At 39.7% G+C, this 288,358-nt stretch overlaps 2 protein-coding genes across 2 annotated transcripts; one reads left to right on the top strand and one right to left on the bottom strand.

Annotated features, from left to right (window-relative positions):
* Positions 1 to 63,119: 63,119 nt before the first annotated feature.
* EIF3H (eukaryotic translation initiation factor 3 subunit H) lies at positions 63,120 to 166,874 on the bottom strand. The gene is made up of 8 exons (XM_044245061.1): positions 166,707 to 166,874; positions 137,836 to 137,992; positions 77,963 to 78,130; positions 76,348 to 76,447; positions 74,970 to 75,119; positions 66,931 to 67,051; positions 64,808 to 64,940; positions 63,120 to 63,346 (listed from the first exon to the last, which is right to left on the bottom strand). Exons 1-8 carry the CDS (start codon positions 166,836 to 166,838, stop codon positions 63,249 to 63,251), a joined length of 1,059 nt encoding a protein of 352 aa, XP_044100996.1. The 5' UTR covers positions 166,839 to 166,874; the 3' UTR covers positions 63,120 to 63,248.
* A 9,190-nt stretch (positions 166,875 to 176,064) lies between these two features.
* UTP23 (UTP23 small subunit processome component) lies at positions 176,065 to 182,126 on the top strand. The gene is made up of 3 exons (XM_044245062.1): positions 176,065 to 176,326; positions 180,071 to 180,245; positions 181,640 to 182,126. The coding sequence occupies exons 1-3, from the start codon at positions 176,139 to 176,141 to the stop codon at positions 182,021 to 182,023; spliced, it is 747 nt and encodes a 248-aa protein (XP_044100997.1). The 5' UTR covers positions 176,065 to 176,138; the 3' UTR covers positions 182,024 to 182,126.
* The last annotated feature ends 106,232 nt before the right edge of the window (positions 182,127 to 288,358 follow it).

Below are 288,358 nucleotides of genomic sequence, written 5' to 3'. Positions count from 1 at the left end.
GAAAATAATCTATTTCTTTTTTTTCCATTTTTAATTGAATTTTTTTCAGTGTTCCAAAATTCATTGTTTATGCACCACACCCAGTGCTCCGTGCGATCCTTATGCTTGTTCTAGATGTGTTTATTTTTTCTTGTTTCTCTCCTGATAGAAGTATGCTCTAGCTTTACATTTGTAGTATCTCTCAAAAGCCCATCACTGAGCAGAGATTCTGCTTATTGTTTTAGTGTATTATACTGAGGGACCTGAACAACTGAGTTATAGGAGTTGCTTTGCTCCTTTTTGGAAACCAGGCTCATTTGGAAGTCTGTTCCCCACTCCTTTCCCTTGTTCTCGAAAGAAGAGAAAATCTGTCACTCTCAACAGCCGTAAGTGGAGCTGATGCTTGTCAGATACACCTTAACATGACATCTGTTGTGTTTCTTGAAACCCAATGTCTTTAAGTGAATACAGAGAGAAGGTGCTAGCATTTGAGCTTTGCCTACGGGGTTAGAATTAATGACCTTTGAGATTTTTTTCAGTTCTGCGTTTGTTTACATTGAGAGTTGTATAACCTCCAATATAGAGTCATCACAGAAGGATTCAGAACCATTTACAAATTTGTGGTGAAAATGGTAGACCAAAGAATGTAGGCACTCTTATTGGTAATGTGGGAGTAAATAGTTGAACTCTGCTTTTAAGTTTTTAAGAATGAGTGAAGTCTTTAAAATATGCCTTTGACATAGCAACTCCACTTCTAGAAATTTATCCTAGGAAAATATTTAAGAATGGTGGAGTGGAAAAAAAAAAAAAAAAAAAAGAATGGTGGAGTGTTTTCCAATACCACCAAGCAACTGTCCAATTATCAGCAGATACTGATTAGATACCCTATGAATTGAACTGAATTCTGACACTATCTGCCTGGAATTAGCATCAGATCTCACAGGTTATAGGCTCAGTCCCACGAGACTGCCCCCACCCCCCACTTCAGATGCCAATCAAGAGTCCAGGTTTTACCTGTGTTTCTGACCAACTGGCTATAAATTAGAGGTTTCCACAACCCCCTCCTCTGACTCAATTAATTTGCCAAAGCAGCTCCCACCACTCAGGGAAAAACAGATTGCTTAATAGATTACCAGTTTATAATGCAAAAAGATATGATACAGGATACAGAGGAACAGCGAGATGAAAAGATTACATAGGGGAAAGTTCCTAAAGGGTCTGGAGCACAGGAATCTCTATTTCTATAGAACCGGGGTGCACTATCCTCCTGGCACATGGATGCCCTCACTAACCAAGATGTTCATCAAATATCATTGTTCAAAAGTTTTATAGGGTTTAGTCTGTAGTCCTCTCCAAAGGACTCCCTGCCCTTACCCTTTCCAGGGGTTGATGGGCAGGGCTGAAAGTTCCAGCCTTCTGATTACTTGGCCTTTCTGGTGAACGGCCCCATTATGAAGCTATGTAGGATCCCACCGCATGTCACTTAATTAGTATAAACTCAAGTGTGCCCCATGGAGTTCCTTATGAACAGTGAAAGATACTCCAGTCATTCAGGAAATTGGGAGGGTTTTAGGAGCTCTACGCCAGGAACCGGGGACAAAGACCAAATATATTCCTTAATATGCCACAGATACATTCAAAGAACTTAGGTTAAATGTTTATATGATTTTTTTAAAAATAACTTTTAAAAGCAAGAAAATATTTAAGCGCCTAACAGTGGGCATGGGTTGGGCTGGGGGAGGGGATGAGTAAACTGTGGCCCATGTGTGCACTAGAATACTGTGCAGTCACTAAAAATGAGGGAGTATAGTGTATTTATCAAAGTGAAAGAGCAGATTATAAAAACAGTATGACAGTATGATCTTATGTTTGTTTGCAGCAGACCATATACAGACTAAAAAAATTCTTGAAGGAACTACTCCAAAAAATAAACAGTTGTACATTATTACCTCTGATGATGGAGTAAAATACGACTTCTCTTTTCTTCTCTTTATATTCCTTTTCTAAATTTCTGCTGTGAGTAGAAGTTTGTATTGCAAAGAAAAGTTTAAAGGACCTAAGTATGTATTCATACATGTATTGATTTTTTGTGTTCAGTATTATTTACTGAATGCCCCTTATCCACCAAGTCTTGTGGATACCTGAATTTCTCTCTAAAATTCTTCACTGATTGTTTTCTTAGTAATATATAAGCAAAAGGAGCCTAGTATAGCAATTTAAAATCAACAAGAAGGTTGAAAAACTTACTGAAAGTCACATAATGAATTCAGAACAGCCAGCCAGAACTTGTAACCTCAGAGTCTTACAGCCGAAGTCCAAAAAACAGATGCTATTCTACCAGGCCTGACTTCTGCTCATTGTTTATGGGGGGCTGAAAGGTACCTCGGTATAGTGGTTTAAAGAAAATATTGGCCCCAATATTTTGCAGCTGCTCCCATAGAGAAGCAAAGTCTTTTTCTCCACGCTCTGACCTGAGCTGGTGTGTGACTGGATCCTGCCAGCTCCATCCCTAGCCTCCAAAGACCTCGCAGTTTCCACTCTTTTAGAACCTTTGACCACCACGCGAGTCAGCCTGGGCTGACCCGCCCAAGGATGCGTGAACTCGTGAAGAAAGGCTCCAGTCATCCCAATGTCTGGGCGTGGCCATCATAAACCAGTCGGCCCCAGCTGCCCTACCAGCTGACCGCAGACACATGAGCAAGCCCAGTTGAGGTCAGCAAGGCCCCGGCCCAACCATCAAAACCACCCAGAAGAGTTCAATCCCAAATGCCAACCCACCGAACCGTGAACTAAATAAATGTTGGCTGTTCAAAGCCACAAAGCTTTGGGGTGGTTCGTCACGCAGCAAAAGCTAACTGATACATCTTGGCTCCTCTAGTCCCCCTCATTTTTCAAATGAGGAAACCAGGGAGGTGAACCAAGTACCCCACTTAGGTTCACAGACCTGGAGAAGGACACCGTTCTCTTGGCTGCCAGGCCTGTGTCTGAGCCACTGGATGCTTCAGAAAGGAAAAGGTTAACAGAGTTCACATACACAGAATTAAAATCTTGGCAAAACAAGTGCCGTGAATGGGCTTCAGGTCACCATGTGCTCCATGTCTTTCTGCCAGCTCAGGAGACTGGTTCAGGAGAAAGGCAAAAAGACGGTGGTGTGCTCTCCGCTGATCTCATCCCAGTCAACACCAAACACCCAGAGACCACCTGGGAACTGGGCCCTCAGACAACCTCAGAAGTGTCCACTCTCTCTTCTCTTCCCTTCTTTTCCCTTCTCTCCCTCCCTCATTCCTCCTCCTCTCCCTTCCTCAATCTCTCTCTCTCTCAGAAAGTGAAGGAACCATGTCCCCTGACGCACCCCCATCTCTTTCCCTGGCTTCACCCACCTCCTCCGTGCCCTGAAGGGGTCACGATGACAGAAAAATGAATCGAAATCACAACCTAATTTAATCGAAATTAAACCGAGCCTCAGCCTCGCCCTACCAGGAATCCTAAGACATTCCACGTCAAGGTGCCTGGCCAATTAATCCTTGCAGCCACCTTGCGTGTTAATTAGGCCTCGTTATTCACCAGTCACAGACCCGGAAAACAAAACCAGAGCGAGGGGCGGCTCGGCACAAGGCCTCGGAGGCAGGAGGCAAAGACCGGCGCTCCCGGCCCAGGGGCGGAGGCTGGGCACAGACCACTAAGCCACAGCGCTCCCCCCGGTGTGGGCCCGGAGGCCCGTGCCAAGGGGCGGCTCCAACTTTCCCTTTTCCATTAGCCACAGGTGTGTTTTACCACAGCCTAACTAGCAGCTACTATTTATTCTCTGGGATTTTCTAAAAATGTGCTTTTGCAGACCTTCCAGCCAAAGGCATTCCCAGCATCACTCTTTATTAAATCGAGCCACAGAAATGTATTGAAAATCATGAGCATTTTGAAACATACTGAGTCCTTTATGGCCGAAATAATCTAATAGACAAGCTGTTGTTAATTTACAACCTTAATTTTCAGACACACTTCTTGAGTCAAAAGTACTTCCTGCTCTGCAATTCCTGTAGGGATACAGGTGGCCCAGGACTAAGTACACATCTACTGTACATTAAAGTGTATTTCTTACTTAACTTAAACATTTCTGAAATCTCAAGTTTATGTCTAGACTATTTTAATCAGCTAAATGTCATAATAAGCCATATGTGGGTCTTGATCGGTTACATATACCAGCCCTACTCATAAAGTATCAAAAGGTGTTTTTAAAGAGAAGTCTGTGTTTGTTTTACCAAGAAAATGGTGCTTTCAGTCTATCATATCAGACATGTTGGCAAGCCGAAAAGGACCTTACGTAACTCGTTGAAAAAAAATGGCGTTTTCTTCCCCTTCCTCCCCCTGCCCCCAACGTACTAGTCCATCAATGGCGCTTTTAAACTGCAGAGTTTCGAAGCAATACGCTTATCTTGGTCTAAAATGTCACTTGACCATTATCCTCAAACTCTCAACACTTAGAGAAAGCAGGTTGGTGTTGAGCAGGTAGGTTTATTTCTGCTGTTCTCACTGTTCTCATTTTTCTAGGGGTTCTTTGCTGTCAGTTCCTTCCTTCTGAGTTGGCTTGCACCTCTCAACCCCCCCAAAAGCCATCAGGCCATAAGGAACGGGGAAAGTAATGTCATTGTTGACTCAGGAGATAGTCTAGTAGCTACTGAGTACCCGTCATAGCTCAGGGGTTGTGTTAGAACTTCCAGCCCCGGTAATGAATGTGAGAATCCTGGTGCCTGCTTTCATGGGGCTTACACTTTTATTGGGAGTGAGATATTAAACAAATAACTCCACAAATAATCATAGAAGTGCATTTTCATTAGGGCTCTGAAGAGGAAGTACTTGATACTATAGATGTTCATCCCAAGGATGAAACTGGCTTTGAAGGAAAAGGAAGGTTTCCCTAAGAAAATGATGTTAGGCATTGACCTTAGGGATGAGCAGGTTTGATCAGATAGAAGGTTGCTGTGGAGCTGGTAAAATGACAATTACATAGAAAAATAGGAATGGAAGGGAGGGCTAGAGGGAGAGATGGAGAGAAGGGACAGGTAAGGGGAGGCAAGGAGGCAAGGGCAGAAAGGACAGGGAGGAGAAGGGAAAGGAAGGGAACAAGAATTCAAATCTGTTACCTCCAAACTTGTATGACAAGTGAGGAAGCCTCAGAAAGTATCTGAAGTAGCTTCGTTTCTAATCGAAAGAAGCATAATTGAAATAGTATTCATTAATCAAATTGGAAAATAACAGCTTTCTTATCAGCCCGAAGAGGATTCTTAGCTCAACTTTGAAGAGAAAAAAAAAAGAAACGCAAAATGATACTTAAAAGAGAAACAAGTAAATTAGGTTTTAATGTTGGCACTTGATAAAATTTTATGAACTGTGGATTATGAATGAGAGCTCTTGCATGTAGACTATTCTGGAGATGAAAATGGCCATCAAGTTCGTTCTTACCAAGCCCGGACCAAGATTGCTCCCCATGATACCACATAACTGCATAACCAGATGATAGGAAATACTTTCTCTATGATAATAATTTAAAATGATGATGTTTTCTCTGGGCATCCCAGTGCATTTTTCTGTCTTCTTGCCCTGGAATGAACAACTGCTGAGGGGGAAAGAATGTGGAGGTTCCGTGTGTGTCTTCCTTGAGTCTGCAAACTGCATTACACTCCATGTGTCCCTTCCCAGGACTGAATCGGGACCCACACTCCACTTGAGCTTTCTCTAGGCACGAGGTTAGTTTGGGTGTGGCTCATGAACTATTCTTGGTTCTTCTGCTTCCAGAAAAGTGGTATGGTTCCACTTCTCCATTCCCCACCCCACCCCGAACTGAGGCTTGGCCACATGACTTGTTTTGTCCGGTGAAATGTTAATAGAAGTGATGCGAGTCATTCTTAGGTAGACACTCTTTACCCCTTTGTCTTCACCTATTATAGCAGCCTCGTAAGGGCTTATCAGAAGGAGCTCTGTCGGGGCGCCTGGGTGGCTCAGTGGGTTAAAGCCTCTGCCTTCGGCTCCAGTCATGATCCCAGGGTCCTCGGATAGAGCCTTGCATTGGGCTCTTTGCTCAGCAGGGAGCCTGCTTCCCCTTCTCGCTGCCTGCTTCTCTGCCTACTTGTGATCTCTCTCTCTGTCAAATAAATAAATAAAATCTTAAAAAAGAAGAAGAAGAAGGAGCTCTGTCATTCTGAAATCCTGAGTGGTTACACAGCACCCTGTTGGCCTGCACTGCACAGGTTGTGTGAGAAATAGAGCGTACATACTCCATGAGCCGCTGAGATCAAGCGATGGCATGTAACTTACTATTCCCTCACCTGTCCTAGGTCCGTAAGGTCTGATGTTTTTCATGTTTGCCTTGCCACCTTCCCTTGTGCTGCTCTCTCAATCAAGAGGGTGAGTCTACCTCCTAATGCATTTGGAAATCAAGAAAATGCCAAATGTATATTTGTTGTGACTCCAAAACTGGGGCTTCCGAAATACCTCCTCCTAGAAAGTAGGGAGCCTGCAGTGACCGGCATACCCTCTGCTTTGGACCTTTGCCAGAGAGAGGAGTATGGACCATAAAGCAGGACCCTCTGCCTGATGCTGGAGACAAGAGTGATTAAAAGCACATATTCTACAAACAATCTGGGTGGGCTCAAATCCTGGTTCAGCCATTTATCCTCTTTAACCTTGAATACCTAATTTATCCCCTCTTTGCCTCAACTTCCTCCTCTGTGGTGCTTGTGTCTTCCGTAAGTTTATTGAAGGGATCAAAGGAGATGGTGCAGGTAAACCAGGAAAAGTGCCTCGTAAATGCTGGAGAGCTTTGGGTATTCGCACAGTAATATTAAAAAGCCAGAAATGATTTTCCTGTCCCTTGTCATCCTTGCCACCCTAGCATATCACACAGACCATTATGTGGCTCAAATACACTTTTTCAAAGCCAGTATAAAGTGCTCCTGCATTCTTGAACTCATTAGAGTGCCCGAAAGCCAAGTTGCTTCCAAGTTGCTTCCCAAGCCTTCCCCAACTGCTTTCACCAGCATTTCCAGGATAATCTCACTCTGCTACAACTATGACCACATCCCCCACCTCCAACACACGCCTGTCTTCTAAGAGAAGGCAGCGGTTATCAGGTGCCCCCTATGGACAGGCTGCACTGGGAGAAGGGATGGAAGCAAGAAGAACCAGATGCCACCTGTGAGCCTGTACCAGGAAGTTTAGAAAGGCTACCACACTCCGATCAGTAGGACTCTGAAAGGAGTACATGGGCTGGAAAGAATGCACTGTGATCCTCTTTCTGATTACTGGAGACTGAAGTAAAGATTTTTATTGTTTGTCAGCATTCGATACCAAATTTATTATTTTTTTCTGGATGCAACACCATGGCTTGGACTGTGCATAGAGAAAACCTACTTTGTAGGAGCTAGGCATGGACTCAGCAAGGCTCCCGCAAGCCTCTCTCTCTCTAGGGGCCCCGCCGGTGTTCTCCTTTCATCCCGACACTCCATAAATTTTTGAAGGACTTCTCATTTCTAATATACCTTTGTACCTTAGTCTGCTCGGGCTTCTATCACAAAACACCACAGACTGGGGCAGGGGTGCTTAAAAAGCAGACATTCATGGGACACCTGGGTGGCTCAGTTGGTTGAACCACTGCGTTTGGCTCAGGTCATGATCCCAGCGGGATCGAGTCCCACATCGGGCTCCTTGCTCAGTGGGGAGCCTGCTTCTCCCTCTGCCTCTGCCTGCCATTCTGTCTGCCTGTGCTCGCTCTCTCTCTCTCTCTGACAAATAAATAAATAAAATCCTTAAAAAAAATTCATTTTCACAATTCAGGAGGCTAGAAGCCTAAGATCAAGGTGCCCACCAATTGGTTCCCAATGAGAGATTTCTTCCTGGTTTGCAGACAGTCTTCTCACCGTGTCCTCACATGGCAATGAGAAAGATACCTCTCTCTCCTCCGTCCATTTTCCTCTTCTTATAAGGCCACTAATCCCATCAGCAGGGTTTCACCCTCAGGATCTCATCTAACCATAACTACTTCTCAAAGTCCCCATCTCCAAATGCCATCACATCTGTGGGTTAGGGCTTCAATATATGACACAAAAATTTAGTCTATAACAGTCCGTGTGAGCTGATAGACTATTACTCATTCTGACCTTCAAGATTTGGGAAATCCATTTAGTTCTACACAATCTATTTTACTTTTACTTCTTCAGGAAATACTTCCTAATTATGCAAAAGACACTGAGCTAGAAACCAAAGGAGAATACTACTACGAAGACATGATCTTTGCCCTCAAAGGGCTCCATGGTCCAATTGAAAATCAGAGAAAATTGCAGTATAAACATGAAAAATATGAAAATATATTTTTAATCGAAAGGAAGTCCGTTTCAGTAACAGAGCTGTGAAATCAAAGAGTGCTCTGAGTGGGTTGGGGAAACAGAATAATAATACAGTGGGTCAGAACTCAGTTTCTGGAATCAGATGGATTGTTTCTGCCATTCCTTGCTATAATGATCTTGGAAAAATTAAATAGCCATTCAAAACTTGTTTCTCTATCTGTAAAATGGGGCTAATAACATTACCTACCTCATAGTCTTTTTATGATAATGCCTGTAAAATTCTTAGCCCCGTGAATGGCCTGGAGTCATCACTCAATAGAAGTGTGGGAGGAGGAATCATTTCCACATGGGACCTAGAGAAAGAGGAAAATACTTCCCAGGGGATGGTAGGATGTTTTCTGAATGGTAAATCCTGGCACTGGGGGAGGAATTTGGTGGGCTGGGAGGGGTAGTGGTGAGACGCTGGGAAGCATGTGAGTTTGGGGACAGGTAAGTCGATGTGTCTGGGTGGAACTGAGGGTATGGTTAGGGACACAGAAGCAGAGAGACCAGAAAAGTGGGTTGAACTGGACACTGGATGTCCTTAAAAGTCAGATCAAGAAGACTGGGTTTTGTCCCACATTCTACCTCATTCAGTAAAATGGGGGCACCTTGTCTTCAGTTCTTAGGAAAAATGTTTTAACTCAAAGTACATTTTCCTAATAAACCCAGATACAATCATGAAAAAAACATCTGTTTTTCCCTTCATTCTGTTCAAGAGCAAATCCCAGTTTGATTTTATATTCAGAAGCTTGTTCGGCCCTAATGTAAAAAATACATAATGGGACTCAAGCGGTACGTAAAACTATTTCAAAGAAATTTTAATTAAAAAAAAGTTTAATGAAGCCCCTTTTTAACCCTAAAGACACCAAAGGGAAGTGAATTCTTAGACTTTCCCCTTCTTCCTTTCTAAGATAAAAGCTTTCCTAAAAGAGTAAATATGTACATCACACTAATTTAATCTAATTGGTAAGGTCATTCAGAGCTGGTGAAACTTCTGAATTATTCAATATGTTTTAAGTTATCTTAATACTCTCTAGAACAATACAAATCATAGATTAACAAGGTGTTTGCCAGGTAGACATCTTAATGAACAGATAATCACTGGTAATTTTGCCATAATGAGTTCTGTGTAAATGCACTCTGTTAAAATGGCTTAAAGAATGAATGGGAGAGTTCTTCTCCCTTTTAAACATAATCAGACATCCAATTAGTAAGTATTAGACACAAAACAAGTGAGAGAGACTCCTTACCTTCTGGTGGCTCATAGTCTAAGGTAGGCAGATGTTACTGTGGAATAGTATGCTACTGTAGAAGTATGCTTCAGGATGCCACTTTAGAAGTAAAACTCAAGTCTTAGCAGATCACCAAATGGACAGTCCCTTTGGTCCTTTGCATTATTGCTTTTATAAGTCAACGCCATTTTTCTGAATAGCAGAAGTGATGCTACTATTCCATCTCACAAAGATTTAATTCCACTTTCATCGACTCCAAATTAGTGGATTCCGAACCCATTACATTCATCTTCTAAAAGTTTATCAACAGAAACAAATGCGTTTGCTCCAAATTTATTTCTTTGCTCTTTTCTTATTTGAAACCTGAACCTTGACACTTTTGGGGGGGGTGAGAAATGTGTCTGTTTATGTGTCACGAGGTTGAGAGTTTCTTGACGATGAGTTTTGCAGCTTTAGTCTTCTTTTATTCCCTAGACCCTGGAACAAATTAATAGAAAGTAAGAAAGGAAATGAATGGATGAATGAATGAGTAAGCAAGTGAGTGAATGAGTGAATGAATGACTGAGTGAGTGAATGAATTAATGAATAACTAAGTGAATGAGTAAGGGAATGAGTGAATGGGTGAGTAAGTAAGTGAAGGCTTTAGGAAAAAAGGCTTTGTCCAGAGAACGGCCATTTAGTTGAGGAAATTTCATCCAATACCGTAATAATCATAACCGTAAGAGTTAACAATCATCCAATACCGTAATAATCATAACCGTAAGAGTTAACAATCATCGATCGCTTGCCATGTGTTATGTTTTATTCTGAGCACTCTGTGTTTTCCCATTTAATCTTCACTGTACAAAGGTTGTCTTTACTTTACAAATAAGAAAAATGGGCACAGACAGGATACACACATAAATTTGTCTGTTAATTTTTTGCTTATTTTTCTGGGAAGAAGAACCATATTTTATTTTGTGTATTTTTCTGAGAAGAATCATACTTTATTTTGTGTATTTTCCTGGGGGGGAAGAATCATACTGTGACATGCCCTCTCCCAGAAAGTTAAGATCCTTTACACATTTCAGTCTCAACTTAAAAATTACTATTTAAGGAATGAAGTAGTCACTACACCAAATTGACTATAAATCTAGCAATAATATTTTAAAATAAGGATTTCTTACACTCCAACTCAATTTCCTCTAGGTTTTCTCTTAAAAATAAATGAGCAAGCCAAAAGACCCTTCAAGAAACTAATTCCATCAAGCTTCCCTAAGTGTCCCATCCGATATTTCCGTAAAAGAGAAGAACCAATAATGAAATCAGGAAAGCTCAACAGTGGCCATCTGTTTGCCATCCCGGCAACATTTTCTCAGGTGTCCTTCATGTTTTGGTAGCTACTACAGACTTCCCCACCTGCCCAGAAACCGGCTCCCTCCTCCCTGGCTAGCTCCCCTTCTGGCTCTGATGTTCCTCTGTCTCCTTGGCTGGCTTCTCTCTGAATGGTGGGGAGTCTCCACATCTCATACCTTCACCCTCTGCAATTCCTTTTCTCACATTTTGTCAAAGCTCACATCCAGGCTCACTTCTCACCAGGCAACTCCCTCTAACCAAGCAAAAGGTCACTCATGACCTTTTCCTAAGGGTTGGTTACACACTTTTGACTGCACCCTGGGCATTTCCAATGGATGTCCCAGTCCCACCTCAAATTCAACAGATCTAAGACCTAACTCAGCATCTCTACCATTTGATGAACTCCCTCTATTGTCTTCTGATTCCATCAATGATACCACTGTCATGGAAGCTGTTTATGTTTAAAATCAAGAAACCACCTGGTGGTTTTCTCTCTCATTTCCCTATATCCAAGATTTTTCATTTTTCCTCTGTCTCATCTGCCCCGTCTTTTCAATTCCACCCACCTCCACCCCAGCTCGGAACCTCCTCATCGCTTCTTCCTCTCCAAATGGCTCTAGTCTCTTGGATTTGTAGGTTGTTTTTCCCTTGCTAGTATTCCCTATGCATCCTTTGGGATCTAGTCCCACTCTTCCACGAAGCCTTCTCTAATTACTGAGCAATGCCACTTTCCTCCGCCAAGTAAGCAAATGACTTATTTGACACTCACCATAAAAACTCAACAAAGTTTAGGAAAGGATGGGGTCATGGTGTATGACCCCTTATTTTACAAATGGGGAAACTAAACTAAAAAAAAAAAAAAAAAAAAAGGTCAGTGACTTGCCCAAGGTCATACCACTGATCTAGGACAAAAAATTCTGGAATCAAGTACTCTACTCCCAGCTCAGGTTACAGTCTCCAAAAGCAGGCCCTCGGCGGCTTGGAGAGTGAAAGCATGCCTTTCACTTCTTTGCAGCCTCCTAAATGTCCAGCACAATATTCCATGCATAGTAAATACTCAACTGATGAAAATAAGATGGAAGGAGAAAGAGAGAGATACCCAGAATAGGAGAAAGGTGAGAGAATGAGGAATGCCCAGCTAATCTGCAAAGCTAAGAGATGCACACCAGTCCCTGGCTGGCGGAGCAGGGACTGGCCACACAGCACTCTCCGAAGAGGAGGGAAGCCGACGTCTGGATCACACCTGGAGACCACAGGAACACCGAGTTCCAGCCTCCAAGTTGCTGCCTGCCTTGACCCAGCCCTGAAAGACTTTCCCAAACCTCTAGCTTGCTATGTGGTCGGTGACTCAAAACGGTTCCTGTTGTTGGAGGTATCATCTGTAAAGTGCTTTCTTGGAAGAGAACATGTTTGGGACAGCTGGAAGGGGAGCTCCCTGTGCTAGAGCCACAAGGAGCCTTGTTGTGCGCTGTATGAGAACACAGACTTCTTATTCCCCTCCCGCTTCCCCTAAGCTGTGTTTATTTAAAGCTCCCACCGCGGCTGTGGGGGTGCAAGCCCAGGACTTAAGGCAAGGCCCTTGGAACCACCAGGGAGCAGGCCTGGCACTTAGTTACAGGGACCGCAGTAGCCATGAGCACAGGCCTCAGGGCCCAGGCTCCAGGGAGTCCGGCCAGGACAGTGGGAGGCATTGGGAAAGAGTTGTGACTCTGTCTTTGGCAATCCTGTAATTATTGTTTGCTGTTATGATTTCTGTCTCTATTGCTATTTCTCTTGGTAAATCTGTTCCCACTTGTGTCTTCTACAGAGAGACCTTAAAATAATAAATAAATAAGTAAATAAGTAAATAAATAAGATAGTCAGGCCACTGGGTCGATTCGTCAGGGGACCTCAGGAGCCGTGAGAGGTTTGTGTTCTTGCGGTAGATCAGGAGAGGCCCGAAGACAAGACAGAGGTCTCTAGCGAAGGCTTGCATTCATCAGCAAGACAAAGACCACAGGTGGGCTGTCCCTCCCTATCTCCTACCCCGTTTCCCTCCGCAAGTGCCACCCAGTGAAGTTACTGCCACTGACATTCCACAGGCCAGGAGGTGTCCAGATGTGCTCCGAATCCTCCCCCACTACCAACTGCACGCTAATAGCTTCTGCTCAATCAAGAAATGAGGAGGCCAGAATGGGGCCCAGAGTCTTACTCCCCCCCACCAAAAGGGCCCAAGCATTCCACCTCACGTGTCTTAAGACAAGGGGTGCACCAACAACGATGTCCGTGACTTACAAGAAGCAGCCAGACTATTCTTTCCCCGTCAGAGTCTTGTGCACATATACAAATCACAGCGTAAATTTATCAAATCCTCCCCCGGCTTCCTTCCTGGGGCACCTATGTTTGCCAACGGCAAACATTAGTGAGGCCGGGTTTTACTTTAATCTGTCTTTTTTTCTGTTCCCCCCAGAGCATCTCCAAAGGCAAGCAGGATGGAGGCTTTTCAGAGTTAGGAAAATTGCCCTAATAATGACCACAGTGGGCTTCAAGAGGAGGAAGAGAGAAAGAAACATGGTTACATCTACAAAGATGATCTGATCCCACAGGGGTGAGCAGATAGTCAATTACAGCCATGCTCTGCCTCGGCTTTTCCTCACCAATTTAAAGCAAAATTCTATTTTTCAGTTCTTACCCTACCAGTGGCTGGTGAGACACTGGTATTTATAAAAAGAAGAGGACTCTCATTAAAGATAATTACTAGGTATTTGCAAACTTAGCACCAATTTTTTCCTATTAAGATGAATAATGCAATGAATATATCCTTACAAATAGCTTTTCTTTCAAGCTGAAAGGGTGAAATAGTCTTTCCTTGAAATAGTCCTAGGGTTAATATTTCTGGGCCAAGGAACAGGAACATTTCTATGACTCCTGATACACATATGTAAAGAGAGATCTCACACTGCTTTCGGAAGGAGTTGTACCAAATGCTGGTACCGCCAATGACATCTGAGCTTATTCATGTTTCTAGAAGGTCACCAGCACTGGTGGTTACCAGTTGGTGTTATATGGTATCTCAGTGGCGAGGTATGATTTTATATCCTTATCTTTCTTTTTTTTTTTTTTTAAAGATTTTATTTATTTATTTGAGAGAGAGAGACAGTGAGAGAGAGCACGAGCGAGGAGAAGGTCAGAGAGCTAAGCAGACGCCCCATGGAGCTGGGAGCCTGATGCGGGACTCGATCCCGGGACTCCAGGATCACGCCCTGAGCCGAAGGCAGTCGTCCAACCAACTGCGCCACCCAGGCGTCCTTATCTCATACCTGGTGGAAACCGATTCCCCACCTTAACTGTTCTTCTTGCTCAAAGCTGTCTCTGGATGTGTGCTCCATTATTTTTCCAAATGAGTTTTTGGGGAAATTTTGGTAATTCCCAGGGAAAGAATTCTACAGTTATTTTTTTTTTAAGATTTTATTTATTTATTTGACAGACAGTCAGAGAGAGAGCGGGAGAGGGGAGAAGGTAAGAGGGAGAAGCAGACTCCTTGCTGAGCAGGGAGCTCGACGCGGGACTCGGTCCTGGGACTCCAGGATCATGATTTGAAGGCTGTTGCTTAACCAACTGAGTCACCCAGGCACCCTACAATTATTTTTATTAGAATTGTGTATCCATACATTAAGATCCATGGATTAACTTTAAAAATAGACATAGAGAAACCTTCTGTGTTCCCATTCAAAAATAACCACCACTTATTCTGCCAATTTTTTACCCACCACTCCCCTTTACCACGTTAACATGATAAGCTACATAGACAGTTTTAAGGGTATGACAGAGAAAGCTGGTGCTCTCCAATATTTGTGTTTCTCCTCTCCTTTCTGGACTCTTCCAAGAAGATTCCACACTCAGCGTCCTTGCGGTGAGGAGTAGCCAAGTTCTGGAGCTCTGAGTGGTGGAATATAGATGAAAGTGTGACCCACATGCATGCCTGACCCCAACACACTCACTTCCCTCCTCTCTCAGCCAGATGCAGAGGATTGGGAGTGGACATCAGAAACATCAGAAAGTTGGCAGAACCAGTGGGTAGAAGCCCAGGTCCCTCATCACCACGGAGAAGACCAACCTGCCAATACTCCATTGGATCATAATATGCAGGAAATAAAATTTTTATTGTGTCAACCCACTGAGATTTGGAAGTTGTTTGGTAGCAGCAAAGAACTTGCTCTCACACCCTGGAAGACTTCCCACCTTCCAAGCTGAAGACTCAAGTTTAATTAAAGACTCTACTAGCTAGGGTTCTCCTGAGAAACAAAACCAATAGAACTTGTGTAGAAAGAACGAGATTTAAAGAATTGGCTGACACAGTTGTGGGGGCTGGCAAGTCCAAAATCTGTAGGGCAGGCCAGCAAGTCGGAAATTCAGGTGAAAGTTGATCCGGCCGTCATAAGACAGGATGTATCCTTCTTAGGAAAACCTCCATCTTGGCTCTAAGGCTTTCAACTGATTGAATGAGGCCCATCCAATCAGAGGGCAGTCTTTGTTTTACTCAAATTCTATTGATTATAAATGTTAATCATATCTAAAAAGCCCTTTCAACTTCTGGACGGGCTAAACAACCAAGCAAATAATTTCTTGTTTGACTAAACAAGTAGGTGATAAAACCAAGCCAGTTGGCATAAAAAACTAGCCATTGTAGGGACCAAAGCAGTAATATTTCAAAAAAAGTAATTAGAGGCATCATGGTATCATAAAAACAATATGGAGTTTGGATACAGGCAGACCTATTTGAATCACAAATTCTTATAATTACCATGTCTTGTTTACTTTTTTTTTTTTTTAAGATTTATTGATTTATTTTAGAGAAAGAGAACAGGGGGAGAGGTAAAGGGAGAAGGGGAGAGAGAGAATCTCAAGCAGATTCCCCACTGAGAGCACAGCCCAACATGGGGCTCATTCTCACAACCCTGAGATCACGATCTGAGCCAAAACCAAGTGTCTGACACTTAAACAAATGAGCCACACAGGTACCTTGTTTTCTTATCTATAAAACAGAGCTAATGGGGCACCTGGGTGGCTCAGTGGGTTAAGCCGCTGCCTTCGGCTCAGGTCGTGGTCCCAGGGTCCTGGGATCGAGCCCCACATCAGGCTTTCTGCTGAGCAGGGAGCCTACTTCCCCCTTTCCCCTCTGCCTGCTTCTCTGCCTACTTGTGATCTCTCTCTCTCTGTCAAAAAAATAAATAAAATCTTAAAAAAAAAAAAAAGAAAACAGAGCTAATACACTGTAAAGTTGTGGCAAAAATGAAAGGACACCGTGTATGTAAAGCTCACAGTACAATGTCCCATGAGTGAGAACAGTGGTTTTCTTCTTGCCCTCCATTCAAATGGGAGTGGTGCCCTGTCTTTCAGCAGCAGCCTTAGAAGGCTTAGCTCTGCTCCTTGGGCCTCCATGGCCCGTTCTTCAGAGGTGATTCATTGGAATTTCCAATCACTTAGTACACTCAGTCCATTTTGGCTATAAAAGCTACTTCATTATAATGTGGAGAATCACAACAATTCAAGAATAGGAAATCTATTTCCAGGTACATAAATTACCAGGGAACGTAAAATTAATGAGCTCTTTAACTTGACCTGCTTACCAAAAATGTATGTAATTTATTTCAAAAGTCCACTCTGTTTTACCCACTTTCCACCTGAATGAGGTTCTTATGGCTGCTGTAACAAAGCACGACAGACTGACTGGCTTAAACAACAGAAATTTATTTCCTCGCCATTCTGAGGGCTGGAAGTCTGAGATCAAGATGTTGGCAGGTGAGTGTCTTCACCCGGCTTGGTGGTGGTTCTCTCCATGTGCAGTCTCTCTGTGTCTGTGCTCTGATCTCATCCTGGAAGGACACCAGTCACGGTCTCCTCATTTTAATTCAATGACTGCTTTTTTTTTTTTTTTTTAAAGATTTTATTCATTTATTTGGCAGAGAGAGATCACAAGCAGGCAGAGAGGCAGGCAGAAAGAGAGAGAAGGAAGCAGGCTCCCGGCTGAGCAGAGAGCCCGATGCGGGGCTCAATCCCAGGACCCTGGGACCATGACCTGAGCCGAAGGCAGATGCCTAACCCACTGAGCCACCCAGGCGCCCCCAATGACTGCTTTAAAGACCCTATTTCCAAATAGTCACATTGTGAGATACCAAGGGCTAGGACTTCGACATATGAATTTTGGGGTACATAATTCAGTCAATAACACCACCTCCAACCCCACCACCCTCACATGGTGATATACACGGACTGTGTCTTACCCCCTGGCTCCTAAAGGGATCTGACCCTGCCTGGCCTATTATCTATTCAGACCACAGGAAATGGTGTAAGATTTAAAGGGACACGCGTGCATGCGCGCACACACACACACACACACACACGCACACTTTGTGACCAGCATTCCACATCTCAAAATCAGAGCACAGACTTTGACCATGGAACTGAGCCATCTAGGGATTGAATTAGTGACCTTGTTAGCAGGATTTGCTAACTACCCACAAATGGAAAGGTACCATATTGCAAAATAAGCGCAATGGGTCAGGGTATTTCTCTTAGCTCACTTATCTAGGGATACCAACCATATTGCATTTTACTAGAAATAGCCAATACCTAAATTAAATGGTCCGGAGTGCATGAACTATATCAATAATGAACATGCATTTTAGATGAAAGAACCATAAGCATTTAATTATCCCAAAAAGCAAAAGAAAAAGCATCCCAAGACTATGCTAACAAAGAGGCAGACACCACGCTGCATTTCGAACAGGTTTCTAAATCAAAAAGGGCAGTAAATCATGTTACTTATCATTTAAAAATAACTAGGTTTTAAGAAATGAAATTAGACAAGTGATTAATGCGTCAACTTCAGCCAGAGTTCTTTGATAGTTGGAAGAAAAGAAAAGCCAGCCAAGAAATAAACATTTCAAATTCAGGTGCTTTGCAATCTGTGCTCCAAATGTTTCCCCTAAGCTTGTGAAGAGGTGGCTTTGCTCTGCATACACAGCAGCCAGATTGCTGGCTCAAGTCAATTCTGTTCAAAATAAAAGCGTTGGCACAAAAGAGGAGAAGCTATAGTTGCAATGGTCAGAAGTCCGATTGAGAGCATTGGTCCTGATGGGCAGAGGGCAGGGGTGGAGGGAATGCCGCTGGCTGAAGGAGGGGGCATTGTCAAGGTGCTCTTGAGAGCTGCTGGGGTTTTTTCTTGCCATTTCCATCCACATCCAGCATCCAAAGGTGGGTGGAGTCCTCCATATTGAAACTGAAAAATGCCCATGACAGAGTAAGGAAAATATGTCGGCAAACGGACACCGTGCTCAAGGAGAGACGGAGAGTTCATTGTAGGTTAGAGCACACACCATAGCAGTCCCACTGTGTAAGTTCAAATCCCCACTCTGCCCCTCACGAGCCATGAGGCCTTGGGCACTTTCACTCCCGAAGCCTCAGTTTGTCCATCTGCAAAGTGGAAATTATATAAACAGTATCTACCCCATTGGGCTGCTGGAAAAATTGAGTTAACGCACACACACTACGAAGAACAGTGATTCTATAGAAATAAATACTAAGTGCTATATAAGTGTAAACTCTTATTACAGTATGATTTTTTCAATGTTGTAAAATAAGCTGAAAATAAAACCCTTTTTAATGGTCATGTATGTATTCCCAGGCCAGGACAAGCATGAGACAATGACACAGGAGAACAGAATTCCCCTCAGTATTCAATTTAAGGGGCACCAAAAAATTCAGTAACAGATAGTATTTCAATGTAGTGTCTGAAAAATCAAAGTAATGCAACAACAACAAAAAATCCATGATGAACAAAATATCAAAATTTTAAATAAAGAAAAGATCAGTATTGTTGACATCTGGGTTGTTTTTGTTGTTGTTTTCTTCGTTTCAGACTTTTGTATAGTTTCGCATGGGGTGAATTCATTTATATCACAGCAAAGCATTTGAAAGGTTATATTCTAAACTTTGATTTCTGGAGTGAGAAATTATGCGGAATTTCATTTTGTTTCACATTTTTGTATATGTTTAATTTTCTACCATGAATATATATATAGTCTATATTTCGATATATATGAATATACTTATATTCATATATATTCATTTATATTCATATCTATTTATATATCCATATATAAATATATTATGTTCACGTATATATTCTGTATTTCTACCATGAACATATATATATATATTTATATTTATATATAATAAAATAAGTGAGGATTTCCAAACTTTCATTTCTTAATGAAATCTTGATAGGAAAACCCCAGATGAGATCAACTCCGACTGATAGAAAGGAATGAGGCCACACAGCCCACAGAGAATCCCCCAGCAAACCAGCTCCTGGCACCGCAGAACCTGCTACTTTATTCTTTAAATCTACAACAAGCAAAAAGAAAGAAGAAATTGGGAATACAAGAAATCAGAGTAAAATTCACTTAACCTTTCTGGGCCTCATTTTCCCCCCTCGTGTAAAAGGAAGGAATTAGTGGAAACCCCTCCAGCAGCATTGTTCTGACTTCAAACTAGTGCCTCCCTTGGTGACGCTCCCTGAAGTGGGGATTCTTGCATGGTCTTCTTTCAGAGGAACCCAGGCCTCAGACCTGCTGTTCTGTCCTGTGTCACCAGCCCCTGAAGCCCGGAGCCAGAGAGCCCCGCAGAACCCTTGTATGGACGGAGGCAGGGCTGAACACAGGCTTCCAAACGCAAAGACCCGGCTAACGGATTTTGGTTCCACCCAAACCCCAGTTGCTAGATTCTGAAATTCTTCCTTAACCTTCTGATTCTGTTTCTTCATCTGCAATTGGGAAGTAATTATACTCATTTCATAGGGTACTGTGAAGGTCAAATGAGAAAATATATGTAAAGTATTTGGTACGTGGTGGGCCCTTGATAAAAGTCATTTCCTCTTCTCTTTCCCCATGGGTCAAATCTGTTAAAATATTCCCATTCAAAGGCTCTGAGCTATTAGAGGGAAGCAGTAGCTGTCAATACCCAGCAGCAAGCGATGAAACATTATGGAGATTTCGCTTTGGAGACAGGTCATGTAGTTTCTCCTTTGCGGCCCACTTCCCTCCCGATCACATTTCCTTTGAACAAACGGTAAAATTCTTTGACATTTAATGAACACACTGCTGATCTGACAAGGTGACCCAGGAGCCTACTGGTAACAGAAGGTGGGCAGTGATTAATAATTTGCTATGCTTAATCCTTAAAGCAGATCAATAGAATGGAGATGGTCAAAAGTTGATAGTAATGTCTTTTTTTCTTGTTGGACAGTTTCCAGGGAAAAGAAGGCACCACACTTTCCTAATACAGCTTAACCTTCAAGAAATCTTCATAAGTTGAAATAATATGAAAAATGGGAGAGGACCATGGGTTAGGAAACCTTACAGAAGTTCCTTTCAAAGCCCATCAGTAGGGAACCTGGGTGGCTCAGTCAGTTAAGCATCTGCCTTCAGCTGGGTTCATGATCCCAGGATCTTGGGATCGAGTCCCTCAGCAGGGAGCCTGCTTCTCCCTCTATCCCTCTCTCTGTATCACTCATGAATAAATAAACAAAATCTTTAAAACAACAACAACAAAGTCCATCAATATATCACAACACATTAAAAACAATGGAAGAAAGGATAAACCAGTAATCTCTCCACATACATTCTGCCCATTTCCCCTTGGTTTTCTTGTTTTTCCTTTTTAAGAATATATACTTTTTATTTTAATAAGATCTATGAAGTTTTTTGACAAAAATGAAAATAATGCATCACCCGTCTCTCCGTGTAGGAGACATTGGAACAGTAAAATAAAGCAATGCTTCCACATGATGAGAATATTAGATACAGAAAGAAAAGTAAAACAGGCATTTACCCTCAACCACTCTCTAGGGTCATGTAGTGTTTTGCCCCCCAAGTAAGACTGCTTCCAAGTTCCTTGGAGAGCTTTACAAAAAAAAAAAAAAAAAGTCAATGCGTATACAGCCTTTATGTATCTGTCTAAATTACACATAAGAGATTATACTAATTACAAGATTATCCGTCTTTCTTTTTCACTTATCTTATGGATGAATTGTGTCCCCTAAAATTCTCGTTGGAGTCCCAACTCCCATTACTGTGACTATATTTGGAGATAGGGGAATCTTTATTTTTTGGAGGTCTTTATTTTTTTTTTATCCTTTTATAGACTTTATTTGTCAGAGAGAGAGGGAAAAAGAGCACGAACAGGGGGAGCAGCTGGCAGAGAGAGAAGCAGACTCCCTGTTCAGGGAGCCCCATGTGGGACTGGATCCCAGGATCCTGGGATCATGACCCGAGCTGAAGGCAGATGCTTAACTGACTAAGCCATCCAGGCACCCAGAAATAGGATCTTTAAAGAGGTAAGTAAGGTAAAAGGGGCCTTTAGTGTGGACCCTAATCCAACGTGACTGATGTCTTTACAAGAAGAGAAAATTAACACGTATGAAGGGACATAAGGGGTGCACACACAGGAAAACCACGTGAAGAGGCAGTGAAAGGGGGGCCATCCACAAGCCAAGGAGAGAGATCTCCAGGACCTCAAGGCTCCACAACTATAAGAAAATTAATTTCTGTTGTTTATGCCACCCAGTCTGCAATAATTCATTGTGGCAATGCTAACAAAGTTCTACGAATTATTGGTATATGTTTGTGATATACCCATATCAGTGCTCCCAGATCCACATTTTATCGAATTATCACAGTTTATTTAAACCCTGCCCCACTGGTTGACATTTATATTGACTCCAGATTTTTGACTAATACACACCAAAGCTGCAGTGAATATTCTTGCACTATCTTGTCATAATTTTGTAAGCATATCTATAAAGTAAGTTTCCAGAAGTTGAATTGCTGGTTCAAAGGATAAATGCACACAAACTTAATTTAGATAGTTATCGTCAACTTGCCTTTCAAAAGTTTCCACTTCCACCCCAGGTATGTAAAGATGTCATTTTCCCTACCCTCTTGCCAGCATTGGCTATTTCAATTGCTTTCAACTTGTATCAACCCAGTGGTTAAAGTTAGTGTATTGTTCCAGTTTGTATCTATGAATAAGTCTGAGCATCTTAGAGAGTTGTCAGGAACATGGGCTCAGGGGCGCCTGGGTGGCTCAGTCAGTGAAGTGTCTGCCTTCGGTTCAGGTCCTGACCACAGGATCCTGAGTTGAAGCCCTGCATCGGGCTCTCTGCCCAGCAAGGAGCCTGCTTCTCCCTCTGCCATTCCCCTGCTTGTGCTCTCTGGCTCTCTCTCTCTCTGTGCCAAATAAATAAATAAGATCTTTAAAAAAAAAAAAAAAAAAAGCACAGGTTCAGAAGCCAGATCTTGAACTTGACTTCCACTGCTGCCATTTTCTAGCTGTGTGACCCTGGACAAGTTGCCCAACCTCTCTGTGCATTAGGCTCCTCTTCTGTCAGATAAGATAGCAATGGAAACTACCAAGCCAATGAAGTCTTCTAAGAATGCCATGAGTGAAGGAACACCAAATGCTTACAACAACATTTAGGATCCAGTAATCTCCACATTAACATTGTCTATCATCAATGTTGTTGAAAGTACAATAATGCCTATATTCTGATCACGTGCGTTACTGCTTTTGTGAATGCCCTGTGTGATAAACTGAATGTCTGTGTCCCCCCAGAATTCATATGTTAAAGCACTAACTTAGAGGCTGAGGCCTCTAAGGAAATAATTAATGTTAAATGAGGTCAGAAGGGTGGAGCCTTAGTCCAATAGGATTAGTGTCCTAATAAGAGAGATTAGAAAGATGGCTTATTCCCTCTCCCTGCACTCAAGCAAAGGAGAGGTCATATGAGCCAAGGGAGGTGGGAGCCACTACAAGCCAAGAGAAGGGTTAGACCAACCCTGCTGACACCTTGATCTTGGACTTCCCAACCTCCTGAACTTTGAGCAATAAATTTCTGTTGTTTCAGCTCCCAAGTTCATGGTGTTTTGTTATGACAGCCCTAGCAAATGATTATACCCTATTTAGATCTTTTCCTCATCTTTCTATCCAATTAGTCTTTTTCTGATTGATTTCTGTGAGTTCCACCAAACCATGCCACCTTCATTGGATTCCTAAGGACAGACACGCTGACCAAAGGACTCTGAGCGTGTGCGGTATCAGCTTCTGTGTGGCTCTCCTAACCAGGAGCTGGGCTCGATGCCACGGAGAAGGACCTGCTACAACCACTGTAGACTGAGAATGGCAATCAGGAAGGGCTTGGGGTAAAATCTTAAGGCTAACCAATCTAGATTTAAGGACGTCAGTTCTGGTCTTCAACATCAGCACAAGTATGACATTCTACAATGTCTTCCAAAGACTAAGGACAAACACCAGGGCACCTTCCCTTGACTTGGAATTTTTTTATACTTCTCCTCTATTAAAGAAAAATATGGAGGGTATCCATTACTTCCTACCCTTGTTCATTTCCACATCAAAGTCTTGGTACTGAAATGTACTTTTTCAAATTTAAATCCAAAATTGTAATTTAATGCAGAGCAATTATAAGTAACAGATGCTGGAAGGTTTGCACTTTTTTTGCTTCCATAAGAAATATACACATTGGATCCAAATTTTTGGATATGATATCCAAACTAAGTTAGGGGCTGGGAACGAGAGATGGCTAAATTTAAACCCAAGCATATTAGCTTTAGAACTAGAAAGGAGGGGGAAATTGGGAAACCAGACACATAAAAACTGCACTCTATCTGATGGGCAGCCGCCCCTTGGTGGGTGGAATGAACTGCAAAGCCAAGGCAAGGGGGCAGCAGGGTAGAGACAAAAACGTCAGAGCTGAAGACCCACGGACTTGAAACCCAGGTTTCACTCACCATATGACCTTGACCAGGGCAACTGACCCTCTAAGACTGTTTCCCCAGCTACAAAATAACAGTGATGTCACCTACCTTACTGAGTTGTAACAACCGGCTAAGTCAATGTCTAGAGCCCCATGCCTGACATGTACCAAGAGTCCAACAAAGGACTTACTACTCCTAAGACTTCCTCTCAGTACCTGAACAATTTATTTGATTTCGGGGATCTGGTCAACCCAGTTCCATATTCATCAATCAACTGTGAAGTGCGTGTTGAGTTCGAGGTGCCCCATACCACCCATACCAGGAATGAAAGAGAAGAAGAAGACCTTCAAGAAACATCCAGCCCCCTGAAGGAAGTCAAACGGGCACATAGGAAACAGTGAGCGATACAAGGCAAGGAAAATCAAGGAAGGCAGACGATTCAGTGCCCCTGGAGCTTGAGCCTGGAACTGTTTGTGAGGAGTGGGAAAAGAATGATTTCAAATGGTCAGAGTGGAAGCCGGTCACCAGGGCAGTAGCGCAAACAAGCGGACGGCGGCCAGCTGCTCTACTGACCATCTTCAGAGGCCACAGAGCAGGCTCCGGCCTCACAGAGAGCAGCGTCCCAGGCACAGAGTGTGGTGGTGTGGACTCAGCCCTCAAGATTTCTCTTGCGTGTGGCCTTAGGAGAGGGATGGTGGCAGTTTCCTTTCCTTTGAAGGACTTCATAGCTACCTTTCCTGAGGCATTACTGTGTGTATCACTCACTGTTCCTCTGCGTGTCTCCCTGACTAGTGGCGCGTCTCACAGGGGCAGGGAAAGTGCTTCCTTTTCTTTGACCCCTGCCATGGCCAGCAGTCCTGGGCTCTCAGTAACTGTCCCCTCCGTGACCAAATGACTGAAATAAATACATGAATACACGAAGTTCATAGGTTCTCATGCATCTTACGTCAAAGAGCAGGACAGGTGAAAACAAGGTAAAATGAGAAGTGAGGAAATACAAACCAAAAACCAGCTCGTGAGAAACGTGAACACCGCACACCAGGAATCTATTACAATGACATTTCTATCACAGCCTACATGCTTCGTCTCCTCAACGGCCCTAGATCCTGGCAATGAAGTTGCAAGAAGCGAAAGAACGTTCAGTTTGAAAACATGGGATTTTGTTCTCGACGTACGTGGCAGGATCCAGGGAGGGTATTTTGGGTATCACTGCTATACAACAAGGTGCCCCAAAACTCAGTGGTTTAAAATAGGAGTGTCCTCCCTCTCATGATTCTGTGTGGCCTGACTGGACACAGCTGGGCACGTCGTCTAGTTTGGGGGCTCCTGTGTGGCTGCAGCTGGATGACAGCTAGGACAGGGGGGTCATTTGAGGGCTCCCCGGGTCTCTGAGACGGCTCCTTCACAAGGCGCCTGCACCTTCCTCCCCTGCCTCCCCACGTGGGTTTCTCACAACCTGGTGGTCACGGGGGAGTCTCATGGTCTCCGTGGTTGCCGGCCTCTGCAAGGCTGAGAGGGGGGTCACCAGGCCGTGGAGGGGCTAGGGAAAGGCCGGTGTCACCTCAACCACCCCCTACTGGTCAAAGCACTCATGGGACCCAAGGGAGTAGAGAAGTGGACTCCATCTTCTGCTGAGAAGTGGCAAGTTCACGTTTTAGAAGAATGGGGTGGGGAGGTGAAATACATGGTCACCTCCGGAAAATACAGTCGGCCGCTGTCCCTTGACCTCACTGATGCTGCTAGCATCATTCTCAAGAATCCCTGCTTAACGACACTAAGGTCAGAAGATGCACAAAACCCCTCAGGCGCTAGGTCCCACCCGCACAGCATCTGATGGCTAAAGGGCAGCGAGACGCAGCTGTTCCCTGAGACAAAATCTCTCCCGTGGGTGCTCAGGGCTCCTAACCAGGCTCTTCAGTAGCTGAGGAAGCTCCTCTGTGTACCTGAGACAAAGGGGCCCTTTCTTCCAGGTGGATGCTGTGGGGAAGGAAACCTTTTCTCTTTTCCCTTCTGGTTTCTCTGACTGGTCTAGTAATTAAATTGACATAAGACAGAGTAACGGGAGAAAAACCAATTTCAGACATGCAGGAGCCCCAAAGACACGAGGCCCAAAGACAGGCCCTTGAGGCTCAGATGCCGTCCCGAGCTGAGGACAAGGGGGTATGCATCTGAGGCTTGGAAGGGACGGAAGATCATTCACAGGAGGATGAGAAGAGCAAATGTTTGGGAGACCAATGTTTGCCGTGCCATGCAGACAACTCTGTGATAAAAAGTTACTGTGGTATTAGTTCTCTCCAGGGGCAGGCCCGGTATCTAAACTCTTTCAAAGCAATTAAGCCCTTTACACGATTTTTATCTCATTCCTTCTCACATGACCTGTGAGGCGGGCACTCACAGTAATAGTATCAACAATAAGAGCAAACAGTCACGCAGCCCTTGCCACATGCCAGGCCCTAGCGGGGAAGGAAAACAAACAGCCCCTCCTGAGTCTGCTGGGCCGTGACTGTCTTCAGCTCAAAAGAATCCACAAGCCAATGCGGCCCATTTGGGGCTGGTGTATTCTGCTCCCCCTCGATGCCCAGCTAGGGGAGCCCCCTCTGGACTCATCTTCAGGCTCCCCAGCCTCCCTCCTAGCACAACGCTCTGCAGGTAGGAGACCTTCGGGGGCAAGCGGATAACTGAGTGAAGGAAAAGCCAAGAAACACCTGTGCTTTCTTTCCAGCAGCGTGGCCTCTGGAGTAGATACGGGAAAGCAGCAAGGGCAACCTGGATCAGAACGAAGGCTCCCCAAGGCACTCAGCTCCCACAGGGGCGGCAGGAACCCGTGCCCCACACATCTCCTTGAGGTGACAGTGAGGAGGAATGACAGCGCTTGCAGCTGAACAGAATGGAATTCTGTTCAATTACAGCCAGGAAACCGGAGCTGGTGGCAACTAGCTAATCTAGGGAAATAAAAGTAGAAAGGACTAGGTTATTTATAACCTCAGTGAGGCAACACGGCCAAAAAAATATTGTCTAAAGTATTACCGAAGAACATAATTTTTCAGATACATAGTTACTTTTTCAGAAACATGTAATTCACTAGGGTGATTTTAAAACACTGCCCTTTGCAGCCATAAATTACCATTTGTGGGCATTTGACTTATCTGTCGTCTTATTAAATCAGATCTCCCCCCACCCACCCACCCCTGCCCAAGCTACAGCTATCAGTTTATGATTAAACTTTGGCAGGGTGTTAGCTCTGTCTTTGTGGTGACTCAGAAAACTAACCAGCTGTAAGTCAAAATTTTTAGATTGCATGTCTTTAAAATTCCTTTGCATATAAACAGAAAATTTAATTATATATTTGCATATATATCAATGTTCCCCGGGTCCACTTATCAAAAACTTGAGTGACTGTTCATTCAAGTACCGCAGCAGCCTCGATTCGGGCTCTCTTCTGCAACCGATAGGGTCTCCAGCCCCCCCACTAAGAATCACTTAAGCAGAAAAAATGTGCTTTCCGGAGAACCCAGGGAGTATCGGTTTGCATCAGGTGAAGCAAAACCAGAATCCCCCAAGCCCCATGGATTTGGAAATCTACCAAGTCACTTCTGTCTACCCACCCAGTACTTCTAGGTATGTAAAAATGTAAATATTTTATTTTATAGTTTATATGGGGTGTTTTATAGAGCAGAGAAATCAGAACACTCCTAACGTGACACCGTAAACCCACCGTGCTCTATGGTGCGGCTGTGTTCCTCTCGTTCCTTCCCTTATCAGTGACGAAGGGCAGCTCCTCCACGCATGAAAGCTTTCGCCATTCCTCACGGAAGATGCTGGAGAAAACTGGGTCGTTGGAGGGAGTGTGTGGAAGGGAAAAACAAGTCTCCCGCCCTCTCCTATCTTTGTAAATGTCGCGTCAAGGAGTTCATGCAGAGTTGAGCACAGGCGCCGCACACACTGAGGGTGCCGTGTTGTTGTTACCCTACTAAAAGCCCTGGCCGAGATGCACTCGGGGCCAGGCGGGCTGTCTCCCGGCTTTCGACCTCACTCACCCTCACACAGCCTGTGTGGTCGGCGCTAGCAGCGATGACATCTGCACGAACGGCCGAGAGTCATGCAGCGCTTACTCTGCACCAGACACTGTTCTAAGGGCTTCCTGGGTGACGCTTACGACAGCCTGATAAGGCAGGTGTCCTGACTGTCGGGAAACTGAGGCCCAGAGAGATAAGATAACTTGCTGAAGTTCACATAGTAAGGGATGGAGGCTGACTGAGGTCAGTGCTCCTTTGCTGCACCCATTTCACAGATGAGGAAAGCAAGGCACAGGGAGACAATGTGATCCAGGTTCATCAACCCTGTAAGTGATCAAGTGGGATTCTCACCAAGTACGCCGGCTCCAGTGCCCGAGTCTTGTTGTGATGGTTAACTGACAGAGCAACCAAACGCCTTTCAGCTTGAGAGTGACTCACAGCGTTTTTGCTCGCTGAGCACAGCCACGGCCGTTTACCTCCAGTAGGCAGGATCAAGCACAATACCCTGAAAGAACAGCCGTAAGCAAGGACAAGACAGAAGGATGCCCCTGTTACGTGATTTCAAAAACACCTCCCTCCACGTCAGGAGTGACTCTCTTGAATTTCCGCTTGGCCTCTGGCAGATGTGAAACATCATGTTGCATCAGCAACCCATATCTCAAATGCCTTCACCAGACTTCCTCAAGAGGGAAAAGACAGTTAAGGCTTTTGAGGAGGGAGGAGGAGAACAGAAGGCAGCCTCAGACCTACTGGGTATCCCAGCCTGAGGCTAAGCTGTGTCTACCTCTGGGATTCCTGTATAGCTAAACATATTTAATGAGCTGGTGGGGCTGGGCTGCCAGCAGGACATTTGCATAAGGGAATGAGAAGCCTTCTGGGAGGGCTATCACCCTAACTGGGAAGGGGGTCAGCAGAGAAGCTTGGACCAGTGACAAAGCCTTAGTCACCAGGAAACAGATGCTGTTCTGAGCAAAGCACTGGGGGTTCTGTCACTCACATTTCTCTCCACCTTATACCTCAGAAAGGTTGTTGTGCAGAGAAACTAAGAGCTTTATGTAAGTGGTGGCCAGACATAGGAAGAATTGTTACTCATGGAAGAAGGCAATTTGGGTCCCTGGAGACCCCAGTGCATTCATTGGTCCTGCTGTTGGGCAAGAGAAACAAACCAGACTGGCAGTTATGGTGGTGTTGAGAGGGGGCAGCAAGAGTGATGGTGTCCCGTGATGTGGCAGCCCCATCCTGGGGAAGCAAGCCCCCAGCACAGGGAACTGGGGCGGAGTGATGAGAGCCAACAAAACTCATCTGTGGGGTGTTATCCACGTGGCCCAGCCCATTAGACTAGGTCTGTGTGCCACAGTCTGCTGGACACGGGTAAGAAGCCGAAGAAAAGGACCACGGGGAATTCTCACCCTGTCATTGCCCAACTCTTAGTTGAGACCCAGGACCAATTCCAATCCTCCAGTTACGCATTCATTCATTCCTTCATTTAACGAGTACTTATTAGGCACCAATTATATGCCTGACACAGACAAAGAGGGTTCCACTATTTACAAGACGGACATGTCCCCACATGCATCTCTCCATGCTTCTTCTTGCTCTCTGCCTTCTCATCATATTAGCTTTCCTTCAGCTCTTTCTTTCACTCGGGCTCTGGATTCATCACTCTCGATGCTTAGAACACTGCATCCAACTTTCATGTGGTTGGCCTCCCTTGGTCTTCAGTCTCAGGTTGGAAACCACCTCCTAGGAGAGGCCAGTGGGTCCCCCTGTTATTCCCTCTCACATCACATACCACAGTTGCATAAATAGGGACGCAGTTGTGTGCTTGCCTGTTTATTCACCCTCTAGAGTGGGAACTCTGCTTCAACCCCCATGCCAGCTTTGTGCCTGGCAGACAGAAGAAGCTCTGTAAATATTTGTAGAACAAGTGTTATTGAATGGACCCCATTTTATGCAAAGTCACATGATGGTAAATAACTGAGCTCAGGATTCAAAATGCAGACACACTGAAGACATGCTGCGAGCAGATCTCTCCGACCGCACCACCTCAAGGACCTCCCAGCTTCATTGCGAAAGAGACCCAACAAGCAGTAAGATAGGACTCATGCTCCAGGAAAAGTCTATCCAGAGGGCTGTGGAAGCACCGAAGACAGCCTGATGAATCTGGCTACGAAATAATGAAAAGCTTCCAAGGAGATGATGTCCACACAGAGCTTTGTAGGAGGAGTGGGGCTCCAGAGAACCTTCATGGCCGAGGTGTGAGACGGCATGGCAGAGTCTTCAATCTCACCCCCAGCAAAAAGGGTTGCTTATTCTGGGCAGCCACCAGTTTCCTCATTCATTCATCCAGTAAGACTTGAATGGCACTGAGTGAAACAGGCACCGTCCCTGCCTCCTGAGGGGAACGGACAGATGAGGATGGGTGGCCGACAGGATTCATGGACAAAATACTGAAAAGGTAAAGAGGCCAGATCATGAGGACTATCCTGAGAAAAACCAAGGTGCCCCCTTTTACAGATGGCCAGTAGCCAACGCCATGCCATCCCAGATCATCAGCTGTCAGTCTGCCTGCCTGCTCTCCGCGGACATTCGAGAGAGCCCAGCAAAGATCACCTGCCCTTGTCTAAACCAGAGGAACCAGCCAGACAACCCACAGAAACACAAGCTAAACATGAGCTTTATTGTTTTAAGCCACTAAGTTTTGGGGATGGTTTATATGTGGGCACAGCGCTAGACACTTTTGGGGAGGCACCAAAAATTAAGACCTTGCCTTTGCTTACTTGGGTCCATCTTATCTCATAATTATGCACGTACAGTTCTATGTCCTTATAGGAGTACATATACAGCTAGAAATATGAGACAAGATGGACGCAAATAAGCTCTCCGGAGATGCACCACATCTGCTTCGAGAGTGCGGAGGATGATGAGATGAATTATGCCTGGGGTGAGGAAGGGCTCGGGGTGCACAGGCACAGGTACAAGGTCATCAGGCAGGGCACGGGGGATAGGAACTTCCAGGTGTGAGAAAATCGTGCTTAAAACCCCAGGAATTAAGAAAATAGGAAGTAATCCGGGGTACTCAACTGGAACATTTCTCCACTCCTGCCTCCATTTCTCCTTAAGCCAATCTATGCCCTACCCCCCCTCCCCCCAAAAAAACTCCTTCAGGAGATCTGACCTTAGATCTCACCTCTTCCAGGAAGCCTCTGCTACGGACTGAACTGGATCCCCCCAAAAAGGCATATGTGGGAGCCCTAAGCTGCCATGTGATGGTCTTTTGAGATAGCGCGTGAGGGTGGGGCCCCCGTATTGGGATTAGTGCCCTTCTAAGGGGAGACACCAGAGACCTTGCTCACTCTCTCGCTCTTTGCCACATGAGGACACAGGGAGAAGGCCGCCTTCCACAAGCCAGGAAGAAGGCTCTCACCAGGAACCTAAGGGGCCAGCACCTTTACCTGGGACTTCGTGCTTCCAGAACTGTGAGAAAAAACACCCCTGCTGCTTAAGCCACCAGCTCTGGTATTTAGTTATGGCAGCCCAAACGGACTAAGATACCTTCCTTGACATGCTCGCTTCCACATCGGTACTAGACTCCCTCTTCTGTATTTCCTCTCTGGAAGTACTTCCCACACTGCATGGTGACTCTCTTGCCCTGTCTGTACCTCCCATTAGACTATTTTCTCTATGAGGCAGGGACATCATGCAACTTCTGATGTCTGCTCTGATCTCTAGTGCCGAGCACAGTGGTGCATAATAAGTGCTCAGTAAGTGTTTGCGGACTATGTGCTCCGAATATGTCAATCTGCCTGGCGTCCCAGAGAACACGTGCAAATATAATATTAGCTGACTCTAGATTTGACTGCAGAAATAACTCGAACTCCTGCCCTTTTGCAAAATTTGCTGTTTCTCTGTTATTTTGATTAACAGATTTGGTTTGGGGGTGTCTCATTTGTTGTTTCTAAAGATAATTAGAGCTTGCAACCTAACCCAACTTGCTGATGGGGTATTTTGTCTGACAAGCTTCAGGACAGCCTGATATGTGCATGCTCCAGGTGTTTATCCACATTCTTTATAAATGTCCCCTGTCTACTCATTTGTACCTTGTACCTGTGCCTGTGCACCCCGCGCCCTTCCTCACCCCAGGAAGATTTCACAGAGCCCTCCCAGGATTGCTCCTTCTAGAATATTCACTAACCTTCACCTCAAACTTCATCTGCCCCCTGCTGTTTTTACTGATGAAGAACCCGGGACTCAGTAAAGCTAAATGACTTGCCCAAGATCATCCGAGAGCAAGAGAGAAAAGGCTAGAACCCAAGTCACCTACTGATGAGTCTAGAATTTGTTGGGATCTTTAAAAAAAATGGAAAATATGCAGGATTCAGAGAGCCCTTGATCTAAAACATAGAACACATGTATCTTCCTGTTAACATGGCTAAATATATACAAATATAAATATTTTAAGGGTTTGGATAAGAAAAGAAAGGAGGGTAGAGGGGAAGCCCAGTATTTATTCCCAGCAGCTCTCCATCTACACTTAAGCATGTTCTTAAAAGAGACAGAAACCGAGTGTCACGCCTAACCTCTAACATCCTACTGATGTCAGCACATGACATCACGGTTGTACCAAAAAGGATGACTCATGAATCTCATGTGCTGGAGTGATTACTCCAGGAGTGGTCTCTTTACAGGGAAAATCGCCAACCTCACTACTAACCTACACCCCTGAGACTCCAAGGTGATTTGCTCCACAATTTCTGATCTATGGAATTAGCCTAGGGCAGAGTTATGCATTTATATCCACAGGCACCATATTGATTCTGGGGGTGGGGGTCGGGCAGAAAGTGGAGGTAAGATGAGGAAAGACAAAATTCCTCCACCTTTGTAACTGCCACACCATGTTGCTGCGATCTTTTGTCTCTCCTCTGGTATAAGACCGGTGACTGGATTGGTCAAAATTTCAGAACAAGGCAGCCTGTCCCTAATATTCCTGGCAGCAACAATGTTCCTGGCTTTCATTTATTCAAAGAGCTGGGTTCATGGGCGAGCACTGACATCAGGTAGGGTGAGGAGACCTCTTAGTCGGATGCCACCCTCCCTCTCCTCCCCCAGCTGTCTGTCTTGTTTCTTTCTTCTTACAGAAAGTTCCAGGAAGCACCTCTCTTGTGTGAGAACTCACAGTCAGAGGGATTCGTCCTGGGTCCAATTCAGCCAACAGTTATTACTCCTAGTGCCATGTGGACTAGATTATCCAATTTTGGTCAGATTTGAGAAGCAAAGCATAGCAACGACCAGTAATACTCTGGAACAAACTGAGACTAAGAGGTTGAATAAAATGATACATGGTCAAGCACCAGCCCATGGCCTGGTGCACTTTCAACATGCTTGTTTCCACTCCAAAAGTCAGCACAGCCAACTCTGGCACAGCCTCACCTCTTTGCCTACACTGTCTCTTCACTGGTGATCTCATCCAGGTCTGGGCTCTAAATGGCCCCCATGTCTTCATGCTGCCCCAATTTTCTATCTAGCCCTGACCTCTCCTCGGAGCGAGACAGTCATATATAGAATTGCCTACCTGAAGAGAGCTTGGCTTGTGTCTCTTGCGGGCAACACCAACTTCTGCATTTCCAAAATGAAGCTCATGATTTCCTGCTCTGCTTCCAAAACAGGCCCCTCCTCCATCCCAGTAAAAGGAAATATCATCCATCCAAAAAACCAAAGAGACATCCCCAATCACTCCTTTTCTCTCCCCCTCCCTGCCCTTTCCATACACACATCCAATTTGTCACCTAGACCCACAGGCACGTTCTCCAAAACATGTCAAGAGTTGGGTAATTTATATTCATCTCTCTGGATACTCTTTTTTTTTTTAATTTTTTTTAAAGATTTTATTTATTTATTTGACAGAGAGAGATCACAAGTAGATGGAGAGGCAGGCAGAGAGAGAGAGAGAGAGAGGGAAGCAGGCCCCCTGCTGAGCAGAGAGCCCGATGTGGGACTCGATCCCAGGACCCTGAGATCATGGCCTGAGCTGAAGGCAGCGGCTTAACCCACTGAGCCACCCAGGCGCCCTCTCTGGATACTCTTCTATCCAGACCACCATTATCATTTCCCTGGACTATGATAAACTAGCAGGATGGGTCTCCCTGCTCCCATTCTTGCCTTCCCATGATCCACTCTCCACAGAGCAGCCAGAGCAATATTTTAAAACAAAACTCAGATCATCTCACTCCCCTGTGTAAAATATCCCAGTGGCTTCCCACTGCACTTGAAATAGAGTTCAAGCTCCTTGTTCTGCCTCTGTATCCTCTAAGCCCCGACACTGACCTGCCGCCTGCTTCTCTCTCGCACCCACTGTCCTGCTTTTTCAGTAGCCCTAGCCTCTGTAGCTACTTGGTCTTCTTTCTGTCTCTCCAACATCCTAGGCTCCTTCTTGCTTGTGTCTTTTTGCACTTGCTGTCTCCTCTGCCTGGAAGACTGATACTAGATCTCTCCAGCTCCTCAAGTAATTGACACTTTTTCAGCCATCAGGCCGTGACTGATGCTCAGGGAGGCCTTCCCTGGTTACCGTAGTCAACATGACATCTCAGGTCACCCTCCACCACCCATTAGACTCATTTCTTTCACAGAACATAATCACCATCTGACTTGTTGTGGTTTATGTCCCCGTTCATGGCTGACTGGCTCTCCTCCCTAATAGAATGAAACCCCAGGAGGGCAGGAGCCACAACTGTCTGCATTGTTCCATCCCCAGGGTCTAGAACAGTACCTGGGGTATAGTAGAAACTTAATAAATATTGTTAGATAAATGCATAAATTAATCTACAAATGTTCTCAGTAATTATCACTTTATTATTAAGATGAACTAATACAAGATAGAAATGTAAACAACTCTGGGTAATGGAGTAAAATCAGAGAGTACACAGGGCTCCAAATTGCCTACCTTTGGTTACCACACTGAACACACACTTGCAACACGAAGAGCTCTCACCTACTAGATTTCACGAAGCGGTAACTATTAATAAGCAGAGACAGGCTAGTAGGCAACCTCTAGAGAAACTGAGCTCAGATCTAAGGTTACTCTAGAGGGCTATTTGAGGCTGTTGGAATTGACAGAGTTAGGATATGGGTGTATTAGTTCCCTATCATTGCTATAACAAATTACCACACATTTAGAGCCTTTAAACCACACAAATTTATTACCTTACAGTTATGGAGGTCAAAAATTTGAAAATCAAGATGGCAACAGGGCTGCATTCTTTTTGGAGTCTCCAAGAAGAATGAATTTCCTTGCCTTGTGTCTATTCCTCCTTCTTCAAAGACCACCACTCTGATCTGTCTCCATCATCGCATTTCTTCTCTCTGAGTTTGACCCTCTAGCTTCCCTCTAGTAAGAACCCTTATGACTGGGACGCCTGGGTGGCTCAGTTGGTTAAGCAGCTGCCTTCAGCTCAGGTCATGATCCCAGCGTCCTGGGATCGAGTCCCACATCGGGCTCCTTGCTCGGCAGGGAGCCTGCTTCTCCCTCTGCCTCTGCCTGCCTCTCTGTCTGCCTGTGCTCGCTCTCTCTCCCTCTCTCTCTCACAAATAAATAAATAAAATCTTTAAAAAAAAAAAAAAAGAACCCTTATGACTACCTTGGGCGCTCACAGAAAATCCAGGATAATCTCTCCATCTCAGCATCCTTAATCACACAAAGTCCTTTTTGCAATGTAATGCAACCTCTCTATCATCTTAAAAAAAAAGTTAAGGATTCCAAAGACCTACTATTTATGTGAATTATATCCATCTATTCATATCCATGTATTAGAACTTAAAAACTTTTAAAAACATTTTATTAATTTATTTAATAATTTAACAGAACACATGACATGTTAAACAAAATAACACATTTCATGAAAAATAACTATGTTTTTCAAAACAAAAAAAAAAACAAAAGGAGTGAAAAGAGTGACATTGTTTTACATGTTCATAAATCTCTTACCTATCTGCTTCTGCATTTAATCTGTAGTAATATCACACTTAATACAGCATTTGGAAAACTCTGTGGTAAAACCATGAGAGAATGAGATCTCCTGACCCTCTTGAAAAGATCTTGGGAACCCCCCGTGGCCATAGGACCACACTTTGAGAGTTATTGTTCAAGCAACACAAACTTCCCATAATTTACTCCACACACAATGCTGCTGTTCACAAGGCTGGGAGTTCCCTTCCCACCCCATCCTTTACTGGTGAACTTCGGCTTTTCTTGTAAGATTTAGATATTGTTTCTTCCAGGCTGAGCAGCTGCTCTTCCTCTGGTTTCTGGGGCCACTTTTTCTCCTCTCACTGGCTCTTGTTCTCATTATGCTTACATTGCCCCATCACACTGGATTTAATTCTGTCCAGGAGACCATCAACCTACCACATTGGGAGCTACCTGAAGATGAAAACTGTGCTGTATTCGTCTCTGTGGTCCCATATAAGTGGTATGCTATAAATGTTTATTGAAGGTAAAGTAAATGAATGTCTCCTTCTGGCAATGTGAGCACCAGCATGAGAGAACAGAAAACAGGGAGTTAGGTAGGCAGCACCTGCTCTTACAGACTTTGCTTCTTGCCACGTGGACCAGTCCCAAAGACCCTTACCACTCTGTAGGGCACACACGCTCAACCTTTAGGATTTCTGATTCTGGAGAGCGCTGAGTAGTCACTAAGCAGAAGAAATGCTTGTAGTCCCTTTGAACTTGAGCCTCCAGGTCTTTCCAGGTGTGTGCAGTGCTCTCTGGATTACATATGAGGGTCAAGAGTTCTCAGTATACAACACATATTTATGTCCCCCTGTCTGCCTTGCAGCCCTGGCTTAAAGGAGCAAGCAGAGAAACATATGGAAATCCAATGATGAAAAAGTAGCCAAATGTCTATAGTTGGAACTTGTGTAAGGCCTCAATACAATTTTCTAGAAAATGTCTGTGAGCTTAACCAGCAATCCCATTCAAATGTGGAAAAGAAAGATACTGTAATTCCCATGGTTTACATTTAGGGCTGTGTTTATCAGGTTCAGAGACTGGACCTCTCCCCATCAAAAGGCAGCTCAACTGCTTCAATTGCATGTGAAAATCCACTGTTAAGTCATAAGAAATGGAAGACTCAGTCACGTCAGTTCCCACACAAAGAATGTACCTATCTGTGCTTGTCCATAAAGACACTTAATTAGCTGCACACAAATGTGTATTATATTACAGGTATAAAAGTGTTGGCAGAGGAGGCGTTGCCGGGATAGCAGGCATGAGACTAAGACAACTAACTACAGAAATCATAACTCTGAAACCCATCGCTGCATCTGGGCTAAGACTACGCTTCTCATGGGCTGCTCTCATGTCTAGGACATTAAAGTCAACATATTTTTGAGGGCTAACTATCAAAGACTCACCAATGGCCTTGCTAGGGACTCCTTAGGTCGCTCAGCCATCCACGACATTTTGACCCAACCTTTCCTTCCTTTCTCCTTCACTTGGAGTCGGACTTGCATCATGGTCTGCCAACTCTCCCAAGCTTTTCCAGCTCCCTCCCCATTTTCTCTAACAGGCATTTCTCCTAGAAAAATTCTAGCACATTGAATCCTGTCTTAGCATTGACTTCTTGGGGAATCTGGACTAAACTACCAGGCAACATCAGGCACCATGTTCAAGAAATAACACCAAACTGGCAAGTAGGAGACCCAGATCTTGTCCCAGCCCTATTTCTTCCTAGCTGTGTCATTTCCTCATCTGCCAAAAAGAATTCGCTGGGTTAGATAGCTCTAAATCCTTTCCTGACTTCAACATCTTGGATTCTGTCCAGCCATTTATGACCACAGTGTTTCTGGCATCTGAGGAGAGTGTCTCCCAGCATGGTGACATCTCAGATGAGGAGTCACATTTCCACACACTGCCCTTGACCAAGAGAAAACTAAAGGTGGCCAGGCCCTCAGCAGGTCGTGTTGGGCTGTGCCCTCCTAGAGAACCAAGTACAATACACATTTTGTAGACAAAGTTGTTGTGTGCCTAGGAGCTCATCTTGCAACCGGAGCCTTCATATGGTACTCAGCTTAAAGAGACGTTTCTGAGCTTGAAGAGAGTCTACGCACCTCAGGGAGAGGTGAGATGTGCCCCCTTCTGAGTCCCAGACCCCCGCATCGGACTCTCTCCCAACACTTAGCACACGGACCTCATGAAGACCCTAGGGTAGGCCAACTGTAAGTTAAAATCATTGGTGGGCCAGTGAGAAGTGATATCATTTAGGCCTAGTTTGGCCACCTATGAGAATAGAGCCCAATTAACAGCGGCTTCAACACTCTAGATTTTGTTCTCTCACCAAAAAAAGTAGGACTGATGGGGAGATCCAGGTCCTAGAGTCCAGGGTATCTAACCAGCAGGGGGTTAACATGAGGGTACCATGTCCTGAAAGAAGTGGGGAAGAATTTGAGGGGAGAAAAGGTAACAGGAAGATGCAGGGCACTGCAGAGATCCCTTGCCCTCCTTCACTATTGGCTCAAGAGTACTTCAGAAGGCAGAGCCCTTCCATCAACGTGGTTGTACCAACACATGAACGCACCGATGAGCGTCTCCTCCGGACTGATGTGAAGGGATGCAGAACTCTTCTGCCTCTTGTCCAGCCAGCTTAGCTCTATTCCCTTCGAAGTGACACTTGTTAATAAGTTGGCATTCATCTTAATCTTGTGAGTTTATTTTATCACAGACTCCGTGAGGAAAAAAAAAATTGCAACTTACCACAGTAAAGTAAATATCACAAGATAAATGACAATGTTGGAATGGAAACCACTTAGGGCCTCAGAACGGTCAGTCACAAACAGCTTCTCGACTATTAGCTGTTAAAGGTTATGCCTTATGTCACCCAAAAGGGTTTTCCCCTAGATTTATAGCATGGTCTCAAGGAAGATTTATTGCCAACTTAATTTTTTTCCCCATTTTAGCTTTGTGAACCGTCAGCCCGGAATTCCTCCTAAGTTATTTAAGAATGAGGAGTCACTGGATTTTAAGAAATGCTTGTGGTACATTTTCTACGATGTGAGCATCCTTCTCATGAACCAGATTATGATGCCCTTGAGTAGGGACCAAACCATCCTCCTTTTCCCCCTCCAGTTTCACTTGATGACATTTTCCATCTTGCTTCCTGGTCCAAGAAACTGACCTGGAAATACACAGAAGCAGCTCTCTTGACCTTGGCTTCCATGCTTCCTTGATATCCAGGTGGATACAGACCCCGGGAGAAGTGGCCAGATGCTGAACGTTGGGAAGATCTGGGCTTGAGGCATTTATTCCCCCAAATCCCTCCTCCATGCTCCATGGCTGGCTGTACCCCGGATGCAAGGTGGCGTGTCCTGCCAGGCAGCCCTTGCCTCACAGCTCTGTCTCTGGGTTCCAGGAACCACTCCCTCTTTTTTGTATCATTTGTTCACTGATTCCCATTTTCTCTCTCCAGGGAGATTAAAACTCCCCACCCCACCGATTTTGGACTTGGCCGTTGGACTTGCTTTGGCCAATGGAACACAGGAAGGTGGGCTGCTCTCTTCTGAGAGCTCTTGCACACTTGGGTTCTGGCCCTCTTCTTCTGCCCTTCATTGTGAGAACAGCATGTCTCCGTGAGAAACAGTGGTGGGCCTGGGTTCTCCAATGAGAAGGTATGTGCTGCGTAGCCACGTCCACCGTACCTGGCCAACCCCACTTGAGCCCAACTGAACCAGCTGAGCCCCGCAGAGTCAAGTAGAAACACAGGAAGAGTAGGCACAGGAAATGCGTCTGTTGCCATAAGCCACTGAGATATTGCAATTGTCTATTATCACAGCAAAAATCAACCCATATGCCCTCATCACCCCTTCAGATCTAGGGACATTACTGGCATCTGCTTCCTCTAGGTTCTTAAGGCTTTATCAACAGCTCCTTTATTAAAGATGCCTTGACAATGCCATCTATTTCTTGCTGAGACCCTGATTGGTACATGCCCTGTTTAGAGCTGAGAGGAAACCACAAAGAGGCTTGATATAAGGGCAATGTCCACCAAACTCCACGAATAAATAATTTTAAGGGAAAAAAGGACAGGAGGAGGGAAAGGAGAAGAGGAGGCAGAGAAATAATTGAGAGAGGGGAGGGGGAGAGAAAGGAGGAAGAGGGAGAAGCAGCAGTTACCTGGGGTCCCCTCTGTGCCAGACACAGGGCTGAGAACTTACAGATGGTCTCATTTCATCCTTGTGACAGCCCTGCTACTATTAATGATGTTCTTTTTGTAAAGAAAGAAGAAAAAGAGAGTAAACAGCTTCTTCAAGTTTACTCTCCGCAAAGTCCAGATAAAATGTTCCACAGGCTCAAGAGAGAAAACATCTGGTAACAGGTGGTGGGCAGACCTCGTGGTGACAGCATCCGAGAGGGCCTTCCAGGATGGTGGCGTTATGCGGGGTTCTCACAGCTCTTGGACAGTGCATGCCAGAAGGCTGTGCTAGTGCCGGGAAGTATGTCACTACGGTTTAAAAAATACAAGCAAAGCAACTCAGGCTCTTGCTTCTCATAAAGTTTGAGTCTCTGTGCAAATCCAGAACTCACAGGTTCTATGAAGGAAACTCCACGGAACTGCCAGATGGGTATGTGCCCAGGATGAGGGGCTTGTGACGCCGGGACACCCCGCTGCCGTGCAAACTAAAGTGGACCCCAGCGCTCTCCTCTGAGTTAGGAATTCGCAGACAAGCTCCCCCTGTCCCTTGCGGCTTTATTTCTGCTCCAAGGTTGTCCTCGCAAAAGTGACAGTTTAAAAGAGGCCTCCACCATCAACCCCCAGTCCCAGGCTGTCCATTCACCAGTCCTGCGTGCATGTCTGTCCCTGCAAGTATGGGCAGGTGCACCGTCACTCAGTTCTAAGGAGCCTGTTGGAGGAAGCCCCGGACCGTCAGCATGGCCACTGACAAACACCCACGGTGCCGCAGACTCCCCTGCTGGGAAGACGTGGATCCTTGATCCCTTTCCGTTTTGCATCCTTGCCTGTCCAGGCTTCCAGTCACTGGCACATCTGCCACACGCCTGCACCTCCCAAGGGCCACCCCAGCCTCCCCGGAGACGTCCTTACTGAGCACTGAACGGTGGCTGAGCATAAACATTTTCTCGGCTCAAGCTCCTGGGTTGAACCCCAGCCCTGCAACTGACCTGCTGTGTGGCCAGGGGCAGGTCATTGCCCTCCCGTTTGGCTCACTTTCTTCATTTGTCTAATTCGTTGTAAATATTGATGACCAAGCCAAAGAGCGTTAAGGCCCGCTGGACCCAGCAGAGCAATAATGCCCACCTTACAGGGTTGTAAGAAATAAAGGTCCCTCTGTGTGCAGAGCTCCGAACAGGGCCGGGCACAGGCTCAGTGCCACCGAAATGCGTGCTAGGATCTGCATTCATCCCAGCTCCTAAAAACCGTGCTCGTTTGGTCTTTCCAGGGAGACTTCAGGGAGGGTCTTACTCATCTCCATATCCCGATCTCCTCGCCTGGTATGTGGTCGGTTTGCAGGGAATCGTTCACGACCGCTGGTTATTTTGAGCCTCGTGCAGCCTCTCCCCCTGCCCCGCACTTGGGCTGGCCCCACCGGCCTCCGGGGGAAACAGACCGCGTCAGGCCCCTTTGAGGTATGACAGGCCACGCTGATGTGATGACAGCTGACCCACCCAAGCACAGTCTTCCCTTTTTGAGACAAATCATCACCCCCCTACTCTAGCTGCTCCTGGATGGACCACGTGTGCTGTGTCTCCAACTCAGAGGCCTGCCGGGGCCTGGAAGGAAACGGGCCTCCGCGCAACAGCACGGACGAGGACGACGACAGTAAGCGGGCGAGTGGGTGCCCGCCCGGAGAAGGCAGCTTCCACTCACCTCCCACTCATCACTGCCAGAGAAGTCTCCCGGTCCGATGGTGTCGTATCCTGCTGCTTCAAGAGAAGCCACGTTTATGGGCCAACTCCTGATGTTTACATATGTGTGACGAGGTCAGAAAGTTTAAACGTATTTTGGGGATCAAATAACACACATCTGGAAAAAAAAATAAATCTGTGAGATGACAGATGGGTTACTTAACTAGAGGGAGGGAATCCTTTTATAATATATATGTCTATCAAATCACCACAATGTATGCTTTAAATAGCTTACAACTTTGTCAATTATACCTCAGTAAAGCTGGAAAAAATTTTTAGCATACATCTGTACTGGTTAGCAACTTGTGACTGAGTAGCGGTCCTCTGTCCTGGGGCATACAGCCCTTCCCAGCAGATGCCAGTGATTTTATTTGCCTTTGTTCACAGTCCCATTTTCGTCTCACTCTCTATTTTACTCAGTATTTACTGAGCAACTACTGCATGCTGGATTTTAGAAACTACGATGTGGCAGTGTACAGATGATCTCTGCCCTCAGAGAGCTGGGAGTTTTGTCTTGTTCCTGATTTTTAAATATTGATAACTAAATAAAAAAAGATTAAAAGCCTTCTATTAACCAAATGTATTTCTAAAATCTACAATCCCCCAAATACTTCCTGAAATCCAAATACATGAACATGGTGGAAAGATAGATTTTTCCATGGAAAACACATTTATAAACATCCTGGAAATTCTTAGTATAGGTTAGCATAAAAAGCCCAGGAAAAGGGTTAGAGAAAAGAAATAGGTTTTGCTTTATCTAATCCAGCATTTTACTTGTCCAGGGAACTCTTCTTCCCTTGAATGCCAGTTAAATTTTGATGCACAACAAAGCATCCCCGAAGTGAGATTTTTTAAACAATAACTATTGATTTGGTGGATGAATCTGCACATTAATAATTTGGGCTGGGCTCACGTGAACAGTTCCTGTCTCAGCTGAGCTTGTTCATGAGTCTGGGTTACCTGCCAGGTGGGCAGGTGGCTGGCTGCTCTAGGATGACCTTGGTGGGAACAACTTCCCTTTGTTCCATGTGGTCTCTCATCTCCTGGCAAGCGAGTGCCGGTGGTTGGGCAGGGTTCCGTAGAGCAAGCGGAAGTGTGCAAGGTCTACTCTTGAGACGTAATTCAGGAGTGGGACAATGTCATTTCTCCAGTCTCAGGGACCAAAGCAAAGGAGGAAAAATACACCTCATCTCTTGATGGGAGAAGCTGCCAAGTCACATTGCAAAGGACATGCTATGGGGAGGAGCAAAGAATGACGGCCATGTTCACCCCCCACGGTGTCACGCCATACCTACAGATGGGCCTAATACCTACAGATTACCTTATGTGGAACCCATGTAGGGAAACCCTCATCTAATTCATTTTCAAAGGAAGTTTTGACACATAATTATTCTGCTTGGGACCGATGGTTTTTCAACCACATCCCAGTAACAGCTTAAACATTCTCCCACCATGTCAGCTCCAAAATACAAATGAAATAACTCTGTGCACCAAGGAACTATATACTCCTCAATTCTTTTCTGCTGACAAACACTTGGGCGCAGCTGACAGCATTCCAGCTACGCGGACCTAGAACGAAGGAAAGATGGAAGGAAGAAACGGAAGAGCTTATTTTCAGCTCGTGTGATTTTTCTTGAAAGATTTCTTTATCTATTTGAGGGACAGTGAGAGAGAGAGAGCAGGAGGACGGGTAGAGGGAGAAGGAGAGGGACAGAATGTCCAGCAGGTGCCCTGCTGAGCATGGAGCCTGATGTGGAATGGGTCCCACGACCCCGAGACCGTGACCCCAGCTGAAACCAAGAGTTGGACACAGAACTGACGAAGCCACCCAGGCACCCCACCTTGCGGTTATTTTTTTAAAAAGTTTTGTTTTGTTTTGTTTTGTTTTTAATGGAACAGAGCTCCAGTTCATAACTAGATTATTTCTCTTAACAGTTTTATCCAAATTGAATATCTGTTCTGAAAATTGAGAAAAGTAGAGCTCTGATTCGTAGGAGGGGAAGCAACATACCGTTTATCGACTGTTATGTATGTCACATCGCCTTTGATCCTCAACAACCCGGGGAGGAAGAGATTATTGATGTGTGACATTTCCAAGCAGAAAAGCCAGCTTAGAGTTCACCGTACAAGCCACACAACTTTCAAGGTCAAAGCTGTCCCATCAGCCTGGGTCATGGAGGGATGCCGTCCACAAGGAACACGAAGCACGACGGAAAGAGAAGCCACTGGCTCCTGGGTCACTGTGACGGGGCCATTTGTCACTGGAGCATGACCTAGACTATTCAGAGCTCCGAAACCCCAACAGGCCGATCCACTGCCCGACTTTGGTCAGTCATCTTTCTAATTTCTGATGAACACTAGAGTGGCCCAGGGTCTACCGTCCAGTTTAGCTGGGTCTGAATCCTGACCTTGCCATCCTTGCCCTTCACCACCTTGGCCAGCTGTGCGGCCCTTCTTCGCCTTCATTTTCTCATGTATAAAAATGAGAGGAACAATGCCGAGCACATACACATTTGAGGTGAAGTCTAATAGAGTCAACAAAGGGAGAGGCCCTTGCTCTGGCTCTGGTGCTCCGGAAACATCCCCTCGACCTTTCTCCATCCCTAAGTGGCCCCCCAACACACAAAGCCATCTGCACACGTGCACACAGGCATACCTTCTCCCAGTTCTCACAGCCCCTCCCTTTCCCTGTGAGCCCTTTCTTGCCTGTCCTGTCCTGTCCCAATGACCAGGGCTCAGGCCATCCCTATCTGCCTCTACAGCTGTGCACCTTCTCTCCTGTTGCCTCTCTCTCTCCCAGCACTCCGCCGTCCCCGCCAGCACACCCAGACTCTCCTCTTCCTTCTGACGCCTTCCCTTCCTCCCTCCTCCGGCAACAACTGTCTGACTTGAGAGCCTCGACCTCCTTCCCTGCATCTGTAATCATCAGTGAAATGCTGAGCACAGCTGGATTTTCAAAGCCAACGGTTAATTGCAGGGAGCTGAGGGTGACCCAGTGGCAGTTTCAAGTATTTGGAGTGTGAAATAATGAAGACGCTGGTGAGCAGACAGCCTAAAAATCAGCGTATAAGCCCCCTGAACAGCTTCCAAGGGTTCTGATGAAAGCCGCCTCTCCCCAGCTGCTGAGGCTTGTGCTCGAGCTGGGAGGTAGACAAGAGCCAGAGACCACCCCAGGGAGATGTGCGGCAGGGAAGTGCGTCCTCAGACCTGCAGAAGGCTTCTGGTAACTTCCCAGTTACCATGGCAGCTGGGCTCGGTAAGGACTACACAGGAACTAAGCAGCAGATTCTTTAATGAGGTGGTGACCGTGAGGACCTAGGTCTCCCCTAACCACAACAGTGATCTCTTGATCCCATCACCGTTAATGAGTGACCCTCACCAAGACCCTCCACGCAAAGGACAGGCCCTCCTGTGTCATGGATGACGAGGGAGCGTGATCAGTTACGTCATTACCTGGGCTCTGTTCTCACAAAACCAGGAGGACGGTCCGTCTGTGCCCGCCATCACATCTTTCTTTGTCCAGTCCATAATCCAGATTGGCACGAGGCAAACAAATATCCCAAAAGACCACTCTACAGGCCATCACGTGATCCCATGAGTTTATATAGAAAGATGGAGTTTCCTAGAGAGACTTCAACTTCTAAGACACAGCATTTGGTTAAGCTATTTATTCTGCACTGGGGACAAAGCAATGAGAACCTCTAGGTCCCTGCTATCAAGGGGTTTATAGTCAAAGTGGAAGAAACACAAACCAATAAGCAATTTTAATAGTGAGGTAAGCCCTGGGTGTTGAGTGTGGAGAGAGGCAAAAAGTGCCAATCATATCTCAGTAAGTGGAATCAACGTACTAAGCACCTCCTACTATGGAATATTTATACCAGCTATTCCTCTGTCTGAAATATCCTCCCCCATTACCTGGGTATGGGCTTCCTATTGTCGCTTTACCAGCCCCTGGTGGCCATCTGTACTCCTTGACTCCTGGCTGGTCCTCACATCACTTCAACTTCTTACTTTGGTCATATGTCCTACCTCTGACTCTGACTCTTTTTGTTTTCCTCTTATAAACACCCTTGTGATGACCCTGGGCCCATCAAAGAGAATCCAAAATAATCTGACCGCCTCAAATCTTTCATCTAATCACATCTGCAAAGTCCCTTTACGATGTAAAGTAATAGTCACAGGTTGTGGCGATTGGGATGTGGACACATTTGGGGGGGCCAGTATTCGGTGTGTAGCAACCACCATGACTCCTGTCCTTAAAATCTCTGCCTAGACACTACTTATTTCTGAGGCCTTTGGGCCAAACTAGCATAAAATATAGACACACCACCCATTCCTCTGGCACTCCCTATCTTCCCCTCCTTGATTTATTTTTCTGCACTTTTTTACATCCCTACCTGCAGTACTATTATTTGCTCATTTATTTATTGTTGACCCCTCTCTCCCCAGCTAGAATGTAAGTTCCATGAAGGTAGGTACTTGGTTGGCTCTATGTCATCAGAGCCTAGAACAGTGCCTGGCAGTTAAAATGAAAGAAACTAACCTACAGATATGATGGCACTGATGAGAACTCAGCCAGGCGAAAGGATGGTAAAGAGGAAAAGGGGGTGGGGAGGGCCACAGGCAAAGAGAAAACATGAACATTCAAGAAACATGGTTAGTTCCAAAGACAGAAAGAGATTCAGCATCATCCTGAGGTGGACACTTTTGGTTGCCCAACCACTGTCCATTTCCCCACCCTCGCTTCTAGCAGAAGGCCAATTGTGAACATGAACACACTCATGTACGCACGTACCCAATGCAACTCAACCCAACAATGACCCCACGCTTTATCTTTATCACACAGATCCCGACCTCTGGAGGCTCTATTTCCCAGCTTCCTGTATCAACCATTGGTTTGACCCATGGGAGGTCCTGGGAGAAGACAGGAAGTGTTATGGACTGGAGTGTTCCCCTCAAAATTCAGATGTTGAAGCCCTACCCCCCAGTGTGATTGTATCTGGAGATAAGGCCCTAAGATAGAGCAGTGAGGCCTTAATCTGAAAGGACTGGTGTTCTTATGGGAGTTAGAGACATCCATTCTGTCTCTGTCTCTCTCTGTGCACGCACCGGGGAAAGGCCATGTGGTCTTGGACATCCAACCTCTAGCACTGTGAGAAAATAAACGTGTGTTGTGTAAGCCACCCTGTCTGTGATATTCTGTTATGGCAACCTGAGCTAATCGACACAGGAAGGAAGAAAGAAAAAGTCAGAATCAATCAATCTCTCTCTCTCTCTCTCCCATGCCCTGACTCAGGCAGCTCTGTCCCATCAGTGACTTCAGCTGGACAGGCTTACTTACGTGGTCCCGACCTCTGCCAGGTAACCAAGGCCCCATCTGTGACCTTTGTCCCTTTCTGTTTGCGAATCTCTTGAGAGCCATGTCATCCCCTGTTGGTGCCTCAGCTCTCCTTTACCTGACGAATTCCCTGTATTCAACGCCTCCTGCTGGAAGAACTCTCAGAGCTCTGATTCCCCTGGTTGGACCCCGCTCGAGCCCTCATATGGCACAGAAGGTGTGTGGTGAGGGGGGCGGCACCAGAGGATGGTGAATGGCACCACAGGGGGGCAGTTCACTGTGTTCCCTGCCTCTCAGATTGCAGGGGGCAATGTCAGAGCTCAAAGTGGGGCCTGTCCAGGCGGCAGTGGGGCGACAACACAATGTCTTCAGCAGGAGGAGGGCCATTTTGAAGGCTCCATCTCAGAAAGGTCATGTCATAAAAGGCATCTACCTATACGACCTGGAGAATTATTCTGTGGGGCTTACATTTTCCATGGCTTCTCTAACGCTGTATAGACACCACTTGACACTTCTCTCCCAGAAGGAATGGTAGCGGGAGGGAGAAAAGAGACAACAAAGTGACCAGAGGTGAGAGCCGGCCTTCCCACCCTCTCTGGATCTAGACTGTGTCTGAACCACCGTTCCCATGGCGGGGCATGCCACAGCAACGCAAGTGTCCCCATGCCCACCCTCTGCCCCCTTTCAAGCCCCAGATTCTTGTGCTTTGAAACCAAGCAGGGACTGAGAAAATGCAAGCCAGAAACCCCGCAGTCAGCACTTTAAATACAGAATTTCTCTGTTCCAAATGCGGGTGTCAAATAGGGGATGCAGCGAGCGCCAGCCGGCAGCGTGTAACTCAGAAGGCCGGCGTCCTGGTCGGTACAATCAATCACACGCAGCAGGCAGAGGCCGACTTGGTCCCTGTCATTCTTCAACAAAACTCTCTCTCTCTCTCTCTTACTTGCGGTGCTTTTCTCCCTTTCTTTCCTCTTCCCTTTCATTCTTTTTTCTTTTTTAAAATATTCTTGGAAACACTCTCCTGCCAATCACTGTCAGCGGCTCCTCAGGCCCGGGGAAAGCAACAGCAGATGCACCAAGAGGCGCGCAGCCTTGGAGACGCGCTCTGGAGGCTGCGTGGGAGGGAGGGGGCCTCTCTCACCGGCGACAGCGGACAACGCATTAGTCGCTAGCGCGGCCCGAGACAGGGTCTGACCTAGTAAGGATCATTCCTCAGGTGCACGGGCGGGCGGAAAACCGAACCGAATGCTTCGTCACACAGAGCTGATGTCTTTTAAGTGATATTAAAAATGTTAGTCTCCTACAAGAGAAGGCTGCTGAGATTGATACAGATTGCTAATATATTTAAGGCAGGAGAGGAGAAGACAACGGTCCCCCGCAGGGGCACAGGGCACACACCTTGAGTGTGAGGACTCAAGGTCGGACCTCCTGTCCCGAAGTCTGGGACGCTCTTAGGACCAGAGTCTTTGACATCCAGGTCAGAGGGTCTGGGTGGGGTGTTTAGGTGAAGGGAAACAGGTTTTAAGAGAACCAGCCTATTTTAGAAATCAGCTAAGCTTTCTAGGGCTCAAGAAAAGCCATGGCTTTCAGAGAAGGGCTCACAGGAAAGTCGGGAGGTCTCCACCTCTCCCGGCCCCTCACAAACACCCGCCTGCGGGAACCTGGGTTGGTGCACACGAGCCACCCTCTGCCACCTCCGTGACCTGTGCAGAGCCCCCCACACAGGGAGGACCCGACAGAGCCTGTGGCTGGGAGGCCGTGTGGGGTCGGGTGGACAGGACACCATCAACCTCGTGCTTAGACTCTTGCTGTCCGTCGTCAAACATTTAAGTGACATATTGTGTCCTTGAGACACACTCACAGGACTCATTTTATAACCTATTTCTGCACTTCATCGTTTTTCAGTACAGGGGAGAGGACTGGGGTCTCTCCTCAACAACGAGAGCTTCTTGGTAACAGCGGCCTGGTAAATTCCTCATCCGTAAGGCCAGCATGTCCCAGTCCCCCAAGAAGTGGATAAACCCAGACTTCTTAGATATTGTATGTATATAACAACCATGTTTGCTGAGTGGGGAAGGGGACTGTCCTTTTTCCCAGGAAAAAATGCCACCATTAAATCCCAAAGGAAAGAACATTAGGAAAGAATAGAAATGATCCTTTTTTAAGCCCCCAGAATTTCTAGGATGATTTGTCAAGCAACAATTCTATTGTCTTCCTGGAATGCCTCTTACTCTCTCTGGAATCTGTCTCCAGCCCCTCTTCACCTGGCCAACTTCTGCTTGTCTTTCTAACCTCAGCCCCAGGAAACCCCTTCCTCCAGGAAGTCCTCCCAACCTTTCATAAGACCAGGCTCTCTGCGAAACCATCTCATGGTCTCCTGGGCTTCTCTTCCGTGGCTCTAAGCACAATTGCAAATCATGCATTGTTTCTGCGACTATTTAAGGCCTGTCTCCCCCTCCAAACTATAAAGTCCATGAAGACAGTGGGGCAGTCCTAAAAATGGGCCCCCTCAGGTCTCCCACGGCCCCAGCTGCTGTGCTTCAAATTGGCCAAGGTGCTGTGCCACGGCCTCCCTTCCCGCGGGCTACCCCAGCCACTGACTTAGCAAGCATGGGAGGCAGGTCGTTCCTGCCACATGCGGGACTCCATTGCCAGGCCAAAATGGTCTTAGAACTGGGCAGCCGTCTGGGCCTCTTCTACCCATGTTCCTTCCTGCTCTCTCTCCTTCACAGGGCTCTCTGCAGGCTCTCTGAGTCCCTCCCCATCCCGCCCCTGCTTCTCTCAAAGGGCATCTGCTTCCCTGAGCACCCAGAGGACTCACAGTGATGCAGGCAGTAATTCCCATTATTCCCTCAGTTTTTCCTGGGCCCGTCACAAGGCCTGGTGTGGAAGAGGTCCTCAGTTAAGATGGATAAAGGGAATATATGCTTGCAGACATGGTGAAGCCTGGTTGAGAGAGTGTGGATTAATTAGAGCAAATCTAACTCATCCTCTGGGAATTCAATGCCCTACGGAATCGATACAAAATGCCCCATTCTTTAGAGCTTTCGCAAGTGACCATACCAATGGCTGAAAGAAAAAGCTGTTTTCGACACTGTAACATGGTATCAGCACAGTATCAACATGGCTACCTTTTATTGAGCCTCCCGTACACAGAAGGCCCTGACTACGCAATTTGTAAACATTAATTCATTGAAGTCTCACAACAGCCATATGAGGTTCCTCTTACTCCCATTTTGCAGATGAGAAAACTGAGGATTAGTAAGTCAGAACAGCTTAAGTTTTGCTGTCGTGACAACAAACCCCAAGTCTTGGTGGCTTTAAACTATTGTATGTAAATAGGAGTTCTCCACCTCCTGCTAACCTTTCAAAGTCAAAAAAACACACAACTTGTGAACAGCACTAGGTGCTACATGGGACCTCTACATCCTCGGCTGGTAAGGCTCTGCTTCACTTGGACCTCCGTCACCCAGGAGCATCTCTAACCTCCTTGCTGGAGTTAAGTTTCGGAGACCTGAGGTCCTAGCAACAGACCCGCTCTGACGCTCCCCGCTCCCACCAGGTCTGCCAACGCAGAGCCGCAGGCTTTCCAAACACGACGCAAGGCCCACTCGCTAACCACTCTTGTCCGTGTTGAAAGCTGGAACAGCCCTTTCAAATACATGGCGTTTCATCATTTTTAGTCTTCACGCTATTGCTGTGACTGTGTCCGCGACCCCCAGTTCTGGACTGTTGTTTCAACCAGGCAACTGGAAAAGAGTCTATTTTTATTTCCGTCTTCTTCTTCTTTTTTTTTTTCCCCCTCTTAATAAACATTAAAATATCCCAGTCTCCCAACAATTTTTAGAATGACTGGTTATCCCAAGTGCCAAAAAAATTTGAATGAGCTTCACTTTTGGTAGTTCACCGAGGTAAATGCCAAGATGGGCAAATCACAAAACCAACAGATTCTTCTTATAATGTCCAAAGTACAAAATTAAATTATACTATTACACAAGCTTGATTAAACTATACCATATACTCCCAACTCCCCCGCCCCCCATCCCGGGGCCCCTTCGGGAGGTTCTGACGTGCCCTCCTGGTTGACGACCACCACCACAGACTGGGGCGAAACGGTGGGATATTTTGCTCCACCTCGGGACGGGCTTAGTGAGACTGAGTGTGACAAATGATATCACAGCCATCTAGGCAGGAATCTGCTTTGGTTTCAGGATCTGTCTCCACTGAGAGGCAACCTCGATATGGGCCACTCAAGGGACATTAGAAACCAGCTAGCCGGAGGAAGAAGAGAGACCCCGTTTCTGCACGTCCACTCGTCCCTGACAGACTGCAGCCCAGGACTCACGGCTCTGACGGTGCCGGGGCTCTTGCAGCCTGAAGCAACATCTGGTTTCCTGATTCAAGCCTGTCTTTGTCAAAAGGGGTTCTCTCCTGGCAGGGTCTCTAGTCCCTCTAATATTTCTTAAGCCTAATTGGAGACGGGGGTCTGAGAAGCCTCAGCCGTTCTTGAGATTCAGGGAGTCCCAGGGAGGGAGACCTTGGTCCCATTCCTAGGACCCGCCAGTTGTGTTGGCCAGAGTCCTACATCCAGCGAATTGTGATCTGAGCCAATCCCATAACCAATTTCAGTACCTCAGTTTCCCTACCCATAAAACTTAGCTCTGGGACTTGGGAGCCTTAATGAGCATTGGCCTTTCCTGGATAAATTAACCAGGTGCCGGAAACATCTGTGGCTAGAGGCAGAGTCTGCTGTATAAACAGAATATAGTATTCTTATACACAAGACTGCAGCTAGAGCTCAAATACCAACTAAGCCTGACTTCATCCTAAGTCCCATTCAGTCAGTATCTTGGGAAAAGTCAGTCCCTTCTCTAGACTAACGCTATATTTGAAGAACTCACCTTCTCATTTACCTTGCTCTGTTCTTCTCAGGACAAAGGATTTTCTGTAACAAGTGAAGAGTCATTACTTCTTATAGCACCATTTTCCATTTAAATCATAACTACACTCTAAAAATAGATAGCCCAAGAGAACACGTGCTCCGTATGGGTAAGGGCAATATCTGATTCGCAAACATCTCCACAAAGCCCTGGTCCATAGAGGGTGCTAAAAAAGAACTTCTGGACAAATGAATAAGTGAATCGATAACAGCCCTAGAAAGCTACTGCACAGGTTTTAGACTGCCTTTCTGGCCTCTCCTCCCATGATCTCCTTTGTTTATGACTATTAGGGTAGAAAATACAAAGTCACTTGATAAACCAGGTAAGGCTCAAAGAAGTCAACCTGACAGGCAGTAGCAGATCCAGAAACAAAACCTAGGTCTCCAAGCACCCAATTCAGTCTTACCTTCACAACGCACTGCTTTCCTTTGCCTAAAGTCAGGGTCAGAAAACTGTAGATCGGGGGCCAAATACAGACCATCGCCTGATTTTTATAAATAAAGTTTTACTGGAACACAGACACACCCATGTTCTTGCATACGGCTGTTTTCCCACTACGACAGCAGAACTGAGTCGTTGCCATGGAGACCTTCTGGCCCACAAAGCCTAAAATATTTACTACGAGGTTCTTTATAGAAAGCATGGTGACCCCAGCTCTCTAGAAACCCTCCCTGGAAACCACAGCCATCCTTGGAGCTACCGCTAGAGACTAGGGCTGCCTGATCACTCTGTTTGGCCCCAGAGTCCACATACCACCAGTCCACGAATGCTTGCAGCTGTGAGCGTGAAGAGCTTTACACCCAAAGCCCTGTGTCATTCTCCCAACAATCTTGTAAGCTGGGCATCACAACACACATACACAGTGGGCTCACGGAACTGGGCTGAATCAGGTGAAATTGCCATTTTTTGTTGGTCGGATCCTAGCAATTTCCATTTTGAAGATACGAAAACATCGGCACAGTTAAGTCAAAGTACTCAGATGCTAACCGGCGCTGCGCCTCGGGCAGCCGCGAGCTATACTGCTGCTTCTTGAAACTGTACACTTCACTTTTTGTATTAAACGTTGTGCAAATCCTGAAGAACCCAATCTCATGCTGTTTAAGAAAGCTTTTCCCAAGTTAACGTAACCGGAAAAGTTCTCAGGATTTCCGCCCCAGGTAGCACCTATAAATATCCCACAAAACTAATCTTCCTTGGGACACACTAGGGAAACACCTCCAGTCCCTCCATCCCCATCTAAGAGGCTGCAACATTTCACAGGCACTGCGGTCCCCATTCCCGCCACCCCCCAACACCCAAAGCCACCGTCTCCTGCCCCCTTCAGCACGCCCACACAACTGCTCTGGGCATGCCCGATTTGAGACACATTGCACCTTGCTCCACGGGCAAATGGAACTCTATTTTCACTAAAATAACCTGAATAGTCCATTCTGTTGCTGCGGGCTAATTCCATTTACAGGAATAATGAAACTCCATCCTTGTGTGGCTTTGGATGCTCATTTAATACACTTTACCCATCCCATACCTCCCATTTGTAATGCAAATAAACTGCATGTTCCATCAGAACTGCTCACTCTCCCTCTAAGTCCAAGTTCTTAGGATTGATGTGCCGAATCAGTCGCAGGCTTTTTTCCAAAGGTAGTATCCAAAATCCGAGGCTGCCTTTTAGTCCAGGTCAATTAAACAATGTGCTTGACTGTTTCCCCCCACTTTTTTAAAAGAGAGTAATTGCTAGTATATGTAAAGTTTACAGGCAGGGCCTCATTTATTACAAATTTTGTCCAGGAAAAATATTTAAGTCCATAACTTATCATAAGCATCCTCCCCTACCCCCTCCTAAAATATTAACTTGGTAGGGAGGTTGGAAATCTATCATAACCAATGACAGACATCCATGCACAAAAATAGCAAGTCTCAAGTTTAATATTTTATTGCCATATTTTGAAACAACTGGTTAGGCAGCTGCTACCGTTATCTTCCAATTATTTCTCATTTTTCCAGAGTTTTAAATGCAAGCTGTAACAAATTAAATCTAAATTTCTATATGCTCCTTAAGGGGGAAAAAAAAAAAAAGACAGTTTCAGAAAACACTACAAAAAAAAGTTGAAGTGGAGAGAAGAAAGGGATATTGGCAGCAAGAGAGAGAACTCTATTTTTAATGTCTTCAGTGATTTGTTTCGATCGCCTCCAGGTATGTGGCTATGCCTTCCCCCAGGTGGTCCACGAAGCCTCCATTCTGAACAGGCTCTTGGGCTGAGACTTTGCAGTTTGCTAAAAATGCACTTCCCCTGCCATTTCTGTAAAAGTGCTTAAGAAATCCTTTCACGGAATGCTGAATATTTTGCATACTCTGGTGTAACACTACCAATCATGCTCAAATACCCAAGAAATTTCTCCCAAGATTAAATGGGTCATGTTTTGGCAATATCAGGGCAAACAAAATTGCATGTGATTTTGACTGAACACAAATGCAGAAAACAGTGTGATTATTTTTTCTTCCAACATCAACATGCTTTCATCATAAATTACGGGATTTGGGTCTAACAATTACATTTTTGATAAAAAAAAATAATAATTCATACCTATTTGAATTTTGTTTTGTTTCTTTTTGAAAAAAATCTGGCTCTTTGATCCTAATTAGGGGAAACTGAGGGTGAACACAGGAGGCAGACTGTCACAGTGCCTCTCCCTCCCGCTGCCAAGATTTAACACAGATTTCATGTCACTGCAGCTTTGCTGGGCATGGGGCTGTGGAGTGGCACACGCTTGCTGTCCTTCTTGCTGTAGCACATGACACAGCCACTTGCAGGTGGCCCCTGGGATCACCATTGGGTAAACAAAGCCCTGCTATTGTAGCAGGGTCCCTGTGGTTTCCAATGCTGGTGACTCTTAGGGAAGGTCCTAAGGCACAGCTCACAAGTCTCTGGACCTGTGACTCCTTCCAGCCTTTGTCTCCTCCCCCTCAGGCCTGAGTTCTTTCTGCCTGGCATCCTCTTCCTTCTCCGTGACCTGGCCGATTACCCTTCAATTCCAACAGAAGGGGCTACTCTCTACTGCAACGTTTCCCCCAAATCATCTCTAGCAACTTAAAAAAACAAAACAAAACAGAAAAATAAACAAAGATTCCCAGGCCTTATTTCAGGACCCGACTTTTACAAAACCCTGTGGGCGTTTATGACACGAAGTCAGATTCAGGAACCCCTGTTCCAGAGCCAACTCCAGCAAGCACCGGGATGACCCGGGGTGGCGGTGAAAGTGCAGGTTTGAGGCATGAGAAGGTGCATTTCGGACAAGCTCTGGGTGATGCTCCTTCAGGCGCCACACTTAGAGAACCACTTGCCCTTGGGTAAGCCCTCTGAGGGGCAGGACGCATAGGACCCTATCATTCCCAGCGCCGTATGAGTCAGTATCTGGCTCATTTGTCTGAATGAATGCCGGAAGCTGCTCTAACATTAATACAGAACACAGGAAAACCCAGGGAGGTCACCATTTTTTAAGTGTTATGTTGATGATTCTACTTTCATCCCACAATGATGCTCCACTTGCAGAGCTAAAACCCAGCTGCCAATTTAGACATACATAGAGACTCAAAAGTGCTAACTGGACAGGGCAAGCAACACTCGATTCTCTTTAAGGAGAAATGTCACTCTTATTGGCTGGCTGGTAGGTTGGTTGACTTTTCTCCTGAGAGGTAATAAGAGGCAAGCATCTAGTACATGAGATCATCACAAGAAAATAATCATTTTGTCCAAGTGTGCTTTAAATCGGAAGCAATGATCTACTGCTAACACTGAATTTATTCAGAATCCATGCAGGACGTGCATGGCCAGCCTCTAATCACCTTCAGCAGAGAGCCCCACGACGGCCACAGTCCATTGAAACAAGATGAGAGATTGTCATCTGAGATTTGCCACATCAGGGTCTCATGAAAATACAAAATCAACACCTTCCCTTTCTCCCTCTCCTACCCCAGATGATTTCTGAATTTCCGTACATTTGTGAATTCACAGAAGCATGAACAGAATGACGTGAACATCACAAATGCAAATGTCTTTGTTCCTAACAAATTGCTCTATCTTCCCTCCTTCCCTAAGTTTTGGAATGGGAGGGAATGGACTCCACACAGCATTTCATCTTAAGTTCAGAAGGCAAAGGCAAAGTGAGTTATACTTCTCCAACTGTTGTGTTAGGAGTAGTAGCTCTTATACACACACACACACACCCTCAACTTATGCAATGCAGCTTTGTACTTGGGTAAAACTGACATCTGCATCTCTAAAGAAATCCTTTACTGTCAAAAGAATCTAGCTTAGTTTCATTTGCTTGAAATGTTTTCATCTCAGACCAAATTTAGAATACCCTACCACCTGTTCACACCACCAATCTCCAGCAAAGAAGCAAAAATTCACCTCTTCCATCCACTTCCCAGATGACACAGTCAAGGTGACCCAGATATCCAAGAGGTTTTTAATCAACCCCTAACTCCTTCTGCACAATGTGCAACCTTTGTGCTCCAAATATTGCAGAAACACACATCAGCGCCTCACTGCATCAGAGAGCATTTCCCTAACGGAAAGAGTCAGTGTCTACTGCGCAGCATTTGAGCTCTTTATGAAATGTCGATGGGGGGGGTGCAGGTGAGCAAAATGGGCATAAGGGGCCAAAGGTACAAACTTCCAGTTATAAAATAAGTCACAGGGATGTCCCATACCGCACGGAGGCTATAGTTCATACTATATTGCATATTTCAAAGATGCGGAGAGAACAGATCTTAAAAGTTCTCACCACAGGGGCACCCGGGTGGCTCAGTGGGTTAAAGCCTCTGCCTTCGGCTCAGGTCATGATCTCAGGGTCCTGGGATCAAGCCCCGCATCAGGCTCTCTGCTCAGCCGGGAGCCTGCTTCCTCCTCTCTCTCTCTCTGCCTGCTTCTCTGCCTGCTTGTGATCTCTGTCAAATAAATAAACAAAATCTTAAAAAAAAAAAAAAAAAGTTCTCCCCACAAGAGAAGAATTTTCTAACTATGTATGGTGACAAATGTTAACTAGACCTACTCATTTTGATCACCTGGCCATACATACAAATATCAAATTAATAAAAAGAAAAAAAATACCGAGACACAGAATACTACTAAAAAAGAGCGAACAATCTAGGCTATTTTGGAAACCATATTTAACACTCTTGGTGCCTGTTTCCATATCTGTGAAGGGGAGGTTTGTAGTGGCCAAGAGATCTGGCTAGGTCCCCTCCTGCTCTAAAATTCTATTAAAGTATTTGCAAAGTAACCTTTCTTCTCCTATTACCTCTTAAGGCTGCACCTTCTCAAATCTGTTAGGCCTCATAGCAAATAAGCCTTGGAATATGCACAAGTTGGGTTAGGTATTTTTGAGGTTGAAAGCAACAGAAACCAACTCAACGGTGCTGAAGGGGGAAAAAAAAGTGTTAAGAAAATTCAAATATGCTTTTATGAGAACCAAAGGCAGGAAGACAAATGGACAGAGAGGGACTAGAAACGGAAAATCCAGTGTAAAGAACCTGGATGCATGCTTTCCTTTTCTCTGCTTCTTCCCCTGTTCTCCGCTGCGCTATTCAGCCCTGTTACTGCAAATGGTTACGAGGTTAGATATTCATTCTCTACTCAAGATATGAGCCTGAATGGACACTAGCACCCCTGAATCTCATTCTTGTGCATCAATCAGGAAAGGGCCCCATGATACAGACCCTGGGAGCTCACCCCTGGGAGCCTATGAATTTAGAGGCTGCAGTCAATCACTGCAATGAAGAGGGTGAAGTGATTCCGAAATTGGTGAGAGACAGGAGAGAGTGGCTCACCACAGAGAAGATACAATGGGAATCTGTGTGGTGTGGCTTTTTTTTTTTTTTAAAGGATTTTACTTATTTGACAGAGAGAGAGAAATCACAAGTAGGCAGAGAGGTAGGCAGAGTGGGGGGGAAGCAGGCTCTCCACCAAGCAGAGAGCCTGATGCGGGGCTCGATCCATGGACCCTGAGATCATGACCTGAGTTGAAGGCAGAGACTTAACCCACTGAGCCACCGAAGCGCCCGGAATCTACATTTAAATAAGAACTATTTTCCTCGAGCTGTGCTGTGAAGGGAAGTTGTGCCAAGTCCTGGTAAGAGGACTCAAGACTTAAGCTCCAGTCCACGTCCAGCCACCTAGGAATATGCTTGCTTTAATCAATCACCTTTTTGAAGTCTCGTTTCATCATCTTTGAGCAGGAATTACAGGTTTCTCACTCCCTTAGTATTCTTAGTACCAAGCACACTGGCTTCATAATGTATTTGTCCTTCTTCCCATTCTAAATGAGAAAATATACGAGCAAGGATTTGTAAAATAATATATTAATGTAGAAGATCATTCTTAAAAGCGGATTCAAGTGCATTATAACTAGTCTATTCACTTGTTTCAAGTATCTGGGTCTTTTGCCTCCATAATAAAGGTCCCCCTCAGCAGGTATGGAATACCAGAGACTATAAGCCAAAACAATACCACCCGGCCATTAAGACCAGACTAGATATTTTATGTAGGCAACACATGCATTTTGTATTTCTTTGGCCCATTGCCTCTTCAGAGTGCATTTCTGTTATAGTACAGTGGGCTAGAAGTGGAAATCATCAGCTGCAATTCCTCTCTGTATCTCATTAGAGGTCTAGTTTCCCCTTAATGCACATGAAGACCTTTCATTAGCAATAATGGGAGCTGCACGCATCAAAGAGAAAAATAGACCCTCACCATTGTCATCTAGGAGATGAGGTTACTGGGACACTTGCCTGCCTGATTGGAGAATTATGACATTCAGAGATGTATGATCAGATCAAGGAAAAATTCAAATCTTTGTGACTATTTAAAAAAATAAAATGCAATTTAAAAAACCTCAAACTGGATAAGGGCAACAATCAAAACTAAAAAAATCACAGGCAGATTGAATCTAGGAATGAGTTAAGCAAGTGAAAGCCAAATGACAAGATAAACAAAGGTGGGGAAAGATTACTCGGGGGATCTGACAAAATAAAAGCTGTTTCCAATACACACAAAGTAAAACACTGGCAAGAGAGACTATGGTCCAAGAAGAAAAGGCAAGGACCATTTACCGTTAGAAGCGGTAAACACTGCTGAAAAGTTAAACAAATCCTTTGCCTCCATGTCCACAAAGGAAGACGGAAGATGCCAGAAATGGCTGTGCCCTGGAGAAAGGTCAATGAAAAAGAATATTACTGAAGGAAACAGAAGTGACACCTCAGTTTATGTCCTGAGGTTGACACAAACGCCAGAAGCGGCATTTTCCTACTGCAATCAAATAAACCTTAAATAAGGAGAAATGGGCTGCCCTGTACTGTTACAGGTCTGAGGAAGAAGTGGTAGAGTCCTTCATTTTTGTCCAAATGCAAAAACAACAAATTGGGGATTAGAAGAAGAGAAAGTCATTTTTACCTTTCTTTGAAGCATAACACCAGTGGATTGGGATTTTTTTTATAGTTTTTTTTTTTTTTTTAACCTGAAGGGAAGATACCTATAGAAAGACTAAACATGTATCTGCAACCTATTGAAAAAGGCTTCCAGCAAGTCCTATCATAAGCTCGGATTCAGTCAGTACCTGTCCCCTATGCCCTCACCTCATGAAGGCTCCAGGGAATACTTGAGTTAATACGACTCTGAGGCGACATCCAATTTTTTCAATTAAAGAACTGAAAATGGGTTGCCTAACTCACAGTTCTAAGAAAACGCAATTGATGTCAACATCAATCCTATGGAATCAAACTGACTCCGATAAACTGATCATATGGTGACAGATCTGAGGGCCTAGCAGCCTCTGAGAACAACACAGGTTATCAAAGAATTCTCTGGGACAGACCAAAGCCCTATGGATCGGCCCAAACTCCCCAAGCTGGGGACGGTGGCTCCCGAGAACCATCTCTGCATCTATGGATTTTATCCCTAAAATCACTACTGAGGCTTCGGTATAGCCATTGTGGATTCTACTCTAGGGCCAACCAGGCTTAAGGTACATTAGAGTCTTTTTTCTACATAAAAAGAAAGCTCAAGGCAATGGGTATTAGGTCACAGCTGTTTGCTCCAGCAAACAATAAATTCCCAGTAGCTCTGGCTCCCCAGCCCCTCCCTCCCTGTCTCAAGTAATCTGGCGCCAGATCAATCCCGGTTCCAAACCATGCAAAGAGGTTCAGACTCTAATTTGGGAGTCACCACACGGTAAGTCAGCTCTAAGTCCTCCGCTGCAGACTTGGCTATGCAATGCAGAAACCACCCACTGCTTTTCTCTCCTCTTTGTAAACACTTAAGCAACTCAGGATCTTCATCCCTCCCCTCATTATTTATCTACTAACTGCTGTCACAACAGAAGGAATCCTCCGTTAGGATAGACCAAAGCAATGTCCAAGGCACAAGGGACTCAATCAGCTCTCTGCAGATAGGCACTTGAATCATTTGCTAAAAGAGAACCCAAAGGCCTTTGACTGGACCCAAGTTTAGTATTACCTCTTTAAATACCCTTGGCCCATTTCTATGCCTGGACTATCACAGAAAAAGTTGCCAATGAGAAGACTAAGGAGAAAATTAACAAATGTCATATACTTAACATGAATGAGAAATGTTTACTATAAAAATGGGAGTTTAAAAATCAAATAATTCTTTCATAACACACCAGAGTTCAATGCCTACAAGGTTTGGAAGTGAAGGATTCACTTGGGTTTTTCAAAGACTGTTACAAAAATACAGTGTGAACAATGTAGCAACATTTTAGAAGACACTAAAATTGGAAATTTCAAAGTAAGTAAGTTAATATTAGATAACCACATCTCAATTTCCAAGCTTCTAAAAATGGAGAAAAAAGTTCTTTTAGTTTACCTCAGTATTTAAAAATCAGGTTATCTGGAGCAGCCTACAGATTCTCTCAGGTATTTTCAATTAAGAATAATGCTACGTCGTCCAGAACCTTATAAAGCATTACCAATGATTACGGGGTCAATTTCAAGTATGTTTTACTGTTCCGGTTTGTCACATTTCATTTTCCATTAGATTAACATGCTAGCTTTTTCTGTGTTTTTGTTCTTGGATAAGTGAATGATTTATTAGACCCGGTACTCAGTTTATGAGCTTTTCTCATTTCAACTTGAAGAAACTGCAAATATTTATAGAAGATGAACCATACGTATTTGTTCCTGAAAAATGTCAGAATATAGCACTCAAATCAAATGCCGAACAGAAGCTATTCCCTAACACTACATACTGTGCATTTAATTTCCAGTGACATGTTTCCCTAAACAGTTTTTCCCACTACAGTAATTCCTAACCCAAAAACTCCTGAAATCTTCCATTAAGTGTGCACTCCCATCTTACTCTGAATTACCGGTACCTCAACAGTCATATGGAACTTAATAAGTAACCACAACTTTAAAAAATATAATTGAATCCTGTTATATTCATCTTACACACCATGAGGAAATAGCAATTATGTCTGAACTGATTTCCCTTCTATTTTGCTCTTTGATACTTCAATGGTGTTTTGTTTAACTCACAATAGAATTCCAAATCTAGGCAACTAGAATGCAAGGAAAAAAACCAACAGAGTTATACAATCCACAAGGACAGAGACCAAGACCGGTTCTGTTTATCAATACATCTCATCTGTGTAACACAGTCACACTCAAATTTGTGTTGACTCAAATAAGGAAGCACTATGAATGGGAGTGCAGATCAGTGTAACCTTCTTGAAGGCAACTTAGCAATAATGGTAAAAAGCCTTAGAACTTTATATACTCTTTGACTTCTATTTCTAGGAATTTATCCTAGAAAAATTAATTCATGTGAGTGAGTACCTGAATTCTAGAATGGTCAAAAGCCACAGCTTTTTAAAAGCAAACCCTGCTAACAACCCAATATCCTGAATAAGAACTCAAGAGTGTAGCTCTCACCGTAGTACGGCCTGGGCATCTCTTACGTATCAGCCACTGTTCTAGTGCTTTACCCCAATCTTCAATAAATTGCAACACTCATACCCACCCTACAGGATAGTACACTTGACCCCTTTTCTCATCTCATTTGGATGAGGGAAGTGAAGCACAGGGAGGTTAAGCAACTAGTTTAAGGATACCCTAGAGGGAAAAGAGTCAGGTTTCAATCCAGATGCCTGATCCCAGAGCCCCTGTACTACTTCCAAAACAAAGTGTGTATGGGGTGGGGGGGATTTCTCAACTCCCCTCACCCCTTATCCATTCCTTCTGATCTTCCAATGGGCCATGTCTTTAAGGTATAAATCACAAAACAAAAGTCTCACAGGCATAATCCACAGCTACCGATCTCACTGATTCTGGTGTCACAAATAGCAGGATTTTTGATTAACTTTTTAAAGATTTTATTTATTTGAGGCAGAGACCAAGAGAGAGAACACAAGAAGGGAAGAAGCAGATTCTGCACTAAGCAGACATACACAGGGCTTGGTCCCAGAACCCTGGGATCAAGATCTGAGCTAAAGGCAGATGCTCAAACAACTGAGCCACCCAGGGGCCCCTTGACTGCCTTTCGAATACGAAAAATTAAAAAGGTTTTTCTCCCTTCAGTGTAGCACTGCTCTTAAACTGTTCTTTCCCTAGTTACAAAACTTGATGTCAGAACTGTATTTCAGTGTATGGAAAAGATAAACTAGAAGTTCTAAATTAAAAGACACACACACACACACACACAGAATTTCATTTTCAAATAAAATATGGCTTTTTTGATGAAAAAAATTTTTTTAAACTCTAGTGGCTGATTAATGACCTATGAGCTTGGGGACTGGTTGACCATCACCGGTGGAAGCAAAAAGGCAGACAAGGAGCACGTTACATGATTCCAGGCCTGGGATGAGCGCTGCCTGGGCAAGCGCATGAAACTGGGGCTTCCGTGGGCACTGATCTGGGAGCAATGAAGTGAAGAATTCCCTGCAGGTGCCAGGGCCACTTGGTCCGGGGTTAGGACAAGCAGGACTGTATGCGGAAAAACGCGGCGCCTCACAGGGAGCAGCAAAGGTGATGGAGCCTGGAGGTCTGACGTTGATGTACCTTCTGGTCAAATCTGTTTAATCTTTTGTAGGTAAACAGTATAAGCAAAACAAAAATAAAAAGCTAGACACAATATGTATAAAATCAAATGAGCAAGCAGTCAAGGTTGTTTTATTTTTATTTCATTATTAGCTAGAAAGACTTTCCAATTGGCAAGTGTTTCTTCCAAGAATTGCCCCACTGTGATCTCAAAAGTCCATGTTAACTCCTTTCTGGAAACTTCCTTTGCTCAGTTGTTGTATTCCTGAAGAGCCTGGGCCATGAAGAGTTTGCCTAAGTTTTGGGCAGTGAACTCCTTGATGTTCTGGCAGTAAGTGTTAATCTGGCCTGTGCATTTGGGAAAGTGAGAAAGAGAGTCACAATGTTCCACAAATTATAAAATGACCTAGAACATTAGGCAAGCAAGAAAATCCGCATAATACACATTCACCAGAATTTTATTTTCTTTCGTTTTGAATCAAGAGTTTATAGGAGTCAATTCTGTTATCCATACCCTTATAAAAAAGAATGCAAAATCTTTGGAAAATAAGCTATCTTCCGCTCTTGGATACACGGAGACAGAAGAAAAACAATAGCAGTTAATTACGTATTCGCTATCAATCAAAAGATACTGGCCGTGGAGCTCAGACACACGCCGTACTAAGTGAGAAGCACGCTGGCTGTCTTCAGCCGGGTGTATACAAAGGAGATACCAAGCCAAAGAACTGCAAACAAAATGACCCACTTGACCCTGATGTGCACCGCCCAGTAGTTTTCAGGCTGTGCTCTGGAGATATTAAAGGTTCCGGTTCCTTTTCTGACCCAAGACAGAGCAAAGGCAGAGAGTCCCCATGAAGAATGGCATCCATCACTGCTTTTTAAGTCTTAAAACTAATGATCTAACCTGATGCAACATTTATGCAAGGTATTTTGTATATATAATACAATTCTGCTTGAATTGGACCTTAAGTAAGGAATGTGTCTCGGTTACCCAAATGTAATTGATATGTGTTCTAGAATTTGTGTTAAGAATTTGGAATCTGACCCCCATCCCTGCCCATACACACAACACACACACACACACACACACTGAAAATGTGTAAATAGAATTGAGAAATGATGGAATATTACCTTTTGTTTGAGTGGGATTTTCATTCTAAAAAATCTCTCACAGGCAACCAGCTGATTTAATCAAACGGTATTTAACATTTATAAAGAAATAAGGTTATCACAGCTAAATAAGAGCAAAATCAAGTCCTAGCATAGGAAACAAGACTCCACCACTGAAAGGCAGTGTTAAATGGCAGATATTCTCAGACAAAGTATATCCAGAACTGCATCCCTATTGCTACAATATAAGGCAAAGTAAGGGAAATCCTTTTCCTCCAGTCAGAAAACCCAGTTCAATTCCAACACCCACATACAGACGTGGGCTCAGTGCTGGGCTGGAACACGAAAAGTAAGCAGCTTGAGCTGAATGATCTTCTGCATTATGGAACGTAAACATTTCTCCTGGGCTTCTCTGAAAGATGACTCGAATAAAACCTTCCCACTTTAGAAAGTTTATGATGCCATCTCAAAAATGTTTAGATAAACACAGAGTGAAGAAGCACTGAAAGGACCTTAGAAATAACAAAGACTGACAAATTCTTAAATTTCAAAATTACAGGTGCTAGATTCAAATTCATCATTCAACCATTTTAAATACACTAGCTTTTATGATGTATTTTTGTGTTTATAAATCTCTCCTTGTCTTCTGCTTCCTACGGAACAGAGGAAACTAGCCACACTCGCACTGGCCAACGATACCTGCAATGAGCAGAGAATCCATCCTGGCAGGAGGCTGAGGGGGTTTGAAGAGTTTGGACAGATCCTCCTCAGGCAGCGGGGGCTCCCCTCGACTCTGGCGCTGCATGTTCTCCTGCTGGCGACGCTGCTGATACTAAGATTCAGAGAAGAAATGATTTGGTTATTTTTCCCTACCTGAAGAGAAAAAACAAGACCTCCATCAATGACGCAATCAGCAAAACCCCACTGCCCTGAATTCCAACAATTTTATTCCAACAATTTTGTAAATGGTAACCCACGTAACTCCTCCTTCTAAGAAGTTAATAAATATGGGAACAAAAAACATTTCTTTGTTGGAAACTCCAGTGTCACTCTGAGCTCTAAGAGTCTATAATGATACGGAAAAAGCAAACTGGTTATGTGGGAAACTGAGGGCTTAAAGGGCAAAAAAGCTCCTGATTAGTGAGTGAAGGGGAGTGATTTTACCATTTATGACAACAGGGTAGATGACAACATTACAAGTATGACTCACCTGAACTGTAGTAATGAAGTAATTAACCACCACACTAGTGAATTTTTTCAACTTTATCCCTACTGACCAAAACGACAATAATGCTGATCATGTTGATACTGTAACGTCATCAACATCATCACCACTGTCATTATAGTAGTAAATACTTCTAATCAGCAGTGCTATTAGCTCTATAGCTAAGAATGACTATTAGCTTAGATAATGCTTCAAAAACCGTCAAACTGTGGCTTCCTAGGATTCTCAGAAGAGAAGGTGGGGTACATCCATAGGTATGGATCAACTACAAACTTACTGAGCAAATTACAATCAAGAGGTAACACTTATGGGTCGCTTACAACGGCAGAGGGAAAATACCACACACAGAGCCTTAAAAAGTCAGGTAATGAGACGCCAAAGTAGGCTGTAAAAAATTTAAGTCCTTGGGTTCCTAAAGAAGGAGATTACCTTGCTTTTTGCAAAGATCTCTATACGCATTATAGGGTTTGAGGGTAGAAGCTGGACATATCTAAAAAGGGTTATAAATGGTGTTGGTACATATAAACATCAAATGCAAAATTTTAAGACATGTAACACTAGTTTCCAGAAACAAATGTCTCACAGGTGACAGATTTTCAATTTGCTACTCCAGGCTGCATCCTTTCCCTATGGGAAGAACCAGCAGGAAAATGGAATCAAGCAAGGTCCTTCTGTCCTTTCCCCCACCACCCTTTGTAAGTTTTTCACTATTGCCATCTTTACCACCCATGCTCTTTCCAGTTAAAAAGTATATACTTTATAGATCTGTGTTTTTTAAATCCTAAGTATGGTAACAACGAAGTATTCGAAATGATGAACATTGATATTTTTAAAAAGTTTAGATATAATAGTCTCAGAGCCGCTTAAATTGTAGTTACACTGAGAACTGTACAGTTAACAACACCTACTTTAAAGTACATTTCATGAACACACAGTAGTCCTATACTAATGCTTTCACAGGTAAACATTCTGGAATCAACCTATCTATGAATCAAATGCTGTAAGAACACTTTAGAGCAATGCAGTCTAAAAACAATATTCCAGGAACTGTGAAAATCATGTGGCCTTCAAGAAACATGAATAAAGAAAAGGTTAAATGGCCACAGCCATATATATGTGCCTATGAGAATATTCAGGTAGTTCTAGGGTTTTTATCTGTATTATACTATCTATTTCACAGCAGTTGGTCTATTATTTCCTATCAAAATTGCTTGCTCTTAATCACAATTGCTCAGTTTTTCAAATGAACTGAAGATTGCTAACTACGCTGCAATGAGCCACTACCAAACCAATTATAGTTAGTAAAGAAATGAGCTGTGACACTCCAGAATCTCTTTTGCCCCTGATTTTCTCAATAAATGTATCTCTTATTTGCATAACACTGCCATCGCAATCTGAGCTTAATATACTGACTCTCTTTAAAAAAGGTATTTTTAAGTACAACTTAGAAAGAATATGTGGTAATAAATTAAATACGATAGACTTACTAGTTAACAGTCAATGCTTTATCAAATAGGACTTTGATCATTTTGAAGAAAACTCTAGAAGCACCATACTTAGAAATGAATTCTCTGACAAATTTTCTGGTAAAACCAACCTGATGTTTCTGCTGCTGCTGTTTACTCGTGTTCCTCATGTATGTGTTATATTTAACTATATCTTGGCTCATTTCATCCACTCTGTCCATCAGCAACTGTAGATTCTTCCCCAAATGGTTGCTGAAATGTAAAGTAAATATACTGACATGTCATACTTTAAAGCTATAGATCTGCCACTGCTCTAAACTCTTCTGAGATATTAAACTGATTTGCCATTGGCTACAAGAATGAGAGCACATATCCACATAAATGCAAAGGGACAGGAAAGAATGTGAGTCAGCTTGTTATCAAACTTTTCATTCTGAACCCACACCTGTAGCCACCAGAGTATCCAAAATAGCTCAGCTTCTTATTGTCAGAGCACACATATATCAGAGTAGAAGCTGTTAAACATATCTAGCAGGTTTTCTGTAATGTATATTTTCTCAACAACCAAGTTTAACCTAAGCTCGGTACTCCCGCCCCCTTTTCCTTAGCACCATCCCCTCCCCAGCTGTGCTCCAGAGTATTTATATCAGGAACCTCGGAAAGGAGGAACCATGCAAAGACACTAAGACTTCTGGTACCTGATTCCTCTCTCCAGCAGTTTCTAAAAGAACAATAATAGCATTTTTTCTGCAAAGTCAAATGAAGAAAAAAAGAAAATAAAAAAATCTCCTTTCCTCTTGCCCTTCCTAGAATCTACAGTACAGTCATTCACACTTCTTTTCCTCTCCAGAAATTTCTCTTGCAACTCATTTACCAAAATCATTTTATAAAGGGATGTTCACAGGTAGTGCAATGACCACCATATTCATTGATTTCTGCCTGCAACTATCTCCTAACCATGGTCAAACCTGCTACTACAAATACGTACTCTAGTAAACAAACAGTATTCACTCATTCATTTCAAGTAAGTATTAAGCACCTCTTATGTTCTGACTTTAGTGATTAGCAAACAGAGAAACAATAATGAATGAGACACTCATAGCCTCTATCTTCACTGAGCTTACAAATGATTAGGAGTGGGGCACCTGGGTGGCTCTGTGGGTTAAGTCCCTGCCTTCGGCTCAGGTCATGATCTCAGGGTCCTGGGATCGAGTCCCGCTTCGGGCTCTCTGCTCAGCAGGGAGCCTGCTTCTCCCTCTCTCTCTGCTTGCCTCTCTGCCTACTTGTGATTTCTCTCTCTGTGTCGAATAAATAAGTAAATAAAATCTTTAAAAAAAAAATGATTGGGAGTGGGGAGGAGAAAAAAGGTAGAAACACTTTAGGTAGTACGGCTGCCCTATCTCTTTCCCTTATGGAGAGGACAGGCTGAATGCAAATAATTAGAAGGAATCAGCCAAGCAAAAAAGTATTCTAGGCAGAAGACAGCATCAGCGCTGAATGCCTGAGATGGGCAAGAACAAGGCAGATAAAAAGGAAACGTCTGGTATGGCTGGAGCACAGTGATAGGTTACAGAAGTCAGACAAACACAGATGGGAAACCATCAGCTACACCACAAAACGCCCCAATAACAGTGTGAATGAGATCCCTCGACTCCAACATAAATGGTGTCTTTGAGTTATATGTGTTTGTGATATATTTTGTCTTAAATTTTAAAAATGACCACTCTGGCTGCTACGCACAGAACAGACTGGAGAAGAGAAACCAGGGGATTAGTGAAGAGTCTACTGTGAGTGCTGGCAAGGATGTGGAGAAACTGAACACCCAGACACTGTAGTGGGAATGTGAAATAATGGGTAAGATGGTAGACTTTATATTATGTAAATTTTAGCTCTACTTTAAAAACTACATACACACACACATTCACAAGCACACAGAATCTACTGTGGTATTACAGAGAGAACAGCAGTGGCTTGAACGAGGATGGTGGCAGTAAGCATGGGAAAGCATGAGAAAAATGGGCAGAAAGGAGAGAGAAATCAAGGCTGACTCCCCCTTTCCTGGCTTGAGCATGCCAGAAGTTGGTTCTGGCATTTACAGAGAAGGGACAGGCTGAGGAAGGAACAGACTGGGAACGCTGGGAATAATGAAAGTAAATCCAGTTACAGTATGATCCTAAACGGACAGTTACAGTATGATCCTAAATTAGCAAGTTTTGGCTCTTTCTTAAATAGCAGAAGATACAGAAATGGGGTGTGTGTGTAAATAAATGTACCCCCTAACCTCAGGTCTGGCACTATCTTTATAACCTTGGCCCAGTGACTTGGCCTAATGACTTAATCTTTTCTTCAAATGTTTCACTTTTTTTGAAAAAGTGTTTGTTTGTTTTTTTTTTTTCAAATTCAGTTTTCATATTTTTCTTATTCCATTTTAACTTTGTGAATCATTTTTTAACTTTGAAATATTTCTTTTTCTTTGGAAACAAGATTAAGTATTGTTTCCATTTTCTTCTAATTTCTTTTTTTTTTTTTAAGATTTTATTTATTTATTTGACAGAGAGAGATCACAAGTAGGCAGAGAGGCAGGCAGAGAGAGAGAGAGAGAGAGAGAGAGATGAGGAAGCAGGCTCCCTGCTGAGCAGAGAGCCCGATGCGGGACTCGATCCGAGGACCCTGAGATCATGACCTGAGCCAAAGGCAGCGGCTTAACCCACTGAGCCACCCAGGCGCCCATTCCCTTCTAATTTCTTAACAGCTTGATTTTAACTCACCTCTGATTAAGTGTCTGGGCCTATGGTAAAGGTAAGCAAATAAAACGATTCTTTCTACCAAGTAGCTAGTCAAATGTCCAGATCCATTGATTATATAATGACACTGTGTTCTAAACACCTTCTACATTAACATTTAACAATAGTCTACGGTCTAAATGCACTCTTTCAATACACTCTATCGAGTACATACGTACTTTGCTAGTCACTGCGTCTGACACTAAGGATTAAACTATGTGAGACAGGGACGCCTGGGTGGCGCAGTTGGTTGGACGACTGCCTTCGGCTCAGGGCGTGATCCTGGAGTCCCGGGATCGAGTCCCACATCGGGCTCCAGCTCCATGGGGCGTCTGCTTTGCTCTCTGACCTTCTCCTCGCTCATGCTCTCTCTCACTGTCTCTCTCTCAAATAAATAAATAAAATCTTTAAAAAAAAAAAAAACAAAAAAAACTATGTGAGACATTGCTGCACTCCACCCGTCCTAGTGAGAAGACAGGAATGCACACAGATCAACACCACACAATGTTGTCACTGCTCTAATAGAATGGAAGCATGAAATATAATCTGGCAGAGCCAGATGAGAGTTTCCAGATTATCTCACTGCTGAATTTAGAGTTTTTGAAGAGAAGCTAGAGACAAGGAAGGTAGGAGGGACACTGCCAGACACTGGGTGAAGGCAGCGTGTTTGGACACTGGCATGCAAAGCATAATGCCTTTGAAGAATTGCACAGAAGGGCAGGACTGGGAAAAAAGAGAGCAGTGAAAATAAGAGGCAGACAACAGTCATAGCACAGAGAATCCTGGAAGCCAGATCTAGAAGTTTGGATTCTATTCTAAGGCCAATGGGGAACTGGCCAAAAAGTTAAGCAAAGGAGTAATACGATCATACAATTTGCATTTAGCAAGATCACTATGACGAAAGAGGAAAAGGTTAAAAGCAGGAAGTTAGGAGACTGTGAAAGTAATCAGGAATATAAATAATGAAGCCCTTGCTCTAAGGTACCAAAAGAAACAGAAATAAAATGAAATCACCCCAGAAATGTACACAGGAGAAGACAGACACTGAGGAACACTGATCTTCAGGGATGAGCAAAGAGCAAAGAGGAACCTAACAGAGTTGCAGTTGCACAGACTCCAAAACAAGATATTTCAGAAAAAAAATCATCAACATAACAAATGTTTAAGTGTCTACAACACCCAGTAACACAGTGATAAATTCATCCTTTGTGACTTCAGTGAGAGCTCTCTAACAACACAGAGTAAGTAGATGGAACACTAGGAAGCCTGAGTATAAAAACAGATAAATGCAGGGTGCCTACATGGCTCAGTCGGTTAGCCACCCAACACTTGATTTCTGCTCAGGTCATGGATCTCGGAGTTGTGAGGCTGACTGGGCCCTGCATCATGCTCTGCCCTCAGTAGAGTCTGCTTAAGACTCTCTCTCCTTCTTCTTCTGCTCCATAACCCCACGCCACACTCACTCGCATGCACTCTCTCTCTCAAATAAATAAATGAATCTTAAAAAAAAAAAAAAAAGTGAATATGAACGAAAAAGGTGAGAGGAAATGGATAATAATGGCACGAGGTCAAAAAGTGCCTTTTTTGGTAACTTTGTTTTTTAAGATGAGGGAGACTTACATTTAAACATCCTTATTCTTGAGAGATGGGTGTTCAAATATTTAGGGGTTAAAAGTCATGTCAGGAATTTACTTTCAAATGCTCCAGGGGGGGAAAAAAAAGTTACGCACTTATGTGCAAAGATCGAGAGCAGGCACAAACGTGGCAAGACAGAGACAGACCACTGGAGAATCTAGGCAAAAGGTTTATGTGTGTTCATCAGATTGTTCTCTTTCCACCTTTCTGAGGAGTTGAACATTTTCATTTTTTTAACGGGAAAAACAAGTCCAAAAACCTGAAAGAAAAGAACCAGTATGGAGAGCAAATGAAGGTATCTTAGGAAAGAGAGTGTAGAAGAAGCCAGCTGTATCCTAAGATGGCATGATGGACAGGAAAGGGACAGTCTTAAGGAGGGGCACCAACCCTTTCATTTCTACCAACGGAAGAACTGAGGCCCAGAGAGCTAGCAAGAAATGCTATCATTACTACGCAATTACTTGTTAAGTAAGTCATTTATATGCTTAAGTGCAGAAGGAATTCAGAGAAGAGAAAGATCACCACAAACCCTATAAATGTGCGATTGGGTTGGGGAGAGGGGAAGGTAGTGACATTGGAGAAAAATCACAAAGGAGAGTTAGTTACTCCATACACAAAGAGAGATCGATCTATTATTTGTTCCCACACCTTAACTCCTAGAGACTGACTACACTGAGGACAGCAATGAGAAAGGCCTACTAGAACAGACCCTGTCGATCTACACCGAAAATGTCCTTAATATATAGTACTATCGTTATATACTATTAAATATATGTAATTAGTGACAGAACACAAGCACAAGATAGGTGGCCTTTAAACATTTTGTAACATTTTTATTACTACAAAGTTCTTAAAAAATATACCCAATAAGGAATATTCAAAAATTTGTACAACAGATCTTGAAGGGCAAAAGGAATTAAAATAATACCTATTTCAGAGATAAGATGCATAAATGGACCAACTTTATGGGGATCTTTTCAGTGCCAATTCAGTCAGAATTCTGAACTAGGGAGTTACTATTAGGACTCTCAATAACACAGCCTTTTCTTTTATTGTCAAGGAAACAAAGAACTGAAAAGCAGCTCACTTAAACAGATGTGAATCAAGACATGCAGTGAGAAGTCTGCTCTGGCTGCAGTATCAATTTACCGTTAATGTAGAATGCCCACCCTCAGTTTACTTGTTTAAAGAAGAAATAAAAACGGAATTGTTGGGGCGCCTGGGTGGCTCAGTGGGTTGAGCCGCTGCCTTCAGCTCAGGTCATGATCTCAGGGTCCTGGGAATGAGCCCCGCATCGGACTCTCTGCTCAGCAGGGAGCCTGCTTCCTTCTCTCTCTGCCTGCCTCACTGCCTAATGGTGATCTCTCTCTCTGCCAAATAAATAAATATCTTTTTTCTTTAAAAAAAGAAGACAAAAACAAAAACGGAATTGTTTCTTCATGTGTGAAAAGCTGAAGGCTTGGATAAAACACTTTAAAAAATTGATAAAGGCTGTTATGAAACAGCCATCGCTTAGAACTTCCATTCAATAAAATTAAAACTAAAAATTAAAAAAATTTTTAAATGAAAGGAAATGTAGTATGTTTTATTCATAGCCTAGAACAAATATATCAGGTAAACCAAAAAAGTGGTATATCCACATATGGGTTGTGAGAAGACCAAGCAAAACTTGAGGAGCTTCTTGGACATGGTTTCTGATGTGGCTGCTTAGAAAAAATTTTATGGCAACAGGCCTGACTACCATCATGCTATTGATGTAAGAATTTAAAATCTGAAGTGCACCTGGGTGGCTCAGTGGGTTAAGCGTCTGCCTTCGGCTTGAGTCATGATCCCACCGTCAGTGAGATGGAGCCCTGCGTCGGGCTCCACACTCAGTGGGGAGTCTGCCTGAGGTTCTCTCCCTCCCCTGCTTCCTTAGCCCCTCCCCCACTTGCATGCTCACTCGTTCCCTAACAAATAAATAAATCTTAAAAATTAATTAAAATTTGAGATGTACAAAGGTGATATTTCCATCTTTTAGACGAGGGCTATCAGTCTGGATGAATGTAACAGCCCTTCAGTATGCGTACTGCTTCAGGGGCTGCTACATTTTTTTCCTTCCAGCAGGAACATATATTTACCTTTTAGATTTCACATGAAAAGGAAAGGGCCCCTCTTTCTATTTCACAGAAAATACAGAAGAATATAAAAGCCGTAATAAAATATTTGTCTAGATCTTAACTGCTATATCAAACTGGGAACATCTTCATGGTTATTATAAATGATGTTTTGGATAAACAGACACTACAGACCAGCTCACTGGTAACTGAAAGCACAAAAGGGCTACACTTGTTTTGTATGCTCAATAAGCTTGGGAAAAGCTGAAGGCATAAATTATATAAGCAAATGCTTTCAGGTAGTAAATTTAAAATAATTGTATAACTATATATACTTAATATATCAAATTGTAACCTTGCGTGCTGAAGAATGTTCTTAGTGCAATGCTTTAAATACAGGTGTGCTGAGTGTTTGTAAAAGCAATAAAGAAAAGTATGACCTTCTAAGAGACAAATTAAAGGACTATTATGAATATATGTTTGCAGTCAACAGTACACTCTTCAGTGCCAAATTAGCCTCGCAAGCTGGCTGTATCACTTAGCACTCTGCTTACCATGCAGCTTCCATCTCCTTCTTCTGCACAGACTTTCCAGTGGCCCTATGATGGATTCATGCAATACAAAGGGGCACTTCAAGCACGGTCCTACCCATCCCAGAGCAGGGAGAACAACACTGGGCTCTCTGGTCTTCCTGGGTTTACCCTACTTGTCTTATAACAAAGAAGTACAAAGTCTATATGTTCTTTTGTGCAAGCTTCTCTCTGCAATTAAAGAAATCTGAAAAACAACTGAGCCTCTATTCCAAACTGGTTGCGTAAGAAAATATACCTTGTTTTTTTCAGTCATCCAAAAAATGCGTATAGACTGACTACCTACTTCATCTACGGGTCTGCTGCTAGTACTCTCCCGCTACAAAGCAATCACTAAGATCAAGCTTAAAGGGCACTTAAGAAGAGCTACATAGACGATTCCGCCTACATTTTTATTAAGAGAAATAAATGCTAGGAAAGGAAACATTAATTCCATAAAGGAAATGATCTGTTTGGACCACCTCAGTCACTTTACCAATACAGTAAATAATACCCAGCAACAAGATAGCTAAAGCAGTCACAATGGAGTAAGTTATGTCAGCCCTGTCTAAGACAGCAAAAGCCAGTGTCAGGTTCAGAAAATTCTGATTTCAGTAAAAAATCCACATTGGAAATTCACTACTAATAGAATCTGCACCTGAACAAGGCAAGTGCCACCAGTAAAACAAAGAAGCATTTTCGTATTTTTCCTGAGCATTACTAAATATCCGGACATGATACTATAAAGCTTCCAGGGACAGTATACAATAAATAAAGCTAAGCCCCCCACGAAAAAACCCTCCCCCATGGGCATTTGTCCTATCAAAGCAAAAAATAATACAGCAAAGGCATCAGAGGGTTCTTATAACAGGAATTATTAGTATTCAAATACTGTTCCACTTTGTCAGTCTGGTCTTTTTCCTGGGATCTTAGCAGGGCTGGACAAATACTACATGTCATTATGTATGTCTAAAGAACCTCAAAATGTACTTGGGTAATTCTTTTCTTGATCTATGGGTTAAATTCCAAGTGAAAGAATCTTTTTCAGAAAGTGATTAAAAAAGGACTTTACATTAGGGCCACTTACCTGCTAGCAAGACTGAGCAATTCATGTTTATCTGCTACAGCTGACTTCTTCTCAAGCTCCCACATTAGGACGTTGATCAGATGTGAATTTTTAATTACAATCGGCACTTCTTCAAACATGTGCTCAAAGGTGATATTTCCCTTTTTCAATCTGTGAAGCATGTTAAAAATACTTTAGTCTGGTGGTCAGAAGTAAGTGTTAAATTGACTATTTCATACATTTTCCCTAATTACAGGCCCTCTCCAGGATCTCTGTTTCATTAGCACTCTTTAAAAAAGAGAAAGAAACTAGTCTTACAGAGTCAAGCATAAGTCGAATGATTTGAATACTGAAAACAATCCAAGTTTGAGCTATAAAGCCCAGAAAACAAGATTCTTGGCAGAAGAAACTATTCTTCCTTTATAATCAGGTATCTTCAATATTTCCCTGATACTAAAATGTAAATGTCGTGGGAAGTTATGCTATATAATCTATTTCTAAAACATTTAAAGTAAAGAGCTAGAACAGAGATGTACTTCGGTTCTTGGAAAATTCATTTTAAAAGTCTACCAAATGAAAGAAATTAACAACTAGCAGAACACTCACAGGATATCCTATATACAATGGTTCGGAAGACAGCAAGAATGCAATTTCTCGTTAATTTAGTTGTAACTGTCATACCCAGGAATTGTTCATGAGTTAGCATTTAAAATCCTTTGCACCTTAATTTCTTTAGAAGCTATTGGGAAACTACCAAAAAACTGTCTGCTCTACCAACACCAAAGCCAGTAACTTTAATTTAATAAGAAATCAAAATTCCCATAATTAACAGAAAATGAAAGAATTCTGAACTTTTAAAAATTTAATGTAAATATTCCAATGCCATCATGTAAGATCATAAAACAGCTTTACCAATTAATTCTCTGCATACCTATCACCCATAAAATTTCCAAAATGCCACATTCCTTACTGATACCTTAAAATGTTTACCTCCTTCCCATCCCCACCCCCATGAAACAGGCGCTCAGAAAGACAGACATACAGCTCACAATCATCCTGACACAGAGCTCTTACAGTCTGACAGCCGCCGGTCACTCATCCCACCTCCCTCTATCTGATCATTTTTTTCTCCCTCAAATTCAGCAGCTAATTAATTCCCACTCCAACTGAATTCACCCCTAGTGAGAACAACAGATGAGACATTCCATAAAGAACAGTTTAAACATGGAAAGGGAGAAATCAAGTGGCACTCAGCCATGCGAAAGACTTCTACCGTCCACATGGCAAAAGCATTACTACACCACCAGCACCGAGGATTCAATAAATGTGGCAAACTAAAATCTTAAAAGGAAAACAGTCAATGCATTACCATACGCCTCATAGGCCCCCAAACACTTACGCTTCAGGAGAAAAATCTTTCTCTTTACAAACTTCCATCAGTTTAGGAGTCAGTCTGTATGCTTTCAGCGAGAGAGACCCTTGAGCAGTTTTTATGGGATCTCAAATAAAGAAAAGAGAAAGAATTTACTAACAATTTGGTTACTGCCCATACTTTGCTTGAATGAGACTGGTGCTAGGCCTACTGACACTTACCATACAATCGTTACAAAATGAAGATCAAAATAAAAGATCAGAACTCAATTTGAAGCAGATTAAAACCAGTACAGCATGTAGTTAAGTGAAAATGTAGGAACCCTAGCACCCTACTCGAAATTGATAGAATAACTTCCTCCCTAACGTAAAAAAAGAAGATTCAAAATGCAGTTATTTTCAAATCTATTTGTCAGCCTGAACCAGAAATCTTGATGAAAATTAAACATCTCGTATGTTCTAAACACCTTATATTCATCTTGTATAATTAGAAAAAAAATACTAATGAATATTAAATGTGAAAATACACTGCATGCATTTGTGTAGTTCAGTCAGCTAATTTAAATAAAGAGCCCTGCAAACAAAATTTACCCAGTCTAGTAATCACTGTCCAAACTTTTTAGTTAAAACGAAATGACTAAAAAGTGCTATCACAAACGTGTCTTCTTCGTTTCAGAGAAATTCATTTTGTCAAAACCAGCTGCTTACACACTCCATGAGCAAGGGAGCTCAGCACTCGCGGCACGATAACGGCTCCGGCGTGCCAAGACTCGCCTAAAACCTGTGTTAACATTCATGTTGTCTGAAACTTAACACAGTGAAACTTTTAGCAATAGGTGATAAAATGAAAACCAAAATAGATTGAAACAAGTGGAAAATTCATCAAGGTCTGATGATGCAATGTTTCCAGCCAATATAAGTACACTTTAACAACTTGTTCTTTACTGTAATCCAATTGTTAACATACTGAAACAATTTTGGGGCAGCTCATAAGATTGATCGTATTCATTAGTATTTTTTCTGACAGATACTCAGGACGTTACATTTACTTCTCAGCTGGAAACTATATGCAAGTCTGCCAGATATGGCAAACTGTGAGTGTTTGGGGAGGGGGAAGGCTATAAAGCTGTTAAATTGCCTACAGTTCTGATACAGCACAGAACATCTGGTCTGGAGAGCTTGAGGAAACACCATTAAACAGGCCGAAAAGAAAAAAATCTTTGTGCTAAGAAACAGTCCAGGTTTTGTACGCTGCTGTCAGAGGTATAAAAAAACTTGGCACACTGTGTTATGATTGGTCAGTCACGTACAGAGCCAGACACTCTAGCAATTGGGGTTTGTTAGACATCTGGTCTAGTTCCACCAGCCCCTTCAAGTGAGGGAGGGGAGATGGAGGAATAAAAATGAAGCAGCTACTCCAGCATTCCAAAATGTACACATCAGGGCTCTGATAGCAAGAAAAATAAACAGAAAGAAGGAAACCCTGTCTAGACGTAGCTGCTGCGGAGGCTGCTGCAGAAACAGGGTTGGTATTTACTTGAAAAGGCCTGCCAGGCCGCTCTTAGAGGCAAAAAGACAGAAAGCAAAAATAGTAGTAATAACATTAAAGGAAGAAAAGAATAATAAAGGAAACTCCTACTAACCGTAAATGAGAACGACAGATTCTTCAATGGCATGCTGGTAACTGAACTGAGAATCCAGGAGGGCTCGGGTGACGAACGAGCCATAGTACGTGGACTGGTACCAGCCCACGTGGAGGTGGTCGATGTTGACATGGCGGAGGCTGCGCATCATTTCCATCTGATATTGAACTAGATGACAGGGAGGAGGGGGTAAAAGAAAAACTATTTAATGATGCCACAAATAGTAAAAGCGAGCCTTTTGGGAAACAACTTTTTACACAACTATTTATTAGCTAAAGGGAAGAGGTTTCCAGATTTAAAATTCATTCAGTTCACATGTACTGAAAACGAATTTAAGCTTTCAAGTCATTTCAAATCACTGAAGCTTTCCTTTATTCATTAATGAAATAACATACTGTAGAAAAGTTACTAAAAACACAGTCATAATCCCTGTTCTAAGAAATTATTTATTAAATGTGGTTTACCCTCCCTTCTTTATACTCTTAAAAATAGTAAATGTTTAAGAAAAAATTTATATAATTGCTAAACTAGTTGCTTTTAGACATTTCATTTGAATTTAAAAAGTGAGAATACTTATCAATGTCTTCGTCAACAGTTTTTAGAACTGAGAAGTTAAAATCACCAAGAAAATGAACAGGAAAACAATTAACTACCACATTATTTAAATATGAACAGAATACAGGCTGTAGCTGCTTTAAAACTTAAGAATTCATTTTTCCCTTCATCTGGTGCCCCCTGCTGCATATGCTAAATTTTAAAAAGAATTTTTTTTCTTGTTTGTGTGTTTTTTTTCTGTTAAGTAACAGATATTAATTTTTTATTGGAGTTAATCACCATGAAAAGGTTGAAAGACTTTTACTTTCATCAAGTTAATGACTATAATGTATATTAACTTAAAGCAATATTACTAGAATAGGTGCAAACTGAGACTACAATAAATAAAAGATTTTAAAAAGCAATATAGCCCAATAATGAGTAGCAAATATGTAACAGAGGAGAAAATTCATAGTCAACATAATATCCAAATTATTTCTATTATAATGAATGCACAACTATGTGGAGTGAATATATTTGCTTAACTTGGAATCTAACCATTTCATTTTTAAAACTCTCAATCAGGGTTTAGCAAAAGTAAAGTTATATGCCTGTCATTTCCTTAGTTGGTTATAGCACTATGGTTTTATAAAGCAAACAAGATTCAGGATCATAAAGTACAAAAGAACCTCACTCAGATGGTCACAATCTTATTTTTAAACTTTTGTTACTAGGCGAAAATATTATAAATCTACTTATTCCAAGGAAGGTTATATTTCTCATAATAAATATGGTAGCCAACTTTTCAGATACTCAAGAATTTGTTTTTTTTTTTAGTTTTTTTTTCTTATATACAATATGATGGCTTTAAGAAGCAGAAGTAGAAAAATAATATGATAATCTTTTATCAATTACCTTTATCTTGAATTTTTGTCTAAGACATAACAGACCTCCTTCCCACCTAGTTTAACAGATTCATACATATCAACCACATAAATATAGTTTAAAACCATTGCTATGGCCTCTTTCTGCTTTAAAATTCCCTTTTAGTAAAATCACTCATTTGACTAATGGAATTTAATCAAATTTAGCTTACAAAAAGTTTCAATATCACAAGCAAAAAAGGAGCTAGTACGATTCATTTTAAAGGAATAGGGAGAAGGAGATGGGGAGAGATTACCAAGCAACTGACAGTACAAACATGATTTTACAGAATGATTTTTTTTTTTTAAGTCAGTATTTCCAAACTATCTGCCAATGTACAATTTAGGTATAATATAAGCAGAAGTTAGATTCAATTTGCAACAGTAGAAAAAAAGAAGACTTGGAATCTTGAGATCTAGGTTCTCATACTAGCGCTTAAGATTTTCCCCATGAGGAATCTTGCTGCCCAGTAAATGACCCTTTTCTGATGCGCAGCCTTCCCATCTCCAGAAAGACCAGAGAGAACATCACAGTCAAAATGCTGAGACTCCACAGTGTTGATTAAATATGCTAATTATCAGTAATAATTTTTCTAGAGGCTAAAGTAGAGCCTCCAGCATGCATTAATACTTAAAAAATGCATTTCTCTGGGAAAAAGACTGCAATCTTACTATGTCTCTCCCCAAACTGCCTGAACACAATAGATTTTATAATAGCATTTTCAGGATGCAAGAGGTAAAACAAACTCTATGAAAATGCTATTATAAAATCTATGGTCACAAACAAACTTATTTCTTATAATTATATAATTACAATTTATATAATCATTATTATATGAATCATTATTGTAGCAAACAAATTCCTTCTTTACCCAGAATCTTATCTACTTTACAGCCCCTTAGATAAGAATGAAAATGAAGTATTCCTCTCAGCTAGAAAGAGGCTAAGGGATAGGAGGCCTGTCACTCCATGGGAAATACTACTGCCCCAATGTATTGACTTCTTAAGAACTGAGAAGTAGAGAGATAAGCTTGCAAGCCTTTAATAAAAATTTATTCTTAAGGTTATAAGAGTTTTCATATGACCTAAATATGGCAAATAAATATTTAAAATGTAAGGGGCAGGAACAAGACAGCTAAGTAGATCAACTGCTTCTAAAAAATCTGTAAGGCACTGGAATTTCACTATTACACAAAAAGTATAGTCTGGGCCTATTCTATGTGAAATGTCCAGATATTCTCTGTTTTGGTTTGGACTTATCACCCCAACTTTAAAAAATTCAAAAACATGTAAGTTTGGACTTATCACCCCAACTTTAAAAAATTCAGAAACACAACTTAACGAATGTCCTCTCGGAGGTATCACACATAGAAAGGAAGGATCTTAAAGGATTGCAAGTGATAGGGTGCCTGGCTGGTACAGTCGGTTGACCGTCCAACTGTTTGGTTTCACTTCAGGTAGTGACCTCAGGGTCCTGAGATCGAGCTCATGTCATCACGTCAGGCCCCATGTCAGCTGCTTGTGGAGTTCCATACAGGGCTCCCCACTTAGCACAGTGCCTGCTTAAGATTCTCTCTTCCTTCCTCTACCCCTCCTGCTCATGCTCTAAAATAAATCAATCTATCTTTAAAAAATAAAAAATAAAAGGACTGCAAGTGATCTGTTAAAACATGAGCTTCAAAGTAAAGCTGGGGTGCTCTGAGACCCAGTCCTCACCAGGACTATTCGTATGAGCCTCCAGTAAGTGCACAGTTTGAAGAGTTAAGTTTAATTCAGTAACAACAACAAAAACAAAACAAAAATTAAGTGATATGTTTTTCTATTATATATATGCTGAGGAAGAAAAATAAAACCTCACAGCCTACCAAATAAATTGCTTTCTCTGTAGACTTTTCAGTCTGTGTCTTCCCTTTTAATGGTGACAAATATGTGTGACTTTTATCTCCCTTCACCCACACAGTGTTTCCTTTCTTCCTCCTCCAACCCAAGTTTTCAAAGAACACAAAACCAGGGGCACCTGGGTGGCTCAGTTCATGGAGCCCCTCATAGGGGGGGGTCTCTGCTCAGCAGGGAACCTGCTTCCCTTCCCCCACCCCCACCCCCTGCCACCTGCCTCTCTGCTTCCTTGTGATCTCTGTCTGTCAAATAAATAAGTAAAATTTTTAAAAGAAAAAAAGAAAAAGAAGAAAATCAAACTCTGCAAAGGTATCCTCACAAATCTAAGTAAGGATAAGAAATGCACCGCAGACTACCCTATTAAAATGGTCTCAAAACCACATTCTGGCAGCTACCACCAATCAAATGATCTGAGCTGCCACACCAGCTAACACCTACTTATTTACCCTCTGGTCTATGGAAGACACAAGGAAAAAAGCAAGAAATGATGATGTCCCAGTAAATTTTACCGAGGAAATAAGGAACAACCACTGCAGATTCTCATCTCCCAGGTGAATGCCATTGCTTTTGTGGCTATGCCAGACTTCTCAGGAGTTATACTGGCGGTGGGCACTTCAGGCACACACGAGAGACCCAATTTAGCTACAACATTAAGGTAACAGGGGAGGGGGGGAAGCTCATGCTTTCTGGAAGTAGCTATGAGGATTGAGGACGCCTTGTCCCAGTACCCAGGCTCTGGGTCCGTGGAGGTAGCGCCATATTTGCTTCTCCTGCTCAGCTGGACTCACTTGAGTGGGCTGGAGTTTCAACAGGACGTCACAGAAGATGTGCCCAGGCGTCACCCTTGTCTAGGGAGTGCCTCGCACCTCAAAACTCACCAGAATCACAGCAAAAGAAACAAAAGGAAAAAAAAGAGAAGGAAGAGAAAAAATAAGGCTCCTTGATATGAAATACCACAGTTCCCTACTGTTGAGTTAATGCAGGTCAATGAAGTAAGAAGCAAGCATTTCCTGGCATCTTTGTAGAGTTGGTTCAGGGTTAGGCACACTTTACCTTTATTCTAAAGTTCTCATATTTAACAAAAAGAAGCCCCAAAGCAGCAATTTCAACCAACGATATTCATTTCTGAATTAATAACCAAATATTCCTGGGGGAGTTCCCAAGGATGAATAGCAAGAGGAAAACTGTTTTGGAGGGGGACTATTTTTAAATCATGGTCATATCCAACAGGAGGGCTCAGCTCAGAACTGTACAGTGGAAATTTCAGGAAATAACTTTTTAATTTTTAAGCATTCTTAGTCTAAAAAGCAAACACGCTACTGACTGAGGAGAAACAGTGCACAGCAAATCAGTATCAGGAACAAACTGGTAGTTACTATCAAGCCAACTCCAATTACTAACACAAAAGCAATACTTAACACGCAGCTGAGGTGGTGCTACAAAATTAGGAAGGATTATAAAAATGAGCTGAAGTTCCATAAATCTCTTCAAGCTCGACAATTGTCTTCATTGGTTAAGCCTCTCCCAAGCAAAGGAGAGGCTGGTTTACAACACTGAATAACTGTTCAAAGTTTGGCACCGGTATATTCATATTCACTTTTTCCAGATATCCTCTTTGCAAAACAGTCAATTTTAAATTGCCTAGAGCTAAAACTGTCTTAACTAAGGCAGGCTGCCCAATAACTATTCCTTTCAAAAATCCACCACAATTTGTTAGGTTTTCCCTTGTTTTTATCTCCAAATATGAAAACACTGAAAATAATATGTTGTTTTATATTTAAATACTGTATCTGGAGTTACACTGGCAAACAACAAAAAAGGCTTAAGATCTGAGTTCTCCTGAAGATCACTGAGAAGGACAAGAAATTAGAAGCTTTTTAGTTCAGTAGAATGATTAACCAGCATTATTTCTTCTTCAATTCCTTACCCTCATCTTTAAAATCATCTTTTTTATTTTATTAAGTAAGCCTTACTGAAACAGAATTTCTCAGTGAAAAACACAACAAAGAATTACCACAGTTGGCTAGGCTGAGATGAGCTGAAGGCAGAAAGTTAAAGCTGTAGCATTGTCCAAATCCCGAGATAATGTCTTTCAGATTAAAGGGGGGAAAAGTGTTTTATAGATGTATTCGGGAACTTTTAAAAAGTCAAAGCAACCCAATTTAAATTTTAGAAATTAAAGACAATTTAATAGACATATGGTTTCATTTAATAACTTAATACTGTATCGAATAAATCCAAATTATTTTAAAATAAATTATGACAAAATTATATTAAAAATATACATATATATATATAGCCTAGAGAGAATGGGTAGAGCTAAACACCACGAGAGAAGCTAGCACTTAATGAGCACCTATTATGTCAGACTTCCTGCAAAGTGGTCTACATATGTTATCTAACTATTTCTCACAATATCTCCAATGAGCTAATCACTGTTACTGAAATCCACTTAGAAAAACTGTTTACCACAGTTTGTAAAGTGGCAGGACTCAATCTGACTTCAGACACTCTGACCCCAAAGCCTAGGCAACTACCCACTTAAAGAATTTCACCTCTTCTTACTGGTAGAGTGTAAATTATTTCTGAGCCAACACAGCATAGCACACAAACACAACAGAAATATACAATTTCTAGGTTTTGACATAACACAGCTTGTGCATGTCAGACCACTAAATCAACCAATAATTTAACAATACCAGTAACAGTTTAAGTGATAAAGCTACCTTAAAAGATTTGTAAATGCTGAAGTGCATAATTATCACAAATATGTAATCAAACTCCTAAAACACTGCTATGTTACTATATGAAACTTATGCCAATACTACTTTGTAACTAAAAACTGGTTTAGATCACAGATGACTTGCACAAACACATCAAGGGAACAGAGACCAGATCTAGCAGAGGCTCTTTGCAGCAAAGAAACCTACTAAGTTCAATCAAGAGATGCAAACGGTTTTAAAAGCAAACAAACAAACAAAACCCACAACTCTGAAACAAATCAAAGATTTCAACCAATATGACAGGCAAGTGGAATATATCAAAATCTCCTGTTTCAGCTCGAGGGCTATCCTAAGTAGGGCTTTTAAGTAAATAATTATAAGCCTCCTTCCCAGCAGCACCGTGGGACACCAGTGAACACTGACAGGCTATGAACTGTGAAGGCTTTGCCTCATTATTTAACAAGACAACTATTCTGTGCTTTCCTCTTCATATCAGACTTTCTGCCAAGCTGCACATACGTTTCAGGCAGTGTTCAAAGCTAGTAGCAGATGTAGATTTCAGCAAACAGAATGTGCATTTGAAAAAAGACTTAAATAAGAGTCTACTTTGGGTGGAGAGAACTATGGAATACACATTTCTTAAAACTTTTATATTTTCTTTACCCGGTCTGTACAATATATTCATTCTTTTTTCCAATTAATACATCTGTTATTAAGGCCACCCCTGTGAATGCTTAAGGATTTTGGTAACAGTTCATTTTTCACATTAAGTGGCTGATATATATTCTACTCTACCTAAAAACTAATTTGTTTTCTTTTAAAAGAATTAAGAAAAATATTACCTTCCTTAATCTTACAGAAATATTTTTTAATAGCTCATTTGTCCTGAGTGGTTTAATTTCTTCTTTAAAGTGTTTATGAATTTTGACAAATTTCTTCTGAATGCCAAGCTGAAGATAAGGAAATGGGGGTGGGGGGCAACCACTCTATCTTTTAAAACTATAAAGAGTTTGAAAATTAGGGGAAATCAGGTTTTTTGAGGTTTTAACATTTCTCAAAAAGTATTTTATGAAATAACTGGACTCTTTACAGAAAATAATATGTATATCCTGTAACAAATTCATACTGTTATCTTCTCAACCAAATCATGAAACATAGCCAAGAGATCCTATTTCTTTTGAGGTTATGAGATTTAAATGTATGTAACATTAATGCCCTTGGTCATGAAAACACATGCAGGTAAGACATGTATTAGTTAGACAGTAACTAATAAGTTAACTATAGGTCATCTGAAATCTATTTTTTTTTTTAAGATTTTATTTGTTTATTTGACAGAGAGAAATCACAAGTAGATGGAGAGGCAGGCAGAGAGAGAGGGAAGCAGGCTCCCTGCTGAGCAGAGAGCCCGATGCGGGACTCGATCCCAGGACCCTGAGATCATGACCTGAGCCGAAGGCAGCGGCTTAACCCACTGAGCCACCCAGGCGCCCCTGAAATCTGTTTAAACAAAGTGAATCTACCTGGACAGGACCAAAGGCTAGAGACCTCTGTAACCATCACCTTAAGAACTCTCTCCTGAAGAGCAGCCTACTGACCACTGCTACCTCTTGCTACAATTAAGAGGATGATATGTTAGAAGATCAAAGGAGAACCTCTGGATTTAGAAATATCATTATTTCATACTTGGTTACAGGCTCTTTCCTGATGACAAGTAATTCCTTTGTCACATTTACAGCTATATATATCAGGTACTAGATTAATACTGGCCCAAAATTAAGTACTGAAAGTATTCACGAAAAAAAACCAGAATATTACAAAAACATGATTGTTGTCCATGTACTAGAAAAGTCACAATTACTAGTAAATTACTAAGTGTGTGTGTATGTGTGTGTGTATAATTTTACAAATATATGTATGTATCTCCATGTTACTATGTCCACAAAGGACATGAATTAGCTTGCTTTAAAACACAAAAAATCATCAGAAATCAAGACTAGGTAAAGTATAAATTAGAATACATAAAGCAGAAACTGCAGGTGAGGCAGAGACCTGAACAAAACAAAGTAAACCACAGATATTTTTATTAAAATACACAAATTTGGCTCTAGGCATTCTGGCAATCAGAGCATTAAGGGAAACTTGGTCATTTACATTATCCAAAGGGTTTGAAAAACATCAGATCTCAAAGTCAGTAAGACCTCCCCCAGTACTTAACCCTAATATAAAGTTTTCTTGTAGGGTTTCAAAGCAAAACTAGTATGCAATTTTTTGAGAAACAGAAGACATTTCTCTAATGGAATAATCACACTTGATTTGCCTTTCCTATAAATCTAAGTTTTTAATGTAAAACAAGGAAAGAATGGCCTCATGAGTACTTGTTATAACACACAAAATAGTCTATACAAGTTATGAAAGAAGAATTCGAAGAAAAAAAAGAAGAAGGGGGGGAGGAGGAAGAAGAAAAAAATAATAAATGGCTGTCAAAATGAATTAATAGTTTCATCTCCAGGGGCGCCTGGGTGGCACAATTTGTTGGGTGTCTGACTCTTGGTTTCCATTCAGATCATGATCTCAGGGTCTTGGAATCAAGCTCCTCGTTGGGCTCTGTGTTCAGCACAGTCTGCTTAGACTTTCTTTCTCTCTCTCTCTCTCTCTCCCTCTGCCCTCCACCTCGCACGGGCACTCTCCCTCTCTCTCTAATAAATAAATCCGGGGGGGGGGTTCAACCCCTATCAGTTCAAACCCCAGTAGAAAGAGATGCTTTAGCAGTGAGCAGGCAATATTCAATATAGAGAACAAATGATCACTTTGGGGGAGGGTACTGTTTGTAAAGTACAAACAAACTGTTTGTACTGAAACCATTTACTGAGCACCACCTGTGCTGGGAGCCTCATAAAATTATAGTGACACCATTTTCTAAAATGCACCCTCTTCAATAAGGCTGCCCAACAAGCTGGTGGTAGTTAATGCATATATCTCTCTGAGCTTTAATTTCTGCAGCTGAAAAATGGTGATTTCCACTTCCAACAGTATGATAATAGCAATTTAAAAAATTTATCTCCAGTCCACATGGCTTTGTGCCTACTGAGCCATTTTCAGGGGAAAGTCTCAGAGATACTACAGATTACAAACCTACATACTGACTTTATCTGTCCCACCCACAAACCCTACTACTTCTGTGTTTTGCCCCCCACTAAGGGTATTCTGAGTCATCAATCTTGACCACACTCAGCTCATACAGCCACTCACCTTCTGAACTGGTCTCAAATTCGTTTTCTCCAAGGCATTTAGAATGGTTCTAAAAAATTTACAAATGGCATGGGAATATGTTTATGAGATGATACTAAGAAACAAAGAATATAAAACTATAAACCATATAAATGCCACTATGTAACCAATCTGGGTTGCTCCCTCCTTGAAAGGAGAAAGACTAGAAAGAAACGTGCTAAAATGGTAATGGCAGTAGTTCTCCAGGGAGTGATATCATATATGACTTTTGTTTTTACTTATTCTTGCCCTTATTTTCTATGTTTTTTGACAAAAGTGTGCAATATATATGACACGAAAGGTGTGTGTGCATACATTATCAACAGAACTTTTCTACTGCTGTCTAACTTGCCTACATTTACCATGGTCATCAAATGACCTGAGTACTACACACTCCTAAACTGTGGGAGCAGGGAACAGAACAGGGTACCAGACTACTCAGAATCTGAAGTAGCCAACCTGGTCTAAATACCATCTGCTACAGACTGAATATGACCCATACCAAGTTCTTATGTTAAAGCCCTAACACCCCAAGTTGACGGTATTTTAGAGACAGGGTCTTTAGAAAGCAATCAGATTCAGTTGAGGTCATGAAGGTGGGACCCTCACAATGGGATCAGTGCCCTTTAGACACCACTAAGAAGAGACACCACAGAGTTTGATTCCTTCCTTCCCTCCCTCTCTCTCTCCCCATATCCATCCACAGGCAGGACTGGGGCCATGTGAAGTCACAGTGAATAATGCCAACCCTGTTGGCACCCTATCTTGGTCTTTCAGTCTCCAAAACTGTGAGAAATTCCTGTTGTTTAAATCACCCAGTCTACTCTGCTTGTTATGGCAGACCAAGCCAAGATACCATTGTTAACACACATTAGTTGTGTAACCTACAACAAAATTATTTTGGTCCAGGTCTCCTCTGTTGTAAATTAAGAGGAAAAAACAATACCTACTTCAGAAAGTAGTTAAAAGAAGATTAAAAGAAATCATTCACAGCAAGGGTGTGATGTACTAAATAACCTCAAGAAGAATTCAATACATCTTCACCATCACCTATCATTCAGAAGTGCTATGGAGAATTGAGAAGTCATGGCACTTATCTCGAGCAAAGGAAATGTTTTTGGAAAACTAGACTTGATTAACTTGGTCTCCAAGTATTATATAAGCCCTCCTTTGCTCATCTCCATATCAGGAGTAGCGGGGAATCAGGCAAACAGAGAAGGGGATTAGAGGTTGTATGTGTGACTACAAAAATAAAATCTATGAATCTGTAACATCCATTTCATGAAACCAAATTTATACGTATGAATATGAATATAAAAAAACAATCTACCATGAAAATGGATTACAAAGCAAAAAAAAAATACTTCTTAGATACTAAAACTATAAGCTAATTATATTCTGTACAATAAAGAACAGATTCAATAAAGAAAGAGACAAGCTACAGAAATTAGATTTCAAGAAAAGGTAATCTTGGGTGTTCTATTATTACTGTGCATATAACAATATAATTGCATTGTACTATATAAGTTTCTATCTCCTGATTCCATTTATAACTCATCCAAAGAAGGAAAATAAGCTCTCCGCCCCTCCCAACAGGTCACTTTAAAAACAACACTGAGAATGAGGTGGGGATGGGACGGAGGAGTGAGCATTAATGCCAGCTTACAGGGAGACTAGATAAAAGCTACTAGAAATACTGCCACCCCGAGTAAAACAGTAAATTCAACCAGATACAGTAAGCAGCTGTACAGTATCCCTCTACTGCTAGGGGAGATGATCCACTCCAGCAGCCTCAACTTTCCAAACATGGTTTCCTTTACCTTCAAACGTCAGGACAATCTGGACTAGAAAATCAGTATTAAATATGCCATAAGAAGAAGGTCTAAGGGACATACTCTTTTTAGAATATCCTTAACTACAAATTAAAGGCTGAAAGCTGGCAAGAATGGCAAATGACCAGAGTTAAAGAAAACATTAGGAAGGGCAAACATTTCCTATGCATTACTTAAATCAGAGAAAAAGAAGTACTTATAGCCACACTTTCCATTTACCCCTTTTTTGTCCCCCACCTATTTCTCTCTATGCTCTACTTCGTCCAAATTTATTTTCATAGGATAAGAAATACAGAGTTCTATGCTGAGAAAATGATCAAGCAGAAATTCTTATGGCAGCCACAATAAATCTGAGGTTAGTAAACCTGTGGCTTATTTTTAAGGAGGCCATGTTGCCTTTCCCGTTACACACTCGTTTTCCCAAAACCACATGCATATGCACTTTTGTGGAGAGAAGACCTAAAACTTTCATCAAATTCTCAAAGGGACTCAAGATCCAAAAGATGAGTAACAAGTACTGAGGTGGAGTGGAAAACTAGCCAAATATGGTCCCACTTAGGGATTCCCATTCCTCTGTACGTACGTGGTGAGAGGAGGGGCTAGGTGTGAAGCAATAATCAATTCAATTCAGGGGGAGCCAGACAATACAGACAGACAGCACTGAGCTCACTAAAAATAACACTATCCAGAACAGTTAGAATGATAGGCCAAAGGACCAGAGAAAACCCTAGCTTTCAGCAAGATACCCAACAATGTCACTCTTACCCTTGTCCTACCAAGACCAGGAAGTCCATCATGGAGAAAGCCAGATGGAGGCTTCACCTAAACTACTCTGTGAGCAAGACTAGTAATTCCCAAAATGGACAAGAAAAAACACACGCCCTTATCCACACAGTGACAGTGGCTAGGGCTTATAAGCTAGTAAGACTGTTCTAAAGGCAGGGACGGAGCTGTGATCACAACAGAGAGATAAACCTTCCCTATTTGAGAAGAAGAAACATTTTGGGGAAAGGTAAACATACTACATTATTAAAACACGTTTAGCACAAATCGTGTTCTGTTATGTTACAAATATACCCTGGAGGTATACAGCTCTACAGACAACACACCATCCTCGCAACTCAGTACTCCTGTTATCTTTTAGAGTTTTTACAAAGAGATCTCTCCATGCCATTATTGAAACATGTCTAATCAGCTGTCACTAAGTAATCTGAAGCTCCTAAAGATGTTTTTCTAGGGATGGCCTCTTGGATTAGGGAAGAAGATGAAATACAGTGTGTAGGGAGAAGTAAAAAATCATTGAAAGGCAAGAAAATTACTACAGGAAGATGTTGGAAGGCTACAAAACAGACCAAATAATTCTCTTCCGCAATTGGCAGGCAAGATCCTGCCAGATGTTTGAAATAGAATTAACCTCTATGGGCTACACTGATAGAAATAAACTGCATAACTATAAATAAATAAATATCTAGGGAAGCATAAATAACTACCCAAGAAGGGCTTTCTTTGTTTTACTTTCCCTGAATTTATTTCAGATAGATTATTTCTACCATCCCACCAAAAAATTAAAAAAAATAAAAAATTTTTGTCCCTTACACCAATGTCCACAGATAATGAGAGCCAACAGCTTAATGCCAAGGCTTCTGAAATTGTGCCAAATGCAAACCAAACAGTGTCTCCTTAAAATGCTGAGTTTAATCAGAGTATTTACAATGCTTCAAAGCATTTTCAAACCAAGTAGTATCACCTTAACAACAACTTAATAACAACAACAACAACTCTCCTTTATCTCCCAAGGATAGATGGATAGGTAGATAGATAGATATTTTTTTCCTTGCAGAAAAGATTACAATAGTCAGTTAGATAAAGGCATTACAAATGGCTTACAGATGCGTCCTCCTCATAGTCTGGGGAAGAAAAATCTTTAACAGCAAATTCATGCATTCATCCCTTCATATACTCATACAAACACATATTGAGTCATAATGTGCCAGGGGGTTTTAGGTGCTGTCCAGCACTGGGCGAGGAAGACAGAAAAGGTTCCCTCAGCTGACATTCTGGTAAGAAGAGCAGACACAACACACAAAGTGACAGCCAGCATTTCTGGCTCTACACAAATGCCTAAATATTCCCTAAAGTAAATAAATGCAATCCCAAAACCTTTTCTACACATTTAAAATTAACAAACTACCTCTGTTAATAACAATCAGGAAATCCAGTTTGGGAGTCAAAGACCTGGCTTCTTACCCTGCCAAATAATGCAGTGCAGGAGAACAGTCACAGGCTGAGAAGAGACCTGAATTGCTATTTTGGCTTTGCCAGTCAATACAATAAAATAAAGCAGGGGAAAGCCTCCAAATAACCAAACTGCCCTTAAAGATAGAGTTTTAAATCCATCTAGACTTTATCTCAAATGAAAAAAATGATTTGGCTTAATGCTTATCACATGGTAATGATGACAAAGAGTTTTAACGCAAGGATCAGATAAATATCCTCCATAAGTAAAATTTCATTGGTTTCTTTGCTAAGCTTTGAAGTTGGAATCAATGATCTCTATAGTGCTTTTAGATGCTAATATTCCACAGAGATAAATGAAAAACAGTCTGTCTCGCTAAAAGAATATGGTCTAGAAACCCTAAGGACAAGTGTGGTCAGAAGAACGGGGCCAGTAACAAGGATCACAGCCTAAGAAGTGACAGGAGTTCTAGACTAACTAGAGTATATGTGGGTTCCCCACACAGAAAAAAAAGGCCTTGGGCTAACCCTGAAGAAGATGGAGGTTCCAAAGAGTCATCAGATTTTCTTCTGAACACTTATATTATTTCAGACAAATAAGGACTGGAACAGTGTCTCTCAAACTTATAATCATCTGAAGACCACTTAATGGACATATGACCTCATGAAAACCACCAATTTCAATCTTAAAAAACTGTTATCCTAATTAACTTAATTATTTGTGTGTATCTGTGATAGAAAAGCTGTGCATGAGGCCCAGAGTTCAAACACACAACCTAGAGATAGAAGATGCGGACTATAGATGATGTGGGTTATAGACAGCAGCCAAGAGGCTGCTTTTCTCATTCTAAGTGTGCTAAATTAGAAGTTCCTTAAGCAGACTTACGGGTTAAAAAAAATGCAACAAGCATTTTGTTACTATCAGATGATCCTACATATATATATTTATATATATAAATCTCTATCCAAGAATATATCATAAATAAAACTTAGTATTTCAATTAGGGGAATTCTGGAAACTAGATTTTAACCCTTGATTTTATAAGCTCTGGAACTATTCATGCCCCACTGACATATTTAGATGCAGTTTTGAAAATATGCACAGCAATCTCATCAACTTCTTCCTCAAATAAATTAAAATTATCAAGGCTTAGTAAAGTGGGAACACTTCATTCATCCCAGTATCACAATTTCAATGTTAAAAATTGTGATTTTTTTTATTCACAAGGAATACTATAAAGCTACTTAGAATATTACATGTTTAGCTAAAACACACTACTTTTAGCAAATTATTTGGAGGAATGGAAACAGCTTTTATTGGCACTGACTGTGTCTGAAAGAAGGCATAAAAGTGTAATTTCTTCTCTAAAGTCAAAGATTCATTGCAGACATCCTTCTCCTCATAGGCAGTATTGAAAAAGCAGGGTCATATTTTTCATTCAGCATATTCTCAAGACAAACACTCAGAGGCTGAAATTTTAATTTTATTATTTTTACTATTTTCCTCCATACCAAATTAAGATTAGAAAGGAATTAACATTATTTCATGAAATCTAAAATTCCAGTGAGTGTAGAAAAAGAAGGAAAGAAGGCTGGCAATTTTAATTGTAAGACACCATGGATTAAAAAGTGCAACCCACTTTCACAGATGTTCAGGTAAAAGAAAGGAGGAAATCAAAGGAAAATTCTAGAGCCAATGAAGCTCTTCCCTGTAAACAAAGATGTATGGGTGAGCACTGTGGTAGCAATGCCCTTTTTCCTGCTAAAAACACAATCGTACTCTATCAGTACTGATCCTAATACATTTCTTCCAGTCTATATCATAACTCACAAAATAATTGTTTAATTAAAACTCTCTCCTCTTCAACCATGGATTTTCCATGATGAACAAGAAAATCACATAGCACTTCTCTGTTATATAAGAATAACATATATGCTAAAGAAGGAATGCTTCTCTGCACATCGATTGCGAAGCTGAAGGAATATCCAGTAACATGCACACATTTAACGGTAAATGCATTTACATACTGTATGCAGCTGATATTAGGCAATATTATTTAACAGTCATTTTGTAAAAGAAACAACACAGCTACTCTGAGATCTCCCCAAACAGTATTTGTCATTAACTCTACAGCTGTTTTACAAGGTTCACTGCAATAGTGTGACTTCTGCTTGTTTGTGCTTTTAAAAAAAAAAAAGTGCTGCTATAAATGATGCTCTGATAGTCTGGACTTGAACATTTTTAGCTATACAATTCAGTATTTTTGGAAATAATTCTTTGGAAAGTATTATTTTACATTTTTCCTGGAAAAAACTTTATTGATTTACAAAAAAGAAAAAAGTCACTGTAGTTTATTTTTAAATACACAATGTTTTGATGGCATTATGCCACTACTTGAAAAAGTTTCATAAATGACCAAACTTTGGGGGCAAGGGGAAAACGACTCAAGAAGTCAATAGAACCTACTTTGAGGAAGTCATAGTAATAATAATTGTGCCACAGTAATTCCTAATTACTTACTGAGCACCTATTATATTTCAATCAATAAATCAGACACTTCCCATATTTCACATTAAGGTAGGTATTAGTTTTTCTATTTGTCATATGAGTAACTTGCTCATAAAAGAAGTAACCACCAGGACTCAAAGCTAGCCCACCTTCTTTTCAATAGACCATGAAAATGTTTATGTCCTACAACTGATTCTTCTGCTAAAAATCAGCAGCAAGATTATAATTCAAATTCTGTAAGAAAAAGAGTTACATTAATTAAAAGTGGTCATCAGAAATTAGACAATACCTAATACATCTAGCAACAGGAAGATTTAACTATGTTACGTTCATGCCTTCAAGTGTTTACAATACAGCTTTAACGTGATGGTGAAGATCATTTAATAACACAATATGAACTATAATGTGAGGCAGATACAAAAAGTGAACACTAAAATTAAAATTTTTAGATATTTTAAGTTTTAAAAAAGCATTCTAAATTGAAGGAAATATACCAAATTATTAACAATCGCTGTTAAAGATATAAGATGAATAACTTTTCCTGTTTTCCAAATACTCTAAAATATTATTCTATTAACTTTTTATAATTTAAAAACATTTAAAAAAGACATAGCAAGAGCTACAAGTTCAAACAGAGTACATTCTGTTCTTCAATTCATAACAAAATTCACATGCTCACAAAAGTGATAGTTAAGTTTAAAGATACAGATTAAGATAGGGAGAGAAAAAGCAAGAAGAGATGCAAGAAATTGAGGAATTCAGTAACAGAAGCATTTCAAGAGGTAAACCAGATGTTCCTATGGAATTGCAGCAGAGGGTCTAAGAGACAGAAATTCATAATGTCAAAGGCTATATTCAGATCAAAGAGCATAAAGTAGGGTCCATTTACTACAGAACTGTCCATTACATGGAAGGGATCAAGCCACACTAAGCTCTCAGCAAAATGCAAAATTAAAATCAGTTGAAGGTTGTTGAGTAAGAAAGTACCGGAAAGACGAGAAGAGTGCTCCTTCAAGCATTTCATTGGAGAAAGGAGTTTAGCAATCAGGCTGAAACAGAGAGGTCAAAAGCATAATTTAAGTGAACAGTTAGTAAAAAGTTACTAACAATAATTACCAAATATCTACTTTGATTTCACTGCCACCGTGTCCTTCTTTCTAAGCATCTCTCTCCTGTTTTACTTTTACACAGATTAGGCAATGTTACAGACACTTTCTCCAAGAACTTCTCAAAACCAGATTTAAAAAATTCTTTAAGAAGATATTCCTATCTCCAGAGCCAGCACAGTTCAAATGCCCTCACAAGACACTTCACACGTCACATCTGAAGACAGCAGAAGGTACGTCTCTGGCTAAATTATTCACATCAAGTAAATGGTAAAAAGTACTCTAAGTGATTGGTCTGTAACTAATAAATTTACCTTCCCTACAAAATTAAAATGGAATTTTACTAGAGATATGCCAAGTGGAATGAAACCGCTCGAGCAGGAAATATTTGATGTCTTGGGAATAAAAGTCTTACCTTCTAATTGTCTGTTACCTCTATTCAACAACCTAATCAAGAGAATCTATAAAAAATGAAATGCTGTGGTATGTTGTTTGCTATAGTTGTGATGCATGAACTTTTCCAAGGAGACCTCTGCTCTGATGATAATCATCTGGCACTGAATTATGACTAGTCCATTAAATGCCTGTCCAGAGAAATTAACTAAACTTGCATGAATATTTAAGGTCAAAACATCTCACAGTACCTACCATCTACTAAACAATAACATTTTACAGATGGCATCATAAAACAAATAACTTCGATATCTACTCTCCTATCAGAAATAAAAGCAGGTAAAGCCATATACCACACAGTAAACAGAACGCCTTTTCATCATCCTAGTGCCCTATGTATCTCCTTAGTATGAGAGATTAGCCTACTTCATACCTGACTGTTACCGCCAATTTTGAGCTTCACTTGTTTATATATTACTCTGTTTGGGCAGCCATAACAAAATACCATAGACTGAGTGGCTTAAATAATAGAATTTTATTTTCTCACAGTTCTGGAGGCTGGGAAGTTCAAGATCAAAGTGCTGGCTCCTTCAGTTCCTGGTAAGAGCCCTCTTCCTGGCTTGCCCTACTTCTCCCTGTGTCCTCACATGACATAGAGAATGAATGCACAGGTTCTCCAGTGTTTCTTCTTGTAAGGACCAAATCATAACAGACTATGGCCCAAGCTTCAGCATTACAACTAACACTAGTTACCTTCCAATGGCCCTATCTCCAAGTACCATCACAATGGAGGTTAGGGCTTCAACATATAAAATTTGAAGGACACAAACAACAAACAAAATTTGTCAGCCCATAACAATTTCTATTTAACTTTCTCAATTTGGCAACGATGTGTATGCATAGGGATGAATGACATATCTAAAAGTGTTTAGGTCATGAAGTTTTTTAATAAAAAATAGTTAATATCAAAATATTACAGAAAAGACTAAAAAAAAAACAAAAAAAATTGGGCAAAGCAAAAAACACAATCTCTAGCTACAATTAAGTTGCTGTTTTATAAATGCTAAGGTCGTACCACCACTGAATGATTTATATAACCAGGCAGGTTACATATGTTCAATTGTTTTTAATTATAACTATCTTTATTTTTTAAAAGCCACAAGATGACTAATAGCAGCCTCCACTGATTGGTAGCTCATATATCTCTCATGTATTTGTGATAAGCCTTCCAACAGTTCTATGACATAAGTACTGTTATTATTCCCATTTTACAGACAAGGAAAGTGTAAGCATTGTCCATTACTGCAGTACAATTTTAAAATACAGAGTTTAAAGAAATAAAGTATGACCTGTCTCTAATAATTCCCTATCTGGAGGGGCACCTAGGTGGCTCAGCCACTTAAACATCTGCCTTTGGCTCAGGTCATGATCCCAGGGTCCTGCAATGGAGCCCTGCATTGGGCTCCCTGCTCAGTGAGGAGTCTGCTTCTCCTTTTCCTTCTGCCCTTGCCCCTGCTTGTGCTCACCCACGCTTCCTCTCTCTCCCTCTCTAATAAATAAATAAAATCCTTAAAAATAAATAAATTGAAAATATTTTTAAAGCAATTCCCTATCTGAAAAAAGAACTAATCACAAATCTGTAAATTTCATTTGATTATTAATAAAAAAAAAGAGCCTGTCTTTGTTCTGTTTTAATCGCAAAGAGAAGCTATTATGCTAAAACCACTGGCAAGAGCCAAGATGAAACTGGGCGGAAAGGATCAAGTTCTCACCAGATGGAAGTCTTGCAGACAGGAGGGTTTTTTTCCAAAATATTCAATTCAAAGTAGAAAGAACAGAAAGTGTTATCTTCTGAAATAATACATCTACTTTAAAACTATTCTTGCTCAATCTCCCCTAAAGTGAAGATATAGAATGTACACAAATAAAGTTTCCAAAAGAAAAGTCAGTGTGATTTTTCCCTTTTCTCAATTAATACACATTTTAAAATTACTTTGTGGCTATTCTACTATTCTAAAGAAACAAGACGATGTGTTTCTCCTTAGATACTACTGCGATTTTTACAAAACACACTCCTTAATGTTACATAAAACTGCTAGACCATTATTGATGGGAAGGAAAAACACAGAAATTTAGAATATCATGAAATCTTCTCCAGACTCAAAATTATGACTAGTGCTAAAATTCAAAGATTGAAGGAAATAGATAAGAAAATAATTCTTTTGAACTGCAAGCATACACTACAGGAAGTATGCATAGCATGAAAACAACACAGCATTTTACAGTGTTTATAAATCAACATCCTGCAGATGTTATGATTAAGAATATCCACAATTTGTTCAATTATAAATTGTTTTAAATTGTCAAATTAGCAAGAACTCATATCTACTTCAAATGCTCTTTTGGAAGGAATACACAAATCATAAGTATATGCAGCATAATCAACAAAGAATACTACTTTACTCCTTATTTCATAAGAGATACTTCTTGAAATATATGTGTTTTCCAAACTTTTCATACAGACTGCAAATGCAATATGGACTAGAAAAATATTTATAAAATGTAGCTGCAGCACAACTTATTTGATATTATGCAAATCACCCAGTCTTTAAGGTTATAAAAGGCAGTGCCTTTCGTCTCTCTTATTTATAAACAACTATAGTTTGTCTAAAATAAACTTCAAATTCTGATTCCTTTGAGTGTTTGATACAAGAAACTAAGCATAAGTTTGCCCTTAAGAGAAACAGAACATCTGGTGAAATGTGTAATGTGCTTCAGGATCACATCTGCTGCTAAGGTTAGTATTCAAATATGATAGCTGTAATCTCCATGCTAAGTGGTACAGGCATAATGAGAATAAAAAGGTATTAAAGAACCTTCTTCAGCCACAGAGTACTTTCTTTTTCTCAGCAATGTGCTAACAACTAGGCCTCCTCACAGAGCACTCGGAGAAATATTTCTGTAATAAGTACACACTTCAGCTCAAAACACATACCTATTTAATAGACTCCGTCTACCACGTGACTGCTGATTACATCCCTCCCCAAGTACATTAACCTAGGCATTAATCAAGACAGGATGTGTGCTATTTCTTGTCTGTGAGTCATCAATCTATTCTGCTTTTATTTTCAATTCACCAGTAAGAGAATCTGGAGTACAAGAAACAGGAAAGGAAAACCAACAAGTCCAGATAACCAGAAGGGATGGCATTATTAACTCAAAAAAAGGCTGCTTTCATAAGCACACCATGCTCAACAGCCTTTCTCCTCCATTTACTTTTAACTTTCAATTTTCTGCCATAAACAGCAACAACAAAATTCTACGCTTACTGCAGTATAAATTGCCTTACATTTGTGACACTTTTAAAAGCCCCTACTGTGCCATCAAAGGTTCCCAAACAAGGAAAGATCTGCACAGCAGGAGAGGAACCCACTTAGATTTTCTAACAGCTGTGAAGGATCAGCCCCCTAGAGTAACAGAAATCAACTGCAAACTGAAAAGTGTTTAGAAATAAAATGTTTCCATCACCTCACACTATCAGCTCCTTCCATTAGTACTCATGAAAGAGACACTGCGTTTTGCCCAACATTTTAATACAATAAACTTTACTGACAGTAGAAAAGAGAACACAATTACAGACTAATCCTACTATTAAACACGGGAAGTTATCAATGAAGAGAATGAATACTTAACTTCCCATTTCTGCTGCTTAACTACTGGACTAAAGAACTAATCACAAAAGGCTTAGGGGATAGGTTACAAATGTTATTTACGAAACTTATTTTGGGTTCCATATTCTGGATTAAAATCAAATTACTTAAAATATAAGACATTTAGCATGACATCAGGAATTGATTTTACACCAAGTCTGAAGTCAATGATAAGCCCTGTGGGGTTAATTTTGTTTACGTGTGATGGTTCACTGCGTATCCTGACTACCTACTAACCAGAGAGACTACCACAGTCTACATATCCTGGAAAATAAAAAATGAGTGACCAAATGGGCTCAAATCATCCATTTTACATTAAAAGCAGGAGAATGTGAAAAGATAATCAAAATCATTACAAAGTGAATTCCAACTCGCAATTCCAGATGACTTCCACAGCATTTCCTGAGAATTCATCTCTATTTCTAGGTTTCATGGGAAAAGCTGACAGCCAGACAGTTCTTGCCTTCAAGCAGTTCACAGTAGGTAAGAAAGTCATATTAACAATACCCTGTGATAAATTCAATAGATACATAGGGTGCAGAATTAATGCATACAGGACTATGGGAACAGGAGCAACAGAAAAGACTTTACAGAGTTTCAAAACCTATGCTAGTTTCTGAAGGATGGGAAGAGCTTGCCAGGCAGAAAAAGTGAGAGCAGTATTCTGGCCTGAGAAAACCACTATGCAAAGGCAGAGAAGTGTGAAAGACAGAATTTTCAGGGAAATCTATGAACAATTTCATACTCCATCATGGGCGCAGGAGAAAAAACAAGAAATAGGGCAGAAACATAGGCCAGAGCCAAATCAAATCGCAAAGGGCCACAGACCAGGGAGAATTGGCCTTTTACTGTGTAGGCAAAAGGTGCCAGAGAAGGGAATTTTAAGGGAAAAGAGAGGGAAATGACTGTCAGACTTCTGTTTTAGGACATCATTTTGGAGTGGAAGATGGACTAAAAAGGGAAAGACTTGGGCAAGGAAATCTATTAAGGGGCTACTGCAGTAATCAGGCCAGAGATGATAAGAAAGGCCCAAAGTCAGGTATGTGGACAGCCTGAGCTGTTAACACGAGAAATGGAATATGCTCAATAACTTTACTTGATATCTTTAAAAGGGGCTCATGCATAAGTAAGTTTGCCATCCAGAAAATATCAAAATTCCAAAAAGCACTTTAGGTTGTATACGTATTAATAGATGATCTCAAAACAATTTTAATCCGTAAGAATCAACAAAGTTGACATTCAAGAAGAGGACTAGAAATCCACATCCTGCTTGCCCCATCCTTGGAGCCCCAGCAAGAGACGCAAATCACAAACTGGTACCATAAAATCCACAAATCAACAATGCATCCAGCAAGTTCTCAAACAAACGGCTGCTACAATTTATAATTACATTATTTTGTTACTATATCATCTAAAGAAATAGGTGTAGGAATTCAAGAAAAATTAATGCGGCCATCTGAAAGACTTTATGAAGTGTTTTCTACTTGGCTTTACTTTTTTTTAAGTTAGAAGGGCCAAGAGACCTTTGTTTAATCTGGAGCATTTTTATAGGTTTTTAAAACTGCACCATTTCCAAACTGTTTTTCCCACGGCTGCTTTCATTTCTGGAATAATTTTCAAATCTACTGAAAACCACCTAAATTTTAAAAACCTCTATTAATGAGGGTTGCTAAATTATGTATATATATATATATATACTTCGTGATTCCTTTTAAAGTTACTAATAATAGAAACTTGGTCACAAAAACAATCATTCATTCACATAAGAAACCTACAATGCCCAAGACACTACCTGTATATACTTATAATACAAGTTAAGGATAGTTAATGTACTTCAAAAGGTCAAGAGACACATTCTGACCACAGCTTAAATGCAACATAACAAAATATATATAAATATATAATAACAAAATATTCAGTCCATAGAAATAAAAAAATAAATACCATATTTAGTCCAATTTACCTCATTATTTCCCTCACTTTTATCTATGATATTCGCATTATTGGGGAAAACTAAAGAAATATTTGAGTAACAACGGAAAACTTCCAAAAGTTTTGTAACAAACAACTACTGTCAAACTCACTGTAAACATATTAGACAGTAGTGAAATGCCTTCTTCTCAGTATGCTCAAGTCCTAGCTCTAAACACAGAATGGTGTCTAATCTCTCTGGTATTCCTACTTTAAATAAGGGTTGTAATTGGTCAAGTTTAGCACACAAAATGTCTTGATATGTGCAGTGTTTTTAAAAATGTAGAAATTTCACATAAAAACTGGAAACAATTCAAATGCCCAGTGAGGAAAGAACAAATGCATAAAATGGGATTTATTCACACAATAGAATGCAGCAGTGGAAAATGAATCAACTGCAGAGGATGAACCGCACAAACATAATGCTGAATAAAAGAAAATATATACTGTCATTACATTTATAAAGTTCAAAATCAAACAAAACTCAATTCATAATAGATACAGAGCTGGCAAAACTAGAAAAGATGGAAGTCCAGATATGTCAGAAAACTTGCTGCTTCCAGACAGAAACACAAGGAAGATGTGATCAGGCACTAACACTAAGGGAGATTCAGTGTGCAATCCATGTTCTATTTATTGACCAAAGTAGTGGTTATGTGGACGACGGCTTTATAATTATTCATCAAATTACATTTGTTTTATGTACCTCTCCTGTAAATATATTATGCAATAAGCATGCTTTTAAATGGAATATGGGAAGTAGTGTTGTTTTTTTTTAAATGAGGCAAAAAGCTCAAAATTAATGAGTACCTTGATTTTTAAAACAATGTGTAAATGGTTCAGTCACTTTAGAAATGTCTGGTACTTCCTCAATTGATTAGACATAGTTACCATACAACCCAGCAATTCCCTCCAAAGTATATACCTAAGAGAAATTACAACGTAATGTCCACACAGAAACCTGTATGCAAATGCTTACAGCAGCATTATAGCCCAATGGCCAACCACTAATACATAAACAAAAAATACATAAACAAAATATGGACTATTACTCAGCCACAACAAAGAGGTTCTGATAAATGCTACTATTTGAATGAACATGACAAAATGCTGAAGGAAATAAGACAGACACAAATGGACAAATACTGTGTGAATCTACTTATAGGAGGTAGCTAGAAAAATCAAATTCACACAAACAGAAAGCAGATTAAAAAGTTATCAAAGGTTATAGGGAAAAGGAGTGAGAAATTATTGCTAAATAGGCACAGAGTTTGTTTGGAGTAACGAGAGTGACCATAATCAATGCCACTTAACTGAACATTTAAAAGTTATTTAAATGAAAAAAAAACTATTTAAATGATAAGTTTGTTATATATATACTTTACAATTTAAAAATATGTATACCAAAAAAAAAAAAAAATGAAGTACTAACACATGCTACAACAGAGATGAACCTTAAAAACATGCTAAGTGGAAGAGGTCAATCACAAAGACCACACAATATATAATTCTATTCATATGAAATGTACAAAACAGGGGCATATATAGAAACAGAAAGTAGAGCAGTGGTTACTTAAGGCTAGAGGTAGAGGGTAGGGGACCAAGGAGATGATAGCTAATGGTACAAGATTTTCTTGTAAGGTAATGAAAATGTTCTAAAATTGACCGCTGTGATGCTGCACTATCTGCGGATATACTAAAAACAATGAATTGTACACTTAAAATGGAGGAACTGTATGATACAGGAATCATACCCCCAAAAAGTTGTTAAAGGGTCCTGGGTGGCTCCGGTCACGATCTCAGGGTTGTGGGATTGAGACCTGCATGGGCTTCGTGCTGGGCGTGGAGTCTGCTTAAGATTCTCTCTCTCTCTCTCTCTCCCTCTGCCCCTCCCCACCCTCTCTCACTCACTCTCTCTACCGCTCTTTAAAAAAAAGCAACAATAAGGTGTAAAATTCATTAATACAGATGAAAACAGTTTTTCTAGCCTCATCTGTTTCGAAGTCATAATACACATGGTGAGTAACTCAAATTATATTTTTAAATGACTATAAATTTCAAAATTAAACAATCAAAACGGAAAACAGCTCCTCTCTTCCTTTATCCCCCAACCTCACCAATAACAGCACTTATTGGAAATACACCAGGGGGCAAAAAAAAGAAAAAACAAGAAGTTTGAAAAGAAATCCTGAGCTGAAGCAACTTACTGAACGTTGCTATAGCAGATATTTAATAAGCCTAGGAAAGGGAGTACTACATTTATTAACTCTTCCAGATTGCTGAAACATTACTCTCATCCTAACTACCATACCTGGACTGATTTACACTGGGATTTAATTATAACCTATTTTCCTTCAAATTTTCAGTTTACAGAATAAAAATGTCTAATATAATAGATAAGCAAATACTCGAAGATTAGTTCTGCTCTCTGCATTCACCTTAAATAAAAGTGAAAACATAGAAAATGTTTTAAGGATACTTGCTACATTAAGTAAGTACATACAAAACCCATTATTCTCCATATATTAAAGGCTCTGTGAAGCAAATAAAATATGAGCAATATAAATATGTATCAATATAAATAAGTCCACAGTAATTTTGATTAAAATTAGTGATAATGTTGTGTCTCAGAGCATATATTCAACCCTAATGCTTATTATTCAGGTAAACTGTTGTTTCCCAGCATTCTTACATCAAGGAGTAATAGTCCTAGGTGGCCAGTCACAATGAGATCAAACATTTCGTTAAATTAAGTTAGGAAATGTAAGATCAACTTTCATTTTCCATTTATAAATAACAACCCATTTGCACAGTGTATCTATGATACACATACACACACACACAGAAATACATTTAATGAAATGCTGCTAATATGGACTCCAGTTCAACACCAAAATGCCACCTTTTAGTTCTGACTCACTCCCCATTCTCCACAAGCCTGGGCTTTCAGTAGAGGGAAGGTGTACTTAAAAAGCTCTGAGGACACTCAAAATATATGTGTTCTCACATGTACTTTTTTGGCGCTCAACATTACTAAATCTGTATTTCCTACGTACCTTATTATATTCTTCAACTGTTCAAATTTTGCCTCAAAACACCACTACCAATAAGCTCTACCTATTAAAAACATCAACTTTTTAAAAATGAATCCTACAAAAGAAATGCCAATAATTAAATAATTAAAAATGGGGGTGAAGGGGTGTAAAAAGTTTCTATTTTCAATTTTAAGGTTTGATAGATTAGACACAATAATTTTTTTATTTTGTTTTTATTTTAAATCCAGTATAATTAACATACAGTGTTATATTATTTCAGGTGTACAATATAGTGATTCAAAAATTCTATACATTACTCAGTGTTCATTAAGTAAGTGTACTCTTAATTCCTTGACCTATCTCACCCATCTCCCCCACCCACTGTCCCTCTGGTAACAATTAGTCCTTATAATTAAGAGTCTGGTTTTTGGTTATATCTCTTTTTCTTCATTTCTTTTTCTTAAATTCCACATGAATGAGATCACGTGTTGTCTTTCTCTGACTGCCTTATTTCACTTACCATTACTCTCCACAGATTCATCCATGTTACTGCAAATGCCAAAAGCTCATTCACTTACATGGCTGAGTAATATTCCATTGTGTATACATAGCACCATCTTCTTTATCCATTCATCTACTGATGGACACTTGGGCTACTTCCATAATTTGTCTTATGTATAAAAAAATGCTTCCATAAACATAGGGGTGCATGCATCCCTTTGAATTAGTTTTTGTATTTTGGGGGTAAATATCCATTAGTGCAATTACTGAAATCATAACTCTATTAACTTTTTGAGGAACCTCCACACTGTTTTCCACAGTGGCTGCACATCTGCATTCCCACCAACAGTGAACAACAGTTCTTTTCTCCACATCCTAGTCAACACTTATTTCTTGTATTTTTTATTTTAGCCATTCTGACGGATGTAAGGTAGTATCTAATGGTGGTTTTGATTTGCCTTTCCCTGATGATTAGTGATGTTGAGCATCTTTTCATGTGTCTGTTGACCATCTACATGTGTTCTTTGGAAAAATGTCTGTTCGTGTCTTCTGCCCATTTTTCAACTGGATTATGTGCTTTCTGGGTGTTGAGTTGTAGAAGTTCTTTATAGAGACATTAACTCTTTATCAGATATGTCATTTGCAAATATCTCCTCCCATTCAGTAAGCTATCTTTTAGTTTTGTTGTTTCTTTCACTGTGCAGAAGCTTTTTATTTTGATATAGTCCCAAGAGTTTATTTTTGCTTTTGTTTCCCTTGTCTTAGGAGACATATCTAGAAAAAATGCTGCTACAGCCAACGCCAGAGAAATTACTGCTTGTGCTCTCTTCTAAGATTTTTATGGTTCCATGTCTCACATTTAGGTCCTTAATCAATTTTCAGTTTATTTTTGTGTATGGTATAATAAAGTAATCCAGTTTCATCCTTTTGCACATAGCTGTCCAGATTTCCCAACACGATTTGTTGAAGAGACCGTCTTTTCCCCACTGTATATTCTTTCCTCGTTTGTCAAAGATTAACTGATCACATAACTGAATTTATTTCTAGGCTCTCCATTCTGTTCCACTGATCTACATGTCTATTTTTGCACCATTACCATACTGTTTTGATTACTACAGTTTTGTAGTCTAACTTGAAATCTGTGATTCTGACATATCCAGTTTTGGGTTCATTTTCTTTTCTTTCTTTCTTTCTTTCTTTTTTTTCTCCAAGATTGCTTTGGATATTCAGGGTCTTTTGTGGGTCCATACAAATTTTAGGATTGTTTGCTCTAGTTCTGTGAAAAATGCTGTTGGTATTTTGACAGGGATTGCATCAAATCTGTACATGGCTTTGGGTAGGGATAGTATGGACATTTTAACATTAATTCTTCCAGTCCATGAGCATGGACTATCTTCCCATTTGTCTGTGTCATCTTCAACTTCTTTCATCAGTGTTTTATAGTTTTCAGAGTATAGGTCTTTCACCTCTTTGGTGAAATTTACTCCTACATGACTCATTATTTTTGTTGCAATTGTAAATGGCACTGTTTTCTTAATTTCTCTTTCTGATGCTTCATTATTAGTGTACAGAAATGCAATGATTTCTATGTATTGATTTTGTATCCTGTGATCTTACTGAATTCACTCATCAGTTCTAGTAGCTTTTTGGTGGTTTTTAGAGTTTTCCATATACAGTATCAGTCATCTGCAAATAGTGTAAGTTTTTACTTCTTCCTCACCAATTCAGATGCCTTTTATTTATTTTTCTTGACCAATTGCTGTGGCTAGGAATTCCAGTACTGTGTTGAGTAAAAGTGGTGAAAGTGGACATCCTCATTTTATTTCTGACCTTAGGGGATAAGCTTTCAGTTTTTCCCCACTAAGTATAATATCAGCTGTGGATTTTTTCCTATGTTGAGGTATGTTCCCTCTAAACCTAGTTTATTGAGGATTTTTATCATGAATGGATGTTGTACTTTGTCAAATGCTTTTTCTGCGTCTCTTAAAATGATCATATCGTTTTTATCCTTTCTCTTGTTGATGTGATGTATAATGTTGACTGATTTGTGAAAACTGAACCACCCTTGTGTCCCAGGAATAAATCCCCTTGATCATGGTGAATAGTTTTTTTTAATAAGATTCTTGGGTTTGATTTCCCAATATTTTGTTAAGGTTTTTGTTAAGGAGCTATATTGAGAGATACCGACTTGTAGCTCTTTTTTATTGTGTGCTTATCTGATTTTGATATCAGGGTTTAATGCTAGCCTCATAGAATGAATTTGGAAGGTTTCTTTCCTCCTCTATTTTTGGGAATAGTTAGATAATGGTATTAACTCTTCTTTAAATCTTCAGAAGAACTCACTTGTGAAGCTGTCTGGTCCAGAACTACTTACTGCAAGTTTTTCCAATTACTGATTCAATTTCATTGCTGGTAATCAGTCTATTCAAATTTTCTATTTCTTCCTGCTTCAGTTTTGGCAGGTTATACATTTTGAGGAATTTATCCATTTCTTCTAGGTTGTCCAATTTGTTGGCATATGATTTTTCTTTTTTAAATTTTTTTTGGCATATGATTTTTCGTAACATTCTCTATAATCCTTTGTATTTCTACGGTGTTGGTTGTTATTTGTTATTTCTTTTCTTTCATTTTTGATTTTGAGTCCTCTTTTTTTTAAGTCTGGCTAAAAGTTTATCGATTTTGTTGATCTTTTCAAAGTACTAGCTCCAGATTTCACTTATCTTTTTTTTTTTTTAAGTTCCTATTTTGCTTATTTCTGCTCAAATCTTTATTCTTTCCTTCTGCTGGTTTGGGGTTTTGTTTATTCTTCTCTTTCTAGCTCCTTTAGGTGTAAGATTAGGTTGTTTATTTGACATTTTTCTTGCTTCTTGAGGTACACCTGTATTGCTAAAAACTTCCCTCTTAGAATTATTTTTGCTGCAATTCAAAGATTTTGGACCAATGTTTTTTCATTTTCATTTGTCTCCATGTATTTTTTTATTTCCTCTCTGATTTTTTAGTTGACTCAGTCACTGTTTAGTAGCATGTTACTTAACTTCCATGTATTTGTGATTTTTTCCAGATTTTTTCCTTGTGGTTATTTTCTAGTTTCATAGCATTGCAGTCAGAAAAGATGCTGGTATGATTTCAATCTTTTTCAATTTGTTGAGACTCATTTTAGGGCCTAATATTGTGGTCTATTCTGGAGAATGTTCCATATGCACTTGAAAAGAAAGTATATTCTTCTCTTTTAGGATGGAATGGTCTGTTAGATCCATCTGTTCCAATGTGTCATTCAAAGCTACTGCTTCCTGACTTTATAATTGGATGGTCTGTCTATCCATTGACTTAAGTGAGGTATTAAATTCCCCTACCATTACTGTATTACTATCAATTACTTCCTTTATGTTTGTTATCAACTGTTTTAGGTACCTGAGTCCTCCCATGTTGGGTGCATAAATATTTACAACTGTTATGTCCTCTTGTTGAAATGTTCCCTTTATTTAGTGTCCTTTTTGTCTCGTTAGAATCTTGGTTTTAAAGTTTATTTTGTCCCATGTACACATAAACACAATAATTTGTATCTTATTCCATTTGGATGAAAGGTTTTCTCATTGCTAGTAAAATAATGAATATGAATTCCCTCTACCCAATGCTGTTTTACACTGGTGGGTAAGGTCTTGGCTTCTAGTAATAATCTCCTATGAATCCTCCCATGGATCCACTCTAGCACCATGTATTTTATCTACTGGACCAAACTAAATCTAACAGACCACAAGGATAAGGAAAGAAAAATAAACACCTAATTTTGCAAAAACTCTGAGGGGCTCCCTAAATCTAATAAAAGTTCAACATGATTTCAACAATATGAAATAAACTAAGAGAAACTGAAGGAAAGCAGCAACCACTTCATAAAGACATACCCAAGATTCCTTTTTTTTTTTTTAAGATTTTATTTATTTATTTGACAGAGATCACAAGTAGGCAGAGAGGCAGGCAGAGAGAGGAAGGGAAGCAGGCTCCCCGCTGAGCAGAGAGCCGATGTGAGGTCGACCCAGGACCCTGGGATCATGACATGAGCCGAAGGCAGAGGCTTTAACCCACTGAGCCACCCAGGCGCCCTCCCAAGATTCCTCTTAATGGCAAATTCTCAGTACATTTTAGAAGATCATGAGACTTACAAAAGTACAAACTATGTTTATTGGGACCTTGAAAAAATATATATATATAGATATATATGCTATAATACATGACTCTATATATGTTATAATAAATGCTTTTATATAAAATGCTTATATATAATATATATGAAATATTATATATGTGTATGTATATATAGAGAGAGAGAGAAAGAAAGAGAGAGAAGGGCATCAGTACAGCTATAAAGACCAGCTACATCCATTAGTTCATAGAAAAGACTCCCTAGCTTATTACCTTTGACTAAAAGTAAATATAGTTTTCAAATCTAACCTAACTGGAACTTAGTCAAAACATTTAGAGAATGTTCTGCTACAACAGTAAGAATTAAACCAGGGTTCCACAAGCACAATTAAGCATTCCAAAAAAAAACAATAATCTTGTCCATCAAAAAAGAAACCCTTTCCCTGACACTATCATTGCATTTTCATTTTATACTATGACATCTGTTTAGAAATACTGTTCACAATAATATGTTTAATGAGTATGTTCTCCAAGGTAAAGTATTAAAAATAGTTCAACATCAAATTTAAGAGACACTAAGAAAATAGCAAGTCTTCGATTTGAATTCTATAATCCACTGTGTCTTCTTAATAAATCCCAAGTTCTTCTACCTGGCATAAAGCTTAAATTAATTTTATCTTCATGTCAATTCCTACGTACCTGTTTCTACTTGGGAATAAGGTGAAATTAATGTATTTGCCAAAGTAACTAACTTTGTAAAAAAGATTTTTTAAGGCCCATATCTTTAAATATCCAAAGTTCATGTCCAGAAAAGCATGCAATTAAACAAAAACGTTATGTCTCCTGACAAATTTCGTTGTTACATTACCAAATAGAAGTAAAGTACATCCAAAAATATACTGAATGTTCAATTTGTGGAAAAGTACATTTTTAATCATCTTATAAGTATATTAGCATCAGTTATATCAATGAATTTTAGTGATAAGTGATAGCTTAACAGAACAGCCTCCCTACAAGTAAGGAGTGGCTATTTTCAGGACCATTTTTCCAGAAATAAATAAAGTTTTAATGTTTTTCAAATGGCATTCCCCACGACATGATAATGAACAGAGAATCACACTGCTGCATTGGTAAGTGGATGCTGAATAGGAAACTGGGCAGCCTGCTAAGCCAATTCACTAAATCACTTTGAACTCAAGATAGAAGAATTACAAATCTGTGAATGTCAAGAGTCCACTGCAGTGCAGTTTAAATAGAAATTTATATTTTCTTACACAAAATTTGTTTTATCTATTAAATCTCTCCTCCCAAGACACACACTCAAAAAATACAGTTTCAACCAATAAATGGAAAATCATTCATGCTTAAGATAGACACTAAGCAGTAACCAAGGAAACAGCTTGATCCATCAACATCAGAGTAGGTCAACGTAAAATTCTTTGCCTACTTAAATTAATTCAGTAAGAATTGCCCCAAGAAGGGCACCTTGGTGGCTCAGTGGGTTAAAGCCTCTGCCTTCGGCTCAGGTCATGGTCCCAGGGTCTTGGGATCGAGCCCCGCATCGGGTTCTCTGCTCAGCAGGGAGCCTGCTTCCTCATCCCTCTCTGCCTGCTTCTCTGCCTACTTGTGATCTCTGTCTGTCAAATAAATAAATAAAAATCTTAAAAAAAATAAAAAGAACTCCTCCAAGTTATACATGTCCATGTTTCAAAATTCAGTAGGTGCAGAATTTAAAGTAGATTCTCCTCACACTCTTATGCCCCTCATTCAGACTTAACCCTCTTTCTAGTATATTTATCCTTTAAGAGGCAGTTTATATTTATAAAAGCCTATTACCTTTAAGGATACAAAAATTGATGTATTTTCAATACAAATGATAGCATACCAAAAAAAGCCCCCTAAAACTATTTCCTTAAAAATATGTCTCAGAGATTTTCCACACCTGTTCATAAAGTTTTTTTATATTACCGTACAGATGTGTAGCATCCCAGTGAATGGATATAAAATATTTTAATCATTCTCCTACTGGTGGACATTAAAGTTTTTTCAATCTTCTGATATTATACTTTCTTATAATAAATATTCTTGTATGTACATCACTTCACATATGTATAAGAAAATATGTAAACCAAGTTCCTTTAAGGGAAATTTCAAGATAAAGAACTGTGAACAAATATCTCCATTTTTTAAACATTTTACTTATTTATTTGACACAGAGAGATCACAAGTAGGCAGAGAAGCAGGCAGAGGGAGAGAAGGGGGAGGAAGCAGGCTCACTGCCGAGCAGAGAGCCTGATGCGGGGCTCGATCCCATGACCCTGAGATCATGACCTGAGCCGAAGGCAGAGGCTTAACCCACTGAGCCATCCAGGCGCCCCCAAATATTTCCATTTTTGACACTGGTATCCCCCTACTTCTCAAAAGTTCATGTTTTCAAAAGATCACCACTGCGCTTTTACAAAAGACCTACTAAAAGAAATTCAAACAAAGTTTTCACTTTTACCAAAAAAAGGCAAAAAGTAAAAACTGCTCAGTATTTGTTTTGCAACTAGTACCTCAAGCAGTGAGAGTGACATCTCCAAGCTCCTTCCCCAGGACCTACATTCAGCATCCCAGCATCAAGCCACCATAGCTCTGAACTGAACTCTGTGAGCATCTGTGCTTTATCTTAACTTTGCGCATCCATTAAACAAGATGTGTCCTAAAGTATCAAAACAGCCTAAGAGACTAGTTTTTGGGTCTGGGAACACTCAAAAAATTTCTCCATATAAATTAATGGTAATTACTTTTTCCACTTCATATCATTTCTGTTTAAAAAGGGTTTCATAGAAACACTCTACTTTTGGAAAGAGGGAAGAACTTTATTGCAAAACTTCATATACTTGGTACCAACTTAAGCCCCCATCAGCAATCTAAGAGTGGCCCTGTTTTCCTACAAAGTGTTTGTCAAATTGAGTGCGCTACAAAACTTTCTAATCTTTGCAATTCTAAAGGGTGACAAATTTTGTTCTAATTTTAAAATTGCATCTCTTATATCATGAATAAGGTTGACCTATTTGCAGATCTTTTCCTGTGAACTGTCTGAATCATCTTTGGCCCACTGTTTCCAGTGGTCTACTTGTTTTCTTTTCCCCCCATCTGATTTATAAAAGTGATTTATACATAATTAAGAAATCAGCTTTTTGTCAGAGCTGAACTATAAATTGTGTTCTTTCACTTTGCCATGCAGATGTTTTAATTATTATTTTTTTAATTATCAGCTATGTATTTTATGCCTTCTGGGTTCTGTGTCTTACACTGAAAGAGCTTATCCTAATCTGAGACTGTGTATTATATAAACTCACTATTATTTTCTTCAGTTCTTTCATGATTTTTTTTGTTTTGTTCTTATTACACTGAAATCTTTGACCTATATGTAAATTATTCTTGAGAAGCTACCTCTGTTGCCTCTCCCTATAAGTTTTCCTAAAACTAAATTGTGTTCAGATGAGCTAGAGATACAATGTGATGCAGAGAGCCTTAATCATTCAAAGGATGCATGAGCTCAAATTAATTCATGGAGGTGTATTCCAACGTAGTAACAGGGAATGAAAAAATAAGTTTCTCTCCATACTTCCTTTATTCATCCCATGATCATGCCCAGACCATCTTTAAACAAGAATAAGAAAATCCCATCTAATGCAGACCTTAAAAACTAGGATCAACTCACATTGCGCTTACTATGCACAGTACATTTTTTCTAAAGAAAAAGTCCACACCTTGGGGGACAGACAGTTGTACAATGGCCCAAAGCAGTGTTACAGCCCAAGCAGGTGAGGTAGGTGTCCAAACCTAAAACAGGGTAAGAGAGGCAGCCCCACGAGAGGATGGCTGGCATGGGGAGTCAGAGACTCAGGAAAGTGAGGATGGTAGGAGGTGGAAGACCGATGAAAAAGTCAGCTGAAAAGTTAGCACCTGAGCAGGGTAAGGAAGGTAAGGCAATCCACGGATGGTGTAGAGGCCACTTTAAAGGGAACCAAATTCAGTGATGGAAACCCGAGTTAAGTCTTTATACTTAACTCTCACAGTGTGTTACTCTCACAGCGACTCCCTATCCTCTGGCTGAATACAAGCAGGCTCATATACAACCCACCTGAAAATACCCATAAGCCCTAGCTGATCAATGGGTTACTTACATCGGGACACATGTACCAAAAAAGGACAATTCCGTATGTTCCCACACCTCCTTGCCTTCTCCCTTTAACTACAATCCTCCCAACCCCTACCACCTTCCCACAGGCAGTCTCTGCTTTGCTGACCTACCGACTGCTTCCTTGTGTTGTATTCAATAAACTTCTATCTCCTTTGTTCTGCCTTGGATGAATTCTTTCACCACTAGTGCCACCAGCTTCCACCAGGTCGTTGCCCCACATTTGGGGACCCTCATTCAATCAAGAGACACCCCATTTAGGCAACACCTCAAATACAAACATTCCCTAACTCTGTCAGTTTAAAAGACCCAGAAAAAGTGATACTCAACAGCAATGAGCACACCCAGTGCCCAGTTCTCATCTTCTAAATACCATTCTTCTCAAGGACAATAAGGGCTCCTGAGACGTGACTGAATGTAGAACTGTGACAGAGAAGTATAAAATGAGTCTGGAATATCATGTCATGTCAGAGAGCAAGGAAATGATGCTCAAATAATTGATGAGGACATTGCAAAAGGTCACAGCTACCTTGAATGGGATCCTACTGATCAAACTGGGAATAAAATGAACATCAAAACAAATAGTAACCTATAATATAACCCATTAAATAAAAAAAGGAAATCATGAATATATATAGCTATAGATGCATGATTAAATCAAGTTTTTAAACAGGATGCTTACAAAGTTTCTAAATACCTCCCTACCTCCGCCCCCCACCCCGGCCAAATACTCATAAATGGTTCTTGCCAACACTATGCAAAAATCTTCTAGCTCTACTATAATTCATAATTAGGAATAGCGAATAGCGATTGACAGAAGATAAACAAATTTCATAACTATAACAATGATCAGATTCCAAGGCACTACAGAAATTGTTTCTGAAATGATCTGTTACTGCCACCTAAAATATAGATTCCAAAACTAGGGCTTCAGAATATTTACAATTCAGTTTGTTACTGTTGTTAGCATGATACTGAATCTCTATTATATACTCATATATTGAATCCTTGTATCATTACCTTGTGATGTATTGTATTTAATCCTTGTATCATTACCAAAGTAATTTGTGAGGGTAAAATTGATGATGTGTAAATCTGACTACAAAATGTATAGGAAGAACAGCCTATCTCTAAGAACAGAATGAAAAGCACAGAGACCAGAAATTTTTTTTTTCAAGACTTTTATTTATTTATTTGACAGAGACATATACAATGAGAGAGGAACACAAGCAGGGGCAGTGGGAGAGGGAGAAGTAGGCTCCCCTCCAAGCAAGGAGCCCAATGTGGGGCTCAGTCCCAGGACCCTGGGTTCATGACCTGAGCCAAAGGCAGATGCCTAACGACTGAGCTGCCCCGATGCCATGAATAGAAATTTTTTAAAAGGAAAACAAAAATAGTTAAGGTAGTACCTGAGGTCAAACAAAAAAGCCCAGGACACCAACCCTCCCCATATTATAACACATTCATGCAATAAGGGCACAGAAGTGGTAGTCTAACACTGGGGCTTTTCCAACAGGCTGCAGATCCCCCTCATGGGAAATACTGGGCCTACATTAAAGTTTTTAAAAATGATAGATTTTTAGGTTTTTAGAAAAGTTTAATTTTCAAAAATGCATGGACACCCCTTTCCAAAAAATAAAAATAAAAATAAAAATAAAAGGGATACTGAAGGCCTGTTGTTGCCTTCACCCATCTTCACCAATGCTGACAGATTTGCTCCCTTTCCTCTTCTGTTCGAGTACCAATACCTTCCTACACATTGGGAACAAACTGGAGTTCACTTCACCAGCTTGCAAATTAAACTGACATTATAAGGATGACCACTCCACCAGTGAGCTTGTGAATTAAACTGGCATTATAAGGAGGTTCCTTAAAACCACTACAAAAAGTGAGGTTCCGACTGCATTATATTACAAACTTATTTTTTTGCCCCCTTTACCAGAAACCTCTAGCTAAGTCTGTCCTCCTCACACTGAATTAGTAATGGTTTATGTTTCTTCCCTCAAGGCCTAAACCTTTATTTGTTCCTATTAAATAGCATATTGTTTAAAAATCTAAATTTCAACTTGCCCTGATTACTTTGTATTATACAATGCAAATTAGTCTACTCCAAAGGCTTGATCTTGAAATCTGATAAGCACAATCTCAACTGATTAAATTAAATTATGCTATGGTGGAAGGCAGATCCTGTATATTTCATATGGCTCCAGGCACACAATGAACCCAAAATCGTACCCCAAATGTACCCAAAATTGTGAAAAATAGCATCTACTGCTCACTGAGTGTTTACCATGAGTCAGGCACTGCACCTTACCGTTTTACATGCATTTTCACTTAATCTCCAGAACAACCCTGAATGATAAATGGTGTTATCACACTCACAAATCAGATCAGATTCAAATACAGTGAAGTCTGTTTAACATCAGAGCCACTGCCTTGACCACTACACCAGATGGCCACAACCATGGCCATCGGGTAGTTCTGATTTCACATAACAAGTAATTCTAACAGCAGCTATTTTTACCATAGCTTTATCCATTTTTTTTTTTTTTTTGAAAGAGTGAGAGACAATATGGGGAGAAGTGGTAGGGGAGAGGAGGAGAGAGAAAATCTCAAGCGGGCTCCACATTCAGCACAGAGCCTGACAGGGGACTCAATTTAAGGACCCCAAGATCATGACCTGAGTGGGAATCAGACACTTAACTGACTGAGCTACCCAGGCGACCCTATTTTTTACTATAGCTTTAATAAACTGATCAACCTGATATAAAATAAATGTGACAAAAGCTGATTATTTAAAGAAATAAACCATACACATGTCATTCGAAATGAGTTTAAGCCATAATTTCCAGATGCTCATAAGCCTAGCCTGTAAGTTAGCTGTCACTCACTTATGCGAATCACCCCTTTACTCAGAAGACATCAAATTTCTCTTATCTACCCCTTCTCTTCATTCTCATTACCAATACTCCATTGGTCTTCCTCTAACATTATTTCTAAAAACAGAACTGAACATTATCAAACTACTCACAAAAAGCTTTCATCGTTGCTCACTGTCAATGTTAAAAATGCCAAACTGTTTAACAACTAAGTTGTTACTAAGACACTATATTGTAATAGACACTATATTGTAAGTCAACTGTCTTCATTTTACAAATGAGGAAACTGAAACTAAAAGACTATTAGGCATCTCTTAAGGCCTCTCTTAGTGCCTTCAGTCACCCAACAGCCTTTATTTCTAAATGTCTCCCCCACTACCAGTCTCTTCCCTGACCCCCCTATTTTGAGAAATCCTAATCTCTCATGTCAATTCCTACCTCTGCAATGTTGCATACCCCTAAATTTCATTGTTCAATAATTTCCACTGAGAGATGCAAGACATTTTTTGTATCAGTAACAGAAGTGTGGCTGTTAAGAATTTAGATATATATTTTACATACACACATTTATGTTATATAAATGAGTTATATGTTGTAAATGAGTTATATAGGTCCACCATTCCTAAGTCACCCAATTGTGTCGACTTAGAAATTACAAAAATTAGTATTTATTCGATGATGTTTATTTCCATTTCCACCCATTTCAGAGTTCTATTTCCCAATAATTTTTGTCATCAGTAACACTGGACATTTGAAGTCTCTAAACTCCATAAATTTTTTCCCTTAAATTTCACCAAAACCGCTAATTTAAATGAACACACATGTACTCTGATTATTCTCTTTTAAAAATACATATATATTTTAGGGGCACCTGGGTGGCTCAGTCAGTTAAGCATCTGCCTTCGGCTCAGGTCATGATCCTAGGGTTCTGGGATCCTGCTTTGGGCTCCCTGCTCTGCGGGGATCCTGCTTCTCCTTCTCCCATACTTATGCTCGCTCTCTCTCGCTCACGTTCTCTCTCTCAAATAAAATCTTTATTTCGAAGGAGAGGAAAGAAGGGAGGAAGAGAGAGGGAGAGAGGAAAGGAGGGAAGGATGGATTTTTAAAGATTTTATTTTTGGGATGAGGCGCAGAAAGAGAGGGAGAGGCTCAAGCAGACTCCCCACTGACTGTGGAGCCCCCAAGGGGTAAAATATTACAACCCTAAGATCAGGACCCAAGATGAAACCAAGAGTTGAATGCTTAACCAACTGTGCCACCCAGGTACCCCTCTGATTATTCTCTTTTAAAGATAAAGACCCTGAAGATGGATCACAAATGACAATGTAGGATTTTTTAAAATGGAAATAATGAAGTGGGAGATAGTATTTTAACAATCTTAAGTAGCCACTGATAATCTGGCCCTGGAGCAGGAATGCTGATCTGCCTAGAGAAAAAAGCAGGTGAGAATACCCTTGTAGGGTGGTGGTCAGAGCAGCTGAAACAGAAGATTAAAGTCAATTATCAATCTCCTAAAGCCTTCAAGTTCTTCATGAAGAAAGCTCTTCATTTCTTAGCTACTGTTTAGCAAAAACACCAATGGTCAAATGCAAGCACGGCTTACCGTTCCTTTCTAGTGGATCAAACAACATTCTTTTAAAAAACAGGAAAAAAAGAAAGATCTAAGAGAGTTTCAAAGGAACTCAGAAAGGCATCCATTAGTAAAATTGCCATCCAATATGTAAGTTAAATTTAGCATGCTTGGGGCTCAGAGTCCATTTTTAATGCAAAAGCTAAGTTAAACATAACATTGGTATTTTTCAACACCTTTTTTGAGAAATGGTAAGGGATTTTTCTATCACTGCTAATTTACTTAGAAATTATACACTTTCCCAAGTTAAGTCCACCCTTCTAAACACAGGGTATGCTCGAAACATTCAACTGGTACTTTAATCATAAAATAAGACTTCTGGTCTAAATTTATTTTGTTAAATTGCTTTCATCAGTATTCCTTCAAAGCTATCAAGAAAAAATACTTTTTTTCTAAATATGTTAAAATTAGGAAAGAATACATTCCCTAATCACAAACAAAACTAAAACAAACTTATCATATCATTCAAACACTCTTAAACTGCTCCACTCACTATTAAAGGGCCAAGCTTAACTAATTCAGCTTTGTAAAAAATTCACAAACTCAGGTTTCAGTTCTAGCCATTCAATAAGTTTCTTACTATTTATCACATGCCACTATGCTACATTCAAAGGAAACAACCTGATGAGCACCCAAGCCAGAAAAAGTGAATGATAATAACTGAAAAGATAATTAAGATATAGTCCAATAGTCCTCATAATATTTATTAACTACTGAGGTGTTTTTTACATACTTCAGAAATTCTCCGATACTCCTCCCACTGGGAACTGGAATGTAGCTCCCCGCCTCTTGAGAACGGGCAGGACTTATGACTCACTTCTAGGAAAACAGTCACTATTCAGCGGAGAAACCTGGTAGGTGCCATCTAAACCAAGTCAAAGTCACTATCACCATGTTGAGTTAAAGTAGCCCCTAATAAAGTGATAAGAAAGGCACTTCACTTGTATTCTTCCTCAAAACCCATAACCTTAATCTGAACATGAGAAAAGGTCAAATTCAAAATGACAGACAACAGGCCTAATAGCTAAGAGTACTTTTCAAAATGTCAAAGTCAGGAAAAACAAGGAAAGATATAAAATGGAGGAGACTAACAAGATATGACAACTAAAGGGTCATGGTTATCTTTGGTTGAATCCTAAAACAGAAAACACAAGTAGGAATACTGGAGAGAGATAAAATAAAATCTGCAGTTTTGCGTTTTTGTTTTTTTTTTTAAGATTTTTTATTTATTTGACAGAGATCACAAGCAGGCAGAGAGGCAGGCAGAGAGAGAGGAGGAAGCAGGCTCCCTGTTGAGCAGAGAGCCCGATGTGGGGCTCGATCCCAGGACCCTGGGATCATGACCTGAGCCGAAGGCGAGGCTTTAACCCCCTGAGCCACCCAGGCACCCCAAAAAATCTGCAGTTTTATACTAAATTTTTAGTTTTGAAAAGTGCATCACAGTTGTAGAAGATGTTAATATTAAAGGAAGCTGGAGGAAGTGTTCCTTTGTATAAAAGTCATTGTCAGCCATCAAAAGAAATGAAATCTTGCCATTTGCAACAATGTGGATGAACTAGAGGGTATTATACTGAGCGAAATAGGTCAATCATAGAAAGACAAGACAATTATCATATAATCTCTCTGATATGAGGAATTTGAGAGGCAGGGTAGGGGGTTGTGGGGTAGAGAAAGAAAAAATGAAACAAGATGAGATCAGGAGAGAGACAAACCGTAAGGACTCTTAATCTCACAAAACAAACTGAGGGTTGCTAGGAGGTAGGGGGTAGGGATAGGGTGGTTGAGTTACGGACATTGGGGAGAGTATGTGCTATGGTGACTGCTATGAAATGTGTAAGCCTGATGATTCACAGACCTGTACCTCTGGGGCAAACAATACATTATATGTTAATAAAAATAAATTTTTTTTTAAAAAGGCACTGTGTTGTGGAAATAAACTATGCCGATAACACTGTGTAGCATCACACAAGGGAAACATTAATTACTGTCATCAAATATTTCTGATATTGAAGTGCTGATAAGCTACAAGGAATGTTCTCCAACATCTAATTCAGATTCGATCAGAGGTGGATCCTAACTCACCTATATGAGCTCAGACGCCCAACAGTATGTCCAAGATGGTATACAGTATATAAGCAAAAGCAAAAGTATCAACTCATCTGTGTGAAAAGTTACACAGTAAGGCATATAACATAACATTTACCCACGTTGTTTAAATATTAAACTATTAGGAATACAGTATAAGGAGGAAAATTATTCAAACTTTTCTCCAAGAGAGATTTTTCAACGAAAACATTTGTGTCCTAAGGGTTCCCTAAGTTATAATGATTCCGAAGATAGTATAATTCAAAAAGGATAGCAACCACCACCTTACCAAGAGATCAAAGTTAGCATCCCTAATGGTGTCATGAGGGCACCATTCTACCCTCTAACAGAATGTAATGAGAAAGGATACTTCATTGAGGTTTTCCCTCAAAAACTTTAACTCTCATCTAACCATGAAAAAATATCAATGAACTCAAACTGAGGGACATTCTAGAGAACACTTACCCAAAAGCTACTCAGATTATGAAAAACGAGGAAAGACTTGAGAAATGATCACAGACCAGAGGGTGCTAACAAGACATGACTATATGCAGTGTGGGATTATGAACTGGATCCCAGAAAAATAAAGGACATTCATGGGAAAAAATGGTGCAATACAGATAAAGTCTGGAGTTCCATTAACAGTAATGTACCTTGTGTACCTTGATTTTTTAATTAGATTAATGTACCATAATAATGTAAGATGATCACATTAGGGGAAGCCTGGTTGAGGGCTACAGAGGAATTGTCTGTATTATCTTTGTAACTTTTTAGTATACCTAAAATGATTCCAAAATGAAAAATTTTTTAATTTTTTATTTATTCATTTAAGAGAGAGAGAGCATGCACACATGCACATAAACAAGGGGAAGATAGGAGAAAGGGAAGCAGGCTGCCCCCACTGAGCAGGGAGCCCAACTTGGGGGCTAGATCCCAGGACCCCAGGATCATGACCTGGCCGAAAGCAGATGCTTAACGGATTGAGACACCCAGGTGCTCCCAAAATAAAATAAAAAATAAAGACTAGAGACAAACTTTGTGTTTTATGTGTATGAAGGTTATCTAGCAGTCATGGATAAACTTTCTTGGAGTAAACACTATCACGAATGAATCCAATTACCAAGCTGAGTTTCCATAAATATTTCAAATGTAACACAAAAAGTCCTGATTAGGTCACACAATTATAAAGAACATGATAATCATCAATTCCGTTAGATCACTACATATACTTAAAAATCTTCAATTCAACAGCCTCTTGCTGCTGAGTTAATAAAACCCAAACTCCTACAAGGCTCTTAATGCCATAGTTCCTTGCTTCTCATTCAGCAAGACTTACTCAGACACACACTAGCTCTCTGAGAATTGCTAAACAATCCTAAGCTCATTCCCACCTCAGGGGTGGCCTTTGCACTTGGTTTTCTTCTACTCCTGGCTCTTCACCCAGTCTATATTCCCTCTTCTTATCCTTCACCTCAACTGAAAATACTTTACCCTTCAGTCAAATACACCTCCATGTCAGAGACTCTTTGAAGGGACCTGCTTAAGGTAGGAAACCACCCATTAAAGCATCTGCTTATTTCTCCCAAGATTCTTAGTGCAACTTGTGATAATTTGGTTAACTGTCTAACATCGTTCTCCACCACTTGTTCATTTTGTTATCCCTCAGTATCTGGCTAAGTTCCTGAGATAGCTAGCACACAGTAAATAACTGTTATTTTTTCTAAAAAAAGATTTACTTATTTGAGGAAGAGAGCGTGCACACAAGAGTGCAGGGGAAGGGGTACAGAAGGAGAGGGAGAGAGACTCTCCAGCAGACTCTGCTGAACAGGGAGCCCTACACGAGGCTCAATCCCACAACCCCTGAGATCATGAACTGAGCCAAACCAAGACTTGAGGCTAAACCAACTGAGCCATGCAGGTGCCCCAATATCTGTTAAATTAATGAATCCAGTAAGTTGCAAAAGTTATCACTAAGAAAGGGCATAACTGTCTACAGAATCCTTCCCATGAATGGACTATTCCATTCAAAGAGTGAAGAAGATTTCCTTTTATTCCAATTTTTAGATCTTAGGATGTTTATAATAAAGATTAATCCTCTCAATGTCACCAATGACCCCAAGACCTGACCTTTACTGCTTACCTGCTTTACCACACTGACCTCTGTCCCACATTTTTCCTTAAACTCTTCTTTCTGGCTAATCTCTTAAAACAGGCAAATGGAAACCGAAATTACCCTTCAAGTGATAGCCACTGCCCTAACAAGACCTACCCCCAGCCCAAACCACTCAGACCACTCTGAGCATAACCCTGAACTCATGCACAGATGGACCATGAAGAGATCTCCAGAATAACTGACAACTACTTTTACCTCATTACAATACTAAAATTTCTGCCCAAAGAGGAGCAAAAGCCTCATCTACATAGCAAGCTATGCATGTAGAGTCACATTTTAAGGTGTATGTACAGCCGTATATCCACCTCTACATAGAGGACAAGGCTTCCCTCTCTAAACCTTCATCCTAACCCTAAATAAAAAGAATCCATTCACCCTTGCTCAAGGAGTCATGGCTTTGGAAGTTATTCCCAATGATCTCTTTATTTGCTACAAGTAGTTTCCTTTGTGCAACAATTCCCCTGGTATAGTTTCTACCTGTGACTCATCAAGGAGCAAACTCATGTTGGTCGGGTTACATTAAGACACAACTAAGAGGGGCGCCTGGATTAAAGCCCCGCATCAGATTCTCTGTTCAGCACGGAGCCTGCCTCCTCCCCCCTCTATCCGCCTACTTGACTGTCAAATGAATGAATAGAATCTTAAAAACAAAACAAAACAAAACAAACAGACACAACTAAGAATATCATTTCACATCTATACCACATCAGCAATTCCAAACAATGTATGTATTTTCAAAATGGACTGAATAACTCCATGAATTGAAAAATCTTAAAATATTTAGTATTTTAGTAATACTGGTATTGTAAGTGCAGGAATCCCCCTGCTGGTTATCAACAGCTTACATTTACTATACCCATCTGCTGTGTAATATGTACCATCATCACAGAATAGGTGCTTTTCACAAACTATTCAAGAGGGAAAGGGATGACAAATTTAATTCTTCTAGAATATTTCAGATATTAAAGTTATTTGATATCAGAAGTCAAACCCTCAAAATGTGTGTATACCCTTGATCTAAAATCAACTGGCATTTCTTCCATCTCTTTAGTACTCACTCTTTCATTCTTATTGCTATGCCTACACTTCATTCAAACCCTCTTTATCCACCTAGTTTTCCTGCCTCTAGCCACAAAATACTGATTTTATACTACCACACCTCTGCTGGGGAACCCAGAATGATTCACAGCTGCTTCATGCCCATGCTTCTTTTTCAAGTGTTTAAAGCCTTCCATAATTTGACCCTACCTGTCAGACCATTCACCTGAACCAAGCTTTTGCTCTAACTGACCCATCTTCTCATTTTTCTCTGCCTGTATCACATGCTTGTTCCTGAATCTGTGCTTCTCTGCTTTTTATGATTTCATCTTTCCTGAATCAATGAGTCACATATCCCTAAATTTACAAGTACCTCTCTATCTACCATAATAAGAATGTTACAAACTCCCAGTAAGAAACTTCCCAAGTTCACATGGTTTCCTATTTTTAATACTTTTCTCCCTTGTCTTATCAGGAAGGAGAAAAGGCTATTAATTGCCATTGTTTCACTGCCAAGGGCAAATAATATATATAAAAAGAAAACCATTACATTTTTAAGTGCCTATAACTAGGCTTAAAAGTTACACTGGACATGGAAACTTCAAGCCAAATTACAACAGCTACAGAAATTCTCAAAAATCTAAACAGTAAAAATTAATGAGCACATGGATACATATACAAAGCATTTTAAATGTGAGTTTTCAAAATGGTACTTCACAATGATTATTATATATTATGGTAAGGACAAGGATATCTTCAATTATTAAATTATCTCCGTTCTCCTCCTTTACTAGTCAAAATGAATATTTATTTTCCCAACCCAAAATATTTGCTTAAATACATAACAATGATGCCCTTAAACACCTGTGAAAGACTATATAGTAAAGAAAATCAGTGGACAGAGAGTCTATTGATTTTGATCACTAAAAATTTCATTTATCTACACCAGACAAAAGTTTAAAATTTCAAGTTCAAAGACAAAGACAATTTATCAAACAAATTAAATAAATTCTGTCATTGGTATATAATTCATTCATTTGGGTAATATAGTTCAAATCTTTCCATGAATTCTCAAAGATGTTCATCAAAACCGCTTAATAACAGTATAAAGAAAACCGATACCAGTACTATATTCTCAAAGCATAAAACCCATATTTTAAATGCACATATTTATATCTAACAATAATTAATTCAATTGTGTCAAATATCCTTATAGTACTCCACTACCATATGATAAAAAGCATAGGGAGGCCTGGGTGGCTCAGTAGGTTAAGCGTCTGCCTTCTGCTGCCTTCCATGATCCCTGGATCCTGGGACTGAGTTCGGCCTGCATCAGGTTCCTTGCTCAGCCGACAGCCTGCTTCCCTCTCTTCCTCTGCCTGCCACTCCCCCTGCTTGTGCACACACTCTCTCTAACAAATAAATAAATAAAATCTTTAAAAAAAAAAAAGTGTAACTATGATCCACACAAAAAACTAAAGAGAAGCAAGGTCAGACAAACTTGATATTCAACTGCTCTATTTTCAAGCTTTTAATTTTGTATTTAACAGGTTTTCTAATTCTATGGTTCATTTAGCTGCTGAACTTGCACCTCCCTAGAATTTTGGCTTGGACATAGTCTTTCTTTAAAAACAAAGATCTCTTCACAGTGAAAAAAATTATGGTCTCAATCACAAAGATGACAAGAAACCTTAGCAATTTAAATAGACAAGCCTTGAAATAATATTGTGATCAAAGTATCAAGCAGCCTAATAAAACCCAGGTGGCTCAGGCTTATCATATATGGTACTCATTACCACAATTGCACTATTTAATCTACTTCCTGGTGTCAACAAAAACTTTCTGTTATTAATTCCCCCCAGTTATAGATCTGCTTAAGTTACTGCAGTTTTCTGATAAGACAACTCTTCATCCAAAAAATTTTAAAAAGAAGAGAGCGGGTCTCCTTTTAAATGTTTTAGAACTGGAGCTATGGTGGGAAAAGCCACAGAAACCACGGTGGCTTTGTATTATTAGTCATCTATATAAGTGTATGTGAATTCCAAAGAAGGTACCAGATGACTCATGGTTAACACAGTTTCATAAGGGCTCACATGTTTACATCAAAAAGGTAGCCATATGCACATAAAAGGAACTGTCTATTAGTTATAAACCTCAGATTCAAATAAAGAGATTTATTCACTGACAAAGGTACACAGGTTAGAAACAGTCAGTTGCTCTCAACCACACAAAACTTTTCCATCACTCATATGATTCTCTGTTGGTTACAATTTGTAAGATTTTGAAGCAATTTTCGTATCTATAGGTCTTACTGACTTTTTTCAGAAGTACTTTAGTCGTTCTCAAGAAACTTTTATAGCATAATTTGTTTCCAGAAAGATTCCATTTAGGCACAGTAAACATGCTAGGAATATTACATCGACCTCAATACTGGTGCCAAACACGAAGCAGCAAAAAGATTATAATCAAAGATAGAGAAGAATAAGAAAAGGATAGCACAATCATAGTTACAGCCCCCAGATTTCCTAGTCGGTCTCAACCATAGGTACACATCATGACATCCAAAAGGTAAACTGTGAGATGTGTACATGTTGCACACCTCCAGTTTACAGGCAGCTAGTTGTACTGGTCACAAAGGAAAACCACTAACTGCTCCGTGTTTCGTTAGTGGCACCCAGCGTTCACATGGATTCCTTACAACTAACTAACGATCCATTTCCTTTCCATGCTCTCTTCTCTTTCATTTGGCTTGTGCAGATGGCAGTCACAGCAGATTGGAAACAGTGCACAACAAACTACTTAACAATGCTGTGTACTCAGTAAATTCGGAAATTCACATGACAGTCTTTATCACTACTAAGTCATCTGCAATGCATTCTAGAAAGTCTTCCTGTGTCAGTCAACACTGATTTCCTAAGTTAAATTAAACCATCTATTCAACCTATTGTTTGTGATAGCATTCAGTGGCATTTAATATGAACTATTTTCCTCCCTTAATCTACCTAGATTAATCTGTTTTACTTTCGTCATTCCACTTAGCAAAATATTAGAAGCTATGCTTTCAGTATTTAAATGGGTTTCTATTGTCTGAGCTGAATATATATATTCAACCATCATTAATTTCTGTTGACCTGAAGGTTAGAATTGCCCTTTATTTTTATTTAATAGCTAGTATACACACAGAAACTTGGGAAACTTTCTAAAGTTTAACATTAAATTCAAATAGTCATTTGATTCAGTAGTGTTGACAGTAACTGATAACACTAACAAGTAAACTTTTAAGTAAATATAAATACATCATGACTGGGGCCCTGGGTGGCTCAGTCGGTTAAGAGTCTGCTTTCAGCTCAGGTCATGATCCCAGGATTCTGGGACTGAGCCCCACATGGGACTTTCTGCTAAACAGGGAGCCTGCTTCTCCCTCTCCCTCTGCCTGCTGCTCCCCTTGCTTGTGCTCTCCCTCTCTCTGTCAAATAATTAAATAAAATCTTAAAAAAAAAAAATACATCATGCCTACAAGTTACAATTGCAGGCATCCAAATCACTCACAGTGATTTTGACAAAATACCGGGATTATTAACAATCTTCCTAAACTGTAGTGGATTATACTTTTCATGTTGGAGTTTCTAGTTCTGAATTTGCTACTAATTTAAAACTTGGGCTTCTCTGAGCCCCAGTCTCCCATCTATTAAAAGAATTACAGAAGTTCTTATTGTGATCTACTCTGCGAATGTGAAAACTGAGGCTGGAGAGACCATGATTTCAATTAGTAGTAAGCCAGAACTTTACCTGAACTTTAGCCAGAACTCAGTCTCAATGACCTTCCCTGTATGCCTTTCAAAAAAGTCTGCAAGATCTATGAATGATTTTAAGAATTAACTAGGACTATAATAGTATTTATGTGTACACACATCATTTCCACGTATGTGAAATTGGCTATCATTTTTTATCAGGCTGCCCAGAGAATAAAGAGACAATTGGAAAGAAATTCAAGCCTGGATTCTGACAAAATATCAGTGTCTCACTGCTAGTTATAGTTATGTCAAATATCTCCTAAAGGAACATGAAAATAACCCAGATACGGTTTACAGTGATCTTAGTATTTCATATTATGACCATACCAACCCATTCCTCATGCGATCACCAGAGAAAATGGCTAAAACCCATCAAAGTATTATGTCAGCACTCTTCATAAAACCTTTCATTCTCTTCCGGTACTAAATATTTTTAGTGTTTCATCTTGACTATGTTTTCAGAGCAGGAGTGGTGATGGGAGTGACAGAAGAAATTTTAAATCTAAGGAAAATAATTCACATTACCAAAAGAGTCTTGATAATAGACTTTTTAAATCAAGTACAATTATTTACAGAATAAATTACTGACAGAAAAGCTTTCATCTAAAATTCTGGAGTTGCTACTAAATGAGATCAAAAGTAAAAATAAAATATTTTCACTATGAAAGTAAAGAATACATGATGATGTATAAATTTTTAGGAACAAAATTACTTTAACAAAACTACAGGAACACTCCGAATTGCAAACCTGGAGATATAGATTTGCCACTATACACTTATAAACTCAAATGGTTCTTCAACTACACAAAAATATTTTCTAGACACTTTCACCTGAAGAGCAACTTAATCTTTACTTTATATTCATAATCTAATTCACTAAAATAAAGTGCTAACAAATCTTCCCATGTTTCAAGTCAAATATATGCTTAGAATAGCTAAGTTCTTTAAATAATAAACACTTCAGAAAACATCCTTAGTAGAAATAAATACATTTACACAACAGCCAGTAGAAATGCCTGGCACCTGGTTCCCACTGAAATACTGATTTGATGAAATGAATAACAAAGGAATAAAGAAAAGGAAAGGGGAAGGTAAAGAGAGAGCAGATAAGCTTGGAAACCACCGTGGCTTGAGGACAGGGCTGCTGCTGCTCTGCTGCCTGCTGGGGTTAAGAGCGGCTGCAAGTCCAAAGAGCCCCACGCAGGACTCTGCGGCCGGACTCCCACAGCCAGTTGCTAGGTGTGGGATTAGTAACCTGCCATCGAAAATGATCTCTATTAAGTCAGTACCATCAAATTCTAGAAAACAGTCATTAGACAGATATATTTTTTGCAAACACCACTGGAATAATTCTGTGATCTTCTTAACCAATCAAGTGGGGAAGAAAGGTTGTCTGTATTAAAATGTCTACAGGTTCAATGTTAGAGAAAATAAAGGGTGAATGTGTATGGGGCTGAGGATGGTGGGGAGATGTAGGGGTGCATTGTAATGCCTTAAATAACTATTATATTGTTACTTACACCAAAATAAAGGTTCCCTTTGTTTTCAAATATACTAGAAAGCATCTAAAATGCACTGGGTAAAAATTACTACCCAAAGTAAAAGCAGTATATAACCCCCAAGGTGGAAAGAGATAAAGGTATGAAACTACCACTCAGGAAGTGGTAATAAGTAAGTCATGAAGAGTAATTGAAAATGGATAAAAGTTTCAAGCTTTATGAAAATTTCACCTAGTGAGATAAGCTGGTTAGCATTTCTGGGCAAGATAGGAAGCAAGCTGAACTGTGTTGCTTAGGACAATTTTTGGAAAAACAGAAACAGCAAGGATCTTTGGTTACACACTGTAACTGTGGTTTTTCGACATTTTAATTAATGCCAAACAGTTCATTTTTAATGGTTATTACCTTAGAGTTCAGTAATAAACTCAAATATCTAAACCTAAAGTTGTTGTGGTTCAAAAGTAAGACAATTTTTATTTAATTAAAATGTAAACCACTGGGAATAGTAATTTAAGGATTACACTTTTAGACTTGGGAAACTTAGGAATTTTAAATACTATTTAAGTACTGGATCCACCTGTAATTTTCGAATCTTAAAGTATTACTTTAAGTCTGCACAAAATTTGAACACGTTTTACTTGGCTTCTTTCCAAACCATAGCACTTACACTTTAGGGACCAAGGGAGGGTATAGTGTAAAGCGCTTTAATTTCTTTAAGCATAAAAATCTTTCACCTTGACCACATTTTCAATAGTATATATCCTTCCATGCACAGGAATTCCTCAACTCATTTAAAAGGGAAAAAAAACTGTATTTTAAAACATTAAATAAATGCAACATATTTCTTCAAACTTTTAAAAGCTAGACTTTATTCCTACTTTTGTATTTAATATCTTAAGACACCCAAAGTAAAGGAACAAAAAAGACATAAAAACATTGGGATTGATGCTTCACATTTGGATTGTATGTCTCATATTCTAATCACCTTAATAAACCAAAGATTAAACATATAAAGTAAGACTCTTGAGTTAGTTTCAAATCGCAAACCACAGGCTTTCTGAGCAATCAAAATAATTTAAGTAAGCAATAATCTAAAGTTCATTGCCCTGAATATTCAGTGATAAGCCATTAAATACAAATGGTTTAACATTTTCAAAATACTACTATGAATATCAAAAAAGAGATCAGTACCCAGGAGAATTATATAATTCAGTGTACAGATTCTCTCTAGTTACCTACCTACACACTGTTTCATTTAAAATGAAATATATATGAAATGTTTTATTAAATATTTACAATTCATTAAATACTGTATTTAAATATTTATTAAATATTTTAAATAGAGCTAAGTGCAGCATGCGTCCTAGGTTTCTATAAACATGGCACTAAATTATTGTCAGGAATCCTTTATGTATCAAAACAGCCTAGAAAGCAAAAACAGCTTCCCTACCTGGATATGAAATCAACAACAAAATTTGAAAAATATTGTCAAGGAACATAATTATCACTGAACAATAAAGGTGCCAAGTTGAATATATATTAAATAATTTGTTCTTTGTCTCTAGAGATGCTTGTTATTCATGAGGGCCCAGAAATGTGAATAATTCCAACAAACTCACAAGATACAATTTCCTTAAAAATCATTTAAAATACAAACAACACCCACTTACAAAATCAAACTTCACCTCTCTTATGAAGTCATCGCCAAAAGGAATTAGTAGCTCGTACCTGAGTGTTCCCATCACTTTTTGTCCTTCCTCACTCTAGACTTCTATCAAGTCTGTTTCACAATTCTTTATACATCTCTCCCACTTAAAATCGTTCAAAGCAGTAACCAGGATTTCCTATCTTTGGATCTTTTCCACCACCCATTCATGTAATTTGCTGAATAAATGTCAAAATGAATTACGAAGAACTAATTTTTTTTTCTGAGATATCTGAAACATTTTATCATACCTCTTAATGATCTGAGGTCACAAAGTAAAACCCTCCTACTTTTCCAATAAGGTTCAAAACACACTCCAAACGGTCTGTATATATTTCTAACATTTGCACCAAGAAAAGCTCTTTGAGAAAAGTGCTTAACAGGATTTTTTAAAGAAGTGAATCTGTCGAACAGATCACAATGATCACTGATTATTCACAGATAGAAAATAATACAAAATAATAAGTAAACATCATATCCTGTCACAAAAATGTCCCTATCTGCGTTTAAAAAAAAATAACGAAAGCTTTCTCTATCCTGATTCAACTCTTCCTGGAACCCATAAGCAATACAAAGCCGAAACCGTAATTATTGGGGAGATTTCAAGCAATTCTGCCCTGGGTGTGGACTACAGGCAAACCAAGAAGAAAGAGAAGGAAAGTGAGAGTTCAGGAAGCAAGTGATTAAGCAGAGATTTTCCCCAATGCAAACTACGGCTTACTTACATGGAGAGTGTTCCAAATAAGGTAGTTAGATAAAACCTACTCTCTCTGAAGCCAGTGATAGAAAAATATAACACCTATGCAGTGAAAAATTACTCCCAGTACATCTTATGGTAAATTCTGTTTTTGCCAATTCGTATTTAACCTTTGAAAAGTCTGTTTAATACTCTACATGACTGCTTTTCTTTTGAAAGTTTAATGATAACAAAATAATTATATTTAACAGTCTAAAGTAGTATCTCTTATCCTAATGCCAAACTTGAATAAAAAATAATTTTCAAGTACCTGAAAATGAACCAAAAAGCCAAAAGCTATCTGTGTGTCTATATCACGTCAATGTGTAGAATAACTCCAGAAATTCTACATGCCACACACGTTCATACTGTCTGAGTAAGTGAGGCATCATTTCATTCCCCTAACTGCATTTTAGCAGTACAATATAGTCTTCATGCTTCGTTTTTGAAGAAAACTTATTTGAAGTCTCAGGATCATCCTTTGGACTGACTTAAAGAGAGCAGAATAAAAAATCTGTCCATTCCAAATATGAAAATTATGGATTTGGCTCCAATGCAGAATAAAGTAAGCTTCTTATATCACCTGCAATATTAAATTGATTTAGTCTGCTGAAAAATAAGACAGTGAGTTATTGGATCTGTGTTTAATTCAGTGCACTTTATAACATATTTAAGGAATTCAGTTGTATAAAACAGTATCTGAATCTTATCAGATGAAAATATTTTTCCCTTTTAGCAAGCCTCGGGTTGCATGTCTGAGAAAACAAATTAGTCTCCAGTTCTCCTAAGCTTGATAATAGTGCCCCCTAATGGGAATTTTAATATGAGTCTTTCTACTCAGTTTTTAAAAAAGCATATATTCTCTAATAGGAGCAAGTTATCTTGCTTTTAACTACAAAGTAAATCCTGTAATATAAGTATATCACGATTGAAGCTACTTAAGGGAGAGCTATCACATGGGAAAAAACAAAAAGTGAATTCATGGAGAGAAACATAAAAAAATTCAAGCCACAACAGTTTCCTTGGTTTTCAATCACCCTATTGCAACATAATCCAAGGCGGCACTGATCTCAGAAAGAAATGATCCTTCAGCTATGTTTCTAGTACTGAGTAAGTGAGCAATTAACATGTGCTAAATGAAAGGTAGTACAGAGTCAGGAAAAAACTAGTTCAGAACTGAAGTCATTCAATGTCACACAGGTCTAAGTATAGAGCTGGGATTCCCACCCAAGGTTTTTGGCCTCGTACCATTCATTACCTTTCCATAATACAGGCAAACCCTGCTTTTGGAAGTTTGCGGTATACCACTTCATTTTTCTGAAAGACCTACTGAAAGAAATCCAAAGAGAATTTTCACTTAAAAAAAAAAAGCGAAAATAACATTCGGCATTTGTTTTGTGGTGAGCTGTTCGAGGCAGCACACATGCCAAGCAGCTAGAGTGGCCCTGACCATCGTCCCCAGCAACAAGCCACCCTAGCTCTGAACTGTGCCTGTGAGCATCTGTGCTTTATATCTTGAATTATCTTGTGCATCCATTAGCAAGATGTGTACTAAGGTACAAGAAAAGCCTAATAGAAGTTATTTTTTGGGTCTGGGAATGCTCAAATGTTTTTCCATATAAATGAACGGTAACTGCTTCTTCGCTTTGTGACAAAGGTTTCATAAAAACACTCTACTGTCACACAAACCTGTACCTGACTCACAAGTCTGCAACTGAATTAAATGTTTTTCTTCCCTAATATCTACAGAGAGTTCCCCAAACATCAACAACTCAGTGGGGGTTGGGGTAAGGTAAAGGAAAAGTTCATCAACAACTCAATGGGGGGTTGGGGGGATAAAAGAAAAATTCATTAAAAAAAAGGAAAAAGCTACATCTTCTGATACTTTCCAGATGCACCAGTAAAACATATACCCATTAATACAGTGTTTTTATTACAATGACCATAATACTTTCTGGACTCACAGACCATGTTAAGGACAACAGTTAGAAGGAATAACCAACAAACAAAAAGTCATCTATTTATGATAGAAAGAGACAACCAATTACCTTCTTCTTTAACCTGAAGGGAGAGGAAAAATAACATTATATATAAACACACACACACACACACAAACACACACACAAACTGGTCAAACTTTCTTAATGGGATGGACAGTTAAAAAAATAATTCAGGTTTGTTGCCCATATGGTCTCTGTCACAACTAGCCAGCTATGCCACTGTAGCAAGAACACAGCCACAGAAAATACATAAATGAATGGGCATGGCAGCGTTCCAATAAAACTTGACATGCAGAAGCAGCCCCACAGATTGTGGCTTGTCAGCCCTTAATTTAAAACATTTCACTTGGGGGCCACAGATTAAAAAATCTCCACTTTACATGAGGCACCAAAACAAAAACAAAGAAATAAACAAACACCTAAGCAACTCAAAATATGTAATCATTAAAATTATAAAATATTTAGTGAGAACTTTACTTCCATAAGGTGAAAGGTGAAAAAGGTTCTTTCCCTAAACAAATACTAGTTTTAGTAGGCATAAATAACAGAAAAGGAGTATGTAAAACAATGGGTGTTTAGAATGATTTAAAATAATCAACATGCAGGGCTCTTCTATTCCAAGATATATCCATATAATGAGAAAATTTAGCTTTTACCTAGGTCTGATAAAAATCTAATGGTGACTACATAGTAAAGGCTATTCAGGTAAATAAATAAATAATGTGAGAGAACCTAAAATTCCAGACTGACTAAATAAGTGTAGGAAGAAATAAAGAATAATATCGCATGGGGCGCCTGGGTGGCTCAGTGGGTTAAGCCGCTGCCTTCGGCTCGGGTCATGATCTCAGGGTCCTGGGATCGAGCCCCGCATCGGGCTCTCTGCTCAGCAGGGAGCCTGCTTCCTCCTCTCTCTCTCTCTCTCTGCCTGCCTCTCTGCCTACTTGTGATCTCTCTCTGTCAAGTAAATAAATAAAATCTTAAAAAAAAAAAAGAATAATATCGCAGATTTTTCACATGCGTAAGAAAAATGGCAAATCCTACTCACTTCTAAAGATAAATCAAGAAAAACAAATTCAGTTGTTTTACCCAAAGAGCAGATTTCACTTACAAAATAATGATGCTCCCCATTCTATATCCTTTAAACACTGGCTTTCACTTCACTAAGTGTCCAAAAGCAATAACAGGAAAGTCATGAGACTTGGAATCAGGAAGAGAAAGATTTCAAGCCCTGTTCTATAAATTCCCAGTTAAATGATTTTTGACAAGTTATTTGTCTTATTGAGGATCAGTTTGCTAATATGGAAAATGGGACTGATAAAACCTTCAAATGTGCAGAATAACAACTAATTATAGGCAATGTACACATAGTACACAGCACGCAATGTCCCGCAATTTTATTATTTAACACTAAATTGAAATTTCTTATGCCCATATTGTTAAAACTTTTTAATGAGCTTCTTAAAGTACGTGTTCATAAAACAGCATACTAGTCAATTACCTGAAAGCCTGTAAGAGAAGTCAGCATCCAGTGATCAACATCTAAAATTAATAATACATTTTGCTTACAAAAATTCTAAATTGAGATTTTTATAAACAATGTAATTATTTGAGGTAACTATGTGACAATATAAACTGTTCTGGAAAGGATTCCACTCCCAACTATGTCACTAACACACTGAGTAAGCCACTTCAAGTGAACCCCTCAGACTCATCACTCCCAAACCATAAAAGCTATGTTAGCAATCCCTTGTCTTCTTCAGTCTTCTAGCTCTAAGAGTTATTACTGCAACATAATTAAGCCTTTCCATATATGCTAGTAAAGAAAGGAACTTAGATATCCTAACACTGCCAGAACGGAGTGTAGAGAAATCCCAATCATAATCTGATAGCATTACAGTAGTTCAGATGAAATATTACAGTGGAGAGCTTGGCCAGCTAAAAAACAAAGAGGTACATATTGCACAAAAGTTTTTAAAAATATAAATACTCAAAGTGAGCATGGGTGGCTCAGTGGGTTAAAGCCTCTGCCTTCAGCTCAGGTCGTGATCTCAGGGTCCTGGGATCAAGCCCTGCATCAGGCTCTCTGCTCAGCAGTGAGCCTGCTTCCTCCTCTCTCCCTCTCTGCCTACCTCTCCGTCTACTTGTGATCTCTGTCTGTCAAATGAATAAATAAAATCTTTAAAAAAAAAAAAAAAAAGAAAAAATATAAATACTCAAGTGCCTAGAATAAAATAGCCTTGGTTAGTTTCTAAAGATATTACTTTAAGGAAAAAATTATTTTTGTAGACCAATCTGCAATATCAAGGTACTAACCTTAGCAAGAACATGTTCAGTATCTATTATATCTTCAAGGTACTATGAGTATGTGAAATCAAATTACACAAGTAACATTTTATCCAAGTGAAAAGTCATCAATTAAAAACTGCATAGAAAACAAATCACAAAAAGAAATATTTTTTAAAAATCTCATTAACAATAGCACCAAAATGAATAAAACACCTGGGAATATAACTTGTATGCTGAAAACTACCAAACAGCTGGAAGAAAGTAAAAACACCTGTGTTTCTAGACTGAAGATTTAATATTGTTAAAATGTCCGTATTACCCAAAGTGACCTACAAATTCAATGTAGTCCCTATCAAAATCCCAATGGCATTTTTATGGAAATAGGGAAAAAAAATCCTAAAATTCATATGGAATTTCAAAGAACCCTAGAGAGCCAAAATCTTGAGAAAGAAAAACAAAGCCGTGTGCCTCACACTTCTTGATTTCAAAATATACTACAAAGCAACAGTAATCAAAGCAGTATGGTACCAGCATAAAATTCCCAGAGGAAAATGGAAGATGTTTCCTATCGTTGGTCATGGCAATAATTCCTTGCACATTACACCAAAAGCACTAACTACAAAAGCAAAAACTGACAATATCGATTACATCAAACTAAAAAGATTCAGCAAAGGAAACACTCAACAGAGAAAAAAGTAACCTACAGAATGGGAGAAAATATCTGCAAACCACACATATGATAAGGTGTTAATATCCAGAAGATACAAAGACCTTCTTCGACTCATCAACAACAATCCTAAAAACCGGCAAAGGACCTTAACAGACATTTCTTCAAATACAGACAACTTGAAAAGCTGCTCAACATCATTATCTATCAGGCAAATGGAAATCAAAATCAACAGTGAGATGCTACCTCACACCTGTTAGAAGGATCACTATCAAAAAAATAAATAACCAGAAAATAAAAAATTTTGGAGAGGATATGAAGAAATCAGAACTCCTGCACACTGATGGTAGGGAATGTAGATTGGTGTAACCTCTCTGAAAAACAGTATGAAGTTCTTCACAAAATTAAATATATAATTACTATAGATAATATATAATATAATAATATATAATTATATATTATATATTATAATATATACATATATAATTACTATATGATCCAGCAAATCCCATTTCTGGGTATGTGTGTGTATGTATAGATATGTGTGTGTGCATGTGCGTGTGTGTGTGTGTATATATATATATATGTATCCCCAAGAGAACTGAAAACAGGACCTGGGAGAGGTATCTGCAACATTACTCAAGAGCCAAGAGATGGAAATAAACTAAATATTTATCAACAGACAAATGGATAAAGTGGTATATATATACCACTGAATATTATTCAGCCTTAAAGAAAGGATATCCTGTCAAATGCTATAACATGGATGAACCTTGAGAACATTAAGCTAAACTAAGTGAAATAAGCCAGTCTCTAAAAAGACAAATATTGCATGATTTCACTTTTATGAAGTATTTAAAGGAGTCAAACTTTTAGAAACAGAAAGCAGAAGGGACACATGGCTGGCTTAGTCAGTGGAGTGTGTGATTCTTGATCTCAGGGTCACGGGTTCTGAATTCTATACTTTGGGTATAGAGATTACTTAAATATAAAATCTTTTAAAAAAACAAAAAGGAAGGAAGGAAGGAAGCAAGCAAATAAGCAGAATGGTGGTAGCCAAAGGCTGGCAAGGGAGAAAAGGGGAATTGGTCAAAGGATGTAGAGTTTCAGTTTTTTCAAGATGAAAAAGTTTTAGAGATCTGTTCCAGAACAACCTGCGTACAGTTAACACTCTATACCTTACACTCAAAAATGGTTTAGGATGATAAATTATACTACTTGTTCTTACTATAATAAAAAAACGTTATACAGAAAATGACCCTTCAGTGTTCAGACAAGTGGGAAATTATTTTTAACTAGATTTTCTAAAACATCTCTCAAGTTATTGACCTTAGCCTTTGGTGTGAACTTTAACTAGTAACGGCCTTTGTTGGCAAAGCAATTATACCTGCAGTGTGCCATACACACGCACGCACACACACAAAGACCTCCTGAAATTCTCACTGTCTTGTTTCTGAAATCGATAGTTAAACTCATCTTCTTAAAAGTCAAGTCAAAATACTACAGAAGAAAATGAATGCTGGACACATAATGCTGATCCCTACCCTTCACAGTTTAAGTTATTTGAAAACTGGTTTCATCATGGGAAAGTTAAGAACAGCACAGCTCCTATCCAAATTACTAAAATCAGAATCTCAAATTCCAAATAAGGCCAAACTAATGAAGTTTTTTTAATATAAATCTTCATTTCAAAGAATTTGCATAATTTTTTCAAGAAACTCAGTAATCAAGTGAACTAGGCTGGCGTGACTTCCAGTAAGAAATAATCAAAGGTTATGGTGAGAACTATAAGATGGGATAGGGAGGGAGACAAACCATAAGTGACTCTTAATCTCACGAAACAAACTGTGGGTTGCTGGGGGGAGGGGGGTTGGGAGAAGGGGGGGTAGGGTTATGGACATTGGGGAGGGTATGTGCTTTTGGGTAAATTGGAAGGGGAGATGAACCATGAGAGACTATGGACTCTGAAAAACAATCTGAGGGGTTTGAAGTGGCGGGGGGGTGGGGGGTTGGTGGTACCAGGTGGTGGGTATTATAGAGGGCACAGCTTGCATGGAGCACTGGGTGTGGTGAAAAAATAATGAATACTGTTTTTGTGAAAATAAATAAATTGGAAAAAAAAAAAAAAAACATTTATGGGGGTGGCGTCCAGGTATTTCAGTCCATTAACCATCCAACTCTTGATTTCAGTTCAGGTCGTCAATCTCAGGGTCACGGGATCAAACCCAACACTGGGCTCTGAATCTGGCACAAAGTCAGCTTCAGACTCTCTTACTCCTCCCCACTGTGCCTCTGCTCACTCGCATGCATTTTCTCCCACTCCAAAATAAAAATAAATAAAATATCTCAAAAAAATTAATTAAAAATAAAAACCATTTGTATGCATTGCAAAGACACATGAAAGGAATACCCTTACCTTCATCAAAGTCAGCATCATCTTCTGTGTGTTGTGGGAAAGGAAAGCAGTTGGTAATTTCAAGACGATCTTCTACAACCAAGCCCAAAAGCACTCCTTGAACCACTTCAGTTCCTTGTCCTTCTTCCTGATAATGTTTTATTATTTTTAATACCACCTAAAAGAAAATAACAGAAGTGAGCTTAACAACCATCCTTACAGTTTGTATTTCATTTCAAAGGAAAAAATGAACCATACTATGGGTCTGCAAAAATCACAAAATTATATAATAGAACTAAGTTTCTTATGAATCAATTCCTTTACTCTGATACAAATAATAAAACTCACATAATCTAAATGTGTATCTGTAACTTCTGGAGTTTGAAGACATGTCAAAAATGTCCATGTACAGTACTCATGACCTTCAGGTCAAGGCTTCCAAAAGGTCTGGCATCCAGGAGCTCCTTCAAACAGTATTACCTCAATCCAAAGTTATTACAGAGGAAGTGCTCCTATTAGTGTCTGTTAACAGCATGATAATTTCCTGACAGAGATAATAAAACCATCAATAACACACAGAGATAAAAAACTCAATTACCTGAAAACCTGAAAGCAGACTGTTCCCTTGACAACTTCTCAATACCTCAACATGGTTCCTGAACAGAGTATCTCATTATTCCAAATAAGCAACAACGGGAACGTTTGGTAACAATGAAAACAAAACAAAGACTCTAGCACCACCTGATTTTCCTCAACCAAGATACACCACATAACCTCTAATGGAAAACTGGCTGTTACATGACTCTGTCCTTTAATATTTCCATAAAGATAAAGTGGTAACACTCTAAGGGTGGAATACTTTAAAAGTTCACAATACCAATAATCATTAGTTATAACTCCTAGAAAATAAGGTTTTTAATATATTAAGTGCTTTGAATGGCACCTGGCACACAGTATTTAGTAACAGTAGTAGTAACAGTATTTAGTATAAACACATGGCCTGAAGACTAAAGGGCAACACGATCTAAAATACAGTAAGTCCTCAGAAGGAAAAATAAGTCTAACAAAAAAATGCTAATTAGTATTTCTTGATAAGTGTTTTACTTAAAACACATTTTGACAAAAATTAATCATCAATAACCAGTTAACTAAAAGGTTACAACCAGTGAACATTATGTGCTAGGCAACATTCTAATTATTTCATGTGTATCATCCAATCATGTAATTCTCAGAACTATGTTAAAAGAAAGGAATATAATCATTCTACAAGTAAGACAACAAAAGCAGTGGGACACCTGAGTGGCACAGTCAGCTGAGCATCTGCTCTTGGTTTTAGCTCAGGTTGAGATCTCGGGCTCATGGGATCATGCCCCATATGTGACTCCATGTTCAGCGAGGAGTCAGCTTTAAGACTGTATCTCTCTCCCTTCTCCCCTCTCTCACTTTTCTAAAATAAATATTTTAACTTCACTTTCTATTTTTTTTTATTAACATACAATGTATTATTTGATTCAGGGGTACAAGTCTATGATTCACCAGTCTTAACACAATTCACAGCACTCACCATAGCACATACCCTCCCCAAATCCATCACCAGCCACCACATCTCACCCAGCCCCCTCCCCTCCAGCAACCCTCAGTTTGTTTCCTGAGATTGAGTCTGTTATGGTTTGTCTCCCTCTCTGGTATCATCTTGTTTCATTTTTCCCTCCCTTCCCCTATGATGCTCTGTCTTATTTCTCAAATTCCTCACAGAGAGACCATAAGATAATTGTCTTCCTCTGACCGACTTATTTTGCTTAACATTATACCCTCTAGTTCCATCCACATCGTTGCAAATGGCAAGATTTCGGGGTTTTTATGGCTGCATAATATTCCTGTGTGTGTGTGTGTGTGTGTGAGAGAGAGAGAGAGAGAGATAGAGGAGAGAGAGGAGAGAGAGAGATCTTTATCCATTCATCTGATCCATTCATCTAATGATGGACATCTGGAAGAGAGAGAGAGAGAGAGACATCTTGATCCATTCATCTGATCCATTCATCTAATGATGGACATCCGGGCTCTTTCCATAGTCTGGCTATTGTGGACATTGCTGCTATAAATACGGGGGTGCATGTGCCCTGGTTCAGATCACTACATTTGCACCTTTAGGGCAAATGCCCAGCAGTGCAATGGCTGGGTTGTAGGACAGCTCTATTTTCAATTTTCTGAGGAACCTCCATACTGTTTTCCAGAGTGGCTGTACCAGCTTGCATTCCCACCAGCAGTGTAGGAGGGTTCCCCTTTCTCTGCATCCTCGCCAACACCTGTCGCTTCCTGATTGGCAAATTCAGCCATTGTGACTGGTGTGAGGTGGAATCTCACTGTAGTTTTGATTTGTATTTCTCTGATGCTGAGTGATGTTGAGCACTTTTTCATCAATCTGCTGGCCCTTTCAATGTCTTCTTTGCAGAAAAGTCTGTTCATATTTTCTGCCCATTTCTTTATCAGATTATGTGTTCTTTGGATGTTGAGTTTGATAAGTTCTTTACAGATTTTGGATACTAGTCTGATCTAATATCTGATATGTCATTTGCAAATACCTTCTTCCATTCTGTTTTATTTTGGTTTTCTTGTTTCCTATGCTGTGCAAAAGCTTTTGATCTTCATGAAATCCCAATAGTTCATTTATGCCCTTACTTCCCTTGCCTTGGTGATGTTTCTAGGAAGAAGTTGCTGCAACTGAGGTTGAAGAGGTTGCTGCCTGTGTTCTCCTCAAATTCTGATGGACTCCGGTCAAACACTGAAGATCTTTCATCCATTCTGAGTCTATTTTGTGTGTGTGGTGTAAGGAAATGGTCCAGTTTCATTCTTCTGCATGTAGCTGTCCAATTTTCACAACACCATTTGTTGAAGAGACTGTCTTTTTTCCATCGGACATTCTTTCCTGCTTTGTCAAGGATTAGTTGACCATAGAGCTGAGGGTCCATTTCTGGGCTCTCTATTCCGTTCCATTGATCTCTGCATCTGTTTTTGTGCCAGTACCATTACTGTCTTGATGATTACAGCTTTGCAACAGAGCTTGATGTCTGGATTGCGATCCCGCCAACTCTGGTTTTCTTTTTCAGCATTCCTCTGGGTATTTGGGGTCTTTTCTGGTTCCATATAAATTTTATAATTATTTGTTCCATTTCTTTGAAAAAAGTTGATGGGATTTTGATAGGGATTGCATTAAATGTGTAGATTACCCTAGGCAGCATAGACATTTTCACAATATTTGTTCTTACAATCCAGGAGCATGGAACATTTCTCCATTTCTTTGTGTCTTCCTCAATTTCTTTCATGAGTATTCTGTAGTTTTCTGAGTATAGATTCTTTGCCTCTTTGGTTCGGTTTATTCCTAGGTATCTTACAGTTTTGAGTGCAACTGTAAATGGAATCAACTCCTTAATTTCTCTTTCTTCTGTCTTCTTGTTGGTGTATAGAAATGCAACTCATTTCTGTACGTTAATTTTATATCCTGACACTTTACTGAATTCCTGTATTGAGTTCTACCAATTTTCGGGTGGGTTCTCCACATAAAGTATCACATCATCTGCAAAGAGTAAGAGTTTGACTTCTTTGCCAATTAGGGTGACTTTTATTGCTTTTTGTTGTCTGATTGCTGAGGCTAGGACTTCCAGTACTATGTTGTATAACAGTGGCAATAGTGGACATCCCTGCCAAGTTCCTGAACTTAAGCTCTCAGTTTTTCCCCACTGAGGATGATATTTGCTGTGGGTTTTTCATAGATGGTTTTGATGATACTGAGGTATGTACCTTCTATCCCTACACTGTGAAGAGTTTCGATCAAGAAAGGATGCTGTACTTTGTCCAATGCTCTCTCAGCATCTATTGAGAGTATCATATGATTCTTGTCCTTTTTTTTTTTTTTTTAAACTAATGTATCACATTGATTTGCCGATGTTGAACCAACCTTGAACCAACCTTGCAGCCCAGGAATAAATCCCACTTGGTCGTGGTGAATAATCCTTTTTATGTACTGTTGGATCCTTTTGGCTAATGTTTTGGTGACAATTTTTGCATCCATGTTCATCAGGGATATTGCTCAGTAATCTTCCTCAGTCTTTGTCTGGTTTTGGAATGCTGGCCTCATAAAATGATTTTGGAAGTTTTCCTTCCATTTCTATTTTTTGGAAACAGTTTCAGGAAAACAGGTGTTAATTCTTCTTTAAATGTTTAGCAGAATTCCCCTGGGAAGCCATCTGGCCCTGCGCTCTTGTTTGTTGGGAGATTTTTGATGACTGCTTCAATCTCCTTACTGGTTATGCATCTGTTCAGGTTTTCTATTTCTTCCTGGTTCAGTTTTGGTAGTTTATACATCTCCAGGAATGCAACCATTTCTTCCAGATTATCAAGTTTGCTGGCATACAGCTGCTCATATGTTCTTATAATTGTTTGTATTTCTTTGGTGTTGGTTGTGATCTCTCCTCTTTCATTCATAGTTTTACTAATTTGGGTCCTTTCTCTTTTCTTTTTGTTAAGTCTGGCCAGGAGTTTATCAATCTTCTTAATTCTTTCAAAGAACCAGCTCCTAGTTTCATTGATCTGTTCACTGTTCTTTTGGTTTCTATTTCACTGATTTCTGCTCTGTTCTTTATTTCTCTTCTCCTGCTAGGTTTAAGCTTTATTTGCTGTTCTTTCTCCAGCTCCTTTAGGTGTAGGGTTAGGTTGTGTATTTGAGATCTTTCTTGTTTCTTGAGAAAGGCTCATATTGCTATATACTTTCCTCTTAGAACCGCCCTTGCTGCATTGCAAATATTTTGAACAGTTGTGTTTCATTTGTTTCTATGAATTTTTTAATTCTTCTTTAATTTCCTGGTTGACCCATGCATTCTTTAGTAGGATGCTCTTTAGTTTTCATGTATTTGGAGCTCTTTCCAACTTTCCTGTTGGGGTTGAGTTCTAGTTTCAAAGCATTGTTGTCTGAAAATATGCAGGGAATGATCCCATTCTTTTGGTACCACTAAGACCTGATTTGTGACCCAGGATGTGATCTATTCTGGAGAATGTTCCATCTGTACTAGAGAAGAATGTGTATTCCGTTGCTTTGGGATGGAATGTTCTGAATTTATCTGCAATGTCCATTTAGTCCAATATGTCATTTAAAGCCTTTATTTCCTTGTTGATCTTTGGCTTAGATGATCTGTCCATTTCAGTGGTGGGGGTGTTAAAGTCCCCTACCATTATTGTATATTTGTGGATGTGTTACTTTGATTTTGTTACTAACTGATTTATATAATTGGCTACTCCCATGTTAGGGGACAGATATTTAAGACTGTTAGATCTTGTTGTTGGACATACCCTTTAAGTATGATATTGTGTCCTTCCTCATCTCTTATTAAAGTCTTTGGCTTAAAATCTAATTTATCTCATATAAGGATTGCCACCCCAGCTTTCTTCTGATGTCCATTAGCATGGTAAGTCGTTTTCCACCCCCTCACTTTGAATCTGGAGGTGTCTCTGGGTCAAATGAGTCTCTTAAAGACATTAAGACTTGTGAGTTTTCAGGGTGCCTGGGTGGCTCAGTAGGTTAAAGCCTCTTCCTTTGGTTCATGTCATGATCCCAGGGTCCTGGGATTGAGCCCTGCATTGAGCTAACTGCTCACCAGGGAGCCTGCTTCCCTTCCCCTCTCTCTGCCTGCCTCTCTGCATACTTGTGATCTCTGTCAAAGAAAGGAAAGAAAGAAAGAAAGAAAGAAAGAAAGAAAGAAAGAAAGAAAGAAAGACTGACTTGTGAGTTTTACTACTAGATGATGGGGTACTGACCTATTTTTATTGACTGGGCGGGGGGGGTTCTCTGTGCCTCCTGGATTTTTATGCCTGTGTCCTTCCCCAAATTAGGGAAGTTCTCTGCTGTAATTTGCTCCAATATATCTGCTTGAACTTCTGATATTTCTGGTGATAAACTACATTATGATACTAGGTATCTTCAGGTCAGTAAATACTGTATGATTCCATTCATATGCAATTCTAGAAAATAAAAGAAATCAGACTAGTGGTTGCCTAGGGTCAAGAGTAGAGGGGAACAAGGTAACTTTCGTGGATGGTGGAATTTTTCTGTATCTTAACATGGTGGTGGTTACACCTGCAAAAATACAATGCTTTGTTTTAGTGTCCTGCCTGATAACATTCTCTTTTTTTAAATTTCTTTCCTTTTTCAACCACTTATCAATTCATTTTATAAAATCTTTTTTGATTTCCATCTTTATAAACAAATCTTTAAAAACAAAACAAAAGCAGAGAGAAAGTAAACAGCTAAAGGTCACACAATCAGGAAATGGAAGAGCCAAGATTTAAACCAAGTCAAGTTCTAAAGCTGTGTGAATATTTTAACTTTAATAACAAGGAAAATGATTTTCATGTTAATAATTCAATAAATAATTAAAAATTTTGTTGCAGACTTCGTAATAAACAGACCCCAAGAAGATTTCAAACAAGTAAGATCCAGACCTCTTAAGGACAGCACGGAGTTAGCAGGGAAAAGACCTTCATGTGGAAGAAAACCAACCAGTTAAGACCTTCAGCACTGTGAAATGTATGAAGTCCACCGTCTTATACATCCTTATATAAAAGACCTTTCCACTTTTGAAAGGCACAAAATTAAGAGTCATGCAGCTTTAGGTAAGAGTTCCAGCTCCAACATTTACTAGCTGTGTCCCTAGGGAAGCTATTTGTTCTTCCTAAGTCTTTGATTTCTAATTTGCATCATGGAGTTATTCCAAAGCAATACCAACACTATCAGATATGAGACAATGTATGTTAAATACTTCACATAGGGTCTGACATGCAATAATGTTCAATAAAATATTATTGATTATAAAAAAGCAGAACTATTCAACTTCTATTCAGCTTATCTCTCTGCAAAGCGCAATTACAGCACATTTAAAAAAGAAACATGAGTGGGGCGCCTGGGTGGCTCAGTGGGTTAAGCCGCTGCCTTCGGCTCAGGTCATGATCTCAGGGTCCTGGGATCAAGTCCCGCATCGGGCTCTCTGCTCAGCAGGGAGCCTGCTTCTCTCTCTCTGCCTGCCTCTCCATCTACTTGTGATTTCTCTCTGTCAAATAAATAAATAAAATCTTAAAAAAAAAAAAAAAAGAAACATGAGTGACTTAGAAGAGATAAACAGAACTAATTAAAAGTCGTTACAAACACACCTACCAGCTTGTCTAAGTTGCCTAGGTTCCGAGACACTTAACCCTTTAATGAAATCACTGAGTCATGTTGAAATCAAAGTAAATGAGATCCTAAAAGACAGAGGAGCTTAATGTAGACCTTCAGACAAACTCTAGAACTAATTTCTTTTTTTTTTTTAAGATTTTTATTTATTTATTTGACAGAGAGAGATCACAAGTAGGCAGAGAGGCAGGCAGAGAGAGAGAGAGGAGGAAGCAGGATCCCAGGACCCTGAGATCATGACCTGAGCCGAAGGCCGTGGCTTAACCCACTGAGCCACCCAGGCGCCCTAGAACTAATGTCTAAACAGCAGGAGCTTATGTGTGCAAAAAGAAGTGTTGATGACTAAGACCCAGCAGTTTCACAAAGAAGCCAGGCCAAAATAACCTCATTTCCTTTTACAAAGAAAACTGAATTTTAAATAAATTGTTATATTTAAAAATGAGTTATTACAGTACTAAAGTAACTTCTAATGAAATGCAGTCTTAATTCTAAAAAATAAAATAAAATAAAATAAAATTTAAAAAATTGTAAAGAGCTGGGATTAGGAGTGCAATGTAACCAAATAGCCCGGCAGCTTGACCTGTCTGGCCAAAGAATCAATGCAACTTCATACAGCATCAACAGAAGCACCGTGCTCCAAGTCAGAGAAATTATTGTCTCACTCTTTTCACATCACTGACCTGTTCTTTTCAGTTCTCTGGGAATGACCAGAGAGAAAATTTACAAGAACAGTATCCAACTGAGAGATGGGAGAATAATGGTGATTTAACTATCTGGTAGAAACAATCAACATAAGTAAGTATACAAAGAAAGGGATAATGCTAGGAGAGAAAGCTTAAAACCCCGTGATGACAACTAGTTCAATGAATTCAAAGCTCTCTCTAGAGTAAAGACCACCAGGAGGCACACTTTCTAAAAAGTGAGGCACTAGAGGATGTGCCTTACTTTGAAAGGCAAACCAAGGACTACAGGTGTAGTCTCAGGAAAGAAGGCTTAAATTTTGTGGATAAATTCTCTCTAGCATTTAAGGCTGCCCAAAATAAAAAGACTTTAGTGATCACTAAAATAATTTTCCAACATTTACAATCTTGCCATTATAATATAGTCTGATAAAGCATCCAAAAATATAAAAAAAAATTAACAAAACCAAGCTAACTCATTCTTCAGTTTGATATCTTATGACCTTATTTCCTACATACATACTAAAATCTCAATTCTTTTGCTCAAAAAGTAAAGTAATGGGCTTGCAATTCAAACTTGTAAGATGTCAGAAGAAAATTCCCGATCGGAAGTAACAAATTCACATGCAAGTTTTTGCTATCTTACAGAAATAACTAAGAATTTATAAATAAAAACATTCCACGGATGTTTTATATTTACAAGACAAAAATCCGTGTTCTGCTCATCACGGTCTCCTCTCTTAAACATTCTTCTAGAAAGGAAGAGATGTGTTATTCATATCTCCAATAACCAACACAGGTCCTGGCACTTAAGACACTCAGAATCTATTTGTCGAAGGAGTAAACATTAAACATTTATGGATCACTTACATCAAGCACTCCACAGTGCCTTACACGCAATGACTCGTTCAGTCCCACAAATACATTAAATGAGAAATAGTATTTCCTCATTTATTTGCCAGAGGAGGAAACAATCTGACACAGAATTATTAAATGAGGGAGGTGAGATATGGCTTTGGACGTCAAGGTACTTGTAATTACTTCAAAATAACTGAGTAACTTTGTAATAACATGGCTGAAACAGAAAGAATGCAAGGGCAACAGCTCTGGAAGAAGCAGCTGTAGCTAGGCTACAGAAGCAAGGTTTCATGCATAAAGTAGAAAAGTTCAGTATAAGGTTACAGGGTCAGGAAGCAAAAGACACTAAGGGGATGGTGCTAGAGGTCAAAATTTTTGTGCCCTGAATCACCAGAATCAAGTAGCATCAACAGGAAACTGCCACTAGATGCTACAACGCAATACAGCTTCTAGTCTTGACCAGCACTATTCGCACAGGCCACAAGATGGGAATGTTCCACCACAAAAGTCCTGTTTCAGTCAAGCTCATCCCCTTTCATTTTCTCTCCCTCCAACCATATGCCTCTGTCCCTAAAACAGTGCTGATATATTTTTAATTAACCCTGTTTATTTACGTCATGCTTCCTCTTCCTTTTCAAGACATACATGGGGACACCTGGGTGGCTCAGTTGGTTAAGCGGCTGCCTTCCGCTCAGGTCATGATCCCAGTGTCCTGGGATGGAGTCCCACATTGGGGGCGGGGGGAGGGGGGTGTCCTTGCTCAGCAGGGACCCTGCTTCTCCCTCTGCCTCTGCCTGCCACTCTGTCTGCCTGTGCTCACTCTTTCTGACAAATAAATAAATAAAATCTTTAAAAAAAAAGACATACATGAAGCTCAATAGTCTCCAAAACAAAAACATACTCCTGTATTTTGTTTGTAAGTTGTCACAAGTGATTCCACATGCTCAAGAGCTCTACAGCACTTGTTCTCAGCTTATCAAATTGGCCTGCAGAGCTTTTATATTTTTTTAAAGATTTTATTTATTTATTTGACAGACAGAGATCACAAGTAGGCAGAGAGGCAGGCAGAGGGAGAGAGAGAGAGGAGGAAGCAGGCTCCCTGCTGAGCAGAGAGCCTGATTCAGGGCTCGATCCCAGGACCCTGAGATCATGACCTGAGCCAAAGGCAGAGGCTTTAACCCTCTGAGCCACTCAGGCTCCCCCTGCAGAGCTTTTTAAATAAATGAAGAGAGGTCTTCAACCTGGCTACATATTAGAGCCATCAGTGTTTAAAAAAACAAAAGGGAAAACAAACAAAAAATAAAAACTTAAAAATAAAAAATCTAATCGCCTAAATCCAACCTCTGAAATTCAGAGTTAATTTATCTGGGCTACGAATCCTATATTGGTGTTGGTGGGCATTTTATTTCTTTTCATTTTCGTTTTCGATTCTCCAGGTGATTCTAACATCCTACTTCATTTTAACTTTTAATAAGTAAGTATGGACCACCCTTACTTTTTCTGTTTTAACTCCCCAGAGGACTACAGTGCACATAACTGGTTAAAACTAAGTTTCCTTTTCTCTGTTTTAAGACTCCCTGTGTTGATGAAAAGTGAGTACACTGAGAAACACAGACCCCAAAAGTGAACATTTTATTTAGCATAAATATCACCCCCTAGTAAGAGAACTCAAACCCTACTGGGAAGAATCTCTAGAGCATAGAGGTGAGAGGGAAAGTGATGCCAGCAATCCATCTGAGAAGCATCATGTCCTTTAAGACTTAGGCTTCATAGCTTGACCCCATATTTAAGACTGCTTATAACCAATGACCAGGTTTGTTTATCCTGTAAATTCATGGGTAAATCATGATTTTCCTACATATTATGCCTAAAGGAGGGAAACAAACTGGCCAGTAGAATCCTAAATTACCAAATTCTTCCAAACAATGCCCCCCGAACCTTGTCATACTCCAGGTCTGAGTGTTTATTAATGTAGTTGATTTGCCCTGCACAGTCAGTACTGGTCTCTGAATACATCAACTATCTCTAAAACAGTCTCCCAGCTTTCTGAGATTTGCACACTATCAAGTTGGGTGGATCTTAGTAAAGAATAGTAAACATATGTCCGGTCTGCTGAATTACCCTAGGGGAACCACTTTTTCTACTACTGTTTATTATTCAGTGAAATTTTAAAGAGCAAAGCAGACCATTTTATAATCTCTAATGAACACAATGCTATTTTTTAAAAGTGACTTTTTACAAAATGAAAACCTAACCCTGACTAAAAGGCTAAACACAACACGGTATGTTAACTTCAAAGACACAAAGTACTCTCAATACAACAGGACTATTGTGCTCGCTTCGGCAGCACATATAATAATACAACAGGACTATTGAACAACAATCTAAAATACTAAATAAATTAATTATACCAGAAGTCAACAAACCTAAAATTTCAGTTAATAAGCAGGATGAATAAAATGTTCCATCCCCCTTAAAATGGAACATTTAGCAGAATCTCTAAGACCTCTCTATCAAAAACCTATCAAAAACTTTCAACTCCATACAAGGGAACAATTTAAATCTGACCAAAACAAAGATTATGCACTCTGATGAATCAGAGTAATTTTCTACCAAATATGATGCCCGCCAAGACCAGTTACTACAGAAAGATTTGAAAGCTGTGCACAGAATCACCAAAAGTCTGTTATTTTTGGCTTCCTTCATTCACTCATTAATTCATTCACTTAGGTATGTTTTGAGTGACTTCTACAGGCCAATTACTTCTGACAGGACTACTGGGAAAATGAAAACTAAAATCAAACACAAAGGTCTTTACTTTCATGAGGTTTATATTTTAAAATACGAAGCCTCAAAAGTTTTTGGTCCTGAGACCCTTTTAACACTCTTTTTTTTTTTTTTAAAGATTTTATTTATTTGTCATAGAGAGAGAAGCGAGAGCGAGCACAGGCAGACAGAGTGGCAGAGGCAGAGGGAGAAGCAGGCTCCCTGCCAAGCAAGGAGCCCGATGTGGGACTCGATCCCAGGACGCTGGGATCATGACCTGAGCCGAAGGCAGCCGCCCAACCAACTGAGCCACCCAGGCGTCCCCCCTTTTAACACTCTTAAAAATTACTAAGGATGCCCCAAAATTATTATATTGATATTTACATATTAGAAATTCAAATTGAAAAATGTTCAAAATATTTATTCACTTAAAAACAATGACAAATATATTACATGCTATCATAAATTAGTTATGAAAAATCATTTTTCAAAATAAAAATCAGGATACAAAAAATGATACTGTTTCACATTTTTTAAAAACATTTACATTTTCAGGGCCCCTGGGTGGCTCAGCTGGTTAAGCACTCTTCAGCTCAATTCATGATCCCAGAATCCATGGGGTGTCTGTTTCTCCTTCTGACCTTCTCCCCTCTCATGTTTTCTCTCTCCCTCAAATAAATAAATAAAATCTTAAAATAAAAAAATTTAAATCTTAAAAAAATAAAATAAAATTGGGGCACCTGGGTGGCTCAGAAGGTTGAGCCTCTGCCTTTAGCTCAGGTCATGATCTCAGAGTCCTGGGACTGAGCCCTGCATTGGGTTTCTCTGCTCAGCGGGGAGCCTGCTTCTCTCTCTCTCTCTTCCCACTTCTCTACCTACTTGTGACCTCCATCGAACAAATAAATAAAATCTTAAAAAAATAAAATAAAATTAGGCGTAGAGTGACTTTTTTAAAAATTTACATTTTCAGAAAAATTTTAATCTGGATAGAAGAATAACATTGTGGAGTGCCTGGGTGGCCCCAGCAGTTAAGCATCTGCCTTTGGCTCAGGTCATGATCCCAGGTTCCTGCTCAGCAGGGAGTCTGCTTCTCCCTCTCCGTCTGTGTTCAAGCACACTCACACACATGGACTCTTTCTCTAATAAATAAATATTTGAAGAAAAAAAAAAAAAAGAATGACACTTTCACATTTTTTGTGACTCCTATGAATATCCAGTTTAATAAAAGGCAATTGGATTCTATTTGCTTCTACATTCAATCTTTTAATAGCACACAGCATGTAGCATCTAGAAACCTCCATTAAACACTCATAAAGAATGAGAGTAAAAATGACAAATAGGGATGCCTGGGTGGCTCAGTTGGTTGGACGACTGCCTTCAGCTCAGGTCATGATCCTGGAGTCCCGGGATCAAGTCCCGCATCGGGCTCCCAGCTCCACGGGGAGTCTGCTTCTCTTTCTGACCTTCTCCTCGCTCATGCTCTCTCTCACTGTCTCTCTCTCTCAAATAAATAAATAAAATCTTAAAAATAAATAAATAAATAAAATCTTTTTAAAAAAATGACAAATAATGTTAAATCTTATTATGAAAATAGTTTTGACCTCAGAGACCCTCTAAAAAAGTGCTGGGGATTCTCCCCCTCTATGAACCACTATTCCAGAATGATAGTTAAAAAAGTGAATGAAAATTATAGATAGTGAAGCACACTCTGAAGAAAATAAACAGGGAGGTAACCTTCACTGGCACAACCCAAGAAAGGTCCCTCTCTGAGATGACACCTGAGCAGATGAGTGAAGATCAAGCAGCTTGGGCGAAGAGAATACCTGCTAGCTATGGATTTCCAATTAAAATGCTAATATTTACTTTTCATGAAGTACACAAGTCATACATGAGCAGAACTAAAAGGCCTAGAGATGTATGAACACTAGGACGGGAGAAGCAGTGGACTTTCACGCTTTTATCAAAAGCGCTGACATATAAATAATAAATCCAATCTATTCACAGAAATAGTTATGTCTTAAGATACCATTACATTAATTGAAGGTGAGCAATTTCATATAAATTTTGTTGGTGATTTATAAAATACAATGTATCAACAAAATCCTTTCAGGAAATAGTACAATGATTTTTAATCAGAAATACTTTTAATACCAGTGTCAGAGCCAATCTTTACTTGGTAAAATAAAGGCTATGAAGATACCAGACAAAATTCCTCTATTAAAACAACTCTAATAAGGTTCAGGGCTAAAAAGTAAGCTATTTAAGAAATATATCTGGAATTCTGGGGCCAGCCTTGAAGTACCTGAATCCCCTATTCTCCGGCAGACATACAAAAATGCTGAATACACTGCATTTCTAAAAAGTTTAAATAACTGATCAAGACAAGGAAACCAGGGGCGCCTGTGTGGCTCAGTGGGTTAAAGCTCTGCCTTCGGCTCAGGTCATGATCCCGAGGTCCTGGAATTGAGCCCCACATAGGGCTCTCTGCTCAGCAGGGAGACTGCTTCCTCCTCTCTCTCTGCCTGCCTCTCTGGCTACTTGTGATCTCTGTCAAATAAATAAACAAAAATTATTAAAAAAAAAAAAAAAAAGACAAGGAAACCAACAACCCGAGTATTAACCTTGAGAGTTAACACGGCATTACCAAAAAGTACAACAGACCTAGATATAAAACCCAAGAGCTAAGAGCTGGATTGCAATCCATTCTCCGTCCTGAATCAAAAGATGGTGTCCTGAATTTCTGAGTCAGCAAAGGGGAACCTGACACCTTTCCAAAAACTTAGAATCTCGTGAAAAGTGTTGGTGGAAAGGTAGAAAACAGTAATTGCAGCATCTTTTGGTTAAATACAAACTTACTACATGACCCAAGTTCCTACTCCTAGGAATTCAGCAGGAGAAATGAAAATACACCCACACAAATGTATGTCCACCATTGCTCAGAACAGCATTATTCAGAGCAGCTAAAAACTGAAAGCAACCCAAAGGCCACCAAACATAGATAAACAAATTGTAGTATGTCCATTCTATCTACTATTTATTACTCAGCAATAAAAAGGAACAAAATACCAGTACAACAGAGAGGAATTTCAAAAACGTTAATACTAACAAAAAGAAATCAAATAAAATGCTATATGCTATCTGGTTTCACTTATATGGAATTTTAGAAAAGGCAAAACAAAACTCCTAAGTCGCTGCCCGGGGTCAAGGTAAGGAGGATGATTCTGACTGCAGATCAGCACACTCTACAAGGTGAAGCAACTATTTTACACTTTGATGTGGCGGCAACTGTACAGTTGTTTACAACTACAAAAGATCATCATACGATGCATTTAAAATAGGTGGATTTTCTTCTGTATAAATAATACCTTAATTTTAAAAACCTATACTCATTTCTGAAAAGCAGCAGAAACAATTCATATATATAAACCCACAACCAATTTTTCTCAATTCAGAGTTCAAAGATCTCCTAAAATGCTTATAAGGAACTAGGTAAAAACCCACTGCTATATCCCTGCATTATGTATAACATATGTTTTATATAACTATATATAAACTCAAATTTATAACTCACATTTTTAATAAGACTAGGCAATCAAGAATAAATTAAACTGTACTGTTTTAGGAGCCAAAAGAGTGTAAGATTTAGAATTTTGCCATTATTTTAAAATATTCTGGAATTTCATGGGACTAACTAGGTATTTTACTGATAATTTCTATATAATTAAAGGCATTTTCCTGGAAGAAAGGTCTGTGGCATTTGTCAGAGTCCCAAAGAGCCACAACACACAAAGGGTTACAGTTTTAAAACTTAATAGTAATAAAAATTTATTACATACATGCAGTTATGCTTTTATGTTTGCACGAACAAGAATGGTATGGAAGGACATATCTTTTATGAATCTTTGTTATTATTTAGTTAGAATAAGCATGTACTTGTTTTCAATTCAAAAAATATCAAACGTTAAGAAAAAGTCAAAAGATTTTAAAATCCAGCAATTACAACAATTTACCACATCAAGTTTCGCCAAAAAAAAAAAAACCCACTAATTTCTTTTTGACAACATCAGTGAGTTGACAAAATGATGGGGACGTATCTTGACTTTAGCATGTTCTTTTAGGTATCTTAAAAAGGGGGGTGGTGGTGAATAAGTGGCTTTGAAAGGAGGAGAAAATGAAAAAATACAACTATAAGCCTGAGACCTGCTGACTTTAAATTCTAATCTCTTGTTGATATGGTTACTCTTCACCTCTATTCACAGATACCACTGCATTCACATACACAAATGACTAGACAATATTCATATGTACACACCGCCAAGGTCAAAGAGGTTAACTTCTGGATATACAGACTGGTTTTCAACAAGCAGAGAGATCTGTTTAAGAGAAGCCTAACATAGCCAATCATAAATCAGCAAAAACATCAATTCAAACTTTGAGCAAACTAACAGCAATAAATCTTCACCAAGAAAAGCAGCAGGTTTCCTACTGTCCCTGTAGTAGACATAAAAAGGATCTGGTGAAAGAAATCCCAGTTAAAATTAGGGACATAAGTAGTTTTAAACTGTTGGAAATACACCATCATTTTTAACCTCCTTATATAAAGCCAAATTTGTAGGGAATGTTCAGAGGTTGCAACCAGTGCTGTGCACCTAGAGTAAGAAAACACTAAATCCACTTATTCATCTTTTTTAAACAGCTCATAGATAAAAAGAAATATTGAAAGTATTTAAATGTTTTACCACTAAAGCCAATAATAAAAAGGTAAATCTAGTGGTACTTAATAATCAGAGTAGTATTTTATATATGGTTCTATTAAATATTATTAGACTCTGGTTACAGGAAGATGCCATTAGCTAAAACAGGTATGCAAATAGTTTTTTTTTTAAGATTTTATTAATTTATTTGACAGAGAGAGAGATCACAAGTAGGCAGAGAGGCAGGCAGAGAGAGAGAGAGAGGAGGAAGCAGGCTCCCTGCTGAGCAGAGAGCCGGACGCGGGACTCGATCCCGGGACGCGAGATTACGACCCGAGCTGAAGGCAGCGGCTTAACCCACTGAGCCAGGGCGTCTCGGACTATCCGCCGTGAAGAACTCATTTTCTTCCAGTCCCTCACAGACCAGTATTACAGTAAAAAAATAACTTACAAGAAAAGTGACTTTTTTAAAAAAGAGAAAATACAAGCTTTGGGATCACGCTCTTGGCTATCACAGCAATATCATACTGCTATCAAAGTGTCTAAACACTCAGTCACAATCCTGTGCTTATCTCATACAGACAATGAACAGTTCACAAACCTTATCCATACTTAGGTAGCACTGGTTTACAGAAGCTGTAACATTAAGCAGGTATATCATTCTTTCCTAAGTCCAAAAGTTGAACATTCATACTTTATAATCAAACACTTCTTAATTTACATTACTGACATGAATTCTTTCAAAATATGACAATATTTCAATAGATGTGAACTCCAAACTGTGTGGCTACAGCTCCTCTACCACCTTATGCTGCTTCTCCAGGAGAGGACAGGCATACTCCACAGAGGGGGTCAAACGCCTATTCTCTTAGCTCTGATTCCAATCTGAACATTCTATTTTTAAGAGAGGTAAAAAACTTATTTCAGCAACAGGACCCCACTTTGTTTTTTTAAAGATTTTATTTATTTATTTGACAGACGGAGATCACAAGTAGGCAGAGAAGCAGGCAGAGAAAAGAGGAAGCAGGCTCCCCACAGAGCAGAGAGCCCAATGCGGGGCTCCATCCCAAGACTCTGGGATCATGACCTGAGCCGAAGACAGAGGCTTTCTCACCCACTGAGGTGCCCAGGCGCCCCAACAGGACCCCACTTTAAATCACAAGCTCTGTAAGACAGAAGTAAGAAAGGGAATTATTTATCCAGTGAGTGAGCCCAGCTGAAGCACCAACATTCAAATGTTGATTTGCTGTCTTCCATTTGTTGTACATAGTAACTCTAGAACTAACCTTTATTTCTTTGTGAAAAAAATAATGTTCAAGTGAGAAAGAAAGCTTTAGTATAAAACCTTAAAAATTAATTCTGACTGTACACACAAATGTGAACCTCTGGGTCTGTACAAACAGGAAAATCGTATGGCATAGTTGAGAGGCCGGAGCACTGGAATCCAAAATAAAGTCTGCCAGTTCTGTGGTCTTACATAAGGTGTCTTAACAATCCTAGCCTCACCTATCTTCTTGGAGATTGTCAGTAAGTGCCTATCTCACAACACTATCACAAGGATTAAAAATTAATCCACCCAAAGTATCTAGAACACAGTGCCTAATAAATTCTCAGTAACACATTGGGCTATTATAATAAATATTTCACCTAATCCATTGGCTCATCCATCCACCTATCCAACAAATATTTAGTGAGTGACTAGAATATGCCACGTATCTTCATGGCATTGACACACTTGCCTTCCCAGAATCTTCAATTTATTCTTCAGAGATTTTTTTCAGTCTAAGATGTAAGTATAACTTATGAAAAATCAACCACCTGACACCAAAAACTTCCAGTTTTGTTAAGACTTATCAGTCATGTGGATCTAGAGCTATTTCTTATGACAACCAATACCACAGGATTTCAGAACAAGATTTTTAAAATCTGCATCAAAAAGTCAAAGTTGAGAATAAATGGTCTTTATTCAGAACAGTGGTGTATACGTGTGTTTATGTATGCAGGTTCTCTTAAAAACATCATTATCCTGTTAAAAATAAAGACTAGATCCACTTCAACAGTGTCTTAAAAGTCTGCTGGCCATTTGGAGAAGAGGTCAGGCAGGATGCATGACTCCTAGGCTGGCTTCATTCCAGTTTTGTAGATTCTGGGAGGTAAGGTCCACAGCCTGAATTTCTCACATCAATCACTGTCAAAGAACAGCTATTACCATAGAAGAATTTTAGTCTCAAAGAAACTGTAATGCCACAGAATCTCCCCTTAGCATATTCTGTAAAGTCAATAACTAGACTTTCATTTAATTCTGGCTTCTTTCACTGACTGATCTGTGAACTTGGCAGTTTTCTTATTTGGTTAAGCCTAGATGATTTTTTTTCTAACACTGAACAAAGAAGGTAGTTACTGCCAAAATGTAAATTCAAAAAGCAGAAAGCAGCATTAGTCTTAAATTTAACACATTTTATGGCTCAAGTGGGATAGGGGTTCCATTTCATAACTGGCTGAGTCAAATAATAAATAGGATTTAAATCACTGCTGTTCAGTTTTGATGTGAAAGAAATTTAAGTAACTTCAATAGCAAAAAAGAAAAAAAAAAAAAAAAGATATTTTGCTCCTGACACATATGGGATTAGTTGCAATGCTCCAAAACACTTAATCAATATCACCTCTATAATATTTCAGTTGAAAGAGCACTTTTTATTATTATTCTCTTGGATCTAATGCTCATCAATGGTCCAAAATTTTAAAGTTAAATCAACCAATAATAGTTGGGAAATGGAGGAAAAGGGCAAAGTCTCAAGAAATTCTTCTCATAAAAATTCGTCATGAGATAGTTCAATGATGGTTCAATAATGTAATCAAATATACAAATGTATAATCAGAATTAAATGTTAAGTGATGAGGATGTTTTATTCTTTTTAATATTTTATTTATTTATTTGACAGGCAGAGATCACAAGTAGGGGGAGAGGCAGGCAGAGAGAGAGGAGAAAGCAGGCTCCCTGCTGAGCAGAGAGACCGAGGTGGGGCTCGATCCCAGGACCTTGGGATCATGACCTGAGCCGAAGGCAGAGGCTTTAACCCACTGAGCCACCCAGGCGCCCCGAGGATGTTTTATTCTTAACATTAAGTTTTTACTTTACCAACTCAATACACATAACCGATCTGCAAATTTTCCCACATACAGCTGGAAAGTAGTTTTTCCAAAGTAAAATGAGTGATAAAAAAAAAAAAAGAAAACTCTGCTGAAACAAAATTAATTTCCTCTCTCTTACAAAACCAAAAAATTTCAAAACTGTTATGAGCTATCTACTCCTAACATGTTTAAAGTCTATTATATTGAGAAGCATGGACTACTGCTTAATTAGAAAGTAGTAATTAGAAAGCCTTTAGTCTGTTTCTGCTCCTTCACAGGAGACAGTGCTTGCTAAAACAAGTCCAGAAGGAAACATTAAAAAGAGTAACTGTGACTGCCTCTGGAAAGAGGGTGGTTAAAGACAGGGATGAAAAGTAAGAGCTTTTCTCTACATACTCTTTTTTGCTTTTTGATTTATGTACCTTCGGTACCCAAATAGCTGTTTAATTAAATAGGGTTATTATATTAAAAAGACTTCAGTTTTTAAAAAGCACACCACAGTAATACCAGAGGAAGGTGATTATTCACTTTCTTTCTCAAGAGGTCTCTCAGAATCAAACTGAAGATTATACATTTCTGCACAAAATGTAAAACAGGGGGTTTCTTCTATTCAAAGGAAAATAATTTTGGTTTTAATTGTTTTAAAGACTATCCTTAAACTGAACTTGAAAACAGTTACCTACAAGCCTTCATTTGGAGGCTAAAAACAGTCAGTTTATCGAGTCTGATTTGATTTTGTATAATGGGGATTTTCCAAAGGGTTTCTGTATTCTAGGACTACAGCTGTCCTTTAAAATAACTATTTACTCAGCAGCATTGTGTGTGATGGCCAAATACAAAACAGAATCTCTAAGACCAGCCACATGAGACTTCTGCAATAATTCAGGAGAGTGAGAAATGAATAGTGCAGACAACACAATTATAGACCCACAAAATATGTAAGTGATCCTAAGAGAATCCAAGGGAAACCCTACAGAACAATCAAAGATGATACCAGAAGCCTGGGTGACTTGGGCAGATACGGTATTACTAATAAATGACAAGAAATTCTGTACTGACTTGAATCATCGCAACAAGTATGTTAGCATACTAACAGACACCATTAATTTTAAAAATAAAGACTAAGATTTTTAAAGATCATTACTGTTTTGGCAATGGTGCCAAGAAGCAGCACTCTAATATTCTGTAGCCGGGAAAATAAACTATTATAAACTATTCCGGAGAGCAATTTGGCAACATGCTTAAAACCATGCATAACCTTCAAGCCATTAACTTCAACTATAGGTATTTATTAAAGCACAGGAAAAACACTAGAAAAGTAAACCCCCAAATTTTAATGGTGCTATCCTACCCACTCTCACGTTATGAGTTTATAAACCAAGTTATTTTCTTTCTGGTTGGTGTGTGTGTGTGTGAGAGAGAGAGAGAGAGAGACCACGCACATCCGTGCTCAATTTCTCCAAACTTTCCTTACAATGAATACATACGGTTTTTGTTTTTAAAAAATTGTATTTTAGCACATTACTATAGTCCCATATGAAACTAGCTGGGGACAGGTATAAAGGTATAGAAGACACTAAGAAAACAACATTCATCATTAATCATCAGGATACAATGAATATTTGTGGTGTTTAAGTACTATTTGGAATAAAACAAAAGCCTTAAAATATTGTGCCAAAATACAGCTGATGAATTCAGACTCAAAGAGTAAAAAAGTTCTATATTTTGACTAAGTTAATACTGAGTTACCACTCTTGCTGAATCAATTTTTTCTCCTCTATTTTTGGGCTTGGTGCCAACATTAGCAAAAATACAGGGTACTGCTCTTGCATACGCTAGTGTCCATTTCAGCTCTTTCAGTTTTAACAAAACAAGAACAGTTTGTCACCATATAGATGGAGACGTACATTACACTGTACTTTTTGCTCTTAAATCTAACCTTTACAAGATACAATCATTTTACAAAATGATCTTCTACAGTTTATGGGAAAAAATAAAGTTACTTTCTCTTTAGGTATATTTTCTCATTCATTGCCAAAGGAAATAATATCCAAGTACCATAATTTCAGTATTTTACAAAAGAAAAATTATGAACTAATCTCCAAGAGAAAAGCAAATGCAACCAAGCTTTCGTGTAAGTGCTGAAATCAGAAGCTTTCATCTAAGGAACTATGGTAGACGTGGTAAAGTACAAGTGAGAGTATTTGACCACAAAATAAGACCTGGCAAAGACCCCAAACAAAGGCTAATGCTTTGTAAAAGCTTGTTTCCCCAGTATCAAAGCTAGGACTGACCTAAAAGTCCAGAAAAATGCTAGGAAGACTTAAGATCCCTGGTGTTACTCAGCAAAACTCTGGAAATCTCGGATATTAAACTGAAGATCAGAATTTATAATACACAGGAGCTAGCTGAACCCAAAGGTGACAAGAAAAGAAACCTGTAAATACTGTGCACCCATACCCTTTAATATCAAAATAGGCATGTGAAGAGTACATGTGCCATTTCATCTGGGCCAGATAAGCTACAACTGAAGTTAAAAAAAATTTTTTTAAAGATTTTATTTATTTATTAGACAGAGAGAGAAATCACAAACAGGCAGAGAGGCAGGCAGAGAGAGAGAAGGGGGAAGCAGGCTCCCTGCTGAGCAGAGAGCCGGATGCGGGACTTGATCCCAGGACTCTGAGATCATGACCTGAGCTGAAGGCAGCGGCTTAACCCACTGAGCCACCCAGGCGCCCCTGAAGTTAAAATTTTTCACTATCTTCCATTTACTTGGTAAAGCATTGAGTTCGGAATCCCACTGTCACTATTAAAATCAATACCAACTACTAAACCTGTTACTACAATAATTAAACATCAATAAAAATAATGCATATTAAACTTCTATTCATTATAGCAGGAATGGCATGCATTATCCTCATACTAAAGAAGAAACTAAGGCCCAGAGATGCTAACTGACTTATTAAATCATCTCCCCCATGAGAAATACCACATATGCTATGCTCCTTAAGTTATCCCAAGATAGCTACAAGAAACAACATTAATACAGTTCATCATCACTGATGTATACGCCATAAACACAGGAAGCACAATCAGAAAGCTTTCTCAAGAAGGCAACAGATTTCAACAAGACCTCTGACCTTAAGGAAAAGGAACAAAGTCCAGGATGTCTCCAGGGTTTTATGAATCTTAAAAGCATCCTGAGAAGTGAGACAGACAGATTTGCCTATCCTAAGGCAAGTAAACTGACTTACTTAAAAATACCTACCGGTACTCCTCAATTCTCTTTAGCTTACCTCCTATTTTCTTCAATGTTGACTCCCCAATATCTTGTATCTGTGCAACCCAGTAGCTAAAAGTTGTCCTTTTCCAAATGAAAATATTTACTAAATTGATTTCTATTAACTACAAATCTTCTTCTCAAATATGACAGATTGTTAAATATAAAGATTCTGACATATTTGCTTACTTGCACATTTTAAAGTTTTAAGTCTGTAAGAGACCTAAGTTTTGGAAAATACACTTTCTGATGCTTGAACAAGAAACACTGGATTAATGCTTTTGTGAACACTACTTCTATTTCCCTTATCCTGACATTCATCAAATCACATAATCTATATGTATATGAGCTTCCCCATTTGTAAAATGAGGGATAATAATGGTTCCCTAATCAGAGTTGTTATATAGCTTCAGTGCTATAATACATATAAAGTATTTTGAATAGTACCTGGCACATAGTAAGAGCTAACATCTACTGAGTCCTTACAATGTATGAAGCAGTTACAGTAATAGACAGCAAAATGAATCAAAGACAGCAATTTGTGATTTGAGTCCGAACTCTAGAATAAATTCGCTTTATGCCCCTGAAAAGCCACTCAGCTTCTAGGAGTGACTGAATCATACATATAATCCAGCTAATAATCCAGTTCTATCAGCTTCTGGAGTTCCTAGGATATAATAACATATGGCAAATGTTTTTATCCACTTTTTAAAACTACTACTTACAATTGGTAACAACTTACTTGTCAAAACAAAAATATAACTAAGTGGTCAAAATTGAGACTGCATACTCAATTTAATCCTCATTCAGAGTGTACTTAGCCTCGTGTTAAAAATTAGCCTCATGTTAAAAATAATGCTAACAAGATTGCTTATCTGGTTTACCAACCATAGCAAATGAGAGGCTGGAAATAAAAGGGATAAAAGACAGGTGACATTATAGAAATAAACAGATGTAAACACCCAAAGAGATTCTCCAGGACTACTGTCCAATATGGGGCAATAAATTATGTTCTTAAAGATAATACTACAGCTTCAAAACACGGCTAAATCTGTGTCCAATATTCTCCGACTAAACAGGCAGTAATTTACATAACACACTTCAGAAAGATTTACAATTAAAATGGCTAAAATGTAAAAATTTTGGTGCTTGAAAGAATTTCAAGTTATCTGACTGAAACACCCACACATGTGAAGCAATTCTCTACTGAAGTCAGAAAGCTGAAAGAGGGAGCCAAGAGCCACATAATTTTTTTGTTGTTTAAACAATAAAAGGCCAAACTGTATTCTACTTGAGACTTGGGATTTTAGATGAGGGCTTCGATTCCATAAGTTACTATACAGTCTCTAGAACTTCGTGTTCTCGCTCTCTCTCTCACACACACACACACACACACACACACACACAAAATACACAGTGATATATGTCATAGCGTAGTATAAGCCCTTCACAAATTTGAATTATTCCTTTCAGTTCACGAAGCACTTCCACCAGTATTTTCTCATCAGCTCAGAATAATCACAAGGTAAGGCAGATAACATCTACCTTTAGAGCTGTTGTAAGAATCAGACATAATCTAACCTAACTTTCTTTCACAGGGTCTTGTAAACAGCAGGTGCTCAATTAACGTTAGTGATTTTTCTTATAGAACAGACACTGATGCTTAAAAAAAAAAGGAAAAAATTTGAGCGAATTTATAAAGCTCACTGGTCTCCCAGCCTCACTTCTTGTTTCTCACCAACACACCATTTCTACATAGCATTTACTGACCCAGTTTCCTCATGATTTATTTTCAAGAAAATTTCTTGTACCAAGAATTGTATTAAATCATTCACAGTATCTGAGTGCTTTCTATGTGTCAGTCACTGTTGAATATTGCAGTGAACAAACCTGACATTGGTCCTGCTCTCAGGAAGTTGATATTTTAGTGTGAGAAGACAAGCAACAAATAAGTAAGAGAATTTCAACAGTAACAAGGGCCTAACTGGGTGATAAAAGAGTCAATGAGCAGTTGGAACGTACTTGGGAGGTAACAGTGAATCACACCTAAATGACAAAGTATATGGAACTCTGACTTTTTCACTTATTAATAATAACATACTTTACCTTAAATCCAATAAAGGAGGAATGAGGTAGCTAACAATTGTAAACTATAAGATAACGTTTTACGTAAGGGGAAAAACAAAATTTAAAAGGAAATAAATTCAATGGTAATCAGTTTTAAGCACTGAACTGTGAAAGAGACAAGTATTTTACAATTTGGGGCACTGGGGTAGCACAGTGGATTAAGCATCCAACTCTTGGTTTTGGCTCACGTCGTGGTCTCTGGGTAGAGATCAAGCCTTGTGTCTGGCTCAAGTCTCAGTGCTCCCCCCCCAGTCTGTCCTTCTTCCTCCCCCTTGGGCCCCTTCCCCACGTTTGCTTGCGCACATGCACGCACACTTTCTCTAAAATAAATAAATAAAATCTTGTTAAAAAAATTTTACAATTTTGTCTTCAAATTATCATCTCAGTGAGAAAAGAAAAATAAACAGTAAACCATTAATGAACAGTCTATCATCATGTGCCAAGATGAGCGATACAAGCTGTCATCATTAGAAGTTCAAACAAAGGAAGAAATCAATGTGGACCAGAATAATACTTCTCAAATATTAATATGCTATAAATCACCTGATATAGGAGATCAAGACAGGGGCCTAAGATTCTGAGATACTGAATTTCTAACAAGGTACCAGATGAGGCTAATTCCACTTGTCAGCTGACCCATGGTAAGATTCAAACTGATTTGGGAGAATGATATGGGTTTTTTTGTTTTGTTTTATTTTGTTTTAATGACATCGGTTTTACGTGAAAAGTTCAACAGGAAAGATTAGTTTGCTCTTTTCTTGGAACAATGAGATCACCTGAGTGCTAAGAAGAGCCACTCCTCCATTCCAAGAGGACAGATACACTGAGCACTGACTCCACACAGGAGTAAAAATCTCATTGGCAAGTCTAATGGAAGAGACAATTAAAAGATTCTGGGGAAATACCATTTCACACAGGAAAAACAAGCCATCTAATTGTCCATTAATGGTCAGATGAGGACTATTATGCCATATTCATACAATGAGGCACTCTATAGTAATGAAAAGGAATGAATTATAGCTACAGTCTAGAATGGACTAATCTCGAAAACAATGTGAGATATGCATTTATGACTCAAGACACAGGAGAACATGTACTACGATTTAATTCATATTTCGTTCATACTATTAATATAAACAGGCAAAACAAAACAAACTATTTAGAAATACTCTGTATGATAAAACTATAAAGAAAACCCAATCCCTGAACTAAAGCTCACAATAGTGATTACAGGGCGCAGATTAGGGATAGGAGGAAAGGATGAAAGAGGGGAAGCGGTTTCAAAGATACTCACAATGTTCTATTTCTCACGCTGAATGGCAGGTAACTCGTTTATTTTGTGATTACTTAAATTACGTATCGTAGATACTATTTTGCATATGTGATATATTCTGATATTCTGTATAGTTCTTTGCGAATGCTATCAATGATTTTTCTAAAACCTAAATCAGGGAATTATTGGTGATGGAGATTCTAACAACAGTGAGTTGAATAAAGAATGGAAAACCACAATTACAGACAATTCTTTAACTGTTAACTTCAAGAGGAAAAAAAGTGGCAACTAAGAATGGAACACAGAGCTATTAAGTGAAAAAGAGAACTAAACATCATAATATGGTTAAGTCCTGACAATGTTCACATGTTAAGCAGAAGATGATACTAAAGATACAAAAGATTTGGTGAAGCAGAACCAAAGGTAGGAAAGGAAAGGTTCGATACAAGAAGAAAAACAGGTCTCGGCCACTAATAAGATGCCAGGAACAAATGTGATTAAACATCAGACTAACCAAATAGTCCTGTGTTGCTGGAACGTATACTTCCTATGAGGCTTGGAAATAGCAGGAAGTTAAAATCTTGGTAGGCCTTGAATTCACTGCAACATCACTGTAAACATTTCAGGAAGGAAGTTAACAAGATCTAAACCTTCACAGTAAGTGAAATGTTTTAACTGAAGAATGAATAATAGACTGAACAGGGCTAAGAGAACAAATCAAGATACCATTAGAACAATCTATAAAAGATATCAGGACATGGAACTAGAAGCAGTACAAAAATGAAGGGCACCTGGGTGGATCAGTTATTAAGGGTCCAACTCTTGACTTCGGCTCAGGTCATTATCTTGGGGTCGTGGGATCAAGCCCCATGGCTGGCTTACACTCACTGGGGAGTCTCCTTCTCTCCCTCTCCTCCCGCCCTCCCACACACCCTGCTCATATCCCCCCAAAATAAATAAATAAATCTTTAAAAAAAAAAAAAAAGTTTTGTTCATTCATCTATTGTATATTTATTCTATATATTCTATATTTCTTCTATTTATCAGTTAAAAGGTTCTGCACTGAAAACATAACACGTGAAAAAGCACAGTCCCTTAACTGCCATCAGTAGCTTACATTCTGGTTTGGAGTCAAACAAAAAAACAAATAAGACAGTTACAGTCAGTGGAAAATGCTATGAAACAGAGTGGTATGATGGAGGATGATGGGGAGTGAGCTACATTAAACAGGGCTGGTAGGCAAAGCCTTTCTTAATATGGAGCATTTAAGCCAAGGACCTAAAGAATCAAAAGAAGCCACCAAGTAGGAAGAATACTTGAGTATTTTAAGAAGAGGAAACAACTAAAATACTTGTGAATGAAGCCTAGAATGAAGCAGGAGGTGAGTCTGGAGAAAGAGACAAGAGTCCCAGGACCTTAAGAAGATGGTAAGAAGTCTGTATTTTATTCCAAGAGGATATGGTTGATCGCACACAGATAGATGAGAAGCAGATGAATCTGATATATTTTGGAGGTGGAAACAATAGGATTTGGTGAGGGGGAAAATGTAGGTTACTGCCTAGGTTTTCTAACTTGTTCAAATGGTTAGATGGTAGTTCCATTTACTAAGACAGGAGAGCCTAAGGTAAGACCAAGGATGGGGAGAGAGGAAAGGGAAGATGGCAATAATCTTATTTTGGTCAAGTTAAATTTGAGATGCCTATAAGATACCCAAACAGCGATGTCAGGAAGGCAGGGGTATTTAAGAATTGCAAGCGAAAACCAAGTCTGACAAATAAAAACTAAAGATTATCAGAATATAAATAACATTTGGGGCGCCTGGGTGGCTCAGTGGGTTAAAGCCTCTGCCTTCGGCTCAGGTCATGATCCCGGGGTCCTGGGATCGAGCCCCGCATAGGGCTCTCTGCTCAGCAGGGAGCCTGCTTCCCCCTCTCTCTCTGCCTGCCTCTCTGCCTACTTGTGATCTGTCTGTCAAATAAATAAATAAAATCTTTAAAAAAAAAGAATATAAGTAACATTTAAAGCCATAAGAAAGGAACTTGAGAATCTACTACTGTAACTTCTTGTAACACCAATAACACTGAAGCAATTAAGATTAAATGGTAACTTACTATGTCTCAAACACTGTTCTAGTTATGACATATATGCAGCCAATTTCAATCCTCAAAACAACTAACATAAGTATAAAGAGATTAACTTAACTAATGTCATTCAGCTAATTTTAGAGATAGGACTCAAACCCAAGCAGCCTGGCTCCAGGAGTGTGCTTTTACCTACTTTTGTTATACCATGTAAAGCAGAGACCTGATAGAAGGATGCCTACACCCAAATCTCGAGGCACTCCAACATTCACAGAGAGGGAAAGGAGAAGCCCATATAAGAGATGTTTATTCCCACTACGTAGTTTCAGATAAATGCTGAACCAGCAGGCTCCGAAGTGGCTATAAAGTAAATCTCCACTTGGGAAGTTATGGATGTCAGGTCCCAGCTGAGAAGCAATGAAGTTGACCCATCTTCCAAAAGCCCGAGGTTCGCAGATCCTTCTCGACATCTCCTTCACCTATTTGTCCTCCTAAAGAGTCTTTCTCCAAATCCAGACATCTCAAAACAAGACCCCAGGAATCTGTCACACACCCCTAGCCTCTGTTCCCTGTCTCGGCCCTCAACCCCCCACCCCAACAGGTGGCAGAGAAAGCTGCTGCGCCTCCCAGCAAGAAGTGAAGATGAAAGAGAAAGATTTTAGGAGAAAACCTTGTCCCAGTCTCACCCGGCCCAGGGGGAGGCTGCCAAGCAGCGCTTCAGGCGGGACTGAACTAAGGACTGAGCTCCCCACGTGGGTCTGGGGAAACGGAACCCCACTCACCAAGCCATCTATCTGCACTTGCTTCACAGCCGAATCTCCGGACCCGCCTTTGCCTTTGCCTTTCCCCGCCGGGCCGGTGGTGGAGCTGGAAGAAGTGGCAGCAGAGCCTGTGCCTTCCTTGCGGGACGCCATCTTTTCAGCCAGACAGGAAAAAAGAGGAACGTGAGTGACCGGAAGCGGAAGTACGGGCTTTACGTGACGTCACGCACAGTCCAAGGGGCGGAGCTGGGAGGAAAAGCCGGAGCGGAGCTCCGCCCCGCATCTCCTTTCCAGCCTCGCCTTCTTCGCGGAGAAAATTCTTTGCGCATGTGCGTTTTGCCTTTGCGGCTTCTTTCTCGCAAAGGGTTTGAGACAAAATTAGACTTTTTAGAATATTTTCAACCATATGTTTAGTCAGTCGCCATTAGTCAGTTGACCATAGCAACATTATAGCTCTTGTTTATTGTAGCTTCTCACTTAAAAACGAGTTCACTTTTTTTTTTAAATCAATCCCCATTCCCAACCTAATAAACTATGAAGAGCTGTACAACTCCCTTCACACATACTTGGAAACTGAGATTTGTCCAACGTCATCCTGTTAATTAGCGGTGAGCTGGTATTGCAGTTTGTTTTAGGTAATTTTAGGTAGCAGTCTCTAACCACTTAGAATATACAGAAATTAATTAGAATATAGGAACTTTAATCAGAATAATGAAAATTAATAGTCCTTTGCTGCTATTGATTTCATAAAGAATTTACATGAGGAAAGTACTAAAGAAGCTATTTTATGTACCGTGTCCAAGGATAATGCAGAGCATACTCTTTAAAAATAATACTGATTGGGGGCGCCTGGGTGGCTCAGTGGATTAAGCCGCTGCCTTTGGCTCAGGTCATGATCTCAGTGTCCTGGGATCGAGCTCCGCATCGGGCTCTTTGCTTGGCGGGAGCCTTCTTCTCTCTTTTTCTGCCTGACTCTCCGCCTGCTTGTGATCTCTCTCTCTGTCAAATAAATAAATAAAATTTAAAAAAAAAAAAAGAAAAGAAAAGAAAATAACGCTGATTGGGGCGCCTGGATGGCTCAATGGGTTGAGGCCTCTGCTTTCAGCTCAGGTCATGATCTCAGGGTCCTGGGATCGAGCCCCACATCGGGCTCTCTGCTCTGCTGCTCCTCTCTGCCTCCTCTCTGCCTGTGTCTCTGCCTACTTGTGATCTCTGTCTGTCAAGTGAATAAAGAAAATCTTTAAAAAAAAATTGTGAGACACAGCTACATCAATGCTAAGAGAAAAGTTTATAGCTAAATGCATACAATATGAAAGAGGAACTATCTCCAATCAATAACCAAAGCTCCCTCCTCAAGATCTTAGAAAAATAAGAACCAAATATCTCTAAACCATACAGAAAAATTTAAATAACAGATTGTAGCAGAACACGGAATTTTCTATATTGATCACCCAAAGAAGGTTAGTCACAGTCATTAAATTGTATTTCTGCCTCCAAAAAAAGCAGTTTGATGTTGCAGGTACTAATGCCATTGTAGCTATTCATTTATAGGCCAAAATAAATTTACCCTGTGTTTGTAATAATGTTCTTCATTTTTTCTGTCACAGGAATGAAACTTTTTAGCATACTTCTACATTTGTTGAAAATATTTCAAATTTAGTCAGAGGCAAAATGAGAGAGGATGGTGAAGGCATTCCAAAGCAAGCTGTGGGCTGTGCCCATGGGTGACTACCACCTAGGGACAGGAAGCAAAGAATAGCTTGTCATACCTGAATGAAAAAATGAAAAAATAAACAGTCTGACCAGTTTTGCCTTTGTGGCATGTAACTCTACCCACTAGGAAAACACAACTCAGTGAATGTCAGACTGTGACCAGTCCAGCCACGCCTTAGAACCAGCCTGTGTTGGAACTGCCTTCCCTCACTTGGCTAAAGCTTACTTAAACCCCCTTTCAATGTAGTAAACTGAGAGTCAAGACTCCAACGGTGAGCCAAAAGGATTTTTTAAAATGTCACTTTCTTCTTATTTGGTATACAGATTAGCCAAAGCGTTTTTTAAAATATCAGTTTATTTCTATTTAGTTGTTGCCTGCTTCCAGATCTATATGGAAGGCAAGGTTCCTTTGGACATCTGATGAGTCTTGGGACCTGAGCTGAGCAGCGCTCTTGGTCAGGGAGTAGATAGGTATAGGATGGTCTCTGTGTCTATGTCTGCTCAGGGCTCACAGCTAACCTTTATAGGATCAACTTGGCATTTGTTCTTGCTTTTGAGGAAGGAAATGGGTAGAAAGTAATCTGATCTTACTATTTACTGTCCCTTTGGGAAGTAACTGTGTATTCATGACATAGAGCTAAGGGGTCCTCCTTCTCTAGTACCCCTTGGAAACAAAAGAAGCAAGGAAACTTTCCAAGCTTTCAGCATAAGATTCTGTAAGGGATATATGTTCTTACCTCTTCTATATAGGTTCTTTTCAAGCAAAGGAGCACAAAGATCTTTTCTTCTCTTGGGAAAGATATGTGATTATGTGATGGTTATGAGATCTCCAAAATATCAGATTATACCTTCCTTCTTTTAGGAGTCGCAAGTATCAGGGAATAGAGAGAAACAGGAAGCCTACCCTCCAACAACACTCATTCATGAGGAAGGGATCAGAAACTCCCTATTCTATGGAAATGGGAGGGAAGGGCAATATCTCCCCCTCCCTAAGAGACTATACGGTGTCATCATAATTAACAAGTCAGGTCTACACACAAAAATTAGAAGTTAGCAAAGCCAGAAGAAAAAACATATAAATAGGGAAAAACTAAAGTTCTGGATTAAGTTAGTATACTTTTTAGAAGTCCACAAACATTCATTTGGCCAAAGAAAATCATCTGGCTTAAAACCCTAAACACTTTACTTAATATTTAACTAGAGTGGAAAGACACCTTTGAGAGATGCTGAAAGCAGATAATAACAATAGGTTTCTGCATCCTAGCTTCTTCACAATATTGTCCAGGATAAAACGAGAACATATGCAGAACATCTTAAATTTCCTTAAAGCAAGGTGTTACACAAACAATACCATCATTTTTCCTTTTACTTATTTTTTTTTAAGTAACTTCTATGCCCAAACTGGGGCCTAAACCCACAACTCCAAGACCAAGAGTTACACGTTCCACCAACTGAGCCAGCTAGCCTCCCCTATAATTTTTACTTTTAAAAGGTATTTTTTGGGGGTGCTGAATTTAGCAAATATTCCATCAGTTAGGTCACATTGGGCTGCAAGTAACAACAAACAAGTAACAAAAACCCAATTTTAATTATTTTAAACAAGAAGGAGATGTACTCTATCACATAACTAAATGTCTAGAGGAGGGCATATTGCAAATAAAGTAACATAAATTCTCCAGTTCCATATCATTAAGATACCCTTGACTCTGGTTTCTAACATGTTTTGGTTCTGTCCATAGACTGGCTACTCCCATAATTTCAAAACAGCTGCCAGTAGCAATGGACACAATGCACTTCTTTTTTTATGTTTATTGCAAGAAAAAGAAAACCTCTCCTACAGCCATGGGGAAAAAAGATCTTTCTCTTTAGTCTGATTGGGATCAATTTAAATCATGTGCTTCCTTCTGTGTACATGTGAAGTGAGACTTTGTGAGGCCATTGTTTGAAGAGCTAAGTAATTTGCTCAGCATCATGAAAGGAACAATAAAGGCGGTAAAGACAGTCAATAAAAAAAAATAATATTGATTTATACATATGACCCAGATGTGGGCATTTCCTATATGTTTGTTAAAATAATAATAATTTTAAAAACAACATTTGGCCTTCTTGTCCCAGTATTTTGATATATGAATTACCAACTAATATTAAAACAAGGTGATATAGCATTGAAAATATTTGCACAGATTCTAAGAGTGATTTTTTTGTATAATATAACATAATTAATACCTTGTATTGGTGTAATTTAATTATAAATATGAGACTTTGAAATAATATTCTACTGGATTATTGAAAGTCTCTTTAATTTCTTGCCACCAGGAGATCAGTTTCTGCCCTGAAGTCCTCCTGCTGCTTAAAAATATATACGAAACCATGAGTGAAATGGTTGTCTTCAACATTTTGTTCAATATAAATAAATAGTGTTTGTAGAAAATCCTTTTAATACCATAATCTGACATTATTTTTGGTCTTTAAACTCCTTTAAGTAACAGAAATAATATTTGCTTACCCAGAGTAATTTTACAAGGATTTATTAATCTCCTAAAATGCTTGGTAAGTTAAAATGAAAGCCCCCATACGGTCAGTACGAATTTCCCTACCAGTTTCAGTTATGATTTAATTAAATTTGAAAGGCAAGTTTGTTATGAATCAAAATGAAATAGTTTGCACATTGTTGCCACTTTTTAACTTTTCCTCTTCTCTACCAGTTTTCAGTTTTGCCACTTTAATTAATACCATTAAACATTTTGTAGTAACATTCCAAGGTAGAACCTTGTTTAGATCTGTTATAGTGAAAGGCTGAATTCCTTTCAACTTAATTCCCAGGGTAGTAGTTGTTCTCTGTACGATTTCATTGAAATAGACTATTACAGCGAGTAGATTTGCTAGTCCAATATTACGGCCATCTGATAACCAATGGTGGACTTCCTGACTACTGTCTGGTTAAAAAATACCATGGACAAACAGAAACCCCTTGACACTTTTTTCTAAGAGACATTTTCTTTATTGTCATATACCCTGAAGGAAGAACTCACTGGTACTAGCTGCATCAACAGACTTGCTTTCTTTAATTGACAACTGGGTGGCATTAACATGTCCTTGATGTTTCTTGCCCAAGCAGCTGGGGGGGGGTCTTCATATTTAACTAACTTTACTCAACAGAAGTTTCATCCCACGACATACCCAGTTCAAATTAAATTGTTTATACTTGCAAAAGAAAAAAAAAAGTCAAGATAGATTTTATTGTATGCAAAAAGGATTTAATTTATTTTACTTTGAAAAAACATTGCACCCTTTACAGAAAACATATACACTGGGATTTTGAACCTGTTCAAAGAAAGGGCACTTGCATTGACAAACACTAACCCGTATCAAAGTTTCATCAAAGACATCTGCAGATGTAAAAGTCTAGCTGTTTTAACTTTATCAATTAGGACTGGGTTTGGCTGCATACAAAAGAAACTGAGTGTGCCATTGTAGGTTCATCCTGAGCTGAAAAAAATAAAGTACCATGCTGGTGAGTGATGTGGATCATAGGGAAGCTGTATATGTGTTGAGGCTGAGTGTATATGGGCAATCTCTGGATCTTCCTTTTAATTTTGTTTTAAATAACTTGCTGCTCTAAAATAAAGTCTCAAAAAGTGAAAAAAAACCTTAAAATAATATTTTTAAACCAAGGTAAAAGTTTATTTTTCTCTTATGTAAAACAAGTCCAGACATAGAAAGCCTGGATTTGGAAAGATGGTTTCACAAATGACACAGACTCCTTCCTTTAGCTGCTTTGCGTACTTAGCACATGGCCTCCATGTTCAGGGTTACCTCATGGACTAAAATAGGTTCTGGTGTTCCATTCATCACATTCAAATTCCAGTAGGAAGGAAGGAAGAACGTGGAAAAAAACCCAAGTGCCAGTTGTTGAGCTAAGTTGGCATCTTTTAAGCAGCCTTCCCAGAAGTCCTTTGTAACATTTATACTTACGTATCCTTGGCTAGAATTTAACCATATGACTATACTTAACTGCACAGAAGTCTGGGAAATGGATTCTTTTCTCTGACCACATATTAATGTCCAGAATAAAATCAAAATTCTATTACTAGAAAAAAAGAGATTGGGTGACAATTTACGGTTTGTATCACATCAACTCTGTTATATAAGATGATTTTGTGGGAAATGTCATGCAGTCATTAAAAATAATGAATGAGAACTATGCCAATTGACTTGAGGTGTGTGGTGGTGGGGGGGAGGATTTCCACAAGAGTTGGTGGGTGAGAAAAAGCAAAATGTATAAAAGTGATAAAATAGGATTCCATTTTTGAATAATTTAAAGGGGCAAAAATCCCTATGTATAGGTATACAAGTGAGTTGTAAGTATATGAAAATGGGAAATTGCTAAAGGATACACAGTAGGTTGTTAATGTTTTCTCTGGGCAAGGGGAGAAGGGATGAATACCTTTGTGGTGTTCCATTGTTTCACTTATTTTGATAGGAATTTTTGTAATTTGAAAAATATAAAAATGTTTTAAAAAGTGGAGCAGCCTCAGATCCAATATTCCAAACACTGCCTGCCACATATGGAAGTTCACAGTAAGCAAGTCCAGGATGGAGTCTGTCATAGAGGATCCTAGTGACGAACTTAGTAGGTCCTCAGTACAGTTTACCCAAGTTGTTCTAAATGATTTATTTAGGGAAATTATTTACCTAGAACACGTGTTAGCTACATAATGTTAGATAGAAAATTGTATCCTTTTTTCTAATAGGTGTTCACCAATGTTTATAAATATTTAAATATGAGTATAAGGTACAATAAGATCACAATGGATCTTTGTGAATTATCTGGAATACTAACATTTATGAAATTAAACAAAATAACCTTTATGAATTATATTTAATATTTACCTATTTAATTCCATTTAGGGCATGAATCATTCATGAAAAAGGCTTGTTTGGGAATTAGGCACACCTTGCAAGAATAAATCATTCTGTCAGCTTGGCTTCCTCAAAATTTCATGAAGAAAAAATTTCAAAATCATGTACAACAAATCATATTATAAGTTATATTTGATCCAGACATAATAAAGAATATAAAGAGCATGAAAAAATAAAGAAAAATAAATTAATTCCCTACCTACCTGAGCTGAATGTCTATTTGGCATGGAAAATGTCCAGTGTAGTGACCTAAGAAAAAAGCTAGCAGCTAGAAATGCTGAGATATTATTGTTCCAGTACTATAACATCAAAATTATTTTCAATGGCTATTTAACAGTGATATCATAATAATTTTGAAAGTAAAATTTCAGATTTAAATTTATATCTAAATAGTTCAACCAATAATAGCAATATTTGTCTTTTGCCTTGGTTGTGGCCAAATACTGATTTTCTAATACTAGGTCATTGACCATCAGACCAAAAAGTATTCATTGGAAAATGTCCTATTGGATAAACAGTGATGCTTGACTGCAAACCTCAGGAACATTAATATGCATAATAACAACTTTGGAAGATTGTAATAAACGTCACTTCCTTTCTGAATAGTATCCCTATCCCTCAATACATATTCTGAGCCAGAAATGGGCATTTTAAATAAGCAACAGGGGCTTTTTCGGCATGTTCCAGGATCATGTTTTGAGAAATACTGCTGTAACAGAAAGCTCTGTTTTAAACTTGGTAATCACTGTCATAGACTGCCTTTATGTTTGTGAAATAAAGATCTGGTATGCAAATGGCACTGTCATATACACAGAGCTTAGAAAATAATTATGCTGTAGTTTAATACATTAACAACAACAACAACAACAACTAGAATAGGACTCAAAGCTCTAGTCCTGCACCATATTTTTTTCACTGATTAAGCTTAAATATCAAACCAGTTATTTTAAGCCACTTTTTTCACCAAGGAAAAAAGATGGCTTTATTCAGAAACAGAAGACAAGTGCAATACCAGACAAGGGAGCTAGCAACACCATGCAAACCTGGGGGACAAAGAAGAGGTACTGCTCTTTTATAGAGGTAATGGGAGGGGGCGGAAGGTTTGGAAAGACTGGTACAAACAAAAAGTCGATTGGAGTAAACTGAGAGCTTGTAGGGGCTTCTCATTGGCCAAGTTGTGACCATCTCTCATTGGCTGGGCTGTTGGTGGGGCATTGAATAAGGAAAGCGTTTCTTCCTCCTGCTGGAGTAGTAATGTAATATCTATGTACAAGATCTGTCTCTTCCTGTTGGGCCTGTTACTGAATAAAAGTAGTGGGGTGTGAGATTCTCTCAGCCCAACTTTCCAACTCCATTATAGTGAGGTTTCCCTTTATCATCACAAGTGAAATATAACCAATGAAATGGAGCTGGTAGATCAATCTGGGTATCTTATTATTTTTTTTTAAATGTTTTAACTGATTTGTAAGACGAGGTTGGTACAATTTCTCTGTGGTGGGAGTATAGCTGGGGTGGGGAGTTGGCATGCAGGAATAAAGAAGAATAAAACTGGAAAGCAGTGAGCAATTATACTCAAGAACCATGAATCCAATCCCATTAATAACACCTTATAGCTTCCAGTTTCTAAATTTATTTTCAGTGAAATAAAAGCACCTAAGTGATGTTGTGCTGGGAATCAGGATATGGGAACCATTATAGAATATCTTAGTTCCAATTCCATAAACCTGTATCTTCAAATAAAACCCCAAATGCAAATCTCAGTAACTTTGTATTGGTTCTTTCTCTCCATTGTTAGCCAAAGCTAGATATGGGACAGGTTCCAGGCCAGGACAAAAATGCAACATTTTATCCTCCCCATGCTTTGATTATCTTGCTCTGAAATTAAGCAGACCCTTGGCAATTAATTACCTGCTGGGGAAAAATTTTTCTGATTAACTCTTCATTAATCGAGTTGACCAAGTAACTTGTAAACTTTTGGTCTTTTCCCCTTTTTGCTACTAGCCCAGTACCTACCTAGTCTTCGTATCTCAGACACCTTATGGTCTGACATAAGAAACATAGAAAGGGTTCTTGAAAAGTCTGGTCCTGATAACCAGTTTGGCAGTGCGGAAGTGAAGCCAGTTTTTTTGAATTGTTGCTCAAAGTGAAGTTGGCTTGGGTTAGTGGTAGAACTAGGACTCAAGTTTCGGGATTCTGACACATAAAAAAATGAAGCTCTTGGGCGTTTTTTTTTCCCCAAAATACCCTGTGTAAGTGATTTAGAATGGTCTTAAGGGGAGGAGGAGATGCAAAATGGTGCCGTCTTCTGCCCTAAGTTTAGCACTCAGTAACAGTTCTTATGGAGGGTGGGTAGCAAGAACATCTGAACTACAGGCAGCCCTTAACTTCAGTCCTGGTTCCAGTGATAGTTGTAACACTAAAGACCCACGTGCCCTTTGCAAAGGCGCTTAATTTCTTTGAGGGAAGCCAACTAGGACAGACATGCTCAGAGTTGTCCAATTACTCTGATCCCCTTCCTTCCCCCACCTGGGAATTGTAAACATTAAAGGGAATAGTATATGGTAAATTACTTAGAATAAAGTCTGTAGCGTATTAAGGTTCAATATTCTCGTTGATTATCATTTTCCTGCTAGGCACAAGCACCGCCCCCACGGCGCGCACCTTAAAGCGCGCGCTCGTCTGAGCTTGCCGTCCCCAGGGCGGCCCGGCAGATGGGGGCGTTTGCTTCCGGGGGCAAAGGCACTTTACTTCCGGCAGGAGCGGGCTGTGAGGTAGACGGCCGCTGCTACCCCCTGTGTCGGTCCGTTTAAGTCAGGCATGAAGATCACGAGGCAGAAACATGCCAAGAAGCATCTCGGCTTCTTCCGCAATAATTTCGGAGTTCGCGAGCCGTACCAGATCCTGCTGGACGGTACCTTCTGTCAGGCGGCGCTGCGCGGCCGTATCCAGCTGCGGGAGCAGTTGCCCCGCTACCTCATGGGGGAGACACAGCTGTGCACCACCAGGTGGGCCCGGCGGGTCTGGAGAGGAGGTCCGGGGAGGAGGCCCGGGGATCCTGCGGGCGTGGTGGAGGCAGGGCCGCGGCGTGCAGAACGCCCCACCCGGGAGGAATTGACAGTGGAGTGGGGGGCACTGAGGAGGTCAGGCGGGCGTCTGCAGCGTGGGTAGAAAGTACAGGGTCCTGCGGCTCTTCCCGTCGTTGGCCTGGCAGATGAGCCCAGACGAGCTTTCTAGTGCGACCCGGCTTCGAATCTAGGTCCCAGTCCTACCCGCTTTGTGATCTCCTGCAATTCATCTCCGAGCCTCGGATTTCTCTGCCGCAAGGGAGAGACCGTACCTCAAAAGGTTGCCGGAAGGATCAAACGAGGTATCGTGTATGTAGAGCCCTTGCTAGTATCCAAAACCTAACCCCCCTCTTTTTAAAATTTATTTTCAAAAAAACAGTATTCATTATTTTTTCACCACACCCAGTGCTCCATGCCCCCCCCTTTTAAAAGATTTTATTTATTTGACAGACAGAGATCACAAGTAGTCAGAGGGACAGGCAGAGAGAGAGGAGGAAGCAGTCTCCCCGTGGAGCAGAGAGCCTGATGCAGGGCTCGATCCCAGGACCCGGAGATCATGACCTGAGCCCAAGGCAGAGGCTTAACTCACTGAGCCACCCAGGCGACCCCAAAACCTGCCCCCTTTTAAATGGTTGCTCCTATTTGCCTCGCTTTTTCTAGTGTAAATGAAAATTTTTCAAGCCTCACAACTGGCTGTGTGAGCGAACATCTTCGATTCCCAGAAAGAGCATTCAGAACTCGAGGTTAAGACCTCTGCCCGTGCTCATTAGTTTATTCGGCTGTCTTTATTAAGCACCAGCTGTATGCCGGGCAGCGCTCTAGCCACTGAGGATAACTTGGTGACCAGGACAAACGTCCAGCCCTCAGGGCCAGTAAAGTGTGTCAGTCAACCTCCATGGGTGTGTTTTGACTCCAGTGTGTTGTGACTCCCTGGGTGTGAGAACGCTTAAGATGGGGCCTCCTGGACATAGGAGGGAGGATGGAATCATGGAGGGTTTCATAAAGGAGATAACTTTTGAGCTTTTCTTAAACTTTTGAGTTTTCTTAAAGACTAAAGGGAGCGAGGCAAGGTAGAGTCTGACAGGGGCTGGCTGGAGCTTAAGAAATTTTTGACTCAGTATTTATAATTTTTTATTTCTCCTTTTCTTCCTCCCTCTCTCTTTCTCTTTCTCTTCTTTTGTTTTCATCTTTCCGTTCTGAGGGGAGGGACTATTTTGAGTGACAGAAAAGATAGAAGTGACTTGTGGAGGCCTCTTGAATAAAGAAATGGAGCTGTCAAATGCCTGGAAAGGAGGTTAGAACACAGAATGTAGTTGGAAGTGAAGCTGGGAAGAAGGTAAAAACTCAACAACATGAACTACTAAGAAACTTAGGGGTTCCCGTTTCCATAGTAGCTTATTTACTTTAAAAAAATAGGAAAAGAAATTAAAATGACCCATAATACCTCACCAACGAATTACCACTGTCAACGTGCTGTAATGTCCATCCAGTTCTTTCTATATACACATGCATACACACACACACAAACACACACACACACACAGGAATGGGCTCTTACTGGGCGCAAAGTATTATTGCCCTGCTTTTCTTACGATGGTATTGCTCCATGAAGAGCTTTCCATATTCAAGTAGCACTTCAAAATCATTGTTTTTTATCCCATGGTTTTTTACCCCCTTAGCCTTTAGGGCTGCTGGACAAGTCGTTAGTTGAGTTGTGCCCTGAGTTCATCACTTAAGGCTACACAAAACCTGTTCATTTACCTCTGTATGCCAGAGAAATATTAACTTTTTTTTAAAAGATTTTATTTATTTATTTGACAGAGACACAGTGAGAGAGGGAATACAAGTAGGGGGAGTAGGAGAGGGAGAAGCAGGCTTCTTGAAGAGTAGGGAGCTGATGCGGGGCTTGATCCCAGGACCCTGGGATCATGACCTGAACCAAAGGCAGATGCTTAACAACTGAGCCACCCAGGTGCCCCAAAATATTAACATTTCTAATATAGTGCTATAACAAAAAAAGTGTGGGAAGTACTGCATGAAATTATACTCTATAGCATTTTTGACCTAAAGAAGTTATTTTAACTTCCAGAATATTTTATACATACACAAAAGTAGAGTAGTATAATGAAATATCACTCAGCTTTTGGAATTGTTGACATGTCCAGTCTTGTTTCATTTATCCACTCCCACCACCCCCAGCACACATCTTACTGATGGTTTATTTTAAAGCACATTATTTTGTATTCTGTCAATTCTTGATGTGCATAATGAAGAGAGAAATGCTATCAGACCCAACAGCTGTCTTTTAGAAAAGCTAACTGCAGAGGTGTGAGGGCTAAGTTGGAGAAGCAAGAGCGTGACGGCAGGCAAACTCATTTGGTGGTTGTCCAATCCAGAAGTAATGGGAGCCCCAACTTCATAGAGGAAACTTCAAAGAGAAACTCAGGAGTTCTGCAAAGAGACATTATGAGACAGATAACAACAGCCGAGAGTTAGAGTTAGAACTCTAACAGCTGATGGGGTAGGGGTAGGGGTGATGAAGAAAAGGTCAGTTAGGATTTCTGACTTAGGACCAGCTTCTGGGAAGTTCATGTATTCAAAGAGATCGCGTGCCCTGGAGGCAGGGAAATACTTTGATTTTAGACATAAATTTGAAGAGCTGATGTCCATCCGCAGGAAATACTCAATAAATACTTGGTAGTTTGGGCCTGAAACTCCTAAAAAGAGTTCAGAACTGATGACTAAGAAAGCAGAGTCTCTTCTTCTTGAACAAAAACTAAACGAATGAAAAAGGGAGTGAGGTAAGGTAGAGTCTGATAAGGGCTGGCTAGAGCCTAAGAAATTTTTGACTCAGTATTTATAATTTTTTCTTTATTTCTCCTTTTCTTCCTCCCTCCCTCCCTCCCTTTTTCTTCCTTTCCTTTCCTTTTCTTTCTTTTCTTCTCTTTCATGGAAGAAGTGCTTGGGGAGCTTATTAGAAGGCTAATATTTGACTCCTCAAGAGGTGCAGATTTGGGGATGAGAAAGGAGTAGAAATTATGCAGTTATCACTATGTCATTTTGATTTGGGTAGTCTTTAGCTGACACTTTGCAAAGCATTGACTTGTATTAGTACGAAAATGCAGAGTGAAAAAGGAAGTTGTGATTGTTATTAAGCTGGTGATGTGAACATTTTTACTTTTCTATGCTGAAAATAGTTTAAAGGTGTACCAATTTGTACTTGAAGTAGAAGCATATACCACAAAGTTTGGGGCAAGGCATCTGTTGTCAACTATTTGGATTCACATTTTGGCTTAGTGCTTATTAGCTGTGTTTGAGCATGTTACTTGAAATCTCTCAGAATGAGTTGCTCTAAAATATGGATAATTTTCAAGTAAGGGGCCTAACTAGAGCTGTTTTGAGATTGAAGCGAGTAGTTATGGAAAGACATTCAGCATGCTCTCTGACACATAAGTGCTCAGTAAATTTTAACTATTATTCCTTTTACTCAGTGGTTGCATTTTCCAGGTTTTTTAAAGAGTGAAATAGATATCATATGACTGGGGCCAACATATGACAAATTCAGATTGTAATGGTATAGTTTTAATTTGTTGAAAATTGGGTAATTTTTTAGTACTTGCTTTATGTGAACAACTGACAGGTATCTGTTATAATGGTGAGCTGCTAATAACATTTTTTCCCCAGGTGTGTGTTAAAAGAATTAGAAACGTTGGGAAAAGACTTATATGGGGCAAAACTGATTGCACAAAAATGCCAAGTCCGAAACTGTCCCCATTTCAAGAATGCTGTGAGTGGATCAGAATGTCTACTGGCCATGGTTGAAGAGGGAAATCCTCATCACTATTTTGTGGCAACACAGGTGATACTGCTTTTAAAACCAGAGTTAATTTTAATCTTTAAATCATTTCTATCTATATTTCTTTTTTTTTTTAAAGATTTTATTTATTTATTTATTATTATTATTTTTTTAAAGATTTTATTTATTTATTTATTTGACAGAGATCACAGGTAGGCAGAGAGGCAGGGAGAGAGAGAGAAGGAAGCAGGCTCCCCGCTGTGCAGAGAGCCCGATGTGGGGCTCGATCCCAGGACCCTGGGATCATGCCCTGAGCCGAAGGCAGAGGCTTTAACCCACTGAGCCACCCAGGTGCCCCTCTTTTTTTTTTTTTTTTTTTTTTAACCTTTCTATCTATATTTCATTTGGAGCTACATATAATCAGGAAAACTTAGGTGGAAGTGCATTGTCAAAAAGTTTTGACTTTTTAAAAAGCAGACTTTTGGGACGCCTGGGTGGCTCAGTTGGTTGGACGACTGCCTTCGGCTCAGGGCGTGATCCTGGAGTCCCGGGATCGAGTCCCACATCAAGCTCCCAGCTCCATGGGGAGTCTGCTTTGCTCTCTGACCTTCTCCTCGCTCATGCTCTCTCTCACTGTCTCTCTCTCTCAAATAAATAAATAAATAATCTTTAAAAAGCAGACTTTTAAGTTAATTTGCAGTCGATAAAAGCAGTTGTCATTGGAGAATTTGAGGAAAGAACCTTAAGCTTTTGATTTTTCTTAAGTTTTTTTAAAAATAAAATTATTGACAAAGAGATATGATTGTATGTTTCAGGGTTCTTAAAGGGAAAATAGGTAGAGCAAAAATTTTACATTCTATATTCATCAGTGTTTTCTTGTGTTCCTGTATTTCATATTTTTTCTCAAAAAGTCATGTTTCATTTTATTTGAAATTGTGCTACCAATAAGGAACTGTTTTAGACTTTTAAAGATCCAGGGTGGAGGAGTGGGAGGTAGGAGAGACTCTCAGCGTTGATATTATCCAGTAATTGCATGTACATACAGATTTGCTTAAATACACTTTTAGAATTATAAAATCACACAGTTAGATGCAGAGCTAGTTCCAGAATCTGAGTCAGCCAGTTTACTTTGTTACTGTTCCTGCAACCTGTGTTAAAATTCCTAACCCTTTTCGAAGATATGGAACATTGCCTAACATACTTACCTTTGCCTTAGTTTGTAATTTGTGGTCCTAGAATATTGGTAAGTCTAGTTCACCTTTGTTGGCATTTAGCTGTGCTCAGATTTCATGTGTGTCGTCTTCTTTTTTTTTTTTTAAGTCATAAAGTATATTCCCGTTAGTGAGACATACTGATTTGAAAAGTAAAACTTGGTGATCTCTTTTATTTTTACTATTTAAGGCATCTTATTTGACTGGCATATTTGAACTGAACAATTCTATTTTTCCTTTTAATAGGATCAGAATTTGTCTATGAAAGTAAAGAAAAAGCCTGGAGTTCCTCTCATGTTTATTATTCAGAACACTATAGTCTTGGACAAACCTTCTCCCAAAACAGTTGCCTTTGTTAAAGCCATAGAGTCAGGTCAGCTTGTCTCAGTGCATGAGAAACAAAGTATCAAGCAACTCAAAGAAGAACAAGGTTTAGTGAAAAACCAGGAACAGAGAAGAAGAAAAAAACGCAAGAAAATAAGTGGCCCCAATCCTCTTAGCTGTTTGAAGAAAAAGAAGAAAACACAGGACCCAGAATCATCTGCCTCTGAAAAGAAAAGAAAAAGAAAAAGAATCCGGAACAGATCTACTTCAAAAGTACTTTCTGAAAAGCAGAACAATAATGAATGAATTTTTTGAGTGCTTTTAAAGACATTAAAATGTGAAAAACAAATTTCTTTTTAAAACTATAGAAGTACTTACAGTAAAAGACTGTGATTTTTATAAATACTGACCCATAAGCCTTCGCCTAAAATTTGTTAAAGAAAGAAGGAAAAGGAAAGAAAAAAGAAAAACAAACCAGAGTAGATGGGTTTAGGCATTTTTTTTTTTTTAAGATTTTATTTATTTATTTGACAGAGAGAAATCACAAGTAGGCAGAGCAGCAGATGAGGGTGGCGGGGGGTGGGGGAAGCAGGCTCCCCACTGAGCAGAGAGCCTGATGCAGGGCTCCATCCCAGGACCCTGAGATCATGACCTGAGCCAAAGGCAGAGGCTTAACCCACTGAGCCACCCAGGTGCCCCTGGAGATTATTTTTTGCTGTATAAAACTGTTGTCTCTTTCTGTCTCACCATTGCCCCTACCCCCCAACATTATATGCAAATAGTGTCAAAAATCAGTCATACAAAACCTTTGTGACAAGAGGGTGTGTCCTTTCACATTCGTAGAGGAAAATTCTTTATTCATGTAGCAGTTGTAGAATTTATAGTTCCAAATAATATGAATATACTGCTACCTTTTGGTTCATCAGTTATTTGACTTTGTACTAGAAAGTGGAAATTTTGTTTACTTGTATGATTCCTCCATTTTTCTGATATATTAATAGTTCAGTCTTTATATATCCCAAATAAAGTATTTTCATTATTATGACTATAAACTTTGTTCCCCATTGACCCAAGTAACCATGACATGATTGAATTTATTTCTTAACACCAGTTTGTTTTTATTCCAGAAGCTTATACTGTCCTCATTTTCTTGAAGCATCTGATTTAACTCTGTAAAGGAACTTAAAATTTTCCATATGATGATATGTGGTAATTCCTCAACCCTGGAGATGCTTCTAAAGTCCTCTGTCCTCCAGTGTGGAACAGTTTTCTGCCGCGTATGTTGCTCACGTGTCATCCATGCACTTCTTGCCCTTATCCAGAAATTTGCTTTTGTTATTTGTTTCCTAGATTCATTGTTTTACTCTTTTTTGGTTTTCTCTTTTGCTGTAGTGAAGCATGGATTTTGTAGGAAGTAACATTTTTTGAGGCTCAGCCAGTGTTATTTACCCTCATATTTGTTGCACCAATTATTTAGCAAGATAGTTCCTTGTTAAAAAATTTTTAAGTAATCTCTACACCCAACATGGGACTTGAACTCACAACCCTGAGATCAAGAGTCGCGAACTCTACCGACTGAGGCAGCCATGCTCCCCTAGCAAGATAATTCTTTTTTTTTTTTTTTTAAAGATTTTCTTTATTTATTTGTCAGAGAGAGAGGGAGAGAGAGCGAGCACAGGCAGACAGAGAAGCAGGCAGAGGCAGAGGGAGAAGCAGGCTCCCTGCCGAGCAAGGAGCCCGATGTGGGACTCGATCCCAGGACTCTGGGGTCATGACCTGAGCCGAAGGCAGCTGCTTAACCAACTGAGCCACCCAGGCGTCCCGCAAGATAATTCTTGATTGAAGATCATGTCCCTCAGTTCCCCTAGAGAGTCTCTTAATTTTTTTAGTTCCATTTGTCCACTAAGGAGGATGATTTTCTTAAAAGCAAATGTTAAATTCAATAGCAAAAATTCCAAAATAACAGTCTCTTTAAGATTGGCTTTGAATGTTACTTAAAAGGTGTTTAAAGGGTTACCAGAATTTAAGATTATGTAGTAAATATATTTTAAAATTTTTAATAAAATGTCTAAAGAGCTGATTTTATTAGGAATTGAATAATCAAATTTGTTTTTCAGCCATCTCCCCAATTGTTTGAGTTATTCTTCAATTCAAAATTACAATGTTTCTCTGCTGTAATATTGAAGTATAAAATTGGAAAACTGGATTCTGACCTTGGGCTACCTGTGACACCTTTGAGTAGTGGTTTAGAATCTTTATCATTAGGGTTTCACGATCAGGTATGAAGTACATCATGAACAAATTCTTGTAATGGCTAAAATAATCTTTCTTAAATTTGAGTCCATTTATATTTTTACAGAAACATTTTCAGTTGAATTCAAGAGAAACTTTTTTGGGTGGAAGCTGAAGTTACCTCCTTAAGGACACTAGGAATCACACAGGTTGTATTACCTAGCAAGCCAGGTTAGTGCTTTGATATTTCATGATTCTGTTTTAAATTCTTAACAGGAACATTTCTTTTTTAAAGTAATGTGTACTTTTTTTTTTTTTTTTAAAGATTTTTTGTATTTATTTCACAGAGCACAAGTAGGCAGAGCAATAGGCAGAGGGAGAGGGAAAAGCAGGTTCCTTGCTGAGCAGAGAGCCCTATGTGGGGCTGGATCCCAGGACCCTGAGATCATGACCTGAGCCGGAGGCATACGTTTAATCAACTGAGCCACCCAGATGCCCCTTAACAGGAACATTTTTTAAAAAGAAGACAAAGACACTGGGAAAAAGTGAATATAACTCTAGAGTTTCTGTGAGGGAAAAAAAAAAGTGAACATGTTTCTCTGAGTTCGTGAGCCACTCTAGGAAATTAATTTAGTGGAGAAAAGTGTTGTGGGACCTTCTGATTTATAGCCAGAGGTCAGAAGCACAAGTAACAGCCCGCGCGAGTCTGATGTGTTGGGGGGCATGGGGGGTGGGGAGGTGACAGTCTTGAAGGACTGAACCCTTAACCTGTGGAATCTAATACTATCTGCAGGTAGATATTGTAAGACTTGAGTTGAATTGTTAAAATGTTCAGCAGGGCACTGCTTGTATGTTTAAGAACTAAACCCGCAATACACATTGAAATTGGGTCCAGAAAACCAAAATATTTATACTTATTCAGTGCTATCTGGTCATCTATTAATAGTATCTGAACTGGAGAGCTAGGAAAGTCAACTTATTTTTATAAAATAAGTAAAAATAGTAATTTTTAATTATAAAAAAGTAACATAAAAATAGTAATTTTTAAGTTAAAATATTAAAAATACAATGTATTACAATAATATTTAGTATTTTAAAACTGATTCATCAGATATATAAATTTATATATTTATAAATTACTTTTAAAATGTTTTAACAGAAGAATCTCATATCTTTGTACAATTCTTTTGTGAATAGTGTCCTCCTAACACCACCCCGGAAATCCTTAAGTGCTTCTTGCTTTATTTTTCTCCGTACAACTTAGGAAAGGGGGCATGCACCATAGGAGTGTACACATGTGCTCATAATCCATTTTGCAGTTGGCAAAAAGAAAATGTTGAGAACCTCTACTTTAGAGGGTAGCTACTAGCCTTGTTGGGGGTGAAAGTGGAGTTCATGTGCTTTTGAACTCTGCAGTTTGCCAGACTAAAAAGTAGTGTTTCTGAAAACCACTGTTTTTTTATGAACACTTCAAAAAAGTATTTGTAGTTGAGTTTGGGCAGGATTCTGTATTCCCTACATTTTCGAAGCTCTACAGCCATTTCTCATCCCCACAGGTATGTAAATTAAAACGAAGCCACTTCAGAGCATCTTGAGTTTCACAAGTAAGATTTCCTGTTTTCTATTTATGCATAGTTAAGAGACAGTATTTTATGTCTCTGCACCTGCACCAACTTAAAGCAAGTTGTCTGTGATTTGACAGGTTTAATTAATAGACTTTCATGGGTAGATAGGATGAACAGTTCCTATTCTTTAAAATCGTTTAAAAATATGTCATTGTACTACAGCTTTTCTGAAGAGTTCTTAGTTTAGATATAAATGAAAAAAATATAATAACTTAGTATAATTCTATCTGTCTATATGTTTTGAGATCCAGAACTAACTAGGAATAAAGGCAAAAGAAGTGTCTTGACTGAGCTTAGGAACTGATTTCTCATGATCCTAGATTGGTGGCCTCTGAATAATATAACATACATCCTTGTCAGTGAAAGAACTTCTGCGTATACCTATAAATGTATGCTTATAAAATACATAGGTTTACTACTATACATTATAAAATACACAGGAAAAAAAACCCAAAATGTAAAGGATGGTGAAGATATTTTAAAATATTTGTCATTGGATGGCTTCATTAGGCTAATATTTCAAGACACAAGTTTTATCAGTAATATTAGATATGAATCCACTTGAAGTACTTTTTACAATTACATTTTTTTGTGAAATCTGACTAGATCATTGGTTTTCCTTCATAATATTTGTGACAGTGTACTAGGCAAAAAAAAAAATAGTATAGTAAGAGTATGTACTAAGGGTGTACTAAGAGTAGGATGTGTCAATACATATTTGTCAAATATGTGAAAATAAAATCACATCTATCAGGAGGATAGCTATAGCCTCTCATTCAGTTTCCAGATCTAAATGAGTTCAGAGGCCCAGAGCCCTTCAATTTAAGGGAAGGCTGGGTTTTTTTGAGCAAAGACCTTGCAGCACTGCTAACGGTTTCCCGTTTCTGCTAACGGTGGCCGTTTTCTAGAGTGAACGTGTATTGGGGAATGGAAACACCCAGATTTTGGGGGGATTATTAGCTACCGTTTCTCATTGATGTTAATTGCTAGAGACCCAAACGTTGAGGCTCCAACATTTGAAGCAGGGATTTATAGGGGTCAGATGATTGATTGATCTATAGGCCAAGTTTGAATCACAGTGGGCTCATGGATCTGTGTTTTCTCCCCAGCTCCAGAAGGTATAATTGGGAAAGACATAGTAGGCAACAGGTGTGTCCCCATGTTAGCTCCCTCATTTATGGACTAAGGGTCACTAGGGTATAAAGAGTCCAGGGGGGTTGTTGGAATTTCTCCTCCCTACCATGATAGTAAACTGAAAGAATAGACTAGAACGTCATTGGAGTGGTTAGAGCGATTATTACCATCGTCAAACACTTGATTGATGCAGAAGTGTTGATTCCTATTACATCTCCATTTAACTCATCTATTTGGTCTGTGCAGGAGGCAGATGGAAATTAAAGCATGACGACATTATTTTAGTGCTGATCAGAGGGTGACTCATATGAAGTAGCTCTTCCAGATGTAGTATCTTCACTGGAACGAATCCACCCAGCTCCTTGAACCAGATAAGGAAAATGCTTTTCTCTCCCCTGCCCCTTTAGATTTTAACCATTTACTAGGACCACCAAAAGCAGTGTTTTCCCTTGACAGAGGTCCCCAGTACACCTTCAGGGTCTTGCTTCATGCTAAGTCAGCTTACCTGCTCTCTGCCATCACACAGTCTGCAGAGATCTTGATCATCTTGACATTGCATAAAACATCACCCTGACCCACAACATTGATAGCATTATGCAAATCAAATCTGAAGAGTAGGAAGTAGCAAGTACTACAAACGTCTTTCTGAAGCTTTATGAACTAGAGGGCGGGAGGTAGCCCCTATGAAGAGTCAGGGGTGGGCCACCTCCGTGACATTTCTAAGTCCAGTGCTCTTTAGCATGTCAGAATAACCTCTGATGACATTGCTGCACCACAACCATGTATCACCCTAGAAGGGGTGGGGGCACGAAAGCTTGGTAGGCTATTCTGAGTATTAGAGGCAACACATGCCACCCAATTACTAAGTAACCCATAGGACTGAGAGTTTGCATGGGGACTACAGCAAAATAAGGCTCTGTAGCAAGGCTAGGCTGCAGTGCAAGCTGTTTTTCAGTTTGGGCCACCAGATCCAATGAACTCAAAATGTCTGCAGCAACGTGAAGTCTCTGCCAAGTACAATAGGAGAATCACAGCACACACCTCTAAGGTTTTGGGAAAAAAATTCATATCCCCTCCTGCAGATAATTATTATCCTTTGACAAAGAGCTATAAGCTTGCTGCTGGGTCTTAGCCGTAGGACATCACATGACCAGGCAACCTGAACTTCCTGTAATTACCTGGATGTTATCTACGCATTGCCATGAGATTGGACATGCGTGTCACATGGAGATGGTGGTGCAAGAGATCCAGCTTAGGCAGGTACATGTGCAAGTAAGATGTGTGTTTTCTCATACTCCTAACACCAACCTGTGCTGCAGTGCCATTTCTCCTCCAACTCATACTTATGACCTCAAGGAGTTAATCCTGTCATCAGTTGACTGAGAAAGAAAAAAACTTAGCCTGGTTTATAGATGTTTTAGTAATATACGCTGCCCTAAACCAAAAGTGCCATCAAAGCCCCGTTCGCTGATGGCCGAGAAAGACAGCGGCAGAGAGTAATGCCCCTATTGACAGAACTTTGAACGGTACATCTTGCCCCACTTTGTTTGGATTCAGAAATGGTCTATTTACTCTTTAAGTAAGAATTCCAGATGAGCCTGAAATTGAGGGGTAATTCGTATAGCTCAAAGGTAGCTACAATGACCATGAGGATGTTGTGTCTTTTCATTTTGTGAACAGGGTGGAAATAACTTCAGTTGTATGAAAGATCATTACATCACATTAGGCAACACAGGGAGTTGTTCCATTGTTCCGTGAAAATTAAAATTTGTACAGAAGGGTGTATACGGATGCTGAATAGCCGAAAGGGTTTATTGTGCCAGCTCCAAGCCCACCTTTCTATACTCTACATGGTGATGAGGGGTCAGGACTCTGCAAACCACAGTTCTCTGGGGGCAGCTGCTTTCTCTTAGATTCTGCCATTGAGGGTGCCACAGCCAGGACCTGGCAGGAGGGTAAAGGAAGGAAGAACATGCTTCTTCCTCGGAGCTTAGTGTAGACTCCTTGAGGCTTTTTAAATTTAATTTTTTGTGTGTGTTCCAAAATTCATTGTTTATGCACCACACCCAGTGCTCCATGCAATACATGCCCTCCTTAATACCCACCACCAGGCTTACCCAACCCCCCACCCCTCATCCCTCCAAAACCCTCAGTTTGTTTCTCAAAGCCCCCAGTCTCTCATGCTTTGTCTCCTCCTCCAGTTTCCCCCAACTTACTTGTCCTCTCCAACTCCCCATGTTCTCCGTGCTATTCCTTATGCTCCACAAGTAAGTGAAACCAGATGATAATTGACTCTCTCTGCTTGACTTATTTCACTCAGCATAATCTCCTCCAGTCCCGTCCATGTTGCTATAAAAGTTGGGTATTCCTTCTTTCTGATGGAGGCATAATACTCCATTGTATATATGTACCATATCTTCTTTATCCATTCGTCCATTGAAGGGCATTTTGGTTCTTTCCACAGTTTGGCTACTGTGGCTGTTGCTGCTATGAACATTGGGGTACAGATGGCCCTTCTTTTCACATCTGTATCTTTGGGGTAAATACCCAGAAGTGCAATTGCTGGGTCTTGGGTAGCTCTATTTTTAATTTTTTTGAGGATTCTTCACACTGTTTTCCAAAGTGGTTGCATCAACTTGCATTCCCTTCAACAGTATAAGACGGTTCCCCTTTTTCCACATCCTCTCCAACACTTGTTGTTTACTATCTTGTTGATTTTGGCCATTCTAACTGGTGTAAGGTGGTATCTCAGTGTGGTTTTGATTTGAATCTCCCTGATGGCTAATGATGATGCACATTTTTTCATGGGTCTATTATCCATCTGTATTTCTTAGGATAAGTGTCTGTACTTGTCTTCTGCCCATTTTTTGATGTGATTATCTGTTTTGTGTGTTGAGTTTGAGGAGTTCTTTATAGATCTTGGATATCAGCCCTTTGCAGTGTCATTTGTGAATATCTCATCCCATTCTGTGGGTTTCCTCTTTGTTTTGTTGACTCTTTCCTTGGCTGTGCAGAAACTTTTGATCTTGATGAAGTCCCAAAAGTTCATTTTGGGACTTGACCCTTGAGGCTTTTGTGAGTGTCACTGTTTCACTGTAGCAGCAGCCATTTCTTTCTTACCAATGGCCCCTAAACCCAATTGGCACCACTGACCAACACAGCTATATTGCCTCCACCCCTCTTCCCCAAGAAGATACATGCTAGCTGGCTGGAGCCCATTCTTCTGTGATCTATCTGCCTGCAGACACATGGGTCTCCTGAGAGGAGCTAAGAGGCTTCAGGACCACTGAATTAGAGCCTACCTCCTCAGAGGTTTCAGCTCCAGAGGGCTCCTTCTCCAAGTTTTTAAGTTTTAATAATTCTAACTTCTTCCCCCTTCTCCCCTTGCCCTAAGGGCAGAACCTGCCTCCTGTAAGTGCTTCCTCCAGAATTCTTAGAGTTCTCTTTTTACCTGTGTAGTTACCTGGTTAACTACTTGAGTACTACTAATACCTGTTTATATTAAATTCTCTCTGTTCACATAACTGGTGTGCTTTCTCTCTCCTGACCAGACCCCAATCTAATACAAGGGTTCCCCAATTAGCCAACCTGATTCATGTGCCCATTCAGGAACTAGGGGAAGAGATCAGCTCTACTCAAATTATATAGATTGGGATTGGACAAAGGATAGTCCACCAAAGAAAAACATGGGGTCCTATTACAAAGAAAGGTGGGAAGAATCAGGCAAAAAAAAAAAAAAAAAAGTCACATCTAAACATTCAGATAGTCTTTGGAGTTTATAAAACACTGCCTCACGACCCTTCTCTGCCCTCCAAAAACCTTCTTAATAAAATCATTACAAAGGTAAAGAGACAAATGGAAGTGAGATGCCATTTCACATATACAAAGATGGTCAAATAGAAAATAACACGTGTGTCAAAGATGTGGAGAAATTGGAACCTGCGGACAATGATGGTGGGAACATAAAATGGTGCAGCTGCTTTGAAAAACAGTCTAACAATTCCTCAAAGCTAAACATGGAACTATCATATTATCTAGTAATTCTACTCCTAGGTATTACCCAGGAGAAATGAAGACCTGTGTCTGTGCGGACACTTTCACAGGAGAATTCATAGCACCATTATTCATAATACCAAAAAGTGGAGACAACCCTACAGTACATTAACTGATGAATGGATAAACAAAATGTGGTGTATCCATACAATGGAATATTATTTGTAGCCAAAACAAATGAGATAGTGATACATATTACAACATGGATGAAACTTGAAAACCTGCGAAGTGAAAGAAACTAATCACAAAGGCTCACATGTGATTCCATTTATATGAAATTTTCTAAACTGACAAATCTGCAGAGACAGACATAGATTAGTGGATACCCAGGACTGGAAGAGATGGGGGGAGTTGGGAGGGGGTAAGGGGTGTCAGTTTTCTTTTCAGGGTAATGAAAAAATTCTAAAGTTGATGGTGCTTATGGATGTATGTACAACAATGTGACTATATTAAACCATTGTGTTTTTACACATTAAGTGGGTGAATTGTGCTTTGTAAATTACATCTCAACAACGCTGTTTTTATTTTATTTTTATTTTTAGAAGATTTTACTTATTTATTTATTTATTTGTCAGAGAGAGAAAGAGAGAGAGAGCACAAGCAGGCAGAGTGGCAGGCAGAGGCAGAGAGAGAAGCAGGCTCCCTGCCGAGCAAGGAGCCTGACTCAGGACTCAATCCCAGGACCCTGGGATCATGACCTGAGCTGAAGGCAGCGGCCTAACCGACTGAGCCACCCAGGTGTCCCACAATGCTGTTTTGAAAAGTATATACACCATAGGTGTATGTTGATGCTTATTCATGAATTCATCATGTAAGCGAATTGAACAAAATATAGTTTCGTACCTTAGATGTTTTTAGTGGCAGCTAAAGAAGAGAAGAAAATGCATGAATGTTTCCATTCTCTTAAGGAAGAAAATTGTTGACAAGCCATTTGGGTTATAATGCTTCATTTCTGTTTCTCCTATGAATTAGTCTCAGGTGGATCTCTGCCAGCCGCCTAGCACTCCCTGTCCACTCCCTGATGTGGTCAGAGAGGTGCCATCTGTTCCCTTCAGCTGCCAAGATTTTACAAATTATCTAAAGCTTTCTACAGCGAGCAAATGCTGAAAAGGTAAGCCTTCCGATCGCTCATCACCTGGCACAACTATTTCACAATGATGTTTTGTTCAACTTGAGGTGAAAATGATAATCCCTAGGTAATGAAATATCTTGATCTCCAAAACTGAATTAGCACATGTAAATCTCTCACGTGGTGAGCAATGTGAACACGCTGTTTAACTGTATGTTTAACTATATGATGCTGTTTAACTATCTTAGTTGCCATTGATAGAGTTTCCACATCCAGAAAGAGCAGAGGCATGAAAAGAAACTGTGAAGGAATGGCACAGCAGTTTAGAGACCCATGTTTATTGGAGCACGTAGTGTCCACATGGGTGTTCCCCTTAGAATGATGGTGAGCCCAGAGTGTGAGTCAGGTAGGTAGAAGCCCTAATCCTGACAGCTTCTGGGTTACTCTGTCTCATCATCAATTCCTGACAGAATACATTTAGACTCTCAGAACTGCCGTGAGTTTTTCTTTGGTTAAACCTCAAAACCTTTTTTTAAAAAAATTCCACTCTTGTTTTCATGGTGATGCGTGATGTCATTTCTGGCACCTACGTACTTAATAAATGTTGAATGAGTGAGTGGATGAATGAATGAATAAATGAATGAAACTAAATCAGATGAAATGAACTCTTCCATTATACCTGCATCCAGAGTCTCTTGCCTTCCTAACTCACGACTCTCAGTCTCTTTGATGTCTGACAAAATTAGGGCCATCTCACTTAACTTGCCAATGCAGCACACACATTGCTCAAAACTTGATTCCTTGACCACTTTGGAATTTGGAAATAGCCAGAAGGGGGAAAAAACCTTACATTTTGGTGAAAAGGAAGAAATATTTAGAAATATATTGGTTGGCAAAATATGTGCCCCAACTGAAATACTGTTGAGTTTATCTGCCTCTAAACATTATTGCTACTTTTCTCATCATTGTTTTATGAATGATTCTGATTCAGGTCATCAAATGCATGTGTCTGGAAGGTAAGAAGAAAGAATGCGTGATTGCATGTACACGTGTGGAGTCTGTTGCACATGAAACACATTATTTTTTAGAACAAGCGTGGTTACAGTGTGAGGCTACTGGCTGGGCAGGCCCCTCATCAGTTCTAAAGTTCTGTTGCCCAGAGGTCACTGCTGATTCGCAGGAGGCAGAGATACACTGTCTTTCCTTTCTGTCTCTGTTGACCCAAAACAGCTGATAATAAGGGAACCATTCTTAGACCACATGCAAAATTACTGTCCGGTTCAGTGTCCCCTCAACGGGGTCTTTTCTCACTGCACAGATACACACACTGTTCTGATCTCCTGGGAGAACAGCCCCTTACCACCCCATTAACTGATGAATGGATAAACAATGGGTAGTTCTCACTGCAATGAGAAAGTATTCTAGCCTTTCTTTCTTTTTTTTTTTAAGATTTTATTTATTTTATTTGATAGAGATTACAAGTAGGCAGAGAGGCAGGCAGAGAGAGAGAGAGAGGAGGAAGCAGGCTCCCTGCTGAACAGAGAGTCTAATGCGGGGCTCGATCCCAGAACCCTGGGATCATGACCTGAGCCGAAGGCAGAGGCTTTAACCCACTGAGCCACCCAGGCGCTCCTATTCTAGCCTTTCTGAATATAATGTGCCCTTATCATGTATCTTCTGGCCCATACCACATTCTGGCTAAATACATTCTAGACCTTCTGAATGTTTTCTTAGTGACTTTGGTGAAGTAACAAAACAGGGAAAAGAAAGTGACTCCGCTAAAACAAAAAAGGAAAAAGGAAGTCAGAAATAGGTATATATCCCAACAACATGAGAAGCAGAATGTTCTGGGGCAGTGGGTCTTAGCTCTTACTTTGAATTAGAGTCATGGGGAATAGTAAAAACAAAGAAACAAACAAACCAAAAACAAATAGATGCCCAACTCCCACCCAAGAGGTTTAGATTCCTTTAGTCTCCTGTGGAATCCAGGCATCATTCATTCATTCATTCATCTATACATCCATCCATCCATACATACATGATAGATTACTGGTTTATTATAAAAGGATATCACCAGGAACAGCCAGATGAAGAGATGCGTAGGACAAGGTATGGGGAAAGGACAGGCGCTTCCAAGTCCTCTCTGAGCATGGCACTCCCGAAATTTCTCCATGTTTACCATCTGGGAAGCTCAGATTTATGTCCTTTCAATTTCAATTTCATTTCAGTGTTCCTCAGGTGTTTTTCATAAGTGGCTAGACAGAGAACATCTGGTACAGAGAAGAATTTGGGTCTGGGAGTCAGGCAGTTTCAGGTCCAAACAATTAACAGAGCTTTTCTCAGCCTCCGTTTTCTTGTGAGTAAAACAGTGACTATAGATTGTAACTAAGATAGTGTCTGGCATTTGGTATGTGTTCAGTAAAATGTTCATAGGTTGTAATGGAATATTATGCAGTCATCAACACTCATACGTTAAGAAGGCTACTTAATGACCTAAGAAAATGAATGTTCCCTTACCCCTATTCTCCACTCCCCCAGCTTCTGCAGGCAGATACCTGGGCCCTATTTTCCTTTCTAAGGAAAACATGATACAGGGCAGCTTTTCCCATCCCTCAGCGGCAAACTTTTCTCTAATGAGATGTTTCCAAATACCAGATGAAACTCTCTAAAGGAGGTGCCTGAGCTTCTGAATTTTTTAAAGTTTCCCAAGTGATTCTAATAGGTAGTGAGGGTTCAAGAGTACTAAAGAAATGTTGGATTGGTGTGCGTAAGAATCATTTGGTGATTTTATTAAAACTCGGATTTCTGGGTCTTTCCTCTGAGTGTCTGATTCAGTGGGTCTAGGGTAGGGCCAGACTTTGTATTTTTTATGTTTTTTTTTACATTTAAATTCAATTTAGTTAACATAGAATGTAGTATTGGTTTCAGGAGTAGAATTTAGTGAGTCATCACTTACATACAACACCCAGTGCTCATCCCAACACGTGCCCTCCTTAATGCCCATCACCCATTCAGCACGTTCCCCCCCCCACACACAACAAGCAACACTCTGTTCTCTATAGTTAAAAGTTTCTTATGGTTTGTTCCCTCTTAAAATGTATAGATGAATGAATGAATGAATGATGCCTGGATTCCACAGGAGACTAAAGGAATCTAAACCTCTTGGGTGGGAGTTGGGCATCTATTTGTTTTTGGTTTGTTTGTTTCTTTGTTTTTTTTATCTTATTTTCTTTCCCTTCCCATCTGTTCATCTGTTTTGTTTCTTAAATTCCATATACGAGTGAAATCCTTTCACTTAGTATAATACTTTCCAGTTCCATCCACCTTCTTGCTCCAGCCCCGAGGACCAGCAACATTAGCATCAGCTGAGAGCTTGCTAGAAATGCAAATTGTGAGCCCTGCCCCAGAACTACTGGTCAAAATCTCTGGAGGTGGGGTCCAGAAACTTCTGTTTTAACAAGCCCTCCAGGTGATTCTTGTGCTGCCAAAATTTAGAAGCCACATATCTAGATAAAAACAACACTAGGGTAAGAGAGAGGGCAGTTCCACAAATCTGGCACTGTTGTCAGGATTTCAGATCTTTGACACAGGGACCCAATTCTGAGGTCAACGCTGGAGAAACCACAAAGAAGTAAGTATTAAGGGAAGCTGGTCCTCCAACTCTAGGGCTATTACCAAAATAAGGGGAAAGAATGTTAGGTAAAAAAAAGAAAGAAAAGAAAGAAAGGAAGGAAGAAAGAGAGAAAGAAAGAAAACCTAGCTATCCCCTATAAACACGGAGGGATATAGAGCCATGGCATTGTTTTTGAGAAAGAAAATCATACATGTGAGGGGTGCCTGGGTGACTCAGTGGGTTAAGCCTCTGCTTTCAGCTTGGGTCATGATCCCAGGGTCTTGGATTGACCTGCATCTGGCTCCTTGCTCAGCAGGGAGCCTGCTTCCCTCCTCTTTCTGCCTACTTGGGATCTCTCTCTGTCAAATAAATGGATAAAATCTTAAAAAAAAAAAAAATCATAGGGAGTTGGGGGAAATTGGAAGGGGAGGTGAACCATGAGAGACTATGGACTCTGAAAAACAATCTGAGGGGTTTGAAGTGGTGGAGGTGGTGGGGGGGAGGTTGGGGGAACCAGGTGGTGGGTATTAGAGAGGGCACGGATTACATGGAGCACTGGGTGTGGTGCAAAAATAATAAATACTGTTATGCTGAAAATAAATAAAAAAAATTTTAAAATTATACATGTGAAAGTTTTTCAGTGCCTGGCACATAAGTATTTAGTAAATTCTATGAATTATTTTTAATGAGAGCATATTGTGATCACTCAGTATAATTAGATTAGGAAATATAACCTTTATATTTCTGGTGTTAAATGATGAAAGAAAACCATTTAGTGATACAAACAAACTTCAACACTTCTTGAAGAGGACCGTCTTCTCTGGGGCAGAAGGCAGAATACTTGTACAGGATAAAGAGTAAAGAACAAAGAAGAGAAAAATTATCTGGTTGGTTGGGACCACATAGTCAACATAGTTGAGACCACGTAGTCTCATAGTTTGGGATGAGAAGGAACAAGGAAATAAGTAAAGAGCCCAGATCGGCTTCGTGTCTGGGAATCCATTGGCTGGATTTGCTGTGTATTTGGTTCAGGCTGATCATTTATTTACAGGGACAGGAAAGTTACCCAAGTCTCAGGCTACAGATGTGGTGCCCCGGCAGGAGCAGCTCTGTCTTGGGCCTACAAATTTATTTCAACACGGTTTTATGTTCGGTCTATGGCCCTCTTCAATTAATTTTTGTGTATGGAATGAGGGGGGTCAAATTCCTTTTTTTCCCCCTCTCTATAGATATATCCAATTGTTACAGAGGACTTTAAAAGATTTCTTTTCCTCATTAATCAACTTTGTTCTTATTTCCCATTTAATTGCATACTCCTGGAGGGCTTGGACTTTATTTTAGCCTCCTTTGTATGTGAATTAATTAGAGTTTGGTTAGTTTCTAAACCATAGTCAAAATGACAGCTTGAACAAGTGTATCAATTTGGTATTTCTAAATAACAAAGCAGGCCAGAACTCCTTGACTATATGAATAACCCTTTACATTTAGTGGCTGTAGTTGTGCAGCCTAGGCTGAACTTGACGGGATCCTTTTCCAGTTGCGGCAGATGAGGCAACTCTCCTTCTCCCTGCAGGTCTGTGGCTTGCCTGGGATGGCCTCCTTCCTTCCTGGGTTGGAGAGTCCGGGGCAGGCTAACCGGGACAGTTCTTCTGGTAAAGAAGGGGACAAAAATGGCAAGCAGAAATGCTCCGCATCGTAAGGCTTGGACTCCGAACCAGCATACTGTTAACTTCCATCCACGAAGTGTTCACACTGGCTGAGCCCCTGTTCAGGTTGCAGAATGCACCCGGCCGGTGATGATGAAAAGGCTCTAGATATAGGGAGAAGTGAGGAATTCGGGATACATTTTCAATCTGCCACAACAAAATGTAAATGTATTTATCATCTGTAAAAAGTCAGAGGTAGGCAGGCGCTCCAGGGCTGGCGTGGTCCACAAAATTCTCAGGAATTCAGGTTACTTCTAATTGTATCCCTGTCAAAGTGGCTTCTCTAGCTCTAGCCATCAGGTAGGGGGAGGGGACAAAGGAGAAAGAACGACGAGCTCATGCCATCTATATTTAAGGGAGGTGCCTAGAAGTTGCCACATGACCCTTCCACAACATGTGGCCACAGCTCGTCATCAGGGAGACTGAAAATAATCTTTATTCCAGTTAGCCACATACCCCAGTAAGTCAGGAGGTCCCTTACTAAGAAAGCAGAAAAGAATGGATATTGAGGACCAAATAAGTAATAATTTATATAGATAGCCTTGTATAACATATGGGTTCAATAAGTATTTGTTGCTTTGATTTAAAATTTTTTACATGCTATAAAACAATGGTTAGTAATTTTCCTATGGGAGAAGAGAGTGGTCCTTCTCAGTAACAAAACAAGAAAAAAAAAGTGCTTTTAAAAGTACAGTGTTTCAAATTTGTCTAGCATTTTGATTTTTTTAACTTTTAAATCCTTTTCAGTTTTTCTTTTTTAAATTGTGTTATGTTAGTCATCATAAAATACATCAGTAATTTTTGAGGCAGTATTCCAAGATTCATTGTTTATGTACCACACCCAGTGCTCCATGCAATATGTGCCTTCCTTAATACCCACCATCAGGCTCCCCTAACCCTCTGCCCCTTCCCCTCCAAAACCCTCAGTTTCTCAGGGTCCACAGTCTCTCATGGTTCATCTTCCCCTCTGACTTCCCCGAATTCACTTTTCCTTTCCTTCTCCTAACGACCTCCATGTTATTCCTTATGTTTCACAAGTAAGTGAAGCCATATGATAATTAACTTTCTCTGCTTGACTTATTTCACTTGTCTAGCATTTTTAAATTAAAAAAAAATTTAAAGATTTTATTTATTTGGCACAGAGGGAGAGAGAGATCACAAGTAGGTGGAGAGGCAGGTAGAGAGAGAGGGGGAAGCAGGCTCCTCACTCAGCAGAGACCCCAATGTGGGGCTCGATCCCAGGACCCTGGGATCATGATCTGAGCCAAAGGCAGAGGCTTAACCCTCTGAGCCACCCAGGCACTCTTGTCTAGCATTTTAAATGCTTCCTTCTGGTCCCACAATTACAACTGAGACTTGCTTCTTGGGTTCATAGAGGCAGTATTCTCTCTAGATCTCTAAAGTTGACTCATTGACTTCAGTAGTAGTAGTAGTAGTAGTAGTAGTAGTAGTAGTAGTAGTAGTAGTAGTAAAACTAGTAAAATTCAAAACCACAATGAGGTACCACTCTACACCCATTAAAATCTTTATTTTAAAAAACCAAAGCGTGGCAAGGGTGTAGAGCAATGGAAGTCTCCTACATTGTTGGTGGGAAAGCAAAATGGCACAGCTACTTAGGGAAAATAGTTTGACATTTGCTTGTCAAGTTAAAACATTCACTTACCAGGATACCCAGTAATCCCACTCTTAACTATTTACTGAAGATAAATATGGACAAATGTTCACACACAATCTTGTATGCAAATGCTTACAACTGGAAACAAGCTGAAGTATGTATCTACGGGTACATGGATGAACATGTTCTGTTACATCTACAGGATGTAACAGAATGCTATTAGCAACAGAAAGAAATGGATTCCTGATACATGTAGCAATGGGAATAACTCTTAAGTATGCTAGGTGAAGGAAGCCAGAATAAAAAGGCTACAAACTTTATGATTTCATCTATATGACCTTCTGGAAAAAGCAAAACTATAGGAATGGAAACAAATCCATGGTTGATGGGCGCTGGGAGTGAGGGGGAGATTAATGACAAAGGGGCAAAGGAAACATTTGGGGGTGATGGAAAGATTATTGTATGTGGTTGTTACAGAACTGTGTTCATTGACAACTTCCCCAGAATTGTACATCTCCATTTGATGAATCTTACTGTGTATAAATTACATCTCAATAAATCTGACCCCCCCAAAAAATACAGTTCTGATAAAACTCAGAAGGAAAAATTGGTTCTGATATAAATGGGTGTTTGATACTTTTTTGACTAGTGAAATAGTGAAGTTATTGCCATAATCAAAGATTCATATATAGCATGGAATTAAATCTAGCTTCAAGGAATTAATTTCACACTTCATTTTAGTCCCGTATTTGAAACTGCCCAATGTGGAACAGACAAACCTATTTAGGAAAATGCCTCTCAGCGTTGTTTGACTCCAGTTATTCCCATTATATTCTGTTGGGTACTGAAGGGCTAAAAGAAATAGAATTTGTAATGCTAATGATATATCCTAGTGCCATGGAAATGATTTGGGGAAATTCCTTAAGAGAAATTGTTCTCTTCTGGTAGAAGAAGAGATTAATAATAGCTCTCTCACAGATTCAAGATGCAGTCCTTTGCTTTCATTACCACCTTACTAAAAACTAGAACCAAAGAATTTCCTGGAAGAGGGCTGAGGAGACCAGGAGTGAAGAAAGAATCACCTGAGAGGGTACCATGCATAAAAGAGTAGGCAGAAGGGATGGAGAGGGTAAAGGGGATAAATTAGTCTCAGCAAAGCACTGCTCTTTGAAAGGCTGTGGTCTAATACTACATGAAAATACACATTGACCAGTAAGACAAGTGAAGTGTGACAGATGGACCGACATGTTCGGTTCCACCTCAGGGTGTCTTGGAGGGCACATGGCTTCGCAGAAGAGGTCATTCTAAAACTGAGACTGGGCACTACAGCTCTGGAGTAGACAGTTGTGTGGGGATGGGGTTTGGAGAACAAATGGAGTGTGGCTGTAGAGGAGGCTGGAACATTGAAGGAAGTAAGTAGGCAATGGAGGGCCCCTGTGGCAAGTGAGGTAATAATACTTGAGTTTCAAATAAATCCCACAGCTAACTGAGGAGTTTGGGAAAACGCGTAGGGTAAGAGTAGGGGTAGACTGTGGAGGTGGTCCACTGAGGAGACTGTTGTGATAGTCCAGGGAAGAGAAGAGGGTGGTCTCTGGAGTGAGAGACCATAGCCCTTGGGTTAGAGAAGGACAGTTTTGAGAGCTGTGTCGTCTCTTCCTCAGAAGAGGGTTGTTTTTTAACACACGACTTAAACATTCTATCCTCAGTCCTCAGCTGGGTCCGACTTATTCTGGAACTTCTCCACCCCCGTGGTGTATTTGTTCCACATCTTTTCTGCCTCACATATTTTTGTTGGCTTTATTCTCAGCCCAAGTCTCTAGACAAGGCCAGAAAAGTGGACCAATATTTTTAGGCTTATGGGAAAAAGACATAGAGTTGAAGATGCTGGCCAGTTCATTGTCAGGTGCCACTTCTGGGGCTGGTGTCACAGTGGAGATGTATGCACGTATCTCTTATAGAGAAGAGAGGTATTATCAGGAGAATGGTGAAAGATAAGACAGGAAAACACAAATTATAAAAAGGCATCCAGTATATGTTCCCAATTCCCACAATAGGTGTGGTTTTTGCTTGGTATAAAATATAGCCTGTTACTGCAACATTAAAATAATGACAGGGCTACCTGGTGTGGAATCGCAAGGTACTGTTTCATCTGGTGCCATCCAATGGCATGTGTCTGCCTTTAGTATCTCTCAGAGCAATAATTTATAATCTAAACTGGTCTACTTTTGTTTTGGACAAATGTTAAACTTGACCAATACTGAGGTTATGGGTATAAATGAGGATGGTCCCAACAAACAATACATGGTCCCCCTAATTCTGGGTCCTATGTGTGGCTGGGACTTGTGGAATCTCCTGGTTCATTGATGTTTGCTTCCTTTGGTCTGGGTCTGAAACATGGAGCCACGGTGTTATGGATCATCCTCTGCCTTGCAACCTGTGATGGGGTGGTTCCACTTCCTGGACTTCCCTTCCCCTACTTTACCTTAGCTCCTGTTTCTCCATTGCCACTCAGAGCATACGAATATTAGCCTGACCCCTTTTAGAGTGTGCAGAAGGCAGGGAGCTGATATATCCCCCAATAATGGGTTCGTGATTAAAGGAGTGGACTGATATAAAGCGAAGGTCAAGCAAAGCTTTATTCCATGCCAAGCATCAAGGATCAGACCGGATTTTTGGGGCTGCACCTCTTAGGAGAGAGGGCAACCTTTTTCTGTTTCACAGACTAGCTTTTAAGGGCAAAGGCCATGTGGTTGGGCCTGGCCACGCACAGGTGGCCAATGAGATTGTAACACACAGAGGAAACTCCACAGTCATGTTAGGTCACACATAGGTGACCAATTGAATTACAATTTACCCTATAGTAGACATTTGACCTAGCCTATCACCTTGGTTAGAATTGGTGCCCAAAAGGCTCCCAAAGGGTAGAGCCCATACCCCTTGGTAGCTAGGGAGACAGTATGCAACCCCCCACTGATCAGATGTCCCCACCTGGCCTGACCCACCCTTGTATCTGGGCTTTGTCACCTGGGGCTGGTTTCTAGGACTTGTTTTTGAGTAAATCCCTTGGGGGAAGAGGGGTAGGGACAGTTTAAGGGTTAAACAACAAGGTTATTGTTTAACCTGGATGGGAGCGCTCTGGCTAAATAGGTCCTTATAGGAGCAATGACTGTTTGTGTCATATCCAAATTGTCCTCATCAGACTTGTGTTTTACTATGTTGATAATAAAACAGCAAAAAAAATTAAGTGGTGCAAAAATTATCTTGATTTTTACATGTCTTTCAAATTCTATGTATGTCTTAAGTTCCTATCACATAATATGCATGCCATTTTTTCCTGCTAGACTTTGGACACCTTAAGAACAAAGACCACAGCTTATTTACCCTAGTGCCATCATTCCTTATCACAATGTCTGGGCCTTGTCAAGTGTGTCTTCAATTAAACTAAAGTTTAACACCAAGTTAATAATTGTGCTATTAAATTCAGCAACAGAGTTAAACTGAAAAATTACTTCAGTGAACAATCTATTCACATTTGTGTCCTCGGTATTGATTTAGTAGTAAGCCATAAAACATTGCTTGATCATGACAATATTTAATCCACTGCTCTTTTTGATGTGATCACAATAGATAAACATTATTATGTCAACTCTAACAAGGGCATGGAATTTATTTTCAATAGTATTTACAATAGATAAACATTGTCATGTCAACCCTAACAAGGGCATGGAATTTATTTTCAGTGGAATTTAGCTTCTGATGAGCAAAGCAAGCCAAATGAGCTAAATTCTGATTTGTTCAGTTAGTCCCACAGCTCAAACTCTGTCATGCTTGTACCTTTTGTCAGTGTTAGGCAGCTGTGATGTCCTGGTAAGTGTTTATCCGTTCTCCTGAAGGAAGAAGAAAAACAAAAAAGGTCTGATTTGCAGGGTTTGTCAATGTTTATGTTATAAATATTTCTACCATGGCCGATTCCAAACCACCAATGTGATGTTCCCAAACAGGGAACTAGCGAGAAGTGTAAACTCTTGAAGGGAGTCTGGGGCCCAGCACTGACTAGCCCAGCACAGGGCTCAGCTGGTGTCCCCTTTTGGTAGTCATGCATCCAACAGGTCATTTCTCAAGCACCTACTATATTGGTGTTTGGAGTACACCAAGGAGAAAAAAAAAAGAAAAAGAAAACAACCAAACCTTCATACCATTGTGGGTCTCCTTCTTTCAAGGAGGTGGGAACTGAAGATGAGCAATAAACCTATTTCACAAGTTCTATAATTTACTCAAAGTTAAGTGCTATAAAAAGGATAAATGGACCAGGGAGATTGAGAATGCAAGAGATGTCATTTTAAATGGACTGATCAAAGTGGGTCACTCTAGAAGATAAAAGATGAACAGAGATTTGGAGGTCTTCTAGGGCACACGTGCTCTGGGCAGAGGAAGAGCAGACAGCCAGTACAAAGACCCTAAGAGGCTGCATGGCTTATTCAAGGAACTGCAGGGAGGTCAGAGTGGCTGAATGAGGGAGAGTATGAACAGGGAGGGGAGACCGACCCTAGGTAGAGGGAGAGGTCACAGGAGCGTGTTGCCATACGAAGACCTAGAGCATTGTGAGCATTCTGGATTTTACTCTGAAGAAATAGGCATTGGAAGCAGAGCAGAAAGAAACCCCCTTTGATTTCAATGTTAAAAGCACCACCCTGGATTCCGTGTTGAGAATAGACCAGTTTGGATGTGGTGAGAAGCAGCTTTATCCCAGATGTATGCTGACGGTGGGGCCAAGAAGATTTGCATGCCAACTGGATGTAGGTTTAAATTAGTTGCCATTAAGAAGTAAGTACTACAAACTCGGTGGGTGAGAACAACAAAAATTTGTCTCCCAGTTCTGGAAGCTAGAAGTTTGAAATCAAAATGTTGGCAAGCGATGCTCCCCCGACAGGTGTAGGGGAGAATCCTTCCTGATCTCTTCCTAGCTTCTAGTGGTTTGACAGACATCCTTGGCATTCCTTGGCTTGACACTGTGGCCCTCCATCTGCCACATGGTGCTCTGCTCTTGCGTGTGTCTTTTTTTCCTATAAGGGGAACGAGTCCTCTGTGGATTAAAAACCTACCCTGTTCTAGTATGACTTCATCTTAACTAATCACACCTGTAACAACCTTATTCCCAAATGATGTCACATTCTGGGGTACTGGGGGTAGGACTTCAACAAATCTTTGTAGGAGACCTAATTCAGCCCATAAACAGAATGCAAGAGAAAGAGTGGAGTTAACGATGACTAAGGCTTTCAGCCAGAGTGATTGGAAGGATGCAGTTGCCTCAAGGGAAAATGGAGAGGGCGGCAGATGCAGCACTTCCTTGGCGGGGGGGGGGGGGGGGGGGGGGGGGGGGGGGGGGGAAGGGGAGATCAGAATTTCCAAGGCACGCCAGTCCTAGCCACAGAGTTGGTCAATGTATTGTCCCACAACTGAAAAGAGAGGAGAGCTGAATTCTTCCAAAATTATACAGATCATGGCAAAAGAACCCTGAGAGGAACTGTTCTCATGGGAAAAATCAAATGATATATTCTGAAAACAGTTATTTAGCCTCTTGAATAAAGCTCTTAAATTATTTAATAGGAAGTTCTAAATATTGCATTTCACTTTTGTCAGAAGCATTTTTTGGCAAATTCACTTTGAGTACAGCAGATAGATTAGGCACTAGGGAGGAAAAGCTCTTTGAAAATCTGTAAGAGCCTTTTGAATTCTTTAAAAAGGCAGAGATGACTCTTAGGGGATGAGTCTAAGTAAACATTTACCTCATTATGTAAATTAGATGTGGGCTCCCACGCCATTATAATATTTCAGTTGAAAGTCACTAAATGTTCCTAGCTTTGAATCAGATTCAAACATTTTAATCTTTCTTTGTACACCTTGGCAAATTCCTATTGTTTTCGGGGATATCTGATTGTAAAAACTGAAACCAGTTCACACCGATGTAGACTAGACAAAGGGGAAATTCAAACGAAGGACACAGGAATATGTCCTAAAGTCCTAGGGAAGGGAACAAAGCTGAGTTTCATGAAGACCAGGAATTGGAAATATAGATCTAAGGTAGCTATTCTTTCCAAATCTGTGTCTTTCTCTCTAGGGTTGCAAGGTCTTTTGTCTCTGCATATTTTTGTGTATTTGCTTCAATTTTTCCCCTTCTCAGCTATCCAGGTGCCTCTGCCCTGTTTGACCATGCCACCTCCCCCATCATTCAGTGGTGTCCTTAGCCTCAGAGTTTATATCCCATTGCAAATCCAGGGCTGATTGTTCATAAACCCATACCCCAAAATCAGACTGCAAATTTTTGCAAGAAGGAATCTGATTGGCCCAGAGGCTGAAAATTTTCACTCTTGGTCTAATCACCTGTGTAAGAGGGAAATGACCCTGTTTACTCATTAAACAAATGCTTATCGAGAGCATACCATGTGCCAGTTGCTCTTATAGGTTGTAGATACTTCAGGGAGCAAAATCCCCACTCCATGGAGCTTAAAATCCACTCATCTTGTGGGAAAATGCCTATTTTGAACACTGTGTACATATGTATGGAATGAGTTGGTGGTAGAGAAAGGTAAACAGACATTCTAAAAGGAATCTTTCCTTTTGGCATATGCCAAAATGATAGATGTCTCATCTCTCTGGACGAGGTCATCCTCGATTCTCTTGCCTGCAGTCATAGTAAAGGGATTCACTATACCTTTGTTCCCTATCAGAAGCCAAGCAACACACTGCTTTTATCTCTTTGCCAGACGGTGAGACTTTTTTTTTTTTTTAAGATTTTATTTATTTATTTGACAGACAGAGATCACAAGTAGGCAGAGAGGCAGGCAGAGAGAGAGAGGAGGGAAGCAGGCTCCCTGCTGAGCAGAGAGCCCGATGTGGGGCTCTATTCCAGGACCTTGGGATCATGACCTGAGCTGAAGGCAGAGGCTTTAACCCATTGAGCCACCCAGGTGCCCAGCGGTGAGACTTTTTAATCATTCACTCAGTTCTGTCCCTGGGAAGATCTAGTGTGTTATTTATGATGGGACAATGTATAGGGTGGGGAGAGTGTGTGTCCCAGTCTACAGTTAGACCTCTGTTCAGCCACTCAGGCAACCCATCAAATAATCATAACCGTAATGGTTTACTTTTTTGGGGGGGGGTTTACAATGTTACTTTGCAGTGGTCTAAACCCTTTATATCCCTTATCTTATTTATTATACCTCTAAGGAGAAGGTCCTTATTTTACAGATAAGGAAACTCATCTGTAAGTGATTTGTTCAAGGTTTCTCTGCTGGCAAATGGTAAGCCAGAAGAGTCTATAGAACTATAGAGTCTATAGAACAATCACTAAGTTCCATGATCTCTAAGGCATTCCTGGTGACAGTGATTGGTTGGGTCTTTGAACTACTTTTAGTGCCTTTCCTGGGACAGAAATGATAGGCCCATGGAGATTCTGAGTTGCAAGTTTCATCAACCTTATTTGGATTCAAGGTGACATGTATTCTGATTTATAGAAATATATAGTTCAAGTGAATAAGCAAGATTTTTTTTTTAAAGATTTTATTTATTTGACAGAGAGAAATCACAAGTAGGCAGAGAGGCAGGCAGAGAGAGAGGAGAAAGCAGGTTCCCTGCGGAGCAGAGAGCCTGACGCGGGGCTCGATCCCAGGACCCTGGGATCATGACCTGAGCCAAAGGCGGAGGCTCTAACCCACTGAGCCACCCAGGCGCCCCGAATAAGCAAGATTTTTAATCAAAAAGGCATCAAGCAGAAGATTCGTGGGAATTAGAAACTCTCCTCTCTACAGATATATAATTTACCCTTTTGAAAAGGGTGTATCAACCTTTAGAGTTAAATACTTTGCTTCAATGTCTTCCTTTAGCTTGTTCTGCTATCAAGTGGTAAATCCAGGATCTGAACCTAGAACCTGTGGTTTTAACCACTAAATTATATAGCCTAGAAGGTACTTGTAGTGATAGTGGTGGTAGGAAATTCTAAGAGAGCAGATAGTAACTATCTGCTTTCTGGTAGACGGAAACATTTTGACATTTTCATATTGGAGTGTTGGTGGTGGGGTCACAAGCCCCTTACAGTAGATTTTTGTAAGGGTCTCTGCCAAAATCCTTCAAGTATAACCCTTATAAATCCTTCTATGAGCATCTATCCCCTTAAGCAGGGTTGATAATTCCTTCCTATGCCTCATAATGTCACTTGGATATAAATCCATTAAATTACACACTTGTCTTACTATGATACTTATTTTTTTTGAAGATTTTGTTTATTTTTGGGAGAAAGAAAGAGCACTCCTGAGTTGGGGGAGGGGCAGAGGGAGAAGCAGACTCCACTGAGCATGGAATCTGATCTGGGACTCAGTCCCAGGACCGTGGGATTATGGTGTGAGCCGAAGGCAGATGCTTAATTGACTGAGCCACCCAGGCACCCTATAATACTTATTTTTTGACATTATGGTCTGTGAGCTTCTTAAGGTCAGGAATTTTCTCTTATGTTCTCTGCTGACACTGTATTGCCTAAGCACTGTCCCTATTAGTAGTAGGCACAAAATAAACATCAAAATCAAAAATAACAAAAAAGGAAGACTTACCAGTATTTTACTGATAATTCCCTCCTGTGGCTATTTTGGAAAACTTTGTATTGCTAGCTACTCTATTTATAGAATCGCTAAGGAAATGTTGAAAAACAAAAATAAAACCGGCGGCATCACGTTACCTGATTTCAAGCTTTACTACAAAGTTGTGATAACCAAGACAGCATGGTACTGGCATAAAAACACATAGACCAGTGGAACAGAGTAGAGAGCCCAGATATGGACCCGCAACTCTATGGGCAAATAATCTTTGACAAAACAGGAAAAAATATACAGTGGAAAAAAGACAGTCTCATCAATAAATGGTGCTGGGAAAACTGGACAGTTATATGTAGAAGAATGAAACTCAACCATTCTCTTACACTGTACACAAAGATAAACTCTAAATGGATAAAAGACCTCAATGTGAGACAGGAATCCATCAGAATCCTAGAGGAGAACATAGGCAGTAACCTCTTCGATATCAGTCACAGCAAATTCCTTCAAGATATGTCTCCAAAGGCAAAGGAAACAAAAGCGAAAATGAATTTTTGGGACTTCATCAAAATCAAAAGCTTCTGCGCAGCAAAGGAAACAGTCAAGAAAACAAAGAGGCAACCCACGGAATGGAAGAAGATATTTGCAAATGACAATACAGACAAAAGGTTGATATCCAGGATCTATAAAGAACTCAAACTCAACACACATAAAACAGATAATCATATCAAAAAATGGGCAGAAGATATGAACAGGCACTTCTCCAATGAAGGCATACAAATGGCTATCAGACACATGAAAAAATGTTCATCATCACTAGCCCTCAGGGAGATTCAAATTAAAACCATATTGAGATATCACCTTACACCAGTTAGAATGGCCAAAATTAGCAAGACAGGAAACAACATGTTTTGGAGAGGATGTGGAGAAAGGGGAACCCTCTTACACTGTTGGTGGGAATGCAAGTTGGTGCAGCCTCTTTGGAGAACAGGGTGGAGATTCCTCAAGATATTAAAAAGAGAGCTTCCCTATTTATAGCATCAAAATTCTAAAATGCCTAGAGCTCTTCTACATTCCTAAAGAAGAGACCTGATGTCTTTGTGGTATCATTTTGTGAGCCTGCACTGAATAAAAATCCAATTATTTTTAGGTATTCTTGTTCACATTGCAAAATTTTTTTCTCTTCCTCTCTTTAGCATCCATAATAACCATCAGTTACAGTTTGTACATCTTATGTTCTGCCTACCCTTTATTCAGAGGTCAAACTGAATTTCAGTTCAGAGTAGTCTGTGATTTGGTTTGCCCATAAAATGTATAGTTAGCAGACATAAAGTTCAATAAGCTAATCATAGGTTTACTAATGGGATTTAATTTAAAAGATACTGGTCTTGTTATGAATGAAGTTGTGTACTGTAGGAGCATGCCATTATCTTAGTCTTAATTTGAGTTTAGGTTGAAAACCAAATAGGCTAGGTTTAGAGTCACTAGGACCTAGAATGGGAGCAGTCTGTAGACTTAGAGCCACAAAGAACGGAAGCTACATAGTGAAGACCTTTATGATTGCAAGGGACAGAAACTGGCTTTGAAAAGGCAAAACTTTTGGGTCCCATAGCTGAAAAGTCTAGGGATAGATTTACCTTTAGTCTCAGCTGGATCCAGATAGCTGATTTCATTCAGAGACCCCCTCCTCCTCCATCTCTCAGTTTGCTTTTGCTTGTTCTGCTTTTAGATAGGTGGGTGTCCTCCACCTGCTGGCTTCCCAGTTTCAAGACGGAGCAGAAAAGAAATCTTCTCTTTTACTTGACTCCAGCAGTAGTTCCAAGGCTATGTACATTCTTGAACCAACAATGAGGACTAAGAATATGGGGTTGATGCCACATGTCCACCTCTAGCTCTGGGAGTGGAGTTAACTCCATCTGAACTAAACCAATGGAGAAGAGCTACAAAGTGTTTGCCCAGGCAAAAGTGCAACACGGACATCGGAAGGGTGAGTAAAAGTTGGCAGATGAGGAACAATTGGCTACTAATATCTATACATTAGAGACGAATTATAGTTTCTTCTTTTTTTGAATTACATTTTCACTTGGATTATTTTTCATTGTCATCAGAATCTGTATGAAAATAATCCTCAGCATGTCTTCCTGATCTTAAAGAAAAGCTTTCAATCTTTGATGTTAGCTGTGGGCTTGTCATAGATGACCTTTGTGCTGTCGAAGTATATTTCTTTTATGCCCAATTTGTTGATCCCCCTGTTTTTTTAATCCTAAAAGGATGTTGTGTTTTGTCAAATGCTTTTTCTACATACTTTCAGATGACCATAAGGTTTTTATCTTTCTATTAATGTGGTGATGTGTATTTATTGGTTTATGAGTGTTGAACCATTCTCACATCCCCCGGATATATCCCATTTGGTTATGGCATATAATTGTTTGCTAATATATTGTTGAAAATTTTTGTATCTACATTTATCAGGGATATTAGTCTATAGTGTTTTTTGTTTGATTTTGTTTTTGTTTTGTTTGGGGGGAGGGGGTGTCGGTATCTGGCTTTGCTATCAGGGTCACTCTGGCCCTGAAAAATGAGTTTGAAGTGTTTCCTTCTTTCCTATGTTTTGGAAAGAGTTTGACAAAAATTGCTGTTTTAGTTTTTCTTTAAATGTTTGATATAATTTGCAAATGAAGTCATCTGGTCTTGTGGTTTTCTTTATTGGAAGATTACTGATTTAAACTCCTTACTGGCTGTTCATTTATTCAGATTTTCTGTTATTATTAAATTTTGGTTAGTTGTATGTTTCTTAAATTTTTTTTTTAAATTTTTTTTTTTTAAGATTTTATTTTATTTATTTGAGAGAGAGAGACAGTGAGAGAGAGCATGAGCGAGGAGAAGGTCAGAGGGAGAAGCAGACTCCCCATGGAGCTGGGAGCCTGATGTGGGACTCGATCCCGGGACTCCAGGATCACGCCCTGAGCCGGAGGCAGTCGTTTAACCAACTGCGCCACCCAGGCGTCCCTAGTTGTATGTTTCTAAGAATTTTTTTCACTGTGGTCCAATTTATTGGCATTTAATTGTTCATAGCAACCTCTTATAATATTTGTATTTCTGTAGTATCAGTTGTAATATCTCCTCTTTTCTGGTTTTATTTGATTTTTTTTTTCTTCGAGTAGGTAAAGGTCTGTAAATTTTCTTCATCTTTTTGAAAAAAATTGTTTATTTTTCTCTCCTCTACTACATTTATTTCTGGTCTGATCTTAGTTATTTCCTTCCTTCTGCTTACTTTGGACTTAGTTTTTCTTTTTCTCATTCCTTGTGTAAAGTTAGTCTGTTTGAAATCTTTTTCTTTCCTTTTTTTTTTTTTAATATTTTATTTATTTGACAGACAGAGATCACAAGTAGGCAGAGAGGCAGACAGAGAGAGAGGAAGAAGCAGGCTCCCGCTGAGCAGAGAGCCTGATGTGGGGCTCCATCCCAGGAACCTGGGATCATGACCCGAGCCGAAGGCAGAGGCTTTAACCCACTGAGCCACCCAGGCACCCAAATATTTTTATTTTCTTAATAAATGCATTTATTGCTATAAACTTCTTTCTTAAAACTATGTTTGCAGCATCCCATAGGCTTGGTATGTTTCTATTTTCATTTGGTTTGAAATATTTTTTATTTCTCTTTGATTCCTTGGTTGAACTGTTAGTTCAACACAAACAATGTGTTGTTTAATTTCCACTTACCTGTAGCTTTCTTCTTGTTGATTTCTAGTTTCATATCCTTGCAGTCAGAAAAGACAATTGGTATGATTTAAATCTTTTACAACTTGCTAAGACTTATTCTGTAATCATCATATGATCTACTCTGGAAAATGTTCCATGTGTGCTTGAGAAGAATGCATATTTTGCATCTGTTGGGTAGAATGTTCTATAAATGTCGATTAGGTTCGTTTGTCTAATGGATGGTTCAACTCCAACATTTCCTTGTTGTTCCCTGTCAGGATGATTTTCCTACCGTTGAAAGCAGGTATTGAAGTATCCTATTAATATATTATTGTCTCTTTTTCCCTTCCAATCTGTTAGTATTTGCTTAATATATTCTGGTGCTGCAATGTTGGATATGTAAATATTTATAATTTTTACATCTTCTTGGATTAATTGATCTATCATTGTATATAGTTTTTCTCTCTCTCTTTTTAAGATTTTATTTATTTGACAGAGATACAGTGGGAGAGGGAACACAAGCAGGGGGAATGCGAAAGGGAGAAACAGTCTCCCAGTTCAGCAGGGAGCTGGTTGCAGGGCTTGATCTTAGGACCCTGGGATCATGACCTGGGCTGAAGCCAGAACCTTAACAACTGAGCCACTCAGGTGCCCCATCTCTCTCTCTCTCTCTTTCTCTTTCTCTCTCTCTCTCTTAAACCACCTTTGGCTTATAATCTCTTTTTTCTGATGTAAGTATATAGCCCTCTACCTCTGCTTTCTTTCTTTTGGTTTCCACTTGCATGAAACATCTATTTCTGTCCCTTTACTCTGAGCTTGTGAGCTGAAGTGAGTCTCTTTTTTTTAATTTTTTTTAATTTTAAAGATTTTATTTATTTATTTGAGAGAGAGAGAGAGAGAGAGTGTGAGAGAGAGCATGAGCGAGGAGAAGGTCAGAGAGCGAAGCAGACTCCCCATGGAGCTGGGAGCCTGATGTGGGACTCGATCCTGGGACTCCAGGATCACGCCCTGAGCCGAAGGCAGTCGCCCAACCAACTGCGCCACCCAGGCGTCCCTGAAGTGAGTCTCTTAAAGGAAGCAATTATCTGAGTCTATTTTTTTTTTAAGATTTTTTGTTTATTTGACAGAGATCACAAGTAGACAGAGAGGCAGGCAGAGAGAGAGAGGAGGGAAGCAGGCTCCCTGCTGAGCAGAGAGCCCGATGTGGGGCTCGATTCCAGGACCCCGGGATCATGACCTGAGCCGAAGGCAGCGGCTTAACCCACTGAGCCACCCAGGCGCCCCATCTGAGTCTATTTTTAAAAATCTATCCTGCCACTCTGTCTTTTGGTTATACAATCAATTTGCATTTAAAGTTATTATTGATATAAGGTTTTAACCACTCCCATCCTGTTAATTCTTTTCTGGGTGTTTTGTATTTCCCCACTGATTCGCATACTTTTGTAAATTGGTGAATTTTCTATAGTGGTATGCTCTGTTTCACCTTTATCTTTAGTGTCTCTGCTCTACAATTGTGCTTTGTGGTTATTGTGAGGCTTACATAAGATAACAGCCCATTTGGGCGCCTGGGTGGCTCAGTGGGTTAAGCCTCTGCCTTCGGCCCTGGTCATGATCCAGGGTCCTGCGATTGAGTCCCGCATCAGGCTCTCTGCTCGGCAGGGAGTCTGCTCCCCCCCTCTCTCTGCCTGCCTCTCTGCCTACTTCTGCCTACTTGTGATCTCTGTCAAATAGATAAATAAATAATCTTAAAAAAAAAGATAACAGCCCATTTAAAGCTGACAGCAACTTCTGTCATCTACAAAAGTCTTCACACTTTTATTACCGTTTTACTTTTTTGATGTCATTATTTACCTCTTTTTGTATTGTGTATTAGTTACAATTATAGTAGCTATAATTATTTTTAATATAATAAAAACATATTTTTCCTTTAACCTTTAGACTACAATTAAGTGGCTAATACACAATCCTATTACAGAATCGGAGTATTCTAAGTTATACTGTATATTTACCTTCACCACAGTATTGCATACTTTTATATTTTTTTTTGTCACTGGTTAACGTCTTCTCACTCAACTTGAAGAATTCCTTTCTGTGTTACTGAAAGGCAAGTCTAGTGGTGAACCCCTCAGCTTGTGAGTCTTTATTTCTCATTCATTTTTTTAAAAAGATTTATTTGTCTGTATTATTCAGGGAGAGAGAAGGGGCGTGTGTGAGCAGGAGGAGGGGCAGAGAGAGGGAGAGAGAGAGAGTCTCGAGCAGACTCTGCACTGAGCTCAGAGCCTGACTCAGGGCTCGATCCCATGACTCTGAGATCATGACCTGAGTCGAAATCCAGAGCTGGACTCTGAACCAGGTGAGCCACCCTGTGCTCCTACCTCTCCTTTACATCTGAAGAATAACGATGCCAGAGACAGTATTCTGGCGGGCAGTTTTTTCTTTCAACACTTTGAATATATAATTCCTCTCTCCCTGGGTTTAGGAACTTCTCAACGATCACGTCTGTAGCTCAACTGTATGCCCCCTTCTCCCTCTCATCTCCGTCTGGCTCCCAGTTATTATAATATTTGTTATTTAACGGTGTCTCATGGGTCAAAGAGGCGTTCTTCATTCTTTTCCCGCTCATTTCCTTTCCTTTAACTGGGGTATTTCAAAATCCTTAGCCTCTAACTCATTCTTTCATTTGCTCTGCTGCAGAGGCTTTGTATTACGTTTTTCATTCTATTCATTGAGTTCTTCAGCTTCAGAATTTCTGCTTGGTTCTTTTGTTTATGGGTTCTATCTCTGTCATAAATATCTCCTTTCGAGGCTATTTTTTTTTTCATGATTTTTGTCTGAGTTTTTTCCCTTTTCATAGCTTGTTGAGTTTCCTCAGAAAAGCTATTTTGAATTTTTTATCAGCTAGAAGACAAAATTCCATGGCTTTAAGTCTGATTATAGAAGAATTATCTTGTGGTAATGACCAACCTTGATTCTTTTTTTTCTTTGATTTTAATCTTTTTATTTATATCTTTATTTAGGTGTAATTAATATTTAGTGTAATTAATAGTGCTATATTATCTTCAGGTATACAATATAATGACTAAAAATGCTATACATTACGTAGTGTTCATTATGATATGTGTACTCTTAACCCCCTCCACCTGTTTTACCCATCACTTCACCCACGTTCTCTCAGCAACCCCCAATTTTTTTCTCCACATTTAAAAGTGGTTTTTTTGTTGTCTTTTTTTTCCTTTGTTTTTTAAATTCCACTTGAGTGAAAACATATGTATTGGTATTTCTCTGACTGATGTTTCATTTACCATTATACTCTCTAGATCCATCCATGTTGTTCCAAGTGGCAAGATTTCATTCTTTTTTAGTGGTTGAGTAATATTCCATTCTACATATGTACTGCATCATTTTTATCCATCATTTATCAGTGGACACTTGGGTTTTTACCATATTTTGGTTAGTATAAACAGTGTTACAATAAACAGAGGGGCATGTATCTTTTCATATTAGTGTTTTTGTTTTTTGGAGTAAACACCTAGTAGCAGAATTACTGGAGAAGATAAGTAATTCTATTTTTAATTTTTTGAGAGACCTTCACAGGGGCTGCACAAATTTGCATTCCTACCAAGAGTGTACAAGGGTTCCTTTTTCTTCACATCCTCACCAACACTTGGTATTTCTGGTCTTTTTTATTCTAGCCATTCTGACAGGTGCAAGGTGATATCTTATTGTGATTTTGATTCCCATTTCCCTAATGATGAGTGATGTTGAGCATCTTTTCGTGTGTCCGTTGGCCATCTTTATGTCTTCTTTGGAAAAAATGTCAATTTTAGATTCTCTGCCTTTTTTTTTAAGATTTTATTTATTCATTTGAGAAAGAGTGAGAGCCAGAGAGATCACAGAGGGAGAGGGAGAAGCAGACTCACTGCTGAGCGGAGAGCCCGAGGCAGGACTCAATCCCAGGACCCTGAGATCATGACCTGAGCTGAAGGCAGATACTTAACTGACTTAGCCACACAGGTGTTCCCATCAGCCATTTTTACATTGGACTATTTGGTTTTGGGGTGTTGAGTTGTATAAATTCTTCATATATTTTGGATATTTTTAAACATATATGTCATTTGCAATTAACTTCTACTCCATAGATTGTCTTTTGGTTTTGTTTATGGTTTTCCTTGCTGTGCAGAAGATTTTTATTTTGGTGTAGTCCCATTTGTTTTTTGTTTTTGTTTCCCTTATCTTAGGAGACATAGCTAGAAAAATATTTGTACTGCTGAAGTCAAAGAGATTACTTCTTATGTTTTCTTCTAAGAATTTTATAGTTTCAGGTCTCACGATAGGTCTTTAATCCTTTTGGAGTTTATTTTTTGTGCATGGTGTAAGAAAGTGGTCTCAGTTCATTTTTTATATGCAGCTATCCTGTTTTCCCAACACCATTTATTGAAGAGTCTCTTTTCCCCGTTGTATATTCTTGCCTTCTTTGTGGTAGATTAATTGACCATAAAAGTGTGGGTTTATTTTGGGGGACCTGGGTGGCTCCGTTGGTTAAGTATTCAACTCTTGATTTCAACTCAGGTTTTAGTCTCCTGGGTTGTAAGATCTGGGTCTGCGCTCAGTGTGGAGTCTGCTTGTTTCTCTCCCTCTTTTCCTCCTCCTGTTCATGCTCTCTCTCTCTCTTCCTTTCAAATAAACAAAATCTTTAAAAGGAAATGTGGTTTATTTCTAGGCTCTCTATTCTGTTCCATTGATCTATGTGCCTGTTTTTGTGCCAGTAACGTCCTGTTTTGATTACTAAAGTTTGCAATCCTGAAATCTGGCATTGTGATATCTTTGGTTTTGTTCTTTCTTAAGATGGCTTCACTTATTTGGGGTCTTTTGTTTTTCCATATACATTTGAGTATTATTTGTTTTTCTTTTTGTTTTCTGTGAAAAATGCTGTTAATATTTTGATAGGGAATTATGTTGAATCTATAGATTGCTCTGGCTAGTATGGACATTTAAACAATATTTTTTCCTAATCCACGAGCATGGAGAATCTTTACATTTGTTTGTGTCCTCCTCAATTTCTCATCAGTGTTTGATAGCTTTCAGAGCACAAGTCTTCCACTTCCTTAAGTTTATTCCTCTGTATTTTATTTTGGGTATAATCGTAAATGGGATTGTTTTAATTTCTTTCTGCTCCTTCCCTATTAGTGTATAGAAATGTAACAGATTTTTTGTATATTAATTTTGTATCCTGCAACATTACTGAATTCATCAGTTCTAGTCGTTTTTTGGTGGAGTGGTTAGGATTTTCTATATGTAGTATCATGTTATCTGCAAACAGTGACAGCTTTACTTCTTACCTTTTTGGATGCTTTTTTCCCCTCTGTCTGTCTGTTGTGCCTAAAACTTCCAGTACTATTTGAATACTAGTGGTGAGACTGGGCATTCTTGTCTTGTTCCTGACCTTGTGGATAAAGCTCTGTTTTTCACCATCGTGCGTGATGTTAGCTGTGGGTTTTTCATCTATGGCCTTTCATTCTGTTGAGGTATATTCCCTTTAAACCTACTTTGTTGAGAGTTTTTATTATGTATGTTGTACTTTGTCAAGTGCTTTTTCTGTGTCTACTGAAATGATCTATGGTCTTTGTGTGATGTATCTTTCTCTTGTTAATGAGATAGATAATATGGACTTGTGAATATTAAACCATGCTTGCATCCTTAGAATAAAGCTCACTTGATTATGTGAATTTCTTTTTAAGACTTTATTTATTTGACAGAGAGAGAGAAATCACAAGCAGGCAGAGAGGCAGGCAGAGAGAGAGAGGGGAGGAAGCAGGCTCCCTGCGGAGCAGAGAGCCCGACGTGGGGCTCGATCCCAGGATCCTGGGATCATGACCTGAGCCGAAGGCAGAGGCTTTAACCCACTGAGCCACCCAGGTACCCTATGTGAATGTTTTTTAAATATATTTTTGAATTTGATTAGCCAATATTCTACAGCGTCTATGTTCATGAGAGATAATGGCCTATACTTCTCTTTTTTCATAGTGCCTTTATCTGATTTTAGTATAGGGGTAATGTTGGCTTCCTAGAATGCTTTTGGAAGCTCCTTCCTCTTCTGTTTCTTAGAATACTTTAAGAAAAGTAGGTATTGACTCTTCTTTGAATGCCTAGAATTCTCCTGTGAAGCTGCCTGGTTCTGGACTTCTGTTCATTGGGAGGTTTTTGTTTACTGATTCAATTACATTGTTAGTAACTGGTCTGTTCAAATTTTATATTCCTTCCTTATTCAGTCACAGCAGGTTGTATTTCTAGGAATTTATCCATTTCTTCTAGTTTTTCCATTCTGTTAGCATATAATTTTTCATAATGTTATGATTCTTTTTATGTGGTGTCAGTTATTTCTTCTTTTTTATTCCTGTTTTTTTTTTGAGACCCCCTGCCCCTTTTTTTTGATGAATCTTGCTAAAGATTTATCAGTTTTATCTTTTCAAAGAACCATCTCCTGGTTTCGTTGATCTGTTCTATTATATTAATCTGTATTTCATTTATTTATACTCTAATTTTTTTTATTTCCTTCCTTCTACTAGCTTTAGGTTTGTTCTTTTTCTAGCTCCTTGGGTGTAATGTTAGGTTGTTTATTTACTTGAGATTTTTCTTCTTGTGGTAGGTCTCAATTGCTATAATGTCTCAATTGCTATAATCTTCCCTCTTGGGACAGCTTTTGCTGCATCCCTAAGTACTAGGTCATTGTGTTTTCATATCCATTTGTCTCCTTGTACTTTTTAAAAAAAATTTCCTCTTGGATTTCTTGGTTGACCTATTCATTGTTTAGTAGCATGTTATTTAACATCAATGTGTTTCTGTTCTTTCCAGATTTTTTCTTGTGATTGATTTCCAGGTGCATACTGTTGTGGCTGGAAAAGATGCATATGATTTCAATCTTTCTGAATTCATTGGGACTTGTTTTGTGGCTGAATAGAAGATCTAGTCTAGAGAATGTTCTATGTGCACTTGAGAAGAATGTATATTCCACTGTTTTAGGATGGAATGTTCTGAATATATCTGTTGGATCCATCTAATCCAATGTGTCATTCAAGGCCATGGTTTACTTGAATTTCTGTTTGTATGATCTAGCCATTGATGTAAGCAGGGTGTTAAAATCCCCTACTATTACTGTACAGCTATTGATTTTTCTTTATGTCTATTAGTAGTTGCTTAGGCATTTAGGTGTTCCTATGTTGAGTGCATAAATATTTTGCAATTGGTATATCTTCTTGTTGAATTGTTCCCTATATGATTATGTAGTGCCTTTTTTTAATCTCTTGTTATAGTATTTCTCTTAAAATCTGTTTTGTCTAAGTATTGCTATCCCACTTTGTTTTTTTTTCCCCCACTTTCATTTGCATGGTAAATATTTCTATCTCTTCACTTTCAAACTGCATGTGTCTTTAGGTGTGAAATGAGTCTCTTGTAAGCAGCATATAAATGGGTCTTACTTTTTTATCCATTTAATCACCCTATGTCTTTTGATTGGAGCATTTAGTCCATTTACATTCAAAGTAATTATTGATAAGTATGTACTTACTGACATTTTATTACTGGTTTTACATTTGTTGTTGTAGTTCTTTCTTCTCTTGCTCTCATCTCTTGTCATTTGATGGCTTTCTTTAGTGATATGCTTGGAGCCCTTTCTCTTTATTTTTGCATATTTGTTACAGGTTTTTGATTTGCACTATCATTAGGTTAATATACATATGCATACATAGATGCATACATCTTATGCGTGTAACAGTCTATTTTACATTGATAGCCACTTAAGCATTCTAAAAACACTAAATTTTTATCACTTCCCCCATATTTTGTGTATATGATTTTAGAACTTATATCCTTTTGTTTTGTGAATCCTTTGATTTTTATAAATATTTGATTTTATTGCTTTTGTGCTTAACCTCCATACTCGTTTTATAAGTAATTGATCTACTTTTATTATGTTTTATGTAACTGTGAATTTCCCCCCCTAATTTTCTTAATCTTAATTATAATTTTCACTCAAAAAATTCCCTTTAATGTTTCCTATAAGCCTGGTTTAATGGTGATGAACTCCTTTAACTTGTTGTTTGTCTGGGGAACTCTCTCTCTCTCTCTCTCCTATTCTGGGTGATAGCCTTGCTGGATAGAGTATTCTTGGTTGCAGTTACTTTCCTTTCAGCAACTTTGCGGGCCAGAAGGGGATTACATGATGTATTCAAAGTTTTTACTGAAAAATAAGCTGATAGCCTTATGAGGTTTCCCTTGTATATAACTGTTTTCTTTTAAACTACTGCTCTTAAAATTCTTTATCATTAACTTTTGTATTTGTATTATTCTGTATCTTGGCATAGACCTCTTGGATTGATTTGATGGGGGTTGTCTGTGCACGTTTCCTTGATTCTTCATGTTTCTTGTAGTCTGTAGTTTTGTGTGTTGTTTCTGAAGTAGTAAATGCCTCTTTAAATTGTTGGCAACTCTCTTCAGTGGGAATACTCTGTTCACTGATGCTGTTATTATCTACAATTTTTCTCTGCCTTTGTGTGGGTATATAGGTTCTACTTTTCTTGCTCCCTCTTGTGGCAGAATTCTTAAACTTTTATGTCTTCTCTGGTTCTTAAAACTCACCAGCTGACTATGGGACACCTCTTTTTTGTTTTTCAAAAGCTTGTTTTAATATCTCCCTTACCCATAGATCCCAGGGTATGGTACTCCAAGAGGCTTATGGGTGGACTTCCTGCTGAGCTAATCTTTAATGAACTTCCTTGATCTTCCCCCTCCTTGCAGTCATGGAGGTCCCATCTCAGTCCTCAGATGCTGCTAGAGAGAAAGGATTTCTTCACTTGTATTCTAAACTGCACCACTTGGTGTAGTGGGATACTCACTCACTGCTCTCCTCCTCTGTGGGAGAGATTGCTGTCACCTGGTAGTTCATGCAGTGTTGCGACAGTGGGGGAGAGGGGGGCGTGGGCAGTGGGAGATATTCTTTTCTCTCTGCTACTCCGAACTGTTTCTTCTAATGAAGAATTGGAATCTCCTCAGGTAGAATGCACTTCTGAATTTTCTCTCCCAACCATGGATATCTGCCCAGGTCACTGCTCCCTAAGTTTTTTTCCCACCATAACCAGAAGAGTTGGTACAGGTTTGTTGCTCTGTTCGTTCTACCCTATACTGAGGGCAGAATGGTGGGAGAGACTCCTCTTGGGTATATTGTTTTATCCCACAGTTCCTTCCAAGGTGTTTTTGTTCGTACATGGATGTCTAATTCTCCATTGAGAAGGGGTGGTGAAAAGGAGGAATGTCTTATGTTTCCATGATGTTGACATTAGCATTATAATGTGGTATTTTTATATCCTATACACTATGAAATATGACCATAATCAAGCTGGTTAATATATCCATCACCTCATATAATTAACACTTTTTCTTGTAACAATTAGGATTTACTGTTGGTAAATTTCTAGTATACATGACCATGTTATTAACCATAGTCACCATGCTGTGCACTCAGTCTCCAGAACTCCCTCATCCTGCACAATGAAAACTTTGTACCCTTTGACTAATATCTAACCATTTCTCCCTCACCCCTAGCCCATGGCAACTACCATTCTATTAAGAAGAAAAAGTCAACTGAGTAAATTTGAAGATCTAATTGATTTTATTAAAGGATTCATGAATTAGCATCCTGCCTAACCAGTGTGTGTGGTGGGGGGAGAGCTCCAAGGAGCTGTACAAAACGGAAGGTTTTTATAGGAAGGAGAGTAGGACAAAAGTTATTAGGAAGAGGAAAGAATTGTTTTAGGCAAGGTCACTTTCCCTTTGGGGAAGTAAGGGGTCTTATGCACATTATCTCCTCTTCCTTTGTGGGATAGAGAAGACACATGTGACAGAGCCCCTCATTGGTACTGGCCAGAAAATTCTTGACTGACAGGTTAAGACTATTTTGCTAAGGGAAGATGAAACTGATTAATATAGGTATTAAAGCCCCTGTTTAGTGGTTTGGTCTAGCATATGTGACTCCATTGGAGGCCCGTGATTTCTTTTTGACAATATTGCTTCTATGAGTTTGACTACTTAGATTCCACATATAAGTGATATCCTACAGTATTTGTTTTTATATATCGGGCTTCTTTCACTTAGCATGATGTTGTCCAGGTTCATCCATGTTGTCACAAATGCCTGGATTTTCTTCCTTTGTAAAGGCTGAATGATATTCCATTGCATGTGTATGTGTGTGTTAAATCAAATTTTTAATCCATTCACCTGTCAGTGAACATTTAGGTTGCTTCCATATCTTGGTTATTATGAATAATGTTGTAATGAACATGGGGGGGTGCAGCTACCTCTTTGAGATCCTGATTTTATTTTCTTTGGATATGAACACAAAAGAGATTACTCGATCATAGGGTAGTTCTATTTTAAAATTTTTGAGAAAATTCCATACCGTTTTCCACAGGGCTGTACCAGTTTACATTCTCACCAGCAATGTACAAGTGTTCCTGTTTCTCCACATTCCCACATCCTCAACTTAAATATCCAAATATCATCCTGGTATATAATAGATACTTAACATTTGAATGAATGTGTAGACAAAGGAATATTGTTAAATTTTCCACTCTGTGAAGCTGTTCTGGTGATGTTGCTATATTTTACAATATTAAAACATTGTTCTTAAAAAATTACCTACAGAGCCAGTGCTGTATTTCTGAGGATACTTCATTTTCACCCCTAGAGGGAGCTCCAGCCTTCTCCAGAGGTCTCCTCAGTATTCCCCTCCAGGGTTTTCTTATTCCACCTCAAGAGAAGAAATGAAGAATCTGGTAAGGGCAAAAACATTTACTGAACATGTTTCTAGTGTATGGATTTCTGTCCTGACCATACATCTACAGAAAGACTAGTTCAGAGATATTGATCTTTGGAGCTGCCTCTCTTGGACCTGGAGTTGCTCAATGTAGTCATCCATTTAACACATAATATTTTACAGATAGCCAGGTGCCAGGCACAGTTCTAGCAGTAGTCAAGTGATTGGAGGTCAGTGTTTTCTGAAGAACACACCCTGGTGTACTTTATCTTTTCTGCCTAAATACAAATGCCACCTCCTCAAGCTTATGAAGTCCGTAGCCTCTAAGTCTACAGGAGTCTAGGTCTCTACCACTCCAGCAAGAGTGGATTCTTTTTTTTTTTTTTTTTAAATAGTTTATTTATTTGACAGAGAGAAATCACAACTAGGCAGAGAGGCAGGCAGAGAGAGAGAGAGGAGGAAGCAGGCTCCCTGTGGAGCAGAGACCTGATGTGGGGCTCGATCCCAAGACCCTGGGATCATGACCTGAGCCGAAGGCAGAGGCCCTAACCCACTGAGCCACCCAAGCACTCCAAGAGTGGATTCTTTTTTTTTTTTTTTTTTAAGATTTTATTTCTTTATTTGACAGACAGAGATCACAAGTGGGCAGAGAGGCAGAGAGAGGAGGAAGCAGGCTCCCTACCGAGCAGAGAGCCTAATGTGGGACTTGATCCCAGAACTCCGGGATCGTGACCTGAGCCGAAGGCAGACGCTTCAGCCCACTGAGTCACCCAGGTGCCCCCCAAGAGTGGATTCTTTTTTTTTTTTTTAAGATTTTATTCATTTATTTGACAGACAGAGATCACAAACAGGCAGAGAGGCAGGCAGAGAGAGAGAGAGGAAGGGAAGCAGGCTCCCTGCCAAGCAGAGAGCCCAACGCAGGACTTGATCCCAGGACCCCGTGACCATGACCTGAGCCGAAAGCAGAGGCTTTAACCCACTGAGCCACCCAGGCGCCCCCCAAGAGTCGATTCTTAAGTGTAAAGTGCCATTGTGTTTCCAGAGACCAACATCTTCCCACCACTGCCAATTTTGCCTGATTGATGCGGAATGGTCTAAGTGTGGGAATCTGATCAAACAAGCCCATCAAATAGGTCAGATCATTGATTAGCCATGTCTGAGAATTTTTCCCCAAAAAGACCAATCACTAACTGGGACCCAATAAATTCTTTCCCTTTTGGGATTTGACTGAGACCCAAAGAAAATTGGTCAGTTGGTGGTGGGGAGCTATCACTCTAAGTGAAGTCAATGCCTCAAGGAAGCAAAAACTAAGCAGGAATGTGAGCAGACACTCATAGTAACAGTACCTACATAATATAAAAGCTGAAGTATTAAGTGAGATAATACATGCAAAATATTTAGCCCAGTGTTAAAAAGTATGGCTCTTATCTCCCCTATTTCACAGAAGAGGAAACTGAGTATATTAGAGTTCTCCAGAGAAAGAGAATCAATAGGGTATCTATCTTACCTATCTATCTAGACAGATAAATATTTATTTCTGTCTCAGATCTATCTCAGGTATATATAAATATTTAGAGACTTATTATGAGGAATTGGCTCACATGATTATGGAAAATGAGAAGTTCCATGATCTTCCTTCTGGAGACCTAGGGAAGCCAGTGGTACAGTTCCACTGTAGTAGATCATTGTCTCAGCTAGAAAACTGGCAGAGGGAGTGAATTCTTCCTTAGGGAGAATGATTGGCTATATTTCATCTACTAATTCAAATTTCAGTTTTATCCAGAATAACGTTGAACCAAATATCTGGGTATCACATGGCCCAGCCAAGTTAACCACAAAATTAACCATCACTGAAGCTCTGAGAGTTCAAGTAACTTGTCCATAAATAAACAGATAACAGGCTGCAGAACTGGGATTTGAGCTCAAGTTTCTAAACCAAATTAGTTTTCTGGGCGAGGATGGGACGAGAGACAGGTGGAGTCACTGAGGTAGTTCAGGATTAATAGGTTTAGAGGCTATCTAAATAAGATTCACACCTTCAATTGTGGAGATTCCTAATTCCTTGAGGAGGAATTTGACTACTGGAAATGGCTTAATTTCTAATCAATTCTGGAAAAGAGATGTTTTAGGGAAAAATAAAAAGGGTAACAAATATTTGTATACTTTGGAAATTTGTTTGAAAGATCATCTCACATTTGGGAGGGGATCTATACAGTGTCTGCATTATTGGAAATATGTGCTGTATCTCAAAGTACTACCTTGAAGGACATTTACTTGGTCATGCTTATGGATGTGTGTCTATACTCACTTACTGAACACTGAATGTGTTGAGATTCAATGATGAATAAGATACAGTTTCTCCTTATGAAGTTTGTGATCCATTTGGGGAACAGATAGGTAAATAGTGAATTTTATTATACTGAGACTAGTATTATAATAAAATTCCTTCAAGCCATAAAGTATTTGTATAGGAGTTAACATCAATCTGAATTTCTGGGGGGGGGGAACACAAGTTAGGTATAACTATAAATGAATAAATATATAAATCATTCTAAAAAATTCATTATATATGAGAGTTTGACAGGGAAGTGATATTTGAATGAAGACTCCAAGTAGCCTAGTAAAGGTGTATACCAAAGATAAGGAGGTATTCAATAATGTTTCTTAAAGGAACCAATGATATAGGGGAGCCCAGTCTTTCTTAATGCCTGTATAATAGTGTGTATAAACAGTAACCATCCTATTTAAATTAAGTCTACTTTGGTAGAGAAGCTCTGTTGAAGATCCATTATAAAATAAGCACAAATGGCTAACTGAATGATTACTGAATGTAGCAGACACCACCAATATAGACGAAATATTTCTATTGCTTGTACTCAAACTTTGGCAGTTATGATCAGGTCCCAGGAGCCTTGGATTCATACCCCCAGCCACTATGTTAAGTCATCTCTAAAGACTTCCTAGTATCAGGCCAGAAATATAAGGGACTTAACATGTTCCCAAGTTACATTTTTAGTGTTATTTCAAGATTAACTGCCCTTTGGTGTAACTGTTCTGGGTATTCTCAGGTCCTTCCTCATGAAGGACGAGACCAAAACGAGAGCTGGACCACTCTTCCCTCTTTCTCCCTCATTAAGCTTGGGCATCCCGGCAGCAGCCGAGCAGCTCCTGTCCTGACTTAGTTAGGGGGAGCCAGTTTCTCCAGCCGTGTCTGTGGACGAGCTGTATCAGTATCACCTGCTTACCATGCAGATTCCTGGCTTCACTCAAAGAAAAAAAAAAAAAACCACCTTTGTAGGTGAGGTATGGAAGGTACAATTTTAACACCCACCCCCAGGTGATGGTGATTCTTATGTACCTTAAATCTCAAATCTTTTAAGAAAAAAGATGTTAGACTTTCCTTCTCTAGTTCCTGGTTTATTGGGGTAGACAGCCAGCTATATATCCAAGAAGCTGCCCTTTACATCTGCCCTCTCCTCTTATAGCAACCCTGTAATGTGAATTTTATGAACCTTGTTTTATAAATGACAAGATTGGTTATGACAGGTTCACTGCTCTTAACATTCACACATAGCCTAAGGCCTTTAGAACCGGAGGGTCTAATTTGAGGGATGGGAAATGATTGAAATGACTGGCCTGCAGCGGAAGAGTATGGGAGGGCATGACAGAAATTCCTGGGGTGCCCAGGGCTTGAGATCGATCAGACGGCTAGCTCTTGGGAGGCAGTGTTTTTAAGTTTTATTTAAGAAATCCCTACACCTATCGTGGGGTTTCAACTCCTGACCAAGTGATCAAGAATCTCATGCTCTTCAGACTGAGTCAGCCAGATAGCCCTATTTTTTGTTTGTTTTTAACCTTTCCTTTTTCCCATAAAAAGCATGACGCATTTATAGGAAAAATAATATATAGAAATGTGACTTGAAAAATGAAAGTTTAGAGTTTGAAAGTCCTAACTAGGAGACTGATGAAATAAAATTTGGTACATGACTATAGGATTTATGTAGTCATTAAGATTGAAGTAAATATATGTGTATTAATACAAGAAGAGCTTTTAAGCCACATAAGGTAAAAATCAAGCATCAGAACATTACTGACGTGGTATGCCACGTATGCTTAAAAACCGAGACGCATGTATACGTGAGTACACATGTACATAAGGTATAAAAGTGTATAGAAAGTAGAAGGGACTAGCTGGACTTATCAAAAAGAAAAGAGAAATGACCCAAATAAAATCACAAATGCTTTTCAATCTCAGACTATCCCAAACTGGGGAACACCGAGGCTGGTGGCTGGAGACATTTATAGCTTGTCTTTTGGTCCTAAGCAGCGTTTAAATATGTTGATCTGGTAACAAACTTTAAATACCGTGGAAATTTACATAAAACTATTCAGGTGTGGCTTTTCCCTCTCCCTCATGTGTACTGAAATACAACTGATATTATCCTGTAAGTTCAAGGTCTACAACATGTTGACTTGATACATGTTACAAAATGATTACCATGTTAACATTAGCTAACATCTCCATCCTGTTGCATAATTACCATCACTTTTTTGTGGTGAGAACATTTAAGATCTACTCTCTTAACAAATTTCAAGCATGTAATGCATTATTATTATTAATGATAATCCCAACAGTGTGCATTAGATCGCCAGAATTTATTCATTTTCTAACTGGAAGTGTGTATCTTTTGACCAACATCTCTCCATTTCCTCCACCTCTCAGCCCCTGGTAACTACTATTCTACTCCGTTTCTAGGCGTTTGGATTTTTTAGATTCCACATATAAGTGATATCACACAGCATTTAATTTTGCGTGTCTGACTTATTTCCTTTAGCATAATGTCCTCAAGTTCTAACGATGTGGTTGCAAATGGCCTGGTTTCTTTCTTATGGCTGAATAACGATCCATGGTGTAAATGTGTGTGCATATATATGCATATATGTATCTGTGTATTTGTAGCTGTTGTTAATAATGTTAGAGTGAGCATCGGGATGCAGCAGATACCTCACTGATATCCTGTTTTCATTTCATTTTGGTATATATCCAGAAGTGGGATTGTTGAATTAGATATGTGGTAGTTTTATTTTTAGTTTTTGGAGGAAACTTCATACTGTTTTCCATAGTGGCTGTATCAATTTACATTCCTACCAACAGGGCGTACATTTTCCCTTTTCCCCCCACTACTTACCAACACTTATCTTTTGGAGTCTAGCCATTCAAACACGTGTGAGATGTGTAAAACCACTGATTGTGGTTTGGACTTGCATTTCTCTGATAGTGTTATCAAGGACCTTTTCATGTAACTCTTGGCTGTTTGGATGTCAAATCAGATCCACTGCCCAGTTTTGTTCTTATCAGACTTTTTTGCTATTGAGTTGCGTGAATTCTTTATATATTTTGGATAGTAACCCCTAATTAGATCTATGGTTTACAAATATTTTCTACCATTCCATAAGTTACATTTTCATTGTTTTTTTTTTTTTTCCTGTTTAGACTTTTTAGTTTCTTAGAGAACCACATATTTATTACGCCTTTGGTGCTTGTGTTTTTGGTGTCATTTATTTTTAAGATGTTATTGATTTATTTGAGAGAGAGAGAGTGAGCGCATGAGAGGGGAGGGGTCAGAGGGAGAAGTAGACTTCCTGCTGATCAAGGAGCCCAATGCAGGACTCCATCCTGGGACTCCGAGATCATGACCTGAGTCAAAGGCAGTTGCTTAACCGACTGAGGTACCCCAGGTGCCCTGCTTTTGATGTCATATCAAAAAAATTGTCAATGAGCTTCTTTCCTGTTTTCTTTTAGTAGTTTTTCATGGTTTCAGTTCTTACGCTTAAATCTCTAATCCATTTTAAGTTCATTTTTGTCAGTGGGGAAGATAGGGGTTGAATTTCATTTTTCTGCATGTAGGCTTCCAGCAACTTCTTTTTTTTTTTTTTTTTCCAGCAACTTCTTTGAAGAGGCTTTTTCACATTGAGTGTTCTTGGCTTTCTTGTCAAATTGTAGTTGATTCCATTGGGGGGTGGGTATTTCTGGGCTCGTGATTCTGTTCCATTGGTCTCTCTTTGTTTTTATGCCAGTACCATACTGTTTTGATTACTGTGGTTTTGTAGTGTAGTTTGAAATCAGGAGATGTGATGCCTTCAGCTTTGTGGAATCTAGAAAAATTGAATTCATAGAAGCAGAGAGTAGAATGATAGTTACCAGAGGTGGGGAGGTATTGGTCAAAGTGTATAAATTTGTTATGTAACATGAGTAAGTTCTAGACTTCTAATGTATAGCATGGTGACTATAGTTAAAACTGTATTCTATATTGGAAATTTGCTAAGAGTAGATTTCAGGTGCTCTCATCACACAGACACAGACACACACACACACACACACACACACAATGTGAGAAGCTATATACGTAAAATTTTATTAAGAAATTTTTGTCTCTCTGGGGCATCTGGGTGGCTCAATGGGTTAAAGCCTCTGCCTTCGGCTCAGGTCATGATCCCAGGGTCCTGGGATCGAGCCCCTGTCGGGCTCTCTGCTTGGCAGGGAGCCTGCTTCCTCCTCTCTCTCTGCCTGCCTCTCTGCCTACTTGTGACCTCTCTCTCTCTGTCAAATAAATAAAAAAATATCTTTAAAAAAAAAGAAATTTTTGTCTCTGTTCTTAGGGATATTGGTCTGTAAGGTTTTATTGTAATATCATTGCCTAGTTCTAATATCAGTGTAAAGCTGGCATTATAGATTGATCTGGGGAATAGTCCCTCGTTTTCAATTTTTGGTATAGTTTGTACAGAATTGATATTATTTTATCCTTAAAGGTTTGGTTAGAGTTCACCAGGGAGACTTTATGCCTAGAGGTTTTTTTGTGGAAAGATTTCAAACTATATATTCAATTTCTTTAAGAGCTAAAGAGCTAGGGGCACCTGGGTGGCTCATTCAGTTAAGTGTCCAACTCTTGATTTTGGCTCAGGTCATGAGCTCAGTGTTGTGAGACTGAGAACCACATCAGGCCTTCTCTGGGGCGTGGAGCTTGCTTAATATTCTTTCTCTCTCATCCTGTCTCCTCTCCCCCCAAAGAAGAGATAAGAGAGAGAGACAGATAAAAAGCTACTCAGTTACTTTTTTTTGCAAGTTCTGGTAATCTTTATCATTCAGGGAACTTGTCCATTTTGTTGAAGTTTCCTCTATTATCATAAAGTTATTTATAAAATATTTGTAAGCTATTATTTTTCTTGTGATATTGGTAGTATCTGCAGTAATGCCACCTCTGTCATTTCTGATAATGGTAATTTATGTCTTCTCTCTTTTTGTCCTCCTGATCAGTCTAGCTAGCATTTATTAATTTTATTGTTATTCTCAAAAGCTAGATTTTTAAAAATATTTTATTTATTTATTTGACAGACAGAGATCACAAGTAGGCAGAGAGGCAGACAGATAAAGAGAGAGGTGGAAGCAGGCTCCCTGCTGAGCAGAGAGCCCGATGTGGGGCTTGATCCCAGGACCCTGAGATCATGACCTGAGCTGAAGGCAGAGGCTTTAACCCACTGAGATACTCAGGCGCCCCTCAAAAGCTAGCTTTTGTTTAATCCATTCTCTTAATTCTTTTTATGGTTTCCAATTCATTGAATTCCACTCATTCCTGTATTTATGTTGGATTTCATTTGTTGTTCTTTTTTCTAGTTTAAGGTAGAAGCGGAGGTCACTGATTTCAGAACTTTCTTCTTTTCTAATATAGGTGTTTGATGCTATAAATTTCCATCTAGGTTCTGCTTTAGCTGTATCTTATTAAAGTTTTACACATCATTTTTCATTTTCATTTATTGAATATACTTTCTAACTTCCTATTTATTTATTTATTTAGAGACCATGAGCATGGGTGGGGGAGGGACAGGGAGAGGGGGAGTGAAGGAGAATCTTAAGCAGGCTCTATCTAGGACAGCATAGATCTCGATGCGGGGCTGGACCTCACAATCTGAGCTCATGAATTCAGCTGAAATCAAGAGTTGGATGCTTAACTGACTGAGCCACCCAGACACCCCTCTAATTTCCTATATAATTGATCTAGGAGTGTGTTGTTTAGTTTACAGATATTTGGAGATTTTATAGATATTATTCTGTTATGAATTTCTAATTTAATTACTTATTTTTTGAATTTCTAATTTAATTCCCTCATATTTAGAGAACATACTTTGTATATTTTGAAGTTATCTAAATTTATTGCAACTTATTTCTGGGACAGACTATAGTCTATTTTGGTAAGGAATCCATGTGTTGTACCTGAGTTTTTGCATCTGAGAGACCACCAAGGAGCCAACACTGATGCAATCACAGGAGGGTTTATTCGACAAGCTTAAGCGTGGGCCCAAGTATACTCAACACAGAGGAGTAGGGACTTGGACCCACGCTTAAGCTTGTTGAATAAACCCTCGTGTGATTGCATCAGTGTTGGCTCCTTGGTGGCCTTTCGGACACGAAAACTCAGTACAATACATGTGCACCAGAAAAGATCTTTTCTGCTGTTGTTTTGTGAAGTGTTCTATTAATATCAACTCAGTCAATTTGGTTAACAGTCTTGTTCAAGTGTTCTATATCCATAATATGCCGTCAGGGTTCTCCAAAGAAAGAGAACCAAAAAGATATTTATACTTATTTATACTTATTTGTCGGGGACCGCCTCTGGCCGGGAAAATCCCCACCATTACAAGATGGCGCTTGGCTCACTGCCAGCAAAATACGCTGCAAGTAAACAACGAACTTTCTGGTGAAGCCCGCCTAAAGGAGGACATAGTCATTGGCTGTTTCAAATTTAATCAGCATAGTAACAGGACTCTCATTGGCTCTCCCCATTGTTTGGCCCCTTATTGGTCACCCTGCTCGCTGATTGGTCATATAAACGTATATAAGTGTGTAGACTTGCGGAAATAAAGAGAGAGAAGATACATCTGAACCAGGGCTTCTTGTTGTCCTTGCGGGTCGAGGGCGACACTTATTGGGATTGACTCCTACAGTTAGAGGCCAAGAAGTCTTACTCTGTCTCTGTAAGCTGGAAAGCCAGGAAAGCTGATGGTATAGCTCAGTATAAGTCCTAAGGCTTGAGAAGAAGAGGGCTGCAGATAGAAGTCTTGGTTTCTGAAGGCCCAAGAACTAGGAATTCTGATGTCTGGGGCAACAGAAGATGAACATCCTAGTTCAAGAAAAGAGGGAATTTACAGTCCCGCCACCTCTTTGTTCTGTTTGGGCACTCAATGGATTAGATGCTGCCCATCCCTGTTGGTGAGATTTTCTTTACCAGTCTACTGATTCAGATGCTAATCTCTTATGTAAACACTCTCACAGACACACCCAGAAATAATGATTTACCGGCCATCTGGTTATCACTTACCCCAGTATAAAAGGTATAAAAGTAACTATTATATCTGCTGACTTTCTGTCTACTTGTTTTAGCAAATATCAAGAAGGGGGCATTGAAATCTCTAACTATAATTGTAGACTTATCTAATTCTTCTTGTAACCCTATTAGGTATTTTGAAGCTCTGTCACTAGGTCCATAAACATTTGGAATTTCTATGTTTTCCTAATTAATATTTTATCATTATGAAATTATCTTATCCCTGATGATGTATTTGCTCTAAAATATACTTTGTCTAACAATATAACCATCCCAGCTTTCTTTCTTTCTTTCTTTTTAAAGATTTTATTTATTTATTTGACAGGCAGAGATCACAAGTAGGCAGAGAGGCAGACAGATAGAGAGAGAGGTGGAAGCAGGCTCCCTGCTGAGCAGAGGGCCCGATGCGGGCTCGATCCCAGGACCCTGGGATCATGACCTGAGCTGAAAGCAGAGGCTTTAACCCACTGAGCTACCCAGGTGCCCCTCCAGCTTTCTTTTGATAAATGTTATCATGATGTGTGTGCATTTCATTCTTTTTTTTTAAGATTTTATTTATTTATTTGATGGAGAGATCACAAGTAGGCAGAGAGGCAGTCAGAGAGAGAGGGGGAAGCAAGCTCCCTGCTAAGCAGAGAGCCCAATGTGGGCTGGATCCCAGGACCCTGAGATCATGACCTGAGCCGAAGGCAGAAGCTTAACCCACTGAGCCACCCAGGTGCCCTTCATTCTTTTACTTTTAACCCATACATGCTTTTTATTTAAAGTGACTTTCTTTTAGTCAGCATATAGATGGATTTGCTTTTTGTATCCAACTTGATAATATCTACCTTTTTTGGGGGTGTTTAGACCATTTATATTTAATGTGACTTTTGTTATGATTGGTTTTAAATTTACCAGTTTAAATGAACATATTTGCTTTCTGTTTGTCTCATCTGTTCTTCCCCTTTTCCCACTTTTCTTCATTCTGTTTTATCCCTTTTATTGTTTTGTTGACAATTACTCTTTATTGTGTTAATCCAGTGATTGCTCTTGATTTTGCATTATATATCTTTAAAAATTCATAGCCTGCTGTCAATAAGTTTTATTCTTCAAATATAGCAGAAGAACCTTACAATTGTATACAGCTATAAACAGCTATACAACCTTCCTGGACTTTGTAATATTATTGTTCTATAATTCTGTGTTTAAAAACCCAGAATATGTTGCTTTTATTTAAACAGTAAATTATATTTTAAAGAGATTGACTTAGTAAATATCTTTATAATTACCCACATACCACTAGTCCATAGCACTCCATTCCTTTGTGTAGATTCACATTCCCTCTGATATCACTTTGATCCTATCTAAAGCTTTTTCTTTAACATTTCTTATAGTGCAGGTTAGTTGGCAATGAATTATTTCAGCTTTTGTTTGTCTAATAAGTCTTTATTTCATCTTCATTTTTGAAATGTATTTTTGTTAGGTATAGAATCGTAGAGTGATAGTATCTTTGAAGATAGATTCAAGAAAGTTGAATTTTCATTATCTTGGGTAAGTAAGAGTTCTAAGTTTCTGTTTGAGGCTAGGATTCAACTTAATTCACCAAATATTCATGAAATGTCTTGTCTATATTAGGCACTCTCTTAGGCTGGGAAATCAAAAAAGGAATAAACATACCCTGAGGAAATAAAAGTCTAGTTGAGGAGATGGATGCAAAAACAAATAATTACAGGAGAGTGGACGAAGTACAACAAAAAGCAATGAACACAGGGACTATGAGAGCTCAGAAGAGAAGTCAGTGATCCCAGCCTGCAGGATAGGAATGTCAGACCAGGAGTCTACAGCCTCTTTTAGTTGTTTCAGGAGCAGTAGTGTTCAGCGTTTCAAGATCTTTAATATTACATTAGACTCTAGCATGCATGTGGTAGCCATGCTGCTTTGTTCTTGGTGATTCTAAGTGTGATTCCAAAGTTGACAGTCCCGGGAATACACTGAAAAGGGAGTGGAGAATTCCAAGTGGTGTTAGGTTTTGCTCTACCTTTGATGTGCTCTGTGACTTGAATATGTCTGTGGGTCTTTTGGCTTTCATCAAATGTCAATCTTAGGAATTCTAAGTCAACTTTAAATCAACTGTTGGATATTACTAGCAAAAATCAGGAGATTTTCAGGGGAGTGATGGGGGTCAGAATTCTCTTAGTACAGAGTGAGATTCTTCTGAAATGTGGGTTGAAATTAGACTGCACAGTGATGTATATTGTAGTCCTAGAAGACAACAGTAAGCAAGCTATGTTAAAATTTTAAAAAAAGTATTGTTAGTATTCTACAATAAGCGATATTTATTCCTTCTCAAGTTGTTTCCTATAAAAGTAAAACACTGATTAGAGGAAAGTGGAGACAATTACTGTATTATTTCTTATTGCAGCTATAACAAAATACAACAAATTGAGAGGCATTAAGCAATACAAATTTATTACCTTATAATTCTAGAGATCAGAAGTTTGAAATCAATTTCACTGGGCTGAAGTCAAGGTGTTGGCAGGGCTGGTTTATTCTGAAGGCAAAATCCATTTCATGGCCTTTTTCAACTTCTATTTCTTGGTTGTGATGCCTTTCCTCCATCTTCAAATTATCTCACTCCATTTTCTTCTGTCATCATATCATCTCCTCTGCGTCTACTCTCTTATCTCCCACTGATAAGGACCACTGTGGTGATGTACCGCCAACTCAGATAATGCAGGACAATCTCCCTATCTCAAGATCCTTAATTTAATCATACTGGCAAAATCCCTTTTCCCTCACAAGGTAAAATACACAGCTTCTGGGGATCAGGATATGGTCATACTGGGGCCCTTGACTCAGCCTATAGAAGTACTATTTCTGTTTTTGAGTAATGACTTAATATTTTTCAAACATTTATATAATTCTATTCTCTATGCATTGAAAAAAATACTTTTTTGGGGGGGCACCTGGGTGGCTCAGGCAGTTAAGTGTCCGCCTTTGGCTTGGGTCATGATCCCTGGGTCCTGGGATCAAGTCCCGTGTCAGGCTCCCTGCTCTGGAGGGTGCTCCTTCTGCCCCTCCTCTCATTCATTCTTTCAATCCCCCCCAAATAAAATCTTAAAAAAATTTTTTTTAACTTAATCTTATATTATTTGTCCATCTCAGTATGTTTTCTGAAATAATGCTTCTTGAAAGCTGTATGGTTCTTCTATAGGGATATATCATAATTTATTTAGCTCTTGCATTACAACTTTTAATTGTCAGGAATCTTGGTTGTAAGTTACAGGAATCCAACTCTAGTTGCTTCAGCAATGAGAGGAAGTTATTGGCTCTGGCAATAACTTGACGAAGTCTTGATGGGATTCAGCAGGATTTCAGGAGCCACTAAAATCAGGGAATCCAAAAGTTCCTGTCTTTAGTCCTTTTCACATTCTCTCACTGAAGCCTGCTAGTTTATCGTGTGTCATGATTTCATCCACTGGGGAGGGTCCATCTGACCACAAACTGTCTAACCAGGTCTGTGCAAGCTCCTAACAAGAAGCAAAACCCCATGTCATCATAGCCTGAACTTAATTCCAAGGAATTCAATCACAGGTACTGATGATAGGGGTTCCTGCTACTCGGAATGGTCCATAGGTGAATAGCACCAGCAACACTTGGAAGCTTGTTAGAAATGCAGCAGTTGGGTCCTATTCAGGACATAATGAATCAAAATCGGGATTGTAACAACATTGCAGGTGGTTTGCATACCTGTGGATGTTTGAGAAGCACACTATTCAAGTAACTGCCTTATTTCTCTCCTTCCATTTCGTGGATGTTAACAAAGCCTGTGTTGACTGACCAACAGTCAGGGTTTATAGCTATAAGGAGAATGGATGAAGATGGTTCAGTAATACTGAGTAAAAACAAGCAACTCTACAGGCATTGAGAACCACATTCATACCAACTGATCATTATCTCTGCATGGCAATTTCTTGCACCAGGAGTAGCTAAACCAAAATAGTCAAGGTCTGCAGCTGTGTCATCAATAAGTTGTCTAAGGTACCCCAGGAAAATATGGCCTTATCGAGTAAATCTGGAATTTCTCTGGTTTGAGCTCTGTGCCTCCTTGACTTACCCTAGAGAATCAGCTAATTTGTCCTTTCATATGTTTGTTATTAAAGTAACACAATGGGCAGACAAGGGTGAAGATAATGTCATGTAGTATCATTCTGTTGGTTACCTGGGAGGCTTTTTTCCATTCTACACAAACCACCTGTGGGGACTTGCATCTAGGAATGCTGTGATTCTTTTCCTATTAAGAAGCATGTAGTTTTCAAACTGTTGCTAACCAGGGTGTACAATCCATTGTAACATAGAAGGAATACTAAAAAAAAAAATTTGCAGATCAATTTTTAAACAGTCCTAAAATATAATAATTGGTAATGTGTATCGATCAATAGAGAGGTTTTATATGGACTTTGGTATATACCTGTATATATATACACAGATATGTCTGTAGTGTCACAGAGTAAAAAAGGATACAGAATCTTCTGTGCCTGGGTCCAAACCTTATATAGGATATTAAGATCTATCAGATAAGATGCCTTTTGCTGAAAGTAACAAAAAACTTACAGTCCTGCCAGATCAAATCATAAAAGCATTGATTCTTTTATCTACCACCTGTCTGGAGAGAGGGCAACTGTAGACCCTGGCTGTCTGGGCTTCGTATCTGTTTTTCTTTAATTCTTTCAGTTCTGCCCTCATCTCTGTTGGCTTTGTCTTCAGAGTCACAACAAAATGGCCCCTTATTCCAAACACTGGTTCTTAGGAATCACTGGCCCAAATTTTATCACATGCTTATGTCTACACCAGAACCAAAAGACATGGGTCCTCACGACTGGCTTAGCCATATTAAAAAATATATATATCTGTAAATTTGAATGAGACTAGCCTTTCTAGAAATAAGATGCTCCGAGAAGTACGAATACAACAAAAGTAGGATTCTGTTAGAGGAAATGGCAGGTGCACAGATGTGTGTTGGGCAGGGAGCCAATGGTGTCTATTTCATGGGGTCAGAGTGACAGCTACAGCCACAAAGTTAGGGCAGTGACTGTGGGCAATAGTTCTAGTGAAGGATTTAAGGAGAAAGAACAATCACTGTGACAGTACTGTTCGTATTAACAAAGAGGTGTTCCAATGGCGTTTTTTATGCATGAAATGCATATAAATCACATTATCAGAGGTAGAAGTAACCTCAGAGATACAAGGTGTTTCAGGGAATTGATCCTGCCACATTTTTCTTCTAATTCTCCAGATGGGGAGGTGGGGCTTTGGGGATCATTTAGATTATAGGTGGGAAGAGGTAAGATGGGGCAACATGAGGAATTTTTGTGTAGACAGAATTGTTCTCTATATTGATTATCAACATCAGTAACCTAGTTGTCATATTGGACTATAGATTTGTAAGATGTTACCATTGGAAGAAACTGGGTAAAGGGTACCAGGAATGCTATTTTTTTTTAAAGATTTTATTTATTTATTTGACAGAGAGAGAGAGAGAGAGATCACAAGTTGGCAGGGAGGCAGGGAGAGAGAGAGGAGGAAGCAGGCTCCCCGCTGAGCAGAGAGCCCGATGCGGGACTCGATCCCAGGACCCTGAGATCATGACCTGAGTCGAAGGCAGAGGCTTTAACCCACTGAGCCACCCAGAAGCCCCAGGAATACTATTTTTTACAATTGCAGGCAGATCTACAATTATCTCAAAAAATTTAATTAAAAGATTACATTAAATCAAAATTTATCTTGATTAGTGAGTTCTTTCATGTCCCCTTAAATTTTTCTCCAGTGGCTTGTAGCTCTCTTGCCTCCCTCCAGTCCTACCCCATATTCCACACTTAGGCTGAATGCCACTCCCCCCCACCCAAACAGTGCTTTTTTACTGTGGCAAAAATACTTAACATAGGGCGCCTGGGTGGCTCAGTGGGTTAAGCCTCTGCCTTCAGCTCAGGACATGATCCCAGGGTGCTGGGTTCAAGGCCCGCATGGGACTCTCTGCTCAGCAGGGAGCCTGCTTCCTCCTCTCTCTCTCTCTGCCTGCCTCTCTGCCTACTTGTGATCTCTGTCTATCAAATAAATAAATAAAATCTTTAAAAAAAATACTTAACATAAAAGTTACTATTTTCATTATTTTTTATGCGTACAATGAAGTGGCGTTTAAGTACATTCCCTTTGCTGTGCAATTGGCACCACCTTCCATCTCTAGAACTCTTCTCATGTTCCCAAACTATCTGTATCCATTAACCAGTAACGGCCCTTACCCTCTCTCCCTAAGGGCTCCCGGCGATTACCATCCCACTTTCTCTCTCTGTATTTGACAACTCTAAGCACCTCACATAGTGCATCTGGGTAGTTATTTATCCGATTGTGATGAGACTGCCTATTTCAGTTAGCAAAACGTCGTCAAAGTTCCTCTACATTGTGTAGCATATGTCAGATTTTTTTTCTTTTTAAAAGTTGAATAATATTCCATTGTATGTATACGCAACACTATATTTATCCATTCAGCAGTCAGTGAACACCGGGCTCCTTCTACCTTTTTGTTATTGTGAACAATTGCTATGAACATGGGTATACAAATAGCTATTTGAGTCCCTGCTTTTCATTTCTTTGGGCTGTTCACCTAGAAGTGGAATTTCTGGATCATGTGGTATTTCTATGTTTAACTTTTTTTTTTTTTTTAAGATTTTATTTGAGAGAGCACATGCATGTGCTGCGGGGAGGAGCAGAAGGAGAAGGAGAAGCAGACTCACAATGAGCACAGACCCCCTTGCTGGGTTTCAGTGACTTAAGTGGTTGACACTTGATGATGCCACTGGGGCCATAGGAAAGTACCGTGGATGTCCCTTTGCTAATTTTCAGGTTGTAGTTTAAAGCAATTATCACCACCTGTGCTATGGACAAATGGCTGGTTGACTTGTACAAGTCCCTCTATGCTAGGCATAATTTTGACATTTCTACTTGCATATATATACTGACCTGACACACAAACTAATCCCACTTGTTAAGCTGACCACGTGTGTTTATGGATATCACTTTGGTTTGTTTTTTTTTTTTTTCTTTTTTCTTAATGGCCCGTTACTCCAGTATCACAGTGTTGAGGGTATATGCATGGGTTCTAGAACCAGCCTGCCTGGGCACAGGCCCTGCCTCTGTCTCTCCCTTCTAGACTAACCTGGGATGAGTCTCCCCCTCCATAAAATTGTCATACAACCATCATACCTGCCTCCTACAGGCGTTGGGAGGATTACATGAGTTAGTTCATGGTAACTCACACAGAACATGGTCTGCCTGGTATGTAGTAGGTGCTCTACGTTTGTTACCATGCCGGGAACACCTCCATGGAACAAAGGGCCCCTGATGCTGCTGGATTGGCATCTATGCCTACTACTCACATGACGAACTCTCACTCTGTGTCATGCTCTGTGCCATGGGCTGTGTGTATATTCTCTTCTTCAGCTGCACAACAGTCATGAGGTCTTATGTACAGTGTCACGACTGCAGTATTCTAGAAAAGGAAAGATATCACAGATGCTAACCAACCTGCTTGAAATCACACAGCTGGTGAGAGGAGGAACGAGGATCCAGATACCTAGGACCACCTGGCCCTAATGCCCATAGACTTGAGGCAGACTGTTTCTAGGGCAACTAGTGACCAGAGCAGCCACCCAATTCTAGGAGGACACTGGCTAGAAGGGCCTCATTATTTCAAGACACTGGCTACAAGAGCCATCTTGGTTCCCTGAGAGCTTAGTCCAGTGCCACACGTGATGACAGAGTACAGCCTAGAAGGTGTCCTCCAGTGCAGGAGAGAATGATTGATTCTTCCTTTATCCCCTCCCTCAGGGACCTCCCCACCCCCCAATAAAGTCCCCCTCCTCCTCCTTTTTTTTTTCAGGGATTTGGACTTGTGTATAGAAGCCTTGGGGGAAAAATATCCAATTTATCAGGTTGCAAAACATGGTAAGAATATCATCTGGTAAAGATAATTTTAAATAGAAATTGCTTCAACCTCATTTAACTGAACCATCAAAGCCAGTGAGAGGAGCATTTACTTTGAATACACATCTCCTGTGTGCTCTGCTTACCCGTTTCTACATCAGCACCTTTACGTCTTGCTGGAACTCGGTGAAAATATCAGGTCTCCTCTTTCATCTTACCTTTTAATTAGGTTCTGCCCGTGCTGCCCATGGTTGAGACCAGTGCATTGCCATCTTTCACGAAGTCTTCTCTAATGCACAAAGGTCACAGGCAGCGCCATACAAATAGGAGATACTACTAATCACACTGTCTTTTTCCATCGTGAGCTGACACAAGTAGGGGGACTTCAGGAGTAAGTTATTGATGTAGGTTATTTCCAGGGTGCTGAAGTCTGAGCAGTTTACACCAGGTCATTGTTTGTAATCTCAGAGCCGACTCCTATTTCTAAGAAAGCATTCCAGCCACAAAGTCTTCTACAAACAGCTTCCCCCAAACTGTGGAAGTTGAACTTCCTAAGCTTTGATTCTGCCATTGAAAACAAGCCTGATTTCCCCACTGAGGGACCGCCACCCGGAAGGCTCTCCTGTTCTTATCTCCTGGAGAAAGAGTTCTGGCTCCCAGCCAGGTCAAGCGTGCCACTTTAGCTCAGCTAGATGTTTGAGAATCTATATATTAAAAGAAGGTGAAATGGTACACTCAGTCAATCTAGCAACAACCCATTGCTTTTTTGAAAGGATTCACTCCCAAGATTCTTACTGTTGAAAGTGTCCCTTGAAACTTTGCGATGATTCACCAGACTCAGTTTACACACCATTTTTTTTTTTTTTTTAGATTTTATTTATTTGACAGAGAGAAATCACAAGCAGGCAGAGAGGCAGGCAGAGAGAGAGAGAGGGAAGCAGGCTCCCCACTGAGCAGAGAGCCCGATGCGGGACTCGATCCCAGGACTCTGAGATCATGACCCGAGCCGAAGGCAGCGGCCTAACCCACTGAGCCACCCAGGCGCCCCTACACACCATGTTTTAACTCTCTGCCTACTTGTGATCTCTGTCTGTCAAATAAATAAATAAAATCTTAAAAAAAAAATCTTCACTTAAACTACCTTAGTCAAAGGTTTCGAAACAGCATGAACTAAACGGCGCTTTACTACACACCATGTTTTAAGAGCTCATCTTTGGAGTAAAGTGCCGTTTAGTTCATGCTGTTTCGAAACCTTTGACTAAGGTAGTTTAAGTGAAGTTTTTTTTTTAAGATTTTATTTATTTATTTGACAGACAGAGATCACAAGTAGGCAGAGAGGCAGGCAGAGAGAGAGAGAGGGAAGCAGGCTCCCTGCCGAGCAGAGAGCCTGATGCTGGGCTTAATCCCAGGACCCTGAGATCATGAGGGAGCCGAAGGCAGAGGTAACCCACTGAGCCACCCAGGTGCCCCTTAAATGCAGATCTTAAAGAGAGAAAGAAAGAAAGACCCTACCTCTCTAAACAAACAAACAAACAAAAACAAAACAAAAAAACAGGCTACAAGCCTATTACAAGCAAATAAGAAGTTAATTAAATTATTGGTTTGAGAAGGAATGCATTCTCGTGGACTCAGGTATTTCATTTCCATACACTTTGCTCTATGTGTGGTGTCTTCTCTTGAAGGTAAAGGCGGCTTGGAGGCTTCATGTAAAGTACTCACCAAGTACAAGCTGACAGAACTGAGAAAGAGAGGGGCATTGCTTTGTCTTATTCTCTTTTAAAGTTACCATTTTATTGGCTGCTTCTTACGGGCTGAATGATTTTTTTTTTAAGATTTTATTTATTTATTTGACAGATCACAAGTAGGCAGAGAGGCAGGTAGAGAGAGAGGAGGAAGCAGGCTCCCTGCTGAGCAGAGTGGGCTGAATGATTTGCACAGTGCTTTATATACCTTCTCTCATTTTATCCTTGATGGAACTGATGCAGCCAGAATTGATTGTCCTTTTCTCACCCATGAGAAAACTGAGCTTTTCTGGGAGATGAAACCATTTGTCCAATGTTACACAGCTAATGAATGAACAGTAGTGTTAGTAGCTAACATTTTATGAGCTCTTACTGTGAGCTCAGGCACTATCTAAATATTTAATATATCAGACTCATTTAATGATTAATATAGTATGTTCAAATATCCTTCCCATTTCACAGATGAGGAAACCAAGGCACCAAGAGGTTAAATGACTTGCCTAAGGACACCCAGAAAATGGGAGAAGTGTAATTAAGAACCCGTGTCCTTTGGCTCCAGAATCTTCTTCCATTACCATCGTACCCCAAAGCTTCTCTATAAAATCCTGCCTTGTCATTTCTCCCACTTCCACTGTACTGTCTGCCCCCACCCCTACTTTATTTTTATTTATTTTTTTTAAGGTTTTATTTATTTATTTGACAGAGATCACAAGTAGGCAGAGAAGAAGAGGGAAGCAGGCTCCCTGCTGAGCAGAGAGCCCGAAGTGGGACTCGATCCTAGGACCCTGAGATTGTAACATGAGCCAAAGGCAGCGGCTTAACCCACTGAGCCACCCAGGCGCCCCCCTACTTTATTTTTTACAGTCGCGTTTCTCATAGCTGACATGCCATATACTTGCCAAACTATGTTAATTTTTTCCTTTTTGGTTCGTCTCCCCACAAGAGAGCAGAGATTTCTGTCGTCTTTGTTTACTGCTGTATCTCTGGCATTGCCACTTTCCGGCACACCAAGAACTACTGATAAATATAGAACTGTGTCTGGCCCATCGTAGGCAGTGAATTGATCTCCACTGAATGTGAGAGTAACTGAATCCGGGGCATTGCTCTAAGCGCATCAGAACTAGGATCCATCCCACTACAATTCTGCTTGCAGTTGTGATTTGGAATACGATGTAATAGAATGGTAGGTACATAAAACCAATTTCTCTGGGCTGAAGAGTGATAAAGAAGGCAAGAAGTGATTCAAGGGCATCTGGTTGGCGCAGTCAGTTAAGCGTCTGTCTTTGGCTCAGGTCCTGATCTTGGGGTCCTGGGATTGAGCCCCGGGTCCTTTAGCTGCCTACTCCGTGGGTGTCTGCTTCTCCCTCTCTCCCTCTCTCTCTCTCTGGCCCTCTCCCCACTCCCACACCTGCTCCTGCTCACACACCCTCTCTCTCCCAAATAAATCGTTTTAAAAAAGAAGGGATTCAGCCAAAGGGAGGAAAGATATGAGAAGGCACTGGAGGTAGGGTGGTGGCCATCAATGCTGGGAGGACATGTCTATGGGTGGAAAGATTTGCAGACTAAGAGGAAGGTGCTTCCTCTTAGTGAGGCGAGCTTGGAAGTGGTGGGTGGTTCGGAAAGGGAGAGAGGAACTGGGTTGAGCTCCATCCCATAGAAGGGCCAACCTTGCAAGGGTGGAGAACTGCTCCTGCTTCTGAAACACAGCAAAAGGAGGGGATACCTGGCCATTCTGCAGCCTTTTGAGATACAAAGAAATTGAGAGAGATCTTACTGCATGTCCCTGATCGCCCCAGGATAATAGCAGGGTTAAGGTCTTGACAGCTGATACTGAAGGAAATTCAGATTTAAAAAATCAAGGTCAAGTGAAATGATAGTCTGGCACTACTGAGACAGGGAACAGGAGACTGAAGCTCAGCTCATTTAAGACATTCACTTCCTGTAGGCCATCAGTAACAATGGCGGGAGATTAAGACTGGGCTGTAATTAGTGTGAAATTGCACTCTGTGAAACTGCCGCTCATGTTGAGCAGTTTTTCACATGCTTATTCTCCAAATCTCTCTTTTCTGGTCGAGTGTCTATTTAAATCTTTTGTCTACTTTTAATTGGGTTGTTTGTCTTCTTGAATTGCAAGTGTTCCTTATACAAGTCCATTGCTGTGTATGTGTGAATACAAAATATCTTCTCCCAGTCTGTGGTTTGATTTTTCTTTTCAACAGTGATTCATGAAGAGCAAAAGTCTTGAAATTGGTAAAGTTCAGTCTGTTGATTCCTTTTCTTTGAAAGGTCAGGCTTTGGGTATTTAAAAAATCTTTGCCAAATCCAGGGCGCCTGGGTGGCTCAGTCAGTTAAGGAGCTGCCTTCGGCTCTGGTCAGGATCCTGGGGACCCGGGACTGAGCCTCGCATCGGGCTCCCTGCTCAGCCAGGAGCCTGCTTCTCCCCCTGCTTATGCTCTCTCTTTCTCTATCAAATAAATAAATAAAATCTTAAAAAAAATCTTTGCCAAATTCAGATTATTAAAAATTTCTTTTTTTCCCATTTTGCACTGGTTTTTGTTTTTATTTTTTTTAATTTATTTTTTATTTATTTTCAGAAAAACAGTATTCATTATTTTTTCATCACACCCAGTGCTCCATGCAGTCTGTGCCCTCTATAACACCCACCACCTGGTATCCCAACCTCCCACCCCCCCCGCCACTTCAAACCCCTAAGATTGTTTTTCAGAGTCCATAGTCTCTCATGGTTCACCTCCCCTTCCAATTTCCCCCAACTCCCTTCTCCTCTCCATTTCCCCATGTCCTCCATGCTATTTGTTATGCTCCGCAAATAAGTGAAACCATATGATAATGGACTCTCTCTGCTTGACTTATTTCACTCAGCATAATCTCTTTCAGTCCCAACCATGTTGCTACAAAAGTTGGGTATTCATCCTTTCTGATGGAGGCATAATACTCCATAGTGTATATGGACCACATCTTCCTTATCCATTCGTCCGTTGAAGGGCATCTTGGTTCTTTCCATAGTTTGGCGAATGTGGCCATTGCTGCTATAAACATTGGGGTACAGGTGGCCCTTCTTTTCACGACATCTGTATCTTTGGGGTAAATACCCAGGAGTGCAATTGCAGGGTCATAGGGAAGCTCTATTTTTAATTTCTTGAGGAATCTCCACACTGTTCTCCAAAGAGGCTGCACCAACTTGCATTCCCACCAACAGTGTAAGAGGGTTCCCCTTTCTCCACATCCCCTCCAACACATGTTGTTTCCTGTTTTGTTAATTTTGGCCATTCTAACTGGTGTAAGGTGATTTCTTCTTTGTTTTCTTTTTGATGTTTTATAGTTTTAATTTTGCTCAGGTCTGTGATCTGTTTCAAGTTAATTTTTGTGTATGGTATGAAGTAAGGGTTACCGTCCTTTTTCTTTTCTTTTTTCTCCCCTTTGCAAGTGACTAGCCAGGTCCTCTAGCACCATTTCCAAAAAAGCTTATTCTTTCCCCATTGAATTGCCCTTGCACTTTTGTCAAAAATCAATTGACTATGTGTTGGTCTATTCCCAGACTCATTATTTCATTTTCCTGATTTATTTATCTTTTTTGATCCAGTAGGACATTGTATTAATTATTGTAGCTTTATAATAAGACTTGACATCAGAAAGTGTAAATCCTTGAACACTGCTATTCTTTTTCAAAGTTGTTTCAGCTATAATCATTTCTTTGCATTTCCATATCCTGCTAGGCTTTTGATGGGGATTACATTCAGTCTATAAATCAATTTGGGGAAGAACTCAACAGTTCTCAACAGTGAGGAGTCCTCTGATCTAAGAATATAGTATATTTCTTTATTTATTATGTCTTCTTTAAATTTTCTTAACAATATTTTGTAGTTTTCAGTACACAACTGTTACACATCTTTTGCCAAGTATATCCCAATTTTTCATATTTTTAAATGCTTTTGTCGATTTTTTTTCCCCCCTGGGGCACCTGGATGTCTCAGTTGAGCATCTGATGCTTGATTTTGGCTCAGATCATGATCTCAGGATTGTGGGGTTGAGCCCCGTTTCAGGATCTGAGCTCAGCATGGAGTCCGCTTGTCCCTCTCCCTGTGCTCTTCCCCACTGTTTGCTAGCATATAGAAATAGTATATAGAAATATAGTATAGAGTATATAGAAATACTATATAGTATATATAGTATAAATTCTATATTTATTCTATATTTATTTATTTAATCCTAAATTTATAGTATAAATTGTATATAGTATATAGAAATACAAGTGATTTTTGTGTATTGGCCTTATATCCTACAACTTTGTTAAAGCATTTAAAAATATATTTCTTAGGATTTTTTAATGGAGAGAGCAGTTACCTGTGAGTGTATCTGTGGGTTTTTTCTTTTCTTTTTTTTTTTTTTTAAAGATTTTATTTATTTATTTGACAGAGAGAGATTACAAGTAGGCAGAGAGGCAGGCAGAGAGAGAGAGAGGAGGAAGCAGGCTCCCTGCTGAGCAGAGAGCCCGATGCGGGACTCGATCCCAGGACCCTGAGATCATGACCTGAGCCGAAGGCAGTGGTTTAACCCACTGAGCCACCCAGGCACCCCACTGTGGGTTTTTTCTAAATGCCCTTTATTAGATCCAGGAAGTTCCCCTCTGTTCCTAGTTTGGTGAGAATTTTTATCAGTGCATTTCGGATTTTGCCAAATAAATGCTTTTTATGCATCTATTAAAATAATCATGTATCGTCTGTTAAAATGGTGAATGATACTGATTGATTTTCAAATATTAAAACAACCCTAAGTTTCTGGGATACACTCTACTTACTGATTGTTTGTGGTACTTTTTATATGTTGCTAGACTCCGTTTGCTAAAATTTTGTTGAGAATTTTTACATCTATGTTTATGAGAGCTATTAACCTGCAGTTTTCTTGTTTGTTAATGCTTTTCCCTATTTTTCTCTTGTTTATTTGATCATTTTGTGCTTTTATGTTTATAACTTCCTTTTTTATTCTGAACTTGGGTTTCATTCCCTCTTCTGTTCCTAATTTATTTTTTTAAAAGATTTTATTTGTTTATTTGACAGACAGAGATCACAAGTGGGCAGAAAGGCAGGGGGGGAAGCAGGCTCACTGCTGAGCAGGGAGCCGGATGTGGGGCTCAATCCCAGGACCCTGGGATCATGATCCAAGCCGAAGGCAGAGGCTTTAACCCACTGAGCCACCCAGGTGCCCTGTTCCTAATCTCTTAAGGTGAGAACTTAGGTCATTGATTTCAGACCCTTATTCTTCAATCCTGTAAATTTCTTTCTATGTATTTATGCAATTGGATCCCACAAACTTTCATTTGTGTTTTCATTTTTATCAGTCAAAAATAATTTCTATTTTACTTTTGATTTCTTCTTAGACCCATGGATTATCAAAAAGATTTGCAGGTATTCATCACATTTTCTCTTGATTTCTAACTTAATTCCATTGTGATCAGAGGCTATACTGTGTTTAAAATCCTGTCAAATTTGTCAAATCTTAATTTGTGACCCAGAATAGGGTCTTTCTTGATAAATGTTTTACGTACATTTGGAAGGAATGTGTGTTCTGATATTATTGATTGGGAATTCTGTAAATATTATTTAGGTCAGGTTAACTGATTGTCTTTGTCCAAATCTTTCATATCCTTACTGATTGTTTATCTACTTGTTCTCACAGTTTTTATGAAAAAGATGATGACGTTTTCAGCTATCACTGTGGATTTTTCTATTTTAGTTTGAGCTCTATTAGATTTACTTCTTGTATTCCTTTTTAAAAAATTTATTTGAGGGATGCCTGGGTGGCTCAGTCAGTTAGGCATCTGCCTTTGGCTCAGGTCATTGTCCCAGGGTCCCGGGATGGAGTCCCACACAGGCTCCTTGCTCAGCAGGGAACCTGCTTCTGCCTCTGCCTGCTTTTCTCCCTGCTTGTGCTTGCTTTCTCTCTCTCTCTCAGACAAATAAATAAAATCTTTTTAAAAAATAAAAATAAAATATTTATTTTAAAGATTTATTTATTTATCGTTGAAAGAGAGAGAGAAAGGGAGAGAGCATACAGAAGCAGGGGGAGGACCAGATGCAGGGGGAGAGGGAGAAGAGTAGCAGACCCTCTCGCTGAAGGCAGAGCCTGACTCCTGGAGCTGGATCTCACCACCCTTGTATCAGCACCTGAGCTGAAACCAAGAGCAAGACGCTTCACCGGCTGAGCCATCCAAGTGCCCCTACTTCTTGTACTCTGAAGCTCTGTTGTTACATGCATAAATATTTAGAATTCTATATCCTTTTGACAAATTGACATCTGTATCCTTATGAAATGACCCTGGTAATATTTTTTGCCCTTCAGTCTAATTTGTCAGATATTAATACAGTCACTCCAGTTTTCTTTTGATTAGTATTTGCATGTTCTAGCTTTTCCCATTCTTTAATCCATTTCTTTCCTTATAGTGAAAGTGGGTTTCTTGTAGGCAGCAAAGAATATTGGCTTGCTGTGTTTCTGCTGAAAATTCTCCTGTTACTTTTATCTTGATTCCTTTTTACATACTATGTCTTTATTCTTTGGCTATATTTAAGATTTTTCTCTTTATCTGTGCTTTTAAATACTTGCCTATGATATACCTTGGTGTAGGATTCATGTTTCTTTTTCTTTTTTTTTTTTTTAAGATTTTGTTTATTTATTTGACAGAGAGATCACAAGTAGGCAGAGAGGCAGGCAGAGGGAGAGGGGGAAGCAGGCTTCCCGCAGAGCAGAGAGCCCAATGAGGGGCTCTATCCCAGGACCCTGGGATCATGACCTGAGTCAAAGGCAGAGCCTTTAACCCACTGAGTCACCCAGGCATCCTTAGGATTCATGTTTCTTATATTTGGGGCTTGTTGAAGTTTTTGTGGTTTTATAAAATTTGGGAAATTGGGGACCATTATTTTCTCAAACATTTTTCTGCTTCCTTCTTTTTTTCAGGAACTGTTTATCTTAGGCTACTTAAATTTCCTTCAGTGCACTGATGCTCTGTTCAGTTTTTTTCCCAGTCTTTTTTCTCTCACTTTGGGTAGTTTCTTTACCACCTTCAAATCCACTAATCTTTACTTTCATAGTGTTTAATAATCTGTTAATCTTACCTTGTGAATTTTTTCATTACCCTAATTATATTTTCTCTTCTAGAAAAATCTTTAAAAAAATCTTACATGTCTTCACTTAACATGTTCAATCTACTATCTTCAATGTATGGAACATAGTTACAATAGTTTTTAATGATATTGTCCACTAATTCTATATTCTTTGTAATTTAGGATGCATTGTGTTTTGCATTTTCTTCCTCTGATGCATGCCTTGAATCTGGGGGTTAGCTCCCAGACACCATGAGTTTTATGTTGTTGGATGCTGCATATTTTTGTGTTCTTATATTGGTGAGCGTTTTTCAGTGGAAGGCAGTTATGTTCCTTGGAAATAGTTTGTTCCTTTTAAGTCTTGCTTTTAAACTGTATTAGGCTTATCCAAAACAGTCTTTGGTGTCAGAATAACTTTCCCTCTGCAGAGGCAATAATTTTCTGAAGACTCTATCCAGTCTCCCTTCATTACAGGGCTTACCACTCTGGTTAATGGAACACAGCTCTTCTCATCCTTGTGTGATCCCTAGGTATGGACACCCTGCTGCTTTCTTGTGCATATTTCCGTGGCCTCAGGTAGTTCGTTCACATGCATTTACTGATTAGCATCCAGCTGAAGACTAGCATTCTACCATCTGTAGAAATGCAGAAGTTCTTTGTGTAGGTCCTTTCTCACAGATGGCATTGTGGAATCTAATCATCTTGACTTTCTAGGACTACCGGCTACATCTTCTCAATCAAACAGTAAGCCTGGACAATCAGATGGCTCAACTCATTTGTTTCCATTCTCTCAGGGACCACTGTCCGGAGCTGCCACACGTTCAAAGTTTGAAAATTGTTATATCATAAAAATTTAATGGTTTTTAAATATCATGCAGGAGGATAAACCCAATGCCTATGCTCTACAGTGGCCAGAAGGGGGCATTTCTCAGTGAGGCTCTAATTTGTTAGTGTTTTTTCTTCTTCTTCTTCTTCTTCTTCTTCTTCTTCTTCTTATGTAGGATTGAGAATTCTGTATTCTATTTAGTGTCAGTTGCATTTCTTTTGCTTTTATGAATATTTTTCTATTTCATCTTTTTCCGTCATTGGGATATTGTTCTTTTCCTTCTTCATTTCTAGAAGCTCTTCAGAGATTATGGAGATTAACCCCCTTCTCCATAAACCTTTTTCCAGCATCTTGTATTTTTACTTTGCTTATGGTGCTTTTTATTCTATGTATATCACTTTAATTTTTTATATAGTCAAATTTATCAATATTTTCTGTTATTATATTTGGATTTTGAGTCATATTTGGAAAGTCTTTTCTGTGGCATGTTTTTTAATATCCTCAGTGCCTCAATTTGTTGCCTGTTGGGATTGGATTTTATTTTTTGTCAATAGCTTAGAATTACTTGAGATAAAATCTAGTGAATGAGGTGGGACAACGCATTGAGTAATGATAATGTTGATTAAATCATAAAGTTTCTGTGTAGTTAGGAGATTTTTGTTTGTTTGTTTACATCAAATGCTTCCATTTCTTTTTCTGAAATTGATTCCAAAGTGTAATTTCAGAAATATGTAAGTGGATAATATTTTTAAATATTAACTTTCTTATTGTAGTTCCTTTTTCCCCTTTCCCCCCTATTCCTGTCCTTTGGTTTATGGCTTTAGATAAAATATGTGGCGGAAGAATCACAGAGAGGTTGAAGGTTCTAGAGAGAAATAGCTCTGTGATACCTTTCAGAAGAAAGAACTTAGGCAGGTGTAAAGGAAAATTCCTGTGTCTCAAACAATAGAATACCACTAAACGTGAAGGAGCCCTCAGAGAGGGACAACAGATATCATATGGGTAGACTGGGTAGACAGGTCTTCTGGATGATTTGAGACTGAAATATTATGACAAATTCCCAAAGCTGCTTGAATAGGAGAATGACCAAGAATGACTGACATAAGATTTCTTACCAACTTGGTTGTATAGTCTTGAATTTGAAATTCAGTCATAGAAAATAAATACATCTTATATATTTAGATGAGATCTACCCTCTTGAAAAATATTTTGACCAATTGTTGACAAAAAATTGTAGTTTTCCAAAGTAAAGGACTTAAAGGGTTATATTCAGGGGCGCCTGGGTGGCTCAGTGGGTTAAAGCCTCTGCCTTCGGCTCAGGTCGTGGTCCCAGGGTCCTGGGATCAAGCCCCGCGTCGGGCTCTCTGCTCAGCAGGGAGTCTGCTTCGTCCTCTCTCTCTGCCTGCCTCTCTGCCTACTTGTGATCTCTGTCTGTCAAATAAATAAATAAAACCTTTAAGAAAAAGTTACATTCATTTGCCTGTCTGCGGAAGGAGGGGAAGCGGTGGGGGTGGGGAGGTGTCCATTGAATGTTTCTATTAACTTATAAATAGGGGTTTTTAACTTGAGCTTTCCCCTCCAAGTGATCTCTGAACTTGGAAGGTAAAAAGATTACATCTTTACTAACTTCTAATTGAAATACAGAATTTCCTTCTAGTATACACGTAGGCAGAAAACTTCAGGAGTATCAACAATACTTATGATTTTATCAGTAAGAGAACCACACACATTTTCATATAATAATATGGTTGATACCCAGTTGATACATTGTTGATCTTCAGTACCACTCATCAATATTTCTTGTATAGTTCATATATTTCTAGTTACTGAATATACAGTTGTTCCTAGATTACCTGTAGGCACTTAGAAGTCAGCATCTTTCTAACCTGCCTAATTTGATCTCTGTACTCCCTCCATTTATCTTAATGGCACCCATTGGAAACCTGAAGTTATTTTCACATCTTATTTCCTCTTACCCCTCAAATCTTTATCTAAATTTTTACAAGATTCTATTTCTTCTTCATTCTTTACAGCCTCCCGAGTTCAGTCCCACCTCCTCCCTTGCTGGGCCTTTATAGCAGGATCTCTAAGGCAGGGCAGGGTGTCCTCGATGATCTGTCTACTCTGTCGCTAACCTCTCTTCCAAGCAATCCACATAGCTGTCAGTTACATTACTAACATATACATTGGATCATATTATGACTATTTATACTTTCCATGGATTCCTGTTTCCTCAAGGATGAAGAACGAATTCTGAACTTCCCAATCAGGTCTCAACTTAACTTTCTGAAATCTTTGGTTATAAACATCCTTATGTATGAACACCAACACCATCTTGCTACACTGAGTCTCCAAAGCTGATTGCGTTTTCCCACTTCCCCTCAGGAATTCCTACTCACTCCCTCACTCTCCCCTCCTCTACCTAGCTGTCCCTTCCCTAGGCAGACTTAATTGCCCTCTTTCTGTCACCTTTGACATTATGTATCTATCTTTTTGATGGCTCATTCTGCAGAGCACTGTTAGTTGCCTTTGTATGCTGTAGGTATCTCAGTATACTGTTGATCCTCATTACTACCCATCACTACTTTAATTATGGATGTTTGGGGACTTATTGCTAGATCTAGCTATTTTTAAAAAATATTTTATTTATTTATTTGGCAGAGAGAGATCACAAGTAGGCAGAGAGAGAGAGAGGAAGCAGGCTCCCTGTAGAGCAGAGAGCCCGATGTGGGACTCTATCCTATGACCCTGGGATCATGACCTGAGCCGAAGGCTGAGGCTTAACCCACTGAGCCAGCCAGGTGCCCCTTGATCTAGCTATTTAATTCATTAATAAAGAAGCACTATTATTACTATTTCACAAACATCTTTAATACTTGGATTACTTTCTGTTTCAATGTAGTTGTCTATTTCAATGTACTCCTGTGTTTTACCTGGAGCATTTACAAACATTATTCTGACAAGTCGTCTGTTAGTCTTCAACACCCAGTTAAAGGTGTTTATGGCATGAAATAGGTCCAGAGCTTCTGTCTTAGTTAAACTTCATGTAATTACTGGCTGAAGTCACCTCTAGAAGAGATGAGCTATCAGTAAGGCAGGTCCTAGCTTTTCATTTCCAGCTCTTCCCCAGCTGGAAGACTTGAGAATGTAACTTAATTCAGAGAATCTGACCTTCTACACTCGTTTCAGGCTCAATAAACTGCAGGCGCCCGGCAGTTGATCAGTCTGACTTGACAGCTTCCCCCAGAAGCTTACTAGGTTTGGGGGCCTTTTTCTGCAAGGCTTAGCCGATGACAGATTTGCATCTCTTCTTTCCTCATGAGCTGGTGCCAAGATGACTTTCCACGTCAGGGAAATAGCTTTAAATCCGACATTCTGGGCTTGGAGCCTCCTCTCTTTTAATCGGCATCAGTTCCATCCTCTCTTTGAATTCATTATATTTAGGCCACAGGTCCTGTAGCCTTTCACTTGCTTCTAAGTCTGCCTCTGCCCTCCCAATATTCTCCTCCTCCTCTGTCCACATTCCCTCCAGCCGCGGCAGGTGAGGATGCCAGGAGACAGGAGGAATTCAGCATCCAAGCCTTGCAGGCTCCTGCTGACACAAGCCATCAGCTTTCACCACTTGACAAAGAGTGGATGGAAACAAAATCGGGCCAAAGGCAAAGGCTGCGCCAAGCTGAAGTCTCTGATCTTGTCATTTTTTGGACACAGACGTGTCTGATACAGAACTTTTTCTAAGATCAACCCTCAGACAAAACTTTTCAGTCTGTTACCTGAGAACAGTTTACTGCATGCAACTGTTTTTGGTTTTAACTATAGCAATGTGAGCTAACGTTTTATAGTTTGTAATTTCATTTATCCTCAGAGCAATTGTGTACCTCAAGTTTTCTTGCTCTAATTTGATAGATGAGATATCTGAGCTCAGAAAGGTTTAAGACTGACTCTGCACAGTGCTAGAACAGGGAGCTAATCTAGGACTATTGCTTCCAGGGCCAATGATGGCTCCACTGCCCTGTACTTCCTGCTTTAGGAAGAGGTAAATGTGCAAACCTAGATGAGGTATCTCCCGCTTGTGGCTTGTTGGCTCTTTGAATTCCCATACATAGGTTTTGTTTCTTTCAAAAATGCTTAAAAATAATTCACATGGGGATGGCTGGGTGGCTCAGTTGGTTAAGCATCTGCCTTAGGCTGAGGTCATGATCCCAAGGTCCTGAGATCGAATCCCAAGTCAGGCTCTGGGCTCAGCAGGGAGCCTGCTTCTCCCTCTGCCTGACATGCCCCCTGCTTGTGCTCTCTCTCTCACACACACAAATAAATAAATAAAATATTTAAAAAATAATTCATGTGAGTTTCCAACAATGACAACTTTGCAAATTCACATCAAAATTCAGATTCTTGACATTTTGGCCCGTTGGATGAATGAAGAGGTCTGGTTATATAGGCATGCATTACTGCAAAGCAGTAAGTATCTAGACTGAGTATTGGTACTCTTCTTAGATGGAGTGTAAATTTTCCAGTTTGCTGCTGTCACCACCATTCCCTATTGTTCCCCAGCATGAAGTTGAGTTTCAGTTACTATTCTCGTTGTCCTGTTTTTTCTTATGGTGGAATTAAAAGAGGAAAAGGAAGCAATTCTTAAATTCACTTCTATCTCAAAAGTGGGACAATGAAATATAGACCTCAAAAGCTTTCATTTTTAACCTGATTTGCCCGGGCCCCTGTAAGAATTTGAATTTGAGACTCCTTATGGAGAGAGTTGTTCCCAAATCTGGATGTCCATTGTAAACATTTGGGAAGCTTTTAAAAAATATGACTCTGGGCTACACCACTGATGCATTGAGCAGAACCTTCAGAACTTGCCCCCAGGAATCTATAATGTTTTAAACTCCCCATAATCTGGCCAGGAAACCACTGATTTAACTTTTGATGCTTCTTCGGTTGCCCCCTTAGAGAAGTCAGACTCCACTTTCCTCTAAGGCTCTTTCAGCTAGTTACCAGTGCTAGAAAACCCAGGTAAGCCAGAAGAACTGTTTGACAGCCTAAGGCAGTCAGGTGGAAATGGTCCATGAGGAGTTAGTAATAAACAGAATCACTTGATTCATGGTTGACCCCAGCAGATCACCAGCAAAAAAGGCCTCAGGAGACCATATCAGTTTGGATTCCCAGACGGCCTTGGCTAATTCACAGAACCATATCCTGATATACACTGAAAGGGACCTACAGGGCACCTGGGTGGCTCAGTGGGTTAAAGCCGCTGCCTTCTGCTCAGGTTGTGGTCCCAGGGTCCTGGGATCGAGTCCCGCATCAGGCTCTCTGCTCAGCAGGGAGCCTGCTTCCTCCTCTTTCTCTCTCTCTGCCTGCCTCTCTGCCTACGTGTGATCTCATGTGTCAAATAAATAAACAAAATCTTTTAAAAGGAAAGAAAGGCGCGCCCGCGCACAAAGCATTCAGTATTTTTGAGAAGTCACTTTCTCTGCTTCTTCATCTGAAAAACCAATATGTAGGGAAAGATAATTAGAGACAAAATCAGGACTTGAACTTTGGTTTCCTGAGTCTTAGACCTCATTCTTCACCAATGGACTTAATTTCATAGAGAGTTTTTTTTTTAAGATTTTATTTATTTATTTGACAGAGATTACATCACATGTGTGTCATAACGGAAATGGCTCTGGGAAGGAGCAAGTAGGCAGAGAGGCAGGCAGAGAGAGAGAGGGAAACAGGCTCCCAGTTGAGCAGAGAGCCCAATGAGGGGCTCGATCCCAGGACCCTGGGATCATGACCTGTGCTGAAGGCAGAGGCTTTAACCCACTGAGCCACCCAGGCGCCCCTCATAGAGAGTTTTTTTTTTTTTTTCCATAGAGAGTTTTTTTAAAAACAAGATCATGTTTTAAAAACTTTAAAAACAAGTTGTTTTTTTAAAAACAACTAGGTTGTGTTTATATTTCCTTTTTTGTCTCAAGGAAAAAATGGAAAATTGGAAGTTTTTTGCAATTTGTTATCACTTCTCTTGTAATCAAAGATGAATCAGTTATTATGTTAAATATCTTGTCATCTGGGTCAGCTATTTAAGGGAATCATGGATATGTTTTCTGCCACCATTTTGGGGATAATAATAGTGGTAGTATTAGTAGATACTCTTTATTTAGCAATGATTCAGTGTTAGGTGCTCTCCTATTCATTTGTTCCCCATTATATTATTTAATCCTGACAACAAAGGTCTGCAGGAGATACTTACTTCCATATCTTGCATATGAGGAATTGAAGCTGTGAAAAGTTAGTTAACCTTGTTTATTCATTGAACCATTCTTTATTGAGCAGCTATCATGTGCCCAGTCATAGAGTTTATAAACAGCAGAGTTGGGTGGCTCAGTGGGTTAAGCCTCTGCCTTCGGCTCAGGTCATGATCCCAGGGTCCTGGGATCAAGCCCCTCATTGGGCTCTCTGCTCAACTGGGAGCCTGTTTCCCTCTCTCTCTCTGCCTGCCTCTCTGCCTACTTGTGATCTCTGTCTGTCAAATAAATAAATAAAATCTTTTTAAAAAAATAAACAGCAGAGATAGGATTTGAATCTGATTTTTTTTCCCCCAGACCCATGGTTCTCACCAACTCTGTGAAGCACTTCTGTTTTCCAGGGCTGCCTCCCATTTCTCCCTTGGGCCCCAGGTTGAGCTTCATTCCAACATATGCTTCTATAATATTTTTTTCTTTATATTAATATCTCTATTTCATTGAATAAGTATCTTTCCTGGGTCAGGATGCCTGGGGCTAGAGCCAGTGTGTGGAGTGGGGTTAATGGGAACAGAATATAACTGGAGGGAGCTAGGTCTGGACACTCAGGGCACCTGCCAGAAACAACCACAGAGAGGGTCTTGGGGCATGTATGCCAGACACATCTCCGTGATGTTGGGGTTTCTCTTGTGAACAGATTAGGTGGGACCATTGTGCTATAAATCTAGCAGGTCACCAGTCATGAAACACTTCCATATAACCTGTAACTAAACTGTACTGAGTAAACAAATAAAGGTAGGAAATATATCTTATAATTAATCCTTGTGACTCATTTCAACTTGGGAGTTACTTTCCAAAGCATTTTTGCATACATGAATTTATTTCATGCTCAGATAAATCTGTACTTAGAGTAGGTTGGGGATTGTAAGTCAAACTGTTTATAAGGCAAGCTCACCTCCGTTTCCCAAGAGCACTCTCCTCTCCAGTGGAAATGCTATAAACGAATCACATACATAATAGCACACACACTGAAAATAAGTTTGGCAGAGTATTTACATCACATGTGTGTCATAACGGAAATGGCTCTGGGAAGGAGCAAGGGTGTGTTCAGAAGTAAAAATTCCGTCTGGACCTGGTGGTTGTTGAGTGTGAGGGTACTAAGATTGTGGGAAATATTGTCAAGCCAATGTAAAAGTTGGGGAGGAAAATCTTAGGGTGGTGTTAGAAAACAAGATAGGCAGCTCAAAAAGGAATTTAGTTATAATCCAAAGGGAACAGGGGTTGGAACATAATTGCCCTAGATGATACTTTACAGTATGATCCTTTGGGAAAGCTGCATATAATATAGCTTCTGTGTGAGGATAAACCTATATCATCTTAATGGATTTTTGATAGAATACCAAAATTTAAAAGTAACAGGACTGTGCTTCTATCAAGAAGTAATTCTCCTCACAACCCATTTTTCATTTTAATGGGCCGTATAGTGGCTAGCTCATCACTCTTACCTTTGTTTTTTCTTTCTCATGATGATCCTAAGTGTATTTTTCCAAAAGACAACCACTGACAACCCCAAAGCCATTGTTCTGAGTTCTTACTCCTAGGAGTGTTTCAGGTAATACTGTTCTTAGTATTCGATGTCATCTTTCTTATCCTTTCATTTACTTTCTTGGCTGCCAAGAGTCTCCCATTTATCTGTCTCCTTTCTCTTCTGTCAGGCCATTCTGAGTGGTAATTTTTCACCCTGTCTGCTTCCTTATCCCAGTGGTCCATTCATTCTCTTCAGGCTCCTTTTCTCTCCCCCTCCATGCCCCCTTTATGACAGCACTTTCTCCAGTAAAGTTTCAAAGTATTCAAGAGTTGACAGCTGAAGATGGGGATTGGGCTAGAATGAGAAGATGGGTTTATTTAATAGCTATTACAGGATTTCAAATCGGTCAGAGTTCTTGGTTGCAAATGATGGAAACAACTCAAATTAGCTGAAGGAGAAGGAATTTTATTGGGCCACTTATCAGAAAAAGATGTTGGGGTAAAGCAGAATGGAAGGAATTTCTGTAGGAATATGAACCTCACAAACTAGAACCAGAATTCAATACCACTGGGTTGCTGCCTCCCTTGTCTTGAGCTATTTTTTTCTAATTAGTTTCATGCTGCAGAAAGGGTTTCCTATGTGCTGGGAAATATGGCTGCTGACTTTGAACTCCAGATTCACATTCTCCAGAAGAAAAAGGGCTTCTTTTCCCTTGCCAACACTCCCCCCACCTCCCGACCACCGTAACGACCCCCAGACTGTTCTATCATTCCTAGGGAAGGCATCTGGTTCATTCTTAGTCATGTGTTCACTTCTGGACCAGCCTCAGAGTCTTAACAGATCTAAGTCATGAGGGCAGGGTAGAAGGGACTAGGATTTGACACTATAATTGACAACCCTACCAGAACCACTGAATGTGAGAAAAATAATTCTTTCACTGAAGGAAAAGATGCTAGAGAGACAAAAACAATGAAAAAGCACTCCAGAATTTTAAAAAAAAACAGTTTAATATGTTTTCCTGCAAAATTGCACAAAGAAATCTTTTCCTCTGATGTTATCCTTTTAATAAAAAACTTACTTTGAGGAGAATAATAGTATGGGGACTCTCAGCTAGTGGTGGTGGTGGTGGTTGTTAAAAAATACTGTGCTCTTTTAAAAATGTTCACTATAATCAGCCTTCCTGAATCCACACTGTCTCTGGGCTTAGCAATTTGACTTGATTTGGCTGATGGGACGATAATAAACATGATGCAAAACAGAGTCTTGAAATGTGTGTGTGTGTGTGTGTGTGTGCGCATTGGGTTTGCTTTCACTTGTTGCAATTTAACACCCTACTGAGCCTTGGTTAGCCTAATAGACTATGAGTTGGTCATGGCCTAGTTATACCCACTGTCCCCACCAAAGGCCAACCAAATACCAGACATGGGAATCCATCAACTGGCAGCTGACTATAAAAACAGGAACAAGCAAAAATGACAACACATGAAACAGATATGAGCCATCCTGACTGAATCAAGCTCAAGTTTCTGACCCATAGAACTGTGAATAAATAAATTGTTGGTGTCTTAAGCCATCAGATTTTGTGTTTGATGTTATTTAGCAAAAAACCTAACTGATACAAACACTATGTGCTATGTTCTTGGATCCATCCTGACTTGGGAGGCTCTTCTAGCTCTTCAATATTTGTCGTTTTGGAGTCCTTATCAGGTATTTTATTAGTTGCCTCTATCATAGAGTAGGAATTCCATGTTATCCCTGATAACCTCTTTGATATGTCCGCTCATTATTGAATTTCTCTTTAACCCATTTCTCCCTCCCACCAAAATCAAGAAAAAAAATCCATTTATGGTACTTTTCTCTTAGGAGGAAGCATATAATGAGAAGCAGAGAATTCCCAACCACTGTTTTTGTTCTTTTAAGACAAAATTGACCTGAGTAGGACACGCGTTTAGATTTTTTTCAGTGGGGAAAAATGGTTGCAACTAAGGTTCATATTTTTGAAGTAGCTGCTTGATGATGTCTGAAGTTTTTCTTTTTGAATTTTGTTTAGTTTGTTTTTAAAAAGATTTTATGTATTTATTTGACAGAGACAAGCAGAAGAGTGGGAGGCAGAGGGAGAAGCAGGCTCCCCATTGAGTAAGGGACCCAATGCAGGACTCAATCCCAAGACCCTTGGAATAACAACCTGAGCTGAGGGCAGATGCTTAAACAACTAAGCCACCCAGGCATCCCTAGTTTTATTTTTATTAAGAGTAAGACAACCAGTGATTTGAAGATGGAACCATAGTGATCACAATTTGTAAAATGAACACAGGAGAGAATAGGGATGTAAGAGGAGAATGAGAGGAGTGTGGAGTCACAGTAGTCAACAGGATTCAGGACATCTAAAAGAAAAATAGCTCTAAATCCAGAAAAGAGATGGACTCAAAATAACCACTGGACTTGGCACTTATGAAATTGTTGACCTTAGCACTTGTGGATGAATGATGTCCTTAGTATCAGAAGAGAGGGAGTCAGACCTCAGTGACTAGTGGACAGAATGGAATGTGAGAATGTAGACAGTGTGTACTGATGTTTCATTCAGAGGTATATGAAAGAGATGGGATGGCAAATCTAGTGTAGACAGTGGCACTGGCAGACAGGATTGAGATCTGAGTATTCTTATATGATGGCAGAAAGGAGAATACACACACACACACACACACACATATTATGTATATATAATCCTCCATTTCAGGAAAGCATAGGATAGGAGCAGAGAACCAGACCGGATGCTCTGTTGGCTTAAATTTGTACAAACACCAATTTGACTCCAAAGAAAACATCATGTTACACAAGGGTGCTGGTTTACCTGTTTCCCCTCCCCAGCTCTGTCAGATGGTATGATAAGAGCTTACATCAACGAAGCCTAGGTGAAAGACTCAATCATGAACACTCCCTGCTTCACAAAGGGGTAGTGTTCTCAAAAACTGCAAAATTAGGTACTTGAAATGGAATTGTTCTTTGAGAGTTAAATTATGCAATCAGCACAAAAAAGATGGAGTGTGACTCTACAGAAGAAGCAGTTTTTAGTTTTGTTGATCTACCGTTCTTTGGGTTTCTATTTCATTGATTGCCATTCTAATCTTTACTAATTCTTTTCTCCTGCTCAGTTAGACTTTTTAAACTGTTCTTTCTCCAGCTCCTTTAGGCATGAGGATAGCCTGTGTATTCAAGATTTTTCTAGTTTCTTGAGAAAGGCTTATATTGCTATATACATCCCTCTTAAGACCACCTTTACTGCATTCCAAAGTTTTTGAACAGTTGTGTATTTGTTTTCGTTATTTTAAAAAAATTCTTCTTTAATTTCCCAATTGACCCATTCATTCTTTAGCAGGAGGCTCTTTAACCTCCAAGTATTTGAGTTCCTTCCAAATATCCTCTTATGATTGAGTTCCAGTTTCAAAGCACTGTGGTCTGAAAATATGTAGGAAATCCCATTTTCTGATACTGGTTGAGACCTGATTTGTGACCCAGTATGTGATCTGTTCTGGAGAATGTTCCATATGCATTCGAGAAGAATGTGTATTCTTTTGTTTCAGGATGGAATTCTCTGTGTATATATTTGTGAAATCCATCTGGTCCAGTGTGTCATTCAAAGCCCTTGTTTCCTTATTGATCTGTTTAGATGATCTGTCCATTGCTGTGATCATTTACAGGATCCCCTTTAATAATTCTTATAGGGCTCATTTATTGATCACAAATTATTTTAGTTTCTGTTTGTCCCAGAAGCTCTTTATCTTTCCTATTCTGAATGGCAGCCTTGCTGAATAGAATATTCTTGACTGCATATTTTTTTCATTTAGCACCCTGAATATATCATGCCAGTCCTTTCTGGCCTGCCAGGTGGATAGATCTGCTGCCAGCCTTATGTTTCTACCTCTGTAGGTTAAGGATCTCTTTTCCAGAGCTGCTTTCAGAATTTCTATTTGTCTCTAAGATTTGCAAGCTTCATGGTTATATGTCTGAGTGTTTATCTATTTTTACTGATTTTGAGGGGAATTCTCTGTGCCTCCTGGACTTGAATGCCTGTTTCCTTTCCCAAACTGGGGAAAGTTCTCAGCAATAATTTGCTCAAGTATACCTTCTGCCTTCCTCTCTCTCTCTCTCTTCTTTCTCTGGGACCACAATTATTCTGCTGTTGTTTTGCATTATGGTATCCCTGATCTCTCGAGTCCTCCCCTTATGATCCAGTAGGATTTTTTCCTCTTTTCCTCAGTTTCTTTATTCTCCATGGTTTTATCTTCTATATCACTGATTCTCTCTTCTGCCTCATTTATCCTAGCAGTAAGAGTCTCTACTTTTTATTGCATCTCATTAATAGCCTTTTTTATTTTGATCTGATTATATTTTAGTTCCTTTATTTCTCCAGAAAGGGGTTCTCTAGTGTCTTCTATGCTTTTTTCAAGCCCATAATCATTATTCTGAATCCTAGCTCAGACATTTTACTAATATGCATATTTATTAAGCATTTGGCAGTTAATACTGTGTCTTGTTCTTCTTTCTGGGAATTTTTCCATCTTGTCACTTTGTCCGCAGAAGTATAGATGAATGAGAGAATAAAATACAAAAATATCAACCCAAGACCCCAGCAAAATATACACTAGATAAATCAGAAGAGATCAGAAACCAAGTAAGGAAAAAAAATGTGAAAAAGGAGATGATATAATCAAACAGGTGGACAGAACAGGGTGATACACCAGGTCATGGGTGTATTTTGGTCTGTTAGAAGACACCATATCCCAAAATTGTAAAGAAAGAAAAATGTGTGTGTGTGTGTGTGTGTGTGTGTGTATACACAAAAATAAAATTGGATACAATGAAGGGAAGCCAAAAATGAAGAAATATATATATATATATATATATATGTGTGTGTGTGTGTGTGTGTGTGTAAAAATGTCAATTAAGTCTTAAAAGAGTTGATAAAACAAGAAACTCATTGAAAAGGAAAAAAAAGAAAAAAGAAAAAGAAAATTTTTAACCTGAAAGACTAAGGAGTCATGAGAAAGAGCCTTGAATTCTGTGCACTATTTCCACCTAGTCCTGGAGCTTTTCAGTTCTGTGTGATTGGTAAATTTAGTATTAGCTGGATGTTTCTGCTGGTCTTCTGGGGGAGGGGCCTGTTGTACTGATTCTCAGGTGTCTTTGCTGGGGCGGAATTGCACTGTCCTGCTCAGGGAGCTAGGATCAGTGTAAGCAGCTCTGGATTGCTCTGTGTGGCTTCTGTTCCCTGAAATCTTTCCACACCACTTAAGAGGATGAGAATGGAAATGGCAGCCTCCTGATATCCCACCCTGGAGCTGAAAGATCCCACCCCCCACTCTTCAGTGTACTTTCAGGGAAAAGCAGCCAATCACTTTTGTCTCATTTGTTTCTGCTACATTCTGTTTTCACTAAGCCTGTGACTGTTTTTATCTGAGGCACATGACCCCATTTGGAATCTCTACACTTTGCAGACTCCCACAGTGTGCATCTATACTGTTCCTCCCAGGGGAAGGAGGAGGGTCCCCTTGCAATTCTACCACTTGCTACAAATGTGAGATCTGAAGGAGCACGTGAACCCCAAGGTCAATGGCAGCAATGTCCACAATAACCAAAGTGTGGGAAGAGCCCAGATGTCCATTGACGGAAGAGTGAATAAAGAAAATTATATATATATATATATATATATATATATATATATATATATATATGGAATATTACTCAGCCATCAAAAAGGAATTAGACTTACCATATACATCAATCTGGGTGGAACTGGGGGGGTATTATATTGAGCAAAACTATCGTATGGATCAACTTATATGTGCAATGTAAGAAACAGTGCAAAGTGTCATAGGGAAAGGGAGGGAAAACTGAAAGGGAAGAAATCAGAGAGGGAGACAACAAACCATGAGAGACTCTTAACTCTAGGAAATAAACTGAAGGTTTCTGGAAGAGAGACAGGTAGGGGAATGGGGTAACTGGGTGATGGGCATTAAGGAGGGCATATGATGTGATGAGGACTGGGTGTTATATGCAATTGATGAATAATTGAACTCTTTATCTGAAACTAATCATGTACTATATGTTGGATAATTGAATTAAAATTTAAAAATAATAATTAAAGAAGAAGAGGCAGAATAGTTCCTAGACCATAGTAAGCTTTTGGTGACAACAATATGTTTGACCAGAAATATAGGTCATTTTGTCAGGAGAATTATTTCATTAGCCATGAAAGTGAGGAATGCTTATGTTGGCAGTGGGCAAGCTATGGCTGCACAGCCTGAACACTTTGAACCCCGTAACAGGTATATTTTTGTTTTAAAATGATGTCATTAAAGTATTGGGATATTGTCTTTTGCTCAAATCCATACTCCCCATGCAACTTTCTAAACATAGTTCAGCAGTAGAGATCTGAAGAATAATCATTCATACAAGATAAATGCCAAATACCTACTGTCTGAAGGTTCGTTGTTTTAGTCTTAGAGTATAGAGATGAATTAATGAAACAATAATTTTAGGGCTCATAAAGTTTACATTTATTGTGGTGAACACACATACACGCACACACACTATATAATACTTTAATTGTGGATACATGCTATGGAGAAAAATAAAACGGAGAAGGGGCATCAGAAATGTTGGAGGTGTTTCAAGTTTTGGTAGGGTGATCAGGCAAGGCCTCTTTGAGAAGGTCACAATTTAGTAAGGACTTGAAGAGGTGAGGGAGGGAGAAACATAAGAGGGAAAACCGTTCCAGGCAAAGGAAGTATGCAGTACTATAATCTTAAGGTGTGGGGCATCTGTGTGGCTCAGTAAGTTAAGCATTTGCTTTTGGCTCAGGTAATGTTCCCAGGATCCTGGGGTCGAGACCCAATTTGGGCTCTCTGCTCAGTGGGGAGTCTGCTTCTCCCTCTCCCATCCCCTGCTCATGCTTATGCCTGATCTCTCTCTTGCTCTCTCTCTTAAATAAAAAAAATGCTCTTAAAAAAATATTCCCAAGGTGTGATGGGACTAGCTTGTTCCATAACAAGAAGACCAGAGAGACTACAGTGGAGTGAGCAAAGGGAAGGGAAGTAGGAAAGGTGATCAGAGAAGTAATGGGGGAAAGGGAACTTGCAGGGGAACTTATAGGCCATTACAATGAGTGGTGTTTACTCTGAGTGAAATGGGAAGCCATTGGAAGGTTTTGAACAAAGGAGTCATGTGACCTGAGAAAGGTTTCAATATGATCACTCTGACTTCTGTGTTGGGAAAAGCTTGAGGCAGGGAGTGGACCAGGTAAAAGGGAAACTATTTGAGAAGTTATTGCAGTGATCCAGGGAAAGAAATGATGGTGACATGGACTTGGATAGTATAGCAATGCAGATGGGCAAAAGTATTTGAATTTGAAGACATAGTAGCCAGGTTGTGGGTTGATGATAGCGTTCAGTTGACTATGATGGTGAAGTTGCAAGAGGAGCTCATTTGTAGGTGAAGATCAGGAGATCAGCTCTGGACTTGTTCATTTTGAGATGTCTAGTAGATATCCCAGTAGAGATATTAAAGAGGCAGCCAAGAGTTTAAGATTAAAGTCAGAGCTGGAGATACAAGTTGAGAGTCATCAGCATGTGGATGCAATTTAAAGCCAGGAGACTGGAAGAAATTACCAGGAGAATGTGTAGAAAAGAAAGGAGAAGTTCAAGGAGCTGAACCTCGGGGCATCCACTGTTAAGGATAGGGAGGTGAAGAGGAATGAACAAAGGAACCTGAGAATGAGCTTCTAGTGAGGTAGGAAAAAAACAAAAAATAGCCAAGAGAGTGAGAGGGAGAGATCCCAGAAGCCAGGTCAAGAATATGTTTCAAGGATGAATGAGTGATCAGCTGTGTCAGCTGTGAATATGCACTAACTAATTAGGACAACACAGTCATTGTGAGTCATATGATAGTCATATTTCTTATTACAAATTGACAAATTAGATTCCTGGCTTAAGCGTTCTGTGGGTTGGATACTCCAGGTTGGAACCAGAGCAATGAATCTGTCAGGTTTGCTGACCAAATTGGGTAAGCCTGAGGGCCAGGCCTTCAGCTGTGATCAAGTCATGTCACATTGTGAGGCTATTAGGCAATACCTCTGCTTGGACTGATTTTTGTGACCTTTCAGCTTTGTCCCATGCAGGGTCTGCTTGGGAATTCAGTCTTCCCATCTGCCTCAAACCAGCCTTCCTTGTCAGAGCTAATCTATTAACTGCTTTTAAAAGACATCCCATATGGGTTGGGTCTTTCGTGGATAGGCTTTTGGAGTCATTCCTACACACTTGGTGAATGATGCAATAGAAACTATGGCCCTTACCACAGTCAGATTTGAATTTGTACAGCACAAAGACTTGCCTGGGAAAAAGGATTTTGGTTCTGGTTTTAACTCATTCACTTAACTAGATTTATTACTTAGGGTAAGTTACTCAACTTCTTAGGGCCTTGCTGTTTTATTATCAGGGTAGGTCAGATTATGCAGCAGTGATGAGTTAACACTGAAATCTCAGTGTCTTAACACAACAAAGGTGTATCTCTTCCTCTTGGGATGTATATATCCCAGGTCTATGAGAAGGCTCTGTTCCTCATAGTCACTCGGGACCAGCATGAGGGAGGTTTAAATAGCCAGTAGCTTCTGTGGCACTCCTACCCTCCTTAATCACTCAAGCTCAGGGGAAGAAGGGGAATGGGGGAGGAGCACATACTGGCTTTTCACTGGCTCAATTCTGAAGAACTGCGCCTCACTTCTGCTCAGAGTCCATTGTCCAGAACTAGTTACACGGTCTCTCCTAGCTACAGTTGAGCTGTGAAATGTAGAAGAACAAATGAAATCTTCACTTAGACCATTAGAGTCTAAGCCATACTCAGTTTCCACATCCATTGATGAGGTAATAGTAACAGAATTTACCTCATAGAGATGTTGAAAGGAATAAATGAGATAATTCATGTGACATGCTTGATGGAGAGTCTGGCCCATAGAAAGTGTTCTACAAATTCTAGCCATCCTAAGTATGTTGCTAGCATTAAGTGGGCAATACATTGTTGTTGTTATTTTGTTATTCTCTTAAGAGCTAAAGTAACTGTGCCTAAGCTCTTAATCATTTGTTACTGTTGGGCCATTATGAAGACATTCTGCCCTGCTCAAGATCAACAAGATTCCAGGAAAACTAATTGTTCATGCGGCTGCTCTTTTTTCCCTACTGTCAGGGACCTACCCTTTTTGCCAGTACTCCTGATCATGAATGCCTCTTTCAGCAGCCCAGAGAAAAATCTGAAGACATTGGAATCCTCTGGTTCCTTTTATTCTAAATGATTTTCCAGGACCCAGTGTTCTTCCTATATATCCGGGCTCTCAGAGACATGGAAGGCATGATGGGGCAATTTAGCTTTTTTGGCAGAAAAGCTCATAAATAAACATCTGGAACCAGAGATCTTATACGAATCGGTCGTACTCCATAAGCAAACTTGTTATTGTCTGGAAATGTCTTTCAGCTTTCTTTTTTTTTTTTTTTTTAAGATTTTATGTATTTATTTGACAGAGAGAAATCACAAGTAGATGGAGAGGCAGGCAGAGAGAGAGGGAAGCAGGCTCCCCGCTGAGCAGAGAGCCCGATGCCGGACTCGATCCCAGGACCCCGAGATCATGACCTGAGCCAAAGGCAGCGGCTTAACCCACTGAGCCACCCAGGCGCCCTCTTTCAGCTTTCTAATCTCTGGTTTGTTGAGGTATAAAGATCCCACATGACCTGATTAAAGCTGGAAGTACAAAAGATTGTTGCGAGCCTGTATTTGTCAGTGAACATAGGGAGATAGAGAAGACTAAGCTGAGGAAGGAGAAATTCTCTGTTGCTCTTGAGCCAAGAACTTGTAGAATGTCCCCAAAGATTGCTTCTTAGCTTGGTAGTTAGTCCTGACCTCTATCTAGTACACTGCTTTTGCCTCCTTGCCTTTGCTTCCTTATGTTTAAGCTTCCAGATCAACCAAGCTAATCTGTATATGCCTGTCTTTGCCTGTGCCAGTCTTTCTTCCAGAAACACCTTTCCCTTTATTCTCTGTAGTTCACCTGTCAAGGAAAAATCCCACTCATTCTTCAAAGTTTACTTCAAATACCACTCACCACTTCCTTGAGATCTTTGAAGGGATAATTGCAAAGATCATGTCACATATGCTATTAGCATATGTCATAATTGCGTAGCATAGGTCACATACGCTATTAGCACCTAGCATAGACTCTGGTGTTCAGTAAATGTTTGTCAAATTGAAAATACTTTACTTGTATATATTAGGGTATGTTTATGGAAACCACTGATGGTGACAAAGTTTCAAAAATATTGCGGAAACTTGTTTCTGCACCAGGGTCTCACCAAGGAAAGCCTTCAGTGCTGAAATTTCCCCAAACTTTTAAGTTCGTAAAACATGCAGTAGTTATGCCAGGGAATCAATCTTAGCTGTGTGGTATCCTTTTATCTTGCTGAAATTGATTTTCAGATTAAAGGCTAACATTATCTTCATCTGATATGGTAGCTCCTCTTCATGAGGAGTCTGTGTTATTGGTTTACATTTGTGGAGCTTCCCAGATTGCAATGTGTGTGCACACACACAACCTCATTTAGTGATCATCACGATGAGCGGGCTTAGTGAGAAAGGGGACAACATTTCACATACAACTTGTATAACAAAGCAAACATGGCATTTTTCTATTATTTTAGGAAAGTCCATCTAAACCTATTTGGGATGGCTTGGGGAAGAAATTCACCGCTATTAGCTTCCAAACAGCATGAAGAACGCGGCACTTATGTTTCCTGGAAAGCAGAATTTCATACCAAGAATTATTATGGGGAGTTAGAATCTGAAATCAAGTATTCTCCTGTATTTTACCACTCATTTAAACACTGAGGGGCTCTGTTGCAAACATGTCAGTGTATCACCTGAATCTGGGACTTCTGGCTATTTGTTCCAATCTAACTACCTCTGGTTTCTGAACAACTTTATTAGAACAAACCTTACCAGAGCCTCTAGCCTTGTGCCTTGGGACTTCTTTAAAGCAGGTGAGGCAGGAGAACCTGGCTATGGTGCCAGAAGGGATGGGTCATCAATGTCCCGTGGATTAATCCTTTGCCAACTGGGAGACGGAAGCTGGCAGATAAATTATTCTCCCTTCCTTGTTTTTTAAGGCAAACTAACGAGATTTTTAAAACCATAAGAATTCATACTCCACTCTAAAAAAATATCTATAGACATTGGCTTGATGAGTTTTTTCATTTTCATCCTTTACTTACCATCAGTGAATCTAAATCCAATAAAAATTTAACACACCCCACCTCTTAGTCACTCACTGGGCTAAAGAGTACTAAAATCACAGACAAGTCCTCTAAAAGTTCATAGTCAAGTAGTCAAAAGAATGCTATATAAGCGGGCAAATTACTGTATATTGTGATACGTTTCCTAGAAGAGGTATAAATAAAATATTGTGGAAACAGAGAAGAGGAACCATTTCTCTGGGGAAATTAAGGGAAGTTCTATTTCTTTGGAGGAACCATCGTGATTGCCTTGCACTCACCAGAAAAGTAGCTCTATGAGAGCAGGTACCAAGTCTATTTTTTCATGTCCATATACCTGGCAGCTGGAATCCTATCTTGCCCAGGGTCAAGAACCTAAATATTTCTGGCCTGAGTAACAGCTAATAGATACACAGCAGCTACCGTGGGCCAGTAACTATGCTCAGTGCCTTGCTTGCTTTGTTACTCAATCCTCCCACAAGACTTACTAGTTTCTATAGGAGAGAACCAAGACTTGGAGATGTTAAGACATTCATCATGATTCCTAGTTAGAAGTAGAGCTCATACTGAATCCACCTTTCCCTTATTCAAACGCTATGCCCTCAACCACTAGGTCAAAACTCACTTTATAAAGAGAATCCATTGGTGTTTTAATTATCACCCTTGATATGATTATTACCCCTCCACTGGCTCTCACTCATTTTCCTAGCACAGAGGAGACTTTCAGAAGCTGGAATAATTAGAATGTGACATGAAAATGCCTTTGACCAGATGCGCTGTGGAAATAACACTGTACCAGTTTGCTCAACTTAGAGAGCTTCATTTCATCCTTGAATTGTATGAGAACTTCCTGCTGAACAGCTGTTGGCCAATAGAGAATTAATTAGTCCTAGAGCATAAATAATAGCTGATCATGGAGGGCTCTTCCTCCCACCATTGGGGCTCCAGATGCTGGCCAAGTGTTCGAAGTGGCAACTCCAAGGATAAGGCTAAATTGTGGCATCTGAAAATGTCAGCTGGGAATTGCGAGCCTCAGAACCACAGGAGTTCTTGTTGAAAAGGCCAATTTTCGGGCCAAATTTCAGGCCTACAGATTTCATAGCCTCTCATATAACTCTTACGTTCATAACATTTAAGGATCACTGCATTGTTGGGTTTTTGTGGATTTGAAGGGATGAGACTTTTGTCTCTTGACTGAAATGTTTCTAGCCCTGCTTCTAAGAAGAGGTTTCCATTAGGCTGTACGCATCTACAATGCCTGTACAACAGCTACCACACGAGATGTCAGGAGGGTATAACCTGAAGCATTGAGTCAAGGAAAAATTCTCCCTGTGGACCTGGAGAATCAAATACAAACTTTGGGGAAAATGAAGACCATGCTCTTTAAAGAGGAAGCATCCAGGCTCTGGTCTCTGAAGCAGTGAGGAAGAGAAGAGCGAGGGAGACTTGCTTTAGTCAGACACAATTGCTTCCCTTCTAGTCTTCACACTTGGCTCCCAGAATCCACCAACGTGAGGCTAATGGGCTACATCTCTCTGCAGATGTGTGGCCAGTATAATAGTGAAAACAATTTTGAATCCTATATTGCATTTAAAAATCCTAGTGTCCACATAAGAATGGGGATTCCCTACTTTTCTTGATAAACCCCAGCCATGCCAGGTCTTTTTTTTTTTTTTTTTTTCCAGATTTTATTTATTTATCTGATAGAGAAACAGCCAAAGAGGGAACGCAAGCAGGGGGAGTGAGAGAGGGAGAAGAAGGCCTCTCAATGTGGGGCTCAATCCCGGGACCCTGGGATCATGACCTGAGCTGAAGGCAGACGCTTAACGACGGAGTCACCCAGGCGCCCACAACTTTAAAAGTTCCTATGTTGAATTGTTGGTTGACCATAATGTAAGAATATTTAGAGGAAACAGCATCAAAATAAGACGATAGGGCAAGAAAAATAGTCAAAAGTGGTTCCTTATTTTCAAAATGGACCATTCATATACGACTGCCCTGGGATCCTAACTCTACCTTTTGGTGGCGGGGGGGTGGGGGTGGTTCATGTACAGGGCTTGCTTCCCATGTTTATGGAATGTGGCTGCTTGTCTGTGTTTGCCTCTTGGCTTCCAAATTTTCTAAGAGTGAATACTTAAAAAAATATTTATTTATGTATTTGACAGAGAGAGGGGGAACATAAGCAGGGGGAGTAGGAGTGGGAGAAGCAGGCTCCCTGCTGAGCAGAGAGCCTGATGCAGGGCTCAATCCCTGGACCCTGGGATCATGACCCAAACCAAAGACAGATGCTTAATGACTGAGCCACCCATGTGCCCAAGAGTGAAATTTTTAAAATTGTTTTTATAGGGGCGCCTGGGTGGCTCAGTGGATTAAAGCCTTTACCTTCAGCTCAGGTCACAATCTCAGGGTCCTGGGATGGAGCCCCATATTGGGCTCTCTGCTCAGCAGGGAGCTTGCTTCCTCCTCTCTCTCTCTCTGCCTACTGTGATCTCTGTCTGTCCAATAAATAAATAAAAATCTTTTAAAAAATTGTTTTTATGGGAGAGACTTAAAAGACTTCTAAAAATTTAATTGCTTGTTCTGATAATATAAAAATAATGAAAAAAAGGAGAAATGTATAGAAGGATATAATTACATACTTAATAATACTTTCTAGGTACCAGCTGCTGGCCTGGCTTGATGCCTGTTGCTTTCATAGCGTAGTCTCACAAACTCATGAGATGTAGGTATTGCTACCCAACTTTATAGATTAAGAAATTGAGATTCAGAAAAGAGAAAAGGTTTGCCCAGGACATGAGTGACATAACTGGGCTTTAAACCCAGGTGTGCCTGATTGTGAAGTCAGGGGTCTTTAGAGCAGTGGGTCTAATTTTATGTGGTTTCATAAGACATATTGTTGTGATAAGAGACTTGTAAAATGCTTCTTAGTTAATTGTATTATAATAACCAATAGGTCATACCACCTTAGAATTTTAACAGGTGGAATGTTTCTAAATGGGGCAGGTGTTCATCTCCTTTTCAGTTAGGACCCTCACTGATGACTATTGAGGAGCTATTCTAACTTCTAAGGGTTTGTGATTATTTCCAGTTATTTGGCACTATATGCTTTAATTGTCTGGAAGAAGATCCTTAATAGATGTCTTGAAACTGAAATTCCTTTCTAAGATGGTGGAAAAGTGATACAATTATAATATTCATCCATTCATTTCCTTTATCTCCCCCCCTCAAGGTTTGAGATCTAATTGACATATAACATTATGTAAGTTTAAGTTGTACATTTGTTAATTTGTTACACTTATGTGTTGCAAAATGATTACCACAATAGGATAAGCTAACAACTCCATCTCATCACATAATTACCATTTCTTTTTTGTAGTGAATACATTTAAGTTCTTAACAATTTCCAAGTGTATAATTTGGTATTATTAACTGTAATAATCATGCTGTACATTAGATCCCCAGAACTTATTCACTGTAACTGGAAGTTAATACTCTGACCAACATCTCCCCGTTCACACCATCCCTCAGCCATTGGTAACCAACATTTTACTCTAATCTTTTTCTATATTTTGATGAGTTTAGCTTTTTAGATTCTACATATAAGTGTTACCAGACAGTATTTGTCTTTCCCTGATTTATCTCAGCATTATTCTGTTAAGTTCCATCCATATTGTCACAAAAGGCAGGATTTCCTTCTTTCTCATGATGAAATATATTCCAGTGTATGTGTGGGGTGGAGGTGGAGAGGGAGAAGGGGGAAGAGAGAAAGAGACCATATTTTCTTTATTCACTCATCAATGGATGTGGAGGTTGTTTCCATATCTTCCCTATTGTGTCTACTGCAATAAACGTTAAGTGTACGGCTATCTCTTCCTTTGTTTGCATTTCCTTTGGATATATACCCAGAAGTGGGATTACTAGATCATATTGTAATTCTATTTTTAATTTCTTGAGGATCCTCTATAATGTTTTCCATTATGGATTTACAATCCTACCCGCTGTGCACAGGAATTCTCTTGCCTCTGTTGTCTTTTTTATGACAGTCATTGTAACAGGTGTGAGGAGATATCTCACTGTGGTTCTGATTTTCATTTCTCTGGTAAGTAGAGATGTTGAGTACCTATTTATGTACCTGTTGGCCTTTGGATGTTGTCTTTGAGAAAACGTCTATTCAGTTTCTCTGTTCTTTTTTTAAACTGGATTATTTGTTTTGCTATTGAGCTGTAGAACTTATTTGTATATTTTGGATATTAATCCTTTATCAGATATATGGATTTCCAAATATTTTCTCCCATTCTTTATATGGCATTTTCATTTTATTGATGGTTTCCTTTGTTGTGCAAATGCTTTTTAGTTTGTTTTAGTCTACTTGTTTGTTTTCCCTTTACTACCTTTGTTTTTGGTATCAAATTTAAAAAGTCTGGCATTGGGGCACCAGGGTAGCTCAGTTGTTAAGCGACTGCCTTCGGCTCAGGTCATGATCCTGGAGTCCCGGGGTCAAGTTCTGCATGGGGCTCCCTGCTCGGCAGAGAGTCTGCTTCTCCCTCTGACCCTTCCTCTTCTCATGCTCTCTCTCTCTTTCTCTCTCTCAAATAAAAATAAAAACTAAAAAAGTCATAGCCAAGACAGTTGTCAAGGAAATTATCCCCTGTGTTTTCTTCTAGAAGTTTTTATTCATGTCTTTTGAGTTGATCCAGTTTGAGTTCATTTTTGTGTACGGCATAAGATAGGGGCTTGTTTTTGTTCTTTTGCATGTGGCTACCCACTTAACCAAAACCATTTATTGAAGAGACCATTCTTTTCCCATTGTATGTTCTTGACTCCATGGTTGTAAGTTAATTGACCACATATATGTAGATTTATTTCTGGGCTCTATTCTGTTTCATTAATCTTATGTGTGTGTGTGTGTTTTTTTAATATGCCAGTACCATACTGTTTTAATTACTATAGCTTTTTAATATAGTTTCATATCAGGAAGCATGATGCCTCCAGCTTTGTTCTTTTTCCTCAAGATTGCTTTGGCTATTTGGCTCTTCATGCTATACTTTTTAGGACTTTTTAGGATTATTTGCTCTATTTCTGTGAAAAATGCCATAGGAACTTTATTGTTTTTAAGATTATTTATGTATGTATTAGAGATAGCATGCGCACAAGCCAGGGGAGGAGTAGAGGGAGAAGACGCCCCATGAACACAGAGTCCAACTTGGGCTCTAACCCAGGACCCTGAGATCATGACCTGAGCCGAAGTCAGACACTTAACTGACTGAGCCACCCAGACACCCTCCACGGAAATTTCAATAAGGACTACATTGAATCTTGGGTGGCTTTGGGTATTAGAGACATTTTAACAATACTAATTCTTCTAATTTACCAGCATTGAATAGCTTTCCATGTATTTGTCTTTAATTTCTTTCATCAGCATCTTATAATTTTCAGTGTACATGTCTTTCACTTCCTTGGTTAGATTTATTTTTATTTTCTTAAGATCTTGTTTTATTATTTAAGTAATCTCTACACCCAACGTGGGGCTCAAACTCACAACCCTAAGGCGAAGAGTTGCATGCTGTACTAACTGAGCCAGCCAGACACCCCTCCTCCACTAAATTTAGTGCTAAGCATTTTATTCCTTTGGATGCTACATGTTACATGGGATTGTTTTATTTATTTCTCTTTGTGATAGCTCAATGGTGTATAGAAACTGATTTTTGCATATTGATTTTATATCCTTCAACTTTACTGAATTTATTCTAACAGTTTTTTGGTGGAGTCTTTAAGGTTTCCTATATATAATCTCATTTGCAAATAGAGACAGTTTTATGTCTTCGTTTCTGATTTGGATGCCTTTTATTTTTTTCCTGATTACTCTGGCTAGGACTTCCAATTCTATTTTCTATAAAAGTGTCAATAATGAACATTGTGTATCCTTCCTGATTTTAGAAGCAATGCTTTAACCTTTTCACCACCAAGTTTGTTAGCTATGGGCTTGTCATATATGGCCTATATTATGTTGAGGGATATTCCTTCTATACCCACTTCATTGGGAGTTTTTACCATGAAAGGATATTGAATTTTGTTAAATGATGTTTCTGTATCCACTGAGAAGATTATATGATTTTTATCCTTTTGTGAATGTAATATATCACATTGATTGATTTGCAGAGTTTGAAGCATCCTTTGGAATAATCCCTTGGAATAATCCCTTGGAATAAATAATCCCTTGGAATAAAGGTCATGATGTATATCCTCTTCATGTGTCATTGTATTTGGTTTGCTAATATTTTGTTGGGGATTTTTGCATCTCAATTCATCATAGATATTGTCCTATAAATTCTTTTTCTTGTAATATCCTTGTTTGTTTTTGGTATCAAGGTAATACTGGCCTCATGAACTGAATTTGGAAGTGCTCTCCTCTTCTACACTTGGAAAGGTTGAGAAGGATTGATACCAGCTCTTCTTTAAATGTTTGGTGGAATTCACCAGTGAATCCATCTGGCCCTGGGCTTTTCTTTCTTTCCTGGGTTGTTTTTGATTACTGATTCAAACTCTTTATCAGTTTACATTTTCTATTTCTTTATGATTCAGTCTTGGTAGGTTGTAGGAATTTTTCCACTTCTAGTGGATCATAGTAGTCTCTAATGATCCTTTGTATTTCTGCATTATCAATTGTATTGTCTCTTCTTTCATTTCTAATATATTTTTCTTAGTTTTCTCTTCATTATCTAATCTAAAGAAAGACTAAAGTCTATCTTTTAAACTTTTTTTAAAAGAGTTTATTTATTTGACAGAGATTACAAGTAGGCAGAGAGGCAGGCAGAGAGAGAGAAAGGGAAGCAGGCTCTCTGCTGAGCAGAGAGCCCAATGTGGGGCTCGATCCCAGGACCCTGGGATCATGACCTGAGCCAAAGGCAGAGGCTTAACCCACTGAGCCACCCAGGCACCCCAAGTCTATCTTTTTTTAAAAACCAGCTCTTAAGTAAACTTACAAGTCAGTCAAAAAAAGACAGATACCACATGATTTCATTCAAATGTGGAATATAAGAAACAAAACAAATGAGCAAAGGGGGAAAAAAAGAGAAAGAGAGGGAGGAAAACCAAGAAATGGACTCTTAACAATAGAGAACAAACTGATGGCTATCAGAAGGGAGGTCAGTATGGGGATGGGTTAAATGAGTGATGGGGTTAAGGAGTGTAGTTTTTGTGATGAGCACTAGGTATTGTATCAAAGTGTTGAATCACTATATTGTACATCTGAAACTAATATTGCACTGTATGTGCAATATTACTGGAATTTAAATAAAAAATTTTTTGAAAAAGATATCTCTGAGATTCAAAAAATTTTTAGAAAAAGATATCTTTATTGTTTTTTGAATCTACATTTCATTGATTTCCATTCATAGTTGATATTTCCTTTCTTCTACTAACTGTGGACTTAGGCTTTTTTTTTTTTTTTCTCTTTTTCTAGTTCCATGAGAGGCAAAGTTAGGTTATGACTTTTTTTTTCCTAATGTAGGTGTTTATAACTATAGCATTCCCTCTTTTTTTTTTTAAGATTTTATTTATTTGAAAGAGAGAGCACATGCGAGCATGAGCAGGGGGTGGGCGAGGGGAAGAGGCAGAGGGAGAGGGAAAAGCAGACTCCCTGCTGAGCTTGGAACCTGACATGTGATCTATCTTGGAGAATGTTCCAGGTGCACTTGAAGAGAATGTGTAGTCTGCTATTTTTGGCTGAAATGTTTGTTTTGTTTTGTTTTTAAAGATTTTATTTATTTATTTGACAGAGCAAGATCACAAGCAGGCAGAGAGGCAGGCAGAGAGAGAGGAGGAAGCAGGCTCCCTGCTGAGCAGAGAGCCCAATGTGGGGCTCGATCCCAGGACCCTGAGATCATGTCCTGAGCCGAAGGCAGCGGCTTAACCCACTGAGCCACCCAGGCACCCTTGGCTGAAATGTTTTGAGTCAATCTGGTCTAGTCTCAAGTCCATCTGGTCTAGTGTGTTGTTCAAGGCTACTGTTTCCTTATTTCCTGTCTGGATGACCTATCCATTGATGTAAGTATGGTGTTAAAGTACCATTATTGTATTACTCTAAGTCTTTCCTTTTATGACTGTTAATATTTGCTTTATATATTTAGGTGGTCCTATATATGGTGCACAGATATTTATAATTGTTATATCCTCTTGTTGGGTTGATTCCTTTATCATTATATAATGCCCTTCTTTGTCTCTTGTTACAGTCTTGTATTTGAAGTCTATTATGTCTGATATTAATATTGCTATCAGCCTTTTCCTTCTATTTGCATGGAATATCTTTTTCCATCCCTTCATTTTCAGTGTGTATGTATCTTTAAGTCTGAAGTGAGTCTTTTGTAGCTAACATATAGATGAGTCTTGTATTTTTGAATCATTCCATTCCCCTATGTTTTTGATGGGAGGATTTAGACCATTTACATTTAAAGTAATTATTACGTGCTTGCTTTGGCAGCACATATACTAAAGTAATTATTAGTAGGTATGTACTTTTTGCCATTTTGTTGTTTTGATTGCTTATGCAGTTCTTGTCTTTTCCTTTCCTATTCTCTTGCTCTCTTCCCTTATGATTGATGACTCCTTTGGTGTTCTTAGACTTTTTTCTTTTCTTTTTTTTTTTTTTTTTGCATATCTATTATAACTTTTTGGTTTGTGGTTACTATGAGGTTCATATATAACATCCTAAATATATAGTCATCTATAATAAGTTAATGACCTCTTACATTAAAAAAAATTCTAAAAGCAGTATGTTTTTACTCTCCCTTCCATGTTTTATGTGTATATAATGTCATATTTTTACATCTATTTATTTTGTGAATGCCTTAACTAATATTTTTAGATATAATGGAATTTACTACTTTTGTCTTTTGACCTTATACTAGCTTTGTGACTGATCTACTACCTTTGCTATGTGTTTATTTATTTAGTTTTATTAATTTTGTAATCTCTACACCCAATGGAGGGCTTGAACTCATGACCTTGAGATCGAGAATCACGTGTTCTTCCCACTGAGCCAACTAGCCATCCGTTTTATTTGTTTATTTTTATCTGAAATTTTTTCCTTTCATAATTTTCTTCTAAGTTATAGCCTTTCCTTTCCTCTTGAAAAAATCATCTCTGTAACTTTTTTTGTATGGCCAATTTGGTGGTAATGAACTTTAACTATTGTTTGCCTGAAAAATTCTTTATATCTTCTTGAGCTCTGAAAGATAAACTTGCCAGGTAGAATATTCTTGTTTGTAGAGTTTTTTTTCCTTTCAGTTCTTTGAATATATCCTGTCTTTCTCTTTTGGTCTGCAAAGTTTCTGCTGAAAAACCAACTGCTACCTTATTAAGTCTTTCGTATTTTTTTTCTTCTTCTTGCTGTTCAGCTTGTTTGATTTCTATGACTCTGTTTTATTACCCTCTTTTATACTCTTCATTTCAGTAGTTGTACTATTCAACTCTGATTGCTTCTTTTTTATATTTTCTCTTTGTTGAAGTTCTGTGTTCTTTCATTCTTCTCCCAAGTGTGCTAAGCATATATATGACTATTAATTGGAAATCTGTCATGTAGATTGCTTATTTCCATTCCATTTACTTCTTTTTCTGTGGTTTTGTCCCATTCATTTTGAACACATTCCTTTGTTTCCTCATTTTGCCTGACTTTCTGTGTTTGTTTTACTGTACCGGGTAGATCAACCATGTCTCCTGGTCTTGAAGTTGTGGGCTTAGATAAATGGCATCTTTTGGGGTCCAGAAGCAAAATCTCTCCTACTCACCAAGGCCAGGATCTCCAGGGGTGTCCCTTGTGTGGGCTGCACGTGCTCTCTTGTGGCTGGGCCATGATTGCTAGGTGGCTAACTGCAAGACTTAGCCATGACTGTTATGGAGACACTAGTGATATGTGGTTTGCCTCGCCCCACCCCCCCACCCCCAGGTGAGGGCCTCTTTGGGGAAATGTTGGGGTGCCTGTCCCAGCCAAGGCTTCCCATTAGGTATGACAGGAATGGTGCTACTTTTGGGGGGCACCAGACCCAGCTAGATTGGTTACTGGCTGTGACACTACCAGAACCATTTGGGGAGGTACTGGACCTAACTGACCTATATACAAGCTCATTTCGGGAAGATACTGGCTTACAGTGAGCTACAGGGATAGGGGAAAAGGAGGGGTCTGCTGATTTCCCTAGCCTCTGGGGAGGATCACAGTAACTCCTATATATCCTATAAATTAAAAGCCTGAAAGAGGAGGGGGAAAAAAGACTGTCTCTTAGTAGCAGCTTTTATTTTATCATTTTTTAAAGATTTTATTTATTTATTTGACAGAGAGATAGATATCACAAGTAGGCAGAGAAGCAGGCAGAGAGAGAGCCCAACTTGGGGCTCGATCCCAGGACCCCAGGATCATGACCTGAGCCGAAGGCAGAGGCTTTAACCCACTGAGCCTCCCAGGTGCCCCCCTAGCAGCTTTTAAAGTACGCAAATCGATCCCTTTCAGAGAAAGACGGGGTGATGAGTGATGGGTTGCTTGGCTTTGTGCTGAGGCCTGGGGGATAGCTTCGTGAGTACTCATGTACCTGTTAAGAATCTCTTCTTTGGGGCGCCTGGGTGGCTCAGTGGGTTAAAGCCTCTGCCTTTGGCTCAGGTCATGATCGCAGGGTCCTGGGATCTAGCCCTGCATCGGGCTCTCTGCTCAGCAGGGAGCCAGTTCCCCTTCCTCTCTCTCTCTGCCTACTTGTGACCTCTCTCTCTGTCATTCTGTGTCAAAAAAAAAATCTTTGGAAAAAAAAAAAAAGAATCTCTTCTTTGTTTGGGCACCTGGGGTGGCTCAGCTGCTTCTCCTGCTGACCCTTCTCTTCTCATGCTCCCTCTCTCAGATAAATAAATAAAACCTTAAAAAAATTTTTCTGCTTTGTTTGATGTAGTCTGCTGGGTCTCATGGCTGTGAACCCCCACTGGCTCTCAGAGTTAGGCATTTTGGGGCCTGACCCTCAAGGGGGAGTCCTAAACATTTTGGTTGTAGATGTGGGGGTCCAAGCCCATTTCTCCTCACAAAGAAGGTGGGAGTTGAGTTTCCTCATGATTTTATGTATCTTCTACTAGGAGTGAGGTTTATGGTGAGGTTTGACTCTCTTTCTTATCTATTTTGATGTAGGATTTTTTGTCCACCCAATGTATAGGAGTTGCTTGGCTAGTTTCTGGATTTCTTTGAAAGGAAATTGGTCCATGTCTAGCAGTACATTTGGTGTGTTTTGGGAAGAAGGGAGTTCAGGAGCCTCCTGTGTCACCATCTTTGCAGCTGTTTGAGTATTGTTCATCTCCAAGGGTATTGCAGGCAGAAAAAGGCTAATATGCTGAAAAGGAGAGAGTGTTCAGAGAGCACCCACCCTCCAGGTTCCTCTGACATCTCACGCAGATCCCCTAGCATTGACAGTGACCTTTAGTCGCCTCATTCTCCTATTTTGCATTCCACTCTGTTAAATTCATATTCTGAAAACTCCATTTTCTAATATGGATCTTTTGTTTAAACATGTTTACAGTAGCCACTACTTATTGAGTGTTCACTATTGTAGGTGTTCTTTACTTCATGTGATCTTCACAAGACTTTTCCAGTTCTGCACTGATGGTCCAATCTGTAGTTGAGTAAGTGGCGTCTCATGGCACCCCCGCGGCATTTAACTGCAAATGCCAGATTTCGTCTCACTTGACCTGTCCTTCTCAAACTTGGGTACTGGTGAAATGTCATGGGTTACTCTCATTCATGTAATAAAGAAGGTATACCTTCCAGGAGCATCAATTTACTCAAAGACTATATGGGAGATCCATTACTTAATAAATCCTTCCATCCATAAATCCATTCAACTATTTTGTGTCCACTGGGAAATAGGAATCTGGAGACACATTCTGTAGGCACTGAGATCCAGACATCCGTACTTTTTAAAGATCCCTGGTTGATAGCCAAGGGCAGCAAGATTGAGAACCTCAGCTGGACATGATTTGGCTCCTCTTATGTCTCCCACCTTCACTCCTATTATTTTCCTCCCACTCACTCTGTTCCAGTCATTGTCTAGTCTTGCTTCATCTTGAACATATCAGGCATACTTATGCCTCAGAGTCTTTGCTGTAGCTGTTCATTCCTTCTGAAACATTCTTCCCCTCTACAACCCCTTATCTTTCTTACCTCCTTCAAGCCTTTGCTCAGAACTTCACCTTTTAAATGAGGCTGACTCTGACTACTTGGTATGCAACCTGTATTTTCCCTAGCATATTAGATTTTTTTTTTTTTAAAGATTTACTTATTTACTTATTTGAGAGAGAGAGTGAGCAAGCATGAGTTGGGGGGGGCAGAGGGAGAGGAAGAGGCAGATTTCCTACTGAACAGGGAATCCAATGTGGGGCTTGATTGCAGGACCCAGAGGTCATGACCTGAGCCGAAGACAGACGCTTTAACCTACTGAGCCACCCAGGTGCCCCAGTATATTAGATTTTAAATTTAAGTTTATCGTTGATTATTTGTCTTCATACTGGAATGTAAGCTCTGTTTTGTGTATTTTGGAACTATAAGCACCTAAAATCAATTTGGGAGAATTATCTTAAGTCTGTGCAAACTTTTTCTTTTTTCTTAGATTTTATTTATTTTAGAGCGAGCAAGCACAAGCGGGGGTAGGGGCAGAGGGAGAGGGAGAAGCAGACTCCCCACTGAACATGGAGTCCAACATGGCTCCATCCCAGGACCCTGAGATCATGACCTGAGCCGAAGTCAGACACTTAACTAAGTTACTCAGGCACCCCTAGACTTTGCAAACTCTTAATGTTATGTTGAGCTGTGCCAAAATGACAGCCATTAGACATATATGGCTACTGAACATTTGAATGGTCGTTAGTATAAATTGAGATGAGTTCTAAAACACATGATAAATTTTTAAAATTTAGTAAAATATATATATATTTTAAAGACTGATTACATTTTGAAGTATTTTGGATATATTAGATTGAATATGTTATTAACTTCACCTTTTCAATGTGACTGCTAGAAAAATGAAAATTACAGAAGAGGGTTTATATTTGACAGCACCGATTCATAATTGATTAGGGCTCAGATACCTTACAACTGTTTTTTGCTTCGCCTTGTCAATATTAGCTAGCTTTGCATTCGAATCACCTCTCTTATTTCAGCATTCTCCTTTTCATTGACAACATTAAAAAGTATTATTTTAAAAATTCTTATTTAATTATTATTCTGCTGGTTATCTTATTAATGAGCTAACTAGAGCTTTCCGTATGTGCTAGTTATAGGAGTATATTAACATTTTGAGAATTGATAGAATTCTTTACATACATCTTGAGTGAATGAGGCCATTGCAGTAATCTCTGCAAGTCTTTAAGTAGGGATAACAGAGGAATGTATTGAAAACTTTAAAAAATCACCAGATAGGGGCGCTTGGGTAGCTCAGTCAGTTAAGCGTCCAACTCTTGATTTCTGCTCAGGTCTTGAGTTCAAGCCCTATGATGGGCTCTATGCTGGGTGTGGAGCCTACTTTAAAAAGAAAGAAAGAGAGAGAGAAAGAATGAATGAATGAATGAATGAATGAATCAGCAGGAATTGGAGATGCCAAAGGTGAATTGAGATTCTTGTGATCTCTCCAAGTGAAGATGTTCCTCTCACAAGTTGCCCTGTGATCAGAAAGATTAAGAACTTTGCACAAATGCATGGCCTGAATCAAAGTCAGGGTATCCCCTTCACAATAAAGGTTAGGAGCTTTTCAGATTGCTTTTATTCATGTATTAATTTATTTTTTACTTCGTCAACATATTAGTATGTGGGTTTAAAAAATTTTTTTTAATTAATATATAATGTATTATTTGTCCAAGGGGTACAGGTCTGTGAATCATCAGTCTTACACATTTCACAGCACTCACCATAGCACATACCCTCCCCAGTGTCCATAATCCAGCCATCCTATCCCTCCTCCCCCACCCCACAATAGCCCTCAGTTTGTTTCCTGAGATTAAGAGTCTCTTATGGTTTATCTCCCTCCCCGGTCACTTGTCTCATTTTCCCCCTCCCTACCCTCCATGACCCCCCACCTTGCCTCTGAAATTCCTCAGATTGCTTTTAATTAGCTCATAGGATTTTTACAACATTTGGAAACAGTGGGATGTGTTTCTTCATGGAGTTTTAGGCTCCATAATCAAAATAATTTTAGAAGCTGGGTTTCAAGATCCCTGAGCATTGGTCTTTCAACTATACCCCTTTGGTAGCTCTAAGCTTGAGGACAGAAGCCAAGACAGGATTGTACCTCAAAGTTCCCACCTAGACATTTTAGTACCACTTCAAATACTCATGGTTCTGCTATACCTAAAACAAACCACTTCATTTACCTACTATGGTTGAGCCAACTTTTAAATGTTTATTTTATTATTACTTTTACATTTTTATTTCTTACTAAACTGTAGTTGACACATGTTACATTAATTTCATTAATGATTTGACAAGCTTACAAGCTTATGTGTTATGTTACCCTCACTGCAAATGTAGCTACCATGTATCACCATGTAATGTTTTTACACTGCCATTGACCGTATTCTCTATGCTGTAGCTTTTATCCCCATGAGTTATTCCATCTATAACTGGAAGCATGCATCTCCCACTTGCCTTCACCCATTTTTGCCCACATCCCTACCCACTCACCTCTGGCAACCACCAGGTCTCTATTTAGAGGCCTATTTCTGCTTTCTGCTTGTTTGCTTATTCGTGTGTTTTTTAGATTCCACATATAAGTCAAATCATATGGTATTTGTCTCTCTCTGACTTATTTCTGTTGACATAACACCTTCTAGTTTCATCTATATTGTCACAAATAGCAAGATCTCATTATTTTTTTATGACTGAGTAATATTCTATTGTATGTATAGAACACATCTTGATCCATTCCTCTTATTGTTGAACACTTGGGTTGTCTCCATATCTCAGCTATTGTAAATAATGCTGCAATTATCATAGGGGTGCATATATCTTTCTGAGTAAATCTTTTCATTTTCTTTGGGTAAATACCCAGTAGTGGAATTACTGGTTCATATGGTATTTTGATTTTTAATTTTTTGAGGAAGTTCCGTATTGTTTTTCACAGTGGCGATACCAATTTACATCCCCAACAATAGTGCATGAGGGTTGCTTTTCTTCCAGATCCTTGCCAACACTTGTTTCTTGTCTTTTTGATTCAAGCCATTCTGACAGGTGTGAGGTGGTATCTCATGGTGGTTGGGATTTTCATTTCCCTAATGATTAGTGATGTTGAGCATCTGAGTGATTTGTCTGTTGGCCATCTGAATGTCTTTTTTTTTTCCATTTGTATGTCTTTTTTTGAAAATCTATATTCAGGTCCTCTGCCCATTTTTAAATTGGATTATTTGGGGTTTTGGTGTTGAGTTGTGTAGGTTCTTTATAGAGTTTGGTTACTAACCCTTTATTGGATATGTCATTTATAAGTATCTTCTCCCATTTAGCACGTGGACTTTTTGTTTTGTTGATGGTTCTCTTGGCTGTGCAAAAGTTTTTTATTTTGATGGAGTGCCAATAGTTTATTATTAATTTTGTTTCCCTTGCTTGAATAGGCATATTTATAAAAATGTTGCTAAAGCTGATATCAAAGAGATTACCACCTGTTTTTTTCTAGGAATTTTATAGTTTCAGGTTTCACATTTAGGTCTTTATCCATTTTGAGTTTATTTTTGTATACAGTGAAGAAAGTGGTTCAGTTTCAATTTTTTTGCATATAGCTGTCCAGTTTTCCTGGCACCATTTATTGAAGAGATTGTCTTTTCCCATTGCATATTCTTGACTCTTTTGCCACAGATTAATTGACCATATAATGGCAGGGTTATTTCTTGGATCACTATTCTGTATTGTTGATCTATGTGTATATTTTTGTGTCAGTACCATACTATTTTGATTACTACAGCTTTGTTTTATATCTTGAAATCAGGAATTGTGATATCTCTAGTTTTGTTTTATTTTCTCAAAATTGCTTTGACTGTTTGAGGTCTTTTATGGTACCATACAAATTTTAGGATTCAGTTCTGTGAAAAAATGTTGGTATTTTGATAGAGCATGCATTGAATCTGTAGATTGCTTGGATAGTAGAGACATTGTAATGACATTGATTCATTTAATCCATTGTAACAATATTTTTCCAGTCCATTAGAACAGAATATTTTTACTTTTGTTTGTGTCATTCTCAATTTCTCTCATCAATGTTCTACAGGTTTTCAGAGTACAGGGCTTTTTTCTCCTTGGTTGAATTTATTCCTGAGTGTTTTTGTTTTTGTTTGTGCTATTGCAAATGGGTTAGTTTTCTTAATTTGTCTTTCTGCGGCATCATTACTAGTGTATAGAAATGCAATAGATTTCTCTATTTTGTTTCCTGCAGCTTTATGGAAAGTCATCTGTCCATCCTAATAATTTCTCGTGGGTGTGTTAGGGTTTTCTTTTCTTTTTCTTTCATTTCTCTTTCTTTCTTTCTTTTTTAAGATTTTATTTATTTATTTGACAGACATCACAAGTAGGCAGAGAGGCAGGCAGAGAGAGAGGAAGGGAAGCAGGCTCCCCGCCAAGCAGAGAGCCCCATGTGGGGCTCTATCCCAGAACCCTGGGATCATGACCCGAGCTGAAGGCAGAGGCTTTAGCTCACTGAGCCACCCAGGCACCCATCTTTTTCTTTTTTTGAAAGATTCTGAGAGAGTGAGAGAGAGGAAGCATGAGTAGGAGGGAGTAGCAGAGGGGAAGGAGAAGCAGACTCTCCTCCTGACAAGGGAGCCCAATATGGGGCTCAATCCCAGGGCTCCAGGATCATGACCTGAGTGGAAGGCAGATGCTTAACTGATGAGCCACCCAGGCACTCCTGGGATTTTCTATATATAATATCATGTCTTTGGCAAATAGTACAAGTTTTACTTCTTCCTTACCAATTTAGATGTCTTTCCTTTTTCTTTGTCTGATTACTGCAGCTAGGACTTCCAGTACCATGCTGAATAAAAGTGGTGAGAGTGAACATGCCCTATCTTATTCCTGATCTTAGAAAGCTCTGTTTTTCACCATTGAGTATGATGTTAGCTGTAAGTTTTTCATATATGACCTTTATTATGTTGAGGTATGTTCTCTACAACCCCACTTTGTTGAGAATTTTTATCATGAACAGATTTTTAATTTTGTCAGATTTTTTTTGCATCTGGTGAGATGATCCTATGGTTTTTATCCTTCATTTTGTTAATGTGGTATGTTAAGTTGGTTGATTTGTGAATATTGAACCATCCTTGCATCCTTGGAATAAATGATCCTTTGAATGTATTGTTGAATTGGGTTAATATTCTGTTGAGGATTTTTGCATTTTGTTTCATCAGGGATATTGTAGTTTTCTATTTATGTACTTTGTCTGGTTTTGGTATCGGGGTAATGCTGGTCTCATAGGATGTATTTGGAAGCTTTCCTTCCTCTTCTATTTTCTGGAATAGTCTGAGTTTATAGTTTATAGCTATGAACTCTATTTATTTTTAAAAGATTCTGTTTATTTATTTATTTGATGGAGAGAGTACAGCAGGGAGAGCAGCAGGCAGAGGGAGAAGGAGGCTTGCTGAGCAGGGGGCTCGAGGCAGGCAGGGCTCAATCCCAGGACCCTGGGATCATGACCTGAGCCTCTCAGGCACCCCTAATTCTTCTTTAAATGTTTGGTAGAATTCACCTGTGAATCCATCTGCCCTGGACTTGTTAGTAGTTTGATTACTGATTCAATTTGTTACTAGGAATCATTCTGTTCAGATTTTCTATTTCTTTCTCATTCAGATGAAGACTGTATGTTTCTAGGAATTTATTCATTTCTTCTAGGTTGTCCAGTTTGTTGGCATATGATTTTTCATAAGAAAAATTTTTTTAAGAATCTTTCATAAAAGTCTTTTTCTTAAAAATCTTTTACAATTCATTGTACTTTTGTGGTATTGATTGTTACTTCTCCTTCATTTCTGAGTTTAGTTATTTGTGTTCTTTTTTTTCTCAGTGTACCTATCTCTATGTTTATTAATTTTATCTTTTCAAATTAGCTCTTGGTTGTTTAGTCTCTATTTCATTTATTCCTGTTTTGATCTATATCACTTCCTTTCTTGTACTCCCCTTGGGCTTTATTTTTTCTAGTTTTTTCAGGAGTAAGGTTAAATTGCTTTGAGATTTTTTGTTTCTTGAGGTAGACCTGTATTACTATAAATATTCCTCTTAGAACTGTTCTCGCTGCATCCTCAAACTTTTGGACTGTTGTATTTTCATTCTCATTTGTCTCCATGTATTTTTTGGTCTCCCCTTTGATTTCTTGGTTGATCAATTTATTGTTTAGTAGCACCTTGCTTAGATGGCATATGTTTGTGTTTTTTTCCAGGTTTTTTTCTTAAATTGATTTCTAGTTTTATACTGTTGTCTTTGGAAAAGATGAATGATAGGATTTCAGTCTCCTTAAGGTATTCCGTGAAAGGGAAGTATATGTAAAATGACCTCTAAAGGCTAAAGGAGATGAAGACTGAAGAAGTCTGACAAATCCAGAGTGATGAAATATGGTTTATTAAGAGGACTTATGGACAGGAGCGTGTCTCCGATGGCTGCAAGACAAGTAGATCTTTGTAACCTCACCTCCCTTAACAGCCCTAGAGTCTGGAAGTACATGCTGGGGAAACACCACACCAGAGAATGTTTAAGAATAGATGTGTATCACAGTCTTATCTCTAGAGCTGATCAAAGACATTATGCCTTGATCTGGGTGTGGTGAAACAAAAAATAGCAGGGTGGTGGTGAAACAAAAAGAATCAGGGTGGAGGGAGCTGTATTTGGGATTTCTTGTCACAGAAAGTTCCCTGTGGTAGATTTGTCTCAGGTGGCATTAGTGTGGTTCACATATAAATTTTTTGAGACTTATTTTGTGGCCTAACATGATCTATCCAGGAAACCATCCATATGTACTTGAAAAGAATGTATATTGTGTTGTTTTGGGATGGAATGATCTATATATATATATATATAGCATATATATATATATATATGTTATGTCCATTTGTTATGTCCATTTTGATCTACTGTGTCACTCAAAGACCATTTCCTTATTGATTTTCTTCCTGGCGAATCTCTCCATTGTTTTGTGGAGTGTTAAAATCCTGTACTACTATTTTATTACCGTCAATTTCTCTCTTTACGTCTGCTAACTTTTGCTTTATGTATTTAGGTTCTCCCATGATGAGTGGATAGATATTTTTTGTTATGTCCTCTTGTTGGATTGTCCCTTTATCATTATGTAATGCCTTTGGTCCCTTTATCATTATGTAATTCATTATGTAATGTATTTTCTCTGATAGACGTATTGCTACCTTGGCCTATTTTTCCCCCCCGCTTTCACCTGTATGGAGTATCTTTTTTCATCTTTTCACTTTCCATGTGTATGTGTCTTTAGGTCTAAAGTGGGTCTTTTGTAGGTAGCATATAGATGGGTCCTGCTTTTTAAAATCCAATCTCCATTCTATGTCTTTTGAAGTAAACATTTAGACCAATTACATTTAAAGTAATTATTACTGCATATATACTTATTGGTGTTTTGTTGACATCTTCTGGTTGTTTTTGTAGTTCTCTCTTCCTTTCCCCCCCTTTGTAATTGATGGCTTTCTGCAGGGTCATGCCTGGCTTTTCTGCATGCGTGAGCGTGTATATAACTTTTTTTTGGTCTATTATTGGTTTTGGGTTTTGGGTTATCATAAGGTTCATATATAACATTTTAAGTACATAGCAGTCTTCAGTAAGTTCATAGCTATTTAAATTTAAACATACTCTAAAATTTTTTTACTCACCTCTCTCCATTTACGTATGTTTTCATATTTTCTTTTTATTCATATTTTTATTATGTCTAAGTATGGAGAGTCCCTTTGACATTTTTTTTTTAAAGATTTTATTGATTTATTTGACAGACAGAGATCACAAGTAGGCAGAGAGGCAGGAGGAAGCAGGCTCCCTGCTGAGCAGAGAGCCCGATGCAGGGCTCGATCCCAGGACCCTGAGATCATGACCTAGCCGAAGGCAGGGGCCTAACCCACTGAGCCACCCAGGCGCCCCCCTTTGACATTTCTTATAAAGCCAATTTAGTGGTGATGAACTCTTGACTTTTGTTTGCCTGAGAAACTCTGTCTCAGCCCTTCAGTTCTGAATCTTATCAGGTCAAATATTCTTGGTTATAGGTTTTTTCCTCCCAGCACTTTGAATGTATCATTCTACTCCCTTTTGGCCTGACAAGTTTCTGCTGAAAGATAGCAGATAGTTTTACGGGGTTTCCTTTGCATGTACCATTTTTCTTCTTACTGCTTTAAAATTTCTCTTTTTCTTTAATCACTGAC

Source organism: Neovison vison, chromosome 4 (assembly GCF_020171115.1).
Source record: "Neovison vison isolate M4711 chromosome 4, ASM_NN_V1, whole genome shotgun sequence".
Lineage (NCBI taxonomy): Eukaryota > Metazoa > Chordata > Mammalia > Carnivora > Mustelidae > Neogale > Neogale vison.
The sequence above is the reverse complement of the archived record's forward strand: the minus strand, read 5'-3'. Positions and strand labels throughout refer to the sequence as shown.

Coding starts and splice junctions, on each gene's coding strand:
- UTP23 (XM_044245062.1), top strand. CDS start 176,139: ATGAAGATCACGAGGCAGAAACATGCCAAGAAGCATCTCGGCTTCTTC. Junction 176,327..180,070: donor ACACAGCTGTGCACCACCAG/GTGGGCCCGGCG, acceptor TTTTTTCCCCAG/GTGTGTGTTAAAAGAATTAG. Junction 180,246..181,639: donor ACTATTTTGTGGCAACACAG/GTGATACTGCTT, acceptor TCCTTTTAATAG/GATCAGAATTTGTCTATGAA.
- EIF3H (XM_044245061.1), bottom strand. CDS start 166,838: ATGGCGTCCCGCAAGGAAGGCACAGGCTCTGCTGCCACTTCTTCCAGC. Junction 64,941..66,930: donor AGCAGCAGCAGAAACATCAG/GTTGGTTTTACC, acceptor TCTGAATCTTAG/TATCAGCAGCGTCGCCAGCA. Junction 63,347..64,807: donor GGATTCTCTGCTCATTGCAG/GTATCGTTGGCC, acceptor CCAAATGCACAG/GCCAGATTAACACTTACTGC.